The 212,791-nt window shown below is 32.8% G+C and overlaps 11 protein-coding genes and 1 pseudogene across 65 annotated transcripts in view; 3 read left to right on the top strand and 9 right to left on the bottom strand.

The window, feature by feature from the left end:
- Positions 1-3,333, bottom strand: part of LOC145940714 (lysosomal aspartic protease-like) — a 5,714-nt pseudogene extending 2,381 nt beyond the window's left edge. Inside the window, exons 1-3 of the transcript XR_014426061.1 lie at positions 3,147-3,333; positions 1,346-1,476; positions 221-462 (exon numbers count right to left, since the gene is read on the bottom strand). The product of XR_014426061.1 is annotated as a lysosomal aspartic protease-like (transcript). The remainder of the gene's footprint in view (positions 1-220; positions 463-1,345; positions 1,477-3,146) is intronic.
- Positions 3,334-4,668: 1,335 nt separating this feature from the next.
- LOC145940281 (lysosomal aspartic protease-like) lies at positions 4,669-8,214 on the bottom strand. The gene is made up of 8 exons (XM_083045204.1): positions 8,051-8,214; positions 7,106-7,356; positions 6,132-6,250; positions 5,794-5,993; positions 5,572-5,694; positions 5,359-5,503; positions 5,132-5,224; positions 4,669-5,046 (listed from the first exon to the last, which is right to left on the bottom strand). The coding sequence occupies exons 1-8, from the start codon at positions 8,110-8,112 to the stop codon at positions 4,897-4,899; spliced, it is 1,143 nt and encodes a 380-aa protein (XP_082901330.1). The 5' UTR covers positions 8,113-8,214; the 3' UTR covers positions 4,669-4,896.
- A 15,569-nt stretch (positions 8,215-23,783) lies between these two features.
- LOC145940899 (uncharacterized) lies at positions 23,784-32,409 on the bottom strand. The gene is made up of 16 exons (XM_083046540.1): positions 32,246-32,409; positions 31,006-31,265; positions 29,966-30,084; positions 29,627-29,820; positions 29,410-29,532; positions 29,198-29,345; positions 28,980-29,072; positions 28,751-28,904; positions 27,342-27,522; positions 26,259-26,506; positions 25,210-25,328; positions 24,874-25,073; positions 24,630-24,752; positions 24,417-24,564; positions 24,189-24,281; positions 23,784-24,114 (listed from the first exon to the last, which is right to left on the bottom strand). Exons 1-16 carry the CDS (start codon positions 32,305-32,307, stop codon positions 23,959-23,961), a joined length of 2,421 nt encoding a protein of 806 aa, XP_082902666.1. The 5' UTR covers positions 32,308-32,409; the 3' UTR covers positions 23,784-23,958.
- A 796-nt stretch (positions 32,410-33,205) lies between these two features.
- Positions 33,206-43,517, bottom strand: LOC145940893 (uncharacterized). Its single transcript, XM_083046530.1, has 16 exons — positions 43,280-43,517; positions 42,299-42,549; positions 41,097-41,215; positions 40,764-40,963; positions 40,553-40,675; positions 40,334-40,472; positions 40,104-40,196; positions 39,827-39,964; positions 37,473-37,633; positions 36,869-37,107; positions 36,129-36,247; positions 35,791-35,990; positions 35,499-35,621; positions 35,297-35,429; positions 35,067-35,159; positions 33,206-33,522 (listed from the first exon to the last, which is right to left on the bottom strand). Exons 1-16 carry the CDS (start codon positions 43,339-43,341, stop codon positions 33,364-33,366), a joined length of 2,352 nt encoding a protein of 783 aa, XP_082902656.1. The 5' UTR covers positions 43,342-43,517; the 3' UTR covers positions 33,206-33,363.
- Positions 43,518-48,107: 4,590 nt separating this feature from the next.
- On the top strand, positions 48,108-50,861 carry LOC145940452 (dynein light chain 2, cytoplasmic). Of its 2 annotated transcripts, none has more exons than XM_083045624.1 (3): positions 48,108-48,421; positions 49,674-49,791; positions 50,402-50,861. In XM_083045624.1, exons 2-3 carry the CDS (start codon positions 49,684-49,686, stop codon positions 50,561-50,563), a joined length of 270 nt encoding a protein of 89 aa, XP_082901750.1. In that variant the 5' UTR covers positions 48,108-48,421; positions 49,674-49,683; the 3' UTR covers positions 50,564-50,861. The 2 variants fall into 2 exon arrangements, with proteins under 2 accessions (XP_082901750.1, XP_082901749.1); XM_083045623.1 differs by having other exon boundaries at positions 48,110-48,487.
- A 2,352-nt stretch (positions 50,862-53,213) lies between these two features.
- LOC145940451 (lipase 3-like) lies at positions 53,214-57,705 on the bottom strand. The gene is made up of 7 exons (XM_083045622.1): positions 57,523-57,705; positions 56,351-56,667; positions 55,089-55,335; positions 54,846-55,004; positions 54,506-54,590; positions 54,223-54,383; positions 53,214-53,924 (listed from the first exon to the last, which is right to left on the bottom strand). The coding sequence occupies exons 1-7, from the start codon at positions 57,703-57,705 to the stop codon at positions 53,769-53,771; spliced, it is 1,308 nt and encodes a 435-aa protein (XP_082901748.1). The 3' UTR covers positions 53,214-53,768.
- Positions 57,706-58,994: 1,289 nt separating this feature from the next.
- On the bottom strand, positions 58,995-64,995 carry LOC145940525 (lipase 3-like). Its single transcript, XM_083045771.1, has 8 exons — positions 64,552-64,995; positions 63,917-64,118; positions 63,481-63,595; positions 60,686-60,932; positions 60,461-60,619; positions 60,091-60,175; positions 59,788-59,948; positions 58,995-59,431 (listed from the first exon to the last, which is right to left on the bottom strand). The coding sequence occupies exons 1-8, from the start codon at positions 64,711-64,713 to the stop codon at positions 59,279-59,281; spliced, it is 1,284 nt and encodes a 427-aa protein (XP_082901897.1). The 5' UTR covers positions 64,714-64,995; the 3' UTR covers positions 58,995-59,278.
- Positions 64,996-66,224: 1,229 nt separating this feature from the next.
- On the bottom strand, positions 66,225-74,172 carry LOC145940495 (uncharacterized). 4 transcript variants are annotated; one of them, XM_083045713.1, is made up of 14 exons: positions 73,780-74,172; positions 73,435-73,586; positions 73,269-73,377; positions 73,026-73,202; positions 72,785-72,950; positions 71,978-72,708; positions 71,444-71,850; positions 71,051-71,184; positions 68,983-69,125; positions 68,657-68,905; positions 68,212-68,549; positions 67,723-68,043; positions 67,318-67,380; positions 66,225-66,690 (listed from the first exon to the last, which is right to left on the bottom strand). In XM_083045713.1, the coding sequence occupies exons 1-14, from the start codon at positions 73,850-73,852 to the stop codon at positions 66,640-66,642; spliced, it is 3,114 nt and encodes a 1,037-aa protein (XP_082901839.1). In that variant the 5' UTR covers positions 73,853-74,172; the 3' UTR covers positions 66,225-66,639. The 4 variants fall into 4 exon arrangements, with proteins under 4 accessions (XP_082901839.1, XP_082901838.1, XP_082901840.1 ...); XM_083045712.1 differs by having other exon boundaries at positions 66,226-66,690; positions 67,723-68,046; XM_083045714.1 differs by lacking the exon at positions 66,225-66,690 and having other exon boundaries at positions 66,971-67,380; positions 67,723-68,046.
- An 828-nt stretch (positions 74,173-75,000) lies between these two features.
- LOC145941109 (uncharacterized) lies at positions 75,001-78,233 on the top strand. The gene is made up of 7 exons (XM_083046985.1): positions 75,001-75,552; positions 75,756-76,148; positions 76,402-76,618; positions 76,701-76,809; positions 76,899-77,020; positions 77,243-77,482; positions 77,563-78,233. The coding sequence occupies exons 1-7, from the start codon at positions 75,367-75,369 to the stop codon at positions 77,937-77,939; spliced, it is 1,644 nt and encodes a 547-aa protein (XP_082903111.1). The 5' UTR covers positions 75,001-75,366; the 3' UTR covers positions 77,940-78,233.
- Positions 78,234-78,358: 125 nt separating this feature from the next.
- Positions 78,359-183,447, bottom strand: Bent (projectin protein bent). Of its 50 annotated transcripts, none has more exons than XM_083046931.1 (161): positions 182,921-183,446; positions 171,878-172,383; positions 171,446-171,467; positions 168,215-168,377; positions 167,752-167,893; positions 164,959-165,094; positions 164,288-164,491; positions 163,187-163,488; positions 162,332-162,549; positions 161,642-162,047; positions 161,320-161,492; positions 160,901-161,071; positions 160,726-160,805; positions 160,322-160,487; positions 159,775-159,915; positions 159,163-159,321; positions 158,764-158,814; positions 158,302-158,319; positions 157,524-157,571; positions 157,356-157,400; positions 157,229-157,267; positions 157,063-157,128; positions 156,927-156,977; positions 156,729-156,776; positions 156,231-156,302; positions 155,483-155,539; positions 155,363-155,407; positions 155,041-155,097; positions 154,861-154,920; positions 154,638-154,769; positions 154,342-154,491; positions 154,015-154,164; positions 153,896-153,946; positions 153,679-153,810; positions 153,458-153,589; positions 153,237-153,368; positions 152,979-153,110; positions 152,737-152,886; positions 152,617-152,667; positions 152,393-152,524; positions 152,176-152,307; positions 151,955-152,086; positions 151,734-151,865; positions 151,513-151,644; positions 151,278-151,427; positions 151,160-151,210; positions 150,932-151,075; positions 150,780-150,836; positions 150,510-150,683; positions 150,174-150,242; positions 150,047-150,100; positions 149,907-149,966; positions 149,778-149,831; positions 149,570-149,689; positions 149,256-149,312; positions 149,062-149,142; positions 148,921-148,977; positions 148,747-148,803; positions 148,614-148,670; positions 148,467-148,520; positions 148,297-148,365; positions 148,031-148,084; positions 147,904-147,948; positions 147,768-147,821; positions 147,355-147,411; positions 146,820-146,873; positions 146,621-146,653; positions 146,328-146,363; positions 146,172-146,210; positions 146,013-146,051; positions 145,841-145,879; positions 145,417-145,455; positions 145,282-145,320; positions 145,119-145,157; positions 144,984-145,022; positions 144,800-144,838; positions 144,661-144,699; positions 144,512-144,544; positions 144,346-144,393; positions 144,154-144,195; positions 143,882-143,926; positions 143,429-143,581; positions 141,898-142,083; positions 141,413-141,427; positions 139,601-139,780; positions 137,539-137,583; positions 135,369-135,407; positions 134,436-134,474; positions 130,442-130,592; positions 129,997-130,233; positions 129,638-129,774; positions 128,868-128,987; positions 127,830-127,913; positions 124,914-125,039; positions 124,586-124,730; positions 124,365-124,504; positions 124,142-124,286; positions 122,412-122,553; positions 122,201-122,325; positions 121,753-122,106; positions 121,375-121,581; positions 120,984-121,292; positions 120,195-120,785; positions 119,716-120,021; positions 119,327-119,629; positions 118,069-118,353; positions 117,354-117,665; positions 116,707-117,009; positions 116,329-116,610; positions 115,898-116,197; positions 115,182-115,484; positions 114,533-114,814; positions 113,949-114,254; positions 113,286-113,588; positions 112,848-113,149; positions 112,381-112,660; positions 111,954-112,259; positions 111,556-111,830; positions 111,141-111,447; positions 109,917-110,798; positions 109,336-109,635; positions 108,668-108,949; positions 107,711-108,010; positions 107,168-107,470; positions 106,396-106,854; positions 99,940-100,062; positions 98,816-99,703; positions 98,249-98,551; positions 97,226-98,107; positions 96,734-96,989; positions 96,156-96,481; positions 95,684-95,986; positions 95,076-95,460; positions 94,493-94,698; positions 93,807-94,267; positions 92,912-93,446; positions 92,536-92,730; positions 91,957-92,440; positions 91,623-91,878; positions 91,096-91,430; positions 90,857-90,972; positions 89,239-89,523; positions 89,026-89,165; positions 88,632-88,895; positions 87,796-88,412; positions 86,585-87,683; positions 85,169-86,394; positions 84,907-85,040; positions 84,258-84,465; positions 83,638-83,790; positions 83,334-83,560; positions 82,894-83,184; positions 82,319-82,690; positions 82,058-82,114; positions 81,369-81,544; positions 80,943-81,063; positions 80,712-80,854; positions 80,415-80,571; positions 79,973-80,290; positions 79,638-79,751; positions 78,359-79,515 (listed from the first exon to the last, which is right to left on the bottom strand). In XM_083046931.1, the coding sequence occupies exons 2-161, from the start codon at positions 172,188-172,190 to the stop codon at positions 79,313-79,315; spliced, it is 30,852 nt and encodes a 10,283-aa protein (XP_082903057.1). In that variant the 5' UTR covers positions 172,191-172,383; positions 182,921-183,446; the 3' UTR covers positions 78,359-79,312. The 50 variants fall into 50 exon arrangements, with proteins under 50 accessions (XP_082903057.1, XP_082903059.1, XP_082903058.1 ...); XM_083046933.1 differs by having other exon boundaries at positions 150,183-150,242; XM_083046932.1 differs by lacking the exon at positions 182,921-183,446 and adding an exon at positions 182,622-182,894.
- Positions 100,727-104,877, top strand: LOC145941110 (uncharacterized). The gene is made up of 10 exons (XM_083046986.1): positions 100,727-101,078; positions 101,611-101,730; positions 101,849-101,966; positions 102,248-102,491; positions 102,693-102,803; positions 103,079-103,169; positions 104,117-104,253; positions 104,437-104,569; positions 104,652-104,749; positions 104,835-104,877. Exons 1-9 carry the CDS (start codon positions 100,857-100,859, stop codon positions 104,700-104,702), a joined length of 1,227 nt encoding a protein of 408 aa, XP_082903112.1. The 5' UTR covers positions 100,727-100,856; the 3' UTR covers positions 104,703-104,749; positions 104,835-104,877.
- Positions 183,448-193,916: 10,469 nt separating the features above from the next.
- On the bottom strand, positions 193,917-211,196 carry LOC145940174 (Na(+)/H(+) exchange regulatory cofactor NHE-RF3). The gene is made up of 2 exons (XM_083045092.1): positions 210,431-211,196; positions 193,917-199,683 (listed from the first exon to the last, which is right to left on the bottom strand). The coding sequence occupies exons 1-2, from the start codon at positions 210,851-210,853 to the stop codon at positions 199,372-199,374; spliced, it is 735 nt and encodes a 244-aa protein (XP_082901218.1). The 5' UTR covers positions 210,854-211,196; the 3' UTR covers positions 193,917-199,371.
- Positions 211,197-212,791: the final 1,595 nt, after the last annotated feature.

The raw sequence follows: 212,791 nt of genomic DNA, 5'->3' as shown, positions 1-212,791 counted from the left end.
AAATTTATTATAATTATTTTTTCTTACGATGTTTACAATTAGCGAAGAAGGAAATATTATATCAAATTTTTCTCAATTCGTTTTTTTAGACGAACATATCTTCGTAAGCCGAGCAGTTAAAAAAAGATTACTATGTGTTTATAGAAGCAACTTAATTATATATTATATATATATATATATATACATATATATATATGTATATACATATTAAAACACTTACGGCAAGCAATATTGAAAAGACTGCATTTTACCGATGGTACCCAAAGATTTGAGGAACCAGTATCATATAATATTTTAAAGTTCTGCGGCGGAGTTCCGATACTGATAAGACTATAATAATCAACATCCAAATAATTTTTCAGTTGTATTGAAGTACTATTTACTGCCAAATCAATTTGTTGCAAGTCGATGCCAACTTTCTTTAAAGTTTTTCGAACAGTATTCGTCTTGTGCAATGGAATTCTTAAAGTAATATTTCAAGAACATTTAGTTACATGTTATATACATGCACACATGCGCACAAACTAAAATAATGTAGATTTATATTTTTATTGATACAAAGAGCATAAATTTAAGTCATAAGGAAGTTATATATACATCAAAAAAATATTTATATTTTATATATACATGTTCAACTACCGCAAAAGTCAAAATCATTTATATATTTATATATTTACAACAGTACAATATATTTACAATATATTTACGCAATAATAAATACAAAATATTTAAGCATAATTGTGTCACAAACTTTAATTAATTAAATCGAGATACTTTCTTCTAAATTATATAATTTACACATTGCATATATGTATATCTGAAATAGTATTTATTTTATAATCTAAAGTTTTAAATCATAATTTAACAAACTCTGATTTTTTTAGCAAGATAACGTTGCTTGCAATCTTATACAAAAGTGAATCTATGTGAAATGATTGTATTCACTAGAAGTTGAATATATGTGAGAGAGCATCAAGTAAACAAATAAGAAATAGCAACTCACTAGTTCTATATACTTTACTTGTTTACACGTTAAAAAATAGTTAAAAATAGTTTACTATTAAAAATATGATAAGGACAATCCGATAAAGTAGACAAAAGCACCAGCCTCGCAAATATAATGAGAATCTTTTGTTCAAAAACATTCTTTTATTTCTTTTATTAATAATAATAAACATACATTTTTGTAAAAAAAAAACTTTTGTTTAATTATGATTTAAATATCAATTAATTGTATTTGCGCATTTTTCCAACCAATTTCATGAGATAGATAGATCGGTCTTTATAAGTTCCACATTTATATCACGCCGATATGTAATGCAATACAATGTGTACATTTAAGTACCTCTGGAGTTGTGCGTTGATCAGCACGAAGAGCGCCGTAATCGTTACGAGAAAACGGAACATGTTTCCGAAATTTCGGAAAACTAAAGCTTTCATAACGAAATTTCGAACGTCGAATAGTTTCTGCACCTTCTAGACGTACAAAAAATAAATTCTAGTCGACCACTAGAGCTCTAGTTGTCTAGTTGATCGAGATATGGCAGCGTTATATATGGATGATTCTACAAAAATAGGAATTTTTTGCGGCTCTTGTATTTTTATACTTAAATTAACATTAAATTGGATTTTATTTTGAATTAAAATGAAGATAATACTTGAATACATATAGACATATAATAAAAAAGAGGTAAAGTAATGTTTTTATTTTCAAAACTTATCTTATAAATAAGAAATTCTCAGTTCCCTGGTGTGTCACAAACCCAGAATGCAAATTATAATACATTGTCACAAAATAATTTTAGAATTATATAAAATTTTTATGTGTGATAACTAATTTACATTAGTCACTGATATCAACAACTGTATTATTTATGTTATTTAATTTAATTTTATTGATAAACAACGTTATTCAACTTTGTCCCAAGATTTAATTCTCAGTCCCCTGACATTAAAATTATTTGCATTGTAAAGTCATATACGGTCTCAGCGAAATAGCTATTTGTACCGAATGAATGAGTTTGAAGTAAAGTTAACGTACGTCAGTCATTTTTATTTATTTTTATTTTTATTTATTTCATTTCGCGTGATTTGTTATAATGAATACGTGTTGGGTCAGTCAACTTCTCAGTCCCCTGGTAAGTGTTATGTTAAAAGTTTATTGTTTTTATTAACTTTTATTTAATGTAAATTATATATAAGTTTAATTTTTAAATTTTCCTCAACTATTTAAACCTCTATATAATTCAAACGAGATATTTTTTATTTATAAACCTCAAAATTCTCAGTCCCCTGGTTTTCAGTCCCTATATTCTCAGTTCCTTGGAAAACGATATGACAGGAGACTAGGCACTAACCGTGAGATTGATAAATGTATATTAAAACGAATGTATCTTTGTATTTAAAGAGCGTTTCACATTGTTTCTTGAAAGTTAATGGCAGTTATTTTATTATTTTTTACTTACTTATTCAATATTCTCCTATGAAAGAAATTTTGTGATTGCAACTGTAGATTTTTTTTTTTTGTAAGAAAGATACCAGTTTTTAATTTCAATATAAATTTTTAAATACTTATTCGTTAATTTTTTTATTTAAATCTTAGTTCCTTGGAAATCTTCCCAGTCTCCTGACCATATGTTTTGGAAAAATGCTCATAAAATCTTAAATACATATTTTATTGACTGGCCGCTTTTATAACTATAATAACATACCTAGTTTCACATCATATGCTAGTTATAATCCATTAAATATATTAAAAAGGATGTGGACAAAAATAATGTCAAATAATTCCTATTTTTGTAGAATCACCCATATACGATCGCGCGCATTCGAGAAACCTTCCGGGATTCTAATAAATAATCAATCAAATTTAAAAATATCTTGTGTCATTTTCTTTAATTAGTGCATGCAAACTATATTAAAATAAATTATTAAATGTGTATGATTAATGAGGAAAATGCGACCAGCGTTACGAAAGAATACATATTGTTTATGTCAACTAGAGAGACAGCCATGCAACAATAAATTTTGCAAATCACATTTTGCTCGCAAGAAGCAACATTATAATTGGCAACAAGCTCATCAGTTGCTTTCACAATAAAGTATCACGCTATTCAAGATTAAGGTAACTGTTGTGCTATTTGTACTTAAATTCCGAAGAAAGTGTCGAAGTTAATCGATGAAGTAATTGTTGAAGTAATTATTGAAGCAATTGTTGAAGCATTCTTCTGCGACGGGCTGTGTCGGAGCGTAGTATTAGCGATCTTCCACGGAGAGAAAGATTACGTACGGAAGAGAATTACGTACTGACTATCGCGAGTCCAGATTCTCGGTGCTCTTTTTTTATATCCTTTTATGACTTCATCATCCGTATTCTAACAGCGAGTGTCATAATTATTTTTAGATAATGATAGATTGTTTTGACTCATATCGCGACGACTGCAATCACATTGCAATTACCGATTGCCTAGCGTGCATATATATATCCCAACAGCAACAATGACATATATAAATTATGCAAAAATTTATATCGATGCATGTAAACTTTGTTGGTTGACGATAGGAAAAGATTGAATATTTTCTTATCGAAAACTATACAAATGAATTTTAAGATTGATGATAAAGTTTACACAACATAATGTGATATATGTTCTTTTTTATTTTGATAAATTTTTATTTCGACTTGGAATATAGCTGACCGTCATTTCTTTGAAAAATTTTAGTTATTCTATGTTTTCCTCTTTTATTTATGAAAATAAAATCTATACACTCATTTTTCTTTTTAATTATTTTTGTCTATATAAATATATGATTTTGCCTCATTTAACAACTTTATTGAAATTTAGCTTGTTTTATATGCAATTTTAGATTAGAGATAAACAAAGTTTAAAAATAAATCAATATTACAAAAATGGATTTAAAAAACTGGAAAATGTAGCAATTTTATTAAAGAAAACATAAAATGTTGTTAAATTGTTTTATTTTACTTCTAGAAATTGATTTTTTAAAGAAATCTTAAAATATTTGATTTACTTCTCATTTTATAGTTTGATTTCATTATTAACAAGTAGTCTTTTTGGATAAATTTGTAAAATTTAAGAGAAAACTATATAATCAATGAAAATATGTTATAAATAATTTTTTTTATGAGTGCTTGCAGCTTAAAAAAAATAAAGATGTATACAATCTTCGAATATGTACGAGTATCTTATGCGTTATGTTTGACCTATGAACAATTGTGTTGTTATGTTAGTTGTAGAACAATATTTAATATATCAATTTTTAGCAAGAAATTGTACAAAACTCAATAAGCCACATTATGTATATTTCTATCATATAAAATGCATATTTTGAGAAAGTATTACAGAAAAATATTTTATTCAAAAAATAATAGATATCTTTAAAAGGCCATTTCTTTATTAAAAAAAATATAATATCAAAATAAAGCAATTTAATCGCGACAAATATTTTTTTGAAGATAAATAAATACATTACGAGAAACAGTAGGACTATACTATTGAAATAAAATATATAAATAACATAAATAAATCTGTAAAAAGTTAATATAATATGTATATTAAAATTAATATATCAAGTATATGAAAAAATGTATGTATTTTTTAAATTCACTTGTGTTCAAAAAATATATAACAATACAGTGTGTTATAAACTAAAAAAAAATACATTAAATTATTAATGGAAGATATTTTCCATATATATCTTCTTATTTTAATTTTTCAAAACACATAAATCCATTTATAACAATGTATCGCATAATTATAAGTAAAAAATTACTAGTCAATAAACATCAAAATATAAAAATGTCACTAAATTAATCACAAAGTTGCCATTTAGATGCAATGTCCTATTATAACTTTAAGAAAAAGCAATCGACATTTATTTCGCCGTGGCAAATCCTATTCGGTCATTCTCCAAATCAAACTCGGTGTAATAACGGCCAATAAATATATCGCCTAGAATCCAAGACTCATCGTCCATGTTAGGCAGAAAGCTGCTTAAACACATCGTGCGATCGTATGTTGGCACCTGCACAGATTTAAGCACACACAAAAAAAATGTAAGTTTTCTATACTTAAATAATTTAAATCTAATTACGATCCATAATATTCACCCGAAAGATGTAATCCTGACTGGTAAGATTGAACATTTTACCACCTATAATAAAACTGATTACTGGCAACTCAGAAATGTGATTGCAGTTCACCTTTATAAACAAAAAAAAAAGTCAAATTAAGAAGTATAGCAATTCAACATAAATATCAATTTATATTTTAGTAACTTTTTATAATTTTTTAATAGAAAGCTATGTCATTGTGAAAAGTATAATTGTTTACTTACTATTAACTCTCCTAGAACATCAATAGCTCCAATTTGTTCATTAATAATTGAGATGTCTAATATTGGCCCATATATTAGTGAGGTACCTGTATCAGCGATAGCTTGACAGCCACCCGCGCACAAGGTGTCATCATTTATTATGATCCTACAGCGCAATAATGTTAACAGTTTGTTGGAACATAAATTATGAGAATAATTTAAAAAATAACGTACCCGTTCATAGTAAATTCCCAGTATCCTTTCTTACTAACAGGAACATATGTGAACTCGCCATCGTAATGAGCGGGATCCGAACCACCCAATACTAATTCACCACCAAACTCAGCCGAAGGATCGCTGCGCAAGTTGTATATTTTTTTTATATTGTAATATATATATTTTTTTGTTAAAAAAACAATTTTAAAAATACTCAATGCACGAAAAGAAAATGCATACTTATTCAAATAAAAGCTAAAAACAGCTGGTGACACTAGGCCTTGCTTAATTATATTATAGAACACAGGTGTCACTCCTTTGATGGATATCGATGAATAAGCCATGCCCAAGATACCGTCAAATTTTGCAGCAACGAACGTTATGCCTGGCTCGTGGATCGCTTCTCCGAATGTTTGATTTTGAACATCGAGGCCGGCAATCTATAAATAAATTAGTATTAATAATAAAATATCACACGAGAATGACAGTATATAAAAATATTTGAAAAATGTTTATAAACTACGATTATAATGTAATTTTATAATTGATTAAATTGGCCTATTTGTATAATGACTTACATTCACTACATCAGTAGATAAAAATCCAGCCATGTAGCCAGTGCCGTATGTAATATCAAGCAGAGTACTATTTCGTATATACGTGCTGGATTTTGTACTATCATATTTATTATGCGTTACTGTAAAAAATAGTAAGTAATATCATAGATTAGCGTTTAATATTAGGGATATTTTAAAAATAAAAAATTTTTTTTTAATAATTTAAAATTACAATAATTTGGATTTGTTTGAATCATCAGATATATGCGTAAATGCTAACTTTTGAATTATCTTCGTTTGTCAAAGCTCATTTATATTTTGAGAGTGTGATAAATTCCATAAATAGGTTTGTGCAAATTGTAAATTTGGTTTTGTAATATTTACACTAACAATATTTTTAATTAGTATCTGTTTTGTTTTTAAAAATCCTAACAATAAGCATTTTCTTGAAAAATATGATAAGATGGAATATAATTTTATAATATTAATATTATTTTAATGTACAATTTTTTATACTAACCATTTTGTATAATTAAAATTTTCTTTAATGCTTGTAAGCAGTAAATATTATTAGATATAATATATACATAAATAAACAATCAAATATTAGATGAATAATATTATATACAGAGTATTAATTAATTCGCAGTTATTAAATATGTAACGATTGTTTGATAAAAAAACAAGATATTAAAAAGTGCATGTTTTAAAATGCTTAACGAAGAAAAAAATATCAAATAAAATACTCTTCTGCCGTTCGACGAACATATGTTTGTTTAGCCAGTTTGTGATTATATATTAACTGGCGTATAATTCGCGGTCTATCTAAAGAATACCTCTGATTGGATAAAATTTATTTAATAATTTCTTGAAGTATTAATCATTTCATTAAGCAATATCGTGACAAAAATGAAAATCGATTCAAAATTTTTAATTTTTTTTAAATAAAAAAATATCGCCATAAAAATATTATTAATAATTAATAAGCTACTTACAGCAAGCAACGTTAGAATAGCTGCACTTTTTGGATGGTACCCAAAAATTTGAGGAACCGGTATCAAACACTACTTTAAATTCCTGCGGCGGAGTTCCGATACTGATGAGACCAAAATACTGAGCATCCAAATAATTGGATAAAGGTACTGTAGCAGTATGAATACTAGTTTTGATCACAGGAATTTTTTGCAAGTCGGTACCAAGTTTCTTCAAAGTGTGTCGAGCTGAATCCGTCTTGTGTAATGAAATCCTTGAAATAACATACAAAGAATATTCTGTTTTATATAAATATACTTACATATATGTATACATATTTTTACATTTTTACTGATATAAATAATAGATATTTAAAAAAAATATAAGTCATGAAAGGGTTATGCAAGTTCAATCGTCTCAAAAATTAACACATTATCTTACATATAATAAAGTTATTATAATTTAAAAGACTTTGACTTTTAGAACGAGAATATTGCATGCAATCTGGCACATGAAGATAATTCAAAATAAAATAATATCCTAAAAGTGGGATGTATACACAGCGTTGAGTAAACAAATAATACAAAACTAACTGGTACTGAGATTTTATTTGCTTATGCGTGAAAAAATAATTTATACTTAAATGTTTTGACCTCGAATCACAATACATGTACGTTAACGATCGACAATTAAATGTAGACAAAAGTTATAAGATAGACAAAGACAAATTTTGCGAATTCACAAAGAATCACTTTCATGAACATTCTATATCTCCATTCTTTTACTAATAAATAAAAATACATTTTTGTAAAAAAATTTCGTCCAATCGTTATTGAAATGTTAATTGTATTCACACAAGCTTCGCTTCAAGTCCAAGAAGTCGGATACGGTTTCGAGAAAAAGTATGATCTCTATAATCTCAATATTTATCATATCGATATATAATGTAATGCAAAATGTGCACTTACCTTTGCAATTGCGCGTCGATCATCACAAAGATCGTCGCGGCTACCATAAAAAGGCGAAACATATTTGTGGATTTACTTGCGATTGGAACTTCGAATCGTGAAATTTCCAACGACGAATTTCTTCCGATACCTTATGACCGGACACACAGAAAAACAAAGCGTCGTCGATCACTAGCACTCATACTAACCCTGTATCAATATTCGAAGGTTTAGATATGATTGTAAGCGCCTATTGAATGCTTTGTGTGTGAGAGAGCGGGGAGAAATTGGTAACGACACATGAAACATTTAAAAAGTCCCGATAAATTTCTATTAATCAATCTAATTTATATATATAACATATGTTTTGTATGCTTGTATGCCTATTTAATTATCACAATGTATAGTGAGATAAATTATTAATAATGAATGAAAAAAGCAATTATTTCTCTCCCTCTTCGAAAAAATATATTCTTTACGTCGATTAGACATTTATGCAATAATCAGAAAATCGTATTTTCTTTATTAAAAAAGTATGATTTATCAGAATAAAAAAATTTGAAAATGAAAAACATTACTAGCATACTAATTTAAACGTATTATAAGACAGAACAAAATCACAATTCTTATTATTATTGCACATATTTGTATAATACACACATTAATGCATTATCTGTTATACATATTATTATTATTCTGTACATAATTTTATATACTAAAACAACACAAGCGCGCGCTACGCGCGCGCGCCATTCTTCAATTTTATATTAAAAAGAATGATATTATAAAAATGATATTTTTATATAAAGTTTGTTTAAATTTGATTAACATTTTTTTACAGAAATCAGATAATTAAAGCGTTAATTTGCTAATTAAATTTTAAAATAAAAATATGTTAAAAATTAAAAATGTTATAAATAATATTACAAATAATATGTTTACCACTTAAAACTCGAATAATATATTTCATTGTTTGCAGATAACTTTTATATATATAATACAATGTACTATCGAAATATATACAATAAATTTTTGGCTATTCTTCGAATATCTATCAAAAATCGATACTTTGTAGCAGTGGATCCTATATGGCGCAAACTTTTATTATGTATATCAAATAAAAGAATTTGCACGCTCGTATCTATTTGGTATAAAAATAATCTGCAAACAACGTACTATTGAAAAAAACAAGCGATAAATTATATTGGCTCTTTATATTAAATAAATACGAGCATGCAAATTATTTTATATAATATACATAATATAAGTCTGCATAGTGTAGGGTTCGCGGCTACAAAGTTTCATCTTTAAACATATTTAAAAAAAAAATATTCATCGCTTGTTTTTTGTTAATAGTACATTGTATGCAGATTACTTTTATACCAAACAGATTCGAGCGTACAAGTTTTTTTATATAATACACATAATATAAGTCTGAGTTTTATAGGTCCGCGGCAATAAAGTATAGATTTTTAATATTTTAATAAGATTAAAATTCATCGCTTGATCTTCTTAATAGTACATTTTATGCAGATTACTTTTATACCAAATATATTCGAGCTTACAAATTTTTTCGTTTAATACACATAATATAATTCTGCTTTATATAAGGTCTGCGGATATAAAGTATCGATTTTGAATATTCTAAAAAAAGCAAAAAATTAATCGAATGTTTTTTTAATATTACATTTTATGCAGATTTCTCTTATAACAAACAGATTCGAGCGTACAAATTTTTTCGTTTAATACACATAATATAATTCAGCTTTATATAAGGTCCGCGGTGATAAAGTATCGATTTTTAATATTTTAATAAGAGCTAAAAATTAATCGATTGTTCTTTTTAGTAGTACATTTTATACAGATTACTTTTATACCAAACAGATTCGAGCGTACAAATTTTTTTGTTTAATACACATAGTATAATTCTTCGTTATATAGGATTCGGGTTAATAAAGTATCGATTTTTAATATTTTAAAGAAAGCTAAAAATTAATTGATTGTTATTTCTAATAGTACATTATATGCCGATTATATCTGTACCAAATAAATTCAAGCCTACAAATTTTTTAATTTAATACACATAATATAAATTTGAGTTTTAATGGGTTCGCGGCTATAAATTATTGATTTTTAATATTTTATAAAGAGCCAAAAATTAATCTTTTATATATTTCAACAGTGTATTGTTTATACATTATGATGGTACAATCAGAATACCAGCCTACAAACTTTTGATATAATATACGTAATATAATTGTGCGCCGTATGGGATCCGCGGCATAAAAGTTTTAATTTCCATTATTTTAAAACGCGCCAAAAATTAATCTCTCATATTATTTAACATTACATTGACTGCACATTATGATGGTACCATCAGCATACCAGCCTACAAACTTTTTGATCTAATATACGTAAAATAAATCCGCGCCGTATGGGATCCGCGGTTTAAAAATTATAATTTTCAATTGTTTAAAGCGTGCCAAAAATTATTCTTTCATATATTTTAACATTACATTGACTGCACATTATGATGGTACCATCAACATACCAGCGTACAAACTTTTTGATCTAATATACGTAAAATGAATCCGCGCCGTATGGGATCCGCGGTTTAAAAATTTTAATTTTCAATTGTTTAAAGCGAGCCAAAAATTAATCTTGTATATATTTCAACTATATATTATATGCACATTATGATGGTACCATCAGCATACCAGCGTACAAACTTTTTGATCTAATATACGTAAAATGAATCCGCGCAGTATGGAATTCGCTGTTAAAAAATTTTAATTTTCAATTGTTTAGAGCGAGCCAAAAATTATTCTTTCATACATTTTAACATTACATTGACTGCACATTATGATGGTACCATCAGCATACCAGCGTACAAACTTTTTGATCTAATATACGTAAAATGAATCCGCGCCGTATGGGATCCGCGGTTTAAAAATTTTAATTTTTAATTGTTTAAAGCGAGCCAAAAATTAATCTTGTATATATTTCAACTATATATTATATGCACATTATGATGGTACCTTCAGCATACCAGCGTACAAACTTTTTGATCTAATATACGTAAAATGAATCCGCGCTGTATGGGATCCGCGGTTTAAAATTTGTAATTTTTAATTGTTTAAAGCTAGCCAAAAATTATTCTTTCATATATTTTAACATTACATTGACTGCATATTATGATGGTACCATCAGCATACCAGCGTACAAACTTTTTGATCTAATATACGTAAAATGAATCCGCGCCGTATGGGATCCGCGGTTTAAAAATTTTAATTTTCAATTATTTAAAGCGAGCCAAAAATTAATCTTGTATATATTTCAACTATATATTATATGCACATTATGATGGTACCATCAGCATACCAGCGTACAAACTTTTTGATCTAATATACGTAAAATGAATCCGCGCCGTATGGGATCCGCTGTTAAAAAATTTTAATTTTCAATTGTTTAGAGCGAGCCAAAAATTATTCTTTCATATATTTTAACATTACATTGACTGCACATTATGATGGTACCATCAGCATACCAGCGTACAAACTTTTTGATGTAATATACGTAAATTGAATCCGCGCCGTATGGGATCCGCGGTTTAAAATTTGTAATTTTCAATTGTTTAAAGCGAGCCAAAAATTATTCTTTCATATATTTTAACATTACATTGACTGCACATTATGATGGTACCATCAGCATACCAGCGTACAAACTTTTTGATCTAATATACGTAAAATGAATCCGCGCCGTATGAGATCCGCGGTTTAAAAATTTTAATTTTCAATTGTTTAAAGCGAGCCAAAAATTAATCTTGTATATATTTCAACTATATATTATATGCACATTATGATGGTACCATCAGCATATCAGCGTACAAACTTTTTGATCTAATATACGTAAAATGAATCCGCGCCGTATGGGATCCGCGGTTTAAAAATTTTAATTTTCAATTGTTTAAAGCGAGCCAAAAATTAATCTTGTATATATTTCAACTATATATTATATGCACATTATGATGGTACCATCAGCATACCAGCGTACAAACTTTTTGATCTAATATACGAAAAATGAATCCGCGCCGTATGGGATCCGCTGTCAAAAAATTTTAATTTTCAATTGTGTACAGCGAGCCAAAAATTATTCTTTCATATATTTTAACATTACATTGACTGCACATTATGATGGTATCATCAGCATACCAGCGTACAAACTTTTAGATCTAATATACGTAAAATGAATCCGCGCCGTATGGGATCCGCGGTTTAAAAATTGTAATTTTCAATTGTTTAAAGCGAGCCAAAAATTATTCTTTCATATATTTTAACATTACATTGACTGCACATTATGATGGTACCATCAGCATACCAGCGTACAAACTTTTTGATGTAATATACGTAAATTGAATCCGCGTCGTATGGTTCTGCGGTATAAAATTTGTAATTTTCAATTGTTTAAAGCGAGCCAAAAATTATTCTTTCATATATTTAAACATTACATTGACTGCATATTATGATGGTACCATCAGCATACCAGCGTACAAACTTTTTGATCTAATATACGTAAAATGAATCCGCGCCGTATGGGATCCGCGGTTTAAAAATTTTAATTTTCAATTGTTTAAAGCGAGCCAAAAATTAATCTTGTATATATTTCAACTATATATTATACGCACATTATGATGGTACCATCAGCATACCAGCGTACAAACTTTTTGAACTAATATACGTAAAATGAATCCGCGCCGTATGGGATCCGCGGTTTAAAAATTTTAATTTTCAATTGTTTAAAGCGAGCCAAAAATTATTCTTTCATATATTTTAACATTACATTGACTGCACATTATGATGGTACCATCAGCATACCAGCGTCCAAACTTTTTGATGTAATATACGTAAATTGAATCCGCGCCGTATGGGATCAGCGGTTTAATATTTGTAATTTTTAATTGTTTAAAGCGAGCCAAAAATTATTCTTTCATATATTTTAACATTACATTGACTGCATATTATGATGGTACCATCAGCATACCAGCGTACAAACTTTTTGATCTAATATACGTAAAATGAATCCGCGCCGTATGGGATCCGCGGTTTAAAAATTTTAATTTTCAATTGTTTAAAGCGAGCCAAAAATTATTCTTTCATATATTTTAACATTACATTGACTGCACATTATGATGGTACCATCAGCATACCAGCGTACAAACTTTTTGATCTAATATACGTAAAATGAATCCGCGCCGTATGGGATCCGCTGTTAAAAAATTTTAATTTTCAATTGTTTAGAGCGAGCCAAAAATTATTCTTTCATATATTTTAACATTACATTGACTGCACATTATGATGGTACCATCAGCATACCAGCGTACAAACTTTTTGATCTAATATACGTAAAATGAATCCGCGCCGTATGGGATCCGCGGTTTAAAAATTTTAATTTTCAATTGTTTAAAGCGAGCCAAAAATTAATCTTGTATATATTTCAACTATATATTATATGCACATTATGATGGTACCATCAGCATACCAGCGTACAAACTTTTTGATCTAATATACGTAAAATGAATCCGCGCCGTATGGGATCCGCGGTTTAAAAATTTTAATTTTCAATTGTTTAAAGCGAGCCAAAAATTAATCTTGTATATATTTCAACTATATATTATATGCACATTATGATGGTACCATCAGCATACCAGCGTACAAACTTTTTGATCTAATATACGAAAAATGAATCCGCGCCGTATGGGATCCGCTGTCAAAAAATTTTAATTTTCAATTGTTTACAGCGAGCCAAAAATTATTCTTTCATATATTTTAACATTACATTGACTGCACATTATGATGGTATCATCAGCATACCAGCGTACAAACTTTTAGATCTAATATACGTAAAATGAATCCGCGCCGTATGGGATCCGCGGTTTAAAAATTGTAATTTTCAATTGTTTAAAGCGAGCCAAAAATTATTCTTTCATATATTTTAACATTACATTGACTGCACATTATGATGGTACCATCAGCATACCAGCGTACAAACTTTTTGAACTAATATACGTATAATGAATCCGCGCCGTATGGGATCCGCGGTTTAAAAATTTTAATTTTCAATTGTTTAAAGCGAGCCAAAAATTATTCTTTCATATATTTTAACATTACATTGACTGCACATTATGATGGTACCATCAGCATACCAGCGTCCAAACTTTTTGATGTAATATACGTAAATTGAATCCGCGCCGTATGGGATCAGCGGTTTAATATTTGTAATTTTTAATTGTTTAAAGCGAGCCAAAAATTATTCTTTCATATATTTTAACATTACATTGACTGCATATTATGATGGTACCATCAGCATACCAGCGTACAAACTTTTTGATCTAATATACGTAAAATGAATCCGCGCCGTATGGGATCCGCGGTATAAAAATTTTAATTTTCAATTGTTTAAAGCGAGCCAAAAATTAATCTTGTATATATTTCAACTATATATTATATGCACATTATGATGGTACCATCAGCATACCAGCGTACAAACTTTTTGATCTAATATACGTAAAATGAATCCGCGCCGTATGGGATCCGCTGTTAAAAAATTTTAATTTTCAATTGTTTAGAGCGAGCCAAAAATTATTCTTTCATATATTTTAACATTACATTGACTGCATATTATGATGGTACCATCAGCATACCAGCGTACAAACTTTTTGATCTAATATACGTAAAATGAATCCGCGCCGTATGGGATCCGCGGTTTAAAAATTTTAATTTTCAATTGTTTAAAGCGAGCCAAAAATTAATCTTGTATATATTTCAACTATATATTATATGCACATTATGATGGTACCATCAGGATACCAGCGTACAAACTTTTTGAACTAATATACGTAAAATGAATCCGCGCCGTATGGGATCCGCGGTTTAAAAATTTTAATTTTCAATTGTTTAAAGCGAGCCAAAAATTCATCTTGTATATATTTCAACTATATATTATATGCACATTATGATGGTACCATCAGCATACCAGCGTACAAACTTTTTGATCTAATATACGTAAAATGAATCCGCGCCGTATGGGATCCGCGGTTTAAAAATTTTAATTTTCAAATGTTTAAAGCGAGCCAAAAATTAATCTTGTATATATTTCAACTATATATTATATGCACATTATGATGGTACCATCAGCATACCAGCGTACAAACTTTTTGATCTAATATACGACAAATGAATCCGCGCCGTATGGGATCCGCTGTCAAAAAATTTTAATTTTCAATTGTTTACAGCGAGCCAAAAATTATTCTTTCATATATTTTAACATTACATTGACTGCACATTATGATGGTATCATCAGCATACCAGCGTACAAACTTTTAGATCTAATATACGTAAAATGAATCCGCGCCGTATGGGATCCGCGGTTTAAAAATTGTAATTTTCAATTGTTTAAAGCGAGCCAAAAATTATTCTTTCATATATTTTAACATTACATTGACTGCACATTATGATGGTACCATCAGCATACCAGCGTACAAACTTTTTGAACTAATATACGTAAAATGAATCCGCGCCGTATGGGATCCGCGGTTTAAAAATTTTAATTTTCAATTGTTTAAAGCGAGCCAAAAATTATTCTTTCATATATTTTAACATTACATTGACTGCACATTATGATGGTACCATCAGCATACCAGCGTACAAACTTTTTGATGTAATATACGTAAATTGAATTCGCGCCGTATGGGATCCGCGGTTTAAAATTTGTAATTTTCAATTGTTTAAAGCGAGCCAAAAATTATTCTTTCATATATTTTAACATTACATTGGCTGCATATTATGATGGTACCATCAGCATACCAGCGTACAAACTTTTTGATCTAATATACGTAAAATGAATCCGCGCCGTATGGGATCCGCTGTTTAAAAATTTTTATTTTCAATTGTTTAAAGCGAGCCAAAAATTAATCTTATATATATTTCAACTATATATTATATGCACATTATGATGGTACCATCAGCATACCAGCGTACAAACTTTTTGATGTAATATACGTAAATTGAATCCGCGCCGGATGGGATCCGCGGTTTAAAATTTGTAATTTTCAATTGTTTAAAGCGAGCCAAAAATTATTCTTTCATATATTTTAACATTACATTGACTGCACATTATGATGGTACCATCAGCATACCAGCGTACAAACTTTTTGATCTAATATACGTAAAATGAATCCGCGCCGTATGGGATCCGCGGTTTAAAAATTTTAATTTTCAATTGATTAAAGCGAGCCAAAAATTAATCTTGTATATATTTCAACTATATATTATATGCACATTATGATGGTACCATCAGCATACCAGCGTACAAACTTTTTGATCTAATATACGTAAAATGAATCCACGCCGTATGGGATCCGCGGTTTAAAAATTTTAATTTTCAATTGTTTAAAGCGATTTAAAAATTAATCTTCTATATATTTCAACTATATATTATATGCACATTATGATGGTACCTTCAGCATACCAGCGTACAAACTTTTTGATCCAATATACGTAAAATGAATCCGCGCCGTATGGGATTCGCGGTTTAAAAATTATAACTTTCAATTGTTTAAAGCGAGCCAAAAATTAATCTTGTATATATTTCAACTATATATTATATGCACATTATGATGGTACCTTCAGCATACCAGCGTACAAACTTTTTGATCCAATATACGTAAAATGAATCCGCGCCGTATGGGATTCGCGGTTTAAAAATTATAACTTTCAATTGTTTAAAGCGAGCCAAAAATTAATCTTGTATATATTTCAACTATATATTATATGCACATTATGATGGTACCATCAGCATACCAGCGTAAAAACTTTTTGATCTAATATACGTAAAATGAATCCGCGCCGTATGGGATCCGCTATTAAAAAATTTTAATTTTCAATTGTTTAGAGCGAGCCAAAAATTATTCTTTCATATATTTTAACATTACATTGACTGCACATTATGATGGTACCATCAGCATACCAGCGTACAAACTTTTTGATCTAATATACGTAAAATGAATCCGCGCCGTATGGGATCCGCTGTTAAAAAATTTTAATTTTCAATTGTTTAGAGCGAGCCAAAAATTATTCTTTCATATATTTTAACATTACATTGACTGCACATTATGATGGTACCATCAGCATACCAGCGTACAAACTTTTTGATGTAATATACGTAAATTGAATCCGCGCCGGATGGGATCCGCGGTTTAAAATTTGTAATTTTCAATTGTTTAAAGCGAGCCAAAAATTATTCTTTCATATATTTTAACATTACATTGACTGCACATTATGATGGTACCATCAGCATACCAGCGTACAAACTTTTTGATCTAATATACGTAAAATGAATCCGCGCCGTATGGGATCCGCGGTTTAAAAATTTTAATTTTCAATTGTTTAAAGCGAGCCAAAAATTAATCTTGTATATATTTCAACTATATATTATATGCACATTATGATGGTACCATCAGCATACCAGCGTACAAACTTTTTGATCTAATATACGTAAAATGAATCCGCGCCGTATGGGATCCGCGGTTTAAAAATTTTAATTTTCAATTGTTTAAAGCGAGCCAAAAATTAATCTTGTATATATTTCAACTATATATTATATGCACATTATGATGGTACCATCAGCATACCAGCGTACAAACTTTTTGATGTAATATACGTAAATTGAATCCGCGCCGTATGGGATCCGCGGTTTAAAATTTGTAATTTTTAATTGTTTAAAGCGAGCCAAAAATTATTCTTTCATATATTTTAACATTACATTGACTGCATATTATGATGGTACCATCAGCATACCAGCGTACAAACTTTTTGATCTAATATACGTAAAATGAATCCGCGCCGTATGGGATCCGCGGTTTAAAAATTTTAATTTTCAATTGTTTAAAGCGAGCCAAAAATTAATCTTGTATATATTTCAACTATATATTATATGCACATTATGATGGTACCATCAGCATACCAGCGTACAAACTTTTTGATCTAATATACGTAAAATGAATCCGCGCCGTATGGGATCCGCGGTTTAAAAATTTTAATTTTCAATTGTTTAAAGCGAGCCAAAATTTAATCTTCTATATATTTCAACTATATATTATATGCACATTATGATGGTATCTTCAGCATACCAGCGTACAAACTTTTTGATCTAATATACGTAAAATGAATCCGCGCCGTATGGGATCCGCTGTTAAAAAATTTTAATTTTCAATTGTTTAGAGCGAGCCAAAAATTATTCTTTCATATATTTTAACATTACATTGACTGCACATTATGATGGTATCATCAGCATACCAGCGTACAAACTTTTTGATGTAGTATACGTAAAATGAATCCGCGCCGTATGGGATCCGCGGTTTAAAAATTGTAATTTTCAATTGTTTAAAGCGAGCCAAAAATTATTCTTTCATATATTTTAACATTACATTGACTGCACATTATGATGGTACCATCAGCATACCAGCGTACAAACTTTTTGATGTAATATACGTAAATTGAATTCGCGCCGTATGGGATCCGCGGTTTAAAATTTGTAATTTTCAATTGTTTAAAGCGAGCCAAAAATTATTCTTTTATATATTTTAACATTACATTGGCTGCATATTATGATGGTACCATCAGCATACCAGCGTACAAACTTTTTGATCTAATATACGTAAAATGAATCCGCGCCGTATGGGATCCGCGGTTTAAAAATTGTAATATTCTATTGTTTAAAGCGAGCCAAAAATTATTCTTTCATATATTTTAACATTACATTGACTGCACATTATGATGGTACCATCAGCATACCAGCGTACAAACTTTTTGATGTAATATACGTAAATTGAATTCGCGCCGTATGGGATCCGCGGTTTAAAATTTGTAATTTTCAATTGTTTAAAGCGAGCCAAAAATTATTCTTTCATATATTTTAACATTACATTGGCTGCATATTATGATGGTACCATCAGCATACCAGCGTACAAACTTTTTGATCTAATATACGTAAAATGAATCCGCGCCGTATGGGATCCGCTGTTTAAAAATTTTTATTTTCAATTGTTTAAAGCGAGCCAAAAATTAATCTTATATATATTTCAACTATATATTATATGCACATTATGATGGTACCATCAGCATACCAGCGTACAAACTTTTTGATGTAATATACGTAAATTGAATCCGCGCCGGATGGGATCCGCGGTTTAAAATTTGTAATTTTCAATTGTTTAAAGCGAGCCAAAAATTATTCTTTCATATATTTTAACATTACATTGACTGCACATTATGATGGTACCATCAGCATACCAGCGTACAAACTTTTTGATCTAATATACGTAAAATGAATCCGCGCCGTATGGGATCCGCGGTTTAAAAATTTTAATTTTCAATTGATTAAAGCGAGCCAAAAATTAATCTTGTATATATTTCAACTATATATTATATGCACATTATGATGGTACCATCAGCATACCAGCGTACAAACTTTTTGATCTAATATACGTAAAATGAATCCGCGCCGTATGGGATCCGCGGTTTAAAAATTTTAATTTTCAATTGTTTAAAGCGATTTAAAAATTAATCTTCTATATATTTCAACTATATATTATATGCACATTATGATGGTACCTTCAGCATACCAGCGTACAAACTTTTTGATCCAATATACGTAAAATGAATCCGCGCCGTATGGGATTCGCGGTTTAAAAATTATAACTTTCAATTGTTTAAAGCGAGCCAAAAATTAATCTTGTATATATTTCAACTATATATTATATGCACATTATGATGGTACCTTCAGCATACCAGCGTACAAACTTTTTGATCCAATATACGTAAAATGAATCCGCGCCGTATGGGATTCGCGGTTTAAAAATTATAACTTTCAATTGTTTAAAGCGAGCCAAAAATTAATCTTGTATATATTTCAACTATATATTATATGCACATTATGATGGTACCATCAGCATACCAGCGTACAAACTTTTTGATCTAATATACGTAAAATGAATCCGCGCCGTATGGGATCCGCTATTAAAAAATTTTAATTTTCAATTGTTTAGAGCGAGCCAAAAATTATTCTTTCATATATTTTAACATTACATTGACTGCACATTATGATGGTACCATCAGCATACCAGCGTACAAACTTTTTATCTAATATACGTAAAATGAATCCGCGCCGTATGGGATCCGCTGTTAAAAAATTTTAATTTTCAATTGTTTAGAGCGAGCCAAAAATTATTCTTTCATATATTTTAACATTACATTGACTGCACATTATGATGGTACCATCAGCATACCAGCGTACAAACTTTTTGATGTAATATACGTAAATTGAATCCGCGCCGTATGGGATCCGCGGTTTAAAATTTGTAATTTTCAATTGTTTAAAGCGAGCCAAAAATTATTCTTTCATATATTTTAACATTACATTGACTGCACATTATGATGGTACCATCAGCATACCAGCGTACAAACTTTTTGATCTAATATACGTAAAATGAATCCGCGCCGTATGGGATCCGCGGTTTAAAAATTTTAATTTTCAATTGTTTAAAGCGAGCCAAAAATTAATCTTGTATATATTTCAACTATATATTATATGCACATTATGATGGTACCATCAGCATACCAGCGTACAAACTTTTTGATCTAATATACGTAAAATGAATCCGCGCCGTATGGGATCCGCGGTTTAAAAATTTTAATTTTCAATTGTTTAAAGCGAGCCAAAAATTAATCTTGTATATATTTCAACTATATATTATATGCACATTATGATGGTACCATCAGCATACCAGCGTACAAACTTTTTGATGTAATATACGTAAATTGAATCCGCGCCGGATGGGATCCGCGGTTTAAAATTTGTAATTTTCAATTGTTTAAAGCGAGCCAAAAATTATTCTTTCATATATTTTAACATTACATTGACTGCACATTATGATGGTACCATCAGCATACCAGCGTACAAACTTTTTGATCTAATATACGTAAAATGAATCCGCGCCGTATGGGATCCGCGGTTTAAAAATTTTAATTTTCAATTGATTAAAGCGAGCCAAAAATTAATCTTGTATATATTTCAACTATATATTATATGCACATTATGATGGTACCATCAGCATACCAGCGTACAAACTTTTTGATCTAATATACGTAAAATGAATCCGCGCCGTATGGGATCCGCGGTTTAAAAATTTTAATTTTCAATTGTTTAAAGCGAGCCAAAAATTAATCTTGTATATATTTCAACTATATATTATATGCACATTATGATGGTACCTTCAGCATACCAGCGTACGAACTTTTTGATCTAATATACGTAAAATGAATCCGCGCCGTATGGGATCCGCGGTTTAAAAATTTTAATTTTCAATTGTTTAAAGCGAGCCAAAAATTAATCTTGTATATATTTCAACTATATATTATATGCACATTATGATGGTACCTTCAGCATACCAGCGTACAAACTTTTTGATCCAATATACGTAAAATGAATCCGCGCCGTATGGGATTCGCGGTTTAAAAATTATAACTTTCAATTGTTTAAAGCGAGCCAAAAATTAATCTTGTATATATTTCAACTATATATTATATGCACATTATGATGGTACCATCAGCATACCAGCGTACGAACTTTTTGATCCAATATACGTAAAATGAATCCGCGCCGTATGGGATTCGCGGTTTAAAAATTATAACTTTCAATTGTTTAAAGCGAGCCAAAAATTAATCTTGTATATATTTCAACTATATATTATATGCACATTATGATGGTACCATCAGCATACCAGCGTACAAACTTTTTGATCTAATATACGTAAAATGAATCCGCGCCGTATGGGATCCGCGGTTTAAAAATTTTAATTTTCAATTGTTTAAAGCGAGCCAAAAATTATTTTTTCATATATTTTAACATTACATTGACTGCACATTATGATGGTACCATCAGCATACCAGCGTACAAACTTTTCGATGTAACAAGCGCGCGCTATGCGCGCGTTATTTATTGATTTGATTGAATAAGATTGATATCTATATATAACGTTTGTTTTAACTTGATTAATATTTTTTGACAGAAATCATCTGATTAAAGCGTTAATTTGCTAAATACATTTTAAAATGAAAATATGTTACATAATAATAAAATAATAATATTTTACAGAAAGAATTTTATTTCAGAATTTGATTTAAAATTTAAGACTTTGAAGAGACTTTTGCAACACGTGCAAATAAAATGTTTTACGACTTACACAGGCCTTAATTTTCGCAAAAAACGTTTAAACTTTGAATTCAAAAAGTAAGGTTTGTGTAAGTCGTAGAACATTTTATGAGGACTCATTTTGTTTGTCTTGAAGAAATCTTTAAAAGATCGTTAAAAGTTCGTCTTGTAGAGATCTTTAAAAGAACTTTTAAACTTGAAACGATTAAGGCCTCTATAAAGCCCAGAACATTTTCTGTCGGCTCATTTTGTAGGTCTTGAAGAAATCTTTTAAATATCTCTTCTATACAGCCTAGAACAAATAATGTTCTATTAGGCTTTATAGAGGCCTTAATCTTTTCAAATTTAAACGTTTATCGGACAAATTCAGCAAACTATAAAATTAAAATAGCAATATGTTGTGAATAATATGTTGTAATACCTTATCCTCGATTAATATTTTTGTTACAGAAATCAGCTGATTAAAACGCGAATTTGCTAATTAATTTTTAAAATAAGAATATATGTTATAACATTTAAAATAATAATGTTTTCAAATAATGTATATTATAATTCTTTAAACTCGATTAATATTTATGACAGCTATCAGCTGATTTCTGTCAAAAAATATTAATCGCAGATAAAGCATTATAACTTATTATTTATAAAATTATTATTTTAATTTTTATAACATATTTTTATTTTAAAATTTAATTAGCAATGTAATGCTTTAATCATCTGATTTCTGCCAAAAAATATTAATCAAGTTTAAACAAACTTTATATAAAAACATCATTCTTTTTTATATATAATCGATGAATGGCGTAGCGCGCGTTTGTTGTTCTAGTTCTTTTTTGAAAAAGACATATTTAGTCGATTCTCGCAAGTGTTGCCTCTTTTCCGCGAAAATATTTATCAAGTTTAAAGTATTATAACATATTATTTAAAACATATTATTATTTTATTTAATTTTATTTTGGACTAACTGTCAAACTGCTAACTGCTAACCCTCGCGATGACAGCCTTTCGATGCTACGTATATAACACACAACGCAAATCGACAGAGAGCTAATCAGCATTGCGGAAAAGAGGCAACAATACACTTCGAGACTTTCGAGATGACTTCGATACATTCGAGTGGACTGCGATACATTCGAGAATAGACTTAACATGCCTTTTTTAAAGAAAGGATATATATATAGGTATATATATATATATATATATATATAGAGAGAGAGAGAGAGAGAGAGAGAGAGAGAAAATTACATTTAAATAAAATTGTGATGGGTTAATGTAAAAATATAAAATTAACATATGAAGTATATAAAAATATTTATTCTATTTTAACAGATTTATTTGTATTTAAATACTATATACCTTATAAAAATACAGTGTTATAAGCTAAAACAAGATACATTAAATTATTAATGAAAGATATTTTTCGCATATATCTTCATTTTAATTTTCTAAAATATCACATATTATATATTCACTTATAACATTGTATTTATAATTATAATTAATTTTTTATAATTATAAATAATTATTACTTTATAATTATAAATAAAAATTACAGTCAACAAGCATTAAATTATAAAAAAGAAGATTTTATCTTAATTATATACAAGATTGTCATTTAGAATCAACATTTAATCGTAATTTCAAAAGAAATCAGTAGATATTTATTTCGCCGGGGCAAATCCTATTCGATTTTGCTCCATATCAAATTCAGTATAATAACGACCAATAAATATATCGCCTATAATCCATTGCTTTGTAAATAACCATTCAGATTCCTTGAAGGCGCACATACATTCGATAGTTTTGCCCAAATTATGCTGCAAAGAATTGAGTATACGTTCAATGTGAACTTTTTATTTTTAAATAATTTATACTGATTTATAATATTCACCTGAACGATGTAATCCTGACCAGTAAGATTGAATGTCTTACCACCTATAATAAAACTAATTACTGGCAACTCAGGAATACGACTGCAATTCACCTTTAAACAAAAAATAATATTAAATTAGCAATTAGTATAACTTAACAAGTTATTTTATTAATTTTTTATAATTTTTCTATAAAATTTTCTATAAATTTTTCTATAAATCATTATGAAAAGTGGTTGTTTACTTACAATTGCTTCTCCATTACTGTTAGAAACAACTCCAATATGTTCTTTAATGACTGTGATGTCCAATGTTGGTCCAACTATTAACGAAGTACCTGTATCAGCGGTAGCTTCACAGCCGTGCGTGCACAAGGTGACACCATTTACTTTGACCCTACAGCGCGACAATGTTAACAATTTAGTGGAACATGCATCAGCATAATTTAAAAAATAACATACTTATCCATAGTAAATTGCCAGTATCCATAGCGAGAAACAGGAACGTATGTAAAATTGCCTTCGTAATGAGTGGGATCAGAACCACCCAATACTAATTCACCACCTACCCCGGTCGTATAATTTCTGCAGTTTAAATATTTTATATTGCATTATAAATAAATAAATAAATATATATATATATATATATATTTAAAATACTCTCTTGTACACAGATGCAGTACTTATATGTAAAAAGAATTTGTACCGTTTTAAATAAAAGCTGAAAACGGATGATGGCACTAGATCTTGTTTAATTATATTATAGAAGATAGGCATCACTCCTGCGATTGATACCTTGAAATAACTCAAGCCCAAGATACCATCAAATTTTGCAGAAATAAATGTTGTGCCTGATTCGTCAATCGCTTCCAAGAATGTTTGGTTCTGAACACTGAGATTGGCAACCTATAAAGATAATAGTAATAATAAAATATCACCACGTATGTAAATGACAATATAATAATACTTGGAAAATATTTATAAACTATGATTGTAGTTGTGTGTGATATTAAATTGAATTATTTGTTTAATGACTACTTACATTTACCACATCGGTAGATAAAAATCCAGCTACTGTGCCACTGATATATCGAATAGTAACCACAGTACCATTTGGTGTATATGTATTGGATTTTACACTATCATATTTATTATGTAAGACTGTAAAGAGAATAATAAGTAACATCATAGCACAAATATTAGAAAGAATTTAAAAATAAACAGATTTTTAAATAATTTAAAATTATAATTATATTGGTTGAATTATAAGATATACAATAAATGTGATAGTTGCTTTAATTCTTGAATTATTTTTGTTTAACAAAGCTTGTTTATATCTTGAGAGAGTGAGTGTGATAAATTGCATAAATTAATCTGTGCATGCAAATTCTATTGCTTGGCTTTGAAATATTTATATTATCAATAATTTTAGTTATTAAACTAGCATTTTTTATCTTTTTTTTTAAGATTCCAACATTTTGTATAAAAAATATGATTAAATGGAATATAATTCTATAATATTAATTTTTTATTCCAATTAGGACGTTTAGACTCGATATTAATTATTTTTTGTAATTAAGATTTGTTTAAAATGCTTGTAAGCAATAATCAATATATTATATACAAAATATGTACATATATAAAAATTAAATATTAGATCAATATTATAGTAACTTATATCAAATTAGTAATTATTTCGCATTCACTAAATACACAGTGATACTCTTTTATAAAAAATATATCGGAAAGTTTTTAATCACTTTTTGAGATGCTTAATAAAAAGAGGGAAAATATCAAAATTCACTTCAATCCCGTTTATTAGACAGATATATGTTTGTGTGTCGCGCAACTGATAGTATACGTGGTTACATAGTGTCCGATTGTGCGGTCCACTGATATACATATATGTTTCTCTAAAAAACGTCAATGATTAGATGAAACTTATTTAATTCTTCTTTTTTTGTGACGTGTCATAAAAAAAATATTCAATTTTTTGATTTAGTTTATCAACAAATACTATGTATTTAGCGAGTACAGATTAATTATTATTCTCTATAAAAAAAAATATATAATTGTAATTAAGCTACTTACAGCAAGCCGTGTTAGTCAAACTGCATTTTTTGGATGGTATCCAGAGATTTGAAGAGCCAGTATCAAATACTACTTTAAATTTCTGCGGTGGAGTTCCGACGTTAATAATGCCAAAGTACCGTGCGTCTAGATAATTGAACAAAGTTTCGATTGAAGGACGATTATCTTCTAAAAAACGAAGTTTTTGCAAATCGGTACCAACTTTCTTCAAAGTATGTCGAACGGAATCCATCTGGTGTAATGTAATCCTTGAAATATAACATAAAGAATATTCTGTTATATACATATGTATGTACAAATACACATAATAAACTTTTTTCTGTTGATATTAGAAAAAAATAACTTATGAGAGAACTATTCAACCGCTTCAGAAATTGACATTTTCTAATATTTGCAATATAAATACAAAAAATAATGCATAATTATTTAAACATAATTATTTTAGAAATTTTTATGAATGAAATTAATAAATTTAATCTTTTATTAAATCTTTTATTAAATCATATAAACCTTTTCTAGATTATATGATTTGCATATATCTGAAGAATTATATTTAATTTATAGCTCAGTCTTAAATAAAGTCATAACTTAATAATCCTAATTTTGCATTAAAGATTGCATACAATTTTGTACAAAGAGATAATTCAAAATAAAATAATTATATTTACTGCTAAAAGTAGGATGTATATACAGAGAGTGTTAAGTAAACAAAGTCATTTGGTATCTATATAGTTCACCTGCTTACGCATCATAAAGTAACTTACAATTAGATGTTTTGACCTTGTATCATATAATATTCACATATTAACGGTTATCATTTAAATGTAGACAAAAGCTATAAAATAAACAAAAGCGAACTTTTCAAGTTTACAAAGAATTTTTTTCAAGAACATTATCTATATTTCTCCATTTATTTATTAAAACAAAAATACATCTTTGTAAAAAAATTTTATTAAGTTATCATTAAATGCAGGTCTCGGGTCGAATTTAGGAAATCGGATATAATTATGAGAAAAAGATGAACTAGAAAATTATATAATCAAGATATTTATTAATATATAATGCAATATATTATATACTGACCTCTGCAGTTGCGCATCGATCAGCGCAAAAATCGCCGCAGCCATCATAAGAAAGCGAAACATGTTTTTGAATTTTCCTGTGACTGAAGCTTCGAATCGCGAAAAGAATGATGACTTTCTTTCTATACCTTGCAACGTACAGAAAAGTGAAACGTTGTCGATCAGTAGCGCTCTTACTAATACTGTATTGATATTCGACAGCGGTTTATTTATATATCGTAAGCGCCCCTGTACGTTGAGATTGAGCAGGGAGAGATTGGTAACAATACGCGAAAGAGTCCCGATATAGGTTTCTATTAATCAGTCTAATTTAAACATATGTTTTGTGTGTTTGTACGCCGATTTAATTATCACAATGTATATTGAGATAAATTATTAATAAATGAAAAAAGCAATTACGCCTCCGCTTCTTCGAAAACATACATTGTTTACGTCGATTAGATAGACATTTATACAATGACTTTGCAATAGACAATTTGTCAAAAGCAGTATTAAATTAATAATTAATTGACAGCGAGATTAATTCTATATTCACAGTTAAAGTACCGCGCTGTTTAAGGATAAGACACAATTATGCACAAATTATGCAAAATTATATATATTTTTGCTATGAACAACTGTGTTGTTATGTTAGTTTCTTAGAGACATTATTTAGGATTTTTTAACTCGAGACCTTACAAAACTTAAGAACAAAGATTTACTCTATATACATTTCTGTCATGTAGGATGTAAATTTTAAGAAAATACCACAATAAGAAATTTTAGAAATAATAGATATCTTTAGAAATGTATTTTCTTTAAAAGTGTGATTTATATTGAATTATTTATATCGAAATAAGAAAATTTATATTAACAAGAAATATTAATAAGACGATAATTTAAACATATTATAATAAACAACAAGATTGCAATTCTTGTTATTATTAATACAATTATTTGTTAAACACATTATCAAAATATCTGTTATTTATTATATTATTATTGACTGTTAGGAAATTAATATATTGTATATATATAGAGAGAGGAAAAAATATATACATTTAATTAAAACTATGAAGGGTTAATGTACAAAATTAATATATAAAATATGTAAAAAATATATATTTTATTTTAACAGAATATTTATATTCAGACAGCGTATAACTTATAAAAATACAGTGTTATAAACTTATGAAACAAGATATATTAAATTATTAATGAAAGATATATCTCGCATATACCTTATTCATTCTAATTTTTGAAAATATCACATTATATCCACTTATAACATTGTACTTTATAATTATAAATAAAAATTACGAGTCAATAAATATTAAACTATAAAAAAAACGTTTCTTCTTAATTAATATGTAAGATTGTCATTTAAAGTTAACATTTAATCGTAATTTCAAAGGGAGACAATTGACATTTATTTCGACCGAGCAAATCCCACTCGTTTTTTCTCCAAATCGAATTCAGTATAATAACGACCAATAAATACATCGCCTAGAACCCATTCTGTTGTATATAACCATTCAGATTCCAAGAAAGTGCATATACATTCGGTGGTGTCGCCATATGTATACTGCAAAAATTAAGTATGCACAAAAATGTGAAAAAACTTTATATTCTCAAATTTACACGAATTCGTAATACTTACCTGAACGATGTAATCCTGACCAGTAAGATTGAATGTCTTACCACCTATAATGAAACTAATTACTGGCAACTCAGGAATTCGGCTGCAATTCACCTTAAACAACAAATAATATGAAATTAGCAATTAGTATAACTTTAACAAGTAATTTATATTTTATTAATTTTCTATAATTTTTTTTTATAGAAGTCTTATTGTGAAAAGTACAACTGTTTACTTACTGTTGCTTCTCCATTATTATTAACAATAACTCCAATATGTTCTTTAATGACTGTGATGTCCAATACTGGTCCAAGTATTAATGACGTACCTGTATCAAGAGCAGCTACGCAGCCCTGCTCGCACACGGTGACACGATTTATTTTGACCCTACAGAACGACAATGTCAACAATTTGGTGGAATATAATCAGCGTAATTTAAGAGATAACATACTTATCCATAGTAATATCCCAATATCCATTGCCAAGAATAGGCACGTATGTAAAGTTGCCTTCGTAATGATCAGGATCGGAACCACCGAATATCACTTCACCACCGAACGAGTTTTCATAATCTCTGTAGAATTTTTATATTTTTTTTATTGTATATATATTTATATATATTAAAAATACTTTTAGATAGGCGCAGTATATATAAGGAAGATAGGTACCGATTAAGATAAAAACTGAAAACGGCTGATGACACTAGGCCTTGTTTAATCATGTTATGGAAGACAGGTGTTTCTCCATTGGGCATAGGAAAACCCAAGCCTAAGATACCATCAAACAATGTAGGAACAAATGTTGTGCCTGGCTCGTCAATTGCTTCCCCGAACGTTTGGTTCTCAACATTGATACCGGCAACCTATAAAGAAATTGGTATTAATAATAAAATATCACTGCGCGCGCGTGTATGTGTGTGTGTAAATGAGAATATAAAAATACTTGGAAAATGTATATAAAGTACAATTATAGTGATTAAATTGGATTAATTGTTTATGATGACTTACATTTACTGCATCAGTTGATAAGAATCCAGACATACTGCCAATAGCATATTCAATATCAATAAGAGTACCATTTGATTTATATGTACTGGATTTTGTACTATCATATTTATGATGTAATACTGTAAAGAATAGTCAGTAATATTATAAATTAATACAAATATTATAGAGAAATTTAAAAGAAATAAACAAGTTTTTTTTAATAATTTAAAATAGTTGTTTGAATTATCAGATATACATATATGTAAATGCTAAAAATGATCGCTTTAACTCTTGTATTATCTTTTTTGTCAAAGCTTATTTATATTTTAAGAAAGTGAATGTGATAAATTATATAAATAAATCTGTTTGAAAAACATGATGGAATATAATTTTATATGGAATATAATTTAAATAATTAAATATTATGGAATATAATTTTATAGCATTTATTTTATTTTAATGGATAATTATAGACTCAATATTAATTATTTCTCGTATAATTAGAATTTTCTTTAATGTAATGTATAGACAATTATCAATATTATTAAATACAATATGTACATATATATAAAAAATAAAATATTAGGTAAATATAGTAACGCATTAATATTAAGTGTGTGTTAGTAATTATATCGTAATTATATTCAATAAGTACAGCGATACTTTTTGATCAAAATATGTCGAAAAATCTTGAGTAATTTTTTTGAGATACTTAACAAGAGAAAAAAAAATCGAATAAAAATTTACTTTAATCTCTCATTCGTTAAAGAGATACATATCTGTGAATCGTGCAGCTCTGTGTGTGTGTGTGTGTGTGTGTGTGTGGTATAGTATGCGTGTAATTAGTAATTACATATTTTCCAGCGCAATACGGATATATGTATATTTGTTTAAAGAATGGAGTTGATTAGATAAAATTTATTTTATAACTTCTCTTTCATGAAATATTATTAAAAAAATGATTGTACTTTTCGATTTATATTTTATTAATAATTATCGCTACATATACATAGTGAACGCTAATTAATTCTTACTCTGTATATTAAGTATAAGCTACTTACGACAAGCTGCATTATTGATACTGCACTTTCTAGATGGTACCCAAAGATTTGCGGAACCAGTATCAAATACTACATTAAATTCCTGCGGTGGAGTTCCGATGGTAATAGGGCCATAATAAGATACGTCTATATAATTAGACAATTCGACTGTAGGATGTTTGATTGTAGGACGTTTATTTTCAGATAATCGAACTTTTTGCAAATCAGTGCCAACTTTCTTGAAAGTTTGTCGAATGGAATCCATCTTATATAATGAAATCCTTGAAATATAAAGGACATTCTCTATACATATACAAACATATGTATGTACGTACATACATATAAATATATATATATATATATATATATATATATATTTATTTATTTATACTGCTACATTTAGAAAAAAATAATAACTTATTATACAAATTTAACACTGTTTCAGAAATCGTTATTATTTTATACTTATGTATAAATACAAAACTAATATGGTGTGTGTGTGTGTGTGTGTGTGTGTGTGTGTGTGTGTGTGTGTGTGTGTGTGTGCGCGTGCGTGCAGTTAAACATTATTTATATTTTAGAGATAAACTTTCATTAATTAAATTGGATTAATTAAATCTTTGTTTAACTTATAATATCATATAATTCCTTTAGATTATATAATTTAAATATTGCATATAAATCTGAAGTATTATTTAACTTCCAGCTCAAAGTCTTAAATAAAGTCATTATAATTTACAAATTCCAATTTTTCATTAAAAATAATATTGTATGCAATCTTGTACAAAAAGATAATTCAAAATAAAATAACTATATTTACTGCTAATAGTAGGGCATACAGAGAATGTTCAGTAAATAAATAAATAACACAAAGCCACTCATTAGTATCTATAATTGACCTGTTTACATATCACAAAGTAATTTACATAAGTTAGATATTTTGATTTCGAATCATGATATTTATGTTAACGGTCGTCATTTAAATGTAGAAAAAAACAATATGATAGACAAAGGCAAACTTTGCAAATTTACAGAGTTTCTTTTTCAAGAACATTCTATTTCTCTACTTATTTATGAATAAACGAAAATACATCTTTGTAAAGTAATTTTATCCAATCGTTTTAAACACTAATTATATAACGTTAATTATGCAAATCGAATCTAAAAAGTTAGATGTGATTATGAGAAAAAGATCGATAAGAAGATTATATTATCATATAATAATTTACCACGCCAATATATAATGCAATATATTTTATACCTGTGGAGTTGCGCATCGATCGATGCAAAAATCGCCGCAATCACCAAAAGAAAACGAAACATGTTTTCCTGCGACTGAAAATTCGAATCGCAAAATTTTGAATGACTTCCTTTCTATACTTTGACCGGACGCACAGAAAAATAAAGCGTTGTTGATCATCAGCGTTCTCGCCAACTCTGTTTCGATATTCGACGGTGATTTATATATAATTGTAAACGCCTATAGACACAATAGTGCTTTCGTGGGGAAAGAACGCGCGAAATGTTCAAAAGCTTCGATAGGTTCATCAATCGATCAATTCAATTTAAATACATGTTTTGTATATTTATTTTCTCTTTAATGCAGCGTGTATTTAAATAAATTATTAATGATCAATAAAAAAATAGTCTTTAAAAGAACATATTCTGTAGTTAATCTGTACGTTATATAATATATATTCGCATACGTTGATGCGATAGTAAAGTGCAAATTATTTTATTCTACGTATAATATATATATTTTAATTACGTTAAATATTAGCACAAAAATATAAAAATAATTATTAATATAAATAATTTAAATAGATTGTGAGAAATAGAATCGCTAATATTGTTATTATTAAATGGAATATTGAATAAAATGGATTATTGTAAATCTGCATTATTGTTACATAAGTATACAGTTATATTGTTATATTGTTACATATATATTATTATATGCAAAGAAAACAAATATTATATTAAAGTAAAACTATGAAAGATTGAGTTATAAAATTAATATACAGATTGAGTATAAAAAGAATAGATATTTTAACTTATTTATTTGTACTTAGAATATATATACAATATATATACATATATATGTATATATATATATGTATATCCTCTATTAATACAATACTATATCTTGATAAAAGATAATTTAAATTATTCATAAAAGATATATATCTCATAACTTTTATTTTAATTTTCGGAAATATATGACATATATTCGCTTATAACAATGTAACCGCATAAATAAAAAAGCAAAAATTGCGAAACAATAAGCATTAAAAGTAATACAAAGAAAACTTAATTATTCGCAAGATTGTCATTTAAATATAATGTCTAATGGTAATTACAAGAAAAGAGAATCGACGTTTATTTTGCCAAGGCAAATCCTACTCGATTATTATCCACATCGAAAACTGTGTAATAACGACTAAGAAATACATCGCCTAGAATCCATTGCAATCCATTTTGACTCATGTCAGATGCTTCGAAACCGCTCGTACATGACTTGATGCCGTACAGTTCAATCTGTAAAGAATTGAGTACATAGTATGAGCTTCTTTTATTTTTTAAAAAATTTAAAAAATAAAGCTGTGCGCCATTCTTTAGTTTTATATGAAAAAAAATTATATTTCTAAAAAAATAATATTTTTTGACAGAATCAGTTGATAACTGTCAGAAAATATTAATCGAGTTTAAAGTACTATAACATATTATTTAAAACATATTATTATTTTAATTTTTATAACATTATTATTTAAAAATTTAATTAGCAAAAAAATTGACGCTTTAATCAGCTAATTCTGTAAAAAAATATTACTAAAACGTTAATTTGCTAATTAAATTTCAAAGTAATAATATGTTACAAATAGTAATATTTTTTAGTTTGGTCGATTATTTTTAAAACAGATCCTTTGATTTTCGTACTAGCGATATTAATATAACTCTAGTTTTTTTTAAATAGTAATATGTTGTAAATAATATGTTATAATACTTAAATATCTGCGCTTTTATTAGATTTGCGCGTCTGTACGCATCCACCACGAGACTGACCGCAAGACTCGGAGCAGCGGTATCGCCAAGTGCAATCTACACGTCCACCACGCTGCGCGTCTCGCGCAAGACTGATCGCTGATCGTCAGTCTCGCAATGTCTCGAGAATCGAGAATCAGTCTCGCGCGAGACGCGCAGCGTGGTGGATGTATAGGCTGCGCTTGGCGATACCGCTACTTATGTCAGAATCTTGCGGTCAGTCTCGCGCGAGACGTGCAGCGTGTGGATGTGTACATACAGAAGCGCGAATCTAATGTAAGCGCAGATATTTTGATCGAAAGATTATTGTAGAAAATTATATTTTTTTTTGTTCCCTGTTAAAGATTTAAATAATTAATTTTTATGCATGCATTGCAACCCATGAATAATTATATTAATTAATTATGCAATGCATAAAAATTTAGTATTTAAATTTTTAATAGAAAGTGCGAACAAAAAAATAAAATTTTCTACAAGAATCTTTTGATAAATAATCGAAATAATCACAAGATCGAGACTAATTACGATTTTATTGACGAAAAGATTTATTAATATTTTTTTGATAGAAATTAGTTACTTTAAACTCGGTTAATATTTTTGACAGTTATCAGCTGATTTCTGTCAAAAAATATTAATCGCGGACAATGTATATATTATAATTATATATTATATAACATATTATATTATTTACAACATATTATTATAATTAAAATAATAATATTTTGTAAGTAATATAATATGTCTTAATACTTTATCTGCGATTAATATTTTTTGACAGAAATCAGCTGATAACTGTCAAAAATATTAATCGAGTTTAAAGTATTATAACGTATTATTTGAAACATATTATTTTATTTTATTTAATCTTGGACAAACTGTCAAACTGCTAACCCGCGATAATAGTCTCTCGAGGCTACAAATATAACGCACAACGCGAATCGAGACAGTCAATCAGCATCGCAGAAAAGAGGCCTTGAAACTTTGATACAAATTGAATTCACTCAGTTAACATGCCTTTTTTAGAAAGGGATAATACTCACTTGAAAGATGTAATCCTTACCGCTGAGATTAAATTCCTTACCACCTAGAATAAATCTAATTGTGGGCAACTGAGGAATTCGATTGCAATCCACCTTTAAATAAAAAATAACATCAAATTAATAATTAATAATTTAACAAATATATTTATTTATTATAATATTTTAGTAATTTTTTATAATTTTTTTTATAGAAGGTCGTGCTTTTATGAAAAATATGATTGTTCACTTACGGTGCCATCAATAGCTCCAATAAGTCTGTTAATAAGTACGATATCTGGTATTGGTCCAATTATTAGCGAGGTACCTGTGTCAGCGATAGCTTGGCACTTATACTTGCATAAGGTTCTGTGACCTATTTTGATCCTACAACACTAAAGTTAGTAATTTGTTGGAATATGATCAGTATAATTTAAAATTTAAAGAATAACATACATATCCATCGTAAATTGCCAGTATTTTTTACGAGTAACATTAAGGTATGTGAAATCGCCTTTATAATAATTAGGATCCGTACCACCAAATATCAATTCACCACCTATTTTGGCCGAAGGATCTCTGCGTAAATTGTATATATTTTATATTGTAATATATTGTATATATATATATATATATATATATATATATATATATACACACACACACATACACACACACACACATATGCAATATATAAAAGATTTTGTTTAGACATGTGCGCAGTGCATATGTAGAGAAACATACACACCTATTCAGATAGAAGCTAAAAATAGGTCGTGGTACTAGGCCTTGTCGCATCATGTTGTAGAAGACAGGCGTCACTCCATCGACTGATATTGCGGGATAAGCCATGCCCAAGATACCGTCAAACTTCGCAGTAACAAATGTTAAGCCTGGCTCGTCTATCGCTTCTGCGAATGTTTGATCCTGAACAGTGATGCCGTTAATCTAGTAAAAAAAAATCGGTTTTAATAATAAAATGTCATTGCGTATGAATATGACAACATAAAAATACTAGGAAAATATTATACTACAATTGTAGTTGTGACTATGATATATTGAATTGTTTATTTAATAATGACTTACAGTTACTACGTCAGTAGATAAAAATCCCATCAGACTGCCAGTGCCATACTGAATAGCAAAGTAAGCACCATTTGGTTTATATGTGCTGGATTTACTACTATCATACTTATTATGCAATACTGTAAAAAATAGTAAATAGTAACACAAGTTAGAAATATTGAAGAGATTTTAAGAATATATTTTCTTATCGATCTAAATCCAGAATAATTGTTGAAATCACATGTTATTTGAATCACTAGATACATGTAAATGCATTTGTGTCGCTTTAAGTCTTGAGTTATCTTTATTTGTCAAAACTTGAGAGAATAAGTCTGATAAATTGTATAAATAAATTTGCAATAAAATATTATTTAGTTGAACGATTTAGTCAAATTAACTATTTTTTTTCAGTGTATAGTTGCATATTATTCGGCGCATAAAATTCGCAGATGTATGTTCATCTAATTGTAAAGAACAGCGTTGATTGTGCACGTGAAACTTATATAATAATTCTTCTTTTATTAAGTGTCGTAGAAAAAAATTATTCAGGATTTTTGGACTTATTTTTTATCAATAATAATGATTATCTTACTGAACACGAATTAATTGACACTTTATGTGTGTATGTGTGTGTGTATACTTAATAAAAGAAGAATTATTATATAAGTTTCACGTGCACAATCAACGCTGTTCTTTACAATTATAAATGGACATACATATATACATATATTATACATATATTAATAATAAGATATACTTACAGCACGCAATGTTAAAACAACATTTTTTGGATGGAACCCAAAGATTTGAGGAACCAGTATCAAAAATTACTATAAATTTCTGTGGCGGAGTTCCGATGCCGATTTCACCATAATACTGAGCATCCATATAATTGGTTAAATGTTCTATAGTGCTTTTTTTGGCCAAATCAATCTGTTGCAAGTCGGTGCCAACTTTTTTCAAAGTTTGTCGAGCAGAATCCGTTTTGTACAATGAAATCCTTGAAATATATATGTATTTTCAGAAAATTTACAGAAATTTTAGTAGTTTATATTTATATATTTTATCGCAAATCACAATATGCTAATCTCATTTAGAAATATGATAAGGTAAACGAAAGCTTCGCGAATTCACAGAGAATCTTTTTTTCAGAAAAACATTCTATGCCTCTACTTTTTTAATAAACAAAATATTTAATAAATAGAAATACATTAATTTTTTTTAATTTTGTTTAATCATTATTGAAATATTATCATTATTGAATAATCGTTTTTATGTCGATTCCAGAAAATCGGATGCAAGAAAGAGAGGGAGATCAATCTTTATAAATCTCGATATATAATGCAATACAAGGTATATCCTGACCTTTGAAGCTCCGCGTCAATCAGGACAACGAGCACCGTGATTGTCACCAAAAGACGAAACATGTTTCCGAATTTTTTAGCAATTAAAACTTCGAATCGCGAAATTTCAAATTTTTTTCTGCACTTTGCCGGACATACGGAAAAATAAAGCACAATCAACCACTAGCGTTTTCGCTAAACAATTGTATGTATGCACTTGCACATGTGGACTATTCGTATACTTATTTACGTTGGGAGGGATTGATATGAGATATAATAACGCGCGAAATATCAGAAAAAACCCTGATATATGAGTTCATTGAATTTAGTATATATAATAAGATGTTTTGTATGCACGTATATTTTCTAAACTTATTGTTAGTACAACTTGTATTTAAATAAATCAGTAAAAATTAATGAGAAAAAAAACAACGTTTCGAAAAATTATATTGTCTTTTTTTTGTATCGACTAGATAAACAACTATGTAACAACAAACTTTTCAATGATATTTTGTTAGCAAGAAGCAGAACTATAATTGACCGCAAGTCCATATCAACTATTCGTTTCACAACAAAATATCGTGCTATTCAAAGTTAAAACACAATTATACACAAATTAATGCAAAAATTCATGCTAATGACATGCAAACTTTGTCGGTTAACGATAAGGAAAGATTGAAATTTTTTTCTTATCGAAACCGATGAATTTTAATAAGACTGATGACGAGGTACATGCAACGGCATGCGATATATTTTTTTGCGATTAAAGAGATTTTTGTTTCAGTTTATGACACACAAATAACAATTGTTATTTTGAACAATTCTTATTATTCTATACGTTTTGTTTTTATTTATGCAGATAAAACTGTTTATATATTGTATATTTTTTGAATTACTTTTTTATCTCTGCATAAATATATGTCTTGCTCTATCTTTGCGCTGTCTTCATCGCTTGTTTTCCATACGATTTTATAATAGAAATTGGCGATGTTTAAAAATAAATCAAGGTTTCAAAAATTAATAAAAATAAAGAAGATTGAAAACGTATATAAAAAAAGAAAACCGTAGAATCGTCAATTAGTTCGTTTTATGTTATTTTTAAGTAAAATTTATTTTTTAAAAGAATTGTGGCGATAAATACCACAACCCGAAATAAAATTTATTTTATATATTTCAATTTTATTTTAAAATATGAAAACGGATTTAGGACGAAGGTCGGTGACCAAATATACATGTATATAAAAGACAACGAGCGAAACAATAAAACGGAACAGGTAACGAAAGACAAAGTTTCAAAACAAGCAAAATATAACAGAGGACAGCTTAACCGATATAGGATAAAAACGAAGAAGCGATAGCTTGACACTCGCTCGACGAACTCGCAAAAGAACGGACGAATATTTTCATATCGCGCGAACGAGAATTATACTTTGCGGTCATTATAAGATCTTTATATATAATATTTAAAGTTCGAGTATTAAAGTGAATAATTATTACATACGTCTCTTAATTTATTAAAACCATCTCACCTAAATAACGAACAAGTAAAATCCGCCAAAGAATTTAGAATATACTATTTTTTTGTAATTTGTATGTTAATTATTTACAAGCACGTTTTTTTAGTGAATCTCTCTTTGCTCAATGTAATTTTGATCAACAATTTGGTATGTAAGTCAAAATATTGATCCGATTAAATAACTTCTGAAACATTTTCAGAATTAAAAATTAAAATTATTTATATGATTAAATCGCTTTCATATATTTTAGAGAAATGATTTTATTTTGTTATTTATTATAGGAACTATAAATCAGATATAAATAATAATACACATATAGTATCCTTTTATGATACATATATATTTATACCAGTGCTATATAATATTTCTTTTAGTGCTTTTAAATAATTAATATTTTGGAACGATATTTTTTTAAAATGACTGCGATTATAAAACCTTCATACGCGCGATAATAACATAATAATATATTTGCGTAGAGAGATAGAAGAGTTATACAAGTCGAGTTACTAGTCACTTTGTTAAATAATAACGACGGAATGACCAAGGGACATCGAGAATTATATTTTTGAAGAAGTTTAAATGCTTCGTTCACACAGAAGAACCTGATATTTAGTCGCGTAAATATACAACATGCATATTATATACGATATAGAGAAACATTCTCTTATACCTGCAAATCGTATAATTATTTATATTTACCTATAACAATATACCGAATAGATAATTATATATAAAAATTATGACACAATGAACATCAAACGTTATGAAAAAAAAAACATTGTTTAATCATTCGCGAGATATTGTCATCATTTACATCTAACGTCCAACGATAACTTTTAGAAAAGGCAATCGACATTTATTTCGTCTGGGCAAATCCCACTCGGTTATTTCCCATATCAAACTCAGTGTAGTAACGACCGATGAATACATCACCCAAAATCCAAAAAGGTGAATCATTAAGTGGCATGAAACCGCTAATACATGTGTTGGTGGCCACCTGTAAAAAATTAAGTACACATAGGGCGAGCATTCTATTTTTAAATAATTCAATCTGAATTGCATAGAAAAAAAGAAAGCTCGCACTATAAATCTATTCTTAAATAATTTAAGCCGAATTACTATGATATGATACTTACCTGAACGATATAATCCTCACCAGTGAGGGTGAAATGCTTACCAGTTATAATAAAATCAATTGTGGGCATTTGAGGAATTTGATTACAATCCACCTTTCAGCAAAAAAAAATATTAAATTACTAATTAACAGATATTAATTTGACAAATATACATTTAGTAACATTTTATTTAGTAACATTTTTTTTCTATAGAAAATTATGACATTGTGAAAAATATTGTGTAAACTTACGTTCCCTTCATCATCAGCTCCAATTTTTTCGTTAATTTCGTTGGTAGCATTTGATGGTCCAACTATTAGCGAGGTACCTGTGTCAGCAATAGCTTGGCAACCATTTTGGCACCCTATTACGATTCCACCCATTATAATTCTACGCAATAACGTTAATAGTTTGCAATAACGTTAATAGTTTGTTACAACATAATTAGAATAATTTAGAAAATAACGTACCTATCCATTTTAAATTGCCAGTATCCTCTCTCAGTAACATTAGCATATGTGAACTTGCCGGTATAATGAGCACAATCAGAACCACCTAATATTAATTCACCACCTAGTTTAGCCGAAGGATTTCTGCGTAAAATTGTATATTTTTTTATATTGTGAAATATATTAAAAACTTGTTTATACATGTGCGCAGTGCATATGTAGAGAAACATACCTATTCAGATAGAAGCTAAAAATAGGTCGTGGTACTAGGCTTTGTGCGATCATGTTGTTGAAAACAGGCGTCACTCCATCGACGGATATCGTGTCATAGCCCATGCCCATGATACCGTCAAACTTTGCGTAAATAAACGTTGGACCTGGCTCCTTTACCACTACCCCGAACGTTTGCTTCTTGACAATGATGCCGTTAACCTATAGGTAAATTGATATAAAATATCATTGCGCATGAGAATGAGACAATATAAATGCTTAATAAATGTTTATATAAATTATGATTGTAATTGTAACTGAATTGGATTGTGTGTGTTTAATGATGATGACTCACATTAACTGTATCAGTAGATAAGAATCCTTTTACACTGCCAGTGCCATACTGAATAGCAAACGGCCTATTATTTGGTATATATGTGCTGGATTTACTACTATCGTACTTATTATGCAATGCTGTAAAACATAGTAATTAATATCATAAGTTGACAATATTAGAGAGATTTAAGAAATAAATAGATTTTTTAATAATTTAAAATTACAATAGTTGTTTGAATCATCAGATATATATATGTATAAATGCTATGGTTACTTCAACTCTTGAATTATCTTTGTTTGTCAAAGCTCATTCATATTTACAATATAATAAGACTAAGGAAAACAATAAGTAACATCATAAGTTAGAAATATTGATGAATTTTAAGAATATCTTTTTTTATAATCTAAATACACACATAACAATTGTTTGAATTATCAGATATATATAAATTTGTCGCTTTTACTTTTGAGTTATTATTGTTTGTCAAAACTCGTTTGTAATTTGAGAGTGAGTGTGATAAATCGTTTAAATAATCTGTGCATACAAATTGTATAGATCTTGACTTCGTAATATTTACACTTTAAATAATTTTAATTATTGGAATTGCGCATCCTGCTCTGTTAAAAATTCCTTTTATTTGAAAAATATGATCACACAAAATAAGAATTTTATAATACTAATATTATTTTAATGTATTTGATTTGATATTACATTTTAAATATATAAGATTTTCTTTCATTTAAGATTTGCTTTTCAATCAATATTATTAAATATATAATATGTATATATTAGTAATAAAATCTCATGTATAAGAGAGAGAGAGTAGTAACATATTTATATACAGATTGTTAATTGATTCGTGTCCATTAAGTACATAGCAATATTTCTTGTTAAAAAGTATGTCGAAAAATCTTGAATTATTTATTTTTTGCAATGGTTAATCAAAGAAGTTTAGAAAATATTAAACAAAATTCATTTTAACAATCTTTTACACATATGTTCGTGAATCACACACGCGATTGTTGATGTGCATGCTTATACATACTATTCGATATTACAGATGTACGTCTAAGGAAGGACACTGATTCAGTGAAACTTATTTAATAATTTCCGTTTTTGTTAAGCATCATGGAAAAAAATTATCCAGAAATTTTTGACTTATTTTTTACTAATAAATATCGTTAAAGTGATCACAGCATTTTCCATGCTAAGTTACTTACAGCAAGCAATGTTGGAAGAGCTGCAGTTTTTGGATGGTACCCAAAGATTTGAAGAACCAGTGTCAAATAATATTTTAAATGGCTGTGGCGGAGTTCCGATGCCGATTTCACCATAATACTGAGCATCCATAAAATTGGTCAAAGGTTCACGCCCAGTTCTACCATTAGCTTCGAGTAAAGAAACTTGTTGCAAGCTGATGCCAGCTTTCCTTATAGTTTGTCGAATAGAATCCATCTTGTACAATGAAATCCTTAAAGTAACATAAAGGACATTCTATTATATGTTGTATGTAAGTACATATTTACATACATATACATATACAATATATATGTGTGTGTCAAAAACTTTGACTAAATCGATGATCTTTCTATATAATATATTAATATATGATTTACATATTACATTTATTTCTAAAATTTATTTAAAATTTACAGTTCAAAGTCTTAAAATCATTATAACTTAATAAACTTTGACTTTTAGTTAAAAATACATGCAATCTTATACAAGGAGATAACTCACAATGAAATAATTGTATATTTACTGCTAAAAGTAAAGTATATATACAAGTTAAGTAATCAAAAAACAATAAGCAATTCACTAGTATTTATAGTTTCATATATTTATATATTTATTGCAAAATAATTTACAATTATATGTTTTGATCGTAAATCACAGTATTCATGCTAATCTCATTTATAGAAGCGACACAGACAAAAGCAAACTTCACGAATTCATGAAGAATTTCTTTTTCAATAAAATTTTATTTCTCTCTTTTTTGTCAATAAACAAAAAAAAATACATTTTTGTAAAGAGATTTTATGTTATTGTTATTAACATATTAATTGTTCTTGTATAAGTTTTGTATCGATCTTAAAAAGTCGGATATGACGAGAGAGGAAGAAAGAGAGAGATCAATTTTTATAATCTCGATATTTATCATCGATATACAGTACATTACAATCTATTGTTATTAGAGATACCTTTGAAGCTCTGCATTGATCAGCACGAAGAGCGCTGTGGATATCACAAGAAGACGAAACATGTTTCCAAATTTTCCAGCGATTAAAGTTTTTCAAATTACGAAATTTTTACAGTTGAAATTCTTTCTTGCGATCGGATATACAAAAAAAATAATAATAAAGCATAACCAACCACTAGCACTTCTGCTAACGTTTATCGATATACGCGGCTATATATCGTCTGCGCTTAGGTGGAACTGGCGACAAAGGAGGGAAGGAATGGGTGACAACTTGCAAAATATTTAAAAAAATTCCCGATAAATTTTTATGGAATACGTTTAAATTTAAAAATATTTTGTTTTTTCATGCATAATTTTTTTTTTAATTACTACAACGTATATTTAAATAAATCATTAATGATTAATGAGAAAAAAGCGATCAGCGCTTCAAAGGAATACATTTAAATGTGCCTTTAGATGACACATAAATGTGGCAATATTCTGAGCGCACATTTAGTGGCACATTTAGAGGCGCCTCGCTATTTTTAATCTAAATGTGCAACTTTATAGTGAAAATCCTATTCTGAACCACATTTATAGCACATTTATGGCTTTTCGATAAATGTGCCAATAAATGTGCTCGAAGGTACATTTATACGTACATTTATACAAATGCTTTGCAATTTATTTAATTCTATCACTACAATACAATTGATTTCATTAATAAAATTATTATAGATCAATTCTTTGTAAATAATAAACATTTTTTAAACAATATTAATTATTTTTTAAACAATATTAACAATGTTAATAATATTTGATAAATTCTGAAATTTCCTTTAAAAGTGTAGTAGTGTATAAAGTATAATGAAGAATGCATTTCGATTGACACTATTTTCACTTTAAAGGATTAATTAGGACGAAGAATCTTTGAAATGAAACTAACTAAACGGAGCACGCTTCAAATTATATCAAACTTCTATCATGGATGTATTTGACGAAATTGATCATACGAAGTTCGGGAAGTAAATGCTATGCGTGATCGTGATCCGCGAGTCCCGGTAAAAAATTTTTTATATATAATCATACATGTATAACAATATAAAATATAATATAATATAAAATATATAAAAATATATAACAATATAAAATTATATAAAAGTATATAAAATTCTGTAAAAGTTATGTATAATTATATATATATATATATATATATATATATATATATATGTATATAGGAGCCAGCCAACATTATATATAATTATATAATTTATATAAGTCATATAAAATTATATGTATATATAATAATTATTATTTATTATACCTATTATACTTTATTATACTATATATTACTTTATTATAAATAGCTTATATAGAATTTTATATATTTTTGTAGAATTTTATATTGTTATATATGATTATATGTAAAAAATATTTAGCGGGACTAATCATAAATGTACCTCTAAGTTAGAGGCGCTTTAAATGTGCGATGAGAATACGACCGACTTTATAGTCATATTACTAGTACATTTATCTGCGCTTCTATAAATGTGGCTCTTTAAATGTGCCGATAAATGTGAGCTCAGAATACGGGTCATTGTTTTTACATCGACTAGATATAGACAATTTTGAAACAATAGATTTTGCACATGATATTTCGCAAGAAGCAATACTGTAATTAAGTAAAACCGTCTTTTTCGCAAGAAGCAATACCGTAATTAAGTAAAAAAGTAAGTCCATATCTGTTACTTTCACAACAAAGTATCGCACTACTTGAAATTAAGGTATAATTATGTATAAATTGTGCAAAAAATCATAATGGTATATATAAACTTTGTTGGTGGACGATAAGAAAAGACTGAACTTTTTTATAGAAACATCTGAAGATGAATTTTAATAGGACTGATGACAAAGTACACATCATAAAGAAGATAAAATATTTTTTTAATTTTAATTCGATAGATTTTTGTCTCAATGTGTGATACAATTGACTGTTGTTATTTTAAAAAATTTCTTTTTTTCTTCCTTTTTTTCATTATACAGATAAAAGCTTATTTGTTTATTTTATCATACTTTGTCTTCATGAATATATGCACTTGTTCATCTTTATCCGAAATTTTTACGAAAGAGCGATTTCCAATTAGAGATAAATAATGTTTAAAAATAAATCACTGTTTCAAAAAATTGATTTAAAAAAAAGATTTAAAAAATGTACTGATTGTAATTAAAAAAATATAGAAGTTTTAATTAATCTTTTTTTTTATTTGTAAGTAAAATTTATTTTTTAAAAGAAGTTTTACAATACATATGTATGCTCAAAAGTGCATGATATGCAAGGAAAAATTTATTTTAATTAATAAAATCGTGATTCATTTTTTAAACCATACTTATCAATGTATATTTTTCAATTTATATTTTAATTTTATTATTTATAAGCAGTTTTTAAATTTTGTTTAACTAAAACTTACAGATAATATAAGATAAGATACAGAAAACTATATTTTATTTAGTTAGTATTAATTTATTTTTAAAAAATTTATCGAGATGTGAAAGAAAAAAATCGAATATTGATTATTCGAAAGAAAAATTAATACATAAAAAATATCGATTAATGAAATGAAAAACTTTTGATTAATTGAGATAAATTGTTTATTTTTACTTCGAATTTTAATTTCATGAACAAAGAGTTAGATATTGCACGTGCAATATCAAATAATAACACATTACTTGCAATTGCTACACATAAATAAATAATGCAAAAATATGCTCGTATTTTGGAAACAATAAAAGATAATGAAAAATATTTAAAACAACAGGAAAACTTAGTAAAACACTAACATGTAAATTCAAAAAGAATTATGCTGTCTATGTTCCTCTTTTTGCTAATTATTTAGATAATCTTCTTCAATGTTTTTTAATGACACCACTTCTTATCTTGTAATGAATATCTTTATAAAGAATATAGAACTTGAACAATAATGTCATTCAATAATATCAATTTCTGTAAAATTTTTTTATTTCGATAATTAACTTGTGTTTTCTTGAACGAATTCTAGATCTTCCTTCGAAATTATTTTTAAAGTCGCACACAGATTAATCTATTGTATACTTATTTTATCTTTTTTTTTAATCACGAAATTAATAATCTGTGTGTATGTGTGTGTGTGTATAGTAATATTTTATATAGATATATAGATAATTATTAGGTACTTTATATATAGATATAGATAATTATTTTATATAAATATAGATAATTATTTCATAGAAATATGAAAAAGTAAAATATACAAGCGATAACTTGAAAGAAGAGATAAAACAAATACAGAGTGTTAAAAAATGAGACCGACAAATTTTGATGGAGGAAAATAGAAGACTTAAAAATAAACATTTTTTGTTAATACAATTTTTCTCTACGACGATTTTAGATTTACTACATATGGTATAAAATAGAAATTTTACTTAATAAATAAACATATCCTAGGTAGAACATAAAACTCATAATGACGTCATAAAGACGTCATCATGATTTTATTCATCACTTAAAAGTTATCTAAACAGAAATGATTAAAACATGATTTAAAAATGACAAAAAGAATAATAATATTTTAAGCCCGCTAATATAAGAAAATCGCATTATATAACTTTCAAAAAATTTACATTGCTTAAATATTGTTAGAAGTTAGAATATATGCGAACAATAGAGTAAACAATAGTAATTGTAATATATAAAAAAATGATCAATATGAAATCAAAAATAAGTCATCAAAACGTTGCTAAAAATGTATTAAATGAGATCATTATGATTTTTTCAAAATGACATTTTAGTGACGTCATAATGACGTCATTATGAGTTTTATGTTCTACCTGGGATATAAGTCGAAAAAATAAATTGTATTTTAATTCTTGAACAAAACACGGAACAAATATATAAAAACAATTCACTCTTTTTACAATAAATGCTCAAAAATTAACTTTAATATAAAGGTGACAAACTCAAAAGTCACAAACTCATATCTCATATCATGTATAATATTAAAATTAAACGTTATAGAGAAAATTATAGTATGAACAAATGTTTTACCGACAAAATGTTAATTTTTATAACTTTATGTTTATTTTTTATTGCTTTTATGTACTGAGAACTTTATAGTGCATCTGTACCAATATCAGGGAATCAATTTATTGCTCTTTTTTATGTTATTATTTCGGTTTTGCACATGTTTTACATAAATCAAATTTTTTTGTCTTTTTTTTTAGGCTAAACTTCTAAACTCAATTTTAAAGGTTTCCTGTTATTCTTTCACATGCTCTCCTTGCCTTCCTGAGCTTATTTTGTATTTGCAAACTGTATAACTTTAATAAAAAATAAATATTTGTATATGAACTGACAGCTTGTTGGTAAATTTTCAAAATTTTTTCTTTTTTCTTAATCAAAGATGACCATCCATGCCTTTATTAACATATGTACTTTAATCCCTGAAAAGGATTTTTAATTTTATAAAAGCAATAAAAAATAAACATAAAATTACAAATTAAATTTCGTCGGTAAAACAGAGTACACTCCAGCATCACCTTAAAGTTTGTCGATCTAATTTTTTAACACCCTATATATATATATATATAGTTAAAAGAAAATATATCTAATAAACTTAAAAAAAAATAAATAAACGGTGCTTGTTTCGAAAATCTCCTTTATTCTCGAGCGCGAAAATCAGGCGTCGAATCGAATTTTCTCCGCCGCGCAGTCTCCGCGATTTGTTTTTTCGCGCGTCATCTCGCGCGATGCACGTCGGGCCGATAGAGGCACCTGATAGAAGACCCTACCGGTTAGCCAATCGCAGGCCGGCATCGCGCGGCGACAGGCCGCACTCTCAGTCTCGAGCCCGATTCGCGGAGTTATCGTTTCTCTCTCTTGGCCCCCGGAGGATCAGCGAGCCCAAAATTTCCCGAGTGTGCGAAGCAGCGGCAGCGTGAAACGGCTGAGCGAGGAGCGACGAGAAGCGGCAACAGGAAACGACCATCGACGTCCGTTTGTCATCGCAGCGAGATCCCTGTCGCGTCTCTATTCGCGGCAACGAATTTTCCTCGCCTTTTTCACCGCAAACGCGCGCTAAATAAACGGCCGGACCTAACTCACGTACGGCCCAGTCAGAGTCAGTCGCTCGTAAGTACCGGAGAGGAGGCCCGGTGTATCATCATCCGCTGGATCAGACGGTGTCAACGAGAAAAGGTAGAGAGAGAACGAACGCGCGGGAGAGAAAGAGAGAGAGAGAGAGAGAGAGAGAGAGAGAGAGAGAGAGAGAGAGAGAGAGAGAGAGAGAGAGAGAGAGAGAGAGAGAGCGTCATCCTTCCCCGGCTACATCCGCGATTACGTTCTAACAGATATATACATATTTGTATTTATATCCCCCCCTCTCCCTTTTTGCCTAGAGCAGCCACCGGATCCTTCGGTTCGCGCCTTCTCTTCTCTTATGTTAAAAAAAAAAAAATAATTCTAGCTCTTGGGATTCTTCCTGTCTAGGGACCTAAAGAAGCGTCGACGTCGCGACCCACTTTTGCTATCCGCGCACCTCGCGTGCCGGCCAAATTGCTGTTTCTTTATTGTCTCATATCGACAAAACACACCGTCCTCCCGCGCCTTTCGTCCCTCTCTCTTCAACTACTCGCTCGTTCTGTCCTCCCCCTCTTATTCTGCCTCTCTCTCTTTCTCTCTTCCACCCTCCCCCTTTTTTTTAATGTCTTGCTTCATCTATCTCGCTCTCTTTCTCTCTCTCTCTCTCTCTCTCTCTCTCTCTCTCTCTCTCTCTCTCTCTCGCGCTTTTCTCTATTTGTGCATCGTATATTTGCGCGAGCGACGATTCTCTCTCTCTTTCTCTCCCACTGGATGCTCTCCGTCCTTTTCTCTCCTTGTCTTGCTTACAAAGCTAGCATTACCCGCACTTAATTTACTGTCGTATTGTCATGCCGGCTTCGAACGTGGTTCGCGCTACTGTCAGAGTCGTGCACTTTCCTAGGTCCAGGTTTATTCTCTCGATCTTTTCTCGATAATATGTGATAATTCTCTGTACGCGGCGTGAAGAATGCCAAACAGCCGTTAATTCGCGCGTGACATTTAACTCCTAAGTTCAAAAGCGCGGATAATGTCATTTATAAATAAATTATTTATTTTGAAAGTGGTGGAAATCTGAGGTGTGAAAGTGATATGGATCCGCAACCGTACGTTCGCAATTTATTTAAATTTATATTTCACAGTTTGAATTTTTGCGCCACTTTCAAAAATGTTCATTTTTATTTTGATCGCATTAGTTTTGTTATATCAAAGTATATATTGGAAAATACTTCTCGCATAAGATCTTTTGCATTAAGAGTCTATATCGATGAATGATAATAATGATTGTATTATTTCTATATTGTAGCACAGACAAGATGTCGGAGCGAAAGGCAGTGATCAAGAATGCTGATATGTCGGAGGAGATGCAGCAAGATGCTGTGGACTGCGCTACTCAAGCTCTTGAAAAATACAACATAGAAAAGGTACGCACTTGTCATACGTTTTTATCTGATGTATACGGTTGAATTTGATAATTTCACTCTGAATATTATACATGCACATATTCTACTTGGAATAAATATTGAAGATATATCAGAATATACACAGATATATTTTATATTTAGTTTAAAAAATTAAAATTTTTTCTAGACGATAATTTAATTAATCTGTCATCAAATTTATTTCAAATGGCTCATTGGAGTCTTTATACTTCAATATGCAGGCATGCAATAATTTTTACTTGAATAAGCTACATCTTAACAGAAAATATAATATTGCATCTATATTTTTATAATTTATAATTTAAGAAAAGCTAAGGAATTAAATAAATATTAATTGATATTTGAAATAACTTATTATAGAACATAAGATTTATTTATTTTATAATAATTTAATAAGATTGAAAGATTATTTATAAAAACCTAATATTTTTATTTAATTATCTTGAAATGGTTATCTTGAAAATCGGTTTCATTCTCAGAATAGACCCTTATTATATATACGCATCATTATATGTAAATTCTCAAGTTGTACATTATGAGATTGTTAGATCAATATCATTATTGATTTGACCATTAATATTTGACTTTTCAGGACATTGCAGCGTTTATCAAGAAAGAATTCGATAAGAAGTACAATCCGACGTGGCACTGCATCGTAGGACGTAATTTCGGTAGCTACGTGACGCACGAAACAAGACATTTTATCTATTTCTACCTTGGTCAGGTAGCCATTCTTCTCTTTAAGAGCGGATAAGCTCGTTTCTCTATCCTCCTAAACTCCATCCTTCCTTTTTCCTTCCTCCCTCCCTCCCTTGCTCACTACATAAAGTATACACATTTAAAATCACCACCATGTGTAAAAGAAACTTCATTATGCATTATGTATACATTAAAAAATTTATTTTAAAAAGCAACGCATGTGCCCGATAAGCAAGTAAAGAGAAATATCAACGTTTCCAACTCGATATATTGTTCGTTACGCAAAACAAATTCTAGAGAAACACACACCGAAGGGTAGGGAGATAAACTGGGGGAAAAAAAAAAAAAAGAAATGACATACAACCTTACATGGTAAAATGTATTTTGTATGCCAACAGATTTGTTGTGTTCTTGTTTTATATTATTAGGTGAATATACAAAATATGGTTGAGTTCAATACTGGCGATTTTAAATTAGCAAATTTTAGCGTAATTGTTTAATATATAGTGTTCAAATAAAAACACTCTAAGTGCACTACATATACTTCGCGTTAAACGGGTTCACACACGAAGTGTGCCCTGCTTTATATTCTACGTAAAACTGGAACTACATGGTATCCGTAGCTAATCGCCAATAATGAATGTAAGCCCGAACGAGATTGATTGTCTCTGCAATTGTTATTTTATATTAATCGAAAAAAAAAAACCATAGTCTCTTACGTATTGTATAACTTATTTCCTACAGCGACTGACATTTTTGATTAGATTAAGAACTGTTAACATGATTGAACGCAAAAAAAAGAGCTCAATCTTTCTCTCGACGTATCGTACGATATCATCATCGTATTCTTTTTAATAACTACTTCATTTCGATCGATATAAAACTAACATGCTATTGAATAATATCTGACTCGTTCATTGCTCTACCTTCACAATTTTTATATTGTGCACAGACTACAATGCAAAAAAAAAGAACATTTTATCTCGAGACGATGTATACTTATTGTTAGGGTATTATATTCGTTTCCAGAGAAAAAAATATCACCTTCTGCTCATATTAAATTCTATCTTTTATGTAATATTCAACACTCGATATTATGGTACTTATATATAAATATATATAAATATATATAAAATAAATATAGATTATACATACACTATTTATATAGAGTGCAATCTTCAAACAATTTTTCATCCAGTATTTGATTATCGTAAACGTTGCTACATTGTTCAAATTTTAGACTGACTATTAAATAATAACAAAAGTACTACTACACCGTGCATAATCCTTTTTTTAAATAGAAATGTATTCACACAATGCCACTTTTATAAGCAGCAAATATATGTAGCAGAAAGTGTTCAAAAGTAAAATCATGATGGATACAAAAACAAAAAAAAAAAAGAAAGAAAATTGAATCAAATACTGAAAATCGACTTGTTACCGTGAATATCTAAAAATATCTGAGTTGACATGTTATTACGTTCTTTTTAATTTATTTATATTGTACATATATTCCAGCAATTTTATTGAGATGCATAAATATTGCATATATAAATAGTAACATACAGGATGAGCTGTACCTTTATGGTGTTATATGATGTACGTTATGCTTTCGCCGTACTTGCTACATGAGATTGGTTCAAGAAGTATATTGTTAATAGGATTCGAAATGAACCGACTCCCGAAGAACCTGTTATGCTGTGAGGCGGCGGATGTCATACTCGCTTGCCGAAATTTCAAAACACATTGCAAAGTATCTGAAATTGAAATATTTTTCGTACTATCTCGAAGATACGATCTAATAAGTAAAAAAAAAAAAAAAAAAATTTAATGTGTCACCAGTACGACAGTGTATGTACTTTTTGGGTGTCGAGCTTCTCGACATGCTCGAATCGCTCTGTTTTCCACTATCGTCGATCTCGAGAAATACTTTCGCGATCGAGTCTGCATGCAGAAGATGCGGTAAAAGCAGATGGATATTATTGTGCTTAACAATAAAAATCAGTTCCACACAACGAAACGATGTATTTTCCTTTTGTGCGAGGCGCAATGTACAGGTAGTTTAGGTAGAACGGAAAGAGCGAAATTATCCTATAAAAAAAAGTAGATATATTGAATGTCACGAGGTCGAATTTTCTCTAAAATTATGAAGCTAAAATAACAGAGAGGACAAGACGTGAATTGTAGTCGTGGACACACGTATTGCGTGCACACAGACACCTACCTACGCACACACGAGCACCTACGCACATGGTATTGCGAGAACGTCAATAATGTGCGTTCTCTCGATAAAATTCAACCTTGCGACTCACAATGTAGATGTAGTGTCCGACTAAGTAACTACCTGTTGTGTTTTCTGTATAATTTGTGTAACTTCGTTAAGTTGACCTATATATATCACATTTCCGTCCCTATCAACTACCAATATATCGGCGCTTTTGCAATATCACGCACATGTTTGTATTTATATATGTATCACCTTGTACATGTAAAAGCGATGTTTATCTTTATTTAGACGTTCCTAATAATTTTTTTAATTGTTCCGAATTTTAAGAATTTCTCCGTGACATATTATATGCGCTTTTCTCATTTTATTTGAAATTAACATCGACAACGTCAGTAGTAAAATGTATTTATTAATCCATTTTAGATCAGTTTATTGATACATTATTTTATTATTAACATAGTTATACTTTTCAGTCTTATAAAAACATTTATGAGTTAAAAAGCTACAAAAATATTACCTTTTTTCTTCAGAAAATATTCTATATTATCTTCAATTTATTATATCACATTATTCTTGATAATTGAAAATTGAGACAATTAGAGAGAAAAATTATATTGCATCAGTATTGAAATATTACTTATGCATTATGCGACGATGGTTAAACTTAGATTCACTTGAAGGTGAAATTATAATTAAGGTGATATTATTAATTAAATAATTTTCTTTATAAACGCATAAGCGAAAAGAGTAATTATTAATTTTTCACAAATATTATCACGAGTTTCTTTGATAGAATACGATATGCTATTAGAGCATACAGATAAGTAGAGAAGAATGTTATTAATTCGGTGGCAGAGAGAGATTTATCCGATAATCGCAAATTTGATCTGTGATAAGGATCGAGTCCCATTCGATCCATTGCCTTGCTATTGATCCAAAGCATACAAAAGGAAGAATATCGAAGGATGCTATCGCGATCTCTCTTCCTCGAAAAATTTTTGCAAAATTTCACTAAATAATTGAAATTGGACGCTTATTTCCGGAAACGTGTCATTAGACTTAGTATTTTGTCGTACAGAAGTTTCTTTACGTCGTTAGCCAGCATGAAATCTAAATGATTAAAAGAATCGTGTGGTACTCGGAATTTACCATAAGGATTGCCAAGTTCTGAGTATAATTTATCCACGTCCTATGGAAAAAGCGTAATATTACAATTTTTTGTACAATTAAAATCATATACATATGTTCATTTATTTCGAGTATCTTAAATATTATCAAGAGATTTTATTCTCTTCAAAACAGTGTGTAACATATGAAATTTTATGAGATGTAAAAGTTTTCTTGATTATCTTTCATCTCTCTTTTTTTTTTATATGTATGTAATATAATATATATAATTATATTTTTTCTTCACAAAGAAATCAATGTTCTGACATATATTAAAGATACTCGAAATAAATCAATACGTAAAAAAAGAAATTACGAACCATGACGTGCGCCAACCAATCGTTACTGCCGTAATGCAGTGACACTGGGACTTTAATTTTTTTCAAATTATAAGGCGGTGGCTTGAACGAACCATATCTTTTCTTATTACCAAGCCATCCGTAATCGTACTGTCTAAACTTTTCCGATGTAATAAGTGACCCTGATAACAGAAATGTGCTATTGTTATATCACATTTTATAAAATTTCGAAAAGTGTTTATAAAATTTGAATGTGATAGAGGTATTTTTTTTCTTAAGTATACGGGTACATTAATACGGTTACCAGTGTTAGCGAGTTGCGCAAAATGTATGATTTGCTTCGTTGATGCACCAGCAGGAAGATGGCCCAAGACTATAGGCAAAAGAGTCTACAAAGATAGCATTAAAAATAGCAGTATACATATATCGAACTAATAATGATTAATGTTATATCAATGTATGATATGTGTACTTAAAATATTTTTAGTTCAATATTATTAATCTTTAATTAATTCTTGAAATTATGCATTCTACGTAATACATAATTAATAGTGTTATGATAGAAAAACCATCATATTATTTAGCAAATAACTTTCACCTATAACTTTTAAAGTATAATTAAAAGTGACATTAAAGGCATATACCTTGTTAAACAGGTCTTTGTTGAATCCAGTAATCAGGAAGATCACGTTCGAGCAAAATGGTTGCGTAATGGCGTCCTCCGCGCACACAAGATCTTGGAAGATTTTCATCCCTTCGCCAGTAGGCTCGAACTCATATAGACCGATCAATTTTGTCAGCATCTATACAACGAAATATTCGATCCATGAAACATTGGAAGTCTATTTACGATCGTAATTTTTCTATCGAGGATTAGAATTACATACCTCAATGGAACCAGTGAACTTTGATAAGATGCGCAAAATTGGGTTCGTCATTTTGCCTAAATAAGCGACCGGAGCCATGGCAAACATCGCCTCGACCTTGTTCTGGTACTCGGGCTTCTCCGACGCCATCACGAAGAAAGTTGTGGTACCCTGACTGTGTCCTAAGTAAAACAGTTTTTTTTGACGTGTTGTCTGCAGAACATAATCTAGCATCACTGGGAGATCGCGTGTGCCGATCTCGTGCCAGCTGAAATATATACAAAAAAGGTATGATTTTTATGAATTATTTACTGATATTTTCTGAATAGAATAAATAATCTGATTGACTTACTCCGTATCCTAATTATGAAAGTATTTGAAGATATTTAATTATAATTATAAGTTATATTTAAAGAGAAATTAATTAAAAATCTAAATACATAGCGTGCTATATATAAAAGTATTAATGTCATTTTTAATGTTTTAAATATATATTTATATTTAGCAAATATGTTTTATATTTGATTAATATTTAAAGATTTAGATAAAAAAGATATCAAACATCAGATAATATCAAGAAATCAATATTTTATATGTGATCCACAAATGCCAGCAAAAAAAATACAGAATATTTTTGTCACTATTTTGTATTGTACTTTTTTAAAATATATTTTGTATAAAACTTATCAAATCGTATACATATGCATCGTATACAATTGTGTTTACTTAATACGTTATTCGTAAAAAGTTGGATTATTAATTCTGATATTGTATTTAATCGTGCTATCTACATTATATGTCTACATATCTGATATTGTATCGAATAATCGAAAAAACATGTGTGATAAGTGAAGATTTTGTTATTTAAAACACTTTAACACAAAATTGAAAAATTATTCTCTGCGATAATTTTTCGTTAAATTAAACATTGCAACTTTTGACGAGAAGAAAGCGTTTACTATTTCTTGTCGAGTGATGGTATAATAAGGTCGCAATGGCAATGGCATAATATCTTAAGTTATAACAAAGTTATTTTAACACAAAAGACTAGCTAAAATTAGCTACCATAGTGCTTAAGTTTCTCTCTCTTATCTGACGGTAAAAAAATATATAGCATATGTTTAAAAATAAGATGAAAGATATTGTAACAACTATAACAACCCTGTATCGACACTTTTACACTTATTTCTAGGGTCTCGATTTTAATTTTATCTTGAAATATTTTAGTATTAATAATATAACACCGTGTTTTTTCTTATCTTTACACATACGTATGTACTCACCTAAAGTCCCAATATTTTTTATCCAATACCGATAACGATGTATGTTTACGTGAATACATGGAACCTCGCGCGTTTCCAAGCCACACATCATAGCCAGCATCTGCCAAAATATATGCTAATGCTTTTTCCGGTCCAACAAGGACCCAACTAGCAGAACTGCACAAGAGACCGTGCATAAGAAAAGCAACAGGCTTTTGCACTTGCGAGTTGCTGGAATTTGTTCGTCCTGTTATTCGATGCAATTCCAAAATATAGCCGTCCTCAGTGATTGCTTTATGCAGCTCACCATTGTAGCCGTATTTGCTCACTAATTCCAGCTACATAATAATGAATAATAGTTAATAAATGACAGCTTCTTAATTTAAATCGTATAATTAAGGGATTGTTAAGAATTGGATAAATAAAAAAAAAAAAAAGACTACTATCGTAGCGATCTTTAAGCAAACTTAATTCTTTAATGTATAAGATGTTCTATTAAAGAAATAACTAAAACTAAAACTTAAACAAATCAATAAAGAAATTTCAAATATAAATTTATACACAAAAGAAGAAAGAGAAGATTTGATCAGTACATATTATTTTTTTTATTAACAAAAAATTGATGTAAATAGTAAAATATAATATTATATTTTACTTGTTTAAATATTTATATTAAGGATGAGCTGTACAATAGTAATTAACTAAAATTAAGTACTTCTTAAATTCATAATATATCTAGAATCTTAAATTAATAAAATTAGCATACAGAGAATTAAAGTATTGCAAAATAGATTTTAGAGTTTTTCTCTTAGAAACAATATTTATAATTCATATTTTTTTAAATTAATGGCAGAAAATTCTGCCTGCAAAAAACTGCAAAATAATTTTTACAAATGATTACAGAGATTTTTCACAAGAACCAATGCAAACATCATAATTAAAAAAATGTTTAACTGTTTAGAGAGACGCGTCCATATTTTAAGCAAAAAGAACGATAAAATTTACAAAATTTTTACACTTTTGTCAGTGTTATGTTATGACACATACATTTTTATTAATAATTAAACAAATATAAATCATTCAGCAAATTATTTCAATCGATGAAAATTATATTTCTGTACAGTTTACGCACACATTTTCTCTTTCTTTTTTCAGATTTATTTTTGACACACAAAATTGGAAGATGTACTCACAGTGGTAAGTTCCGCATCTGGATGTACTTTAAGAAATTGAATAAGCGGATCGAATTCCTTGATTGCTGATATTTGCTGATCGGTCAACGAAATATCCTGTTGATTCAATATCAAACGATTCGGCATTGCCCTAACGGACATCAGAATCGAGAAGAGAAAGATTGACAACAACATCATTGTCATTCGGTGAGATTACTATTGGATGGATTATGGGCTCGAAATAAATAATTGTATACGATTTTCTCGAATATATAGAGCTACTAAATATATCACCAGTTTGTTTGCTGTTTTATATACGATCTTATCGAATGCTCGCCTCATAATCTATCATAATTTCTGGTTTGATAATGCAATCGACATATTAAGATATTAAGATATTGAGGCATCCAGAAAGAGATTTATTATTCTTATCGTTTACGCGATGAAGCACAGGTGGACGATTGTTTAGCCCTACGAAATGATGTAGCATTTTATATATCTTTCATCTTTCACATGCAAATGCATAGTCGAATTGCGGATTTATCTGTTTGTTTGATTCTTTTACGAGATTATCGGAAATTATTCTGAAAAAAACAAAAGAATCATTAAAATTGATTATCACTTCTAATAATGTACATTTGTACATTATAGATAGGATGAATAATTAAATCTTGTAATCCTTGATGTAAAAATTTTTGATATTAAATTTATTGTATCATTGATTTTAACTTTATATATATCTTAGTTTGATTAGTTTTGAGAGGTGTTCGATGTTTTGTTTCATATAATCAACTCATCAATATAAAAATAAAATTACAACGAGAAAGACAAAGTTTGTAATTAGACTTTTAGATTTTTTTCAATAAATTATATAATATTACCTTTATGAACCTTATTTGAGACTGGTCGTTGTTGACATCAATTGAAGCAATGGATTTTTTCAAAAACTGTTTTATGAATAATCTTTCCGACGATTCGTTTAAGAACATAACGCAATAAGAATATGTGAGAGAAAATAAAAGCGAGAGAAAATAAATTGATTTACTGCATTCAAGCTTTATTCTATTATTAGATGTCGATTAGATGTTCATGTCGTCAAGGCTCATGTTTCCTAGATAAGAAGATTTGTTCGACAAATAGTGGGGATCATATTTAGAATCAATATCATGAAGTAAAGTAAAAAATCGATCTTAAAGCAAATATATTATTTTCTTAATAAATATAAATAATTATAAAATGTGTACAAATGTCAAATATTACTAATGCGAGTCAAATAAATTGTGCAAAAGTTCGCACAAAAATCTATCGAGCTCAGAGAGTTAAACTGATCGATCTTTTATTATAAGTCATCTTAATTTTTAAAGAAATTTGCTTTTTATTTATTCTTAAAATATATCATATAAACGAAATAAATTGTATAAGGAAAGAGAGCAATTGAGAAAAAAAAACTGCGAGAACGAATAAATGAGATAAGATAAAAGAACACGGGAAAATATTTATCAAGATGAATGTGACGATGCAATATAAAGATATACACAATCAACAAATTTCAAGCAGATAAAATATCTTATGATGACAGGAGAGATGGAACACATACAACACACAATTTAATTCTACGAGAATTAACAAGAGATTGCTAAAACTCAAGTCGATATAATTATACATCGAATTAATTTCAAGATAGAAAATAGTTCTGCTAATGAGGAAAGTATAGACTCTCGGTTAAATTTCACGCATTAAATACAGAATTTGGAAAAACGAACGCTGGTACTTTATTTTACTTGAAATTCTTCATTAAACTTATTATGTCGTCATACAGAAGCGTCTTTGCATCTTTGGCCCACATGAAGTCAAAATGATTAAATTTTTTATCTGCCACTAGGAATTTACCATAAGGATTGCCCAGCTCGCTATACAATTTTTCTACATCCTACGGGAAAATCATAATAATATAAATTAATATAGAGAATACAAATATTCGAGCAATTAAAACATTATAAATGATAATTCATTTAACTTGAGCATCTTGAATATTTCTAGGATATTTATCGAGTTAGAAAAAACAATATACGAGAGTTTATATATATATATATATATATATATATATATATATTTATATAATGTTTATATAAATATATATGTTTGATATTTATATATAATTTGAGTGGCAGCTTCTTTTCTTATAAATACATTTATATTTTTCTTAAATAAATAAATATCCTGGCACATATATATTAAAAGAGAGAATGTTCAAAACGAATCACCAGGTATAAAATAATTACAAACCTTGACGTTTGCTAACCAGTCGTTTTGACTGTAATAGAATGAGACTGGTACTTTGATATCCTTTACATCATAGTTCGATGAAAGACGTGAGCTGTGTATTTTTTTATTATTCTTTAATCCATTATGAAATTGCTTAAATCTGCCCGATGAAATACGTGAACCTGGTGATAAATGTGCCATTGTTATTATGCATTAAAAAAAATGTTATGGAGAATTACTTGAATATAATGAATGTTTCGCTATCTGCGCTCATACATAAGCATAATGTGGATGCGTTAATTTAAATTTTAAATAAACGCTCACCAGATCGTATGAGTTGCGCATAATGAATAAATTGCTTCGTGGATGAACCAGCAGGAAGATGTCCTAAGATTACCGGTAGAAGACTCTGCAAAAATGACAATATATATATATATAATTAACGATATATGATTGATATTATTAATCAATAACATTATAAATGATATTTAATTAGACATTTATACATTTTAATTTATTATTAAAATTAATGTTATAGGAAAAACAATATTATAGTATAGAATATTATTTGATAATATTAATAGTATAGATTACTATGATAAAGAGAGAGAAAGAACTAAACATATTGTTTGCGAATGATATTATTTGAAATTACAAATATTAATTAATACCGATGTAAAAAAAACTGTAATACCTTATCGAGCTGATCAGGATTGAATCCAGCGATTAGGAACATCACATTCGAGCATATTGGTTGCGTGAGAGCTTTTTCCGCACACATTATTTGTTGGAATTTTTTTATGAAATCGATGCCAGGACTGAATTCGTGCATACCGAATAAGGACGTTATCACCTGTAGTAAATATTAGACATCGTGATTGATTTTTTTTTTTTAAATCTAGATCATAATTATACGTACGTCGACGGTATTAGAGAACTGTGACAGCACTTGCAGGAAGGGACTCTTCATTCTACCGCAGTAAGCTATCGGTGCCATGGCGAACATCGCCTCAATCTTGTCCTGGTACTCAGGAAGTTGCGTCGACATGACGAAGAAGGAGGTGGTTCCCTGGCTATGTCCCAAGTAGAATAATTTCTCCCGACCGGTGGTCTGCAGAGCGTAATCTATCATTGCTGGAAGATCGCGCGTGCCAATTTCGTGCCAGCTGCAAAAAGAATTTATTTATCCGCAAATTAATTATTTGTTATTCCTCGATATTCGTGTATTAGTTGTAATTGTATGTGCGATAGCTTTCACAAGTATTACATAAATACTTATAGCAACACAATTTATAATGATAAGCGAATATACCTATATATTTATAATATATAATTTATACATACATATTTCTAATAATAAGAAAAAAATATATATGTATATACATATACATATATATATTTATCTATGAGCAAGAGTATTGAAAAGTCGAAAAACTTTGGGAAAACAAATTTTAGTTTGTGCAAATATTTTATATTTAGACAAAACAAATATTTAAATAAATGTTTGATCAAGAAAAGATGTTAAAGATATAAATAACATTGTTATCGATAAAATATTATTGCATCTGTATAAATATTTTTGTATGAATTCTTATCGACTTTTATACATTTTTGCGTTTCTTTTATGGGTACTTTTATTGATAAAGCTGAAGATATTAATTTCGACATAATCCACTTATTTTGAATCGTAATCAGAAATAGAAGAAAAATGTTAGATTGAGAGTATGCGATTATTTCTTACGAGATAACACACAAACTATTAAGTAGGACAATGCTTTTCATAAGATAGATATAGATCTCGAGTTAAGCTGTCAGAGTTTTATGTATTTGTCAAACACGCGACCGTGCATTTTTGTAGAAAAATATTGATTATGTACTCATTAGCACAAAGAGGCTTTAAAATAAATCACACGATAAGAAAGTTAATATTTCCAAGGATAAAACTTAAACGCGGATAATAATAAGATAAATTGTATCACCTATTTTTTCTTGTCATGGAATTCTTACATTCAATTATTAATTGAAAGTATCAAGTATTGAGTATTAATTGAAAAACTCTGTAGACACTATCATATAAGAGAGAAATTAATTTCAAGTCAATCAAAGAATTTGTAACGAGAAGGATGTTCGCGCGGTTTTAGAACATCCTGTGGAAGGATCTTTGAAATATTTTGATATATCGCGTTTCATTCATATCTAAAATCTGTTAAAAAAGAATTATTTAAGGCTCCTGGCTCCTTTCTGACCATGTCGAAATCGTGACGTCAGAGGCGAGAAAACACACGCTAAAATTTCTTACAAGTAATACTATTCAAGTGCCATTCGCCGATATTCTTGAAACTTTGCACACACGTAGTACATCGAAAAACATTAAACACGTGTTTTTTTATTTTGGCTAACAAGGCGTTTTAAGGTCGGGTATAGTACCACTATCTTGCCTTCACTGGTCGGGTATAGTATCATTATCTTACCTTCACTGATCGGGTATAGTACCACTATCTTGCCTTCACTGGCTGGGTAGACCTTCCCATTGCCTTCAGTTTCCGCCATTTGGATGCGTCATATTGAATTTTTCATCCGCCACCTCTAGATTAATATAACTGTTGCTAAAATCGTAATCATGTATCTAATAAACTTCGCAAGTGGCGTTAAATAAAGTTTTTGAAACTTCTGCGATTTTGTCCACCATTTTGTATTTGCCATTCTGAATCTCGTTAAACTAATGTCAAAATCGTCATTAGCGATCTCAAAAACACGCAGACAATGGGAAGGTCTATCCAGCCAGTGAAGGCAAGATAGTGGTATTATACCTGACCAGTGAAGGCAAGATAGTGGTACTATACCCGACCTTAAAACGCCTTGTTAGCCAAAATAAAAATGTTTTTCGATGTACTACGTGTGTGCAAAGTTTCAAGAATATCGGCGAATGGCACTTGAGTAGTGTTACTTGTAAGATGCCATTTCGAAATAAAAAAATATTTCGATGAAACAGCACTTCAGATGGCTTTAACACACTCTTAAAAAACCGCGAAAACTATCCTTTCCCTTTTATAATTAATCAACAGCTGTAAAATGTAATATTATGAAGCCCAGTCTGGTTTTTGCACATGCGCAGTCATTCCGCATGTCAAAGTCTGATATCTCGATCATTTTACAGATGTTGATTGATTATAAAGGGAAAAGGATAGTTTTCGGGGGTTTTTAAGAGTGTGCTAAAGCCATCTTAAGTGCTGTTTAATAGAAATATCTTTTCATTAAAAAATGGCATCTAAGAATTTTCAGCGTGTGCTTTCTCGCCTCTGACGTCACAATCCAATATGGCCGCGGTGAACACCCAGAAGCCTTAATATTATCATGTAACAGCTATAGGATTATTCGTGATTTATTAAACGTGATTATTCATTTAGATTTAGATTATCAAAATAAACAATCAGCATCACCTGCAGCGTATTTAAACTTCCCTTATCTGATAATACCCATCTTATCTGATAATATCTGACGATAATACATCATGTAACATGTATTTATTTAAATCATGTAACATACATATTTATATATTAACATGTTTGCGCGTTGAAACTTTTACACTATGTCGCGTGCGTGAACTTAAACTTTATCTGCAAATGTGTACTACTATATAATAATAATAATGTAATAGATTCGCATTTTTTTCATAGAGATCGCTCTATTCACACACGTACAATCAGTTCTCACCTGAAATCCCAATAGTTTTTCATTACGGTAGACAAAAACGAATGTTTACGGGAATACATGGACCCTCGCGCGTTTCCAAGCCACACGTCATATCCCGCGTCCGAAAGAAGAAACCCTAAAGTATATCAAGGATACTCAAAATATAATAACAATAAAGCTAGAAATAACGAAGCAAAAAATTGATAAAAATTTCTTCGAGCCAATTTTTTTCTATTTATTTCGAGAAGAGAATATATATAAAAACGAATCCGCAATTATGGAAAAGTTGTCTATGTGTGCGATTAGGCATTGAAATATTTTATAGAGCATATATTTTAAGAATAACATAATATCTTATCTAAAATGTGGAGAAATAAGTTCGTGATAATCAACTTATTGATTTGTGCGCGATCAGTATCACAGATATTACTATTGTATAGAGTATTCTTTTCTTTACCTAAACTTTTCTCGGGTCCAGCGAAGACCCAAACCACCGAACTGCACAGAAGACCATGCATCACAAATGCAACAGGTTTTTGCACTTGCGAATCGCTGGAATTAGCTCGTCCTGTTATCCGATGTAATTCCAAAATGTAACCATCACCAGTGGTCACTGTATGCTGCTCACCCTTGTAACCGTATTTGCTTATCAGTTCCATCTGCACGATAAAATAAAATAGCTTTTTATTAATTCAAATCATATAATTGATTATTATCAAATCGTGTTTGACGTTAAACTGAACTTATTAAAATATACAAGGTGCCTCATTAATATAAAATCTAAGTAGACGGAAATAAAAATTTCAAACAAATAAAATTTATATAGAGTCGATCAAAACACAACATATTTATTTTCTCATAAAATCGAAAATAGAGAAATAAAAAAGTATCAGTATATATATATTTATATTAAAAGAAGCAAATACGGATTATATATATATATATGTATATGAAGTCACTAGAAATTCAAATTGATAAAAATCGCATTCTTGCACAGAAAATATGCAGTTTACATGTCGCTTGTTTATTTCATTTTACAAATTGGAGCACAAATTTATTATTGTGATTGAAAAAATCAGTAGCTGCACTCACAGTCGTAAGTTGCGCATCCTCAGGCCCGGCTGTAAGAGAACCTATATCTGGAAATGCTGGTATCCGATCTAATGGATCCAATATAATTTTCTGTAAAAAGGTATCTATAAATAGCGCGTTCGTGGATGCCAGGAGCGGAAGAAAAAAGATCGGCAACAGCATCGTTGTCCTTTGATGCGATCGTCGTCGCGGACAGATAGGATCCAGAGACGTATCGTCGACGAATTTTTATTAAGTTGCACGGCATATATACATGTGTACCGCTTCTTTAGAATAAAAATGTCTACTGTTTTTTGTTACTGAACCATTAATAATTTATCTTTAATAACTTTTTTGTTTCAATAATTGGAGATTAAGTATAGCGTATTACATATGTCATAATCGATATCGCAAAAAGAAATTTTCGGCCTTATCATCCACGTGAATCAGCTTTCATCTTCACGGGTTATGATGAATTTATTTTATAAAAATATTCTCAATTGATTTAAAAAAAGAAAAGAATTTAATTTCAAAGCTTTGTATGCGTAATGTAGAACATATGTTAAACATCGCGTTTTTTCAATATGTTCATACGATTAAATGCATAGTAAATATTTAATCAGAGAAAGATATATCAATTAAAAAAAAAAAGATGCTGAGTATTTTAATCGCGCAAAAGGTTGTTGCACTTGTATAAATATTTGTTCATGTATTATGTAATTTTTATTCGTAAAATTATTATAACGCTTTGATCAGCTGCCGCCTCTCGGGCAAGAACACTTTTTGTCTTCTTGTGCGGACATCATCTTTCGCAAGACTGCTCATGGTATATCTACGGAGGCCAATGTGTTTATTATTTAGGTATTACAAAGATATATATATATATATATATATATATATATGTATAGTAAATAATCTCAACGAATATGACATGATCGATTATGGGACACACCTAAAATAAACATAAGATAAATATGCTGTAAGTGATAAAGGGCAGCACGAGAGCAAACACGAGTGAAGTTACGGCGGCAATCAATAATAATCGAAGATTAGAACAAACTCGCGGTTGTCAATAACTTTCTAAGATTCCAATAGTACCTCACGCCTCTATTTCAGATTTCTAATTGAAGAGACATGATTGACAAACGAGCATGCGATTAAATTTTTTTTCTTCATCAAAAGAATATATATATATATATATATATAATTACATTTTCTTTCAAGATTATGAAGTTACCGCAATAAGAAACATTCTTTGCAGAATTTTCATTGTATATACTGTATACCTTCGTATCTAACAATAAGTTTCGAAATATATGTATATATGTATACAGATCTCTGAAGTCATTTTTCTCTCGAGAGAGCATCTGATAAGTTTTGTATTTATAAATATTTATCAATGAAGCATCTGATATATTCGCAGTGAAAGAAATTATGTATTCATTAGCATGAAGAATTCTCAAAATGAAATATACGACAAAAAAGATATACCCTATACATATATAATTTGCAAATGTTTTTCTTTTAAATGCGTATTAAAAAATTTGGAAATATTTTTATACATCGATAAAAGTAATAATTTAATATATTATTTTTCTAATCGTACACACATATATATATACATACACACAAGTTTCGTTAAAATTTAAATAGTATATTTGAAAAGATAATAATTGAATCTCCTACTGCATTAGTGGATCCAATCGAATTTGTTATGAAAAATATGATGTTATTCGCCAATTTTTTTTCTGACTAGAAAAATGATACAAATCAATTCGAAATCGTGTAAATTCCTGATAATTTTAACGCAATCTGTATATCAAGAAATCTTCAAAGATATATCTCAAGATTTGCCACACGTTATCCATAATCATTTAATCTCTTAGTTATCCACTAAAGAATTAAAGCTATCGGTCACGAGATTGCTTAAAATTTTCAGGAATGCCTCATCTTATCTTTAAATAATATGTGTTATAAATTTTATACTATCAGATTTTATCTACTATCAGATGAAAGAGCACGCGGCAGCCAACATTTCGTAATCCTTCTAAGTCTGTATTCAGTGATCGTGATTTCTTGTCACTGTGATAACGCCACACAATGGCAATTTTAATATTCAAAATTACATTTCCTATGACACGATACTTGAATACGTTTGACCTGAAAACATTAATAATGGTTATTATAAATTGTAGATATACAGAAAAAGTTATCTACATTTTTATAATCATAGATAAATAATAGACGTATATAAAGAGAATATAAATGTTCTTTTTCTCTCATATAATCTTTTTATATAAGAAAAATAATAAAAAGAATTATTATAAAATAATCAGAAAAATGTTTTTTTTTTTTTTTTTTTTTTTTTGAAAAGTAAAGTTTACGATTATACAATATTCTGTATATAATTATATATATTTAACTATAATTATATATACTATAATTTTTTCTCGAGTGTTTTGTAATTTAATTATAAATTTCATGATTAATAATAAAACAGATATATGACAGTTGCACGAATTAAGTACTGCGTTTAAATTGATACAAGTGATATTGCTACACGAATCTTACAATTTCGTAAATATGTGCATTACGTGTTTCATACATAAAAAAGCTTACAATATTTTATAATAAAAGAAATATCTAACAACGCATATATACACAATGAGAAATCTGAAATTATACTAATAATAATCTATATAATTTATTATTTCTTATACGACAATTAATTATCTTATTTCGATCGGTCTCTATTATTTATACACTATCTTCTAGATTTTTTTGTACCCTTTGCCATTTTGCCACCATAGTTGACATCTCCTTATGCTTTTTGCTGATACTGATCCTCGCCTAGAATATCACATAAAACATTTAATTTTCGATACATTACATATATAAAATATATTTAATATATTTAATATTAGTTTTTTTCGCCATTTTTGAATACCAAAAATATCATATTCCAAAAGAAAATTTCTATTAAGAATAAATAGAAAGTAATAAGCAAAAAGTTACAAACTAAAAGAGATAATTCTTAGTTTCAAAAATTACCATTTAATCCAATGTAACATAAAGAATTAAAACATATTAATAATTTAATGACTTTTTGTATACTTCATATTGTTTTTAAGTCAAAAAAGAGAATTAAGTATCGAAAAAAAGTGACAAGTATCACGATATATAAATAGAAACCTTTTTCTTTTTCCGTTCCTTCATTGTTGTATCGTTCGACACGGTTTCCGGTTCCGTTTCCGGTTTAGTTTCCTCGATCGGGACGGGCGCCTGTTCCGTTACAGCGACAACGGAATCCTGTTGCTGCGCTGTTCGTTCCGTTTCTGTTTTCTCAATACGCGCGATATCGTTGTAAAAGGAATCGAGAGCGGATCCCAGAGATTCCTTCGAGGCCTTAACCGGCGGTTTGGCAATGATTTTATTATTCGTGTAAATCGGCGTGTAACCCACCATGAACTGAATCGCATTTTGCCCGCCGTGTTTGTTCGCAACTGTGATTGTCTGCTAACAAATACAAATATATAAATTGCACATAATTTTCATAAAATGTTTTCTAAATTTTTAGTACATCAATTATCGTTTTATCACTAAGTAAAATTGTGTGCATCAAAGAATAAATATGGTACTAATTTAATATAAAATTTACTGACACAGCGGAAGCGTACTTACATTATGCAAATGTTGATGAAAGGCAGGATAATGAACAAACGGTTCTTGAAGCAGACCCGCTTGATGGTGGCTTAGAATAGGTATTGTTGGATCCCCAATCGAAGGAGCGTAAATCGCATTACTTTGCTGCGATGCTGCGTTATATATTATCCCTTTCAAGGTAGCCGCCTCGTAGGACGTTTCCGGCAGGTCCACACCCGGTGGCAAAGGTTCCATATTCGCGTGAGTCGAAGGTATCGTGGTTTGAGGTGACATGGCTGCCTGCGGATGTGCGAAGGACAAGGATTCTAATGCAGGATTGACCATATGTGCCGTAGAATCTAGAGTCATTATATTGTCTGTGAAAAAAGATACAATTTTTTTATTACATTTTAATCTGTCTTCAGCAATTATGATTATATCAATTACCTTTATAATATTATAATACTATAATAATCGCAATTACCTCTTCCCAAACGCTTCCTCTTCACGTCCAAAGATTTATCGTCGGGCTTCTCCTTTTTCCTCTTATCCTTCTTCAGATCGTCCGCGAATATTCTCGGTGGTGGCGGTGGACTCGGATTAGATATTTGTGGTGGAGGTGGTGCTTCCGGATCCGTAGGACGTCTCTCCGCTACACTTTCCGCTTCATCTGCCTTATTATTCTCCATTTCCTCGGCTTGCTTCTCCTTCGTTCTTTTCGTTCCAGGTGATTCTGATGCAAAAACAATGAAAAGTTAGATATATTACAGTAGCTTAATTTATGATCTTTCCATTGTAATATCTATGTACCTGCGACTGTTAACTCTTCCGATTCTGGTGGCGGAGTTGTGCACAATTCCATCTCCTCAGTGCCACCGGCAATACCGGTGTCAGGATAAGTCCACTGTGACGTTCCAGTGGATGTATTGTGGTAGTAATATCTCTTGTGCGACCTGAAAAATCCCCCGGCCAAAAGGGAGAACACATGAGACAATATTATTGACGGTTGCACCATATTTTCTGTTGTAATTCTCTATGTTACATTCAATGCACGCTTAAATAATGTTTCCGTGGCGAAACATTCGGTCGCGTCCGTCACCAGTTTCTTAAACGAAAGCAAAAAATTAATAGAACATAATCTAGTAATCACTCCTACCTGCGATGTCGTGTCTCGTTTTTAATCGACGAAGGCCTTTTTGTTACAGGAGAGATGGGAGATGTAATTATGTAATTATCAGAAATGTATTCTCTCTTGCGGGGAATATTAATGAGAGAATTACAGCAAAGTGAAGGGAGAGAGAGGTATTTGTGACTGAAGTGCAAGGGAAAATAATGATGAAAATATTAAGTCCTAATATAATATCTGGTTTATTTGCGATTAGTATATATCCCAAGGATTACCAGATATTGATAAAGTATAATAGATAGGATAATACTTACATTTGTTAATCATCGTTCATGTCTCTATCAGAATAGATAAACGAACGAAATTATAATGCCAGATAAAATATTTCTCGCGTACACTTTGAAACGTGTGTATAAAGAATAAAATATATATTTTCTTTTTATATATTTCCCACATTTTATTAAAAAATGAAATATATATATATCCAGCAGATAAATGTATACCTAATAAAATTTTACAATATTTCATCGTTTCAATAAATAGCACAAAATTCATCTATATATATAAATATATAAAAATTTTTTAAATATTTTTTTTTTTTTTTGACAAGTAATTAAATTTTCTTGTTTTAAATAATATCACGATAGAAAACAATGATAAAATAGTTCTGTTAGTTACTTTTATATAATTATTCTTCAAAAGTATTCCATCAAAGCTTTCTTTTTCTTTCTATTTTCTCTTCTCTTTCTTTCTCTATATTATTTATACGTTATTATATTAAGCGTGAATAATTAATTAAGGACCTGCTGCAATCAAAAAATTATTATTTCACTTTTCTTCTGGTATCTTCTTGTCTTCATTTCAATAAAATTTACTTCGACTTCGCACTTATCTCATAATTATTATGGCACAAATGTGATTTTAATCCAAGTAATGTGCTCTTATTACTGGATTATCGCTTGCAACAAATTACATTAATAGATTGCAATATATCACTCAGCACATATAGATTATCACAATGACAATATCACAAGATAAAAGATTTCTTAAGGCTATATAAGAGATGATCACTCGATTTAGCACTAGAATGTATTACACTTTATGAGAAACCGTAATTCTTACGGGACTCTGCACCTTCACTTAAGCTAAGCTTTATGTATGAAGTGATAAAAAAGTGTATCAATTGCGTTATATAATGCTCTAAAATTTAAAAAGATATACTTGTACATTAAAATCACTATATATAACTATTCTATATAATCGCGATAATCAATTATTCATCACAAATATTGTTGAATTAGTAACTTGATAAATTTTAGTTTGATTTGATTTGTGGAAAAAATATGATTCATATATCAAAGAAACAAAATTTAAGAATATCACACATTTAAGTTAAATCTCGAACTATTAGGAACTTAGTGTGTCCTACAAAATTTCATAAATATTAAACTACTGAATACTTTTTTAAGAATTAGTGAGCCTACTCTTCTAGATCTGTTAATTAACTAATTGCATTTATAAACTTGCTACAAATGAATAAACATTTCCAATGATAGATGGAATAATGTAATAGTACAATATTGCATGTATATGTGAATAAATAAATAAATAAATAAATATATGTGTTTGTGTATCTCTTCATTGTATAAATTAATGATACACATATAAAGCCACTGAACATAAATGTCGTGTATGAGATACCTATATTTACATAGAAAAATAATAGTGCAAATTGTGTATGGAATACCGTACCTATCCCACTGACATAGCCAACCAGCTGGTGCTGCATCTTGCTCTAATCTTTCCAATTCATGATTTGTATTAGTCAGCCACTTTTGAAAGTAACTTTCCTCTAAGCTACTTGCCGCCCATGCAGTAGATAATGTCTGTAACAGAATAATCAGTTTGTATTAATAAGCTTCATATTGATAAATAATATGCCAAACTCATCCAAATAATAATGATAGATTATATGATTAATAATTAATTAATTTCAATATTTAAACATATTTAATAATTTTGCTCCAAAAATATTTTAGCTATGTAATATAATAATAAATATCATATATATATATATATATATATAACACAGACAGACACATATACATACATAGATATACACAAAGTCTTGACAAAAATACTCACTTGTAATTGAATTTGCATCGTTTGAACAGCAGAGACACTCTCTCTTCCTTCTGAAAGAAATTTTAATTTCTCTGTTATAATCTGAGACAAATCATTCATCTCTTTCTTATCTTTCTCTCTCTCTTCAGCTGTATTCGATGCTGTTTTATCTTCTGTAACTACTTCCGAATCGCATGATTCGTCTTTAGAGTCGAGTTTTTCTTCAGTCTTCACACTAACACACTGTTCTGTCTCTTCACGCGCTTCGTTGCATTCTTCTTGACTCTCTGTGCACAATTGATTTTGAGTTCCCACATCGTCGTCTTCGGTATTACGTGAAATAGGTTCACTACTCGCGGGATCACTGTTATTATCATCTTGAACCGTAGTGTCAGAAACGTTATTTTGTTTAACTTTCGTTGATGGAACTAAAATTATAAAAGAAATTATTTAATTAAACATAAATTTTTATATTGCAAACATTTGTGATATAATTTAAAATAATACAAAGCTTTTTATTATATGTAATTATTACAATGATGTAATAATTAATACCTTCAAATGCTATTCGCTTCTTCCTTTGAAAAGCCTTGCCGCACACCTGCATGTCCTCAAGAAATATATTTGTCTTAGATTTATCTTCATCCATCTTTATTTCTTTTTCCTGCGTTTTTTCATAATCACTCTTCGTTTCTTGACTATCTCCATTGTTGTCATTGTACTGATCGCACGTTTGTATATTGCTAGAATTTTTTGCAGAAACACTATGAGAAATTTTTGAATTCATCACGTTTATGTATTCCTCATCTTGTGCAATCGGGAATAAAGGTTTTATCTCCTGCTTGGGTTTAACTTCCTCTTCTCCATCTGAATCATCCCCATAACCAGGTACTAAGGACACTTTAAAATCCAATTTCGGAACTGCGTTTTGTGTATTAATATCTTTTCTATTCTTGTTTCCTATTGAAAATTGTTTTTCTCCTTGAACTATACTATTCTTATTACCAGATTCGGTTATTTTACATTTGTCGAATTGTTCAGATTGATTCGGACAATTTGATATGTTAGTCAAGTCAGGTTTATACGAATGAGACAAATTTTTGGTAGGAGACTGCATTCCCGTTGGACAGAAAGCAGGTCCAATTTCACTGGCTTTTAAATATGGTACAGAATTAGAATTTCCCGATTCAGATAAAGGTGTCGGCGCCTTTTTCTCGTCTGAGGAATTATTCTCTTCTTCCGAGTCGCTTCCGTCGCTACCGAAAGATGTTATCATTTCTATTCGTCTAAATAAAAAGAGAAATATATTTTTATGGAGAAAGAATAATATTTTAGTTTAAATATTAACAGCTTTATTCATACCCATCATCCGAATCATCATCCTTCACAGGAGACTCGTTCTTAATTTCTGGTTTGCTTTCCGAGTTACATTTCTTAGAAGTTTCCTTGTGCATAAATCTGTTGCGATTTCTTGCTACCACCTCTTGTGGTATCATGCCTTCTGGTATATTTGCTTGTGACTGTCGATCTGCAATAATCGTTCATTTCAATAGTGCTCTCCATTATTAAAAGTAGAATCAAAAGTCTAAAGAATGACAATTACATGCAATGGACGAAAAATCCCAATGCGACCCCTGGATTGGATGTTTCGCTCCAGATGCTGCCTCAGGTTGCTTTTTTATTAAACGTAATTCCTCTGGCATGTCCCATGTTACCTCGTTAGTCTCAATGTGCCAATAATAAGGATAACCAGTAGATTCATCATAGCACTCCTGCCACACTAAAGTATACATAGTTTTAAGTATTTTAATAAGTTTTTTAAATTATTTCTATTTAAAATTCTTACACGTTTGCTGACTCGTATGATGCACAGACTGCAAAGTTGACTTAGTTGCCGAGCTTGGATCACTAACATTGTTTGAAATAGGTTGTTCTGGGGCAATAAGTTGAATTTCCTGCAAGAAATATGAATAAAATTTCTATATATACAGAGTATATCACAAATTAACTACCTTAAAGAAATCGTTGACTTGATCGTCTAATTTTTGTGTATCTTTCTTGGAATCCTCCGGATCACTATCGGAATTGTACTGGCACAAGTTGGCCAATGGATTGCTGCCCTCATTTTGCATGGGTTGTACGCTATTCACCGGCTTGCACCTATCTGTATAAAATTTATAATAAGAACAACGTGAGCAAGCGAGATAACACATGTGTATTAAATCTCTTATTTCAATATAAATATGAATATACAAATTTTTGTAAAGTGTGATAAAATAATGGAAATAAATTACAGCGATTAGCATATCTAATGATTCAAAATCAATTGTTTTGAAACGTGGTTTCGATATATTTACTTTGGGTGTGTTCGATGCAATTCCCTTGGGATCTATTGAGCGTCAAGACTGGCCTCCTCTGACGTCTCTTCATAATAAAACAATAGTAGAATAGTTATTCAAGCAGCTTGAATAAAATAAGTGTTGGACAGAAAATCTTGACAGCAATTCTCGCACCGCGGAACGTGCTCTTCGTCAACTTCGACCTTTGCTCGCACACGTTTCTACATGAAGATATACACGCGCGCATGTCATTTGCATGAATTAATTAAATAATTATGCATTTTCGTATCGTGATGAAGTAACTGTTATACGAGATTTCTTAGCTTGTCGAATCGTAATCTAACCAAAAATATCCCGTCCATTCGTTTAACCCTGATCGTGCATCTTGCTTGACTGCGTGAAATTGGCGTTCTTTGAAATTCACCTTAATGACGCAGTGCTGCCAACTTTGCTTCTATGAAATAAAACTGATAACATAATTAAATGTCTCATAAAGATAAAATTATATGTGATTGGAATCTTTATCAATATATGTTTTTTATAGATCTTTATTATTATTGATTTCATGCTTATATACCGGGTGTCCCATTTTAAAGGACCCACTCAAATATCTCAGAAACACTGCGTTAAATCGAAAAATGTTTCCTACAAAAGTTGTAGGGTTTCGAGGGGGACATAACATAGTAATATTCATATGACCTTGGGCGGCGCCTCCAAGGTCAAGTGAAGGTGAGAATGAATTTTTTAAATGGAAACCCATATTTTTTATTATAACATCTTTTTCTACTAATTAATTTGAACAACTTTTATCTGAAGCATTTTTTTATTTTCCTAATATTTTTTCTTCTTTTCAAAATTCATTCTCACCTTCATTTGACCTTGGAGACGCCGCCCAAGGTCATATGAATATTACTATGTTATGTCCCCCTCGAAACCCTACAACTTTTGTAGGAAACTACAACTTTTGTAGGAAACATTTTTTTATTTAACGCAGTGTTTCTGACAATGAGATATTTGAGTGGGTCCTTTAAAATGGGACACCTGGTATATAGAATTTGGAGATCCTAAGAAAATGTATTTTTTCCAGTGTTTTTGAGAGAAAAAATTTTCTGATTTTCTTGAAGCTATTTTTTCTCACACATTCAGCGTAATATATAATAAGAAAAAATATACATATTATAATTTATAAGAATTTCGAAAGAAGCGTTGACATGAGTAGTGACGTCGTGACGTCAGACGTCAGTCACGTGACCGACGAGTTTGAAGGAACATGTGTTACCGCGTGTTCTTTGTTTACATCTAATCGTGCGTCTGTCCTAAAGTATTTAAGATTTGTCGAACCTTATCACTTGCTTCTGGCTATCTGACAAATGAGTGGAATTTATCATTATCTCTCCGGTGCGACTGTGTACTTAACAGTGTTATAGCAACACTGTAACGAGGTTCTAATCCACAATACCAAACTGACCAAGCCCACTTGAAAGTTAAAAGAAGAGGAAGAAGGATACTTTGTTATGTGTGTTAGGAAAAGATCATGCCGAATTCGAGACGATCGACATTGTAAAATTATTGTGTTGATAATGCGCGACATTTATCGTCAACACGATGGATCAAATGAGTCAAACCGTGGAAACTGTGACGCTGCTTCTCGAAACGAAACGATTTAAGATTAACAAGGAGCAATTGGTCAATAAGAGTCTATACTTTGCCGCGCTTTTCTCTGCAACCTACACGGATCATCGTTTGTTAGAACATATTATCAACTATGAGATTCCTTTGACTTCGTTCCAGGTTGGTCGACTTCTATTTTTATTTACAAAAAAAGAAAAACAATTTTTTCTCGAAAATTCGATGTTCAAGCGTTCCAAGCATTTTCTTCTCCTCAAACAGATTAATATCGAAATTATTTGATATGGTTTTTACGTGTATTATATCGGTGTAATAAACTACTTTATTGTACAATTGAAATTAAGGGCATGACTTTGATTTTACAGGATTTTATCGATTGGATACATAATGATGATGTTACAATACATTATAAAGACAATCTTGGACGTCTTTTGATCTTATTGGAATTAAGTGTTCTATTTGTGGTAGATGATTTAATAAAAAATATAACATACTTACTCGAGCAATCCTATTTGTTGCCGGAAGAAGTACTTAATATTTGGTCGTTAGCGGAAGAATTAGGGCTTTATGTATTACGTGATCTTTGTTTGGCTGTTTGCCTAGATCGTTTCACCGAACTGCCATTAAATTTGATCAATAAGCTATCGAGAGAAAATTTTCTGAAATTAGTTGGAAATGCTAATCTAAGAGTTGCAAATGTAAATGACCCAGAATCTTATTTGCTCAATATTGTACAAGAATGGATGAAAATTAATCAGGTGAGTTTTATCTATATATGTGACAATAATCTTAACGTTAGGACAGCATAATTTTTTGAGGAAGTAAATGGAAAAAAAATTTATAAACTTTATTTCTTCTTCAGTATCCAAATGCATAAAGTAAGATTGATTCCAAATTTCTAGATATCGATTCTTTGATATCTATTTTATGTTTTCTTGACATATATACATACATTGTTACATGTTATTATACATTAATATGTTGTAATAGATTAAAAATTTTAATTTTTAGAAGGATACAATTTCGCTGGATATTTTAAAGAAGACGGGACCAAAAGTTTTTCCAAGTATTATATCCTGTGATATTTCTGATTCTTCTACTGTTAATAATGTATTTTACATTCATTGTTGGGATGGTAACAATCTTTCTGAAGTTACTACATTTAAATATCCAATAAATATTAGCGATAATAAGAATACAATAATAGGAATGCAGATTTCTGCTAGAGGTATGCAATTTAAAAAAATTTTTTTCTTTAATACTAATATACTCACTTACTATTTTACTCTTTCTACTCTATGATCTCTTAGGATACAATTTATATCTTAGTGGCGGAGAATTTGGTATTGGTTCAGGGAGATTTAACACAAATATATGGCGTTACTCTCTGGTATCTAAGAATTGGTTTGTTGAGACAATGTAGGTATCTTAAGTAAATTAAAAGATAATAGAAATAATCATATAAAGTAAAGGTCTTTCTGCAAATTTAAGTCTCGTTAATATTTTAGTATGCCATGTGCGAGAAGACATATGATTGCTGCAATTATGCAGAATACACTAATCCTAGTAGGTGGTGTAGGACATTATCGACGAAAACTGCGATCCCTTGATATCTACAATCTCCATAGAGGTGATCTTAATTAGGCAGCATAGAGAAAATCAGTTCTCCCCAAATTATCTCAATCAAATTTTAAAGATACAGACTATATTGTAGGAGTATCCTTGTAGTTGCTTGCACGATTTATTCCTGCTTGAAATTACTTTGTTATTAATGTGAAAATCACTACATTTATTTTGTTTTATTAATTATTAATTATTTTTTTTATTACTCTTCTATTTCAACAATTCACAGGCATATGGTCAAAGGGTAAGAACATGCCCTTGGAGTTTGTAACTGTCCCCGATCATTACGTTATTGATAAAAAACTAATCATATTTGATCATTGTGTTAAGTCACCTATTATGTATGTATACGATTCTGAGTTGAATACATGGATTATGGTAAAAACAAATTATCATGTTTCACTAAACACATGCGATCTATGGATGCCTACACCAATAATGAAGTTTAAGGCTGCCTCATGTTATATCGGTGAATATTATAGTTTATGCACTATATGGAGATGTGTAAACGAGCTAAAATTTATAAACATATATTGCTATGCTTTACAGATAATAACAGGCCGGACAAAATAAATTTTGAGACTATTGTAGCGATATGCGACAATTTAGAAGATAATCGCAAAACACTTCAAAAAATAGTTGAACATTATGGAACGATCAAGGAAGATGATTATAATATATACTTTTACTTTATTCTGTCGTGCAATAATTTAGCCGAGGAGAATATACTAATATATTTAAACAAGCAGATATACGTGCTAATACGTTTGAAAGAAAAGGAAAATTTACAGTGGAATAGTATATCTATACGAAATCCAAATAAGTTTCGTTCCCTTTCTTCCCACTTACGTACGTACTTTTTTAATTTGATGAATCCAGCTAATTTGCACGATCAATCGGCGACAGAATCGGATTGTACAATTTGACACATGTAACTCTTCGTGAATAGAAGTGAATATTTAAGAAAAATGCAGCGAAAATATTGTAGAAATCTTCCAGGAAAAAAAGATCATTATAATGTGTATTTAAAAAAAAAATTAACTTGGCTTTATTTGCACAACAACGTTCCTCTGCTTTCACGAATTGTTATATTGTATAAAATATGAACAAACACATTTTTTATTATTGACTTTTATATGAATGAAACTTTTATATTAAAGTTTTTATCAACGCTAATTGTTTTTACCAAACTATATATATTGAAAAAATACGTCGTATCTTTTCTTCTCGTTGACATCCGTCGATTACATAGATGTAATTAAACTAACTTGAGGACGAAATGTGAAATTAATAGGAAAGTTACACTTACAATCTATATTAATATGATAATAACAAGTGTAAGACATTTTAATTCATATGTTTTATTTTACCGTAAATTTTTTCTGAGACGGAAAGCAGTCTTCAAACAAGTATGACACGACCATTAACGTGGAATAGGAGGGCACGTCGCGATAGTATCACGTAAAAATAAATACTCGTCGTTCTCGCGATCTCATCGAGGGATTCCCGAAAAGAGTCATAATGTTGATGGTTCTTCGAGGATGCTGGCAGAATCTTGCCGGGAAAACCGCGTTCGGACGTGTCGAGTAATCCTACAAATTTCTGATTCTATTTCGTTTCTTTTTGTTCTTCGATTGTGCTACCGCGACGTACCCGTTGAATATCGAGTGTATACCGAGTCGTGTAATACAGCAAAGCCGAATATTTTAGCGTAATAAGTTGCGCGTGCTATCCGTAATGCTTGTGCGGAGACGCGGAAATTATTCGGATCTTCGTCTCGTAAAAGTAAAACCGCGTCCCGACGATTCGAGCGATTCACACATGCGACATTTTATGACAAAACACACAGGAAGAGAATACAGCGTTCCAAAATAATTTACATAAAGAATATACGCGAGAGAAAGAGAGAGAGACAGACAGAGAGAATGAATATTAGTCTTCTTCCGGTATTCCCTTTTTTTGTACAGAGATGTCGTAAACTTAAAAACGATCGTTTTCCATTCGTATATTTTTTCGTTAAGTTTCACGCGAAAATTGAAAGGCCAGTAGAGAGGATCAACCGGAGATGGTTCAACGTCTATGAATCGAATGCATAAATAGAACGGAGAAGATATATTCTTCTTGGAGAAAAAATGTGTATGTTGGGATAGATTAGATATTCGTCAATCAAAAAAAAAAGAATACATATATCCGCGAATCGATCTCTTGTGTTTTCTCCGCGAAGAATATATTGGAGTAGATACTCTCCGATTCGATTGTCGGCTCGCGATGGACGATCATCTCGGTACTAGGATCAATTTCACAGCTCGCCGGGGCTGACGACGTTAAGGGCGAACGCCGAGTTCGTTTCGCCCTTTTGTCCGATCGCGCGTCCCGAATATTGACCGACGTCGCTGGCCGTGCAGGTTTTGATGCCGAATTCGAAGGACGTGTTGCCGTCCGAGCTGAAGTGATATCTGCTGCTAGTCTCGGGGATCGTCTTGCCGTCCTTCAGCCAGGTCACTTAAAAAATTTGCATTTATTAGCATTTAATTGCTACGTTAGAAGAGTGAAAAAAAAAATTGTTATAATATACTTATAAACTCTGTAAAACGATTGAATAAATTATCGGGGAACAATTTTACCTTTCAAAGGCGCGGTATCAGTCTTGCACGTGAAAGTCACCGACTCGCCTTCGCTCACTGTTGCAGACTGCGGGAATGTCGCGAACGCTGGGCTCTTCGGCTCTTCATTTTGAGCTGGAAATTGATGATGAATCATTCTATCGAGCTTCATCTTAGGTAGTTGCTTAGTGATCATAATTTCTTCAAGTGCAATTTATTTTTAGAATATAAAATTATTCTCTCTTTTTTGCCCATTTTGATAATTTTTAATGGATAAAAATTCGTGACGAAAATTGAGATAGTAGGGCTTATCTTCGCATGCTCGCATGACTGATGACAGTCGACTAAATCCTTACCGAGTACGTTTAACGTGCACGACGAGTAGCTCTCTCCTGCGTCATTGAAAGCTTCGCACGTATAAGTGCCGGAGTCCTCGGGGAATATTTCGGCGATGATTAGCTTGTAGATGTTAGCCTCGCTAGTGTACTGGAAGTCTTTGCTAGGCTTGATCTCCTTGTTGTTGTGCAGCCACACCACGTCGAACTTCTTAGCGCCGATTATTCGGCAGCTGAGCGTCACCGCTTCGCCATCCTTCACGTACATGCTTGTCAGGTGGTCCACGATCTTCGGCGACTTGTCGTCGCTCGCCTTCTTCCCGGCGGCGTTTTCCACGGCTACAAAGGACAAAACAAAACGTAAGTTTCACATCGTATCTCCCCCGTTTGAATTTGAAGATAGAAGAGCGTTTGCCGCTCCTTCTGTTTAAATCCATCTTCCAATGAGATAAAATATCCTTACCTTTTATGGTCAATTTGCAGGATGTCGTGTCGCTACCGATGCTGTTGGTCGCGAGACACGTGTACTCGCCTTCGTCCTCGGGGAATACCTCGTTGATCGTAAGAACGGCTACTCCATTCTTATATTTGAGATCGACGATCTCCGACGAGCTCAGCAGCTATAAGAGAATCGCGTAGATGAACGTTTGTCTATAAATTTAACTTATGAAAAAATATAAAAATAATAAAATGTAATAAATTATACTGGCAAATAGTATACGTAAGATTTTATCGTGGGATTTTAAAGTGATGTATCTACCTTGCCGCTTTTACTCCAAGTGATTTGTGGTTCCGGATCACCATCAACCTTGACCTTGAGCTCCAGCTGTTCGCCATCGTTTATCGTGAGGTTCTTTAGCTTCTGAGTGAACTGCGGCGATCTCATCGAGTCGTCCGAAGGCACTTCAACATTTATATGACAATAAAATTAAGAATATGCTAAATATTTGTTAAATTATTCATTAAAATTATGATAAAACGACATCCTTACAGATAAGTTCTTTCGTCGAGCTCCTAGATCGAGATGGACTGCCGGTGGTGTCGAGCTTTGAGCCGTACTTTTTCACGCTCCGTTTGTCGGAGGATTCGTTAATTTTAACGCTGGAGCTATCCTGCAATTATAAAATGTATATCAGTAATATTTTTTAATAATAATCTTAAGTTGTGTGTAAAATATTTTACCTATTATTCATACACATATGAATAATAGCTCTCCCGACTTTCTTTAAGTTTATTATATATTTTATAATAATTATAATAATCGCGTTTTCTCTAAGAGATTTTACTAATAGATTTTATGTGATATGATAAGAAACACACAAATAATATATAAAATACAAGATTAATTATATAAAATATATATAATATAACAAATATGTATATATAATATATTTTTCTCTCTCTTCTCTTTCTGTACCTTATACGAAGAAGAAGTCGTGGAATTGTGTTTGCCGGAAGAGGTGGAGCTGTAATTGTGCGATGAGCTTGATTGACTTTGAGTGGTGGAACTGTAGCCGCTGTAACCGCTGGACTTGTGGATCGTCACGATTGGCGGTGGTGCTGATTTCAGTGGTTGCTCGATAAACCTTCGATCTTAAAATAAAATCATTCGTTACTAAATACAATACATTGGGTATAATAGCAAAATATGGTTCACGAAGCTTGCAAATTTTCACTGCAAATAAAAAAATTATAAAACTAACTATAAAATAAACGAGAAAGTTAATTCAACATAAAGTACGTATAATATACATTAAGAAAAGAAAACTAGTTACACGATAATTTAAAGAATCATTATTATTTAAGTGTATTTTGGAATGAAAAAATAAAATTTCAGTTATTTGAATAACTCTGAATAACGTAAAATAAAAAATGTCTGTTAAATAAAATTTGCATGTAGAGCATGTGTGTGTGTGGTGATTATATGTGATGGCGTGTATGTGTGCAATATTTATGATTTCTAATGGAAAAAGCTTGACAATATATATGTAGACACACACACAAAGACTAAATAAGATAATCTATCTATTGAATAATGAAGCATTGCTTGTAATAACGAAGGAAAAGGATTGCACACAAACGGGGTAAGCTCTGAAACAGCTCTACCTCCGGAATGTAGGAAATCGTGCGCTAATTTAACTTGCTCCTCCGTTTCTCCAGTGCCTACAACACAAACGCTCAATGAGGTATGTCTCGTCAGCAAATTTGGCAATAAATTATTTACACAGGAAGTACATTAAGACCATTACATTCGATCCTAAAAATCATATCTATAAAATATATATATATATAATTTTATATATAATTTTAACTAATATTTTATTCCTTTTCTTATATTCAATATTTAATGACTTGTTTATCTTGTACCTTCTACGATGACCACACAACTGGTCTCGTCCTTGCCGTGCTTGTTGCTAGCCACGCAGCGATATTTGCCGCTATCTTCCGGTTTACAATCAATGATCTCCATTGTGACGACTCCGTCGGCGTTGCTCATAGGATAGTTATACTTGGACAATTCTTCCCTGTCCTTGTACCATTTTACAGTAGGCGGTGGGTTACCGCTCAGGCAGCAGAGCAGCTTGCACGTCTGCCTGATCTGCATGACACGTGGTCGTAGCAGGAAGGTGAAGCTCGGCGCCGACTCGATCATCTCCAGCCAGACGTTGTAGCCGAGAGGTTCTCGTCTGCGTACCGGATGCAGCTCGGGCCTGTACTTTGGAATTTCTCTCGGCAATGCTAAAAGGACGAAGAGACAGATTTTATAGGAATATTTTTTTATTATATATAAATATATAGAATCAAGGATCAAATTTTGAAAAATTAGTACGCAAGTATATTAAATTTAAAAATATTTGATAGTAATTAGATATACCAAATAGTGTCATCGAATATCACAGAGTTGCAGATGTATACATGTAAAGTTTTGAAGAAACGCTTACGTTGTACATTAAGGAAGACAACCTCCTCGCGATAGCCATAGTGATTCTCCGCGCGTATAATGTACTCTCCTCGATCTTCCAGCTTAACTCTGTTGATGATGAAGGTGTAATCGTCGTCGTGGTACCGTTTCATGAATTTCACGGACTGTCGTAGTTCCTGATTATTGTGCGACCAAGTCAGCGTCGGCGTCGCAATCGCGATCACGCGGCAGGTGAACTTCACGCTCTGTCCCTCGTAGGCGAACGCGCTTTGAGGCTTGATGACGAATCTAGGCGCCGCTTGTCGGCGATCTGTAAAAAAATAAATTATAAATTCAAGAGAATTGGAATTTTTTGATTAATTTTTTACTCGTTTTATATTATTTTCATCAAATACTCACGTTTATTATATTTTACGCATATTACAGTATATTATTGTATAATATGTTAATTACACTCACCGAAGCAAGAATCGTAGATTCTGTATTTCTCGATCAAGAGCTTCCTGAGCGATGAATACTCGGCTAGGCGGCCGATGGGAAGGACGTACTTGTCCCAGTTTTCATACTTGGCACGCAATCTGTCCCTAATGCTGAGGTACCGGCTGCTGGCGATCGGATTGGTCCACTTGCTATGGTCGCCGGTCAACCACGGATGAAGGAGACACTCGTGCGCCGTCATGCGTTTCCTGGACGACGAGGATACGTAAGAATGATAGAGAGATTCGACAAGTTTTTCGTATATAGAATATAGCGGAGATCGTACTCTTTGTTTTTAATGAGTAGCCGCCTGATGAAATCTTTGCCCTCCTCGGAAACGTCGCGGAACGCCTCCTCGTCGAAGTCCCAGTCGCATGCCTTCACGTTCTTCAGGGTCTCGATATCGTTGTCGCCCGCGAACGGCGAAAGGCCACTCAATCTGTGCAAACGATGCATACTAGAATATTTCGGTACAGATTCTTCTTCTTTCAAAGAAAATTCTTCTCATAAATATAAATGCATTTTTTATTGCAGAGCTTTATATCAATTTCACACAAAGCTGCGCAGAAAATAATATTTATTAAAAATATTTATTAAAATAAATTTATTAAAATAAATTAAAATAAATTTATTAAACATATTTATAATATAAAATAAAATTATATTCGAACTCTTCGTTTTCTTCTACTTCCTCTGCAATCACTATAGTCTTAACAACCTTCCATATCAATTACGTACCTACATGATGTTACTAAAAAATGTAAGATGCTGCATGCATTTCTAGAATGCATGCAATGCAATATTTCTAGAAAAATTTTATATGTTTAATATGTTCCTTTACATATATCAGATTGCGGAGATTGTGATAATTGGAAGATGTGATAGCAAAAAGAAGGATCTACTCACAGAACATAAGCCAGGACGCCGCAGGCCCACATGTCGGTGTAAAAACCAACTGGTTCGCGTTCGACGATCTCGTGAGCGGCGAACTCGGCTGTACCTGTGCTGATCTTTACTACTTCGTTCGGATCGAGTTTGGTGGCCAGACCGAAATCGATCAGTTTTACGTTCGTGCTGTTGCGAGTTTGGCACATGATGTTCTCGGGCTTGATGTCTGAAAACAATAGCATATTTAATTAATTATAAAATTATATATTTAATTATACAATTATATATTTAAAATAATATATTTAATTATTTTTTCAAATTTAAAATAGTTGTGTTTTTATAATTATCATAAACTTACATCAAAAATTTAAAATATAATTGCAATTTAAATGTAAAAACTGATTATTGTATATTTATAATTAATAATATGTATATATACAATAAATAAATTTATTTAAGATTTAAATTTATATCAATCTATAAATTTTAAATATAAATTTGTTGAAATATTTCGATTAAAAATAAATATAAAAGTATTGTATTACAATATATGATAAGATAATTGCTTTATTTTATTGAGAAAAAAAAAAAAAAAAAAAATTGATACGAGTTGTAAGAAAAATATAACTTTATATATAAACATATCTTTATAATATCAGCGTCTCACCTAGATGGATAATGTTCTTTTCATGCATATGCTTGACGCCTTCGCAGATCTGCCTCATGTAATTAATGACCTCTGCTTCGGACATGGTGTAACCCTCGGCCGTGATCCTCTCGAACAACTCACCACCGGACAGGCTAACAAGACAAATGATCGAGATCAAGGATATAACGCAAACTCGATACAACTTGAAACTCCAATCGCATAATAAGAATCCTTTTCTAACATCATTATTCTGACTCTTCTGTCCAAAGTGGATACTTACAACTCGAAGATCAGTACCATCTCGTCGTCGTCCTCGAAGGCGTCGTGCAGGTTGATCAGCTTGGGATGGTGCAGCTGATTCATGATGTCGATCTCCTTCCTGATCAGCTCCTTCTCCATCACGTGCGACACGGGGATGAACTTGGCGGCGAATATGTTGCCGGTGGTTCTCTCGCGGCAACGATGGACCACGCCGAAGGCGCCGGTGCCGATCTCCTCGAGGATATCGTACTTGTCGTAGACCGACGTGTGCTTGATCTCGACTGGCTGGGGCACGTACTTGCTGTAAACGTCGAACACGAACTGATCGTAGTCGCGCGGCTTCTCGTCGTCGCGTCCGCGTATCTTCTTGCCGCTCGCGTCCACTTCGTACACCTTCTTCTTGAACTCGCGCTTGAGGACGCCCTTCGTGCTGATCAGCGGCGTTACCTCGCTCGGGTTGGACCGGCCGTAGATGTTCTCCGCGCATACCCGGAAGTCGTACTGATGCCCAGGACTTAGACCGGTCACCGCCAGGGTGCAGAACCTGGTGTTGCCGGCCCGGATCCAGCTGCTCATCGGATGCTCGCGCTTCTCCACCACATAGTTGGTAATGTTGCTGCCGCCGTCCCACAAGGGCGGCTTCCAGCTGACCGCCAGCGAATCGTGGCCGACGTTATCCACCTGCGGGAACCTGGGCGGGTCCGGACGATCGCTGATCTGGATCTTGATGATGGCCGTATCCTGGCCGAGGTCGTTCTCGGCGGTGATGCGATACGGGCCGGAGTCGATGCGGCTGCCGTCGCGGATCGTCAACACGGCGTGACGTTCCTTTACTTCGACGGCGTAATGACCGCCGGACTCGATCACCTCGCCCTCGCGCACCCACGTGATCTTCGGCTTCGGGTAGCCGGTGAACGGTATCTTGATGACGACGTTCACGCCCTTGTCGAAGAAGGCGGTGTCGCGGAATCGCGGCGGTACGTTCAGTCTGGGTGGCGTCTTGATGAAGAGCTCGCCTTTGGTGGATTTCACGCCGCACTTGTTCGCCGCGCGGCAGAAGTACTCGTCGGCGTCCTCGCCGAACACGTCGTGGATGATGAGATTGTGGGTGTCGCCCTCGGAGTAGATGTTGTAGCGACTGCCGCTCACGATCTCGCGGGCGCCCTTGAACCACGTGATGCTCGGCTTCGGCGTGCCGATGATCTTGCATTGGAAGTGAGCGTTGTGATTCTGGACGCAATTCACCTGGTGAAATAAATGGAACAAATTATTAAAATTGTTTTATATCAAAGAAGCAAGATGTGAATAATAAGGATTTTAGAATTGTTATTTAATCATTATTTAATATTTTTAAATTTATAATATAAATCTATGAACTTGAGATGGCTACTATAAAACTGTTTACAATCAAGATACAAATTGAAAAAACACGAACCTTGTTGAGAGGTTGAATAATCTCCGGAGGCTTCGCCGCCTGTGGATCGACGATCTTCACGGAGGTCGAGGCCTTTGACTCGGTACTGAGTCCAGCCACGTTCTGAGCGAACACTCGGAACTCATATTGCCTTCCTTCGATCAGATTGCTGATGTTGATCTGCGTCGGGAGGCAGATGCTGACGTTCACGCGCTGCCAGGCCTGACTGCCGACCTCTCTCTTATCGATCCAATAACCCTGAATCTTAGCGCCGCCGTCCGTTTCCGGCTTTTCCCACGAGAGATTGACAAAGTCGCCACCGACCTCGATGACCTTGGGCGTGCCGGGTGGTCCCGGCGGATCAAACGGCGCCTTAGCTCTGATCGGATTGATACCCTCCAGCGGCGGACCCATGCCATTGTCGTTGGCCGCCATCACCCGGAAGAGGTATTCCTGACCCTCGGTGAGACCCTGCACGACGAAGGTTGTGTCCTTGCAGAAGGACGACACAATTATCCAGTGCGTGTGACTGATGTCACGACGTTCCACCACGTAATGAGTGATTCGAAGACCGCCGTCGTACTTGGGCGGATGCCAAGATAGAGTGCACGTGTGCTTATCGATATCGGACACGTCGAGCGGTCCAGTCGGTGGTCCAGGTAATCCGGTGATGTATACGGTGAAGGACGCGCTTACGCTGCCGCTGTCATTGGAGATGGACAGATCGTACGTGCCGCCATCGTCCTTTTGAATATCCTTGATGAAGATGATGAGGTATTCGTCGAAGACGGTGTACTTGATGTGCGAAGTCTCCACGATCTTGCGACCGTCCTTCTTCAGCGTTATCTCCATCGGCTGATCGCCGCTATAGTAGATCTTGATCTTCGTGTTGTCACCCTCTGGCAGATAGAGATCGCCAGGCATGCGCTCGATACGCGGTGGCGTACCGATCTTTAGACGACAGGTGGTCGCGGCGACACCGAGCTGGTTCGATATCTGACAGCTGTAATCCCCGTCGTCCGCATCCCACACCTCGGAGATGACTAGTCTGTAGATACCGTTGATCGACTCGGCACGGAAGCGGCCGCCCAGAGTGATCTCGCGACCATTCTTCAACCACCTAAACAAATTGAAATTTTAATTTCAATATTAATATTATCTTAAACTTAATAATTTTACCCCTATGACAAATACGGCTGGAAAATGGATATTAGATATTCATTCCGACTAACCTGGCAGTCGGCAGTGGTTTACCCGTGGCCTCGCACTCGAGGACGAGGGTCTTGCCGAGTGGTATGATTTGACTGATGGGCAGATTCCTGATAAATTCCGGCTTCTCGCCGCCCTCGACCTCGCAGATCTTCACCGGGGTGGTACACGAGCTCGGCTCGGACCTGCCGGCCGCATTCACCGCGAAGATCCTGAACTCGTAATCGCCTCGCTCAATCAGGTGCATAACCGTGTATTCGGTGTCGACGACGTTGTACTCGTTGCACTTGGACCACATCGCGCTGCCCACCTCGCGCTTCTCGATCACGTAGCCGGTGATCCTGCTGCCGCCGTCGGACACGGGCGGTTCCCATCGCAGATCGACGTAGTTTTTGCCGACCTTGGTGACCTGCGGCGTGCCAGGTGGTGACGGCACGTTGAACTTGCTCTTGAGTCTGAATGGCGCGGACGGCGGACTGGGTTTGCTGAAACCAGCCGCGTTCTTCGCGCGGATCCTGAACTCGTACTCGTGGCCGCTCATTAGACCGTAGCACACGTATGTGGTGTCCTTGAAGAGGTAGTCGTTCGCCACACGCCATTGCATGTCCTCGGCAGGATCACGGAATTCGATCTTGTAGCCCTGTAATCGAGATTTTTATTTATTTATTTTTTCCTGAATTATTCCACAAGTCCACAAAAAAATACTGCAAGATGTTGCGTCAAAGAAGTATGTATATCGATTTTAAAAATATAAATCTGAGATCCAATTTTAGAAAATTTATATAATTTATAAAGTCAATGTATAATGATTTATAAAGGTGTCGATGATTTTTCCCTTGTATATCGATATTACACACACCTGAATGCGAGATCCACCATCGGACAGTGGTCTCGTCCAGACCACCGTCGCATTCGAGGTGTCCCAGTCGATGATACGCGGCTGTCCGGGTGGATCCGGTACCGTGAACGGGAACTTGGCCGTTATCGGCTCGTCAGCCTGAAGCGGTTCGGACACTCCGTACTGATTCTCTGCTCTTACGCGGAAGTTGTACGTGCGATTTGGCTCCAGACCGATCACGTCGTAATGCGTGCTCCTCACGAAGCTGCTGAGCTTCACCCAGAACTGAAAGAGATTCAAAAGACCAATGAAAACATCTTATCAATATCGGTTTATGCTATAATGTTGGTACTTTATATCGGAAGAGAAAAATAAAATCATTTCTTTGATGATTATGTCTCTCTATTGAACTTACGCCGGCCGGATCCAGTTTCTCGACAATGTAATTTGTGATCGGCGAACCGCCATCGTCGAAGGGCGGTTTCCACGTTAGCGTGCAGGTTTCCGGAGTGATATCAGAGATGTCCAAGGGCGCCAGCGGCGGCGACGGTTTGTCTAAAAAGAAAATTATTTTATAATGTAATCAAAATACGTCAAAAAATATATACTAATAAAGTAATAAACTTACCGACAACGAGGACCTTGCACGAGGCAGAGTCGGTGCCGACGGTATTCGTGAGGTATATCGTGTACGTGCCAGTGTCCGACCTCTGTGCCTTCTTGTTGATGAACTGCGAGGCCACATCGGTCGTCTCGAACTTGATTCTCTCGCTGGTGAGAACCTCCTCGCCGTTGATGGACCACTTAGGTTTTGGTCTAGGATTGGCCGTATAAGGCACCGTGATGGTAAACTGTTCTCCTGCGATGACGGTCATGTCGCGAATGCTGAGATCGCTCGTGATCTTCGGTGGGACTGTAACGAAACGATTGACATCTCGAATTATATCCAAAATTCATCAGCAGTCATGATTAATGACGATAGAAAATTTAATTGCAAAAGAAATGTATACTCCATGCAGTTTTAAGTAAATCGTAGTTTCATAAATTTATATTAATAATGTGAATTAATTAAATAATCTTTAATATTAAACATTCTAGTCTTTCATACTTTTCGTTAATATCTTAGATTCTATATATATATGTATATGTGTTCATTTTCAATGTTCATTAAAATTCTTTGTAAAGAAAATCTCTATTTATATGTATACAAATTATTTTTTCGTATATTAATTAATTAATATTAATTTTAATATTATATTAATAATATTGTAATATTAATGTAATATTAATTAATTAATTAATTAATATATATATTAAGAGGTGAAATATTAAAACGACCCAACTGGCTAAGATAATCTTTATTAATTCGACATAAAACAATAAAGATTACGTTTCGACCTTTGGTTCAGGTCCTTTTCAAGTCTAAAATTAAATAAATTAATGATACAAAAATATGAAAAATAACGGACGAAAATATTAATTATATAATTTTGTAATTTTTTAGAAAATAGCGCAAACCTCAATTATATTTTAACAAGCATACCTTAATTAAGAACAAAACTTTTTTCCGACATAATCACAGGTTGATTGAATGTGTCGACTAAACGCTTCGTCGAGAATGAAAACAAACAATGCTTAACAGCTTTAATAATTTTATCATAAATAGGATTTAAACTCTCAGTGTCTTTTTGTAGGTTAATCGTGTTGTTAAGTTTTTTTATAAAAAACATTTCCGCTATCTAAAAAACTTAACATGATTAACCTACAAAAAGACACTGAGAGTTTAAATCCTATTTATGATAAAATTATTAAAGCTGTTTAGTATTGTTTGTTTTCATTCCCGACGAAGCGTTTAGTCGACACATTCAATCAACCTGTAATTATGTCGGAAAAAAGTTTTGTTCTTAATTAAGGTATGCTTGTTAAAATATAATTGAGGTTTGCGCTATTTTCTAAAAAATTACAAAATTATATAATTAATATTTTCGTCCGTTATTTTTCATATTTTTGTATCATTAATTTATTTAATTTTAGACTTGAAAAGGACCTGAATCAAAGGTCGAAACGTAGTCTTTATTGTTTTATGTCGAATTAATAAAGATCATCTTAGCCAGTTGGGTCGTTTTAATATTTCACCTCTTAATTTTTCTTCACTGGCGACACGAAATATTTTTAATATAATATACATATATATGTTTTTTTTTAATTTGGAACAAAATCTTTAAAGAAGATGCACGTATACTTACATGGCGGTGCACTGGCGCGAATGACGTCGGAATTGGAGCTCCAGGGTCCACGGCCGGCTGCATTTTCTGCAGCTACGCGGAACTCGTAATCGTGATTCTCGATCAACCCGGTGACCCTGCGAGATCGACGAGAAGAATTAATAAAACACCTCATTAAGAGAGACGCTGAGATCTTTCGAAAAAGTAATATAAAAACACGGGTAGAGGAGAAGAGTAGTAAATACATCATCATCGCTCACTTGTAAGTGGTATCGTGCACCAGAGCCGGCGTGGCCTTGACCCACTTGTCCTCGCTCAGGAGACGCTTCTCGACGACGTAACCAAGGATCGGCGAACCACCGTCGTGACGCGGCTTGCTCCAGGTGATGGTGATGCTGTCCTCGGTGGTTTCCACTCCGCGAGGCGTGCCAGGAGCGCCTGGTGGATCGAATGGATGTCGTGCCTTGATCGGATCGATCGTCATCGCCGGATCCGATGTGCCATACTGATTCTCAGCCATCACTCGGAACTCGTACACCTGACCGACCGTCAGATTTCTGACCCGCACGAACGGTGTCGTGACGTAGCTGCTCACCTGCAAATTTGTTTCTCCTTAGACTCCAGTATTGCATGTATATTCAAACCAAAGACAATTTCAGATTTTTTAAAAGGTCTCTATTTTTTATTATTATTTTATTATTTTATTATTCTTCTTATCTCATATAAAGTATATAAAGAATGGTATATATTTTTAATCAATATTTCATGATTTTTCTATATTTCTTACCTTGGACCACGTGGCGGCCTTCGGTTCCTTCTTCTCAATTACATAATTAGTGATATCAGCACCGCCGTTATCCTTGGGCGGATTCCAGAAAAGAGTAAGAGCGTCACCGCCGAATTCATCCGCGCGGAGATTCTCAGGTGGAGCAGGACGATCGAGGACTTTGACGTTGACCGTTGCCGTGTCGAAACCGGATGAGTTGCGTAATTGAAGTCTGTATTGTCCTCCGTCCGAACGTTTCGCATTCTTCACCACCAGACTACAGCGGAAGATGTACAATGTTATTAAATCTAATTAGCTATTACGATAAAGAGAAATATCTGACAATATTATATACCTGGCGAAATCATCAGCCAGTTGCTGATGGACACGCGAATCGGTTTCATCCTTAACGACGTCGTTGGCAAACCACGTGGCGGTCGGTTTGGGGAAACCTATATAAGGCACGTGAATAGAGAAGTCCTCGCCGGCGCGAACAGTGATATCGCGAACTCCACCGAGGTCCATGACCGGCTTGTTGGGTTGTTCCTCGATGACGATGGGATTGCTGGGTCGGCTCGGGTCACTGCTACCGACATCGTTCACCGCGAACACCCTGAAGAGGTACTCCTCGCCCTCCTTCAGCTTCGGTACGGTGTACACGTTGCTCGGTATAGGTGCGCCGTTGACGTCCGACCAGTCAGTGTCGTCTTTGGCCTTCTTCTGAATGATATAGCCTCTGATCTTCGCGCCGCCGTCGCTTCGCGGTGGTCGCCAGCTCAAGGTCACCGAGTCCTTGGTGATTCTGTCTGCTTTAGGCGGCTCGGGTGCGTCGGGACGCACTGCAAAGTTAATGATAATTAATATAATAAATATAATCTTTAAATACTTAGTTGAATTTATTATAATATATGAATGATCGATAAAATATGCTTACGGCGTTGGTGTCCAGCTGTGATAGGTTCAGTAGGTTTGCTGGGTTTGCCAGAACCAGCTTCGTTGACAGCGATCACTCTGAATTCGTATCGCGAACCCTCGTGAAGATCCTGCACGGTAAACGTCGTGTTCGGCGTCGGGTAGTTGTTGACCTTCAACCATTCGCCGCCACGTTCACGTCTCTCCACATAATAACCTGAAGAAGATAAATAATGTAAATCATACGTAAGATATAAATTAATTTTAATTATAATTTTGTTGAAAAAAAACGAGAAATTCTTTTCACGAAAATATATATCAAATATATATTAAATATATATTAAATATTATTATAATTGTTATGAATATTATTATAATTTATTCTGACAAATACGTACCAGTAATAGGTTTTCCACCAGTGTTGATAGGCGGGTTCCACATGAGACTGCAGCTGTTAGGAGTGTAACCGAGAATCTCAGGCTGACTCGGCGCATCAGGCGGATCGTAGGGACTCTTAGCGATCACGGGTTTGCCCTCCAAGGGCTCCGACACTCCGTACATATTCTCGGCACGGACTCTAAATACGTATTTTCTGCCTTCAATTAAGCCCTTGGCCGTGAAGCTCGTTCTGGGAACGTATCCGGGTACTTGTCGCCAATTGTCAGATCCGTAATCCGACACTTCGACGATGTAGTTCGTGATGTCGGAGCCGCCGTTGTCCACCGGTGGATTCCAGGATAGCCCGACGGATTCCTGCGTCGTGCCGGTGTATTGCAGAGGACCCTGAGGCGGTCCAGGCTTGTCCACGACTATCACCTCGATGTCGGCGGAATCCTTTCCGTGCTCGTTCGACGCGGTCACGGTATACATGCCGCTATCATCTCGCACGGATTTTTCGATCAACAGCTGCGTTCGATCGCTCTTGGTTTCGGTCTGAAGATAATAAAGATGGGAAAATGAAAACAGACTTGAATAAAAGATATACAAAAATGATTACAATAGTAAAATAAATTATATGAAATGAGAAGTAAAGTCTGAATTTGTTCAACACAAAAAAGTATCATAAGATAAAATTAAGTTGTTGATATAAATATTATACGAATATTTTTTATAAAACATATATCCTTCATAAGAATTGTGTGCAATACAAATATATATAATTAAATAAAATAAATAATTCTCTGTGTAGTAAATATATATTTATAATAATTTAAATAAATAAATTTAATATATATAAATATAAATACAAATATATGTTGTAAATATAAATATAGGATAAGATGATTTATATACCGATAAACGAAGAGTCTCTAGGAGTGATTTTCCATCCTTGACCCATTCGATCTTCGGCGTAGGTGCACCAGACAATGGTATATTGACGTTGATCGGTTCTCCAGCGCGGACTTTGATCTTGCGACCGATCAGAGCGTCCAGATGAAGCTTCGGCTTCTCCTTCATGGGTTTGGCCGTGAATACGGACGAGGTCTCGCTTGGTTTTCCAGCACCGGCGGCGTTTATAGCCGACACGCGATATTCGTATTGATGACCCTCGGTCACGTGGTCATCATAATATTCGGGATACCTGACGGGCTCCTTATTCTGCTTTATCCAACGACCGGTGGCACGATCGCGACGCTCCACATCGTAGCCGATGATCTTGGAGCCGCCGTTGCTGATGGGCGGAGTCCATTTAATCTTGATATGATCCTTGTCGGTGTCCACGCATTCTGGCTTGCCAGGTTGTCCAGGAACCACTGGAGATCGAACATAAAAATGTGTAATTAAGAAGAGAGAAAATCTTAAAAAATTGACATTTTGTCAAACATCAATAATAATAAATTCAATCAATAATTATTTAAAAAGAGATTTCATAATTATTCCAAAGTTATTTACTATCATATATACACTATTTTAATTAGAATATTCAATTGTAATTAGGAAAACTGATAATTGGTATTTTCTATTAAAAATATGCTCACCAAATTGATTCTTGGCAACGACGGATCGGTCGGTAGTCAGCGGCTCGGAGCGACCTTGTAGATTTTCTGCACACACGCGGAATTCATACGTAGTTCCCTCGAGTAATCTTGGCACAGTTGCATGATTATATTTGGGATTAACGTGTGTAACTGCTGGTACCCAGCCGCCACCATGTGTAAGATCGCGTTTTTCAATGATATATCCGCTATAAAAAACAAAATGCATACATGTGAGAAATTATTTTGCAACATTGATATCACACAATATGAAATCTTTGACACAGATTGTTGTCAAATTATTAATGTAATAATTATGTTACTTCTACATAAAATTAAAATTTATAATAAAATTTTTTCTTATAAAATATTTTATAAATTAATTTTTTATACATAATTAAACTAATTAATATTATTTGTGCAATTATTCGCATATTATTTAAAGTATAGAATAATAAAGAGAGGATCAATTAAAAAATATATAAAAAATTTTATAGAAGAATAAAAATATAAATTAGATATATCATGTAAAAGAAAAATCAGAAATTTGCTTCATAAATGTGATGTGTTTTGAAAATTGACTCACGTAAGCTCGCTGCCGCCATTATCCTTGGGTGGCTTCCACGAGAGCGTGACGGACTGACCGGTGATCTCTTCATATTGCAAAGGACCTTCTGGTGGTCCAGGTTTGTCTAAAACGGTTACTTGGAAGCTGCCTTCATCTACACCGCTGCTGTTCTTCAGCAACAAGTGATACAATCCCGAGTCGGATCTCTTGGCGTTGACGACGTGTACGATCGTATGGTAGCCGATCGACGTGATCGTCGTCCTGTCGTTGGAAGTCAATTCCTTGCTTTCTACGCTCCACGTCACCTCCGGTGTCGGTTCGCCAACAAAATCGATATCGACATGGAAAATCAATCCAGCCTTGATACGAACATCTTGCAAGGGGGTCTTGATCTTCGGGGCCACTGCAAAAGATGAAGAGAGTTGAGTGTTTTTCAACACAAATAAAAATATAAAATATAAATAATAATAATAATAAATACAATAATAAAATATAAATTAAAAAATATTTGAAGCTTTACACGACTTACAAATATATATTCGTTTATATAAAATAATTTTTTTTTGTTTTTTATAATTAAAGTGTATCGCTCTTTCAATTCATTTTTTTAAGAAAACAAAACTTACAGTAACGTGGCTTGGCAGTGACGAGATCGCTGGGTTCTGACGGTTCGGATTGACCGGCGGCGTTGACGGCGATTACACGGAACTCGTACTCCTGACCTTCCGTCAGATCCGGAACGGTCGTGCTGGTTTGACCTGCCGGCACGTGCACCGCGTTCACCCAGTAAGGGCTGCCCTTCTCCTTCTTCTGGACGACGTAGCCCTTGATCGGTGATCCGCCGTCGCTCTTCGGCGCTGGCCATTGCAGATCCACGTGGTCCTTGTCCCAGTCCGTGATCTGTGGTTTGCCAGGCGCATCTGGTTCATCTGAAGGTCGCAGAGAAACGAATGTATTACTTGACTTATCAAAATAATAAATTACATATCATTATTTTATTTTATTTTTTTCTGAGATATTTTCTGATATATTATTATCAATTAAATTTTGGAATTTTTTAATTTGCTTTTATTTAGACCCGTTTATAAAGCCACTCACCAAATTCATTCTTCGCGATAATGCTCTTCGTGGTCTCGAGCGAATCGGATTCTCCGATGTTGTTAACAGCCTTGACGCGGAACAGGTACTCCTTACGATGGGTTAGACGACTGACCTCGTGACTCAGTACCATACTCATGCCGGCGTCGGACCAAGTTCCACGAGATAGATCCATCTTTTCAATGACATAGTGCAGAATAGGACTGCCACCGTCGTCGAGAGGATGTCCCCAAGTTAAATGGCAACCCTCTTTGGTGACGTTGCTGACCTCCAGCGGTTTCTCCGGTGGCGCCGGTCTGTCAAGGACAGTGACTCTCGCGCTGGCACTGAAAAAACGTCATCATTCATTATTTATCAATTTTCCGTTTAATTAATAATTATCAAAAACATGTGTGTGATTAAATTATTATTAATATATAATAATATAATAAACAATTATTGAAATTTATAACAAAATCTAATTATGTTATTAAAATTTTAATTATTAAAAGAATTAATTTTATAAAAATTTTATTCAAAGTATATAATATTTAAAAAAAATTAATATTAAAATTTCCTTTTATAATATTGTCAATTACCTGAAACTGCCATGCTCATTTTCCAAAGTCAAAGTGTAACGTCCAGTGTCGCCACGAACTGAGAATGGAATTTCGAAGGAAGTTTCGGTATTGGTGGTGTACATTTCGTGACGAGCATCGGCTACGATCTGAACTCCATCGCGATTCCAAGTTGCCTTTGGTTTAGGCGACGCTACGATGGGAATGGTGTAGCTGATCTTCTGACCGGCGCGCACTACCAAATCGCTCAGCAGATGAGTATCGAACGAAGGAGCAACTGTAATTAATTATAAACAATTATGAGTAAAATATCAGTGTGTATATATATATATTAAAACAAATATATATTAAAAAAATTCTTATTTTTTCAAGTGAAGAATTTTGTGTGTAAAAGAAATGTACTGTTATGTATACAATAAAAAAAATATTTATGTGTGATACAGTCTTGGACTAAAATTCTTCTCAAGATAATTGATTTAAGTCGATCGTGTTAATTTCTCGATTAAAACTTACTGAAACGCGGTTTGGCGATGATCGGTACCGACGCATCGGACGGTTCACCAGGTCCGCCCTTGTTGACAGCGACGACCCTGAACTCGTACTCCTGACCCTCGGTCAGATCCGGTACTCTGGCGCTTGTCTTATCCCCGGGCACCTCGACCGCCTTCTCCCACTGTCCATAACGCGGTCGTTTCTCGATGATGTAGCCAGTTATGGGTGATCCACCGTCTTTCTTAGGTGGCGCCCATTCGAGATCCACATGATCCTTGTCCCAATCGGTAGCAACCGGCGTTCCGGGCTTGTCAGGCTTGGCGAACGGATCTTTAGCGGTGATGGTATCCAATCCAGTCAACGGCTGGGATTCGCCCTGCTTGTTAACTGCCCGCACGCGAAACTGGTAATCGTGACCCTCGATCAGGTGGCCCACCTGCGCCGAGGTGGTACTAGCCTCGGCCACGGGCACCCAGCGCATGTTCTCCGTGTCCATCTTCTCGACCTGATAGTACTGGATTTCGGAGCCGCCGTCGTCCTTGGGCGGCCGCCATTTCAGAGTGCAACCGCTTCTGGTAACGTTGTCGATCTTCAGCGGACCCTCAGGCGGTGAGGGCACGTCCAGCACGTTCACCGTCAACGTGGCGGAATCCTTGCCGTTCACATTTCTGGCCTCCAGTGTATAGACGCCCGAATCGGAACGTTTTGCCTCTATTATGCGCACTTTGGTGTTATAGTCCTCGTTCGTGATCTTGATGCGATCGCTCGCCATCACCGTGGCGCCCTTCAGCGACCACTCCTTGCTTGGCGGCGGTTCGCCGATCACCGGCACGTCGAAGTCGAAGAAACCGCCAGCGCGTACTTTTACATCCAGCATGTACTTCCTATCGATCTTCGGTGGAACTGAAGATAGGATATAAAACACATCATTAAAAAAAATAAACATGTTTATAAATTTTTAAATTTCAAATTAAATTACTATTGAGACATTCTATTTTCTGAAATGTACGCTATAACTATAACAAATTATTTGCAAATGCTTACGGTTCTTAGGTCGTGCCAGATGAGACTTGGACGCATCCGACGCTTCGCCAGGACCAGCCTTGTTGACGGCCCTCACGCGGAATTCGTATTGCGTTCCCTCGACAAGGTCGTTGACCCTACCCTGATTCGCGTCACCATCGACCTCCGCGCACTTCTCCCAAGTTGGACTATACTTATCGCGTTTTTCTATGACGTAACCAGTGATCGGTGATCCGCCGTCTTCGTCAGGACGTTTCCAGTGGAGCTCGACAAAGTCTCTGTCGTAGTCAACCACCTCGGGCGTACCTGGCTTTCCTGGCTCGTCTGCAAAAGAGATACAATAATACAATAACAAAAAGTATTAATAATTATTAATTAAAAATGTTAGACGCAAAAATTAATCATTGAAAATATTTGCAAATTTAAAAAACATTCAAAATTTTTCTGTTTATAAAAATATATATTATTATTATTAAATTAAATGTATCATTAAGTTAATTTATCTATTAAAAATATTATATTCAATAATTTCTTTTTTTTTAATAAAATGTATACAGTTATTACTTTTTGTAAAAAATTTTTTCTTACCGAAGGGATTCTTTGCCTCGATGCTCTGCATAGCGGTGAGTGGCTCAGACTTGCCCTGCTTGTTGACAGCCCTCACCCTGAACTTGTACTTGTGCCCTGGCGTCAGGCCTTCTACCTGCAAGCTTGTTTCTGGTCCGTCAGTTTCCCCGGCTGGTACCCAACGACCCGTAGCCTCGTCCATCTTCTCCACGACATATTTCTCAACCGGTTGTCCACCGTCGTCCTCTGGCGGCTTCCACGAGAGCTTGCAACCCTCGGCGTGCACATCGGACGTACGTAGCGGACCCTGGGGCGGGCTCGGCTTGTCCAGCACGGTGACCTTGACGAAGGCCTCGTCCCGGCCGTTAATGTTCTCCGCGATGACGGTGTACTTGCCGGATTCCGCCCGCGTGGCCATTCGCACGTTCAGACTGGTGTTGTAGTCCACGTGCTTCACCTTTACGCGATCGGACGGTCGAACTTCCTTGCCGTTCAGCATCCACTTGGTCGTCGGCGGTGGCTCGCCCGTCACCTTGCAGTCGAAGCTGAAGTTCTGGCCGGCCTTGATCCTCACCTCGATCAGATTGGTGCGGTCAATCTTGGGCGCCTGGTTGCGCGGTTTCGCGATAATGGTCGGAGTGGCGTCCGATGGTTCGCCTGGACCAGCCTTGTTCACGGCTCTCACCCGGAATTCGTACGGCTGGCCCTCGATAAGGTCCGGCACGGTGGCGGAAGTCTCGTCCGCCGGAACCTCCAGGGCCTTCTCCCATTCGCCATACTTGTCCTTCTTCTCGATTACGTAACCGGTGATCGGCGAACCGCCGTCGTTCTCTGGTGGGGTCCATTTGAGATCGACGTGATCCTTGTCCCAGTCGGTGGCTCGGAGGTCACCTGGTTTTCCTGGTTCGTCTGCGATTAGATACAAAAGATCGATATAATATATTTTTATATATTTTATATTTAATTATTTTAATTACATGTTTTATATTTTATTTTATTATATAAAATACTTATTTTATATTTAATATATTTCTAGATTCTTTCAGATTGAAAAATAGTTCTGTAATTTGTACTCTTGCAGCAATGTTTGTGTATGTTTTAATTGTTTTATATTTTGAAGAATGATATTTGATTAAAAAATATACCGAATGGATTCTTGGCTACTATTGCTTGCTCTGCTTCCAAAGGCTTCGACTCGCCCTCAGCATTGACCGCGGATACTCGGAAGAGGTACTCCTTGCCAGGTGTTAGACTTGTCACCTCGAGATCTATAATAAATAAATTTTAATGTTATAAATATCATCGATCACTATGTATATAAATCAAATTATATACTTTTCAAGATCTTATATGTATATTTTATCAAAATTATAAATGAAAACTTTATTAATAAAATACAAAAAAAAAATACTAAGCGCTCTATAATATATATTTATCAATCTTTTACATAATTTGTATCTTCAGTTTTTTTCAATTTTTTATAATTAATATATATTGTAAGATTTAAAAAATTAAAAAAATAAAAATATGTTTGAGGAAAATAATAGAGCGATAAACTTGATAAGAAATATATTTAAATCATAAAATATCAAAATATTAATCATCGTCAATTTGAAATTTAAAAGTGTCCTCAGATCTGATCAATTCATCTTAAAAAAAATAACATAAGTTTTACCATAGGCTCGATACTAAAATACTCAAAGGCTGAACGATATTTCTCTCGAGGAGCAAACGTACGTCATGAATGCGCGTAATGAAATGAAGGGTGCGAAATTGTGGTATAAAAAAAAGTGGCGATTACGCATGCGCGACTTTTGCGTGAAATATCCCTTATCAACAAATATTTTATCCTCTTTTTGATGGGAAAAAGACATACGCTCAATTTCCTCGCGTCATCAAATCGATCGCGTAATTAGGGACTGTGTATAGAAACATTATTGAGAAAATGCAAATATTCTCTAGTATCTTGTGTCACCTCGAGTTATACGAAATTAAGTAAATTGTTATACGAAATTAAGTAATTTGTAAAATTTATACTAGAGAAAAAACTAAATAATAGTTAATGGATCAATGGAAAAAGGAGGGGATAAACCTAACTCTTGTCGGCTACTTCTATCATACGTATCCCAGATCTCGCAAAGAGATGAGCTTCAAGACTAAGTATTTTAATCTGAATAGAATTCTTCTGCTCGTTATTGGCCTGTGGCCCTATCAACAATCAAACCTTATTCGATTTCAATTTATTTGTCTGTCTAGTATTCTGACGACGAATGTTATATTTCAGGTAAGTTATTCTAATAGTAATTTAATAATAATATTATCATAATGAGAGAATTACTGCAAAAAGCAGTCTTTCATCCCATAATTTAAATATCACAATTTAGATTAACATGAAATTATTATATGTCAAATATATTATAATTGTATATAATCAATAATCACATAGCTGTGTTATAGTTTATTTATATATATATATATATATATATTGTATATATTATTATACATATATATACGTATATATATATACATATATAATTCTGTATATATTTGCATTCTAATTCATTAAATATTTTTATTATAAATAGAATTCTGTCATAAATTATCAGTTTAATAATATAATAAATAAGTTTAATAATATATATATAAATATATTTAATATATATATATATATATACATATATATATATATATATATATATAAGTTTAATAATATTAAATATACAATTTGTATTGTGTTCGCTTCCGTGTTCGTGTCTGTGTGTTTATGATTTTAGAAGAATAACTTTTAATGCAAATTTAAGTAAAATTATTTACAGTGTACAGTATTTTTCTCACAAAAATGTACTCCGGATCTCGTCATCAAAGTTCTAGCTTCCGTATTTCTCTTTACTTTCTGTATAACAAAATACAACCTATTTTCTCTTAAACTTGAACTTGTAAGTTGACAGTTTATTAGTCAGATGGGATAAACATTTTCTTGTAAAATTGTTATACAATGTTTTTGACCTTATTATTTTTTTATGTGTATATAAAAACGATATAAAATGCTGAAAGATGAAGGATATGTTCGAACAAATGTTCCATACATGTAATAAATTAAAAGACGCAAACGAAATTGCTATTATAGACGAATATGGATATAATGGCAAACGTTGTACCACTGTGCTTACAAGTAAGATAATTTTTTCAAGATTACAATTTCTTTGTGTACATAATAATCAATAAGTAATAAATATTTTCAAATAATTTCGAATAAAATGATAGAAAAGACAAAGTAAGCAATTAATCGCACAATAAAAATCGATCATAAGTGGGAACAAATATTGAAGTTTAAATTTTAATAAAAATACGTTTAAGTGTGAGATAATAAAGTGTAAATCAATTTAAAAAATACAAATATATGGCAGAAATTTAAATGACAATTCTCTTTTTTATAATTAATATTTTTTGCAGTAATTGCCGTTTTCATCATATTGGCGTTTATCGTTGTATCACTTTGGCCGGAAAGTTTATCGACAAATTCGTCTCGACATAACTTGCTAATCGTGGAATATTTTATCAATCAAGAGAAGTATTTTTATTTAATATTGCTACACTCCACTGCATCACTTTGCATCGCTCTGATTGCAATGGTAGCGATAGGAACAATGTTCATTACTTATCTCCAACTTACTTGTGGAATGTTTAAAATTGCCAGGTATAGACGTGCGAATTTAACAACGGCTATAAAGATTCGGATAATTTATAATTTTTAAACAAATATTTAAACAAAACACGTTAAATTTAGTCATAAAAGTATTTGATGAACTTTTTTTGTTAATAATCTATTTAATTACTACACAAAATCTATAAATTAGTACACTAATCTATGTAATTACTACATAAACGTTATTTATAGTTATCGTATCGAACGCGCAATGAACATCAATATGCTACAAAATATTAATTTCAGAAAAAATATTTTCAAGGGTTTAATTTGTGCTGTGGATATTCATCGGCAAGCTATGAAGTTTGTATACACTCGATAATATGCGAGTCTTATTATACAGACTGGTCCACCGAAAACGTAATACAGACATATTCTTTGGCATTAAACTATTTGGTCAAAAAACGCTCGGACAGGTCAACTTTGTTGTCAACATATTAATTGGCTATTTTCGTTCACCTAACTTCAACCCCCAAAAAGGGGTTAATTTCACCCTAAAAATTTCACCCTAAAAATATGTCTGTTTCGTTTTCGGTGGGCCACTTTATATACATAATAACATATTTTTATTTTTAAAGATTGGCCACATTCTTCCTATCCAATAGTCAAACAATGATGTTTTGTTTAATAATGTTAGGAGTAAGTTCTTTAAGTCTCAATCTATTTCGAGTAAGTTTTCTATTTTAGTATTAATTCTACTTTTGAACAAGCGCTCGATGGCTTCCCTAAGATATACAAGAATATACGGTTGTTTCGTTATTACGTGACAGTACTCTTCTATTAAGTATCATGAGATCCTAATTTATCTATTTCGGAATACAACCTATGTGTTATAATCACATTTGATGTACAGTTAAGATATATCGTACAAGAGATTGATTACATAAATTCAATTAAAAAAACATAAGAAAAGGAGTAATCGTTCCGTAATTTTTTTTATACGCGATTCTCCAATCTCTAAATTTCTATCATGTAACAATTTTGAACAATTTTCAATTAAAGTCACAAAAATAGTTATTTTAATGTATTGTATTTCTTGAATTAGCGTGTTTTAACTCTGGTATACGACATATTGAAGAAGTTTTGTTCTAATCAATATTAAATAAGTTGTTTCATTTTTAACGACCTTGGAAAACTCTTAAGTTTGAATAAAAATATTGAAAAATGTTTGTGATACATTGTCAAATCTTAATTCATAATTTTCTCACACTAAATCTTATATTTAATCATAAATATCGAATTATTCGACACAATAAACCATAATCAACACAACAAATTCCTTTTAAAGATTGAAAATTCTAACAGCATACTTAATTTGATTGCAACAGAATTTCTCCAACAAGTCACATACGATAATTATAACACAGTAAAATACATTAAATTTAAAATATAAATAAATAGAGATAGAAATAAATAAAATATTTTTTACAATTTTAACTTTAAATTTTGACGTAAAATTGTGACGTAATGGTAATATAATAATTTGAGAGCTAGAATTATATTCAGCATTTAAAACATTATGAAAATTGATGAGTCTTTTCTTTGTGTTCAAAAAAAGTTATTTTTTTGTTGTCTTATTACCGCGAAACATCTTAGATTTGTCTTAAATTTTTCAGATTGCGTCATCTGAAGAGGATGTCAAGGAATTGTTAATATCTTTTGGTAATATAAGTGTCATTTTCTTATATATGTTCCTATCCAACTATATCGGTCAGATTATAATAGATCACAATCATCAAGTATTTGTTACCGCGTAAGAGAAACATATCTACAAAACAGTATGTATGAAGATTCACACTGTTACATTAAATGTTGGGATCAATATTTCTAAACAACAAATATACATGCTAAAGTTTACTGATTAAGAATGCATCTAATTGTAAGATTTATCGATATTTTATCGACAGATTCATCAATTAAAAAGTTTTTTGTCTAGGTATAACACTCGGTGGTATCTAGCTCCATTATGTATACAGAAAATGATACTGTTTCTGTTACAAAGAAGATCGAAAATTTTTAGTTTGAACATCGGTGGAATATATGATGCATCTATGGAGGGTTTTGCTATGGTATAGGAAGATAGTAAAATATATATATCAAAAAGGTAGCATATATATTATAAGCTAACAAATGGGATATCTTTCATTGTAGCTAGCGAAGGCCTCGGTATCCTATTTTACAGTCATGTATTCTATACGATAACGAGATTATAATACTTCAAATTGATAAATTGATTGACTAATAGCACGGTAAGCTTATAGGTTTTTAATAAAGAAATACTACTGTTTACATATTTTTTATATATATTAGAAAAATAGAAACTTCTATTTTTAGTGTATAACACGAGAGTGTAGAGCTTTGGCACTTTCCATGCAAAAAAAAAAAAGAAAAAAATACAGAGAAAATTATTCAAGATATTATTGCGCATTATATCCTTACAATGCATTGAAATTGAATAATGTGCGTATAACGTGTACTTCAAATATAAAAAAAATAAAGTACAATACAAATATCATTACATTTTATATTGACTTTTTTTTCAATTTCAATATCTTCAATGCACAATATTTTTTAAATATTTAGTGCCAGCATCCACACACATAATTTTTTGAATTTTAATAATTTATTAAAGCTCTCAACAATAAATAACACGTGTTCTAAAATTAAAAAAAAAAAGGTTAATTTTATTATAATGACGTAAAAATAATGTTTAATAGAGAAAGATATTAATATAGTGAGAGAGAGAGAGAGATGAAATCTCTTCTCAATGAAATCTTAATTGTACTAATTATCAATTTTTTTGGAATTCAAAAGCGCATTGATCCAATTAATTCGTTTTAAACTAACTTTAAACTTCGCCGAATAGATCTGATACCATAGTATTCAAGGCGGAGGAAAATGTTTTTTTCGACAATCCAACATCTCTTATGAGTGCGTGTACACATTAGAATGAAATATCGGCTTCAAAAAGAAAAAAAAAGCCTGCATGTGGTTATAATGCAAAGAGTTGTCCACTTGGGAAAAAGACATTCATTTACGAAGCACTTGCAGCGTTATATCGATCGTGTACACATTTTATGGGGAAATTTAATTAAATTGCGTGTGTTCCGATCTCACGGTTCTATTTGGCGTACTTTTTTGTGTTATGCAGTACTATAGTAATTTTAACTGCAATTTATACGAGGGGAAAGAACTTGTGGAATATTGAATCGATTAATGCAAAAAAGGGGGACGAGCGTAACGTTGTCGATTTTTTCACAGTCACGCATGTTTTTAAGATCAGAAAGAGATAATCTGTATATCGTGACATAATATTTTAGTCTTTTTTAATAAAATACTTCTGTTAGGTATTTGTTTCCTTAGTCTTTTAATGATTACTATTTTGTTTTAAGTATATAAAATTTTGATATAATCTTGATATTATTTATATAAAAAAACTCTAAGCCCTAATATACTCAAATATAAACTGAAATTATTTCGCATGAGACATTATTTGCCAAAAATGGTATAAAGAATTAGAAAGTTAATTTATAACATATTTACGCACTATATATGCATGTAAATAGATTATATTATCTACGTGTGTGTGTAGATTTCGAGTAAAATATATTAAAAAATGCAATATTCTAAAAAAATAAATATTCTTAAAAATATAAAAGAAATAAGTAATATTTTGCACATAATTTTTTGAATACAATTTGAATTATTTTAAATTATTTTATTACATATAAATAGAATATTGAATAAATTTTCTATAAATAATAACAAAAAACTTGAATATTATTTAAGAGTAAAGAATTTAATAATATCAAGTATTTAATAACTATGCGCATGTTGTATTTATTTCTTTTATCTAAAGGAAAATCTAGAGATCTGTAATCCAGCGATTACTTACTCGGCTCGGTGGAACGACCACAAGGTACCCAGCATCCAGTCTCCGGGTCCATCTTGTCCACCTGGTAGTACTCGATAGGCGTGCCACCGTCGTCCTTAGGTCTCTTCCACTTCAGCTTGCATCCCTCCTTGTGCACGTCCGACACCTGGAGCGGACCCTCGGGCGGCGTCGGTTTGTCCGTCACCGTCACCTGCACCGTCACCGAGTCCTTGCCCGACGAATTACTGGCCGTGACGGTGTAATCGCCGCTGTCGTCCCGCGACACCGGACGTATGCTGAATTTGGTGCTGTAGTCGCTGTTGTCGATCTGCACCTTGCGATCGGAATGAAGCGGTATCGCGCCGTAACGCCACTCGATATGGGGCGGCGGCTCGCCGATCACGTTGGCGTCGAACTTCAGCATCGAGCCAGCGGAGAGGGTAACGTCTCTCAGATTGCGCCTGTCGATCTTCGGGGCCACTGCGATGAATGATTAGATGATCATTAATTAGATGCCAATTACAGATTTAAACAAGCAATGCGTTTTATTGACATTATTTTTGGAACGCGCGTACGTTCTGTGACAAGGATGCTGTTTACAGATTATTTGCGCAATTAATATTTGAGATATGTGGGTCAGTTATTAAAATAATAGTATTTGTCATAATTATTACATAATGTTAATTAATTTCTAGATAATCTTATTAAATTTTTCGAGAAAAGAACCATCTCAGAATTGAAATATTAAACGCAAAGATGAAATTAAATGTAAACTAAATTTTCAAATACTTACAGAAACGTGGTTTAGCGGTGAACGTCTTGCTAGCTTCACCAGGCTCCGACTGGCCGGCTTTGTTCACGGCGATTACGCGAAACTGGTAATCGTTGCCTTCTATCAGACCATGCACCAGGGCTTTGGTGACTGGTGTTTCGGTCTCCAAAGCCTTCTCCCACATTGTGCTGTATTTGTCTTTCTTCTCGATGATGTAGCCCGTGATGGGTGATCCGCCGTCGCTGACAGGCTCTTTCCAAGCAAGTTCGACTTGGTTGGCCGTCCAATCGACTGGCTCTGGTGCTCCAGGTGCAGTTGGAACGGCTACAAAGAATAATTATAGATAAGCAATTATCATTTTAGAGATAATTCAAGTAATAATAAAGCTACAATATAATGACCATATTTGCATAATCCAAACTCTACAGAAAAGAGAATTAAGAATTAAGAGCAAAAACATATTAAAAATAATTTTTAAATTAATTATAATTCCCTCGAAAATATTACCGAGGAATATTAAATATTGTTGACTTTTCAGAGGATTATGATAAAGGATTCACTTACTAAATGGGTCTTTAGCTACGATAGAGCTGAAGGTCTCCAGCGGTTCAGATTCTCCTTCCTTGTTGAGTGCCTTGACTCGGAATTTGTATTCGTGTCCGGGTGTAAGTCCTTCGACCTTCATTTCGGGTGCGGTTGTTTTTCCGACCGGTAGCCAGACTCCAGTTTCCGGATCAAACTTCTCCACAAGGTAGCCTTCAATCGGTTCTCCACCGTCGTCCTTGGGTTTCTTCCATTTAAGCGTGCATCCTTCCTTGTGCACGTCGGATACCTCCAGTGGTCCTTCCGGCTTGCCAGGTTTGGCTGATAAACAATTATAATTTTATTTAAGTCGTTAATATGTATCTAAAGAAAAACAAATATTTATATATATGTTTAATTATAAATTGTTTTAAGAAATATTTTTATATATTTTTCAATATTTGTAATATATTTTAAGGAATATTTTTATATTTTTTAAAATATTTGTAATATATTTTAAGGAATATTTTTATATGTTTATAAATATTTGTAAAATATATATTTTTTGTATAAAATATAGACTGCGAAATAAAATTTTTTTATGATAAACTTATAATATAACTTATGATAATAATTTTTTCAGTTACAACAAATTTAAAAAATACTTATAAAAATATTAATATATGAACTTCTCAGAAGCCAAACTGATCAATTCTACTTCTTGTGAACTTCTTAATTTTGATACCCATAAGCACTAATTATATGCATTAATTATATGCTCTAATACTAAAAATTTATGAAAAATAATAAAGTAGGGTTAGGTTAAATATAAATTAAGAATTAAATTGGCTATAAGAGCCAATTTAATTCTTAATTTATATTTAATATAGAAGAGCCTTTAAATTCTTTTTTTTTTGGGGGGGTATATCCTTTAAATTCTTAGTGTAGGGTTAGGTTAGTTTGACCTCTGAGTAACTTTTATATAGAAAAGCTACTCACAGATAACGGTAACTTCAACTTCGGCAGTGTCGGATCCATGCTGATTGACCGCTGTAATCTTGTAAGTGCCACTGTCCTTGCGTTCGGGCTTATCGTTGAAGAATTTGCTGTTGTAGGGTACGTTCTGTATCCTGCGATGTGTAGTCTGCTGAATGCTCTTATTGTTGATCACCCACGTGACGTCTGGCGGCGGTTCGCCGATGATTTTGACGTCAAAGTGGAACGCTTCGTTTTCACGAACTGTTATGTCGCGCAGATTTCGTCTGTCGATCTTCGGTGCGACTGCATAGCAAAAAAATAATTAAAAATTAAAATTAATAGATACATTCTTCGTGTCTATTAACATATTTTGAAGAAATTTATTAAATAATTGATTGAAACCATTAAATAAATCTAATTAAATAAATGAAAATATAAATTTTTTTATTCTAAGATTGAAATAAATTATTTTATTAAATAATTGATTATATTTTTTAATTGAAAAATTGATTAAATTTTTAAAGCAGGCTTAACATTTTTTTTTATTAAAAGACAATATTTTTTTGAGATTTGTAAAAATTATAAAATATAAAATTTTTTTGAGATTTGTAAAAATTATAAAATATATACATATATAAATGTAATATAAAAATATAAAATTAAGATAACTATGTAAATGGAAGACTTACGTCTTCGACTCTTGGCGGTGATTGGTTTGCTGGCGTCGGACGGTTCTCCGGGTCCCGCGGCATTAATGGCCTTGACTCTGAATTCATACTCGACACCCTCGTCGAGATTGTCGACCCGGCCCTTACAATCTGGCCCGATCTCGCACGCTTTGATCCATTTAGGAGCACCCTTCTCCCTCTTCTCGATCACGTATCCGGTGATTGGAGATCCGCCGTCTTTCAATGGCGGAGTCCATCGCAGATCCACGTGATCTTTGTCCCAATCGGTCGCTTCCGGACGTCCTGGTGAGCCAGGTTCGTCTACATAAACAGAATTAATGTTATTTGTCTGAAAAACGTAGACATAATGTAATATAACTTTTCGTAAATTCGTAATTATAAGAACAAAAATTATATTTATATCTAAAATTTTTCCTGATTTAATCAAGAGTTTTTTAATTTTTTTTATATGTATACTAAATTTTTAAATAAATATAATTAAAAAAATAAAATTAAAATTCTGCTTATACACAATATTATTCTGTATTGCGTAAAATTTTACTATGTTATCAGAAAATTTTGAGGGACAAATCAGAATTTACCGAATGGATTCTTAGCGACGATTCCATGCTCCGTCTCCAGCGGTTCGGACTCGCCCTCCGCGTTCACAGCCGCGACTCGGAATTTGTACTCCTGTCCGGGTACCAGATTCTCCACCACCATATTGGGTTCTTTGGTTCGTGCAACCGGTATCCATCTGCCGGTCTCCGTGTCCATTTTCTCGACCACGTAATGATCCAAGGGTGCACCGCCGTCGTCCGCGGGCGGATTCCACTTGAGAGTGCAGCCTTCCTTGTGTACGTCGGACACTTTGAGTGGTCCTTCGGGTTTACTAGGCTTGTCCAACACAAGAATCTCGATAGAGGCCTCGTCCTTGCCGGAGCTGTTCTCCGCCTTCAAGGTCAAGGTGCCACAATGCGCCCTGGTCGCTGACGAGATCACGAACTTGGTCTTGTAGTCCTCTACCTCTATGGTCAGAACATTGCCGGACTCCTGCTTGGCTTTGTTTAGGAACCAGGTCTTACTTGCAGGCGGTTCGCCCGTAACTTTGACGTCCAGCCGAATAACGTTGCCGGCTTTGATCGTGATGTCCTTTAGGTTGGTGCGATCTATCTTGGGCGCGGCGTAACGATCTTTGGCGATCAGGGTATCACTGGGCTCGCTCGGCTTGCTCTGGCCACCCTTGTTCACGGCTTTAACCCGGAATTGGTACTTCTGACCCTCCACGAGATCTGGCACTTTGGCTTCGGTCTTGTTGCCCGGAACTTCCACAGCCTTCTGCCATTTGCCGTACTGATCCTTCTTCTCGATGATGTACTTCTCTATGGGAGCGCCGCCGTCTTTCTTCGGGGCCTTCCATTTCAAGTCTGCGTGATTCTTCGACCAGTCCTTTAATTCGGGTTTACTGGGCGCATCGGGCTCGGCTATAATAAAAAATAAAAGCTTTGTAAATAATGTGATATATATATATTTTTTTTTTTAAATATAAAAGTATGTATAAGAAACAAATTTTTTCATAATATGGTTTTACAGATTAACTTCTATAAAATAAGAAGAATAACTTTTATAAAATAATATATATTTATTTTTATAATATATATATATTTTTCTAAATAAAACAATATTTAAAATTTTTTAAACAATTTTAATTTTGTGAATTATTGTAAAGTTAAAATTAATAAGGAAAAAAGGAATTAAAGAAATAAATAGAACAACCGTGAATATAAAGAATATAAAGAATGCCGTAAATAAACGAAGTTACTTACAGTAAGGATTCTTCGCAGTCGTCGGTATGGACGTTTCCAGAGGTTCGGATTCACCCTCGGAATTAACAGCTTTAACACGGAATTGATAATCCTTGCCCTCGTTCAGACCGGAAACATCTGCTTCCGGTGTCTTGCTGGTGCCGCATGGTACCCAACGTCCTGTATCTACGTCCATCCTTTCGATGACGTAATGGTCAACCGGCTCACCACCGTCATCGTTGGGTTTGTTCCACTTCAGCTTGCAACCTTCGGCCGTGACGTCGGACACATCAAGCGGTCCCTTCGGTTTGCTGGGTTTGCTTAGCACCTAGTGATCATTACAAAACGATCAATTACATTAATTACTTAAACACATTTAACAAATAATTTTTTGTAGGATATAATTCACGTAAATTTGCAAAGTATTTGAACAAACCTGAAGCTCGACGTCAACTTGATCAGTGCCGCTGTCGTTCTTGGCGATGACTGTATAGGTGCCGGTGTCCGAGCGCTGGAGCTTATTGAGAATGAACGTAGTGTGATAGTCCTCGTTCTCGATCTTGAGCCGATCCATGCTCTTTAGCACCGCGTCCTTGAGCTTCCACGTGACAACGGGAGGCGGTTCGCCCTTGATATCGGCCTCGATCCGCAGCATCTGACCGATTCGCATGACTTTCTTCTGAAGATTCTTGCGATCGATGTGCGGTGCCACTGCAAACAGGAACACGTATTGCTATAGTATTATAATAACTGATTAAAATTAAATATAAAAATAGATAATTTAATTCACAATAAATAAATTTATGCAAGATGGATTATATATTGTCTATTTACAGAATCGGGGCTTGGCAACGACGCTCTTCGAGGTGTCACTAGGCTCGCCTGGTCCGGCTTTATTAACCGCCACGATCCTGAATTCGTACTCGTGACCCTCCTGGATACCGTCTGTCACTTTAGCGACTGTGCGATCTCCCGGAACCTTGGCGACATCCACCCACTGCCTACCCTCTTTGTCTCGCATCTGTACGATGTACTTCTCGATAGGTGCACCTCCGTCGTCCTTGGGCGGAGTCCACTCGAGATCGACAAAGTCCTTGTCCCAGTTCTTTAGTTCCGGTCTACCGGGTTTGCCCGGTTCGTCTGAAATCAAGAAAGTAGCGCGTAAAACATCGGATATTCCAGGATTCTGATTTTTTATTTCAAATTAAATAATCATAGATTTCAAATGAGATATTTTGTATTCTATATATACACTACGTACCGAACGGATTCTTGGCTATGATAGATTTGTCCGCCTCCAGATCGTCGGACTCTCCTTCTCGGTTGACAGCTTTCACCCGGAATTTATAAGGTTTGCCTTCTTGCAATCCGGTGATGGTAGCTTCCGGCTCGGTGCTGCGGCCGCAGGGTATCCATTGTCCTGTGAGAGGATCCAGCTTCTCGATCTCGTAATACTCGACCGGCGAGCCGCCATCGTCTTCCGGTTTGTCCCACTTGAGCTTGCAACCATGTTTATTTACATCGGTCACTTCCAATGGGCCCTGAATTATAAAAAGAAATATTAATTGCAGGATATAATACATTATCCATTTTCTAAATTAAATAGATAATTAATTATTTATATTTTTAAATACCCTTTTTTATCTGTTTATATGCTTTAATTTTTTATTTAATTTTTATATATTTAATTTTGACACATATATGTCCTGAGTTAAGAAATTAAATTACCTTTGGCTTGCTGGGCTTGCCGAGGACGGTAATTTCTACCTCGGCGGTATCTTCGCCGATCTCGTTCTTAGCCTTGATCACATATTTGCCGGTGTGCACGCGTTTAGTTTTCAGGATAAAGAATTTAGTGTTATAGTCAATGTTATCAATTCGTAACGTATCGTCGGACACGAGTTCCTTCTCCTTGAAAGTCCAAGTAACCTTTGGTGGCGGTTCGCCAATTATGTTTACATCTAAGGTCACGGTGAGACCGACTTTTACTGTTATAGGTTGCAGATTCGTACGATCAATGTATGGTTTTACTGTAAAAATTAAATTAAATTAAATTAATAAAGAATGCTCATTGTTTATGTAGAAATTTATAAATGCGCATATATGTATTTTCTTTTCTAAAATATACATATACATTATAATGTTTAATAATAACACAAAACTTACGCCAACGAGCTTTAGCAGTGTGCGGATTCGTGGCTTCGCTAGGTTCACCAGGACCAGCCTTGTTGACAGCGCGTACCCTGAATTGATATTGATTGCCCTCTTCCAACCGAGGAACTGTGCCGGTACATATGGGTCCTTCCACTTCAGCGGCTTTGACAAAGTTAGCACTGAACTTATCCTTCATCTCGATGATATATCCGGTAATTGGTGCACCGCCGTCTCTTATCGGAGGCTCCCACTTGAGTTTCACCATATTTTCCGACCAATCAATAATCTCTGGGAGTCCAGGTGCCGCCGGAGCATCTAAAGTATTTCAAAAAGCATTCCATAAGCTTAATAATATAAGAAATTAAATATATTAAAGAAATTAAAAAAAAATAATATAACTAAAGAAAAAAGTTTTCAAAGTTTCATTATATTTTTTGATGATATTTTTATCGTAATAATTTCTTTGAAAATTGAGCAACATTTTATCTATTAAAGAAAAAGAGAATATATTTTATTTGTAAATACTATAATTATAGAAAATAGTTACTATTTACAAATGTATTACTAGTAAGACAGAGTACACAAATTATAGTGTCTAAAATTATTTAATCTAAAATAGAATCGTTATGTGTAAAAATAAATATAAACGTTATAATCGAGATTATAATACTATACCGTATGGATTCTTGGCTACGATGGGAACATCGGATTGTAGAGGTTCCGATTCTCCCTCCTCGTTCACAGCCTTCACACGGAATTCGTATTTGTGGCCGGGTTCCAAGCCGGTAAGCGTGTGCTCGGTCTTTTCAGGGTCCACAATACCGGCTGGTACCCACCGACCTGTCGTCATATCCATTTTTTCTACTATATAACTAGATAAAGGAAGACCACCATCGTCCTTCGGCTTGTTCCATTTCAATTTGCAGCCCTCCTTGTGCACGTCCGTCACTTCTAATGGTCCCTCCGGCTTTCCAGGCTTATCTGTTAAAATCAATTAAAATTATGTAAAGTTATATGTATGTAAATATGTATCATATAATTTGCGCCTCTTTTTTTTTATAAAAATAATTTTTATTCTAAAAGTTTATTGTTTAGTTTAAAAATATAAAAAAGAAAATATGTTATACATTTTTTACTTCAGTATTATAAACGAAAAAATGTATATATAATTTATATATACTTATATTATAAAGTATTATAAATTGAGAATTTTCGCAGATACTCTTGAAATAAGAAGAAATATGGACAAGTTTATTTACCGAGAATATTAATCTCCACGTCGGCTTCATCTTGCCCAGAATCATTTACAGCTTTGATGGTATATTTGCCAGTTAACTTGCGACTTGTGTTTGTCAACTGGATTTTAGTGAGGTAGTCTTCGTTATCGATTTTAACGTTAGCTCCAGTTTGGAGCGGCGCGCCGGCAAAACTCCATGTAACTGTTGGAGGAGGTTCGCCTTCGATATCAACCTCCAACTTCACCAATTGGCCTGCCCTGACTTTGATGGTCTGCAGCTTCTCACGATTGATATGTGGTTTCACTACGAGAAATAACATTGTTGTAAATTATTTTATTATAATTATACAATTAAATAATTAAATAGTTATATAATTTTACAGTTATGTAATTAATTAATTATATAATTGTAAATTACGATTCTTTTTTATTTATTCACATTTCCTATTTTATATAAAACGTGAGGAACAAATCAAATTTTAATTTAAATATTTTAATTTAAATATTTTAATTTAAATTAGATAATTAGAAATTTTAGAAATAAATTAAATTTGAAATAAATATTTTAATATTAAATTATAATTTCATTATCAAGTCTGGAAATTTTTATGTACATATGATTGCCAGAAATTACTCTTTTAATTAACCGGTTAACAAAATTAAGTACTTACGGAATCTTGCTTTAGCAATGTGTGGTTTGGTCGGATCACTAGGCTCCGATGGTCCAGCCTTGTTAACAGCACGAACACGGAATTGATAAGTGGAACCTTTCTTTAAGCCGGTAACGCGACCTTTCGGTTGTGGCGAGTCCGTGACGAGAGCTTCTTCCCACTGCGAGGAAGGTTTCTCCTTTTTCTCAATGATGTAGCCGGTGATCGGTGCACCGCCTGTGTCTTTCGGAGGTTCCCATTTAAGGTCAACGCGATCGACATCCCAATCCTCCAGTTCTGGTGTTCCAGGCTTGCCTGTGACGTCTGTCAAAAGAAAATTATGTTCGATGTAACTTTTGACAATATCCAATATTAAATTAATTTTGCAGAATATTAGATTGCAAAAAATGAAATATAAATAAATTATTTATTTTATACAAAAGTTGGCCTAAATAATACTTTTTTAAAGCTAATAAATTATTTTACAAAATCGAATTTAATTTCACAGATAAAGCATATTTTTAAAAATTGTATCTTTTTATCTTTAATTTAATTTATATTATTATTTATCTATTAATTTATAATAAAATATCATAAAATAAAATATTATATAATTTATATATTATTATACAATAATAAAATATTATTTATAATATTTTATTCTGGATTTTATTTTTTATTTCGACTAATTTATTGTTTAAAAATTTTTTATTGATTTAATGATATTAAAAATTTACCGTAAGGATTCTTCGCAATCGTCGAGCCGTCTGACACGAGCGGCTCCGATTCTCCTTCCTCGTTTAGAGCCTTCACTCTGAATTCGTACTCATGTCCTTCTTGAAGACCTTTTATATCCATCTCGGTATCCGCAGTGCGACCGACGGGTATCCATCTGCCGGTCGATTTGTCCAGTTTTTCCACTTGATAGCCAGTGATCGGTTTGCCGCCGTCGTCCTCCGGCTTGCCCCATTTGAGTTTGCAACCGTTCTTCGTGACGTCCGACACTTTGAGCGGCCCTTTTGGCTTTCCGGGAGCAGCTATGTATAGGAGAAAAACGATTTAAATAATTTAAATAAAAGAGATTTTTTTAATACAAATATAAAATTTTTAGTCAACTAATTTAAAAAAAGAGAGATGCGTAAGAGATACTTCTGTGTAAGGTACTCACATAATATCGTTACTTCGACCTCCGCCTCGTCCTCGCCATGAGGATTAACAGCCTTGATCTTCCAGACGCCGGTATTCTTTCGCACGCTATCAGAGATGGTGAGCTTCGTGTTGTAATCGATGTTGACTATCTCGATGTTCTCGGCGGATTTCACCTCGTTGCCGGCGTGATACCACTTGATCTCCGGCGGCGGTTCGCCACGCACGTCCACGTCGTACTTGACGAGTTTGCCAGCTCTCACGACAATTGGTTTTAAGTTTGTTCTGTCGATTCTCGGCTTCACTGAACGAAGCAAAATTGTATAACACATTATTTTATACGTTATAATAAAAAATGTAATATTTTTTTAAACAATATTTTTTTTTCGCGAAAACTTACGAGTCTTGTGCTTGCAGACTTGCATCTTCGACGCGTCTGACGGTGGCGAGGGTCCAGCTTTGTTCACAGCGATAACTCGGAACTGATACTCGCCCCTTTCTTTCAGATCGGGTACTTTGCCCTCAAGCTGATCTCCAGGAACTTCGATAGCCTTCTCCCAATCAGGCTTGTACCGATCCTTCTTCTCGATGATGTATTTCTCGATCGGCGCACCTCCATCGAACTCGGGTGGTGTCCATTTCAAGCTTATGGATTCGTTATCGTAATCGGTGATCTCGGGGGTTCCAGGTTTCAACGGCTCATCTAAAAGAAAATTAATTTAATTCCGAGTTTATCGTTAATTAATATATAGATAATTAATATAACAGAAATAAATTATTCTTCAAAAAATATGTCACAATTTTGTAATATCTCTTATTCAATGTTTTAACAATTGAACTTTTTAAATTCTAATTCTGAAAAGATAATTGCACGAAATCTATTTTAATTAAGAAAGAACTTAATTTTATTTAATTTAGAAACTTTTATTAATAACTAATTTAGAAAATTATTAATAAATAATAAACAATGTAATTTCTCGAATATTTCTTCAATATTATTCTGGTAAATTAAGGTTTTTATATACGTTTCGATCAAATTTATTATACCATATGGATTCTTCGCAACGACGCCGCGCTCGCTTTGCAGAGGCTCCGAATCGCCCTCGTCATTGACAGCTGTCACTCGGAACTTGTACTCGCTTCCGGGATTCAGGCCGGTCACCTCGAATTCCGTGTTCGGCGAATTTCCAGGTATTTTGCCCACTCTGACCCATTTGCCGGTTTTCGTGTCCATCTTCTCGATCTCGTACTCTTTGATCGGCACACCACCGTCATCCTCCGGCTTCTCCCATTTCACCTTGGCCGTGGTGTTCGTGACGTCACTAACTTCCAGAGGTCCTTTAGGAGCACTCGGTTTTCCTGCGACAAGAAATTTTGTTTTAATTAACACTTTCTTCTAATAATATATCCACTACAATAATTTTATTCTTTTAAAAATTTTAGAGTTGATTGTTATTCCAACTTCTTAATAAGTTTTATCCGATAGATAGCATATATTTTCGTCTCTTTTCACATAAGTTCTAAAAAAGAGACGAGATATGCTATCTATCGGGTAAAACTTACCAAGAAGTTGGAACAACCGGCCTCTATTTAATAACCTAATAACCTAACCTAACCTAACTTAATCGTATAACTTCTATAAATTAGATAAATATTAAACTTTAATCAAGTTATATTTTGAATCGTTAATAAATTATTGCACATATATTCTCATTATATATCGCGAAGAAAGGTCAAATGTAAAAATTAGAGATTTACATACCGAGTACTGTGAGCTCGACGGTTTCTTCATCCTTGCCGTTAGCGTTCTCGGCGATTAAGGTGTACTTCCCAGTATCTTTGCGCATCGCATTGATGATCGTGAAGTCTGTATGATAGTCGACATTATCGATCTTGATGCGTTCGGTATTGGTCAGCGGGATATTATCTCTCCAGATCCATTTAGTCTCCGGCGGTGGTTCACCACTCACGTCCACAGACCACTTATGCGTACGGCCAGCCTTGATGATGATCGACTTGAAGTTGGTTCGGTCGATTCTCGGTCTCACTGAAAAAATAATTTTTTTAATTTAAAAGATGAATATACCCATCTTAAAAATTAATTCGACAATTTACACGCAATCGCGATCGATATATCAGAGAACGTATAAAATATTATTAATAAGCTTTTACAATTAATTTGTATAATTACATATATACTGCGATGATAGATCTCGAAACGCATTAATATATATATATATCGATATAAATCGAGTAATTGAAGTGTGTGACATATAATTATTATTTTAAAATTTAATTACCAAATTAACGCTTTATTAATATTTTTTGACAGAAATCAGCTGATTAAAGCGTTAAGTTGATAATTAAATTTTAAAATAATAATATGTTATAAAAATTAAAATTATAATACATTTTAAATAATAATATGTTATATAAAATACTTTAAACTCGATTTTTGTCAAAAAGTATTAATATCGCGGATAAGGTACTATAACATATTATTTACAACATATCACTATTTTAATATTTTTAAGATATATTATTACTTTAAAATTTAATTAGCAAATTAACGCTTTATTAATATTTTTTATAGAAATCAGCTGATTAAAGCGTTAATTTGTTAATTAAATTATGAAATAATAACATGTTATAAAAATTAAAATAATATGTATATAATTATAATATGTTTAATAATATGTATAATTATAATATGTTTAATAATATGTATAATTATAATATGTTTAATAATATGTATAATTATAATATGTTTAATAATATGTATAATTATATATACTTTAAATTCGATTAATATTTTTGACAGTTATTACTTAACTAATTTCTGTCAAAAAATATTAATCGAGTTAAAACAAACTTTATATTATTTAAAAAAAAATTTTTTTAACATATAAAATCGAAGAATGGTGCGCGCTTGTGTTGTTCATCTAGTTATTAAAAAACTGTTGAAAGGAGGAAAAAGGGAAGAAAGAAATTTAGATCAAACCATAAAAATTTCAACTTACAATTTCTATGCTTGCAAAGATGGTTGTCCGTGGGATCGCTGGGTTCACCAGGACCTGCCTTGTTGTGAGCGCGAACGCGGAATTGATAAACCATCTTCTCCTTGAGACCTTCAACTTTAGCTTCGGGAGTCGAGTCGGTGGTTTTCATCACTTCGACCCAGTCGGCGGTGAATTTGTCCTTTATTTCGACGGTGTAGTGGGTGATCGTTCTACCACCGTCGCTCTTTGGTTTTTCCCACTTCAGTGACACGCTGACATTGTCGTAGTCGAAAATTTCTGGCTTGCCAGGCTTGCCAGGCTCATCTATATCAACAAAAAATATATAAACACGCTGTTTTAATATAATAGTTTTTTAATTAAATGTTAATCGTCGGTAGATATATCCTTACCATAAGGATTCTTCGCAACAATAGCTTCCTCAACCTCCAAGGGTTCGGACTCGCCTTCCTTGTTGACCGCCTTGACGCGGAATTTGTACTTCTTCTTGGGCGTCAGGCCAGGGAACGTGAAGGTCTTCTCGTTAGGGCCGACTTCTCCAGCTGGAATCCATCGTCCGGTGTCTAGGTCCATCTTTTCCAACACGTAGCCCGTGATATCGGTACCGCCGTTGTCTTCGGGTGGTTCCCACTTGACCTTGACATGATCGGAGCGGACTTCTTCTACCTTGAGCGGTCCTAACGGAACCGATGGCTTGTCTGCAAAAGAATAAGATACAATAATATTATACTCGATACTCTAATAAATTTTATTCAAAACTCTAAAAGGGATGAAAACAAGTGGAAAATTTTTATATAACTTTAAATAAATCTCACATCACTTAATTAATATTGAATTTCAAACGTGCTGTTATCACGACCGATAAACTCACCTAAAACGACAACGTCAGCGATGCTTTCGCATGTACCGGAACTGTTCGTCAGCACCAATTTGTATTTTCCAGAATCAGGCCGGGTAGTCTTCCTGACCGTCAACACAGTATTTCTCTCATATTTGTCGATCGTGATCCTCTCTGCCGCGTCTTGGACAATCTCCTTCTGCCCGAGCAACCAGTGTACTTCCGGATCCGGTTCGCCAGCATACTTGATGTCATACTTGATGACCTGGCCCTTCTTGACGACCACGTTTGTGAGACCTTCGCCGACGATGTACGGCTTGACGAATCGGGATTTGGCGATAATCGGCTTCGTGGCATCGGATGGTTCACCAGGACCGCCCTTGTTCACCGCTCGTATCCTGAATTCATATTGCGTGCCTTCCTTCAGACCGTCGATAGTCGCCTTAGTGATGTCACCTTCGATTTCTTTGCCCTTCACCCATTCCTTGCCAAATTTCTCTTTGTACTCAATTATGTAACCGGTGATCGGTGCACCGCCGTCATTCTCTGGTTTCGTCCACGTTAAGTCAGCATGATCCTTATCCCAGTCGGTTACATCAACATTCGTCGGTTTGCCTGGCTCATCTGAAAAGCGCCGAGACACTGTTTTTTTTCATTCTATTTTAAACTAGCATACTTATGGATAGTATAATCAGAATGTAAAAATTTCTCATATCAGATTACTAGATTTAATCCTCTCTTTAAATAAAACTACTTTATAATTAAACTTTAATTTTATACGTAGATAATAAATTTTGATTAATACGGGAATGATAAATTTACCCCATGGATCCTTGGCTAAGACAGGCTTGCCGAACATCGCCGGTTCGCTGGAACCGAGCTTGTTTACGGCTCGTATGCGGAACTTGTACTCCTTCTTCGCAATGAGATCTGTAACTTTATAGACACACTTCTCGTCCGACGTGACCTCGCCCACGTTATCCCATTGAGATTTCAAGCTGAGATCGAGACGCTCGATGATGTACTTCGTGATAGGAGCTCCACCGTCATCCTTAGATGGCTTGAACGACACGACGCAGGAGTTCTGGAAAATTTCATTGACCTCGACGTCGTACGGCGGAGATGGGACGTCTAAATAAGAGAACAATTTAAAAATAGAAAGAAATATACAAAGACTTTTTTTAATAATAATTCTTTTAAAAGTAATATAAACCTTGCATAACGATGTTGACGTCCTTCACTTCTTCGCCCTGATTGTTACCGATCTTTATCTGATAGATTCCGGACGACTCGCGCTGGGGTTTCTTGATCTTATACGTAACTTTATCCTCACCAACAATGATTTCGACATCCTTGAGAGGTAGCGGTTTACCATCCTTCAACAGTTTTGCTTCTACTTGACTCTGCTTGGTGCCCTCGACTGTACAGATCACGAATATAAATGTCACAACTTGAAATCCAGAACAGATTTGCGCATCAATTTTTTTAGAGTTCTTTATTTATACTTGTCTTTCTATTTCTATTATGCAAAGAATAAATAAAATGTAAGTAAATATAAAAATATAAAATATAAGAGTGAAATATCCATCACCTTTAAAAGGCACAACAAAGATTAGCGGTGCGCTGCAGGGTCCTTCGATCTTGTCGGGGAAGTCGACGATAGGTTTGCTCTCGCCCTTCTTCACAGTGAGCTTGCAGCTACTGGTCAGCTGACCGCTCTCGCACATGATCTCGCCGTCGTCCGTCATCTCCACTTTGTTGAAGACTAACTGATGTTTACCACCGCCAAGATTCTTGATCTCCACTCTCTCGTTGGGCTCGATCTTCTCGCCATTGAAGTAAAATACAGCCGTCGCGGTCTGATCCTGAAGCTCGACATCCAGCACTATCTTTTCTCTCTCTATCGCGACCGTGTCCTTCAACTTCTTGTTGAAGCGATTGGCGTCTGTAATTTTTACACAAGACTATATGATCGCGCGCTCTTTTCTTTCCGAGATTAAATATAATCGAGAATAAATTAAAATAACTTCGTTACTTACAATTAATCACGATTTCGGCTTCCGTCTTATCAGCGTTGCTCACGCAAGAATACAGTCCGGCGTCGGTGACTTTGCAGTCTTTAATGACGAGCTTTCGTTTTCTGCCGTCTTCCTTGATTTGCATTCTAATATCGCAAAAAAATATTTTATATAATATACTCTTATAGAAAAGAAACAAATATGTGAAAGATTAGTTATTAATTTAAAGTACCTCTTGTCAGGCGTGATCGCTTGATCACCCTTGAACCATTGAACTTCACCTCCGACATCGTCGAGTTCGCAAAGCAAGGTCAGTGTCTCCTTTTCTACCAGTTGCTGATGCTTCAGCACTTTGACGAACTTGTAAGGATATTCTGAAGAGAAAAAATCATCATTAAATTTTGCAAGTTCGATAAAATATTTTTTGTGTTATTAGCAAAGTCATTAATATATATTATAATATTTATATATTATAATTCTCATAAAATTCTTTCTATACCATATTGTCCCACGATTACCATGAATTTCAGGGTAAATTCTAAGAGAAAATTCTCTGTGTTTTTAAATATACATATATTTGTATATACATATATATCTCTCTCTTTCTATGTATATATATATATATATATAATATAATTTTTATTTCCTCATTTCGTTTAATCTAACCGAATATAATTACGCGCGCGAAGTGAAGTTATATTATTCTTTGATAATAAAATCTCAAAAATTGCAACGCATGCATAAAAATATATTAATTAATTAAGCAATGCATACAAATATAATATTTAAATCTTTAACAGGGAACAAAAAATAGGATTTTCTAAAGAATCTTTTGAAATCAAAATATCTGCGCTTTCATTAGACTCACGCATCTAATACACATCCACTGCGCTGCACGTGTCGCGTAAGACTAGACTGGACTGGACTGACCACTGACCGCAAGACGCTGAGCGAGCAGAGCGAGCAGCGGTGTCCGTGTCGCCACCTGACGGTGATACCTAACTTCACAGCCAAGAGTGAACCGGACCCGGCGAAACATCTCTCTCTTTTTATCCCTTCCATTAGACTAACGCGTCCCATACGTTCACCACGCTGCACGTCTCGCGAGAGACTAATCCCCACCACCGACCACAAGACTCTGCGCAGCGGTGTCGCCAACTAACAGCGCAAGCCAACTTCACAGCCAAGAATGAACCGGGTCCGACGAAAACATCTCTCTCTTTCTATCCTCTCTATTAGATTAACGCAGCCCACACGTCCATCACGTTGCGCGTCTCGCACAAGACTGATTCTCGTGCGAGATATCTCGATCGCGAGACTGGTGATCAGTCCCGCGCGAGACGCGCAGTATAGTAGATGTATGGAAATGTGTGAGTCTAATGAAAGCGTAGGTATTTTAGTCAAAAAATTCTTGTAGAAAATTCTATTTTGTTGTTCGCATTTTTTGTTAAAGATTTAAATATAGTATTTTTATGCATTGTATAATTAATTAATATATTTTCTTTATGCATTGATTGCAATAATAATTTTTATGCTTGCGTTGCAATTTTTAAGATTTTATTATCAAAGAATAATATAATAACTTCGCTTCGCGCGCATAATTAGTAATTATATTCGGTTAGGATTAAACGAAATAAAAAAAATATATACATACATACATATACACACAGGATGTTTCCCTTTTGACAGTTATTAGCTGATTTCTGTCAAAAAATATTAATCGAGTTTAAAAAGTACTATAACATTTTATTTAAAACATATTATTATTTTATAATTTTTATTACATACTATTATTTAAAAATTTAATTAACAAATTAACGCTTTAATCAGCTGATTTCTGTCAAAAAATATTAATCAAGTTTAAACAAACTTTATATAAAAATATCATTCTTTTTTATATAAAATCGAAGAATGGCACGCGCTTGTGTTGTTCTAGTATTATAAAAAAACTGATATTCTTACCGACTACAGTGAGAATAGTATCGGTCTTGTCTGCCTGCTTATTTATCTTGCAACTATATTCGCCACTGTCCTCAAGGGTTGCACTCTTGATCGTCAACCGGCAAACGCCGGACATGTCTTTGGAAATACTGTACTGTTCTCCATCCTAAACAATAACGTTTAACATCGAAAAATGCCGAAAATATAATGCCATTTCATTCGAATTTTTATTGCGATGAATTACCTCGAGTTTCGTCTTGCCTTTGTACCAGGAAATTTGCGCCAGATTGGAACTGACTGTACACTCCATGTAACACTCGTGCTTGGTGAAGCCACTGCTCTTCTTCGACAGCGGTTTCGTGAACGTAAACGTTGGATCAGGTTCTGGAATTCGAGATATTCAAAATAAATTTCTCTTTTTTTTTTGTTATTTAAAATATTTGATCTAAGGCAAGAATTTTGTACCGTCCACATTGAGGAACCCTGTGCTGGATACACCGGCAATTTCGATCGTGTATTTTCCAGTATCTTCGACTTTGGGTCCAGTGATAACGAGTTGATAACAGTCTTCCTCGTTTTTGAATTTATATTTAGCCGATGCGAATAATTCCTGTATAAAAAACAAATCATCAATCTCTTTATTTATTTCTCTCTATTCTATTTTCTCACATAATTGTAGAATATATAATATAAAATTTTTTAAATTAACTCTAAATTTCTCGCAGCGATATAAAAATAAAAAAAATATTAAATAACTGAATAAATTATTTCTTTCAACTTCTTTCACACTTACGTCCTTTCGGAAGAACCATTTCGGTTTGCAGTTCGGTTTCGAAAAGTTCGCTTCGAAGACGACCTTCTTGTCCTTGCCTTCCTTGGCATATTGGTCCACCAGTGGCTTCAGGAAGCTCTCTTGTTTCTGCGAAAGAGAGAATCATCATTCAACCGTAAATTACGTGGATTCAACCGAGGAATTTCATAGTAATAGTAGTAGTAGTATCGTTCAACATCGACAGCTTTGCCAGGCGATACAATAAAAATAATAGGAAAAAATCGATGAAAAAATCGAAAAAATCGCCGCCACTGCCTCTCCGTACGAGCAGAAGAGCGGAGGGCAACGGTCGACCAAAAAAAAAAGGAAACAAAGACGAAGTCTCCAATGAATACTTCGAGAGAGACTCTAGAAAAAAAGGATTCTAGAGAGAGAAAAACATGGAAAAATCTGCAAAGAAGCACGATCGATCGTTCGTCGGCTGGATCGGACATTTTTTAAGCCTGTAACTCGTCATGCTTATTACTGTTAAGATTGTTAAACAGTTTTGAGAAAGAGAAGAGCAGTAAGGGTTTTCTCGAGAAGAATATTCGTCACTGCTCGAGTAAGATGCACGAGAAGATAAATGCTGAAGAAGCCGCCGTTTGTGATACATTCAAAACACGACATTGACGATAAAAGATATTATATATATGAGATATTAGGAATTCCAATTGTGTGTGTGTGTCGTCTCTTTTTTTTAATCAATTTAATATATTTAAAAAAATATATTTAACAGTTTTATTTTATTTAACAAAATTAATATGTGCACGATATCAATTTTATAATCTAGAATAAAATAAAAATATCAATAGTTTGACAATAGAAGACATATGTTGTATATAGGTTTCAAATTAATTCATAACACTTTTACATAATAATTTAAGAAATATTCTAATAAAAAATATATAAGTTTATAATTCTCGAGTTTAATTTAATTCATTAATAATTAATAATCTATTATAAAGAAAGTCCTGTTCTTTTAATTGTCTAATTATAAGGTAACAGTTGTTTCATTATGAAAATGATCACAAATTAGAATCCCTTTAAATAAGTTTTAAAATTAAACAGAAGAATTGTCAATAAAAGAATGTTAAAATTAAACAGAAGAATGTTTATCGGAAGAATTAGAGAAAGAGAGAAAAAGAAAAGAAATAAAGTTATATAAAGATTAAAAGAGAGGGTGTGTGCAACAGTGTGGAAACAACGTATCTTCGATTTTAAGAAATTAATTGGAGGGTAAAGTTCATTAATCGAAGCTAGAAGAGAAATAGAGAATTTGAGGCGAGACGATTAATTTATAAAAAAATATTGTCGAGTGAAAAAGTGAGAGAAAGAAAGAGAGAGAGTTCTCTATAGAGAAAGAAGAACAAACAGATCGTCGAGTTTCGGAGACTGTTTGAAACAAACAGCGACAGGCAAACATCGACAGTCAATATCACGTGATATTATCGATGAAATAATTCGATTCACGTAAGAATCGGTCCAACCTCCGTCTTGATGAAGTGATGCAGGATCGGCCAGTCGGGAATTAATTCGGCCAGAGACGGCCTACGCGATCCACTATTCTAGAAACAACAAAAAGGCAAATCCGCGATCACAGTACTATCTTCTCCGGACGCGGTCGTCGATCTTACTTGCTGATCGCTTTCAGCAAAAAGCCCCGATGGGCTTTTATTCTGAATTTGGTTGTCATCGCTTTTTGTAATTTTCACAGTTTTGTAATTTTCGTTATTTCGAACTTCCTGGATAAATCACCACCATAAGTTATGTATGATTAGTACTCTACAGTTACTCTACAGCTACTCTAATTATTAAATAATTATCTATAACAAGTTATAACAACTATATAGAACAGTTACAATGATTATTAAGCTATATAATTAAATTATTATTATTCAAAGTATATTACGCTAAAACAATTATTAAATATAATGTGCAGTTATTATCACTTTTAGTTAATGGTGGCTGTTCTACTTCTAATTATACATACATCGATAGTTTTGCAATTTTGCAAATCTGTAAGCCACATAACTCAACATAGCGAAATGCGATGACGAAAAATGTTAAAACTAAATAATCTAACAGTAAAACTAAATCTATATAATATATTCGAATGTGATAAGATTAAATATCTATATACATTGTTACATGTTTACTATATAAGTTCGAAAATATTTATGAAAGCGTATGCATGCCTGATGATAAGTATACATGATCATGTTTAATTAAGCCAAGCCCGAAAAGCGTGGACGATTTAGCCGTGATTTATTATTAATTTTTATTTCAGCCATGTGAATTTATATCTACGAATTTATATATTCGCATCTCTGTTTCATATAGTCTCTCACAATTTGTAGAAACTATTTGGAAAAGCGCAGGCCAAAAAGGGAATCTCTCAATCGTGAATAGTCGCAAGAATTTTGAAATAATTCATCAAATTGGTTTACATTTGGTTTACATCCTCAGTCAAATCGATGTAACATTCGTTTTAATTAAATAAAGAGATCAATCGCAGTTATCTTTCAAGTGCCCACACCGCGCAAGAGCTGATTTCTTTGCCATGGTATAACGACAAAGTTTCCGTCTTATATCTCGCTCAAAGCGTTAAGTTTAGAAAATCCAAAGAACACAGGTATTCTGGCAAATCGTAAAGACGGAATCTCTCTCGAAACATAAAATAATCTTATTTTATTTTTTTTTTGTAATTTTAATTTATTTTTATATACGTAAAATAAAATTAATTTTTTAATCTGTGATATATATTTTGAAATCTCTAATTAACCAGAATACCGCGCAAAGGAAATAAAAGCCTTGCGGGGGCAGTTCTGCTCTCTGTATTATGACTTTTGGAATCTAATGCAAGGATGTGTTGCTTTAAAGATTTTTTTCGCGAACCTTCTCCTTGACGCATGTCGCCAGTTTTGGCCAGTCGACGATTAGCTCCTGCAAACTTGGCCTGCGCTGAATGTCGAAGATGTCCTGCATGCCCGGCACACACACATTATGGTTAACGCCACTCTTATAGCCAATAGCGATCATCAAAGAACTCTGATTTAAAAAAATTATTGATAAAAAGATTTAAGAGGAAAAAAAAGATGAATTAATTTTTTTTTCTTGTACACTTGTGCTCTTTATACGTAAGACATATGTTAAACATTTGAAACTATGGAATCATCAGAGTTCTTATCTTTTACTACGATACAATTCTACGTGTTTAGAGATAATGCTTTCTCCTCAATGTAAGGAATGTCACATGCAGTGGATTTGGAATAATGTCAATTTTGTCACACGTTTCATTGACAGTTCATGTTTTCTTTCTTATTGGTTCTTTTTCTAATTATGTTAATAGTGGTTGCTTGTTAATAGAAAAATGTAATACAGTGTAAAAATATATAGCCAACCCTCAATATAAGCGTAAAATAATCTATAATACATATAATTTAATACAATCAATATTGTGTGAATTTTTATCAATACTCAGTAATGCAAGTTTAAATTTGATTATCCGAAATTTGATTAATAATTCAAAACATTTGTTTTGATCGCGCAAAACATTTGTTTTGATCGAGAGAGGGTGTAGCTTGCAGCATTAACTCTAAACTATACATATACATAAAAGTGCATATGTTAAGAATAAAAGAAAGTTACATCGTTTGTGCGACAGAGACAGGGGAAGAATGAAAAATTATCGAAACAGTTAGGGTTTATTCTCGCGATAATAGAATTTCTACTCTTCTAGTAACGAGTAACAATCAATATTCGATAATTCTTAGCAGTTTTCTAATTATCCTTGTAATTATTTATTTAATTTGTTTAACGTTAAAAAAAATAGACGGTAAATTCTAATGTCTTGTCAGTATTCGAGTGTTCGTCATCGTTATATGTTTTGTATCATTACGGGGTTCATTCTAAGTAAGGCCGTTGGAAAGAAACCTTGAGCCAGCTCCAGTTACTTTCACCCTTCCTGACTAGAGAAACTCGAAGGATCTCCACACCATCCGTCAAGATCACTATATCGTCGCCTTCTTGAAACCAGCTCGGTCCATGTAACGACTAAGAAGACAGAGGTAGAGAAAGAAGAGAAGAAGAGAGAAGAACGAACAAAAAGTACATTCCGAGATTTTGAAGATAGACCATCGCGTAAATTATGTTTCAGCAGATCAGCAACACGGTAAAATCGTTGTTAACTAAATAAAAAAAATTATACGTTTTTTTATAATAATCATCTCTCAAAATGTCGTTCCGTAACTTTATTCCAAAGTGAAAAAAGATAAGAAAATTCTATTACACCAGAAATATCTCATGATATAATCGACGAATTAATAAATAAGAAAAAGGATTCCAAAAGAAAAAGATAATTAAAACACAGATAGTTCGATAGGCGACGTTAAATTTATGTTATTCTCGCTGTATCACCTGTTGTCAGTCTGTTAATGGCTGAAATCACATTCGCACATCCACGTTATGTGCATCGATGATTTGCGATTGTAAGTATTATATGATGCGTAATCAATTTAAGAAGATAACGTAAAACGATTCTGTTCAGATTAAACCTATCTCAAAGTCAATAAAACAATCATATAAATTAATTTCATTAGCGTTCTACGCCAACTAAAATATTTATTAAATTTGCAAAATATATTATTTAGACTTAGATCATGATTTGCACGTATGCGTGTGTACAATTAAACGAGAATACTTACCCTTTCTACTTTTTTCAATGCTGGCATGGGCTTCTCGACTTCTTTCAAGTCCACCTTCTCTTGCTCGGCCTCCTCCCGTCCCCATTTTTGATATTTTCTCTTCTTCAACATAGTACGGAAGTCCATGCCACTGGCGTCTATAATAAAATTCGTTCGTTGAAATTAAAATTTATTTAGTTGCATTAATGCAACTTTTGTGCTATCACATTATATTAAATATTAAATTAAAATACACATATTATATATTATATACATAATATTAGAATATTTTGTAATTAGAAGTAAATATTAAAGACGCCGTATTTCCTATATTCAAGCTTTGTGTACATCAAATACGCGGTCAAATTAAATCGACTTACCGGAAACATAGAGCTGCATCTCGGCAGAATCCTCGCCGTGGATGTTACTCACGACGATCTTGTAGGTGCCCTCATCGTTGGGCTTCGTCTTCCTCATGCAGAGGGTGATCGTGTTGGTCTCCGTGTCCGTGAGGAACTTGAAACGGCCACCTTCGATAATCTCGGTGATGCCTTTGTAGAACTTGAAAGTTGGCGCGGGGGTACCCTCCACCGCGACGGTGAGATACGCCGTCGAGTCTGCAAATATAAATGCATTTTTTTTATTGTAATTGCAAAATTGCACAATTTAAAGTATTATGATTGAAAGATTGAAAAAAAAAACATGAGCGTAATATTATTTATATAATCGTAAATCTTTTTTTGTACAAAATATTAGAATTTGAAAAAAATTACTTTCAAAGCTTCTGATAGTCTGATAGGGCTAACAAGGAACAAAACGCATTACCTTCGACGGCGGAGTACGACTCCTGGACATCGACGATCTGGGGAGGTCCACCTGGTCCGACATCTCGCAGAGGTGTGCTAGGCTGATTGATCTTATTCTCGAGGTCCGCCACGCTGGGTCTTCTGATGTCCGCTGTGCTCGGACGACGACGCTACGTCATTCAAATGAGAATGTAAACAAACTTGTGCACGCATTTTACCTCATCTTCGTGTTCGACATTCAACAAGCTTTCGAATGAAAGCAAGAAAATTTGAAGCATGACGCGACACGGCAACTTCCGGTGATCTTATTAATTAAGACTCCTGGGTGCTCACCGCGGCCATATTGGATTGTGACGTCAGAGGCGAGAAAGCACACGCTGAAAATTCTTAGATGCCATTTTTTAATGAAAAGATATTTCGATTAAACAGCACTTCAGATGGCTTTAGCACACTCTTAAAAACCCCCGAAAACTATCCTTTTCCCTTTATAATCAATCAACATCTGTAAAATGATCGAGATATCAGACTTTGACATGCGGAATGACTGCGCATGTGCAAAGACCAGACGGACTGGGCTTCATAATATTACATTTTACAGCTGTTGATTGATTATAAAGGGGAAAGGATAGTTTTCGGGGTTTTTTAAGAATGCGCTAAAGCCATCTGAAGTACTGTTTCATCGAAATATTTTTTTATTTCGAAATGGCATTTAAGAAATTTTAGCGTGTGTTTTCTCGCCTCTGACGTCACGATTTCGACATGGTCGGCAAGGAGCCAGGAGCCTTAAAGGTAATTTTATTTCGAGCAAATTTGTAAAGAAACGCAAATTACAATTTATTATAATTAAGGAATAATATTACATCAGAAGTAATAATAATTAACATTAATTAACAATTAATAAACATTGAACATATATATTATTTCTTAGATACGTATCTTTCAATTTTGATTTTAACTTTGTGTCGATAAATATTAATTTGCATAATCTTATTTTTTTAAGATTTCTTTTATGAAAAAAGAATAATAAAAAAAAGAAGAATAGAAACGGAAGATGCCTTTGTCGTTCGAAAAATTTGCAGCTTATGCGAGCATTCGCATGAAAGCATTTATACATTTTAATCACTACTTACGTTTATACATATATACCTATATAGTATTTATTTATCGTGAGTTATCGTTATTTACAATAAATAGTTAATTCACATTATTAGTCGGCGTTACAATCATTAATTCACTGTGTATTAGTCACAAAATCGGGTAAGATTCAATAGGATTAGTGACAATGCCACACAATATTCTTTTTTTTCATGAACATGCACTGATTAGCAAGATGGAATCGATACGTGAATAATTTTACATGATGATTTATTTTACTTTCGTAGTAACTTCTCGAACCGCGTGACTCTGTAGCTCTATTGCGATTTCAAGGGTTTTGCTCGCTTAATTTTAACGAAAGTGTTTCTAACTTTATCAAAATAATCAGACTACATTTTCTCGTACTTTTAATTTTTTTCAATATTTTATCTCTAGATATTATAACAAATTCTATTTTAGAAATTTGTTATATAATATCAACTTATGTGTTTTCTTTCATTTTTGCATGCCTCTCTTCGTTTGCAAAGAGAATATTTCAAATATTAATATGCTGAACAATTAATTAAACACGTAAGAATCCCTTGAATACGCATAATCGGCGAGGGAACACAAAGGAAACATATTAATAAGATGAATAAAGGAATGAAGAAAGCAGAAGAGCGTAAATAAAGATTTTTTTTTCAAAATTAATGTGATCGGTTCAATAAGAGACAAAGATGAATATAGTACCAGAGTTAATCTTTGAAAAAATTTTTTACGCCATTCCTGCTTTCAATGCTAAAGATGAACAAGGAATTCTTGGTCGATGGTGAAAACGTGTAAATTTCTACGATGTTATGAGCACACGATATATTTCGTGCTCACATTGGTTGTAAGTGAAGACGTGACGAACGCATTTGTCACGATGCGTGAATCACAAATACGTGTGAGATGAGAATTTAAAGCTCCGGTATATACATGATAATTAATCATTATATATAAAATCATCGTCGGTCAAGAGACTTCTAAGGCGAGATTAAATTGCAATTGGAAGGGATAACTTTGCGCCACGATAAAGAGAAAGAAAATAAGATGAATTAAGGAATTATTTTTTTACTTAATTATAAATAAAAATATATCTATATAATTATATTTATTTATAGCAGTTATCCCTGCTAATGCAATCTATCTTATGATAATGAATTACAGTCGTTAGCGATGTTTCTGATCTTTTTCTCGCAAATAATAGCCGTCGATGTTAGGTATGAAGATATACAGAGACACATAAAAGGGGGAACGAAAATGAAAGATATAGAAAATTTGAAGAGAAAATAAAAAGAGAAAAGAACATAAATTTACAGTGATGAGTATGATATGGGTGGCCATTTTTACTGCTTAGTGATGCTAATGCGAATATGAAAATGATTGCTTACTCTGTGAACCGATCTGATCCTCGTTACATCAACTAAATTGCCGTTCGTCTAACGGGAAACTCAACGATTAGGATTATTTACAAAGAGGCACGTTACAGTAAAATATCTACACGACGTACGCACACAATTACGATGCCACATTTACGATTTAAAGAAGATTTTTCTTAAAGTAACATCGTACTTGTAGCGAAAACATTTCGATCGAATCTACTTGACATATAGTGTGAGCACGATGGATGTGTTTACACCTATACATAGAGTTCTACACGAATAAGTTATTTCACACATATATCTCCGACATATATATATATATATATATAAAACAAACCTCTCGATCTCAAATCTATCGCAGCGGTATACAAAATTGCAAAATCGATAAACTCAAATCTCTAACATCGACTTTTTGTTCCTCAAAGCGAATTTATAATTTTTGTTAAATCGTTAATAATTGCACAGATATAAATTATTTTAGCAACATAATTTAGCAATATAATTGTTATAAATATATTAAATTGATCGAAGTCTACTTTGTAGAATTTATTTTCTAAAATAAATTAATCACGTATATTTTAGTGAATGCTAAAGTAAGATTGCATCGTACCACGACAGATCTGATATCGAGTCGCACTGTGACTACTTAATTTTTAATGGTGGTAGGTTTCACATAAATAATTTTTCTAAATAATGATAAGAATGAAAAACTGATAAGAAAAATATATCGATTCGTTTCTCTCGAATTATTTTAAATAACATATGCTAATGCCAATCTTACCACCATTATACATTCGTATCTAAATTGCATCTACAGCCGCATAAAATGTACAGGTGTATTCGCTCGAACTAATAAGCAAAATTTCCGCAACGCGATCGCGACGAGCTTATTCAAATGTTCCGCATTGGATCGATCTATGTATACATGCGTGTATTTAATTTAATTATTAAATTAAAAGAATAATAGTATATGCATATAAATAAATTATAAATCGACACAATGCGAGAGCATCACTTAAAAGCACATCGTCGACGTTGATTATCGCGACAAAAGTGCTCTTTGCAAAATATTTATAAACATATACAGGTTTCGAATAATATCCAAGAAGTTTGTTCGCCAAATTTTTTGACTAATTCGATGAGCGATCTCTCCTTAACAAAAAAAAAATGTAAAGGAAGCAATGAATCTCTGCGTCGTACAAAAGTTAAATCGATTTTAATCGAAATTGTAATTTCGACAAAATTTTAATTTAAAATTTACACTATCTCCAATTATATATTTTTATTAAGAAATAATCGCGCCTCGATATTATTCATATCAAGCTGCAAACGAAGTTTTCGAATGTTATTCGAAAACATTCTGTATAAGTAATAACTTTCAAATTTGAAGCACGCAATAAATATAAGAAAAAAAAAAATATCGAGATAACGTACGTATAAAAAAATGTATATGATATATAAAATAATATAAAAATATACATATGCGTACACGCACAACAGAGACATTGTGCTAACCTCTTTTTCCAGCAGCGCGCCTGGTCGGCCGGGCTTAGTCTGTGTGTGGTGCGTGAAAAAACAAAAGATGAGATAGAGACAGAGGTAGAGACACAGAAAGGGGGGTACAGAGTGAGATTAGAGGTCGAATTTTGGGGGGGGGGGATTGGGGAAGAATCACAGGGGGTAGTAGTCCACGTATAAGGTGAACTCGTATCAAGGGGGGCTGTCCGATGCAGGGGGGATGAAGGGGCATCTTTATCGATGTGAGAGAAAAAAAAAGAACTCGGATTATTGATCAGTGAATTATTTGCCAATGTACTCTTTCACGAACATGTAAGAAGTATTATTAAGTCGATATTATAAAGTTGTGATATAGATTAAACCGCATTGTATGGGATTGAAAAAGTAGCGGCTAGCGTGTTTACAGTAGCGGCAGCAGCAGCAGCAACAATCTCAAAAAATTCAGTTAACCAAAAATGTCGCAGAATTATTTTTTTATTATTATTAATATCATCATTCCTCATTATCATCATCCTCATCATCATCATCATCATTATCATTATCATTATTATTATTATTATTAATATTATTATTATTATTATTGCCGTCCCGCGGTAACGCGTTGCTTTTGCCTCTCTCACTGGGGGTCTTCGTCGCCGAGTATGTTTTAGTTTTCGTTTAGTTGCTGGGCTTTCATTATTTTGTCTTTCTGGGTCGGAGAGGGTTGAAGGGGGGCGGCGAGGCAAGGGGGTAAAAAATACGTCGCTCAAAACAGAGACAAAAAATCGCGCGGGCGTTGGGGCGGGGGAGAGGGGGCGTAGAAAAATTAAAAAATTCAAAATAGGTGATCGTGGAAAAAGAAAGAATGCAAGATATAATACAGAAGATTGCTGGTGGGACGGTAACTTTTTGAGCAGGTAAGCTTTGTGTTATAGCGAACACAAATCTCACCTTTGCGTCCAACACCTCACCGGGCCGTAACTTTCCCAACTGCAAAAATCACACATAAGGGTCAGGTGATTGACGTGATCGCTCGTCATCGTGAAGATTTTCTCAAGGTCGCCTTGTCGACGCGACTTGTTAACTTTTCCCGATACATTTACAGGACGGACATTAATATTTGCTTCTCTTTTCTTTTTAAGACACAATTGACGCGAAAAGCGAAATTGAAAAAAGAAAAAAATTACAAAAAATGTTCCTGCGTGCTTGCCTGGCCATCTGTTAGAAGTTAAGGAGCGAGCGAATCGATTCTTCTCGCCGAGTTGAGTTAGGGGCAGTTTTTGATTATTCGCTCGAAATTCGGCAGAATCTCGATAAGTCCAGGAAATTGGGGCTTTGAAAGTTTTTTGGGGGAAAGGAGGAGGGGGAACTAAAAAGAGAGACAGAGGTAAATCGAGAAGACAAACACAATCGGGTTGGTGGGCTTTTCGAAGCTAGCCTTACCGAGGTTCCGGCTTGTGCGTTTGCATTTCTTTTGAGGTGCATTAAAATTGCTATACACGACAGTGCGATGCCAGCTGATACGTCAGTGAGTTTAGATGTAGTCAAATCGATAGTATCATCGTGTGCGTGATTACATGAAGAGACACGAGTCTCCCAATCGTAGTTCGCAAGAATAATCTGAGAAATCTGTATCTCGACTATCTAGAACCTAACATCATCCGTTTTCTTGTCACAGGTTTGCGCTGTACATAATTTTATCATAGTTTTGCATATGTTGTTTCGTACAAAATTTCTAATTGTTATTGATTTTCTACAATTTAGTATTAATATTCTAAATGATGATCTACATTTAGGCTCGAGATAATCGATTAGAGGAGCAAGGGCGCATCAATTAATAGGCTAATCATTAAATCGAAAAATTATCTTAATAATAAAATATACAAAATTGATAATAAATTTTACTTATGAAAACAAATAAATTTTTTTTTTTTTTACTCGTAGCTCTTTTACTCTCGCATAAAAGAAGCACCCGCGAATCTGCCTGATTCACGAATCGTTATAGCCGGCATAGCAATAATTCAATCCCATTTGATAATGATGCACGTTGGCAGAAGGAGGTAACAAGTGTCTCACCAGACGGCCGCCTGGGTTGTCAAGAGTGATTCAAACATCGTGTCGCACTACTTGGGACATTTATTAGCGCCGATGTCTGTCTACGGTGACGGAATGCTTGCCAAGACTCGGTGATCTATGAGTCGAAATGTAAGCCAGGCAGAGAGAGAGAGAGCTCGAAACCTTGTAACGCGAATGATTAATCACGAGTCGACGCGTCCTGACTCCCTCTGACATGCTTTGTTTCTCAAATTAATTAATTAATTAATTAATATTCTTATTATTGTTAAGAGTTGTGCGAGGGACTGCATAGAGTGCATAGTGCGAATAGAGACTCGGTTGCAACAGATCCGTGCCATATGCAGAGATGCATTCGGTTTTAAATCGCGCTGATCAAGTCTCGAATTAAGTAGAAACATCGAATAGCGCGTGCGAGAGAGTTTCACCTTGATATCTTGTATTTTATCAAACTATAAAATACAACAATGTTTTGAAAAAATCTATTATACATAAATAAATTTTGTGATAAATAATTTTCAATAAAATAATTAAAATATAATAAAATATTTACCCGTCTCAAATTGAATAGTGGAACTTTCTTGCACGTGCAATATATGTACGCTGTCGTCAAGAATTTAATCATTCGTTTTCAACAATATAAAATTCTCTTTTATTCATCAATTAAGTGACCAAATTATCGTATTGTAAAGTGAGCTATTAAATTCGGGACGACGCGTGTGTGAATTTCGTGCATTCGTGTGCCGTCAAGTACGACCACAGTAAGTAAACAGTAGTAATGAGCAGGCGAGATCAGGCGAAGAGAATTGCAGATGTCGATTTGATGATAAAAACATATTAAACAATTTTTTTTGCGAATGATTTTTACTTAGATAAATTCTCTTTGCGCGATACTCCGGTGAGTGTATGTGAGAGAGAGAGAGAGAGAGAAAAAAGTGTGCGAGCTAGAAGGATAAGTCGAATAAGTGCAGACTTGGTAGTCGAGTAAGGTTGCAGACGAGGCATTCGCTTCCACATTTTTTTTTTTTTTTTCAGCGATTTATCTCACCTTGCGCTCGTCCACCACCTCGCCGGGACGAAGCTTCCTATGCTCCTATGGACCAAATCTCTATTAACCACTACTGCTAGATAAACTGCAATGGGTATGTATATGTGTGTCTGTGTATGTATGCACGATGCTGCAACATGTCTACATCGTTTAAACATGATATATGTCAACATCGTTTTAATCCGTCGACATCCGTCCGCTACCGCGGACGTATCGAAGCGCGTTCCTCTGTGCTTTATCTTTATCTTGAATCCGAACCAAGTCTCGGGAAATATGTAAGCTAAAATTAATTATATCAAAGGCTGTGTCTGCTTAATTTTAGTAACTTTAATTAATAATGTCCTGCTATTTTCATTCCCCCGAAACATAGTTCTGATTATATCAGAGTAAAAACTAAAAATGTATTTGTCGCGGTTTTGTGATGTTAATTATAAAAAATTCGGAAAGAAGAAGAAAAAAAGATTGTTTCAAAGAAATTTTGTCTTGTATAAAAAATATCGAATATAGTAAACGCTTTCGATCAATTTCGCGCTTAGCTAAAGTAACACGCGATCGGCAATTATCCGTGTTTCTTCGACGTTCTCTTCAGGGGTGGACCATTTAGCTCTTCGGGTTCTCGCTTTTTCGCAAGTTGATGCGCACCGTCCTCGATATTACGATTCGAAGAGATCGCTCTCCATTTCGTTCCCATTTTCTTTTCCGAAGGAACGCCTTTACTGACGTTCGATGGGACTCGATTTTTTTCCCGAGGGATGACGGGGAAAGGAGGAAGGAATATGCTTCAGAAGCTGGCAAGAACTTTGGATCTCTCGCTTGGTATAAAGGGTTCTAATCTAAATCTCACGCCTTGCTTGACACTAAACGCGACGTGCATCGCTCGACGAGCTCGTCGTCGGGAAGATTCACGTCGGTATCTATCACTAAAAGTACCATCACGAGTACGACCACTAGATCATCACTGACTTACACTCTACGAAATCCAAAAAAAAGCTACAAAGAAGATCCTAGCGGTAGCCAGTCGTCTACTTATTCGTCCGAATATTTTACGCAACTTATTAATTATCTACCTAATGAGACTCGAATGAGCACTTTGCACTCTGAAATATATTTATCTATAATATAACGTAGAAAGAACAATCCATAATTATGCATGTTAAATTAATGCACGTATAAACTTGTATCAAAAATATAAATTACTCGATTGGAATTAATATGTTTCCATATAAATCAATATTTAATATGTGTTGTTACACAATATAATTAATTGTGATATATATGTATTTATATTAATATATAATTTTTCGAATTATTCTTTTAATTATTTATCGATTTTTAAGAGTGCAAAGTGTGCTCCTTTTTCAGATATCACCCCCTTTGTTTGCTTTATTAATATAGAATCGCAGATGAAATTTGATCAACGCAATTATTATAATTGCGAGAGAATATGTCAGAGACAAACGAAATTTATGTAATACCAGATGGTGATTTAATATTCTACTAAATTGGATCCACCTTGTCGTTCAAATTGGTTCCCTCAAAACTCTGAAGATTTTGAGATTGGAACAATGTCTGGCGAACTGACAAGATCTTTTTGATAAATTTACAGATTTGGTATGTAATTAATGAGCTTTTCCTTTACTTAATTAGATATCAGATTTCTGCAAAACAAATCAAAATCGGGTGATCTCGGAACGTGTAAGAATGCAACAGAATTTAAATTCAGAAAATCTTGTTTATATAATCATTTGATATTCAAGGTACACATACATTGTTTAAGTATTAAGAAATATAGATATATAAATATCTTGAGCTCTATCTTTTTATGAATATAATATCTCTAATTTTATGAATATAATCTCGAAATGTTATCTGTTGTATAATTTCAAATTCGCGAAAGTTAAGCTAGCTTCTCTTAAAAATCTATAGTCGGCGATTGGAAAAATTGGAAAAATTAAATTGCTAAACATGTCATTTAATTAAAGATCTGTCACATTCTTCAACTCGGTCCCCTATGAGGTAGTCTATATATCTTCGCGGTCGTGCAATACATTCCGTAACATACCTCGTCACTGATGATCAGGCTGGGTCTGCGACCCAATTCCTCGGGCGGTATGAGAGAACCGCGTCGACTGCTGGTGCCGCTTCCGGGTGCTAAGGAGCCCTTCCTGCTGCCCACTGGCGTCACGTCCTTGATCACTTCGATCTTAGGTGCTTCGGGCGCCTTGATCTCCGGTAACTTCGGCTACGGTAGTCGAAAATCGATCGATTAACCGCGCATAATTCTAATTTAATTCGTTCGGAAAATTAAGCAAAAGCTCTTTTAAATTCTGAGATAGTTAAGTTAGAGTTCGTTTTCTTAAATCATAATTCGTAATATATTTTTCTCTTTTTAATAAACAAAGAAAAAAGATTCAGCTTTGTTTCGCAAATAAAATTGATATGTAATTTATTTGGAATTTAATAAATGGATCAATTTCTATTATTTTTATATATAATAAATTCCGAAAAAAAATGTAAATATATATGATAAATAAAAATCGCGTTCTCTCTTCGAGATATTTAATCACTGGTGAAACCTAGGAATTAGAGAACCGCAGCTAATCGATTCCTAATCCTTTTCAGCTTAATGACCAGATATACACTTTAATAATTCTTCGAGAACGCGGTCAATGGAGGCTCGAAAGCCAACAAAGACCCAAACCAAGATTTATATAGGACTTTTACCGAGGTATTATCGAGTTAATACGATCGCGTACGTAGGGCGATCACGACTGACCCCGCCGATTCCCGAATCGTGGGCTCCACGAGTCGCAGGCCTGCGGGGTTCGGTCGCAATAAGGCCGAAAATAGCGATCGACGTTTTCCACATCTTGGTTTCACGGCGACGACGACGTCGACGAAGACGAAAGACCGATTTCAAGGGGGGTGATATACGAGCGTTTATTCGCCAAAATAGTTTCCTCGCGAGCGCGACGGTCGCACACTGCACAGGAGGCATTCATCGCTTGCCAAGGCGAGATTCGGGCCGACTGATTATTATATATCTACTACTTTTCTACCCATCCCTGCCCTCCCCTCCGACCCGCTCGTCACGCGTTAATTGCGATTATGCAGATGGAACGATGATATTTATGGCACGGGGACACTGGTCTTTGACGCGCGCGAAAAATACGAAGATGGTCCTTATGCGGTTGAAATCCTTGCCAATGCATGTTTTGTCGCAATCCCGGAAAAGTATCACATCAATTTGTCATCCAAAAATTGTCATTAATTATTAATATTATCGGCTGCCAATTTTAAATATGGTCGAATTTTGTAATCGAATAGAATAAATGTAAATACGAAATAATTATAAAACGAGTAGAAATTAAAAAATAAAAGTTTTCGCGATACAAAATTTTATTCTCCGATTAATTACATGTAAACTTCAATGTGGCACAATATTAATTTTAAGTTGAATTATCAAGATATTTATCGGACAATTAAGAATGGCATATAAATAATTAAAATTATTAAAATTTGTTTAATATATAAAATTGTTCGAGGTCTTCATCACAATTGTATGTCATGGATATACAGCCTGCACATGAGTATCATATTTTTAGATAACCGGTTCTGTAAAATGTTGCCGCCCTTTCGAGTTCGCGAAACGAGCGACTCTAGTTTGCACCTCGGTTATAATTAAACCGTCCGCAAATCGGCCGTAAAAATTAATTATCCTGAACCGCGTATCGCGAGCCTCGATCAAAACGTTCTCGACCGACGCGGCGATTGGCGAAATTCGCAGGATTTTTCGTGTGTGCAGTTTTGCCAACGATTTGGCAAAATTATATTCTCCCTTTACGCGTTATTAATAAATGATGACATTACTCACCTTAGAATCGAATTTCTGCATGCCATGAAAATAAAAAAGATATAATTAGTCAAAAATTTCATGGATATTTAAATTAATATTTTTAATGCTACAATTCGTTTATAAATCTACTTTATAAAAAATATACTTTCACTAATTAGTTGAATTTAATTTTTTCATAATTATTTTTGCTACGTGAAATATACAGATAAGCGCGACGTGTAAATTAATAATTACGTTTCGCTTTACAAACTGTAAATTAATTAATTGGAAATATCACAGTAAATCGTAGACATAATGTACAAAATATAGTTTACATTTATATAAAAAACATGGATATACATATACATATTAATAAGGGGATTGCATAATAGTCATATATATGTATATAATATATATAGCTATTTTGCAATAATTATAAATATTATTTAATATATTTCTGATTGTCGCGCGAAATGATTGTTATGTAATGATGTTTATATAAAAAGATTTGATTGTTTTCTTACCTGCGTAGTCGGTCTGTCGAGCTTCGTCTTATCGCGAGGCACATAATCGCCGAAATCGAATTTCTGTGGTGCCTCGAGAGTAGCCCTTTCGTAATCTGGAATCTCCGGAAGTTCGTAACTCGCCTCCTTCGACGCCTTCGATGCTTTCATCTTCTTCACATCGAGCTTCTCCGCCTTCTCAGTTTTCTGCGTGATAAATAATAAGCAATACAGAATCGTATGAAAATGTGAGGAGATGAACACCACGTTGATTAATTCCCAATTCCCCATAACTTGCCAGTAATAAAATAAATAAGAATAATTATTGCAAGAATCACGAAACGATATATTTTTGTTCAAACGTAAGATAAAAAAATACTATTTTTTAATCGTAATAAAATAAAATAAAACAAAATAAAATAACTTCTTTATAATGCAATATATTTATGCTTTCTTCTAGTAAATTTTATTTTAAAAATAATAGATTATATCTTCTATGAATATATAATGCGAATATACTCGTATTACTTTTCCACAAAATTATTTAATATGTAAGAATGGAAACAACTGTAATTATTTATTACTTTTTAATGTTAAAATTTCCTTTGCATGGAGTTTATATTATAATCACGATTTTACTAACAACAATTTTTCTGGGAGAAAAGATTATAAAAATTTATTCTTCTTGCAGAAAAAGTTCTTGATTCTAGTTATATTGATATAAAAAATAGTGCGTAGAGATAGATACAACTAGTCATCTTATCTGGATCGATTTATTATGTGTGTATATATATGTATGTATGTATATATAATATGTAATAGTTTTAATATGGAATATAGTGTTAATATGTAATAGTTTAGTGTAAGAAACATTCGTACAAAATGCACAGATGTTTAACACAATCTCATAATATTTACAGTATTGATATGTGTTTATTATTAGAGACATATATTATTTAAGATTATAGCAGATCCATAACATAAATTATGAAAGAGATCAGAAGAGTTTAAATAGATAAAGTAAGATAATATTCTTTACTCTATACAGAGCAAAGAAGAAGAGTGTGATGAAGAAGATAGAGAAAAGATAAAGAGAAAAAAGTACCAATCGTTAAAAAATTTTCTGCGCATCCTATTATTAACAATAAGAAGAAGATTATGTGTAAATTATAGAAACGTTAGAACATATCAGAGAAATAAAAGATGTGAGTGTAACATAGAAATAATATACCGAGATATATATACAGAGGATATAAATATTATTCACAGAGAAGATAAGTTTCTAGAGAAAGATAGAGTGAAAGATAACATTTAGATAGAACACTGAAATTAATTTCGCTTGTATTAAGAGAATATATATGGTGTGAGAAACATCTCGAAGTACATACAGAAACAAAGATGCGCACAAATATATTTTGGCGCTGCTTAATTGCAGAGAATTAATAGACGCCGTAAATATTGAGATTTAAGGAAGTTTAGAAACACATATAGAGTGCAACAAATAGAGAGATTGCAGCAAGATTTTTGCGTTGATCCCCTTCAGCGGGGCTACCTTAAGTTCCACCCTGCCATTTTCAGCCTTTTGAGACTGTTTCGAATCCTTCGAAACAGGTTTAAGCTGAATTCCCTGAAAGCTTTCGGTTTTAACTTCCTGTTTCGGTGGTAGTATACGGGATTTTGGTTTGGTCACCGTGGCATCCTTCGGCTGCATTTAATACGTCATTTTTAGGAAAAATAGGTTTCTAGTGAGGTATATAGATATTTTTTGATGTGTTTCGCATGCAAGGACGTTTCACGTTTCGAAAAATAAAAATGCACAAAAAACGCTAATCTAATGGACCTAATTTCATAATACTAAATTAAATTCTACTGATAACTGATGAAATATTAAAAATTCACTCATACTAATTTCGTTATCGTTTCTATACTTCTACTAGGGAACAATATATTGGATTACATTACATTGAACGATTGTCCATAAATGCGACGAGTGAGATAAACTTACCTTAAGTTCGACTTTATCTTGAGTTTTCTTTTCTTCCTCGAGTTGCTAGAACAAAGAAAAATTTAATAATTATATTAATAATTATATTTACATAGAGTACTTTCGGAATTAAAAATAGAATTTCAAGAATATATCTTTTTATATTATTAAATTATATATTATTATATTGTATTTTTAAAAATGTGCAAGTTATATGCAAAATATATTATATCTTAATTATTTTCGGATTTTTGTTAGCAATCGTTTAGTTTTGCGGAAATTATGATAATTACCTTGACAGATTTCAGGCTTTTTCTAGTGATCTCCTCTTCCTTCTGCAAACAGAAGCACAAACTCATGTAATTTCATACCTTTATAAAACTTGTCCAAATCCAATTTTAAATCATGTCTATATATGTGTGTAAATCTTAGATTGTAATATCTATTGCATATATATGTATATGTGTATTATATATCAAGTGTACCTTTGCTTCTTGTGATTTAGCCGTAAGTTTCGTCGTGGATTCCTCTTTCTACAAATAGCAAAACGTTCTCTATTTCAATGTGTCTTATTAATTGCTGAATGTTATCTTTTAAATAAATTAAACTATGTTGTCAAATGTGTGTAAGACTAAAGCGATATAAGTGTACCTTTGTTTCCTCTGCTTTGGATTTAACTTCCACCTAAAAGTGTATGTGTAAGATTTAATTCGAGATTATTATGACCGAGCAATTTAAAACTATGATTACTGATTCAGGATTATAACGAATGTAACATGTAATAAGTGTATTGTGTATACCTTCGGTTCGTCTAGCTTAGGTTTGGCTTTCGATATCTCCTAAAAATGTACGAATAATATTTCATAATCGCAGATTCGTCATATAATAATTTTCCTAATATTGTTTCTTGTGTGTTTCTGTGTCAAAATTTATGTTTACCTTTAATTCTTCTGGTTTAGCCTTAGGCTTTTCCTCAACCTAAAAGTGTTCGTGTAATTGTAATACTCACATATATGTATAAAATGTATAAAGTATAAAATGTATAAAATAAAATATAAAAATAAATAAAATTAACTTAAATAAAGTTTAAGAATGTTATGTATGTAATAAGTGTTTTGTGTACCTTCGGTTCGTTTAGCTTGGGTTTGGCCTTTGATATCTCCTAAAAATGTAGGAATAATATTTCATAATCGCGTATTCGTCATATAATTTTCCTAATATTGTCTTTTGTGCGTTTTTTGTCAACATTTACGTTTACCTTTAATTCTTCTGGTTTAGTCTTAGGCTTTTCCTCGACCTAAAAGTGTTCATGTAATTGTAATATTCACGTATATATGTGTATAAAGTATAAAGTGTATATAATAAAATATAAAAATAAATAATTAACAAATGGTAACATGTGTAATAAGTGTTTTGTGTACCTTTAGTTCGTCTAGCTTAGGTTTGGTCTTCGGTATCTCCTAAAAATGCAGGAATAATATTTCATAATCGCGTATTCGTCATATAATTTTCCTAATATTGTCTTTTGTGTGTTTTTTGTCAACATTTACGTTTACCTTTAATTCTTCTGGTTTAGCCTTAGGCTTTTCCTCGACCTAAAAGTATTCGTGTAATTGTAATATTCACGTATATATGTGTATAAGGTATAAAGTGTATAAAATAAAATATAAAAATAAATAAAATATAATAAAAAATATAACCATAAATGAAAGAAATAATTTTAAAAAACGTGTAATATATCTTGTCTTCTTCTCGTTTGGGTTTAAGTGTCGTTGCATGCTAAAAGTGTATGCATGTGTTTGAGTATTAAATTAGTTTTGCCTTGTTTAATGTATGCGTGAAATTGATTGAAAAAAACTACATCTCTATTTAAATTCTTCTTTTAATTGTCTTTGCTTAATTTTCTTGTGCTTTATAATTCCTATTTTAGATGTGTAATATAAATGTGTGTTGCGAGATAGAGTACAAGTGTTAATGTACCTTTACTTCCTCCGTTTTAAGTTTAGCTTTTGGTTCCTCCTAAAAGCGTATACACGTAAGATGAGATACAGTTTATTTTTGATGTCAATCGCGCTATAGTGTAGACTCATTTTAAAAGCCTAACTACTAGCTTTGTTATTAAAATACGTAGTGTGATAAATAATTTGTGTACCTTTGGTTCATCTGTTTTTGGCTTGGTCTTTGGCACTTCCTGAAACGTGTACACGTGTTGTTTAACTATCTGCATTTATTTGTTTTTATTCGTTATATATTTTGTATATTTTTTCCATCAATCATAAATTATACTTGTTACAAGATAGTGTAAGTGTACCTTTACTTCCTCTGCTTTTGGCTTAACCTTCGGTTCCTCCTAAAAGTGTAAGACGTGTTAAATGACGCTTTCTTTTTCGTTTCAATCGGCTATGATATAATTGAATCCATTAAATTCAATGATAAGAAGCTCGATATAAAAAGTGTTTTCGTATACCTTCGGTTCGACTTTGGGTTTGGCTTTTGGTTCCACCTAAAAATGTTGGAAACATGTTTAAATGTGAACGGAAATGTTTTAAGTCACGCACTTTTTTATGGCATTATGTTGTTAAATATATCGCTGCTAGTTTTTGTGGCCTTGGAAAAAAAGTATCTCATTGCATTTTATGCATTATGTTTTAATTATAGCTGTATATATATACATATATAAAGTATTAAAGAATAACAGTGTTAAATGCCAGCGATAAAATGTTATGCATAAAAATATAATAGTATAATTGTTTTGTATACCTTCGCCTCTCCCGGTTTAGGCTTAGCTTCCTCCTAAAACGTAGTAATAACGTTTTCAAAGCTGTGTTTTTAAAATATAAATTTAATATCATACACTTTTTTTCTGAGATATAAATCTAATTTTATGAAACAAAGATTTAAAATAAATTAATCATATTAGACAACTTGTACCCGTATATGAAAGTGTGCTTTTGTGTACCTTAGGTGTTTCCGGCTTTCCGGGAGTTTTTGGTTTCGTAATCGATTCCTCTTTCTAGAAAAATAATTTTATCGTAAGATTTATTATATATGTTGTATACGAAAGTGTATATTTATTTATATATGTATAAACTCTATATGTATATAAAAGATATATATAAAAGATATATATAATATACAGAAATATACAGAAATATACAGATATATATAGATATTTTATGATTAACAAATTTGTATAAATAATTATGTTAATAGATAATATTGTTTTATATTTTTATTTGCATTTTATAAATTTGCAGTATAATGCATAAAAAGATTTGCATGCTAATGATATATTAATAATAATAATAATATTTCTAAAGCATATTATAGCGGCGTTGCACAATTATTGTTAATAATAAGTATTTGTCTCATCAAAAAATGTATAAATAATTATATAAATATTGTATTATTTCCTGCATTGTGAAATGTATAATTAAAGTCTTATTCATTCCACATATTTATAATTGTGATATAATTAATACGTATTCCTGTACCTTAGACTCATCCACGGGTTTCTTCTTCTTCTTTGGTTTCAAAACTTGTTCTTGATCCTGAACAATATTTTTATAATAAAATTGTAGAGATTTAAAGAAGAACAAGAAGAAGAAGAAGAACAAAAAGAAGAAGAACATAAGAGAAGAAGAAAATTGTTATCATAAAGAATAGGAGAGACTATATCACAAAGATGTTTAACTTGATAGGAAATGTCAACGCATATCTGCAAAGACATAGTTTTGAAGATTATAACAGAGAAAGAGAGGGAAAGAGAGAAAGTAAAGAATGTGTCAAAGATTATAGTGCAGAGAAAAGTGAAGAGAATCGATTACGTGATTAAACACATAAGGTGAAAAGAAAAAGAGAAAGAGTCAATGATTATAGCATTGACAGATTACGAAGATCTTTATACCTCAGATCCTTCTGTTGATTTAGTCGACGACCTACGTCTAGTGGACAGCTTTTTCTAAAATATTGCGCAAAAATGTAAAATAAAATAGTCGAAAAATGTGTCATATGTATCGATATATTCCAATAAAGTTTTGTACCTTGGGCACTTCCTCCTTGTCAAGTGTAGAATCAGTGTCTTTGTTCTAAAATAAAAAGAAAAGAAAAAGATACGTATACTTATTCTGTATGTGTTTCGAATGCGTGTAATTGTATGTGTGAGTGTACCTTGGCTTTTGTGGATTTATTCTCATCTATTTTGTGTTCAGGTATATCACTCTCCTGAAAATATTAAAAGATCAAATTTAATCGAAGAGCCCCCTCTTTCTCGCAATTGGCGGATGTAAAAAATAAATGAAGATATACAAAAAATCTAGAGATATTAATTATATAATATAATATAATTAATTTCAATATTGATTGAAGTTAATATTTAGAAAAATATAACTGTGTTTATTTAAGTATCTATTAATGTGAGTGTGAAAAGTGTATACCGTGGATTCCTTGAGTTTGCTTATGCTGCTCCTAGGTTTGGATGTAAGTTTAAGTGTAGATGTAGGTTCCTGTTGATGTCATAGACAGATTTAAAAAATTACCGATTACCGAATAAGTATAAAATATTTTAACGATATACGCGCGAATAATTGTTGTAAATATATACTACCTCGACTTTGTCTCGACCGTTCTTATACGGTGTAACTCTGGAATTCCGCGAATCCTAAAATACCGATAAAAAAATTACGTAAATTACGATTTACATTGCGAGTAGCAGAATAAATATGATATTAAACACAATTCGCGTATTTTGTACCTCTAGTATTTTGATAGGTTTCGGCGCGTCATCCTCGGTTATCGAAGCCCAAATATCCTATGATCGCGTATTATTTTATTACATTAATCAGTACAAAAAGAATATGAGAAAAAAAGATGTATGTATTCTATACCTCAATATCATCATCGGATTCGTGCGTTTGTGGTTTAGTGACAGGGAGAGAAATGTCCTAAAATATTTAAAAAATAGATTGTTTTATGGTATGTGTATTTTATATATAATTAATTATCTCATTATATAATGTGTATGAATATGTGTGCGTGTATAAATATGTATGTACGTGTACCTTATCGACTGTGACGGGTTTCTGTTCGCGTTCGATAGATTTCGGTGCCCATACGTCCTAAAATAATACATCAATTAAGAAAAAAAAAATTATAATAAAGTTTATATTGTGCGCGATATGATGATATCTAATCTAACTAACATAATTGTAATGTGTGTAGTAAGTTTTGACATCTCGGTCGAGTGGAGATTTGTATGATGTGTCTGTGAGATTTGAGATGTCCTAAAATAACAGTATATACTTTATTAAAATGTTCCACATGTGTGTAAGTATAAGATATAAAAGTATGAACTGCTATATGAATTGTTATATGTTTGTGTTTTTAATGTGTGTACCTCATGATGTGAGACGTGTCTATCATCGCGTCCTTTTGTTTTCGGCGCCAATTTATCCTAAAATTTTTACAAAAAAAAATCTCGTATGTATGCATAAAGTATTATAACACTGAATATTTTTAATAAAAAATAATTTTGCATTTATTTCGCGCATATTATATTTTGAAAGAACATTTTGTTTCAGATTTACTTCGGATTTATATCGATTATCTCTCTTCCAATCAAGAAATAATATATATAAATAAAAAAAATGAATCAATGAATCACTATTATGCGAATATTATTATTATTCTATTTCATCATCTATTATCTACCTCATTATTTTGCGTCGATTTGACTTCGCGTATTTTTGGTTTGTCCAAAGGTGAACTATCTACGTCAGTTCGATCGTCAGATTTCGACACACGTCTCTTAATTTTAGTTACCGGTGTATTCTATAATAATGATACTTTTATGACATCTCCAATATTTTATAAAAGTGTATACAGATTATGCGTTTAAAATGTGTTTTACGTAATGTACCTCGTCATTTTTGTGCGGTTTATGTTCACGTTCCTTCCGCTCGGACCAAATATCCTAAAAGTATTGATGTTAAAAAAAATATAAAGAAATCTATATAAGGTGATGTAATGTGTAATGTGTAATGTGTACCTCGACTTTTTCGTCAGATTGTCGACGAGATAGTGGTTTATCTTTAGGTTTTAGCGAATCCTATAATAATATCGTATTTGAATTATTGTGTTCTCTTGTTGACTCAATCTACAATAATAATTAAAAATATTTTAATGTACCTCGTTATTTTTATGTGATCTATGTTCACGTTCCTTCTGCTTGGACCAAATATCCTAAAAATATCGATGTTAAAAAAATATGTAAAAAAATTAAATTATATAGAATGTAATGTGTAGTGTAACGTGCCACGTGTACCTCAATTTCTTCGTCAGACTGACGACGAGATGGTGGTTTATCTTTAGCTTTTGGCAAATCCTAGAATATAATATTAGATTTAAAATATTACATATACTCTTGTAAATTCGCGCTATTGGTGATACGACATTTATTTAATAAATTAATTTACAATGTCAAATTTTGGAATCAATATCTTTCGACTTGATTGTTCTACAATATTATATATTATATATAGAAATATATTTAAAAAAAAAATATATATATGTATATATATGCATGTATATTTTATCTATTTAAGGAAAAATATATAAATATGTATGTGTATGTAATAAATGTGTTATATACCTCAACTTTCTCATCAGATTTGTGTAAATGTGTTCTGTCTATATCGTGTAGATGTGGCTTAACCTTTAATATTTCGTCAGATTTGTGTGGTTGTGTTTTAGCCGTGATTATATCATGTGGAAGTGTCTTGTGTTTCACTTCATCGGATTTGTGTGTTTTATCTTTCGATATGTCCTTAAATAATATGAAAAATATTATATATTTCCTTTTTGATGCTCTCTCTTATTTATATACGTAAGTGATAATTAGTTAATAAATATATTCGCGTACTTTGTCGTGTTTTTTGGAATCTACATCACGCATTCTCGGCTTAGTCGGTGAAATATCCTAGAAATAACAATAATTTCGAAAAAGATAAATATAAGAGAAATTTTGTAAACTCTCGTTCCCTACGCAATTTCATATGCATATGCATTATATACCTCTTCGTCAGATTTCTGCGGATATATTTTATGCATGCGTGTGTCACGTGGAAGTGTCTTATCTTTTGAAACTTCATCAATTTTATGTGGAAGTATTTTAGTTGTAGGTGTGTCACGCAAATGTACTTTTTCTTTCGGAGTATCCTAAAATAAAATATATTTTTTAAATTGTATAATCTTTTCTAAAGAGTTTTGCCAGAATAATATTTATCATTTAAATCTGCATACTTCGTCACGTTTTTTAGAGTCAGTATCATCCTTTTTACTCGCCCAAATGTCCTAAAAAATTGACGTTTTAAAAATAAATAATTTATGACGATTATGCGCGACAATATATTTTCTATACCTCAATCTCTTCGTCAGATTTCTGCGGATGTATTTTATGTGTGCGTGTGTCACGTGGAAGTGTTTTATCTTTTGAAACTTCATCGATTTTATGCGGAAGTGTTCTGCTCGTAGATGTGTCAGGCAAATATGTTTTCTCTTTCGGAGTATCCTAAAATAATATATTTAAAATTTTATAATAAAAAATTTTTGAGCTACTTGCGAAAATTATTTAGGATTTAGATATATTTGCATACTTCGTCACGATGTATTTTATGTGTGGGTGTGTCACGTGGAAGTGTTTTATCTTTTGAAATTTCATCAATTTTATGCGGAAGTGTTTTGCTCGTAGTTGTGTCACGCAGATATGTTTTCTCTTTCGGAGTATCCTAAAATAATATATTTAAAGTTTTAATCCTTTATAAAAAATTTTGTGCTACTTGCAAAAAATATTTAGGATTTAGATATATTTGCATACTTCGTCACGATGTATTTTATGTGTGAGTGTGTCACGTGGAAGTGTTTTATCTTTGAAAACTTCGTCAATTTTATGCGGAAGTGTTTTGCTCGTAGTTGTGTCACGCAAATATGTTTTCTCTTTCGGAGTATCCTAAAATAATATATTTAAAGTTTTAATCCTTTATAAAAAATTTTGTGCTACTTGCAAAAAATATTTAGGATTTAGATATATTTGCATACTTCGTCACGATGTATTTTATGTGTGAGTGTGTCACGTGGAAGTGTTTTATCTTTGAAAACTTCGTCAATTTTATGCGGAAGTGTTTTGCTCGTAGTTGTGTCACGCAAATATGTTTTCTCTTTCGGAGTATCCTAAAATAATATATTTAAAGTTTTAATCCTTTATAAAAAATTTTGTGCTACTTGCAAAAAATATTTAGGATTTAGATATATTTGCATACTTCGTCACGATGTATTTTATGTGTGGGTGTGTCACGTGGAAGTGTTTTATCTTTGAAAACTTCGTCAATTTTATGCGGAAGTGTTTTGCTCGTAGATGTGTCAGGCAAATATGTTTTCTCTTTCGGAGTATCCTAAAATAATATATTTAAAATTTTATAATTAAAAATTTTTGAGCTACTTGCAAAAATTATTTAGGATTTAGATATATTTGCATACTTTGTCACGATGTATTTTATGTGTGAGTGTGTCACGTGGAAGTGTTTTATCTTTTGAAACTTCATCGATTTTATGTGGAAGTGTTTTGCTCGTAGATGTGTCAAGCAAATATGTTTTTTCTTTCGGAGTATCCTATAATAATATATTAAAAATTTTATAATCTTATATCAAAAATGTATGAGCTACTTGCGAAAATTATTTAAGATTTAGATATATTTGCATACTTTGTCACGTTTTTTAGGTTCAGTATCGCGCTTTTCACTTGCCCAAATGTCCTAAAAAAATTGATGTTTTTAAAGATAAATAATTTATGCCGATTATGCGTGACAATACGATTTCTATACCTCAATCTCTTCGTCAGATTTCTGCGGATGTATTTTGTGCGTAGATGTGTCACGTGGAAGTGTTTTATCTTTGGAAACTTCGTCAATTTTATGCGGAAGTATTTTGCTCGTAATTGTGTCACGCAAATATGTTTCCTCTTTCGGAGTAATCTAAAATAATATATTTAGAATTTTATTATCTCATATCAAAAATTTGTGAGCTACTTGCGAAAATTATTTAAGATTTAGATATATTTGCATACTTCGTCACGATGTATTTTATGTGTGGGTGTGTCACGTGGAAGTGTTTTATCTTTGGAAACTTCGTCAATTTTATGCGGAAGTGTTTTGCTCGTAGTTGTGTCACGCAGATATGTTTTCTCTTTCGGAGTATCCTAAAATAATATATTTAAAGTTTTAATCTTTTGTATCCTAAAATAATATATTTAAAGTTTTAATCTTTTGTAAAAAATTTTGTGCTACTTGCGAAAAATATTTAGGATTTAGATATATTTGCATACTTCGTCACGATGTATTTTATGTGTGGGTGTGTCACGTGGAAGTGTTTTATCTTTTGAAACTTCGTCAATTTTATGCGGAAGTGTTTTGCTCGTAGTTGTGTCACGCAAATATGTTTTCTCTTTCGGAGTATCCTAAAATAATATATTTAAAGTTTTAATCTTTTGTAAAAAATGTTGTGCTACTTGCGAAAAATATTTAGGATTTAGATATATTTGCATACTTCGTCACGATGTATTTTATGTGTGGGTGTGTCACGTGGAAGTGTTTTATCTTTTGAAACTTCGTCAATTTTATGCGGAAGTGTTTTGCTCGTAGTTGTGTCACGCAAATATGTTTTCTCTTTCGGAGTATCCTAAAATAATATATTTAAAGTTTTAATCTTTTGTAAAAAATTTTGTGCTACTTGCGAAAAATATGTAGGATTTAGATATATTTGCATACTTCGTCATGATGTATTTTATGTGTGAGTGTGTCACGTGAAAGTGTTTTATCTTTTAAAACTTCGTCGATTTTATGTGGAAGTGTTTTGCTCGTAGATGTGTCAGGCAAATATGTTTTCTCTTTCGGAGTATCCTAAAATAATATATTTAAAATTTTATAATCAAAAATTTTTGAGCTACTTGCGAAAATTATTTAGGATTTAGATATATTTGCACACATTGTCATGTTTTTTAGAGTCAGTATCACGCTTTTTACTCGCCCAAATGTCCTAAAAAATTCATGTTTTTAAAGATAAATAATTTATGTTGATTATGCGCGACAATACGATTTCTCTACCTCAATCTCTTCGTCAGATTTCTGCGGATGTATTTTGTGCGTGGGTGTGTCACGTGGAAGTGTTTTATCTTTTGAAACTTCGTCGATTTTATGGGGAAGTGTTTTGCTCGTGGATGTGTCACGCAAATATGTTTTCTCTTTCGGAGTATCCTAAAATAATATATTCAAAGTTTTATAATACCTTATAAAAAATATTTATAATTTAGATATATTTGTCACGTTTTTTAAAATCAGTACGGCGTTTTTTACTCGCCCAAATGTCTTAAAATCATTGTTTTTTTTTATGAATATGTTTTTCATGCTTATACAATAATACGGTTTCTATACCTCAATCTCTTTATCAGATTTCTGCGGATGTATTGTATGTGTGGGTGTGTCACGTAAAAGTGTCTTATCTTCTGAAACTTCGCCGATTTTATGTGGAAGTGTTTTACTCGTAGATGTGTCAGGCAAATGTGTTTTTTCTGTCAGAGCATCCTAAAAATAATATATTTAAAATTTTATATTCTCTTGTAAAAAAATAATTCCAACTATTTGCAAAAAATTTTTGTGAATTAATTAAAAACTTTTTAATTAAGAATTAATTTGAGAATTTTTTCATTTAACGCGATTTCTAATTTTACCCTAATTTTCTCGTCAGATTTCTGCGGATGTGTTTTCTTTATCGTTGTATCAAGTGGAAGTGTTTTATCTTTCGATCTGACGTCAAATTTCTTTTGTGGGTAAGGTTTGTGTGTCTTGTCTGGTAATGTATCCTAAAATAATATTAATGTTAAATAATATGAAAGTATTATATGCTTTGAGATTAAAATGTGTAAGTGTAATAAGTATAATATATTCGCATACTCTGTAATGTGGCGCAGATTCATTATCACGTTCTCCCGGATTATGAATTCTCCACGCATCCTAAAATTGATAGTGTTGATAAGATGTATAATAACGCGTTTATAAAATAAATATAAATAAAATAGTTCTTATTATATAATTTATACTATATGTGTGTGTATATAATTTCTTTTTATATACCTCAAGTTCATCATCCGAATCGCGCACGCTTGGCTTAATCGCAGCTTGAGATGTATCCTAAAAAGTTTATATCTCGATATTATCTTTTACCCCAAACATTTAAAAATATTCGTTCTTTTTTAAAAGAAACTATATTAAATAAAATATATATGTTCAAGTTATATGTATAATGCGAAATATATTTCAGCTTACGATCGATTTCACGAATATACGAGATTACTTTGACTGTTTTCTGATATTTTATTTTTTATATTACGTATCTCAAAATTCGTGCAACGAATAGTATAACGATAGATACATCAAACGCCTCGTAATTTCTTACCGGTTTATCCTTATCGCGCCCTGTCGGTTTAGACGACCAAATATCCTAAAATTACGCAGTGTAATGTATGCTATTTTAATGAATAATGTACGATTGAGAGTAATATGTGTCATCATGTACCTGAATTTTTTCGTCGGGTGCGTGTATGTGTGGCTTGGTCTTCGATGTAAGTATGTTCTGGAAAGACAGTTGTTCCAGTATAAAAAAACAATAAAAAATAGATTAATTGATGTGATTAAATTATGTATAAGTAATTATGTATAATGTATCTCAATTGTTTACGAAATAGCCTTTGGCCTAAATACGGATATATTCTGTAACGATGCGACATAAATCTTTCTCGCTTGTTTCTTTCACAGATATACAGCTATAATGCGAATCTCTAGTTTCGACGTTTAAGTGATTTTTATAAACAAGTGTATCCTAACTTCTGTATCATATATTTATATAAGATTTCATAGAGTGTATGAATAAATTATATCTACAATTATAATCATGTATTTATTATTATGTTATTGTAAAATTACGCTTTAAAAGCTCTACAAAAACTATGTAAAAATTATTTAAAAAACTACTGAAGAAAAATAAATATTTATGACTTGAATTAAGACAGGCTGCTCTAACAAATAACAAAATACCGAATATCTAGCTTTTAATAAATTAAGAAAAAGTTAATTAGTATAAAATATTATGTAAATCCCTTCTTACGTCAATTTTGAGAAGGTATATTATATACTTACTTTGTTTATCAAAAATCATAACTAATGGTAATAACTAACTAATCAGTTAATTAGCAATAAAACATTTTGTTAGCACATTGTATAACTAATTGAAAACTTGATATATATTTTTTTCTTTTCTTTATTACCTTTTCGACAGTTGCTTTCTTCTTTTCTATGACAGAGGATCGTCTGCTTTCCACTTTGACTTCTTCCTCCGTCTAAATAAATTAAAATGTAAATAAATATCTCTCTCTAATATCAGTTCAAATACATCGTACTAATATCATACTATAATACCTTAGTATTTTAACTTATATAATATAACCAATATTTTTTATTTTTATCTCAAAGTAAGATTAATTAAAACAATTATTATTACATTTAATTATTATAAAGTCAACTATTTTTATATAATATGTTTTTATATAATATTTTATATAATATGTTATATAATGATGTTTTGATCTATTATTTATTCGATATTATAATTGCTTATTTCATTCAAATAATATAATAATAATAATAAAATTTAATATTTTTATATTTTTAATATTTTTTTCAAAAAAAGTAGTGTCGTAAAATTGTTTGTAATTGTACTTGGCAATGTCTGTATGTGATACGTGTATACAAATGTGTATGTGTACCTTCTGTATAGAAAGACGTCGTGGTGTTTCAGTGCCATCATCCGTTATCTGTACAATGATAATAAAATAAACAAAAATAAAAGTTTATATAGTAGAAAAAAAAATATGTATCTAGTAGTATAGAATGAACTATTTTATAGTCATAGCTTGCAAAGCTATATTTACAAGATTCAATATTATAACAATATTTTCTCATACCTGAGTCTTGATAATCGAGCTGCGACGGCTTTCTGTCTTGAGTTCTTCCACCTGAAATATAACAATTTGCGTGTAAAACTTGTCTTTGTAAAATCCGTATAATTATCCTTTCAAATAACTGATGATTGATGCTCACTCTGCTGACTGACTCTTTACGAGCTGCTACAGTTTTCTCGGCTTTAAGCGTGGCTTCTTGAGATACCTATATAAATAATATCACATATATAATACAAATTAAAAAATTAATTTACAATAAGTTGAATTGTGTGACTGCATAGTTAGTGTGTGCGAATTATATTCACCTCTTTGGATTCGGTCTCTTGTTTCTTTATAATCTTTTTCTGGAGAAAAAAAATTAAAATTTTAAGAGACAGTCAATTAGAATAATAACAACAAATAAATTATATTTGCGAAGATAATCGCACTCACCTTTTCCTCTTCTTTTTTGTCTTCAATTTTCTCGGCGAGTTTTTTCTATAAACGAAAATATAAATAATGTAAATTAGTCGTTATATATTATTTTCATGATAATATTTAAGCAAGCTAGTAATTAAGACAAAAATAGAGAAAAAAACAAATATTAGATTATGTTCTTACCTTAATAGATTTTTTTTCTTCAACATTATTTACGATTTCTTCGTCCTTCTGCATATGCAAAGAAATAAAATGACGTTAGCAAAGTATTACACTGATGTAATGTTTTGGAATACATAAGTAATAATGTCAAAAATACAAGAAAGCACAAATACAATTTAAAATAATATTCAATTTTAACTAGCCTAAAGTTTCGATATTTTTCTATGTTTGCTAAATTTCATGCACAGATACATGCAATGCGAAAAGAAAGCCAAGCATGCAAAAATTCGAATAGCGAGATAACAAGATTAAATCTTATATATCAGTGTAAGGTAATTTTAAAGGAACCAGCTTCTGGGATTTGAGGAAGAATACGCTTTCTTATGAGTTTTCGAAAACCTGCATTTCTTAAGCAAAGTAAAATAAAGCGGTTGCTTTTAAAGCGCACAAGAGACTCGTTCGAAGAAACATAGCGGATAAGCCGAAATCATAAGCGAATATACTGCGAAAAATAAAATAATATAAGCAGAGATACACACATGGCGCAAAACTAATAAATATTAATTGCATAAAGATAATTTTACAGCTGCAAAATAAGATCTTTACAGCTGCAAGAAAGAAACTGCTTGCAGCAGTTTACACACATCTATATCTTGCAAATTGGCGAAATATTTTGCCAAAAGCTTCAAGCCGCAGAACAAATTGTTAAATTTGTTCGAGCAGAATTACTTTTCGAGCGCATACATGACACCAAATTTTAGCTGACAATGAGTTCAAGCTTCCGATACTTTACACTCACCTGTAAGATCTCCATTTTCTGAAACAAAATGTATCTTTATTTTTCTTTGTATATTTTATATAATATTTTATATAATATATTTCTAAATATTTTTTATATATTATTTTGAATAATTTTTTAAATTATTTAATTATTTTTTTAATAATAATTAATAATTATAAATTCATTTCATTAACTAATCAACTAAAAGACTATTATCTATAATATATATCTTTGTGTACACTATATAAATATAAAAAACTTTTATAAATATTCTGGCACACACAGTACACATAAGCGACAAGGTAAAGGTATAACAGATGACAAAATAGATACAAACAAAAATTATGATAGGTGAATAGGAAAGTGCAGAAACCATTAATAATTATTATCGTAGTGTAAAGTGTTCTGATTATGTACTGTTCTCTTTTCGTAGATTTTGTACTTAATTTTTTTAAATTAAAAAAAGTAATTGCATCGTACCTTCCCAACCCCTGGTTTATAGATACCATTCGGTTTCAGATCGGGTTTATCCTTGAAAATAACAGAAGAAAAAAATGATTTATCCTATGAAGAGAAAATATGCGCATGACGTAATTTAAATTTAATTAGTTTGTATAAAAGAAACAAAAAAATAGTTTAAATAAATTCATAATTTATATAATTATATAACATATAATAAAAACTTTATTGGATAATTTATTTGAAAATAAAATCAAATAATGTAAAATTGATGTTATCTCGTCAAAAGAAGAACAATATATTATTATCAAACTATGTTATATTATTGAATAAAAAAGAGTTCTAAATTGAAAAAAGATGGAATCTATATATTAGTGTCGGTATATGTTTGTGTATGTATGTATATATGTGTGTATGTACCTCGACGCGAGATATAACTTCAGAGTCCGATTCCTCGAAAATGGCTTCTGTGCTGATAATACTGGACTCAATTACACTCACCACTTCTTCCTCTTCTTCTTCTTCCTCATATTCTTCCTCTGATCCTTCATCCTCGTCGTCCCATACCGAACTTATTACCTTTCGTGTCGAGAGAAGTGTTCAACAATATGACAATTGTCGCGTCGAGGGATTGAAAGATCGATCGTTTTTACGATTTATATAAGCACATTACTTTAATGCAACTTTAAAATCTATAATTTACTTAAATATCAATTATCAATCAAAATAAATAATTACCTAAACATAAATTTCTTTCCTAAAAGAATTATTTTTTAAAACGTTATTTTTTTTATTATAATAGTAATTATTTTTAGATAGTTGCGAAGATAAAAAGACGTCTCTATTAAACTTTGCAAAACGATCGATCTTTCTGCATCTGTATTACGTTGTTTGTAGTCAGTGTAAGAATATTTTGTTAATCACAAGAAAGTATATTAATGGAAAAGGGAATAAGGGGGAGCAACGGAAAATTAAATAAAAATTAAATAAAAATAAAATTTTGATTAATCCGCTCATATAATCGATCGCTACCTTCTCCTCTTTCTTTTCCTCTTTTTTCTCTTCGACCTTCTTTTCCACCTTTTTCTCTTCCTCTTTCTTCTCTTCTTTCTTCTCCACCTTTTTCTTTTTCTTTTCCTCCTCCTCTTCGTCTTTCTTCTTCTCCTCTTTCTTCTGCAATTTAATGAAGGGTTTGCATGCGACATGGGGGAAACATATCTCATTCACAAATGATCATCGAAATCATTGCAAAAATATTGGTTTAAATACACAAAAATTCTAAAATTTTGCTTCAACCAACATGTCAATTTTTTTATAAGGATATTAAAATTGAATTATTTTATAATTATTCACATTCATATATATTTCGGATTTACGTAAAAAAAGGGATGACTCTTAATTTTAATTCAACATGCTGATCTTTCACGGAAAGACCTAAAATTTCTTTGAATCCATGTTGGAATACGGGATTTACATAAAAATAGATAAGGAATTTTAACGAGAATTTGCATCCATGTATCTCTCGATATAGATGTAGTTCACGATTAAAATATAATTCAGAACAAACAAAATTACTTACTTTAACGACGAGTCGAGCCGACGATTCGTTTTGTCCATATTCGTTGCTTACGACGACTTTATACGTTCCTGAGAATTCTGTCGATGCTGAGGTGATGGTCAGTTTCATATCCAGGCCATTGAAGGAAATCATGATGTCCTTCGTCGCTTTGACGACCGTCGAATCTCTGCATTGTATCGCGTCAATTATTATAAAGTAGCCGCGAAAATTTCGTAAGAAAATTCATAATATGTAAAAAGTAAAAAATTGTCAACTATAAGATATTAATCAAATTATTTCTCAGTAAACATTAGTTATTTATAGATTATTTATTTTTATGATATAAAATACAATTTTTTAAATAATTATACATATTATAAAAATATCACATTAATAAAAACAGCTTATTTTTATTAAACACATACCTGTACCACGTGACGGTGACTTTCCGATCTTGCGTTGAGAGAATGGCAATGAGTTCGACCGTCTTGCCTTCCTCGACAGTCTGGCAATAAAAGATAGAAGATTAAATTAATTAAGAAAAGAATTTTAATAATCTCTTTTTTTTATTTAAAAAAAATTTGTTTTAAAAATATTTACAATTGATTTGAGGCCGGTAACAATTTTCGGTTTCTCTCCTTGATCTGGAATTTCTGTCACTTCCACTACTTGCGATGTAGCTTCTCCCTTTTCGTTGCGTGCCACTAATTTGTACACGCCTTTGTCTGTCGTTGTCATTTGTTCGATTTCGAGTTTGACGGTAAATTCACCCTACGTTCGAAAAAAATTTGTTTATCAAATGTAAAATAATTTTTTAAAAACTAATTATATTATAATATCATAGCATGTGTCGAAAAGTTTTTCAATTGCTACTTTTACAGTTACACACGATGTATCAGTGCTAGTAAAAATAAAAAAAAAATTCTGCTTCTAAATTATAACTACAACTCTTTTTCTGATTATTTATGATTTTATTAATTTTATCGCAATGTAATTTTATATTATATAATAGAACTTACTTCTTTGACTTGCTCGACATGATACTTGTGCCTGTTATCCTGTTTAACGGCTTGACTTTCCTTAAACCAGGTGCAGTCGGGCGCAAATTGGGAAAGAACGTGGCATTCGACCACCACGGTCTTCTTTTTAACAATCTTCACAACTTTCGGCTTCTCCTTAATTACGGGTATAACTGAAATCATGATCGAAATTATTATGATAATTAGTGTACCTATTCGAATTTAATTCTAAAATCATTTTTTACAATTAGATTAGAGATGATAACATTATATACGTGTTATGTAAAATTTAATTTAAAGAAAGCAGAAAGAAAAAACTTACTTTCGACGTTCAACGTAAGATTGGCGCTGAGTTCGCCGAGCTCGTTCTTGATGTTGCACTTGTAGAGACCGGAATCGTCTGGTCCTGGATCGTTCAGGCTCAATTTGATGTAGTAGATGTCCTCCTTCTCTTGGACGATGCTGATGGAAATCTTCGATGATTCTTTCACCACCTTGCCAGCGAGGGTCCACACAATCTGCGGTTTCGGCTTCGCCTTCACCTTACAGTCCATGATAACGAGCTTGCCTTTGTTTTGCGATTGTATTCGCGGCTTCTCCACGAACGTCGGTCCGTCTCCTTCCGGCTCCGGTTCCGCTTCGATATTCAAATTCAGATTGGCGTTGCTTTCGCCGTGTTCATTCTTCACGTGACACCTGTACGTCCCGCCATCCGGTCCTGACGGATCCTGTTGTTGCCAAGAACAATTTAAAATGATTTCACTAAGTCAAGAATTTATAAAATGTAATTAGACATCCCATCATATCATCTATATGATATCCCAATCATTTAAAAAATATTATTTGTAAATTTTATAGAGAACCAAAGATTTATAATATATAAAATAATATATAAAAATTATATCGAGATTCTAAATGTTTAAGAATTTTAAAGACATACATTTATTTTAATACTTATAATTAAAAGAAATAATCAGAATCGTTTTTAAAGAAGTCACATTCAAAGAATGACCTTTATTTCCATGATAAGTTCGTAGATGTCCTCTTCGACTGTCTTGGTCTTGATCGAGATCTTCGACGACTCCTTGACTACGTTGGTGCCGCGGAACCACGTGACTTCCGGCTTAGGGTTCGCCTTGCACTTGCACTTCATGGTGATCAGCGTACCGTTCTCGTTCGGGATGATGCGAGGTTTCTCGACAAAGGACGGAGCGAAACCCGCGCCCTCCTCTGCATCTTGGAAAGATCCACGGTTAGACGTCGTCGACGAAGATACGAGCGTCGCTTCCGGGTGCGCATTAGGACACCGGAAGCGCGATCTCCGTCGCGGTCGCGGGTCATCGATGACGACTCGCGACCGCGCGATTTCTGATGACGTTAGTCGTGTTGTTGGCAGCTTAATGAGAGTTACGAAGCGAACTTACAGAGACTTTCACGATTGGTTAGCAATAGCGCGGCTGTGCTTACCTGGTGGAACCGATTCGTCGCGATCGACGCGATCTTTTCATCGAAAGAAATCGCTTGTCGTCTTTACCGGAAGTGCGATCATAGAATGTATTTATATTTCGCACGAAGGAGTCTCGAAGAAAGTCGATTTCGGGATTCGATATGGACGAACGAAGTCGACAGGAGGGATCTCATTGTCCGAACTATTTACAACTTTGATTTTTCGAACGAAAAAAATATATATGGAAAATATCGAGCTGTCTCTAATTTCGAAACTTATCTCGCTGATCGCAATTAAAAGTCCGGTGAATTCTTGAACGATTCGATAATATATAAAGAAACATTTAATACAGATGATGAACTTGACAATCGTCGGGACATCACAATGAGAGCCCTCCCGAGCGCTTCGAGGGGGACTTGCCTTGGAAGTTGAGGGAGATGTTGGCGTTACTCTCGCCGAAGTTGTTAAAAGCGTTGCAACGGTAATTTCCACCGTCGGCCTTGGTCGGATTCGAGATCTCGAGGGTCAGCAGGTACGTGTCCTTGCCGGTGGCCTTGCGCAACATTTTCACGCGCTTGCTGTCGGCGATCGTTTTCTGACCCTGGTACCACGTTATGTCCGGCACCGGATGTGCCTCCAGGATGCACTCCATGATGAGTATATCGCCCTCCTGGCGGATCGTCGGTTTCTTCGGGAATCGCGGCGGCTTACCATCCGGTATTCTGCGTAAATCGACACGTCAGACATCGAGAAACGCCGACTCCGCCATTAAATGGACGAGCGTAAAGTCTTTTCGATGAACGACGGTCGTTTCTCGTCTCTATCGTTCCTGCTACTGTAATATTCTCGAAGACGCGGCGCGATGTTGAGGAAAGGAATCGCGAGCTCTCTTTCTCGTGATCTTAATCTGCCAAAATTCTTTAATTGAAGCAGATTTATGTTTTTTTAATTCAAACGAAGCTTGCGACTTCTATCTATCTAATATATCTTAAATGCAGATATTCACAGACTTGGAAAAGATATAAATTGTCATAAAAAGATTTTTGAAAAGAAATTTTTACTTAGATAATGATCTTAGAATCTAGAAAAGATTGAGAAAATGTGAACTAAATGTTATATGAGCAAATATCTGCAATATATATTCATTAGCATAATTTGATCAAATAACTTTCAGACTCTTTTTAAAATCGTAAAATATTGTTTTACAACAGTATACAATTAAGTATAATGGACTAAATTCTGAAAAATCATTAAAAAAAAAGAGAGATGACAAAATTCGAGAGAAAGATATTTATACCTACGTCATTATAAAATTTTATTTCGCTTCGCCATAAATTTTTTTTTTTTTAATTAATCCATTACACTTACGACACCGTCACAATTTGCGTTGCAATTAATTCGAGAAAGTTGCAACGCAAGTTTTCATCACGCCGCGTCGGAGAATCGAAGAAGCGCGACAATTCGCAGGACACAATATGTCAAGGAGGATAAATTTCTCTCCTTTTCTTTCTCGATGCCTACTTGAGCTTGTCGCCACCCTCGAAGTTTAGATTAATGGTCGCCACCCCCTGGCCGTGCTTGTTCTTCGCCACGGCTCTGTACTCGCCCGCGTCCGCCTTCGCCACGTTGTCGATCCTCAGCCTCGCGAGATGATACAGCTTCTGATCGAGCTCCAGGGACGTGTTGAACCGTCCGCCCTCTTTCACCTCCTCGGTACCGTGATACCTGCGTGATCGTCGCCAGATGCGCCAAGTCCAAGTATCCGTTCAATACCGATTTTTGCATCGCGAATCGCGAGCGCGCGCTTGGAAGTCTACACGTTTGCAAACTTTGAATGTCGGAGAAGAATTTTCGAGTTTATCTTGATATAGTAATTAATATAAAAATTAATATATTAATATGTTAATAATATATTAATATATTATAATATATTAATATATTTAATATATTAATATATTATATTAATTAATTTAATATATTAATATATTGATTTTCAAAAAAATGAAAATATTTGAAATGACAGCTTCAAAAAAATTCAAAGTAATGTAATTGTAATTTTTGGTTCAGCGAAAATAATTTAATGTGTCATTTTTCTTTTCTTGTTGTTAAATATATAATCTTTTTCTGAGGATGATGATGTTTTTTTTCAGCGTACTTCCTCTCGCGCGCGTCGCGAATATATCGGATCTTACCACTTGACACTCGGTTTCGGATCGCCGACAAGTCGGCATTCAAAGGTGATGGTGTTACCGTCGTCGGATTGTCTTATAACCGGTCGTTCGGTGAAGGTCGGTTTAATACCGTCTTCGGGAACCGGTGCCTCGTCGCCTACGTTCGACACAAACGATCGACATATCGAGAATTGTTCTTGGTCACACACATCTTCTTGCTCGCTTACTCAAGTCTTTCGCTGCGACTGATTAATGTCAGATTCGCACATCATTGAAGAAAGACAATTATTTTTTTTATTTTTTTTTCTTCCTTTTATTTATCTTTTTTTTTTATTTTTCTCCAAATTATACTTACGCTTAAATGGATTGTTTAGACGAAAGAAAAATAAAATATAGAAATAAAATTCTGAAGAGACTAATCTTTGACTAATCGCGAATTTTAGAAACCAACGAAATGATTTAGCAGCGAAAGGCTTAAATAAGCGAAGCATTTTACAGTTCGATGCGAGATCGGGAGTCACGTATCGATTTGTGGCGCGCTTGAATATTCTCTTCAAGTTTCTTTCTCTCTCTAAGAGACACTACTATAAACATTCTATTTCTCTACATAGAGAATAATATCGCAATTTAATTTACATTAAATTTATATATAATATTATAATCAATATTTTATACATAATTGTACAACCGCACTTAAGAAGCGCGCTGAAAGCGTTTTTAAGGTTCATGGATCTTCGCTGATGAGATCGACACCTTGTAAATTAGGTTGCTTTCCCTACTTCTCTTTTTCCGTCTATTCGCGATGATGTCTCGCTTTTGATAGAGTATAAAATAGTGTTGTCGAAGTGTCACCTGCTCCATTTTTCTTTCGCACGGCTTTGACGTCGCTCGCGGTTAGATAAAAGTAGAAACACTACACAGTTATGCACAAGCTTTCGTCAAACGCTGTTTGCGAGTGAGTGAGTGGAGGTGATGTAATATGTACATATATCATCATATACGTATGTATAACAGTAGAGCATCGTATTAATAAAAAAAATTTAATTTCATCTTGCAATTTTGAGATGTATTTATAAAAATCGAAAATTATCGACTACCAAGGAAGATATGTGTCTCTATGTTGTGTCTCAATGTACGTTAACGTGGTATTAATCAGCGATGTAAATATATACAGTATGACAAAACACATAAAAATTTTCAAACATCTCTTTTACTCATCAAAAATCTCTACGAGCGAATTAGAATGAAAATGGACTAGTGAAGCACGTGACGGAAGACAGATGTGAGTATATATACAATATTAGAACCGTGTGTCATCTTATAAAAACTACATGGATATCTTGCTACTTGTAAAAAATATTTCCGTACTTGCTATAGTTTTTTTTTATAATTCAATAAAAAACAATGGATCGTCAAAAGTATTCCTAAAATGCAGTGAGTATATTTTTCTTCCCTATAAGTTATATTTTCAATCAATAGAATTACAAAATTTGATCTTGTATAATTTTTTACAGGGCTATATTCGATAACTATATTAAAATTCAAATTTATAATGTGATTAAAAATATTCTTTACATTAGAATAAAAACTGTCTATAAATAAATGTATGTGCAAGTAAGGAAATACACATGTCGTTAGGGGATCTAATCATCACAGAAATTCTGTGTAATTGTATTTGTGTACATGTGTATGTGTGAGAGCGAGCCTCGTCAATCCTCACACACGACACAAGCACGTATCGTATGAATAGAGAGAAAAGATGTCATCGAAGCAACCTAACGAAGCGTCAATATGTAAGGCTAATCTGCGATCGCATCTCGTGCATAAATAAATATGTAGGTATACGTAAATCTCGTCTGAGAGAGTGCGAGTGCACGAGAGTAAGTCCGCTGCTGATCTGGTACGCGCGAGATGCGATTCGAATTAATATTGAGTGATTGAAGCAGCAAGTATATACGAGTTATATATATATTACGAGTAGTTGATTATTCTGGTCCGCTCTCTACGCAACTTTTAACAATGCAAGATTCGTGAGAGACAAACTATATGGTGTGTTCTCTCGCAAATGCTATTTAGTCGATTAAAGATCAATCAACGGGCTGTATATCGTGGCTCGCGTCGAGCCGACATCGATACGTGCTCATCGCTCGACCGAGACAAACCATTAAAAAATAAAGAGATTCCGCATATGTACAATATAGTTACAAAAAGAAAGTAGAAGAAAGAGACTGTTGAGAAGAATGGACAGCTGATGGAACGGAAAAAAATTACATAATAAACTGCGGATATATGTTATAATATATGTTGGTGTAGAGTTGTCATCAAGGAAATAGATAAACAGGGCAGAGAAATTGAGATGAAGAAGAGAGTTGGAAATGAAAGAGTTCATCGATATACATCCCGAGTGAGAATGTGAGAAAAGAGTTGGAGAAACCGATGATTCGCTTTATCGCCCGCTACCAAATTAAGCGGGAAAGAATACAAAAAAATGTATTTGTTTTATCTTTCCTTCAAAAATTTTTATAATTAAGTAGTCTAAAAAATAATATAAAAATTATTAACAAACACTTTGTAGTAAAGATATTTTTAATAATACAAAAACATTATATATGTTCAAAGTTAATCTTGAAAACAATTTTGCAGTCTAGTGTAAACTCATATAATCACACAAAGATCTATAATAATATTGTCGAGCATATATATTTGTAAGTAAAAAATTAAGCAGGACGCAAAATGTAAAGCGGATCATCGGTCAAAGTATATGCACATGGGTTTATGAGTTACTTATCGCATAAGAATAGCAAAAATACTTACTGTCGAAATTCAGGGAAATCGTAGCGTTAGATTCGCCAAGCTCGTTCTTCGCTGTGACCTTATATTTGCCAGCATCCTCGACGGTCACGTTTTTTATTTCCAGGGTGGCGAAGTACGAATGGCCATCTTTATCGACGGTCAGCTGAAACGGTTTAAACAAAACGAATTTACAATTAATTAAACAATTATCGGCTACTTCAAATTCTATTTTTTTTTTTTTTTTTTCGTAAGAAGATTAAACAATTAAAAATACGAAAAAAGTTATAAGAGAAAAAATAAATACAATATGTAATACAAATAATTGAATAATTTGAACGAAATTGTCACTAATCGTATTAAATCTATACATCATTCTTTTCACGTATAAATTATTCGATTATAATTGTATTACTCGACTTTTTATGAGTTTATATAGCGTTACAGAATTAGGGGGTAAGTTCGCGTATATAACGAGTCGACAAACCTTGTGCCTTGGCGAATCCTTGACTATGTTCCCGCTATGAAACCATGTAATTTTCGGCGTGGGATCGGCTGTGATGCGACACTCGAAGAGCAGCCGTTTACCGTCGTCCTCCTGCCTGATCGCGGGTTTCTTCGCGAAAGTCGGCGCGATACCGTCAATTTGTCTGCAAGCGCGAGATAAACGTCGTGGAATCCGGAAATAAATCTCAAGCTAATTTATCGTTCGCTAACGCGTTAATCGTCACCCTCGTGATTGCATCGCGAAAATTTGAACACGTGTTCCGCATCAGCGACGATTTTTTCAATCGCACTTCCGGCGTGACCGACAACGCGTCAGTGAACTGAATGACATAAAATAAAATCACACACGTCGTCACAGAAAGCCGCATGCCTCGTAAGAATGGTACATAAAGTGGTTAAAAGAAATTAGAATCAAGGCTAACGCGCTTTAATTCATCTGTGACAGAGATTAAAGAGTAGAAATTAGAATTCTTTTTTCTATGAGTTAGATAAGTGAGAAGGCGAGAAAGATAGCGATACTTGGCAAGGCAAATAAGAGAGGAGCTTTGTTCGGTTGTTGAAGTTCTGCTGAAACATTTATCGTGACTTTCGCGAATTGCTGCCAGGAATAACTTTTGTTTTGTTTAGTCGACGTTTACTGACGGGAGGAGACTCGTTCAACAGCTCGTTCGGATGGCCATCCGACGGTTAACAACCACTTTAAAATCCGAGTTGGGTACATTGCCATCATAATCGATATTGCTTTCTTTCTCTCTCTCTTTTTCTTTCTGTTGGCGAGATATACGTTTGCTGATAAGTCAATGTCGCAAATATCCGACTGACACGAGACTCTTTTCAGAAGCTCTAAAGATCTAGATTTGATATAAGTTCAAAAATAACTTTTCTATGAAATTTTTATAATTTTTAACTCTCTTTTACTTCTCTTAAAAAAACAAAGATTGATTAAGTTGCATATTATTATGGATGACTATTTATGATTCAACTGTCAATCACCGAAATTTTCCTGTAATTATGGCAGAGTGTTACTTGTGAGGGTTAAAAATAAAATAATTATTACTCTCTGTTAAATCATTCTCTTCAAAGTTTCTCTTCATAGCAAAATCGCATAATCAAAATTATCGCCGGTGTTTATTCACGTAAATTGAGAGCCAGGGCGAGAAGCATGTGCTTAACACTCGCAGCACGCGATTGGACCACAAGTGCATTAGCACGGGTGCACGTTGCGGCTAAGTTTAGCGAGGAAGTAGGCTGCGGCTGTTTCCTCTCGACTTTCACTGTCGTTAACCGGTATAGATGTATATATAGGTACGTTTCCTCGGGATTCGCGAGCTTTCATTTTCAATCGATTTTCGAACATTTTCGTTCATTTCGACGAATTTGCAAACTAACAAGACTCGAATACGTAATTCTCGACAAAGTTACACGTGACTGATGCGTGAAGTCATGCTTCCGAATTATTCCTCGCGGTTTATCTAAAATCTTTTTCGTATGCATCATCGGATGCAAACCGCGACGCGTTTTGGGAGACGCGTAGAAGCCTCGCGTTACTTTTAGAAATTCACGGGAATCACGTCTGTCGATGCGATCCGAAAATACAGCTTCTCATCGTATCGTGCCGACTCAAGAGAGAGAAAGAAAGAAAGAGAGAGAGAGAAAGAGAAAGAGATAGAGAGAGAGTCGTCAAGACTCTCGACCCAGTTTCAAATTATCTTCGAAAATCGCATAAAGTCGCACCGAGATGCGGGAATAACTGCAAGAGATAAGTGATTTGAAGACTGATAAATGCTTTCCGCTCGCAAAGATTGCACAAAGATCTCGCAATTAATTTAACAGCTGTTCCGCGATAGTAAATCACACATTGTTATTATAATAATAATAAACTATCACGAGAAGACAAGAATAGCCTCTTGCGCGAGCTTTACGATTGCGTGATTATTACGAAGAATTTCTCTTGCAATTGGTTTAAAAAAGATATAAGATATAAAAGAAATAATATATAATTTTAGATGACACGTAAATAAAAAAAAAGAAAAATTCATACGTTACTTATTTCCTAGAAATAAAAATGTATGTTAAATCTGCGCTTTGGTTTACGAATTGATTGAGATAGACATTTTCAAGATTATTATACTCAACATCTTGAAAATTTCGAGATAGACAATCCTCTTTTAGCGATCTTTCATCTCTCTCTATTTCGTTCTTTAAGTTTCATCAGACGTCAGCTATGTAATACGATCGATCTTCCGTCTTTTTCGCTCTCGATCATAGTTAGATGTAGACAGATCGTAGTTCGTACGAGATTTAGTGGCTTCTTACTCGCGAGAGACAGGGTCCGAAATAATTCGGCCACTTTGTGGTCGAAATGGCGCGCGTGCGAAGCACGAACGGTGTTCAAAACTAGAAGACCTTAATTCTATTTCCATCCGGGTTTCGCGTTCGCGGTTCCATCTGCGTGGGCGGATTGGTAAGAAACGGCTGATCGCGTCGTCCGACTTAAATGCATAGGGCGAGTCTCTTCGCGATTTCTATCGGATCGCTCTTGAACACGATCGAAAATAGTAGACATATCGCGACGATTATTCTCTCAGTAGAACACTCGAACGTTAATCGGCGAAGAGATAACGCACCAATCAATAAATGAGCCTTTCGCATCATACACGCTGCATTTTCCGAATTTCACGTCAGATTTCCAAAGTTTCTTCCGCAATAAATTTGAATTCTTTCGGGAAAGATTAAATCGAGATTTACGTAATTTAATGAAGAAATTATTTAATGATAAAACTTAACGATGAGATTTTTAAAATCGAATGTTTAAAAAAAATAAAAAATTTAAATTTATTTATGCGAACCATATTCATTTTCTTTCTATCATACTTGATATTTCTCTTTACTTAAAATTAAGGGATAAATATAGTACAGAGTGTTATAAAGTTATATTAGTTATACAATTTAATTACTGATTGACAATCACACACTCCAATCGCAAAACATAGTGTAAGCACACACTCACCCCCTTTTGATAGATTGTTTGGCGGCTAAAATCATAAATAAAAAACGAAAAAGAAAGGCAGAGAAAAAAATAAAGCAGAAATATGACGAAATAATAAAAGCGTATTAATGCGTAAGCAAGAAGCGTAAAACGAATTAATTAAGTAGAGCCTGGAGAAGCGACAAACGAGTTATTCTCTCTATGTAAACTTCACTAACTTACTTCTCTCTAGGCTCATCCATTGCTAGAAAAGGTATAACGATGAAATATTAATCAAAATAAACGATCGAATTTAAAGAAATTTCAAATAAAGAAAATTATGTGTGCAAATATCTGTCAATTTAGAGTTCTTAACATAAAATTTAATATTATTATAATAACGGAGTTATTATTTTTATTTAAAGAAATCAAAACAATTCGTTTTAAATAATATAATTAACCAGTTCGACCAATATTTATTAACTTTAATCATATAGCCTAACTGATCCTTTTTGTAGAATCAGAAGTAGATAAAGGCAAGTATAGACCGACCACAAGTGGAATATACATATCGCCCGAGGACTAGACGAAATAATTACTTGTATATAAATATCGCTATTATTCGAAGAAATATCGCTAGACGAAAATAAAAATAATCAGCATATGAGAACTTACGACTAAAGTTAAGGTTGATGGAAGCGGCGACCTCGCCCATCTTGTTCTTCGCCTTGACCTTGTAGAGGCCGGCGTCGGTCTCGATGACATCGTCGAGCTCGAGCACCACCAGGAACTTGTTGGTCCCGACGCTCTGCATCTTGAAGTTGGTCCTGTCATCCTGGCTGAGCTCAGTCTCGCCGCGGAACCAGGCGATCTCGGGTTTAGGCGAGCTCACCAGCTGACACTCGAATATCAGCCGGTTGCCGTCGTCCTCCTGCCGCAGCTGCGGCTTCTGCGTGAAGCTGGGCGCGAAGTCGTCGGCGACCCCCATCGTGGAGGCACGCCTTCGCACCTGTCCCTACACACCAGGACACCCGGTCCCGTTTGCGTGATCGAAGGAGAGGAATCTGTCCCTTCGCCTGGCTCGTCGGTTTAAATGGCGCCGGCCTGCGGCACCATCCAACCTTCTTTCGCGGTTTCTTTTTGAGCTCGATGTCTACCGTAGCTCGTCACTTCTCAGAGTACTGAAAGCGAGAGGATGCACCATAAATTATTTAAGGATTAAAAAATTATTTAAGGATTTTTAAAGATTTTAAAAAATATGAGATTAAATAAAATTTAAAAATTAGGACGCTGCTTTCAATTTTGCTTTTGAACAAATTATTGTAGAGAAACATGATATATAATAACGTCACTTTTTATAAATATAACTTTTAAATAAATTAGTAAAAGAATGTAATAATTATAAATCCATTTGTTTTGATAAATCGATATTCTCTTAATAAAAGTTTCAAAGTTTATTTTCTCTTTTATTTAACATTTCTTAATAGACTCCTACATATATAATTATGATTTTATAATTATAATATAAGTTTTATACGAATAAAATTATTTTAAAATTTAATGTTCATTACAAACAAACAAGAAAATAATTCCATTTTCTTTTCCTAATTTTTCGTATTAAAAGCTGTTAATTTTTTAACAACTCGATATTGAAATAATCGCTAGTCTGCTTCGCTTGACACCCAGTATTTACAGTTTGAAGTTCGGCATAACAACATCAATAATACTTTGAACCTCCCGTTATCGTGGTTCAGTAAACCTTGGCAGCCTGAGACCCTGTCACCTGTAGTTGCCTCAACCGCGGCTATTTTTGCGCGAATGCCTATACTTAGTCTTCTTTAGTGTTGCCTTACGATCGTAGCACCGTGTAACGAAAGTCCTACTTGCATTAGTATTCGTTCTAGACGAATGATACGCACGAAATGTGGATCAGAATAATTTTTAAATCTCTAAGTTGTTATACAAACTAAAATTGCGAGGAAAAAAAGTGCGTTAAAATAAAGATTGGCTAAGAACGAATCATGTATTCTGTTTATTATCGTGATAAAATGTTCGCCTTAAAATTCGACTACGTTATGATAGTCGATAGTTAGATCAGAACAATTTTTAAACGTCAGCTGTTAAGACTAAAGACTAAGAAAAAAATCCAGTTGTATATAAAATCTCGGAGATGATGTCTTAAAAAAAGATTAACTCTTAATAAATGAGTCACGCGTTCTCTTTAATATTGCGATAAACGGTCCGTCCCGGACTTTTCGTTGCAATAATGGTCGATTTCGAAAGTCGCCAGGAAACGACGAAACGAAGACACTTTGGCCGTCGAAAAAAACATGATTTATCGCGTGCAATAAAGTCAAAATACGCGTTTACATAATTCAAGGAAATACGGAACGATCCGAAATCGCTCTTGGCCGTAAGACGCGATCTCGCGTCTTGGGAGATATTCAGCTGCTGCTGAGAAAACGCTAATCTTTCCAAAATAATACGACGGTAAATAACGCTCGCGCGTGCTAAACGTTCCGGTAAGGTTTATAGAGCGAATAGAAAACACTTCCCCCGACGATATATTTTGCCGAGCGAGTCTGTATTTTCAGATTGCTCTGAAAATGGCGGAAAACAGACATTTTCTGAGAGCTACGCCGAGAGTAGCATGTGCAATGATATCAATTCATAATCATATGTTGAAATACGCATCTAAGATTAATAATCGATGGAAATTGGACAAATAAAGTTTTATTTTATTAATTTACTGTTTGCGCAAAAACATAGGAACGTGATCGTGAAATTATTAATTATAATTAATTACGTTCATTACAGGTAAAAATTTGTTCTATCAATAATAATAATTACTCTCTTTTTCTTTCTTTCTCTCTGTCTTTTTTGAAGTATAAAAAATATAAGAATCGTAATAGAGATCCATATATATTATATAGAGAGACGTAAAGTCTTTAAAGAGAGACGAATTATTTTTCGCAAAAATAATTCGTCTCTCTTTAAAGACTTTACGTCTCTCTATATAATATATATGGATCTAATAATAATATATCGTCGATCTAATAATAATATATCGGGCGCGAAATATATATATATATATATATATATATATATATTCGGCGCGTTTATGAGAGACGCCTGCCTTCCCTCAAGCGCGCCGCGTCGAAAGGACCTCATAATTTACGAGTGTCAGGCCTATTTTCGGTCGGGCCGGCCGAATCCTCAGCGATGAGGAACCATTAGCATCACCGCGTTTAACTGCAAATTGAGCGAGCAGCGAGAACGGCGGAGTTTTCACGCGGAATTCGCGCGAGCGGGAGTATTTTCCCGCGACGCCCCAAGGCCGAGGGAGCGAGCCGCTGCTGGATGACGTAAGGCCACTATTATTAATGCGGCTCTTGGCTCGAAAATAGGTTGGGCCAGTTATCTTGGTAATCGGTTATTATGTTTGGCATCTAACCGTAGAAGCCATGTACATTTGGGTCGCCGATACAACCCGTCGGATGTAATATGTTCGTTCGGGTCTCAAGTCCGGACAATCGTTCCTTTGAGACCCGAGACCGTCGCGCGACACCTCCAAGTGCCAGAAGTGTCGATTTTCCCAGACGATTTTCGCCAGCTACGCGCAGCGTGAAAATGATTTTTGCGTGACGTATCGTATGACGTATATAGCTTGACGTACGATGACATTTGCACCTGTTTTCCCCCGCTTCTTGATTAAGTGCTTAATATTTCTCGACTATACGATGTCTCATTGTCAGTCTCACACTTTACACATTATCGCGTACAAAAATAATAATTTCATTCCAAGAGTGAAACTAAAATTCTATGTTAACTTCGTATATAATGCATTTAATTGATTGAAATTATTTGAGAGAAGTAATAAACTAAGAATAATCATTCAAACTCGGCGAAATCAAATTTCCACTGCTTCTAACTATAAAATTATTAATGCATCTAACCCCTCGTAAAAATAAAATTTATGAATAAATTTTCCACTGCTTTAAAAAAAAAGATATTATTTCTATGTATCTACATAAAAGATGTAACTTTCTAATTACTTTACTCTCCGACACACATAGATGAGAAAGGTGGTATTTGCATGAATGAACTTCAAGAATAATACTGCAAGCTTAATTGATCTCAGGCAACTATCGTTTGTACAATTTTCAACGACTATCGTAAATATAAAATAAGAGAGTGTTTTGTAACTGTGTTCAACGATAAATAACAATCGTTTCGGAAGCTATGAATTAGTTTGGACGCGCGCGTTGGGAAAAGACTGCCAACTATAAAGGTAGACAACGGGACACGACACGGCATCCTTCCGGTAACGTGAGATCCGCGTAATTGGTCGACTGCCACCGTTCAAGCCGCAAAATTGTGAAACAAATCATCCGATTATGTCAGCTCCAGCCAGGCGATGGAAATATGATACGCCTGGCTGCCTGCTTGTGTCGAAGAGTGCCAAATAAACAAGCCATTATGCACAAAAAGAGGCCACGGATTTGAAAAGAAATCAATGTTTCGAACGTTCGAAAATTTCAAACCCATCTCAATCATCTCATTTTGATTCTCTTTTCGCGAGGGTGAATTCCAGAGACAAACTTCCTCAATCTTCAATCTACTAAAATATAATGAAGAAAGAGAGTGAGAGAGATTAATTAATGACAAGCATAAAATTTTTTCTTACGACTATTATAACGTGAAGACACGAGATATATTGTCGACACACGCATTCTACAGCCAGTGGTTGATCATTTTTGACGAGAGCGAGCAGATGCGCGCGAAAAGGAATCTGACAGATCGGCGAAACGGCGTACAAAACGGACGGGGACCGGGTGTTACAACGTCACGGTAAGACTTGGCAAACGACCCCGTATGCATTCCCGAGATTACTGCACATCGTAATAGCACGTTCGCATTCCGCCTCTTTCGCGCGTCTGATTTTCGCGCCGCGTTTGTCACCCGATCGATCGATCTTTCAGAAAAAAAGAAAAAAAAAATAAGAACGTTTCATCGGAAGAATTATCTTCATATTATTATAAACCACGCATTCATAACGAGATAACGCTTTAAAATATTGATTTAATTAAATTCAATTAATAATCATATTGATCTTATCTAAATTTTCACGGTCCAAAGTTTTTATTAATTTAAAATTGCATTGCCTTCTTGATTTTTGTTAAATGTGTTATTCTCTCTTGATTTATATATAATAATGTTGCTGTTTTTAATTAAAATTAAATAAATAGTAAAATAATTTCAAGTAATAACTTATTGCCTCTTCTATAACTAGATTAAAGAAAAAAGCTCTTTTTGCGATTTAGGCGTACTATAGAAAGAGAGCTTGCTCTCTACTAGAGAAAGAGAGCTTGCTCTCTTTCTATAGTATACTCTTCTATAATATACTCTTTTAATAAGAAGACATTGACAATGTCAAGCAACAAGAAAGAAATGGCCGAAGAACGTCAAAACAAAACTTCGAAAACATCATCTTAAATAATATTGCACTAATTTTCAAATAAGAAACGTCAGACAAATTTCTGGTAACACGTAATTCGTGAAAATACCAATCGAGAAATATACGATTTAAATTCTCCGTAATATAGACGTGTTGTGTATAAGAAATATTGTCGGCATCTCCGACTGACCTAATATTTTTGCTGGCTATATAGAAAGCGTTGCTTCACTTTGGCATAATTCTGTCGGCTATTTGTGATACAATGCATATTTGATGACACTGTGACCTAATAAACAAGTAGCACATTGCCATTAAGTATATAATGAAGCGAATAAAAAATTCTAAATAGATATATTGCCGTTAAAATTAAGACAAATACACAATTTATCTTGCGTAAAAAAATATACGTGATAATGATCAAAGTATCTCGGATCGAGAAGCGAAAGATACGATAAAGCCATATTACGATATCTATTTTATTATCGGTAAAAAAAAATTAATTGATAAAAACAAATAAAAAATGAAATAGGAAGATAGGAAAATAGGTGGAAACACATATAAATTAAAAATGGAACACTGCAATTAAATGTCCATGGCGTCTGACAATGAACCGGTATATCTTTAAGAAGGCGTAATTACTTCTGGCAAAGCTCGAAGCCACGTGCGTCGAAACAATTTCCTTTCTTCGCGAATTCACCGAGCGTGTTTATGTGACTACTCTATAATATAGCACATAAAACGATCGTTTAGATATTATAAAATTTGACATAACATTAAAATTTTTGCCAACTTTCACATTCGTAGAATTTCGAACAAAAACTACTAAAAATAAATAAATAAATAAATAATCTTCTATACTGCATTGCATCTATTTTAACCAAACTAACGGTATCATTTATAATCGTGACTAACACGATTATTATGACACATCCACTAATCCTTAGCAATCACGTGAAATGAATTGCAAAATATATTTAGCAATCTATATATAACGTACTTTGTCATAGAAGAGTAATTTATATCTTGAATGACGTACTTTTTTCGGAAAGAAAAAATATATGTAATTGTATAAAATAGGATTGTTATTTTATAATTATACAAAAATATGTGAAAATAATTTTATCAAAGTTAAAATAAGATATTTTAAATATTATTAATCCTTATGCTCAATTAGTACGTCATTAATTTCGAATAATAAAGATCAGTTTGCATTAATATTTCTTAAATCAAATTTTTGACATAATCGAGAATGCGAATTTCGAAATGGAAATTCTCCAAGATTTTAATGTCGTTCGAAGAAGCTCTTGTCACGTAAACAGTGATTCACTTCTCCACGCTCGAGTTACATCCGGAACTAAACTATTTGCGAGAGTTATAATTATTATATCGAGCGATGCATTTTCGCGGGCGCACTCTTTCCTGTCTATACTACTGACCGCGTTACTTGCGTCGCACCGCGATCTATTTACGTCGACTGACTCAAACGAGTCGGCAGCGGCACTGAAATCACCGATCGATGTCCCGATCCATCCGCGATAAAACGCGAGAAATTGTGAGAACAGACGTACGTACTCGACTTTTTGGCAGAATCCTGCGAAAGTCGTCGAAAACTAAAATTATATAAATAACGTCACTGCGTTGAAACAGGATTCACCTGAATCGTTTGTAATATAACAACACGTTATATATTATTATATGTTATATATATTATTTATAAAATAATATAACAAAAAAAGTTTCATACAAATAAAATGAGAACTATAATTTGTACAATTAAATAAATAACAAAATTGTTTATTACACGTTATATATTATTATATGTTATATATATTATTTATAAAATAATATAACAAAAAAAATTTCATACAAATAAAATGAGAACTATAATTTGTACAATTAAATAAATAACAAAATTGTTTATTACACGTTATATATTATTATATGTTATATATATTATTTATAAAATAATATAACAAAAAAATTTCATACAAATAAAATGAGAACTATAATTTGTACAATTAAATAAATAACAAAATTGTTTAATAAACACAATAAGAAAAAAGCAAATTAATATTAATGATTTAGAAAGTATTTGAGCAAGGATATAGAGAATAAAAAAAATAGAGAGAGTAAGAGAGAGATTTTTTATACTAATTAAACCTTGAAAGAACCTAACTCCATCAATGCGTAAAAATGGCATTCACATTCATTTATATGTGTAAGGCTATAATCTGATAGTCTAAATAACAAACTAAAACATCCTCTCTCTTTGACTTGACACGATGAAAAATAAACACGCGTCAACATCGAATGATACTCGGACATTAAACGAGTATACGCGCAGAAAATGCTCCGTTTCAGCTACTAATTTAGTTGCTTCGGAAAATACATACGGGTGTTTCATTCGTGGAAAGTTTCTACGCACAGAACTAATTTGTCAATCAACAGAGAACGTGCGGCCTTGAACGAAAACGTACTATACCAACGAGAAAAATATATATGCGAGAAGAAAATAAGAGATCTCTGACACACAAAAATCTAAATTAGATTACTCTAATGACACATCCCTCGTTCTAAAATCTAATCTCTCTCCTGATCTTTCATCGCAAAATTTCGGAGGAACTTACTTACGCTCTTGTCTCTTCGTTCAGTCATCGACGACTGACTCCAATGTTGATATCTGGAAAGATATATCTTATCCCTTCTACTCATGTTTTGCTTCTTATTGATAGGCTGTCTATTGAGTACAAAAACAAATACTATGCACAAGGATGTATGTTTACATCATCTTATTCGAATTTTACTCGCTCCTCTTTTCTCAAAGAAAACCGAGCTTTATTTCGAGAAAATGGAAATTGAAAGATATATTTCGCATTTCATGCAAAAACAAGCAAGAAACATTCCACGATATTTTGGCTGTAGCGAAAAATTAAAATAGAACGTGTATAATAAGTTATATACTAAACGAAAAAAATAGAAATATTAAACTAATATACCATGTATTGTCGTAATGAGAGAAAATCATGAATACAGATTGCTTTCTAGGACGATCTTTTGCTATTAATTGTCGACTTAATATTCTTGAACAGTAGTCAAATAAAATAAACTAAATAAATAAAATAATAAAATTAATCAAATAAACTAGGATAGATTTTAAAAAATTACTGATATATATGGGATAATTGCGAAATTAATTATAAAGTTCGATTACAAAGTATTAAACGATTCAATAATAAAAGGGATATGTATCACATGGAAATATATGCTTCTCAGTCGTTATGGTACCATCATTTTTAATAAAATGTAAAAATTTATAGTAGGGTAGGTAAATTCAACAATGAGTCGTTGCATGACAACATCACAATCTGGCAAAGTCACATTTACGAAAAATCGCAATGGTTCAGTGTTGGACTACCTACCCTACATTATAAATGCGCGACTTATTAATTACTTTTATCACAGATTACATAATTAACATTGATTAATTACGCGCAAACAGAGTTGACAAATTTCGTTGGCTTGAATCATTGAACAATGACGAGCACAATGCCAAGAATAATATATTAGTCACTTCATATACCAATCATGACTGAGTTTGACAATCAACAGGTGAAACGTGCCGCTTGGCCGACAATGCGTCCAGAAATACATCGATTTATTTATGCAACTACATCGAGTGATTAATCAGTTAAAATGGATGATTACAGATGAATACTTTTGCATCTAATAAGAGATCAGTTATTTGATTATAGATAAATTTTTATACCATTCTTTTATACTATTTATCTTCAGAAAAGAAAACTTTCTTAGAATAAGTGAAAACTTGAGAAGAATTTTTGAAGATTCAAATAATTAAGAAAATTATCATTAACATTTTTGTAACTACCAAAAATGTTAATGATAATTTTCTTAATTATTTGAATCTTCAAAAATTCTTCTCAAGTTTTCACTTATTCTAAGAAAGTTTTCTTTTCTGAAGATAAATAGTATAAAAGAATGGTATAAAAATTTATCTATAATCAAATACCAAAAAATTAGAATTAATCTTGCCTTAATTAATTATTAGAATAGCTTAATTAAATTTTTCTCAGAATTCCATATATTTGTTATATTTGCATACTTTACTATTGAGATTTTTTTTCGTAATAAAAAATTATACACACTCACGTCTTATATTTGAACGTAAATTTTAATTCGATATAATATATTAAGAATTATGTATATTATTTTTAATCTTAAATCATGTGAATCTCGCGCAGTGGAAAAATGACAAAAATACATCTGCTCTAACGACTGATTTAATATCAATCTGCTTGTCGGATTTTTTGGATTTCTCTACGGCGGGCGTATCGATTTATCTTATTCGGCCAGCTCTCTTCCCCGGATTCGTCGAATCTCGCGAAACTATGCAGGATATTTTTAAAGCTCGAGCACATTCTTGGATTCTGAACGATTGCAAAATTTGGTGGGAAGAACTATAGCACTTGTCTACAACTGCGAAAACAGCGAGAATTAATTTTGCATGCAGTTAATGCATCCCACATTTGTACAGAATTTCGATATAATTAATTAACAGTCCCTAATTCTTTCTCTCCCAGAGAAGTTCAAAAATTCCCGAAATTATTGCAAAACAAGATCAACCTTCAACATGCGATTTATATCTTTGAAAATCAAATAAAATATCGATGTGCACAATGACGTTGAACTGACGATCGTAATTATTATGACATGATAGAGGAAGACCTAGGTAAATATAGGACCGTCATTAGAGTCTCTCAAAACTGACGCATAAATACGAGCAGATAGATTGTCAACGTGAAGATGAGGCGGCAAATGATGCGTCGGACAAAGTGTCAGACGGCACGATGACGTGAAGATGGACGGAACGACGGATGGAACAACGAGCGAAAAGATGGTCGTCGGAACGAACGACGAACCGCTCCTCCTCACGTTACGGCCTCCTAAAAATAAGTGGACTCCGAGCCTAGATACCTAGATAGTAGTCTACGAATAGTCGGCCGCGCCGCCGCGACGGAACTCGTGGCGATTAGTCATGTGAAATAGTCGAACGCGAGAAATCCGTCTAGACCGAGAGCATATTGGAAGAGGAGTTTAAAGCTCGATAATTGAACTCTTACAACTCTAAACTGGTCAGATAATCTTGGAAAATTTGTGAAAGAAATAATGAGGAATGCGATGAAGAAGATGCTGGGAAAACATCCAAAAGAAATACAAATACTAGTAAAAACTACTATTCTGTTTAATTGATTGAAGCTTAATTTATCTAAAATAATTATTAAATGACAGGATAAGAAATGCCACCGTAACGAAAGATTGTCTTATTTTTCGTAATTTATATTTCTTGCTAAATCTCTCTTTCTTCTCTCAATGTCAATAAAATTGTATAAAAAATACAATATGTATGAAATAGATATAAAAAAAATGTGTGAATAAAATAGAATAAAACAAGATGAATAAAATAAATTGTAAATTCTATATCACTCGTCAGCGCGTGATAAAATATAGAAATTCACCAAATAGATAAATATTGATCTTTTTCTGAATATCTGGAAAATATTATAGTACTTTATTAACTCGCCGTCGCGACAATCATCGATCGCTATTACTTGTTTTCTGATTCGCGTGAAAATTAATATAAAATTTCTTTTTAATTGTGAATATTAAAAGAAACACGTGGATACAGATAATGTGTAACTTTTTTACAATATATTCAAAGCAATTTCATCTCGAACATTGGCATTATTAAATTAATAATATTCAAGCTTCGAGTTTTATTATTGATATTATTCTCTCTCCAGATCCGATATTTATAAGATTTTCATTGCAAATCGTAAAATGACATCGATTATCATTGTAAAGCGAATAATAACTATCTATACGGGTAATTAAATGATCTACGGGGATAGCCAGGATTAACTGTGTCATGATAACGTGACATACCTCCTTAATTATCCCTTCAATTAAATATAGCGAATCACTCGCGTGGGTGAGCGTGCGCGAAACCGAGAGATAGTCTGTCACTTGTTGCTCACACTTGGACACTGATCCACACGCGATCGTTAACAAGCGATCAGGATGAAAAGAAAAGGGGAGATATGGGTCGTAAGGGGTTGCTGAACACTCCTCGGGCAAAGATAGCGATGGAGAAAGTCGCACTGACACGCGTGAAGTAATATACTCGCGCACGCTCCCACGCAACGTCACATCCGCAATCAAATCCGCATCATCGAGAGACTTACTTGAAGCGGGTCCAGATATCCAAGGGGGAGGATGAGCGCTTTTCCTTCCGAGAGAGGCGGAAGGTTTCTTTTAGCACCTATAGCCGAGCGTTCTTTTTTTTCGCCGACACCTGCGACGACAGCGAGTGGTGGTCGCTTATTCCTGGATCACTCTCAACCCTCCCGAGGCGGACGAACGAGACGCACACACTCGATTTCCGAAATTCCGCAAGCTCGCGCGAGAAAAACAAAACTTGGGAAAATTGCGAGAAAAGCTTTTCTTTCTTTCTTTTTTTTTTTTTTTTCTCTCAGAGAGATTCGATCGTCTTCGTCTTCGTCTCGGGTCGTCGTCGTCACTCGTCGTGCGGTCGCTCGTCACTCTCTCTCTCTCTTGTTCCTCTTGTAAAATATCTCCCTTGTCCCCTACCCTCTTTCTCTTTACACGGAGTGTCTCTCTATTCGGCCGTCCCAATCGCCGGGGCCCCGCGCGCCAACTAAACGCGCGAGGTATCGCGACTCTACCTCGAGGTTCGAGTTTCACCCACCACCTACCTCTCGTGACCACTGCTACCACCACTGCCAGCGTTGCTCTCAACCGAGAAATTTCTGTCTACATTCCTACCGAGTCGCGTACACCTACGCGAACGCCTAGACGCCATTGATATTGTATAACCACCATCAGTCTTGATGGTGGTGTTCTATGAAATCTAATAATCGATCGAATAATTCCGATTTTGATTCCCCGAGCAATCAGCTCATATATTTCTAATTGAGAAGTTTGAGATTTAATTTTTCTGCTTGACAATGGATTCGATCTGACTGCCACAGGCGGATCTTTTGACCGCGCTCTGAGTTATTATTAAGCTTTCCACTAACGCGAGCTTTTTATTAAAATAATAAAATAAAAATTAAATATAATCCAAAGAATTTCTTCAATTCTATCAATAGAAAAAAGATGTGATTTGTTGAAAAATTCGATAATTATTGCTTGTTTGACGATAATTAAAATAATTCTTTTAAACGAACATTTCGGATATATATTGATGAATTAAATTTAATTGTTCCATCACGCAAGTGCAACTTAATTAAAGATCTTAGAAAATTAAATTTATCGCGTTCTATTGTCTTCTTTCAATATATATATATATACTTACAATTGGTACAGTTAAATATGACGACGTTGACAGGCTAAAAGCAATTAAAACCTTACCATTTCGCAATGTCGCGAATGAGATTTCGTCGCATTTTCTGTCGATTTCGTATGTCTTTCTCTACAAACTCGAGAACTACAGATTCGATCGTTATGTGCGATTGATTTTTATTCTTTTCTTATCTTTTTTTCTATTCAGATGAGAGAAAAACTATATCTTGCATTATGCGTTGGTGTTACGGTGCTATCTAATTTCATCACTGCGAGACGCCAACGTGAGAGATTCCATTCTGGTGACTTTTCGTCAGTCATTTAGTTTCGTTGTCGATAGCGCGGATTCATTTTTAGATTCGTTGCCGACGCGTGGCCGCGTCCATATGACAAACTCGCCAGTGACAAGAAATAGAACGCGCAATGACGAAGTCGCGTCAATGCGCTAAAACGTAACGTGTGTATTCGCGTTATATATATACAAGTACAATGTTAAAAAAAGATACGAGTAATTTCGGATCTCTTTATAAATAATTTAGCGTTTAAAGTCAAGCGCGTAAAGTGCGAATATTTTCGCGAAGATGTCGATGATATTAAGAAGTATTGTCAGTATGTAATGATTTGGAGCACATCTCCTCCTCTTTGCGGTACATCTACTTTTTTCTACGTAAATTTCACAATTCAAATTTTGGGGCAATTTCACATAGAGAAAAGTAAATATACTTTTCTTTAAAAAAAAGAGAAATGTGTCCCGTAAAGTTTTGCAATTTTTGCCAAATTTTTTAAAAATAATTTTTTTAATATTGTACATTAAATATTTTTTATGCTCTTTATTTTTTTAATATAGTTTAAATATATTGCTATCAAAAAACATGATACAACATTGCACATTTAATATGCATACATATATACTACATATAATAACGATGAATCTCTCGATGATTCGCGCGCGTCGAATTCGATTACGAAAGAAAAGCAGGTAATATATATTATGTATATATGCAGATAATAAATATATTTTTTTCTCCTCGGCCTCTGATTGCGAATGTCTGTCAACGCGTACTTGTGAATTGCACAATATTGTTGCGAAGAATTGCATTTCTCATCATTACGGATCGTGAAAGCTTTGTGTGCTATATGCCGAATAAATATTAGATGACTCATTGTCAGTTAAGTGACACAAATAATATTTTTTGTTTTTATAATTATTAAAGAGGTGACCTTCTTCTCTCTCTCACAATCATTAAATATATGGATAGCAAAATAATAATAGTAGAAAGATGAAGATTAAGTATCGAATTGCAAGAATAATGTCTTCCCTAATTATTTCTAATTAAAATACATATCAATTAATATTTGTGGAAAAAGTTTTCTCATCTAAATTTATGAAATTTGGCATATTCGAAAAATATCTAAGAAATTGATCTTGATACAAAATTAAATATGCAAAAAAAAAGGAAACAAATTTTTCTTAATGTCGCATCGTGCTGGCACTTGAATATCACTGTTCAAGCTCTATGAATATCATTCTCCAATCTCTATGAATCAGAATTGAAAGTGCGCCAATCATCGTGATATTGTCGCCGCAGTAGCAGCTATTCATCAGAAATGCCATTATTTTCATGAGAAAGGCGCAAAGCGCGAGGCGCGTCTGACTAGATCGCACTGTTATCACTTATCGGCAGGGATTTTGCATGAGGATGGTCATACATTGTATGTACGTTCACGATTATATAATGATTTATTTTTATTTTATTTCGTTATTCGTAATCTCTAAAATCACACAAAAGAGAGCATCTTGAAATAAGAAATAAGCTGTCAATGTAGAGACACAGATATTTTAAATAAAAAATATATACTATATTGAAAGAAGACAATAGAACGCGATAAATTTAATTTTCTAAGATCTTTAATTAAGTTGCACTTGCGCGATAGAACAATTAAATTTAACTCATCAATATACATCCGAAATGTTCGTTTAAAAGAATTATTTTAATTATCATGAAACAAGCAACAATTATCGAATTTTTCAACAAATCACATCTTTTTTTATTGATAGAATTGAAGAAATTCTTGGATATTTAATTTTTATTTTATTATTACATGCATATATATATATTTTATTTTATATTTTTTAAAGTAAAGATTAATTATTTATAGACAATTAATTAATAAATATTACGGAACTTACTCTATTACTCGAGTCGATCGTTTCACTACACGTTTTCAATCCGAATTATATTTAGATCCCTGAAAAGTCAAACAACAAAATATCGAACAATAAATATTTGAGATAGAAACAAAACGATAATTTATAACTTGGTTTAATTCTTATTTAATTAAATGAATAAATTGTCCGAAAAATGCGTTTCAAGATCTATCCTCGCGATATACATATGTAGTTAGATATTAATTGTAGAAGTTACACATTAATTGTCAATTATTCATTAGTTGTATTATAGCAAATAGCTTTCCGATACTGATCACAATCGCTTTTAAAAAAGGAATTCGACGGAGCGTTTCGCACCATTACATTCTTGCTCGAGTGTCGGCGCGCGAATGATAACAGAGTTCCGGAGGCCGGAGCACGTAAACAATAGCGCGCTCAAAGATACCAAAGCCGCATACTATGTTATTGATAATATAGGATAATTCATTGCCGAAATATTTTACACATTGTATGACATATATATATATATATATATATATATATATATATATACGCGAAATAAATTAAATTTCAAGATGTATGTAGATTAATTTAACGATCTTTATGGATAATAATTATTCTTTTTAAAGATTCTTAGAGTCAAATATATTTCGTTCGATATTTTATCGTTTGATTGTTGTTCGCTCTAAATATAATTTAGATTGAAAACACGCAGTAAAACGATCAACTCGCAGAAAACAAATAATAAGGATAAGCTCCGTGGTACAGTAATCGTTTAATAAATAATTAATCGCTTTAAAAAATACTTAAAAAAATTTATATGATTTTATATAACAAATGCTTTATATAATTTCAATGACATACTTCTTGAATCTGGAATTAATTTTGCACTAGAAAAAATTTCAGAGAAGAGATTATCATTTAATACACACAATTATTATTTTAAACTTGTCAATCAAATTAAAGTCATCATAAAATTCCCTATAATTATATGTAAGCAATATTATGTATAATTAATTATGGTTCAATTTGCTTCGAATGATTTGTTACTGCTAAAGATTAATTGCAGATACAGTGACCTACTTGTTATTATTGAACAAGAACATCGGTTTACTTTGGACGGCTAACATGCAATAATCACTCAGCGTATAATGTTGAACAGAGAAAAACAAGTAAACTATGCAATATACACAAAAGTATTTAGTGACACGAGTCACCAATTGAAGGAAAAATATATACGCAATAATGCTTGCACGCGTATATACTTAATTATTATTAAAAATTATACATTATTAATTTTAACTGATTTATAAGTTGATTTTAATGAATTAATCGGCCATTATATATTTAGCAGACATTACAGATAGACAGAAAGATACTTGTTTAATTTTTATTTTCAAAAGACGATCTTTTTGTATGATGTTTAATTACAGCAATAAATTTAGACTAATCTCTTCTCCTACTAGTATAAGCGAAATTACTATAACTCAACGTTGAATTGACCGTAAGATGACTGCATATTCCGACATTCTCATATTTCCTCAAACCATCCGTAAAGCATTGCAAGGAGGGTTTTGAGCAACGATGTAATTGAGTTACTCTTCTTTGTCTTTTACGATTAACGTCGTAGACTGAAGACAGAGCCATACATCACCTTTTCTTAGACTTGACGCTATAACGACCCGACGACTCAAAAAAAAAAAAAAAAACGACGAAAAGCTCCTGTCCTAAACTCGCCAGATAATTTAGTAGGATGATAAAACATACAAATAATTTAGACTACAAAAACAGTGGTGATTTGAGAGGCCACTGTCAAAATATGTCGCTAATCTTTATTTAATTCCAGAACCCGACAAAAATAATTAGAATTTTTACAAACTATTTGAGATAAGAGCTTGAAGATGGAATTTTTAGCATTAAAAATAAATTTTTTTTGTCGTTATGGTATACTTTGATACTACGGCTATCCTAGGCTGTCATTTTAATTTGTTTCATTCAACATATGGCTTTCCGTCCTCGATTATCTGTATTAATCTGCTGAAGAAAATAGAGAGAGAGAGAGAGAGCACTGAGGCAGATTAAAATCGGGAGAGAGGAGAGAAGAGAGAAATCAAAGGAGAGAGAAATCTCACGCGAAGCATCGAGATGCGACTCTCTCGGTTCTGGCAAGCCAGAGCACTTTTCTAAATATATACGATCGCCCCTCACCGGCGAATCTATCTTTACGTATTAGAATCTATACCTAACGATTCTACAAGTCTCGCTCTTCGACAGTTGACTTTATCAAAGAGACAAATGCGCTTCCAATAAAAAAAAGTAAAAATAATTTAGAATATTTTAGAAAACATAATATATGATATAACATTCTGATATCAGTCGTATATTAAAACAAACTAGTATCCGATTTAATAATCTTGCAATTAATTAAGCACTGATTATAATAATAAATCATTTCATATATTTTTTAATTAATTTAAAAAATTGTGTATGTTAAATTAAAAATTAATTAAAATTGAGAGTTTATTTTGACTTCAATAAAAATATTTTTTAAACCAGCTAATTATGTTCTTGAAAAATTTCTACTCTTGCACTAAAAGATAAGAGAATGGCATCTCCACCAGAGAAAGAAATTATCAGAAAATTTACGGGCAATTGTTTAGATGGCAAAAATAATTCGAAAGAATACTGCGACGAGCGTCGTGATGTAGATTCTTCGAATTTATCGTAACTTTTTTTTCCGAAACGCGAAAACACTTAAACAATTTGTTTAAATTTCCGAAAAAATATCCCGTCTCGGACGTGCTTCGTCTCATCGGAACGGCGATGTATTAATATCGATTTCGGTGCTGATCTTGAGCTGATTTACGATCGGAAATACAGAACTCGCTAAAGAGAAATAAGCAATCAGCGAGGCGTGAATCGCGCTTTCGCAGGAGCGAGATTAAGAATGGCCGCGAGAGTCAAGGCAAAAAAAAAATGCCAAAGGAAACCTTGGTAATTAGCGCACGCATAAATAACAATCTTTCATTTTCTCTTTCCCACAATGACATGCATCATCCTAAACGTGGAAAAATAACATCTGAAAGCGACAATCGAGATTTTTTATGTATGCAATGTTGATGCAACATGCATGTTCTCACTTGAACCAAATAACACAGGCGTGACGAACACGAGCAAAGCTTGACCTTATTTTCGCGCTTGTTTACGTTCGGTTCATTTAAACTTCTCGAGATAATTGTATCTCGCAAGAAAAAAAGGACAACTTTTTAAATTTCGAAATTATAAAGATTTTTCAGCCTTCAATCTGTCATTTTTGATCATTTAAATTTTTTGCGCAAACTCATTCGATTTAATGAAAATTTCTTTAATTATATATATCTGTATAAAATTATTTGACTTATTATTACATATTTATAATATATAATAATTCGCGCAATTTCAATTATATACAAATAGATGATAAAATTTTTATATAGAAAAAATTAATAAAATAAAACGTCGATATATTAAAATACATTTATCATGAAAGAGTTTCGTGCTTCTTTGAAATGTCAAATGATATGCAGGCCATCATTAAAAATTAGCTGTATAAATAAAAAGCAGAGTATGTCCAGCGACATTAAACATGAACATTCATATCAGAGAGATTTGCGGTTTCGGTGTCAAGGATTGTCAAGGATTGCGATCGCGGACTCGCGAAGAGAGCGTTTACGAGGAAATTGTTGATGATTTCTCGCATCCGAGATGCGATGTGGGCTTGTTTGTTCCTTTATCACACATTTTGCCCCGAAAGCGAGAGCGAATTCGAGTGTGGGCGAACGGATCGAGTAATATGGAACAGCCGTTCTAAACTTAGCAGCCGGTCCGTTCTGGAAATAGATATTATGAGTGCGAGGACAGGACAAGACACTGGCCTATTATATTTGCTGTAGTGTCCTACCCGAAAAGAATACCGATGCACGGATATCAAATCCGTCGATCTGTTCGACCGAACATTTATACAATTATTTAATATTATTCATGCATTTTTCGCACTCACGAATGTTATCGCTACTTTGACAAATTCTTCCAATAAATTATGAAAAATATTTGAAAAATATAATTAACACTGTTACAAGTTTTATTAAATGAAACACTAAATTCTAATAATATTTAATTATTATCGATATAATTTATGATTTGATAAATTTATTTCGAATGTAAAGATTTATTTGCTATAAACTGCATCTGAAAAAGCACCTTCTTTATGAAGATTTTTAAAAATATATTTTAAAATATTTATTTTAAAAATATTTATCGATAAAATGCACCTAAATTATTTTCAAAACAGATCTGGCCAATTTTCATTGAAATGTCAAAGATTCAAAATACCGTCGAGTATATTTAATAAGTAGGAAATTCAAACGTTCGGCAGAGCTTTCGAGAACTTACAAGATTCTCGAAAAAGCTCCCTCCGTGTTCCACGAAAAGAACGTGACCGAATGCCGAGACATGACATACTTTTCCAGAAATCTCGGTTTATGCGAAGATGTAGGAAAGTTTTGAATCTTTGAGTGGTAACGCAGCTGGCGCTCGAGGGGACGTCTGACTTTAAACCACTTTTACTACTTACGAGTACGCGTAATGGTCCGAGAAACGTTAAAATCTCGATAAGTACGTCGCCGGTGTCGACGAGTCAATTTGTTCTGCTGCTGTCAAGACAAATGAGAAAATTCTCTCTCTCTCTCTCTCTCTTTCTCTCTCTGAAGCAGTAATAGTGCTAGTAATCAAGGAACTGATAGCAAGAATTATATAAGCTTCTTTTTAAGTAATAATATCGTAACAATCGAACGCGAATAAGTTCAACAATTTCTTATATTCCAACATTTATAACTTTCTAACTTAAAACGAGTTTCAGAATTATATATTAATATTATATCACATGCTCTCATATTTTAAAAAATGTAAATAAAATATATAAATATTATTTCTTTCTCTATACATAGGATAATTTTCTTTATAATAATTTCTGTCTCTATGATTTCAAGATTTGTTAAATTTATCATCTCTATATATATACACACACAAATATATATTATTATTTTCAAAGTAAAGTACTTTTTAGCTAATTTCTTTTAAGTGTAAGCATTTTAATAAGGATAATTACGGAAAATGTAATTATAATTGTAATAAAATTTGATTTTCTGAAAAATCGCTTTCTTAATTTGCACTTAAATTTTCGTGAAAATTTTCTGAGATATAATAGACCATTAAAAAAAAATAAATAGACGTTAACTTTTACAATCCACGAATTGTAATCCCACGAGCGGGACGCGAGAAGATTCGCGACTGATAATATCCCGAAATCGTAAAAATCGTGGCGAGACGGCTCGTGAAATTGAAGACATGCTCGATATCGGGAATGGAGACGATCGGCACGATTCCAGAAAGCCGACAATCCCCGATAATCTCGAAATAACGCTTCTCTCCTGCTCTCATCCTCGCGGGCCCCACCTCGTCTCTCTCTCATCCGCGGAACAACCGTCGGTATTTTTGGTGCCCGGCACGAGGGAGACGGAAGGCGAGAGGGATGGGACGACGTGGGAAGAGAAAGGGAGGAACTCTCCCAGATAGAGGGAGGAGAGTGCGTGTGCGAGAGCACATCATCGTGAAAACGGCTAGCGCCGTCGCTAGCGAGCGTAACCTGAGAGCCTCGCGGACCCCGCGACCATATATGTCCGCCTGTCGCTCTCTCTCTCTCGCTCGCACCAGCTGTCGCGGCGTCGCGGCGTCTCTCTCGTCGTTGCACTCGCTGAACCGCCCGATATCGATGCATTAATATAGTCAGAATATCGATAATTTGCTTCGAAATCGATCACTCTTGAAGATTTTTAATTTTTAATATTATTGCGCTATTTGTCACATTTTTTTAATTCGCGATATTTCTCGAATTTTTCTTGTATCGACTTCTAACACATAGATATTGTACTTTCAATGCTTTTGTTAATTATTGGCATGATAACAACAAGATATATAGAAAATATTAGCTAGACATATATTATTTATATCTTAATTAAAAAACATCTGTATATTTTATAAATTCTAGCATTATTTTCCCAGTTAATTAATGTGATAAATCTCTTCTTTGATTATTATTGATAGTTGCGCTATTCTATACGAGTATAAAAATATGTATATGTATATAAATATGTATTGATATCTGATATCTACAGCCATACGGTATCTGGAGTATTGGCAGAAGAATGAGTGTGTCCTAAATTTGTGCAGTGTAATATTTCCTTCTGTTTTTTTCTTTTTCAATTACGTAATGAGATGTTGGTTCTTGTTCCAGATTATTGATATATTTTTTATAACTCGCGCATAAACGTGACACCAAATCTTTTATTTTATCGATGTAGAACATAATGTAAATTGTAAATAGAATTTTGGATAAATGTGTAATTCTCAATCCGGCAATTAATTTATGCATTTTTTGATAATATTAGGCTTCTCATTTGTAACCATTTTAACTTGAATCAATTGCGAACTATGTGTTCCTTTGATTTTACTTGTAATTTTTTTTATAATTTTTAATAATAATTAAAATAAAATATTGTGTGTGCATTTGAATTATATTGTAGTTATTTATTTTTAATTATAATTTTTTGTATGCTAAGAAAAATATGATTCAAATATACTCGATTAATCATAGAATCGATCAATGTCGCATTTTTTTAGCAAAATTCTAATTTTTTATGAGAGATTAAACTCTATAATGATCGACAAGTCATGTAATATAAATGTAATCTTTCACAGTATAAACAATATACACTGATCGGTAAAACAGTAGAAATAAGCTAAATTGTGGCGCCACTTGCCGGACAAACTCATTCACGATCTACTGACAAAAAAGAAATATTCGTAATAAAAAAAAGAAAAATAAAAATGTTTTAAAATTCTATGAAATTTTCGCAATCTTAAAAAGAAAAACAAAACAAGAGATTTTTGGAAATATTAAATTAAAATATATTTATACGTAAAATAATGTTGCAAATTTTGAAAAAATTCATTAAGATTAAAATCAAATAATTACTATCAGTAATTATAAATTACTGGAAATAATAGGAAACAAAGGACGGAAAGTCAGAGTGTGAATGCTTGCGAGGACAGTAATTTGTACACCTATATACACATGTACGTAAATATGTGTAATTTCATATAAGTAACGTATACATCTAAACCTTATCATCAAACATAATGCTTAAAGTTAAGCTTACATAATAATGTTGGACGTAGTGTGCGAAAATTGTAACATGTGTACTTGATTCTTATTTAATGTGTGCGTATATGTATACGTGCGCGTGGTTATATATATACATTTCAAGGATTCGATGCAATGATTACATATCGGCGAGATCGAGAAATCTTGATTAATATCGAAAAAATTGTAATTAAAGTCTGATTAAAATTTGAAAGAAGTTCTCTGAATTCTATCGAGCATCCAGTAAAAATGTCATTTTCATTTATTGGATAATCGATACGGATAAGATAAAGTATTCGATACAATGTATATCGAAGATACCAAGTTAACAACAACGTGAATATATTTTTTATCACTATTTTTTCGAATTTGACAATCTTAACTTTTCTAATAAATTTATTAATTCGTCGATACTTTATCAATATCTAAAGATTGCACTGTTATTAAAACAACGTGAATTTTTACCATGAAAAGCGCGTTTGTTTCATGTTATTAATTATTGTTCATCGATCTTATTGTATACAAAAAGCTCATTTCTTTACACAGACAACCATCATTAGCCATCATCTGTGATCGTTGCATCTATCCTGATAGTTTAATATTTACAGAAGCCGGTATAATTAAAGCTCTCCAAGGTCTTACGACAAAACAAGAGCATTAAGGAAAAAAAGAAGAAAAAAAAAACGAGAACTCACACGTCTGCGCTCAAGGAACGGACGAGCACGAGAGCATCACAATAACGAAAAAAACCTGGCTTCTAAAATGTTGCATTCTATATAGCAAATTATTCGCTCTTTCGCTGATCTTTATGCGAAATGTCGTTTTTTGCGGGCGATATGATTCCAGTTTCAGAAATCCTGCATATAATTAATTCTTCTTAAACGATTATATGTATACATCTAAACAATTTTTAGAATCTTCCTTTTAGATTTTCAATTTCCTGAAGCTATACCGCTCGCAAAACAAGAGGCACCGCGTGTTATCGATGTCTATATTATTAAGTTGATTACTACACGACGCCTAAGATTTTTTAAGTACACGTGAAAGCCTCGCGAGATTTTTATTAAAATAAAATGGCGATTTCGTTCGGGTTACGGAATCCTTTCACTGTTGCCTTTTTTCTCGAAATGCATTCGTATCGCGACATTAAATTGCTCTCCACTACCTGCCTGTCTAAAGCCTAGTCTACAATGGCAGTAAGCAGTATAGAGTAAGCAGTAAGCAGTAAGCAGTATGAAATGGGAATTGCCCATTTCGTTACTCCCGGTCTTTACATCCACTAAAAACAGTATATTCCTACAGCCTTGTTATTGCCATTGTATACTGTTTTTAGTGAATGTAAAGACCGGGAGTAACGAAATGGGCAATTCCCATTTCATACTGCTTACTGCTTACTCTATACTGCTTACTGCCATTGTAGACTAGGCTTAAAGTAAAACAGCAATACGCCGCGATATTTTAACGTATCGCGCGTTTGCGCTAGCGAAAGATTAATCTCGTCGAAAAATAATGGTTTCGATTGTCATATATGCATTGTCGCACGTACTTGTTCGATATTCCGTTCTTAATTTTAATCAGACACGGACGCGTGGTGTCGCAGAAATCTGTAGGACTTTGATAAGAGAAATTAATTTCGTTTTAGAGAAAATTTTACTACCAACCTATAGCAATTTTACGGACTCTGTATATCCAGTTTTTGTAGACAATAAGACTGGCTAGATCATCGCGTGGTTTTTTCCGATGAGCAGTTTCCCTTCTATTTTCTACCTTCTAATTACGATCGTTTGGCGAAATCTCGCGAGGTGGAATTCTTTCCGACGTCGCGAGTTGATGCCATTTGCCGTTTCATACCTCGCGTTTTATACCCCGTTATCTCGCGAAATTATGCGAAAATGCGAAAATGTGTTCATCGCGAGATACGTGTATAAACGCGATTTATTATTCCTCGTCCAGGTCTCCGCTTCGCGCGTATCTACCGAGAGTATCGAGTGTCTCGTTATTAAACTTTCACTCGAGCAGGCTGCTGAATGACATAACGGTCCACGCGTGCGAAATGTAATTAGCACACAATGACAGGTACGCGCGTATATATATACGTAAACGTTAACGTTAACGTTAATAGCCGCTCGTACTATCGCGGTCAGACTATTTTAGTTGATAAATTATTAGCGATTTAGTTTCTTGCGCACGAAAACTCGCGAAGCTCTCTCGAAGTCCGTTTCGCGTCCAAAGTTTATCCGTAACAAGTTTAACACAGTTTACACAATAAGTGTGAATTGAATTGACGTAAGAATAAATTGCTGCTTTAATAGGAAGCGCATTGTCCTCGCTAAATAATACGCGGCATTAACGACACGTCGTAAAGTCTTAGTGATAACACTGGTTAAATTTTCTATTGCTTATTAACGCTTGTGAAAGAAACGGCAACAAATTCAAAACAATTAATATATAATACTTCAATGTAAAAAAATATTTTATAATCTTTTTTGCGAAGAGTCATAGTCTGGAAAACAGACTATAATACAGAAATTTAATTTTTTATAAATTGCACCACAATAAATCAATATCAATCATTTAGATTTTAAATTTTAATTTTCTTTGAAAAACTAGAAATTGATTTATTCCATTCCACGCTATCAATTTTTGACATTATCAAAAAAGAGAATATTAATTATAAAAAATAAAAATTATATTTAAAAAAATTACAAGGAGATAAAAATATAAAAAATAATATAATAATTCATATACTAATTGTAAGTCTCAATTATAATTTAGGCAATTTAAGAATCAAGGTATGTGTTTAAGTAACCGATAAACAAGTATTTTTCCTGTCTTTTCTTGATATATAAGCGCAAAAAATATATATTATATAGAAATTCAAAAATTGCAATATTATTAGCGTTAATTAATAATTTAATAGATAACTTCGTGCTCGCGTTTGCGTGCATTTGTGTAAAAGCCACGATATCTCGCGGCGCTTGCGCCTTCTCGGCGAGCAAACGCATGACGACAAAGATTACGCAACGATGTCGTCGTAATATTTAAGCAACAACGAGTCTCGTGGTACGGTAATACCCAACTTTTCCGCGACTCTCGACGAAGAAGCGCCGGAGGAGAAGACGAAGGTGGAATCTTCCTGGAGAGGCGGCGGCTTCTCTCCCATTGTAAACGCGACATTCTTCGCTCTCGCTCTCTTCGATTATGCAACACGAACGCCGGTTTATCGAAACGTACGCGAGTTGTAAATTTCAACCGCGAGTACCTGTGTTTGTCGAGCCTCTCGTTATCGTCGCTCATTCTGATAATATTCGTGCGCGCCCGCTGCTTGCGCTTAATTAATTTCGTTCTGTCTCGAAATGGACACGTATAGGTCGAGCAAATTCGCTTTCTCATTTATATATAAATGTGTCACTGTTATCAACGAGAACGACGTGGAAAAATAAGTGACCGCGATGAGTAGCTTCGTGAACATTCCGTCTAATAGATGTATATCGTGTGATTCTAAAGTCAATTAATTAAATTGAGGAATCGAGATTAATCGAGATTGAATCATATTTTTCTCTTTCGGTTTGCATCGATATTAATTGCCTCTGAATTTTCAAAAGCTTCATTATGTGTGTGTTTTTTCTTTCTTATCTATCATATTATATACGTATGCATAAGAAATGCGTCTAATGATACGAAACTTATTCGAAGAACGTTATTCGAAGACACGTTCTCCCACGGGACGTGTGGCAATCAGTGACCGTGGCGGTCGTTAACCGGAAACTATAATGAAAGGGAATAAAGAAACAAGGAGAGTGCACACGAAGAGCAGCGTAGATCGCGCTATTGTAAACAAAGTGCATAATTTTTTTGAAGATTTATCTTCAGTTTCTCTAAATTCGCAGAGTCTCATATTTCTAGGGAAATCTTAATTTCTGGAATGCTCATAAAATCATCAAATGCATCAATAATCACGAGAAATTATGTTTCTCTCTCAGCGATTATAAATTATTAAATAAATCGATAATTAAGTGATGTTTCGTGGGAATCACAAGAAACATTAGAATTGCCACCTTGTTATCTGAGATAATTGTATCATTAAGTTGGAACAATTATGTCATTACAGTCACGAAATTAATTGGTCCGATTAGTCACTAACATTATGCTATATATTTATTAAGAACGTCCAGTGTTACTGTCTCTTATCGAAAAATGCATTAACTGACAATTAAATAATAATCATCGAACTGGCTATCCTTTTAGAATACAAATCACATCTCGGAGAAGAGTACTTCAGATTGTTGATCTCATTAAAGTTCTAAAAATAATTGATACCATGTGTCGTATCATAGCGATATCATTCAAAACCAATGACTATCTTATCAACCTATTAATCAGCGCAATTACTCATTTTAATTAATAGGAGTCGAATTTGAGCAAATATGTTAGAAATGTATTCGCGGACGTTGAATCTTTGCCTCAGATGTTGCAACGCGCGTAAGAAAAAAAGCCGACACTCGCGTCCTGAATTCGATAACGGAGATTAAACTGAGAAGACTCGTCTGTGTACTTTCTCCCCACGCTCGTCAGCGCGCCCGTCCTTGGACTATGCAACGGACGACTGACTCACTATGCATGCCCGTTGCACGCGAGGAACGTCCGTCCTTGCGAGTCCTTAAAGTCTCGCGCCACGACTGGAGGAGACTCTCTCTAGCTAGGCAGTCGAAATCACATCTCTCCGCGCGGCCGATTCACGCGAATTTTCTACGCTTCGCGCAAGATTACCGAGGGAATTCCAATTTCCCTCCGTGTCGACATCAACTTATCGTCCTGACGCCGCCATGTCAATCCCCAGCCTTAACCCAAAGCGACTGTACTTAATAATTCGCGATATAGACAGAGAATGGAAACTGACGTTCACAAAGTGAAAACACAAATGTTTAAATTGCTTGAAAAGATTCGTTAAATAGTCGAATATAGTTTCACAGCTTAATTCATTTGCTATGATTTATGCTGCGTATGCTTTTGCTCAAGACTGTGAAATTTAAATGTCAAGATAAATATTTTCAAAATTTTTGTCCAAATGAGTTATTCTTTATTAGCGATTGAGAATTCCGGCAAAGGATTAGCACGATCGGTGTAATGTTCGAGATGATTATTACATCAGAAGATAAATTCTCGTCAGAGAAAGTCGTGGGAAGAAGCGGCGAGCGGATCTCCCGAATTTAACGGACGAGACGATTCTTTATAAGTGTATATATGACGACACCATGGGTGTCGTGGGTAATCAAGTCGAGTGTGAGATTTAATTACTCGTTAATTATATATCGGGAAATGCTGTAATTACACTTACGACAGGAACATTTTTAATAAAACTAAATTGTATCTTACGGAAAAGATTACGATAGATATTTTTAAGTCACTGTATGTGTAACTACAATATATAATTGTTAAATAAAAAAGAAACAAACAAAAAATTATTTGAAACGTCAAAAAAATACATCTCTCTTTTAAACATTGATGATAAGCCGAAATAATTCGTAATCCGTCGTAACATCCGACGCGGAAGCGACAGAGATTGCACGTAAGTTTGCAAATTTGCCTTCGTGTAAAACGAAAAATTGACAGTGTATGCACTTACATTCGTGCAAACAGCATTATCTTTCTTTATCCTAATACTCTCCGTTCTTTTGTCACTGAATACGAGTACATATACGTGTATCAATGTTACGATATCGACATTTGGCGCATGCGCGCCTAAACAACAGCGTATTTATTATAACGACAACAATTTGATCGGTTATAACATGGCATGTTACATCATGTAAGAAGGAAATCGTCGTCATCGCCGCTCGACGACGATGACGACGACGGCTCTAAAAGAAAGGAATAAGGAAAAAAGGAATTACCGGTGTGTCAGGCGAGAGAGGAAACGTCTATAGTTTCTGCACGATGTCGAATTTGTCCTTGAAGCCGATCGACTCTTTCTTCGGATCGTACTTCTTGCGCTTCGCCAGCTGCTCTCTGAGCTCCTTCACGCTCATCTTCAGGTTCAGACCCTCGGATCGGGGCTCGCTGTTGTTCGCCACGCTGCCGTTACCCGTGCCATGCACGTGGTTCACGTCGCCGTTGCCGTTTTCCCGCATGCTGGACTCGTTGTTGCCGCTGCTGTTGCTGGTCGATGTCTGCACCACAGTGGTGCTGTTGCTGTGCGCAGTGTCGTTTGAATCGATCGACTTCTGCGTGCTCTGAAACGAGAGAAACAGAGGAATTATGAGAAAAAGATTTTCTCGAATTCATAATATATAATTCATAATATACGATATATAAATATATAATATATAAATTAAATGCAGTCTTCTCGATCAGAAAAAAAAAAAAGATATTTTCGTTCCTTCATAATTGTGCATTATTAATCCAACTCTATTTAATGACCTTACGATTATAATAGGTATAATCATTGAAGTAGTCCAAGCTTCGCATCCGAGTTACGAAGGCAAAAACAAAACAAGACGAGATATTTCTGAAGAATGACATTGCGGTTTTTTTGACGTTTCGCTTGTGTTGGCGCACAACCTTCTGCACAAGGCGCACAGACTGTCGACGAAAATGCATGCTGCGTGTAATACAGTGTGTTTCACAAGCGCCTACTCATACGTGCTTTCGAAACAAAATTTGAATTTCCGCTCGAGTATTTCGCGATTATATCGCAGACCCTTCGCCCGATTATCGTCACGACACGTTATTACTCACGAGTTGGCGCGGATAAAGATCGGTGCCCGCGAAGAGATACTTATAATGACCTTGGTTCCTTGATGCAACTCTGAACGGTACTTAAAGGAATTCCATTACCGCGACGTCGAAGAGAAGAACCGGTTCCCGAGCAGCGCGAACCGTTTAAATCCCTTCGAAATAATGTTAGTCGGCTATCGCTACAGTCCTACATATGCTGAATTTCACGTGCGACTGGCTTTCTGTATCCCGAATTACCATGCAGCCATTTATTTCGCCCGTGAAAGGAAACTACGCGTATACAAACGCAACTTTTTCCTTTCTCCGTGACGACTGTCTCGATAATTTAATACGATATAATTGCAGTAATCAAAAGTAGAAATTAGATACGAAACAAGGTATACGTAATAACACATAGAGTGCAAGATATGAAGGAATGCTAAATAAAATGGAATCGTGTATGTATATGTGTGTATATGTATGTTATTAATTGTGTACAATAAATTTCTTCTTATTATGCGTCAATCAATTCTATTAAAACTTAATAAACAATTTAATATAACAGAATGTGTACACACACATATTATATATATATAATAATATACATGCACATATAACATAATAAAACAAGTATAACGTAAACTAAAAAAGACAAATTTTATTATAGAGAAAATTTTATTGTAATAATAAAAGTCCTATTTTATATCCGATATAGAAATGAGGATATTATTGAAGCGCCTAACACGATTTTGTTCAAAAATAAAAATTGAAAGAGCAGAATTATATACCAAAATTTTACAAGGTTAATGGCAAGGCCAAGTTATGCACGTTCCTGCAGAGAGACTGACTGTGCAATCACGATAGCTCACGAAAGTTTCGCGCATGTTGCACATAACGTTTTTATTCCGCCGTTGCTGATGTAAGGGCCCTATAAAAACTGTAGGAATCTGTGTCTTGGGACGACAACGATCATAAATGTTTCTCACAATCATATCGATTTTTTTTCTTTTGTAAACTCATTGAGCTGAAACGTATCCGCAATTTTATAGATTCAGATTTTATAATCGCGTGTAAAACAAAAAAAATTCTTTGAAGTCAATTATCTGACAATGAGTAATATCACGATATGACTTCTCTTTGTACATGTATTAAATTGATTTAAATTATCTGAAAACCACGTAAACTTGAATTTCTAATAAAAATTTCGAAATCTCGAGGAATGTCTCTTTTATAAAAAAAAAAATTAAATTAATTTTTCGTTACGAAAGCCTTCTGATATTTATAATGTATCATTACTGTATTTCGGTAACTTAAGCACACACTTAAGCAATCCTATAAATAGGAGAAAAGAATTTCCCGCCTAAAAATATTCTAGAAACAGGAATAACTTTCACGTCCGCTACAAATTCACCTGTGCTCTTTAGGCCAAACGGACGTGTAATTTGTCGCACGCGCGTTGACGCAAGAACGAAATCGCGATTAAGGAGGGGACATTCCGGGACTAGCAAATGCGCATATCGGGCTTCGAAATAGCCACTTATCGAACGGATCACGCAGGCACGTATTTAATTATACCTATGCTATGAGAACATGGTGCAACACTTGTCGCTTCTTCCCTGGAGGAGAATCCCCGTTATCTGCATATGTATTCAGGCAAGACATGTGCGGGTTTTTGGCACGCTTTCCTCTAAAATCGTTCTAGAACGAGATACGGAAATCGAATAACGGGAATTCGGGATGCCTCCCTCGCTGTCTCCCTTACGTTAAATTTTACACTTAATTTATGCACTTAATAAGTCAGTTAATAATTCTTAAAGAAATGTATTCCTGTTTTTTTTTTTTTTTTTTTTTTAGAAAAACAAAAATAATTAATGGAGAAGTATTGCATGTAAATCGAAATGCTTATCAATTAAATGTGAATAAAAAGTGTTTGTATACACATACACACAAATAATCAAACTAAAAAACTGGGCGTATTCGTATTAAAATGTCATACTTTTTTGCATTTGTGTCAGCCGCGTTACGCAAAAGAGGCAGGAAACATCCTATTTTGTACGGAATGGAAAACGAGTACAAGAGAATGACTATTAATTGTATCGAGAATACAATATCGCAATTCGCAATTGTACATCGACTTCCTCGAATCTATTATACTATTACACAATCTATTTGTGGGCTTTTTGCACAAATCCTCGTAATAAGATGGCATTCAAAACGTACAATAAACGAGATTTAAAAAAGAAGTTTAATTCTACAAGTTTTTTTTATGCAGATACGAATATTGCCTTTAAAGTTTCTCCAGAGAATGAGTGTTCGTTTTTGTTGCGATAAATTCATCATTCGGAAAATAATTAGTAAATAAATAATCAAATCTCAGATTAAATGGTTAAATGGTTATTTGTACATTAAGTTAGAAATTATGTAAAATATATAATTTATATATATATATATATATATATATATATATACATATATTGTATACAAATATATATATATATATATATATTTATAAAATTTATTTAAATTCAAAATATTATTTAAATAGGTTAATGAAAGAATTGATGTATTTCTGAAAGAATTTCGAACACGCACGTATAATTATTACAATCGCCCACAATATAGAAGAATCGCGATTGTCTGCCTCCCACGCATTCCATTATCATAACAAGTATGTTAACGTCATGAAAGGCTGAAAGCACCCGTCGCATCGTCTACATATTCATAACTTTATACTGAATAGAGAGTAATTACATCTCGCAATCGTGTCTTTACCATGACAAACCATTTAAAAATCTGTTATTACTTTTTTTTGTTTGACTATATGTAAAACAAAAAGAATATATGAGACTATATACATATATGTATATATGTAAAAATTTTCTCAAGAATTATTTAAAAAATATTTTTTTAAACATATATTTTTCTTAACAAAATAATCACATTTACAAGTTATTAGATAAAAATTCTTTCTCTCTCTCTCTTCTGATATATGAATATAAATTATTTTATATTTTTAAAGATATATATAAAATTAAATTTTTATTAAAAGTGATACTATTGAGGAGAGTTATATTCTTTTGAAATAAATCAAATATCAACATAATAGAATCGTGATGCATGCGATTACGACGGATAGATGCGGAATTTACGTAATCTCGTGAAAATGACCGGAAATGGAAGTTCGTCGGAGGTAGAGCAGCTGGAATTATCTGATCGCAAGAGAAAGAGCGCGTGCGCATCTCTCATTCGATTCCGTATTATCGCGTAAAAATTCTCGTGTCTCGCGAAAATTAATTAAAAACACCGTCAAACGCGCCGCTGTCCTCCAGAAAAGCAACTTCCTGCGATTAACAGCTTAATGGCTCGCATCCGAGAGCCACGTATTGTTGCAGACGATGGCGCACAGGTGCACTCATACCGATAACCGCCTAAGCAAACAACAGACAGATGTTTCCTAAGCGCCTGTAATTCCTAGAATTATGAGAGAGAGCGCTAACATAAGAGTTCAAATTTGCTGGAAACATCAAATACAAGACTCGAGATATAGAAAGGAAAAAAAAAACAATAATAAATTACAAAATTAGAAAAATGTTACCATTTTATTGTAATTTATATTATTCCATTTTTTCCGAATAAATAATTATTAAATTGCAGTTTTAGTATGAATGCCTCATGTGCAGATATAGGAATTATACTTGATTATTCAAGTGTTGCGAAATGTTAATTTATTCGAAAAAAGCCGAGCCGTAACTTTTCATACGCGAGCTCTCCGCTGCAGTTTAAATGACTCATTCCCGACCACGTGGCACGATAAGATACGTATAACTACCGCGAATTCGTTCCATTCGAGCAATCCTTTTCCTCCTTGAACAACAGCTTCGCTTGTTATTGTATTGCGTATCAAGACGGGGATATTCGCATGAAACTGAGAGTTATTAAAATTATTTTCCTTTTCGAAGAGATGCACGTATTATCTCTATATTCATAAAATTTCGAGAAATTTATATTCATTAATATTTTTCGAGAAAATTATTTATAAAAAAAATTGTCGACAGCTTACATATGTATATTTTTAATCTGACAATTTTAATTTAATAAAATACAAAATTGAGAGAGTGAGAATTACCATCTATCACATCGTGACCCTGAGAAACTCATAATCGGCATGCAAGGATTATAAAACGAATGTATGTTAGATTTATGGGAGTATCGGATAAGATTAAGCACGGATCGATTGTTAAACGAACGAGTTTAAGCATTCGAATCTTCGGATTTTCACGACTGGCCAGAGTCAAGCGGAATCGTTACGAGAAATACGAGAGAAAGCATCGTGCAAGCATTGTGGGGACGAGATTGTAACAATCGTGGAAGTTACGATAACGATATCACCGAGAACCGGAGATACCGTCCTCTAAAAGATGTTTCTTCTGGCAGACAAAGCAAGCCTACGAAGTGAACTTCACGAGTTTCATGCTGTTCATATTTTCATGTAATTACACGAAAATTGTTATAAATTTTGTAATTATATCGCGCTTAATTAAGAAAATATGTTTTAAGAAAATATATTTTGAAACAAAATATATTTTCCAAATTAAGCGACATAATCTAAAAATTTATATTTTCCTAAAATATATTTTTGGAAAATATAAATTTAGCAATTATATCGCTTAATTAAGAAAATATATTTTATTGTAAATCATATATTTGGCTTTTGAATCGCGTGGATTTTAATAATATCATATCTATTATATATATTTGCACATTTAGAGTCGGTAGTTCAAAGTTTAAATGCAAAAAAAGATTTTTATGAATTGAAATATCTTTGACAAATATCGATGACTATAAAATACGTGTAATAAGTACCTTTACATCGGAGGTATTAAATCTCTCCCGGTATTCGAGATATCGCGGTATTTTAAAATTAACTCCAATGTTGCACTTTCTCTATTGTCCTCTATATATCTTCCTCTTCACCGTAATTTCGCCAATTCTCGCCGAGACAAACTCCTCTAATCGATGTTCAAGGGTTCAACGAAGTGGTTAAACTGCGGCTCAACGAGTTGTCTGCCTCTATACATAAATGAATTATTGTCCAGACAACGCGACGAACATGTACATATAAGCGGGATATTAATAACGCACACGTCGTCATTTTTGTCTTTCCATCTGCAAACCAAATCGTCGAAATAAGGCGCATCGCGGATTTAAAATAACATTTGCTAAATGCTGATTTCAGTGTCTTTTTTTAACTCCGGAATCGCGGGTATGCGCGATGATCTAATCCTGTCTCCGTTTCAATTATCCAGAATACTTTGCAAGTATGGAAAATAATAATCGCATCATCAATATAATGTATCTCGATATTCGATTTTTAAATTGAGCAATAGAAATTCCTCACAGCAATATATATTTTTATTTTTATTATCCAATTATCTATATTTACGACATCAAAAATAAACTTTTCGCAAAGATAATAAATATGAGATTTTATTTTTAAAGAAAATCCCTTCGAAAAAAATTAAAGCTCTGTTCCAATACTCCTCGAATTTGTCATAAAAAAATAATGAAAACGAGATTATTAGCATCGTTTTAAAAAATCGTTGGTCGCGTGATCGGAAGCAGGAAATATTAAATGACAATCTTTATTGTCGCACATAGAGGTCGAGGATCCGTGCGTTAGCACGTGCGAATCGACAAGGCTTCCGCTTATTCAGCATGATTCAATCATATTTCATTCATTCTCGCAGCAGCGATTACAGTCGCGAATACTCTCATATACCTTCGAAAAGTCGCATGATATGGCTCGTGACAGTGCTTTAAACATGTGTTTATGTCCAAAGTAATAAACGTACAAAAATATATTTCCAAGTGAAGATAATATCCAAAGTGAAGTTAAATATATAGTGGAAAAGAAAAAATAGAATCATAAATATTTAAAAATTATTAATTTTGATACAGAAATACATATACACATATACGTGCACAATCTTTTCGATAATAAAATAGAGAAGCAAAAGAAATGAAAAAACTTCAAAATTCTCTAGTAGAATAAAAAAATGTTATTAATATATAATTTAATGTAAATATAATTATATCAATATTATAATTAATATTACGTATCGAGGGATTTTTCTCGATTCGATGAAATGATAGATGACAATTATAAGTCCCCCGTCGATTTATTACGGTTCGTCTCATATTGCAGAACGCGATCGGGGTTGTTCACATTCTTTACGCGTAATAAACACGCGCTTGCGACACGCGAGACATATATACATCACATATACATGAGATCATCTGACAATTAAAATCGACGTGACAAGTCGCGAACGTATGTTAGCGTTTCTATGCCAAATGCGATTCTCCATTGAGATTAAACAATATTATAACATAAATTAACTACTGTAATTTTCCTTTAGTTATAGTTAATATAGTATTAATATAATATTATATATAATGCTACTTGAAAATTCGATTATTGACAATTCGCGCTATTCTAGCGGATAAGGCTGATGACTAACAAGCTAGTAATGTGAACAACTGAATATAATTCAGTGACCTAGAAATAAAAGAATGGATATTGTCGTATATAAAGATACGTACACACGTCCTTCAATGATTCCTCCTTCTATCATCACATGAGAATATAATCAATTACTTTGATTGAAGATATATCTACCGAATGATCTAAAAGCAACAACACTATTTTATTATCTTTTGAGGTGAGGAAAAAAACCGATGGAGAAAAATTGCGTAGAAAACAGTGAGGAATAGTGCTTTTACATTTTACAGACATCGCATATTTTAAAGGCGTCAAGTGACCTTTTTCCTTGGCATTTCTGCCTTATATCTCTCGATTCGAGTAAATACAGATGGTCCTGAAGATGTAGAAACATCATTAACTTGTTAATTTGGTTTATTCGAATTCATGTATAAGTGCGATGAATGTTTCAATGTACATAACGAAAATGATAACAGAGCAAAAATCATCGATGATGATGCTGATGATGATGACGACTCGATGCGAATACCGACAGATTATTTACAGAGAGATAATTTTTGTTAAATCAGCTTTAGTAAAAAATACGAATCACGAGACAGGAAACGATATATTACGAATTTTTCATTTTAATAATTATATATAATTCTTATATCGCGTACACTGTAAAAAAATGTAATGTATTACATAATAAATAATAAGTGTAAAATGTATACATACATTTTCATTATTTATCGTATAATTTTATACTTATTATTTATGTAATTTATAAATTTTTATGTAATACACTACATTTTTTTTACAGTGTAAAAAGAAAATCCTTTTAATTTTTACGTAATAGAGATATTTCAGAGATTACTCTTACATGGTTAAAAGATTAAGTATACAAATGAATTATGATATAAGAAAAAATATAGCATTAAATATAATTCTTTGTAAAACAATAAGATAAAAATGTAATAAATAATAATTTCGTGAAAGATGGTATAAATTATGCATCTCTATCGCAATCTATCCATATAAAAATAATTTTTATTACATATACAATCTTGAGGCTAAGAAAGAGATGCGTAACATCTTTGGAATAAATTATAGCTATAATAAATCCCACATTAACACATACCGTATATATAAATTAAAACCCATAGTAAATTTTCATAATCAATGTTGAATTATATTTAATAATTAATTAATGATGATTAAAAAAATATTTTATAATACTATTTTTTTAAAAATATTGCATTAGAAAATATTCTGTAAAATATTCTATGTATAATAATATTCTGTAAAAATTTTCTGTGGTTGTTGTCAACTTCGGTAAAAATTATAAATGTATAAATAGCATACGAATTACCACAATTCTTTATCTTTTGATCGCAACTGTATCTTTCCACATAACTGATAATAATGAAGGAAACGTGACGGTGAGAAATCCATGCGAGATAATCACGCGGCATCGAAAGGTAAAAAAAAAATAGCGATTTCTCGTTCTATTAGTCAGCTGACGACGCGTCATCGCCGAGAGAGGATACTCGATCGTTGGGAAAATATTCTGAGCATCTGTTGTTACGCCGTTTGCGCAATATTTTCCTGAAAAAAACCTGTTTTGACGATTCGATTCTAAATCATTTCCTGTCTCGCGCAATTCGCGCTACCTGATAATCCATGTAAATAAAAGTACTCACGTTCTTATCGCCGTAACATCTAATCACGAGTAAACCGCATGTGAATCACGGCAAAAAATAAAGATTACGAATATAAAAATATAATTAATTTATGATTAATTTTCGCGATTCAATAGATCTTCCGTAAAAAACATCGTACACAAAGTTTCAACTTCGCACAAAATAAAATATTTCAAAAACGTATAAAGTCCTATAAAAAAATCCAAGCGAATAATATTGTATGTAAGATAAAGTTAGATAAGATAAAAGTTTATACATCAATATTGTTCACGTATCGCAAATTTAATAAGATAATTTAAAAAATGGATAATCTATCAAATAAATAGATAGAGCATTAAAAGTCACACGCGTATCGGGGTGGATTTAAAAGAAAATTATGTTATATATAATTAACTTTCACATTTACGCAAGAAAAAAGAAGCAAATCTCTTTTGTACCGTACTACATCGAATTTCTATTCCTTACTTTTATATATACTGCAATACATCGATCATCGGAAAGCTAAAAGAGCACAATGATGGCAACACTATTCCGCAGAGAAATAACTAATTACGATACGATGACGCATGTGCATTCAACAACGCGCACCTGCTTGTATTTTACGCAAGTTCGAATATGCTATAAAAGCTGAATATTGCATATTACAACGTAAAAAATAAAACACGGCGACCGCATTCAATGGGCAGTTATCAGCCCGATATACCCCCTGTATGTCCAACAAATACATACATATGTAAAATATATTAGTGATTATTTTTTTTTATAACAGTCTAGAATAAGATCAAAATGTTGCTAAATGCGTAGTATCTATTGTATATTTTTGTAGAGTAATTTTTTATAAAAATAGAACGTTTAAGACATATCAATATTACGCGCGTATTTCTTATATATTTATGTATATATATATAATATAAGATTATTCAGACATTAATCATTATATTTTATTACCACACACATAAGTGTGGCCTTCTAAGTCAAGTTGTCAATATGTATTCAGTATTCGATTGTGTATTGCAGTGCTGCACACGCGTTGTGAGCGTGTCTTGGACACTTTCTAGGCATGAACGGACGCGACGTAAACACACGCGAGAGCGGACGCCAACGGCGGCGACGACGACGACGAATCCAACAGGTGGACCCAACTCGGATAAATTCCACGCGAATACCACGAATTCTTTCGATACAGGCGCGTCGTCTCTCGGGACTTTCGAAGCCGAAGAAGACGCGATTAACGCAATTTGCCTTTGCCTTAACGTACATTAGTCGTTGTCAAGAGATTTATCATTTCAGATGTAAAAATATATAGAAAATATATATGTATATATATAGATAATAATCTTCGTAAAAAAATTTATGATTTATATTAATTTATATTTCTGATTTATATTAAAATTTTTTTATAATAAAAAGTAGAAAGAGAGAAAATGCGATATTTATTTTTATATATTACTGTAAATACTTAATAAATTGAATAGTTTTTTGAATATTAATAGATTGATTTGTAAAAGTGAAATAATTATACGTGCGATATCTCTCCTTTGCAATTACGATGTTACTTCTGCATATTTATATTTTCATTCCGCGAATTTCAAAATACATACGTGTACTTATATTTATTATGAAATAATCGTCCGTGATTTCAAAACAAGTCGTTTAATGGTGCCCATTACTCTCGTGTACGATTCAAATTTCATTTATTGTACATACATCGTACACAAACTGCGCATTTATTTCATATAACTATATATATGTATAACTATATATCCTTTATTCATAATAATCATCCTACATAAAAAAGTATCTTAACTTTAGAAATATAATAATCATCCTACATAAAAAAGTAATAAATTGAAAAAATATCACACAATGGACTTGCATATTTATAAATTCCGGAGTAATAGATATTCAGAAAAATCAAGATAAAATTAGAATAAAATGCATATTACATAATGTATCGTTTAAATTTTAAATCATTAAAAATTGCGATATCTACGTAATAAAAATCATGTGCTCGGTAATTCTAAAGTTAAGATACGAGAAAAGCAAGAGAGAGAAAAGAGTAGAAGCATTAATTCTTACCTCGTCGACGGAGCAGTTACTGCCATCGGAGCGATCCTCCACGCTGTTGGGATTCCTCTCCGGCGTCTTGATCACCTTGATGTTGGGCATGGTGCCCTTGATGATGATGTTGTTCTCCCTGAAGTAATCGTCGGCCTCCTGATCGACCACCAGCAGCTTGGTCTCGTTGGCGAACGCCTTGATGCGCTCGACCACTTGATTGTGGGTCTCGTTCGCGATGTCGATCTCGTTCACCTCGATTATCCGGTCGCCCTGGTATAGACCGGCAACCTGGCTCGGCGAGCCGTCGTCTACCTTGCCGATGAACTGGCCGTTCTTGCCCTTCTGCGCGTGCAGATTGAAACCGTAGCCGGGGAAGTCGTCCCACTTGACGATATGGCAGAGCCGGGCGCACGGCGGTTTACTGTCCTTCAGAGAGGACATCACGTTGATATTGAGCCTCGATTAGGAGAGGAGGCGAGAGAAGAAGTAAGGCAATAAAGTGGAAAAAAAAGAAACAATGCGGAGAGACGCGCGCCGCGAATCCGGGATCTCAGATCAGACACACACCGCACCGCACCAAGGTACGCGCGAAACGCGAGTCACGCGCGAACCGAGACCGAGGAGAGACGGGGAACGAACACCACGGCCAGACGGACGCGCGCGCACGTATGACGGTATGACGCGACGAACGTTGCGTGCCGCGGTCGCCGCGAGCGAAGCCGAAGATCGCCGAATCGACCCGATGTTTCTTCACTCGTCCGCCCGCCACGAAGCGCTCGTTCGAACTGACGTGATCGAAATATGGCGAGGCTCGACTAGATGAGCGTCGCAAATTTTTTCACCGAATTCGGCCTTATCGACATTTCTCCTTTTCTTACCTTGCTATTTATGCAAGGAACGAGTTTCTTTCGTTGTTTCTTCTCTTCTGACTTCCTCAATGTAAAATTTAAATTAAAAACGAGTATACTTTCTTCGTCGGTTGATATGCTTTCTCGATTTGCATCTGCAGGTTACACAAACATCACTTTATACACGCGCGTGATGCACTATAATCGCGATTGAAACGAGACGGAGACTAGATCTATTCAACGCGTTCCCGAACACGCGATGCCGAAAGAATGCACTCGAAAAACACTCACGCGAGAACGGACTGACCGAACCGGAAGACACAGTAACGAATGAAAGTGAAGTAGGCCGCAAACTATCATAATGGCGACGCCTGGTGGCAGATGCGCGAAGCTTTGCTTCCAGATCGATTATATTGATAAATCGAATATATTGAACGATGAATCGATAGAAAGCACATCAAGATGCTTATTTTTTTAATTTTCAGAATAGAAAAACTTAAATAATTATTGAAATAAAATAACACACTTTCTTTAAATTTAAATAAAATGCTCAATAAATCCCGAACCTTATTTTTTGCAACTTTGTATTAAATCGTGTATAACTTTAAATGTTTTATATTTTTATATTCATATAATAGAAAATAAATGTTACTTGAATAAAAAAATTAATTAAATAACTCTTATTAGTGTAGTGTAAAGATCTATTAACATATTATATGAAACGTTACGTCACTCTGTCACCGTCGTGTTAATATATCGTCAAACTGTTTCCCGTACACCGTTAGCTAACAGTTATAATCACCGGTTACCTTTGCTATCTCAATTCAATCTAGCTTTGATTCTATTATAAATAAATTTATGTTTTTGCTTTGCATATCACAATATTTTCGAAATTAAAAAACGTTAAGTGTGTTAAGAAAGTTTCGGCAAAATCGCGGAGAGGACGGAGCTCTCTTTCAGTGTTATTAAGAGTAATGTTGGCATTAAATTAACGCGATAAAAGAAAATTAATTATGATTTTCCTTCCGCGTATATCAAACCATCAAGATTAAATGTAAAAGACGTACAACAGTATCGTTTCTAATAAGCAATCGCGGTTTCATTAATGCGACTTCTGCGATTAATTTCTGCGCGTCTTCGATGAATATGCTAATTTCTTTTTTTCCGCGAAATACCAGAAGGCGATCGATGTTGATTTGAGCGAATCGCGGATGAGAGCGTGATGCAACCGCGTTGGCATAACAATGACGATTTGAAGAAACATGAATGCACGCATCGCGATAAAAGGCGACATTCCGATTGCCGATTATAAAACGCACAAACCCACGATAAAACGGCGCGATCGCGCTAATAAAAGTAGGCATGCCATTGCACGAAAAAGAACTTTAGAGCGAGCGAGCTCAGTAATTAGACGGCAAAGTTAATGATACGTAACTGTATAAACCTATCTTCAGACTATCATATCATTTTGACATACATATTTTATAGTTGACGAAAAAAAAAAAAGATAAGATTAAATTTGTATTGCACA

The sequence above is a fragment of the Prenolepis imparis genome, unplaced genomic scaffold (assembly GCF_030444845.1).
Source record: "Prenolepis imparis isolate NDT839.2.m4 unplaced genomic scaffold, iyPreImpa1.0 SCAF_9, whole genome shotgun sequence".
Taxonomy (NCBI): domain Eukaryota; kingdom Metazoa; phylum Arthropoda; class Insecta; order Hymenoptera; family Formicidae; genus Prenolepis; species Prenolepis imparis.
The sequence above is the reverse complement of the archived record's forward strand: the minus strand, read 5'-3'. Positions and strand labels throughout refer to the sequence as shown.

Excerpts from the sequence above, each read along its gene's own strand:
- LOC145941109 (XM_083046985.1), top strand. The coding sequence starts at position 75,367 with ATGGATCAAATGAGTCAAACCGTGGAAACTGTGACGCTGCTTCTCGAA. Across the intron at positions 76,149-76,401 it reads AATGGATGAAAATTAATCAG|AAGGATACAATTTCGCTGGA; the intron begins GTGAGTTTTATC and ends TTTAATTTTTAG. Across the intron at positions 77,021-77,242 it reads TATCTACAATCTCCATAGAG|GCATATGGTCAAAGGGTAAG; the intron begins GTGATCTTAATT and ends AACAATTCACAG.
- LOC145941110 (XM_083046986.1), top strand. The coding sequence starts at position 100,857 with ATGGATCAATGGAAAAAGGAGGGGATAAACCTAACTCTTGTCGGCTAC. Across the intron at positions 101,967-102,247 it reads TTGTACCACTGTGCTTACAA|TAATTGCCGTTTTCATCATA; the intron begins GTAAGATAATTT and ends TATTTTTTGCAG. Across the intron at positions 103,170-104,116 it reads TAAGTCTCAATCTATTTCGA|ATTGCGTCATCTGAAGAGGA; the intron begins GTAAGTTTTCTA and ends TAAATTTTTCAG.
- LOC145940899 (XM_083046540.1), bottom strand. The coding sequence starts at position 32,307 with ATGTTTCGTTTTCTTTTGGTGATTGCGGCGATTTTTGCATCGATCGAT. Across the intron at positions 28,905-28,979 it reads GTCAGGATTACATCGTTCAG|TATACATATGGCGACACCAC; the intron begins GTAAGTATTACG and ends TAATTTTTGCAG. Across the intron at positions 25,074-25,209 it reads TATCTACCGATGTGGTAAAT|GTTGCCAATCTCAGTGTTCA; the intron begins GTAAGTAGTCAT and ends TTATCTTTATAG.
- LOC145940495 (XM_083045712.1), bottom strand. The coding sequence starts at position 73,852 with ATGAAGAGACGTCAGAGGAGGCCAGTCTTGACGCTCAATAGATCCCAA. Across the intron at positions 69,126-71,050 it reads TGGCTATGTCAGTGGGATAG|GTCGCACAAGAGATATTACT; the intron begins GTACGGTATTCC and ends GGGATTTTTCAG. Across the intron at positions 66,691-67,317 it reads TGGTGGCAAAATGGCAAAGG|GTCAAACGTATTCAAGTATC; the intron begins GTACAAAAAAAT and ends TAATGTTTTCAG.
- LOC145940452 (XM_083045624.1), top strand. The coding sequence starts at position 49,684 with ATGTCGGAGCGAAAGGCAGTGATCAAGAATGCTGATATGTCGGAGGAG. Across the intron at positions 49,792-50,401 it reads AAAAATACAACATAGAAAAG|GACATTGCAGCGTTTATCAA; the intron begins GTACGCACTTGT and ends TTGACTTTTCAG.
- Bent (XM_083046931.1), bottom strand. The coding sequence starts at position 172,190 with ATGGGGGTCGCCGACGACTTCGCGCCCAGCTTCACGCAGAAGCCGCAG. Across the intron at positions 156,303-156,728 it reads GACGTCTTTCTATACAGAAG|ACGGAGGAAGAAGTCAAAGT; the intron begins GTACACATACAC and ends TAATTTATTTAG. Across the intron at positions 154,921-155,040 it reads ATTCGGATGATGAACTTGAG|GATGCGTGGAGAATTCATAA; the intron begins GTATATAAAAAG and ends TATCAATTTTAG.
- LOC145940525 (XM_083045771.1), bottom strand. The coding sequence starts at position 64,713 with ATGCTGTTGCCGATCTTTTTTCTTCCGCTCCTGGCATCCACGAACGCG. Across the intron at positions 63,596-63,916 it reads TGGACCCGAGAAAAGTTTAG|GGTTTCTTCTTTCGGACGCG; the intron begins GTAAAGAAAAGA and ends GATATACTTTAG. Across the intron at positions 60,933-63,480 it reads AAAAACTATTGGGATTTCAG|CTGGCACGAAATTGGCACGC; the intron begins GTGAGAACTGAT and ends TTCTTTTTGCAG.
- LOC145940451 (XM_083045622.1), bottom strand. The coding sequence starts at position 57,705 with ATGACAATGATGTTGTTGTCAATCTTTCTCTTCTCGATTCTGATGTCC. Across the intron at positions 55,336-56,350 it reads AAAAAATATTGGGACTTTAG|CTGGCACGAGATCGGCACAC; the intron begins GTGAGTACATAC and ends TATATATTTCAG. Across the intron at positions 55,005-55,088 it reads AGTTCACTGGTTCCATTGAG|ATGCTGACAAAATTGATCGG; the intron begins GTATGTAATTCT and ends TTCGTTGTATAG.
- LOC145940174 (XM_083045092.1), bottom strand. The coding sequence starts at position 210,853 with ATGTCCTCTCTGAAGGACAGTAAACCGCCGTGCGCCCGGCTCTGCCAT. Across the intron at positions 199,684-210,430 it reads GTAACTGCTCCGTCGACGAG|AGCACGCAGAAGTCGATCGA; the intron begins GTAAGAATTAAT and ends CTCTCGTTTCAG.
- LOC145940893 (XM_083046530.1), bottom strand. The coding sequence starts at position 43,341 with ATGTTTCGTCTTCTTGTGATATCCACAGCGCTCTTCGTGCTGATCAAT. Across the intron at positions 40,197-40,333 it reads GAGCTGATGATGAAGGGAAC|GTGGATTGTAATCAAATTCC; the intron begins GTAAGTTTACAC and ends TTTTGCTGAAAG. Across the intron at positions 37,634-39,826 it reads TGGGATTTGCCCAGACGAAA|TGGTTGATTGTGCTTTATTT; the intron begins TAAATGTCGATT and ends CGAAAACGCTAG.
- LOC145940281 (XM_083045204.1), bottom strand. The coding sequence starts at position 8,112 with ATGTTTCGCCTTTTTATGGTAGCCGCGACGATCTTTGTGATGATCGAC. Across the intron at positions 6,251-7,105 it reads CTATTCTAACGTTGCTTGCT|TAACGCATAATAAATATGAT; the intron begins GTAAGTAGCTTA and ends TATTTTTTACAG. Across the intron at positions 5,047-5,131 it reads GTCAGGATTACATCTTTCGG|GTGCCAACATACGATCGCAC; the intron begins GTGAATATTATG and ends AAATCTGTGCAG.